The sequence below is a fragment of the Ursus maritimus genome, unplaced genomic scaffold, assembly GCF_017311325.1.
Source record: "Ursus maritimus isolate PB19 unplaced genomic scaffold, ASM1731132v1 scaffold_17, whole genome shotgun sequence".
NCBI lineage: Eukaryota > Metazoa > Chordata > Mammalia > Carnivora > Ursidae > Ursus > Ursus maritimus.
In genome coordinates, this window is record NW_024424119.1 from 48,449,277 (window position 1) to 48,730,240 (window position 280,964).

The 280,964-nt window shown below is 39.2% G+C and overlaps 6 protein-coding genes, 1 long non-coding RNA gene, 2 other non-coding genes and 1 pseudogene across 12 annotated transcripts in view; 3 read left to right on the forward strand and 7 right to left on the reverse strand.

Annotated features, from left to right (window-relative positions):
- Positions 1 to 6,475: 6,475 nt before the first annotated feature.
- RC3H2 (ring finger and CCCH-type domains 2) lies at positions 6,476 to 54,524 on the reverse strand. The gene is made up of 21 exons (XM_040631850.1): positions 54,141 to 54,524; positions 47,622 to 47,918; positions 45,172 to 45,289; positions 42,739 to 42,972; positions 35,999 to 36,174; positions 32,576 to 32,776; positions 31,967 to 32,099; positions 31,734 to 31,852; positions 30,146 to 30,258; positions 23,282 to 23,590; positions 18,753 to 18,967; positions 17,465 to 17,898; positions 16,690 to 16,860; positions 14,514 to 14,660; positions 13,971 to 14,184; positions 13,650 to 13,734; positions 13,290 to 13,371; positions 13,068 to 13,202; positions 12,703 to 12,810; positions 12,457 to 12,605; positions 6,476 to 11,818 (listed from the first exon to the last, which is right to left on the reverse strand). The coding sequence occupies exons 2-21, from the start codon at positions 47,850 to 47,852 to the stop codon at positions 11,623 to 11,625; spliced, it is 3,570 nt and encodes a 1,189-aa protein (XP_040487784.1). The 5' UTR covers positions 47,853 to 47,918; positions 54,141 to 54,524; the 3' UTR covers positions 6,476 to 11,622.
- Positions 32,184 to 32,294, reverse strand: LOC121103154. The gene has a single exon (XR_005835313.1). It is a non-coding gene; the product is annotated as a small nucleolar RNA SNORD90 (small nucleolar RNA).
- Positions 54,525 to 55,689: 1,165 nt separating the features above from the next.
- Positions 55,690 to 61,438, reverse strand: ZBTB6 (zinc finger and BTB domain containing 6). The gene is made up of 2 exons (XM_008698787.2): positions 61,119 to 61,438; positions 55,690 to 59,762 (listed from the first exon to the last, which is right to left on the reverse strand). Exon 2 carries the CDS (start codon positions 59,751 to 59,753, stop codon positions 58,482 to 58,484), a length of 1,272 nt encoding a protein of 423 aa, XP_008697009.1. The 5' UTR covers positions 59,754 to 59,762; positions 61,119 to 61,438; the 3' UTR covers positions 55,690 to 58,481.
- A 20-nt stretch (positions 61,439 to 61,458) lies between these two features.
- On the reverse strand, positions 61,459 to 76,127 carry ZBTB26 (zinc finger and BTB domain containing 26). The gene is made up of 2 exons (XM_008698791.2): positions 75,848 to 76,127; positions 61,459 to 66,555 (listed from the first exon to the last, which is right to left on the reverse strand). The coding sequence occupies exon 2, from the start codon at positions 66,543 to 66,545 to the stop codon at positions 65,220 to 65,222; it is 1,326 nt and encodes a 441-aa protein (XP_008697013.1). The 5' UTR covers positions 66,546 to 66,555; positions 75,848 to 76,127; the 3' UTR covers positions 61,459 to 65,219.
- On the forward strand, positions 76,060 to 235,773 carry RABGAP1 (RAB GTPase activating protein 1). 3 transcript variants are annotated; one of them, XM_040631851.1, is made up of 27 exons: positions 76,060 to 76,260; positions 80,911 to 81,054; positions 99,358 to 99,557; positions 122,533 to 122,767; positions 123,679 to 123,883; positions 125,599 to 125,773; positions 126,346 to 126,503; positions 132,512 to 132,622; positions 132,999 to 133,065; positions 133,766 to 133,868; positions 134,833 to 135,002; positions 146,058 to 146,232; positions 150,272 to 150,365; positions 154,269 to 154,419; positions 195,784 to 195,897; positions 200,832 to 200,906; positions 204,039 to 204,164; positions 204,773 to 204,916; positions 206,863 to 206,904; positions 207,143 to 207,271; positions 219,040 to 219,132; positions 219,569 to 219,679; positions 228,712 to 228,816; positions 229,622 to 229,705; positions 230,343 to 230,414; positions 232,520 to 232,717; positions 234,026 to 235,773. In XM_040631851.1, the coding sequence occupies exons 3-27, from the start codon at positions 99,408 to 99,410 to the stop codon at positions 234,146 to 234,148; spliced, it is 3,210 nt and encodes a 1,069-aa protein (XP_040487785.1). In that variant the 5' UTR covers positions 76,060 to 76,260; positions 80,911 to 81,054; positions 99,358 to 99,407; the 3' UTR covers positions 234,149 to 235,773. The 3 variants fall into 3 exon arrangements, with proteins under 3 accessions (XP_040487785.1, XP_040487786.1, XP_040487787.1); XM_040631852.1 differs by lacking the exons at positions 76,060 to 76,260; positions 80,911 to 81,054 and adding an exon at positions 84,223 to 84,281; XM_040631853.1 differs by lacking the exons at positions 76,060 to 76,260; positions 80,911 to 81,054; positions 99,358 to 99,557 and having other exon boundaries at positions 122,637 to 122,817.
- On the forward strand, positions 105,878 to 105,985 carry LOC121103177. The gene has a single exon (XR_005835335.1). It is a non-coding gene; the product is annotated as a U6 spliceosomal RNA (small nuclear RNA).
- On the forward strand, positions 169,791 to 172,324 carry GPR21 (G protein-coupled receptor 21). Its single transcript, XM_008698786.2, has one exon. The coding sequence runs from the start codon at positions 170,175 to 170,177 to the stop codon at positions 171,222 to 171,224; it is 1,050 nt and encodes a 349-aa protein (XP_008697008.1). The 5' UTR covers positions 169,791 to 170,174; the 3' UTR covers positions 171,225 to 172,324.
- Positions 188,445 to 194,455, reverse strand: LOC121103139 (annotated as a pseudogene).
- Positions 235,712 to 241,952, reverse strand: LOC121103096. The gene is made up of 2 exons (XR_005835243.1): positions 236,128 to 241,952; positions 235,712 to 236,013 (listed from the first exon to the last, which is right to left on the reverse strand). It is a non-coding gene; the product is annotated as an uncharacterized LOC121103096 (long non-coding RNA).
- An 8,816-nt stretch (positions 241,953 to 250,768) lies between these two features.
- LOC103670335 (spermatid perinuclear RNA binding protein) overlaps positions 250,769 to 280,964 on the reverse strand; it is a 127,109-nt gene continuing 96,913 nt past the window's right edge. Inside the window, exons 11-18 of one of the 2 annotated variants that reach the window (XM_008698785.2) lie at positions 274,200 to 274,292; positions 273,569 to 273,768; positions 268,821 to 268,979; positions 265,351 to 265,485; positions 265,008 to 265,148; positions 262,283 to 262,406; positions 257,691 to 257,735; positions 250,769 to 251,766 (exon numbers count right to left, since the gene is read on the reverse strand). In XM_008698785.2, coding sequence (XP_008697007.1) covers positions 251,762 to 251,766; positions 257,691 to 257,735; positions 262,283 to 262,406; positions 265,008 to 265,148; positions 265,351 to 265,485; positions 268,821 to 268,979; positions 273,569 to 273,768; positions 274,200 to 274,292 — 902 coding nt within the window. In that variant the 3' untranslated portion in view covers positions 250,769 to 251,761. Of the gene's footprint in view, positions 251,767 to 254,151; positions 255,114 to 257,690; positions 257,736 to 262,282; positions 262,407 to 265,007; positions 265,149 to 265,350; positions 265,486 to 268,820; positions 268,980 to 273,568; positions 273,769 to 274,199; positions 274,293 to 280,964 lie in introns of those variants that run through there. The other variant, XM_040631854.1, reaches the window with a different exon arrangement.

The window sequence follows — 280,964 nt, forward strand, 5'->3', positions numbered from 1 at the left end:
GATCTGAAGTAACTGAATGAGATTCATATAAAAATGCTTAAATGCCTTGAGGCATGGGTTCCAAGGCTTCCCCTACCCTTAGAGTTTTTCCAGATGATGATAATTAAACATAAAACAAGATTTGGTCTTCCACTGGGTTTCCCACCAATATTTTTGTAAATTTAGAACAAATTTGTCCCTGTCACTTGGATTTTTTTTTTTTAAGATTTATTTACTTTAGAGGGAGGGCGGGAGAATGAGAGCGTGCGCAGGAGCGAGCAAGCACAGGGATGGGGAGGGGCAGAGGGAGAGGGAGAGAGAAACTTAAGCAGATTCGAGGCTAACTACAGAATCCAACTCAGGGTGGGGGCGGCTCAATCTCACGACCTTGAGATCAGGACCTGGAGATCAAGACCTGAACGGAAATCGAGAGCTGGATGCTTAACCAGCTCTGCCACCCGGCACCCCCGACCTGGGCATTCCACTTTATTTACTTATTTATTTCAGAGAGAGACTGAGCAAGCACGCCTGGGGGGAGAGGTAGTGGAAGTGGGAGAGGGACAAGCAGACTCCCTGCTGAGTGCGGAGCCTCGTGGCAGGGGCTGGAGGCGGGGCTCCATCCCAGGACCCTGAGATGATGACCTGAGGCAAAATCAGATGCTTAAACCGCTGAGCCACCTAGGAGCCCCTGGAATTTTTCTTAGAGAGAGAAGTAGTAAAGGTCTAGAGACAGTTTGGGGTGACATTAAGCAGTATGAGAACTGTTTGGAACAACCAGTCTTTTTCTTTCCTTTCTTTCTCTTTTCTCTCTCTCTATGCACCCTCCTCCCTCCCTCCCTCTCTTTCCTTCCTTTCCTCTTTTTTGGAGGCATAGAGCCAGTTCGTGGCAATTCAGTGTCTTTCTTATTTAGAAATTAAACAGCCTTTTCTTCTTGTATTAATAAACATAAAATCAATAATACTTCCTTATGTAATATTTAGATACATTTCTCTTTAAATTTTAAAAGTGTTATCTTTGGTGAGGGCTTTAATTTTGTTAACCGAAGTTTTCTTTAGATGTTGGGTTGTCTTTAAGGAGCAATTACATTTCTTTTGAGAGTTTTGATTAAGGCATCTGAGAAAAATCAGAAAACGTTTTTGCTTTCTTAGCTTTCATAACAATGTTTTTCTTTTCTTACACTGAAGTGTAAAGAGCAAAATTTCCTCTTTTTTAGAAATATTTGAGTTTTTTCATTTCATATATATTTTTAGTCTCCATAAGCCAGTCAGAACAGAGCTCCGCTAATTTTTGAGACCTTAGAACAGGTGGAACCTTTATTCTGTTGATATGGTGGATAACACTGATTGGTTTTCATGTGCTAAACAAACTTTACATTCCTTAGATAAACCGAATTTGGATATGATGCGTTGTACATTTTATACGTAGGCAACCTTGGTTGGTCTAGCAATAATTTTCCCGCAGGCCTCTCGACATGAAATTGGTGCCCTCAAGCGCACCTGCCTACATTGTCCCCCGAAGGCTTCCTGTCCGCGGGGGTGTCCCAATGACCTCCCCAGGTTCCGGGGTAGCTCACCTGTGGTCCAGAGACTTGCTTTCTGCTGGCCGGCAACCTGGGCGGTGCCATGGGCCAAGCGTCACCTTCTACACTGAGGTCTGCACCACAGTCTTGGTAAGGGGGCCCCTTTCCAAGCATGTCCTTCCTTAGGTAGGGTACCCCACGGAATTTCTCTAAGCCATAGGGCCCATATGGAATTTCCTTTTATCTTACTGTCATTCATTTATTGAATCTTAATAATTCTTGGTATGAAACGTCCCCCATATGTTTCTGTCTCCTGACTGGAGATAAAGAGGTCACTAGGTCTAGCCCACACTTAGGGGAAGGGGATTACACGGAGCGGGGGGGGGGGGGTCTTTGGGAGCTATAGCAGTCCCTGACGGTGGTCTGGACCAAATGACGCTTCTAAGTAATAATGACAAATGGGAGATGGGATCTTGCTTCCAAGATCCGGTCACAAAAGATAGTGACTACTTTATAGCGCCCCGCACCCCACCTCTCTACCCATCCTCCCCAGTCTCTCCCCCAGTCTCAGGCTCTTCCTGTTTGCTGCTTGGATGAGCCAAACTGTCATGATTGTGAAAGGCTCAAGTGGCAAGGAACCGAGGGCAGCCTTCAACGAAAACCCGAAGCCCTCATCATTCTGACGGCTGGAGAGGAACTGAATCCTGCCAACAACCCAGGGAGTAGGCTCGGGAGCAGACACTTCCCCAGGTGAGCCAGTGAGGACTGTGGCCGCAGCCAACACCTGTGCGACCCAAAGCACAGGACCCATTGAAGTCACACGCAGATTCCTGACCCACAGAAACTGGGAGATAACAGATGCTGTTATGTAAGCCACGAGGTTTAGGGGTTATTTGTTATGTGACAATAGGTAACTAATAAAGAGTTATTCCAATTTTACTTTTGATTTTGTATCTGTTTTGGTAAGTTGTACGTTGAAGGAATTTGTCCATTTTTAAGTTAAGACTGCATCCATCAGTCCAGTTTATCCATTTCTTTGAGAGGTAGCCCAAGTACACCAATTTATTTGCTCAAAAAATACGAGAAACAAAAAATGTGTGTTCACACAAAAATACGTATACAAATGTTCATAGCAGCTTTATTTGTAATAGTGAAAAATTTGAAACAACCCAAATGTTCTTCAACGGGTGAATGTTTAAACAAAATGCTACATTTACTACTCAGCAGTAAGAAGGAACACACTTTAATACATGTGACAATTTGGATGGATCTCAAGGGAATCAGGCTGAGTGAAAAAAGCCAATCTCAGAAGGTTACATCCTGTATAATGTCATTTATACAACATGCTCAAAATGACCAAGTTATAGGGATAGAGAATAGATCAGTGGTTGCCGGGGTCAGGGATGAATGAGGATAAGGGAGGGGAATGGATATGAACATAAAGGGGTAGCATGAGGGGGATCGCTGAGCGAACATTGTTACTTTTTTTTTTTCAGTTCTGTTATCTTGGGAGTAGTAGTGGTTCCATAAATCTACATGCTCTAAGAACTACACACACACACACACACACACAGAGTGCACGTGAAGCTGATGACATCTGAGTAAAGTATGTGGATTGTAACACATGTCAATTCCCTGGTTTTGCTATTGTACTAGTTATGAAAGATGCTATTGCTGAGGAAACTGTGTGAAGGGTGCATGGGTCCTCTAGTATTTTTGCAACTTCCTGTGAATCTATAATTACTTCAGAATATAAAGTTAAAAAAAAAAAACACCCAGTTGAACTCATCCAGTCTCTTGGGTTAAAATATCTAATTTAAATAGGGACCCCAGCCCCCGCCATGGCTCTCCATCCAGTTTTCACTTTCACAGAGGTTGACTTTTGAGTAAAGACCTTAAGAAAGGGAATCTGTCTCATCATGAAGATATCCAGTGAGAGTGGGGGAAGCCTTTATCCTTAGAAAATAACGAGCAGAAAAGCCCTGTGATGGAAGCACGCCTGGCGTGGTGAGCACCTAAGTGGCCAGTGCGGCTGGAGCGTAGTGAGCAAAAAACCAGAAAAGAGGCTTTGGCTTTCACTCTGATGATGATGCATTTGAAGGGTTTTGAGCACAGGAGTGAAACGATCAGACTTCACAGTTTAAAGGGATCACTCTAGCTGCTGAAGGGGAGGCAAGGGTAGAAGCAGGGACAACAGGAGGCTCTTCAGGCTAATTCAGGTGAAAGATAATTGTGGCTCAGACCTAGGTGGTGAGAAGGGGTCAAATTCTGAATATATTTTGAAGGCAGAACTGGTAGGATTTGTTCCTGGACTAAGTGGGAGGGACAGTGATCCAGGGGGAAGTAACTGAAATGTGGGGGGTGGGGTGGAGACTGGAGGTGTAGTTTGGGGAGTGGAGGAATCCCAGAAACTCATTCTTTGACATGCTTAAGTTTGAGATGTTTATCAGAGATCCAGACAGGAATATTTGGCAGCCTGCCCTCCCTAAAACTGTCTACAGTCCTGAGAATCACCCCCACCTTACGGAATCTCATCAGCTGGTTGTATTATATTCATTCTGGTTGTATTACTCCTCGTGATCTAAATTCACCTTTTATTTGTTTCTTGTCTACACCTCCAACTATAAGGTAAGTTTCATGAAGTTAGGGACTAGCTTACTCCTGCATCCGTGAGGCCTGGTATGTAATAGATTCTCAAAAAGATATTTGCTGAATGTCTCCAAGAACCATACGGGCCTGAACAATTGACAATGGATGTTATTTAGTACCTTGGCTAAGACAGGTCCCAAATCCATTTTATTTCATTACAGCAGTGGTTCCCATACTTTTTTGCACATTGGAAGCACCTGGGGAGCTTTAAAAGTATGGATGCCTTGGTCCCACCCCCAGAGATTGTGATTTAATCCCTCTGGGGTGTGTTCTGGGCTTTGGGATTTTTAAAAGATCCCTAGGTGATTGCAATGTGCAAGTAAGTTTGGAACCACTGCACTGTGGAATTTTCAATTAAGGTTTTTACCTTTGTCTTTGTTAAAGTGCATACTAATTATTCCAATAGGTACAATAAAGGAGGTAAAATCTTCCTGAACTTTCATTTCCTTAAGTTCCCTCTCCTTTGCTTGGATCCACTATCCGTGGTTCTTCCTCTTCTTCTTCCTCATCTGTCACTCCAGGACTTACACAAGATTACACATCTCACAAATACGGCTCTGTTCTCAGCAATGAGGTCTGGGACTCTTAAGCCAAATCTGATCCACTGTAATGTGTAGATGTCTAATATCTTCTCTCTACAACAAATCCTGTCAATTGCTCTCTCCTGCTTCTCGGATCCACCTCTCTCCCTCCATCCCTGCTGGGCCATGCTCTGAACACTTCTTACCTAGATTGCTGACCTGGCTTCCCTGCTGGTCTATCTCCAGCTTCACCTCACTCTACTACCAAAATGATCTTTCTTAAACCCCAGATTGTTCAGATCATCTAACTTCCAAGACTCCCTGTCTTTTTATTATGGTATTTAATGTCCTTCATAGAGATTCCTACCTATCTCATCTAGCCATGTGAATTCAGGCAAATTTGCTAAGGTGTCTGCCTTGGTTTTCTCATCTGTAAAGTGGTGACAGTAATGGTCCTAGATTTTAATATACCTATAGCACTTAGAACTGTGTCTGGAACATGTTAAGTGCTCTAAGAGTTAGTTAAGCTGTTCCTTAAACACTCTTTCCACTGCCACACCGTTAAAACAGGCTCCAAGCCCCACCATCCATCACTACTTTTGGGAGGTGGAACAGACTTGAGTCCTGAATTTGGACTCCACTACTTTCTAGCTAGGAGGTCTTGGGCAAGTTACTTCACATCTCGGATACAAACTAAGGATAAGAGCTACAGTGAAGGGCTGTTAAGTAAGCTGGAGTGGGTTGCTGTGAAGGTAGAGGTGCTCACGGTGTTTTCCCTCTCTCTACCTGGTGACATATTATTCAGCCTACGAAGTCGAGCCTGGGATCATTTCTCAAAGAAGCATCTCCCCTGGCCCACCCCCACCTGCCCCATAGTTTCCCTTCTGAAGTTTCCGTACACCCTACATTAGGACATAGCTTCCTCAGCTGCTGATTCAGATTCGTCTTTCCCTTTTCCACACTGCGAGCTTCCAGAGGAAGAGTTCATGTTTTATTGGCCTTTAACCTTAATGACCAGCATAGACTGGAGCTTAAAATGTATCAGCTGAGTGAATGAGTACAACCAGGCAAGGCCCAGTGAAAATGGTGTTTCGATCCACTCAGGCCGTTATCTGTTCATATTCTGAGGCTCCACAGAAGTGTCTTTGTACTTCTAGGACACATGATTTATGAGTTTGTCCTATTTCATTCCTCCCCTAGACTGTGAACTGCTAGAATTATCTATCTCCTCATCTGCCATAGAGAAAGTACTTTATCTGTATTTGAATAATTGAATTGACTGACTGGATTGCAAAATATTCCAACCTCCCTGGTCTATTTATTCTTTCGGATCCTTCCCAGGCATGTATGCATGAGGTAGGTGATTATTTATTTATCTTAAAGATTTTTTAATTTTATGGGCACCTGGGTGGCTTAGTTGGTTACGCATCGGACTCTTGGTTTCGACTCAGATCATGATCTCATGGGTTGTGAGACTGAGCCCCGCATGGGGCTCCATGCTCAGTGGGAAGTCTGCTTGAGATTCTCTCCCTCTGCCCTTCCCTCTCAAATAATAAATAAATCTAAAAAAAAAAAAAAAAGATTTTTAATTTTAAGTACAACCTACCCCCGTCATGCGGGGCTCGAACTCACAACCCCAAGATCAAGAGTCCCATGTTCTACTGACTAAGCCAGCCAGGCGCCCCGAGGCAGGGGACTGTTTAAATCTCAAGGAGTATCCCGGTAGCTTATTTAAGCCAAAAAGTATACCAAGGATATCAATATAACTAAAATGCACCGTGAACTTAATATTGACACTAAAACAACTTTGAAGGTGGACAAATAATTTTATTTTGTGCATGCAAATACATGTCAAGTACTGCAAACTTTTTCCATCAATTTTCTCTCAAACACTGAAAATCATGATGCTCTATTCTGTGAACAGCCAAAGCTAATATCTCTTCACTTCAGTGCTACAGCAAAAACACACGGATTCACTCTTTGCTATTCACTATCGTCACAACCCTCATTGTTCCATCTCTGCCCTCCCCCCACATACAGGCCTTATAAATCCTAGCCTTCCCCATTTAATCCTATTCCTATAGCACAAAGGGAAACATTACAATTTGGAAATTCAAATTGAAATAAATGGAATAGAATTTATTCCCATATATATTCCCCATTTCATTGTACAGAATTATTTTAAATTATAGTTTTAAATAGAAGCTGAGTATATGCCTTAAAAATGAGCATTAAATCCATCTTAGAGATGGTGCCTGCTTTTTACATGATGGGTGTACACCATCTTTAATTTCATTTACATTTCAATCGAACAATAGATTTGCAAAGAAAATGTCTAATACAGACGTAAAAATATTCACACTAGAGCTTCACAATCGGTTGTACAATTGACAAACAGGCCTCTTTTCCCAAACTTTCCAGCTAAGCAAATTTATAAAATGTAATCAATGCAACAAGAAAAACATTTCTCTTTCACTTCCAGGGAAAAGAATATGCAATAAACAGTATAAATGCAGACAGCAGTTGCTGCAAGCTAACCACGATACTCCCAAGTGGCTGTACAGTGGATATGTGCAGTACGAATAAAAGCCACATGTGTTGTATCACAACTACAGTATAATTGTTTGCCCAGCTAAGAGAATGCATGCACTTCCATGCCTTGGGTTATAAAGTGAGGCCTAATTCTCGACAGATTGATGGAATATATGCAAATGACCTTGGCTTTTGGCAGTACTAAGTGCAGCCAGTGTCTATGTTCCACTGGTTTGAGGATATTTTTTAAATTTTACTTAAAAAAAGAAAAAAGTTGCCAATTTCGGATTTGGGGGAATAACTGCTCTTGGAGTAGAAATAAGACTCCACTCAAATGTGGGGTGTTCCGATCAGTGGCCTTGACTCCTTGTATTCCCTTGCCAGCAAAGGGATACAAAGAAACTGCTAGTATAAAGGAATAACTAGCAAATGTATTCAATTTATCCAGAAAATGGGATACTCCTTGAGCACTTTCATTTGTGTTCTGCTTGCAGAAGGGGTTCTTATGAAGGAGTTACAGTAAGTGATCCCATCAACACTCTTCCATCACTAAAACACAAGAAAAGTTCTTCCAGGAAACTAATACATAGTTGCAATGCAACTTTTCCCTTTAACTGCTCAGTTACCAATACTGGTGACAGTCTGCTCAGAAAACCACACCAAGAAGCTAGGGAAGAAATATTCAGATTCAAAGTTGAAATCACATGCTGAATCTGATCATTACAATTCCACCCCTGTCAACTAGACAACATGGGCTTTAACATCTAAAATGCAAGAGCAAGCTAGATGGTTTTTAAAACAACGTTTTCAAATGTTTAAATGATCCCATTTTAAATTCCTAGAAATTGCTGTGCATCCTGTAATTTTCTCAAGGCAGCATATAAAATTGGGATGTGCTTTATATACTTAGAATCAACTCGAAATTTGAGTGAAAGTGACTAGATCCATACAAATGGGATATTTCAGTTCTCGTATAGGAGGTGAGGTTTCTTTTATTATTCTCTTGTGAGAGTAAATAACTACTAGTAAAAAAAATCAGTGCCACTGACCCAGTGAAGTACTACCTTCTCTTGAAAATTGTAACGCACGAACTCCATGCATGACACTGGCTTATCAGGTGGTACTGAAACGAAGTCATGGCAGGAAAGGCAAGGGAATCTGCTCTGCTCAGGTGCCAATTAGACGAAATACATACATCACTTTCTCAGGTTTTAGAAAATGAACTGACATTACAAAAGAGAACTACTGAGGCTACATTCACAGAATCTGAATGAGGCACATGGCCTTCAAAGTGGGACTTAGAAATGGAAAAACAAAAACACAAAAAATAAAACAAATGCCCCACCATTTTCCCACTTTCCAGACCTCAGACTACTTTTTCCTAATTAGACCACAGGCACCATAAGCAGTTATTTAACCGACATTACATCTTTCCTCTCCTATTGCCTTATATACTGATTTCAAACATATGTACATCACAACATGCTGGTAAAAGGGTCAAATGACACAATGCACCCAAATTTAAAAAGTCACATCCTTGGTCTGATTTGTAATTTTTTTCCCTCCATGACATCAGGGAGTAACTTTCTGAAGAAGGATCAGAAAAATTGCTCTTTCTTCGAAAGGGGCAGAGAACCAGTCTTTCCTTACGTGAAACCCACCATGAGAAAAAGAAGACGGCTGCTACACAGATAAAGGATGCAATACAGAATAATCCCGACACAGAAACAATTCCTGTGCTGTTAGTGAGAACAAGAGTAAGATTTGAAGAACAGGGCGTTATTGTTTTCTGGGATCACCTGCTGCAAGACAAGCATTATTTTAATATAAATATTCTGAGACATATCAATAAGGTTGGCAGGTATATACATACACTGATGCAAATGTGATTTCACTGGACAAGTAGGCAAACACCTAAGCAGTTTATCCCAAACCCCTCCAGCAGAGCACAACCAAGTTTCAAAATTTCAATTTTAAAATTAAAAAGATAAGGTTAAATACACAAGATCAATTTATGTAGTATATATTCACCCTCAGAACGTGCTGAAGATGTTTTGCGTAGTTCTGTTGCACAGAGGGTTCTTTCCCTGAGGGCACATAAGGAGCTCTCAAACTGTTAATAGGTCTCTATTTTGTAACAAAATAGCAATTTTAAAATCTTAAAAAAAAATACATTACCTTCAACATGGAAGATCTCACTATTTAAATATCCATGAAATAGACATACTGGTTTGCATATCCTTTTTGGAAATACAAACAGCAAATAAAGTACATTGGAAGCATTTTAAATGTAGTAAGCGCATATTTATAGAAGGGTTCTGATATAAATTATATAACAATCATGTTCCTGTAATATCCTAGGCTAATTTATAATGTCAGAAATAAGTTAATGTAACATGGTTTAAAACTCTCATTCCTATTCATTTCAGGTTACAGAGTGAAATAAATAAAATGTCTTTGTAGGGATAGGGAGCACTGGCCATGGCAAAAAGGTACAGTACTAACCGAAGGAAACGAAGTCAAGGCTACTGTGCTGTTACGCTACGAACAAACGTCTTCATACATCTGAACAGTAAATAAATGTGTAAGATCTTCCATACTGACACCAGAATATCAAAACTACCCCTTTGTTTCTCAGGTATATTTACAACTTATCAGTCACCTTATGAGCATGTTCATTAAGACAGGTTATCAAACACCAGTATTTACTCATTCTGATCAAGAAATTTCAGGGAAATGTCAACCCTCCCGCCCCTGGAAATGTGCACAAAACTTTTTATCAAAATCTTATCTGATACAATGCTGTGGTTTTGTAAAACAACTAAATAGCTCAGACGACCAATAACATGATCCTGTTTAAGCATCTTGCTAGCAGGAAAAGCCCTTACATACAGTACACCTGGTGAAAGATCAGCTTGGCTTAAAATATTCCAGTACAATTTTCAGAGTAAACAACTTCACAGAAGTTAATTAAAAAAATAATAATAAAAGTCAAACTAATCTCAAAGAAACCGGGGGGAAAACAAAGAGACAAACTATAGGTAAGATCACCAGGAAGGAATGCCCAGCTTTTGTTTCCAAATGTTGACTGAAATTTAGGTTTCAGTAAAATACCTCCCACAAATCTGGGGCACGGCTGGTTGAACATACTGCATACTTCCAGATGCCAGGTCCAAACACTTTTCAGTCACATTTAGCAGGGCAGAAATTATTCGTGTTTTTAAGTATGAATAAAGGTTAGCCAATGTTCTATTATTACATGGTTCATAGTCTTATCAACCTAACAGTCAGAAAACAAGGAAAATTAAACCCCAACGTGAAGTAACAATAAACGATATTTAACCAAGATATTGCAATGAACATCTAAATTAATTAGTTTAAAAAAAAAAAAAAAAAAAACAACCCAGCAATACCATCTTGTTAGTCAGTGCAAACGCTACATACAGGGTTTTCTCAAGAAAGCTGAAAGCACCTGATTCTTTTGCCAAGTCATCAGAGTCAATAATGTACAGGCTTAAATCTGCATTTTAAAAAACTGCCATTACATTAGTGCATAATTTATCAAAATTGTAAAAACGATTCTGCATAACTTAGGAGAATTTAATATCTAGTACATCAGCTGAAAGACTTAGGCACTTGGTTATATATTTAATTACTTACTTCAACAAGTAGCCTGTGTATAAATATTAACAAAGCAGAAACTATTCTTGAAAAATGGAAAATTAAAAAAAATTTCAATGCTACAGATAAAAGCACTGCACCACACTCCTACATATAATGCAGTAAAGAAAGCTAGTATATAACCCTGTAAAATTCTATGGTAAGAACGTCTAACTCCACTCTTCAAAGTAAAAAAAAAAAAGAAAAGAAAAGAAAAGAAAGAAAGGAAGGAAGGAAGGAAGAAAGGAAGGAAGGAAAAGAAAAAAAAACCCATGCAAAGTCCCATGAAAAAGATAAATAAAGCAGCTGGAATGAGATGGAAATTTCTCTCAGCAAAACATAAAATAGAAATAAATAAGTTAATTAAGTCTACTTTCACTAGATGTATCATTGTAGGATCCTGCTAGTTTAATAACTGAGTTGTTAATTTTCTATAGAAGCCATTTAAAATAGGAAATGGCTCAGTTACTGCACCGGATTGCTACAAACTCATAAAAAGCTGCTTGAAGCTTAAGTTAAATGTCCAAATTCCAATCACCTCTGGAAAGTGAACGTGTTACCCTAGTAAAGTAAATTTTCTTTTTTTTTCATAATGCTAATGCAAGAGGGCTTGAAGTATCAAAGAGTCCACAGGAAATGGATGCCCCCAGTAATATCTTTTTTTAAAAAAAATATACATTATATAATATATATTATATATATAAAAAGCTAGTGTAAATGCTTCCATGGTATGGTCACAAATTTGAAAGATGAACCTCCTTTCAGCTGTTAACCATCTTCCCATTTGCAACAGGTTTTAAAAAGTCGTTTTTATCTTCAGACATAACATGAGTTTTCAGAATGAGGTTGCCAACACTGACAGACGTGGTGATGGGGAGGCAACTTGCATTGCTAATGGACACTGGGAGTGGCTGGCTAAAGCAAGAAGTTACCGGCAGAATTGTTTTTTGCTCCTCCCTGGGAGAAAATAAATGACATGGAAAACAAATTAGCTTTAAGTGAAAACTTTAAAGAATAACCATACATGCTTAATACAAGTTGTAACAAACTTTAGGAGCCCCTAGCAAAGGCATGTCTTTATCACTAAAAAGTATCCATGTTCACTAAGAAAAAAGTCCCACTTTCCAAAAATCATATTCCAAAAAATAAAATACTGGTTAATTTAAGGCCAACAAACTATCAAGTTCCAGACTAACCCATATTTTTGGCAGTAATTATATAAAATGGCAATATTAAATCCAAGAGTATCTTCACATGATTTTTAAAAAGGGAAATCCTACATACAGGTTTTAATTCTCCATTTTGCCATCTAGAAGTCTGCCGACCAGACTGAGAAAGTATAATCTGATGCTGGAGCATGAGGACAACAACATTTATCCCAACAAATAAAGTTTCAGGCCCCTTAAATGGGCTACTATGTTTGTTCAAATTTACCTCTTCTCTCCTAAAAATCGAGACTGACCCAATCATGTCCTATTACATAGGGTCTTCCCCTCACGGGATAAAGCCAAAAATGCATTTAACACTGCATCTATTTCTCTTTAAATATTTATAGCCTACGTCCACTGGTTAGGAATTATCTGTCTAACACTCACAGAATCACATGGTCTTCACCTAAACTCTGTCTCTTCTGCTCCAGCGGCTCCTTTTGGTGCTGCTGGACTGGGTGCCCGTTTTCCACTGCTGTTCCATTCAGCAACTGATCATTTTGAGAACTGATACCAAGCTGTATGTCCAGGATCTCCTAAGAAAATAAAATGTTAATCCTTCACTATGAAAGCACTTTACACTTTCATTGCCAATGGAATAAAGCCTCCTAAATATCTAATTGTGGTACTTACTTCAATTTGTTCACCTTGTCCATCAGGTTCATCAGTATCAAGTGCCGAAAGCTCTAACTCAATATCCCTATCAGGTTTAGTATCGCTTGAATCTTCTGTATAATCACTCTGTAATTAAGAAAAATGCTGATTTTATACCTGTGGAAGCTGGGGCTTCCCTTTTAGATTAAAATGGGAATCCCAATGATTGAAATAAGGAATTATATAAGAAATCTGGTACTACAATTTTATTTCTATTCTGAGTTTTAAAAGCAATCATCCGCCAGAAAAAGGCACACTAACATGCGCTAAGTAACGGCAGAAACCAACACAACAGCAAACAGTAAATACATTACACACGAAGCTGGGAGATTCAGTTTCTTTACCTCTCCGTTTCTCAGTTCAATTTCCTTGCTTAGAAGATTTAAGGTAAGGTGACGGCCTTCATCCAGGGAATTCCATTTCTGTTGCATGGCCAGAGCATTGGCCTCCCTCTGAAGAAGCAGTGAGTTACTCTTGGCCTACAGGAAAGAAAAAAAAAAGTAAAGTTAGCTTCCAACCGCCATTTTATTTTTTAAGAATTCAAAGCTGAACAACACAGAGCCTACCTGCTGAAGTTCAATGCTCAAAAGGTCTCCAGTACTGGAATGCTTTCGATGACCAGATAAATCAGTAACAATGAATCTGTCCCTTTAAAGAGAAACAAGTTTATAGAGTTATAAAAGTGAAATCAATGAAGCAACAAAAGCAGGAATGGCTATCATATGCCATACATGTTTTCGGTAAGGGATCAACCCTGAAAGTTTCAGTTGTCATTCCAAATGTACGTTTTCTTTCAGAAATTTGTTATATAGCTAGATTCATCAAAACATACTTCACAAATAATCGGGGGGTAGGATCTATACTCTTGAGGATAACGTACAAGTCTGAGAATAGAGAATCCAAGAGAAAATTAAGAGTAACATTACCGTTCAATATAGTGTGCTGATGATGTGGCCTCGTTACCATATGAACTCCACCTTGAATCAACAGCATTGACATAAGGAACATAATCTACAGAAATGCAGAAAAAAACAATGATCACAAAAATGAAAAATCACTATATAAATGTGAACATACATTTTTAAGAAAAGATCCCTAATTTTATCCAACCACCCATGTTCTCCTGGCTAAACCATTTAATTCTGAGCTTCCTATGATTATTAATGGAGGGAAATGTTCTGTACCTCACAAAATGAGGATTAAAAAGCACGGTGTTAGAACATATCAGTATTAGTAAGGTGGATTACCTGATACACTGATAGGCTTAGTGGCACTTCCTTGGGAAGCAGTGGCCTGGACAGGATCCGTGGTATGGTAACCTGTACGTGAAGATCTGGAAATTGCACCCCATTTTGAGATGATAGGTCCATCACTAAATGGAATTATTGGGTCTTCTTCTTTTGTCCTTCTCTGGGTTTCAAATAGATGCACTCTTCTCTTAACATCTCCACTGTCCAGGTCCTGCACAAACCAAAGAAAATCAATAAAGGCACTGCTGGCAAGTACTTCAGCTAGTGATACAGATACACGCTTTCAAAAGACATGTAATTAAGCTTTCTGGTAAATTTAACACTAGCTATAGATCTCAGCGGTAATCCAACATCTATTTTAAACCACCGAACTATGCTCAAATAATTTTAACATCAAATGCAATGTATTTCAGACTTACCTAAATATAACTCTGCTGCTTACAGAGGAGTTATATAGTAACAATATGAAGATGAAAGCATTCAATCACTCTAAAACTTGAGTCAACATGCATGATATCCCCCCGCCCCCCCAAATCATACCATTAATACAGCATTTGAATTAGCAATTACATCTCTGGGCTCTGAATCGATGGCATTTATACAGGAGCCTATGGTGCCACAAGACCAGGGAGAATAATGAGAAAGATGATCTTCTTCAAATTTTGTACCACTCACACTCTCAGAGAACTGATTTAAAAAAAAAAAAAAAAAAAGAAAGGCATAGTCAGTTAGTACAATTCTTAAACTTAAAAACTTGTAACTAAAAAGAAGTAACAATTACAGAATATATAGGACTTCACAGTGAACAATTAAATCTTCAATAATTAATATAAAAAACTGTCATAACAAGTAGTATCTATACTCTTTGTGTTTATATTGTTCATTAACAGAAGATAGAATGACTGCTCTTTTTACTTTGTCCCTTCAGTACTCGTAAGAAACCCGACTGACACTATCAAAACCAATCAACAAATATTTGCAGCATGCCTTAAGCATGGACGAGGTACTCCAAAAAATGAAAAAAGCAAACACACACAGACCACAGTCCACAGTGGTAGTTTATAATTCTCTTGAGAAAAGACCAACATGAAAATACGGGAATATAAATGATAAACCATGCAAGATTTAAAAAAAAAAAAAAAACAACTCAAAGGCAGCTCTCTGGAACTAGAAGTTAACAAATTTTAAAGGGACTGTCAGAATTACAGGATCAGAATAATAAGTTGTAATAATCATTAAATCTCGTTTACTGATTATACAGATACAGAAAGCCAAGGCCAAAAAGGTTAAATTACTTAGCCGAAGTCATATGGCTAGCAAATAGCAGAGCTGAGTGTCAGGGAAATACTTTTTTTAAGTATCTCTACACCCAACACGGGGCTTGAACTCACGACCCCAAGATCAAGAGTCGCGTGCTCTACTGACTGAGCCAGCCAGGCTCCCCAGGGAAATACTTATTTCTTAAAGCATTAGTATAAAAAATTTAAATACATTTTTGTATCAAGCAAGTGGCAACTCCATTACACTGCTGTCAAGATGTTTAGCTGCTTTTAAGAAGTCTAAGGTGTTTTTTTTGAAGATTTTTAAAATATATATTTACTTGAGAGTAGAGAGAACGAGTTGGGGGAAGGACAGAGGGAGAAACAGAGTCCCCACTGAGCAGGGAGCCCAACAAGGGGCTCGACCCCAGGACCCTGGATCATGACCTGAGCTGAAGGCAGATGCTTAACAAACTGAGCCACCCAGGCGCCTAAAGAAATCTAAGTTTGATGAGGAATTTGGATCTAGTTTAAAAATTCAATGGTTTATTGAAATACTTATGGATGAAAAAATATGATGTCTATGACTACTTTCAATAATCCAGAGGAAAGGGAGGGTACAAATCAAACAAGACTGGCTGAGTAGATAATTAGGGGTGATAGGTACATGGGGTTTATTATATACTATTCTCTCTACTTTTTATGTGTTTGAAATTTTTCATAGTAAGATTTTAAGAAATTTTTTATATTAGAGCCTGTAGGAATGGGAAATCAACCAAACTATAGGAATTAAAAAAAAAAAAAAAGGTTTGTTCTACATATAAAAGTACCGAAAACAACAGCGTACACTGAAATGATCCTAGTACAAAAACTTGTTTTGTAACAAGAACAACGGGTAACAGTGATATAGAACTGCAAAAATAAAACAGTAGGCATTTCTGTACCTCTTGTGAAGTAGGGAAGAAATGCCCGTGCCAGACCAGGATTCAAATCCCAGCTACTTACAGGCTGAATTTACTACTTGGGCAAATTACTTAACTTCTCTGAGTAGGATTCCTAAAAAATACAGATTTAATACCTGCCCTCTAAGATTTTTGTGAGAATTAAATAAAATAACATTATGGAAATGCTTAGTACAGTGCCTGGCACAAGTAGGTGCTCAATAAATGGTAGATATACATCTTATTAATTAAAACCAGAAAAACAATGAGAACTACACTTCTGGAAAGACTTTCAATTCTTGGTAGGAAAAGGACTGTGACTTCATGGTCTTCAGAGTCTGACAATGCCTAACTGTAGTGCTCATTACATACTCAGTGTTCACAGAACTGAGCAGACTAGACTACACACCAAGCCACGCAAAACAGCCAACACAGCTAAGCCTGGTTTGAAGGAGTGCTCTGAGGTCAGGTGTCTGACCTGCCCTTGCAACATCAAATGATTAAGACCTTTCTTACATCAGTGCGAAAGTCTACACTGAATAGAGGAGAAGGTGGTGTTGGTGACTGTGTTGCCACAGGAAGAGTTGAAGAGACAAGAGGTGCTTTCTGAGTGTGGTACTGTGCCCACTGCTCTGGCTTTCTTCTTATCTGCTCCTCGCAACTGGTCTTCAAATGACCACAAGGTTCCTAAGGGGGGATAAAAGAAACAATCTTAATCATCTAGGGAGCAGTAAATAAATTTAACTATGCTCTGTGGAAATAATGTTAACAGTTTATTATATCTCTGGGACCAAAAAAAAAAAAAAAATACAGTAGGGAAGTCACCTTAGTCTGTTCTCCACGCATTTAAATGAAAGGGTTAATTTTGAATCCAGTGATGTTAAAAGTACTGTCCGAGCACTCAGTTTTCTGGTTTAGGGAAGTCATTTCTATCTACATGGGAATACTGAAAACAGGCCTGTCCTTGTATTTTGGAGATTTTTTTTTTACTTTCCCATCAGTGTCCTATCCAAGCATAGCATTTATTGAGCATTAATATGTATCAGGTCCAGTTCTAAGGGCTTTGTTTTTCTGATTTAATCCTCACAACAGCCTTATGAGGTAGGTACTACTATCACTGCCACCAAACATGAAAAACCTGACACACAGAAGTCAAGTGACTTCTGTAAGTCACAAAATTCAGAAGTGGAGGAGCCAGAAACCTATACCCGGGAGGTATGACACCAAGTGTGACAGCAGGCTCTTACCCACTACACTACAGTAGCACTCTCCTACTTCCATCATCACTTACCCTTGGTAAAGGCACACTTGTCCTTGGCTCACTTGGTGGCTGACAAGCCACTGAATAATACCCATCTAATGAGTTATATCTTTCTCGCAAAGACGTCTGATAAACAGACGAGTGCATCACATCCATTGGAGGTAAAGAATTGCTTCTAATAATGTCATCTCGTTGGTACATAGGTGGGCGCCAGATGCGCCTGCTGTCGTACACGGGAGCATACATTCCAGAAGGTACTGGAGGAACTGGTCCATACGGCTGCGGAGGAGGAGGTTGGTAAGGAGAAGAATTCATTCGATCTCGAGGGGAAAATGTACTGTAATGATCAGCATATGGCATAGAAGCAGGTGGGAGGGAGGACTCTGGAACATTATTGGACCTCACAAAGCGAGGAACACAGGGAGCCACACCAGCTGGTACCGTTGGAGGTGGTGGGTAGTATCCTTGAAAATCAGAAAGAGGAGTATTTAATGTAATCTTAGTAAAATCCAACATTTTATAAAGATTTAAGTTGAAAGCAGCCTTTAATGTGGGAAAAGAAAGTAAGCTTTGAACCTTACTTAATCACCCCTGCCTTAGAAAGAAACTACATACTTTCAAGACACTACTATATGAAAATCATTAAAGTTCACTATCTTGTTAAACTGCTCCTCAAAACCCCAAGACAGAGCTGTTAACAGATGAATGGTAAGTTTCCTTCTAGGGCATCTACTGCCACAGGTTTTGCATTATGTAATTAGTTAGTTACATTATTGACTCAAAACTTTTGGGGAGCAGAGGTTAAAGACCTTTCAAAATCTATAAAATTGTGCATTGTCTTTCCAAAATTATACAAAAGTATATATAGACCAAACATTCTGCAAACTATTTCAAGGGATTCACAAAACTCCCTGAAGTTCATCCATGGACCCCAAATTTGATGCATAGGAAGGAGAATCTTAAAACTACTGGCATGCAGAATCATCGATTCTTAGGGCAGAAAGAAAACTTAGTCCAAAGGATGGATGGATTTCTTTCTTTCTTTTCTTTCTCTTTCTTTCTCTCTCTTTCTTTCGTAGGCTCCATACCCAGCATGGAGCCCAACACAGGGCTTGAACTCATGACCCTGAGATCAAGACCTGAGCTGAGATTGAAAGCTGAACGCTTAACCAACTGAGCCACCCAGGCACCCCAATTAATTTCTTAATGTAGATATTCTAGGTAAGTGATTCACTTACTTATTTAAGGACAACAAATGTTATATTACAAAACTGTAATATAAAACTTTTTTTTCTTAGAACTATCTAAAATCACTTACCTGTCTGTGGGTACTGTGGGACTTCAAAGGGTATCTGAGTCCTTGGATCTTGAAAATACTGAATATTTTCAGAATGCTGAGGATATACTGGTACTCTAGTTATAAATGGGCTGGATTTTGGAGGCACAGAATTCAGCTCTGTTCCAACATTAGAAGGCCCAGCTGAGGTAGCCGCTACATTACTTACAGGAGTCTTGGGTGGAGAGCCAATTTTACTGGAGAGATAATTTATCAAGAACACAGAATCAATCACTGTCTGTAACTGTTGTCTTCCTCAGTAGGAATTTTTCACAAAGTAATATAGTGAAACCACTAATAGGAAAAACTTTAGGTACTTCCATAGTGAAAAATTAGGCAATGAATTTCATTGGCACCCTCCACTGCTCATTCATAGAATCATAGTAACAGATCTCATATTCTGGCAAAGGCAAAAAGAAATTCAAACAAATCCCAGGCACTAATGCGACCCATCAATCCCTTTTTACTCATTCTTTAAAAAAAGATTTTTCTTAGAGGAAAATTAAAAAAAAAAATTACTGTTCAAGAAGTTCTCAACAGAAACAATATACAGTTAACCCTTGAACAACACAGGTTTGAAATGCACAGGTCCACTTACAATGCAGATTTTTTTCAATGAATACAGTCCTATAAATGAATTTTCTTTATGTTTTCTTTTTTTAAATACTTTTTATTTTGTTTTTTTAAGTAACCTCTACCCTCAATGTGAAGCTCAAATGCATGACCCTGAGATCAAGAGTTGCATGTTGTACTGACCAAGCCCGCCAGGCACTCCTCCTTATGTTTTCTTAATGACATTTTCTTTTCTCTAGCTAACTTTACGGCAAGAATACAGTATATAGTACATTTAACCAACAAAATCTGTGTTGATTGATGATGTTTTCGGTAAGGCCTGTGCTCAACAGTTAGGCTATAAGTAGTTACATTTTTGGGAAATCAAAACTTATACTTGGACTTCGGACTGCACAGGGGGTTGATACCTCCAACCCCTGTGTTTTTTAAGGGCCAACTGTAGTCCACCAGAATTCTTTGGGACAAAGAAGACAGACATGTAAAAGAAGGGTTGTTCTAGTAAGAGCTAGATAGACATTTTGAAACGTAAACTCCTTGAGAAAAGGCCATTTTTGTCCTTTGGGGGGGGGAGGGGCAGAGGGAGAGGGAGAGAGAGAAACTTAAGCAGGCTCCAAACCCAGCACAGAGCCTGACATGAGGCTCAGTCTCACAACCCTGAGATTGAGACCTAAGTCAAAATCAAGAGTTAGACACCTAACCAATTGAGCCACCTGGGAGCCCCATTTTTGTCCATTTTGTTAACTGCTTGTCTCTCCAGAGTTTTGTTAACTGTTATATCTAGAAGAATTCCTGCCACACAGTAGTTAGTAAATATCTGTTGAACAAATGAAATAGTTCCTGCCACATAATAAGTAGTCAATAAATAACTAGCGGATGATTGAAATGCCAATATATGGTTACTCATTAAATTGATGCAAAATACATAAACTTTTTATTATTTTAAAACAAAGGATTTTCTTTGTTGAGTTACCAAGCAATCAGATCCAGAGGATCTCATCCTGGCTTTCTTATGTCCTATTAAGAAGTCCAACTTTAGGAGGGGCACCTGGGTGGCACAGCGGTTAAGCGTCTGCCTTCGGCTCAGGGCGTGATCCCGGTGTTATGGGATCGAGCCCCACATCAGGCGCCTCTACTATGAGCCTGCTTCTTCCTCTCCCACTCCCCCTGCTTGTGTTCCCTCTCTCGCTGGCTGTCTCTATCTCTGTCAAATAAATAAATAAAATCTTAAAAAAAAAAAAAAAAAGAAGTCCAACTTTAGAGCACCTGGGTGGCTCAGTCAGTTATGCATCTGCCTTTGGCTCAGGTCATGATCCCAGGGTCCTGGAAACCAGTCCCACATTGGGCTCCCTGCTCAGTGGGGAGCCTGCTTCTACCCTCTCCCTCTGCCCCTCCCCACTGTTTGTGCTCTCTCTCAAATAAATAAAATCTTAAAAAAAAAAAAAAAGTCCAACTTTAGCAGAGCTTAGATATGTAGTGGCTCCAGAAAATGCACTTGTTAATGATGCAGGAATTCAGTATGTTGCATCCCAAGATTAGAGGGTTTTTCTCAAACTAGAGAAGCCCTTTTAAAGCTAGAATATAAACAAGGAGTATGGGCTGCTTTTAAGTCTAACACAGCAGATTAGTCTAGCAGATGTTTACTTCTATGTGTGAAATGAAAATAACTAAGGAACTGTGGGTAATAATAGTAGATACAAATTTACTGACTTACAGTTTAAAGATATTTTAGGGCTATGCTTATTCTTTGCAGTTAAATAAAGGCAACAAGGAAAATGATTAGGATTTCCTCATAACAGTAATAAACTAACTCTTACTGAGCAATTACTGAGCACATTCCAGGCACTACACAATGTGCTTTAGACAGGTTATCTGCTGCTTCCATATCAAAATGTTATACGCTGTAAAATTTGGATAAGTACTTTGAAATGGCAAATTTTTAGACTTGCCAGCAAAAAGGTATCAAAATCCATGACAAGATTCATAACCTCATGGGATCATGCAAGCTATCTGTAAAAATCAGACTTAAGGAAAACGCTAGCCTCTAGTCACATTCCAGTCAGACAGCTAGATTCCTTCCTACAGCTGTAGCCTACAGGGCTTTCAGGATTCTAGGCTCTTCCGCAGCATGCCTCTCCTGCCTACATGACTTTGCATGTGCTGCTTCCTGTACTGAGGAGTCCTTCCTTCCCAACTATTCATGTTTTTGGAACTAGCTCAGGTCTTCTCTAAGGAGCCTTCCACAATAACTCCCTGCAGAATGGTATTCTTTTTTTGTGTTCTAATAATACTTGGAACACAACTCCACTATAGTATCTCTCAGAATATATTATACGGTCCGATTACATCTGCCTCCCAAACCACACTGTAAGACCCTTCTTAGAAGCAGGGAGTAGTAGTAGCTAGTTCATTTTCATCACATTTCCACCAACTAGCTGGTGTTGGGCACATCAAAGATCCATAATTTTTGAATGAGTAGATGATTTATTTAGATTATTTTTTAAAGCTTTTTCCCTAGTCTTATCATTTAAAAAAACCGAGATATAATTTACCTTTTGAAGGTATACAATTCGGTGATTTTCGGTATCTTCACAAGGTTGGACACTATCTAATTCTGAGACATTTTCATCAGCCCTGAGAGAAATCTCTCCTTGTTAGCATTCATTCCCCAGCCCCTGGCAACCACTCATATACTTTCTGTCTCTATGGATTTGCCTATTCTGGACATCAACATAAATGGCATTCTGTGATAAATGGCCTTTTATAGCTAGCTTCTTTCACTTAACATAGTGTTCAAGGTTCATCCATATTGTAGTATGTACTAGTACTTCACTCCTTTTTTATAGCTGAATACATTCCACTGTACGGGTATAAAACAGTTCTACATTACCTTGCCAAAACCCTTCAAAAACTCATTTCCTAAACATACATGTAACACAAGGTCTCCATAATCTGGTGCCAACCTATCTATCTAATCTTATTTTAACCAGTCCCTAATAAGACTTTCAGTTCTAAAAGGCTGGTCTCTTCAATATCCCGTATAATTACCTATATTACATTATTATATTACATATAATTTCCTAGAAGGCATATAGTAAACACTGACAGACTATTTAGGGTCAACAAAACCTGAACATGTTAAAACTCAAGATTTTAAGACCCTGAAACAGTATCAAAGCATGAGATTTTAGAGGTGGAAGTAACCTTTCAGATTGTTAGAAATAGTAAAAGTTTTTTCTTAAAGCACCAAAACCCTTTCTTATGCTACAACCCAACAGTATTGGTAACAACAACAACAACAACAACAACAACAAAATAACAGATATTTACTGAGTGCTATTTGGCAGGCACTGTTCAAAGAACTGCACTTACAATTCACAAATCTGCACAACCAACCTATATAGTAGTTGTTATTGTTGTATGATGATGAGTAAACTGAGGAAGACAGATTAATTGGCCAAAGATCAAACAGCTAGAAAACAGTGAGCCAGAATCTGAACCCAGAGAGTTCAGCTCAAGGAGTCCCCTCTTAACTCCCACACATCACTATGGAGTACAGAGAGGACTGTTCTGACTGCAGCACAGGCTGGGGCTCAGCGTCTCACCATGCTTAGCTTTCTACTTAGCTCTTTTCTGCCACTTCTATGGACTCAATCCTAAAGTTCAAGGAAGTTACGTGTGAAAAAAAAAAAACCAATTCTGGTCCAACCTCTCAGTTTATAGTCAAGAAAAACAAAACCCAGAGCTGAAGTGACTTTCTAAGGTCACAGAGCTATTCAACTGCAGAGCCAGGACCAGAACTCAAATTTTTTGGTATTTCATGCTTTTTCTACTATGTGAAACCTTCTGCATAAAAATTCTGATTAACTGCTTTTCCTTAGGATAAAAATACTCAAGCATTTCTAAAAAACTCACAGTAACCATTTTTGGCTAATACTTACTTTTCAGTGACAGACTCTGCAGAAGGCCCAGTAGCATTCTGACCATTAGTGCCAACCTTCCCCACCTTCTTCACAGTCTCCAGAGCTCTTAACGTACTGTCAGTACTACGTGGGATTAGCTGGGAAACACTGTTTTCTGCATTTGAAATTCCGTTTGTACTTGGAACAATTTTCCCCGTTGTTTCAGTACTTCCTATGACAGAAATGACATTTCCGGCTGTGGTTGTGACAGTGTTGTTTACACCAACTTTATTTAGAAGAGGAAATGTTCTTACAGTTGCATTGATCTTTTTGTTCCTTAATCGATACCTGTTTCAAAAACAATCAACATATCGGTGAATATTTCACTAAATCTTACCCTGAAGAGATTAAAAAAAAAAAAAAAAAAAAAAAAAAAGACCATGGAAAAAGATTTAAATAGAAGGAACAGCTTTGAAGAAAAGTTTCTTCAGCTAAATATCAAATACAGCCTACATTAAACTCTGCTGTGATCGGTGCCACATGAAAATATATATGCCATACACACACACACACACACACACACACACACACTCGTATACATAGGAAAGTAATTAATACAGCAAGCAAAAAACACAGGTATTCAAAGAAGCCTTTTGAGGGAATAAGAAGAGATCCTTTGAAAATTTTGTCTAATTGGAATATAAAGTACATATATAAAAATGAAAGGAACCATACCAAATTCTTATTTAGCAACGCAGAATGAAGAGTTGACAAAATTCTGTTATTACCAAACTGTCAGAGCATTATATAAATTAAAAAAAAATGAAACCAAAAGTCATTCTTAAACACTATCCCCAAATATGGAAATTTAGTATAATATTTTTCAGATTAGTTTATGCCTAAAGTAAAAAATATTTGGATTAAAGACTTTTCTGATATTAATGTCAGGGTTTTATTTATAGTGGTCAGATATAACACTCTTAATATATAAAGCAACTTGATCTTGGAGTCCATTTAAGAAAATCTGTTTCCACTTGTACAATTCAAAAACTTCATTATAATGTAGTCCCGGTCAATGTTTCCTCTAATACTTTAAAGAGATGAACAACTGTTACATGAATAGAAAAACGACTACACACATTTGAAGTCATAATTACATATGCCTAAATTAATCTGATATTAATGTTATACATAATCAAACATATGGTAATTAAATATAAATAGCGTTAGTGATGAGCAATGCCTTCACAATAGCCTCCCTTTCAGTCCCTCAGTATCTATAAACAGCCTCATTATTCAATCCTGCTCTTCTCCCTCTCTCTCTCTCTCTTACACACACACACACACACACACACACACACACACACACACACACACTGACAGAGGCATATGGAGCTCAATAAAAGACAAGTTTCCCCAGATGAGCCTGGCTGAGGGTGCAGTGACAGAACACAAAGTTTAAAAAAAAGACAACAGGTTATAGCCAGTTTATATATGTCATCTCAGAGACTGACTACAAGCAGGGTACGAGCAGACCTATATTTTGGAAAGGCAGTTTAGTGGTGTGGAGGGGCCTGCACTTTCCTCAACATGCTCTCTGAAACCTGCTCTTCATTCTTCATCTCAAAGGTTCTTGCATAAAATACCCAGCTGCTCCTTGGTTTCCATCCTCAAAGTACAAATCTCAGCTATCTTTAAGATTAGTCTGGCAGGCAAAAAACAAAGTTTTAATTGTGAGTACCTTGAAAGAGAAGAATTGTACGAAGTAAAACCTTAACTAAGGGAGGTAAAGTAAGTGACAAGTCAGGATACGTACTGGACTTCTAGCAACTAGAATACTAAAGACTTGGACTTAGGATCTGGACCTCACGCTTGAAAAAGCCAATCCAATTATTTCCTATTCTTCTGAAATCAACTTTGAGCTCCCTCAAGTACTCACTCCCTGCCTACCCAGCTTTGAATTCACTATCTACCATTAATTCCTCCCTTGTAAATACCTTCAACTCCCTTGGCTCACTCCCCCTGTTGAACTCACCTGGTAAAACCCCAATCCAATTCTTCACTTAATTCTCTCTTTCTGGGCCTGCTCCCCGGCAGCTGAATGTTGGTGGAGAAAAACCATGCCTTCATGCTCTCTATAGACTCCCTTCAAAATTATGATCAATTATTTAAAATGTCCAAGCAATACAGTAATATGCTTCTCTACTAAATTCACTTTGCCATCTCTAACATCCTTTCCGCCTCCACTCTCCACAGCTCCTCCACCACTGATGATACCGCCTCCCACTTCACAGAGAAAACAGATGAAACCAGAGAATTACTTCTTTCACCGCCAATTCCAGTAACCTTCCTGCACCTGTAACCACATGCTCCCCCCAAAAAGGGATGAAGAGCTCCTGGCTCCTAACTCAGGCCAATCTTGCCACTGGGGTTCTACCAAGGGCCCATCTCTGCACTTGAGCCTCAGGTCCCAAGCCCATCTGCCTTTGCAAAGACTCCACTCCTATAATGACCTGTTGTTCTAGTGCACCATCACTTCATTTCAGGCGTCTCCTTACATGTCATATCCTCTGAGATACCTTCCCAGACAGTCTTATCTAAAATATCTCCCCTTTCCCAATTGTTCTCTTTCTCCATACACCTTGTGTTATTTTTCTCCATAGCATGGATCAGTACCAGACATTATGCTTTCTATTTATTTGCTTTATGTCAATCTTCTCTACTACAATGTAAGCCCCAGGAGAGCACGGATTTTTTCCTTTCTTACCCACCTCTCTATCTTTAGCACATCATACAGTGCCTGTGCATACTAGGTGTTCAATAAATATTTGCTGCATGAATGCGGAATAAGCCTCTCACCTCATATGGCCAAGAGAACTAACTACTGGTTTTCTACCCTAAAAGCATTTCCCACCTCAGTAAAATACATTACTTGGTTGTGCAGGTCCCAAACCTTGGAGTCATTCTTGATTCATTCAATCTATCAGTTCTATCAGCCTTATTTCCGAAATATATCTCCAATCTGACCACTTTTCATCATTTCCGTTACTATGGTCCTAGGACCAAGATACCAATCTTGAACCTGAACCACTATGGTTTAATTGGTCCCCAGACATGCAGACACTTAGTGACATTTCTAAAACAAAATTAAAATCTCATTGTTTCGCGGTGGCTGGCTGGCTCAGTTGGTAGAGCGTGCAACTCTTGATCTGATCAGGCTCCCAAGTTCAAGCCCCATGTTGGGCACAGAGCTTACTTAAAAAATGAGTAAGATTTAAAAAAAATCTCATCGTTGCATTTGAATAAAACCATACAATGGCTTCCAAACTCCCCACCACGGTCCATAAAACCAGTATGATCTGGCCCTTCCCTACCTCTCCAATCTTATCTTTTGTCGTTCTTCTCATTCTCCATCTTCTAGACACACTGGTCTTGTTTCTACTTCCCACACATGCCAAGTTTGTTTCCACCTCAGACGTTCTTAAAGTATTTTATCAGTAACTGAGATTGTGTTTACATGTTTATTGTTCCTCTTCCTCCACTAGAAGCACCTCAAATAGTACCTAGCACTTAATAATCATTTTTATAAATATTTGTTGAGCTGGTTGATCCCAGGCTTTTGACGCTCTCCAGAATGCAGCAACTCTTGGAAACAGGATTCTAATACTCTACATTCTAAGATATATTCACATAAATATTTATTTTTAGGAGAGATTGTTGGGAATTTACATTTAGTTTGGTTAGAGAGATGCATAGTAGTGAAAGCAGGCTGGAGTAAAATTAATTTATTTAAGTAAAACAAATGTTTGCTCCTGGTGTATCATGTGAAATAAGACAAAGGTTTTACCCTAAAAAACCCAGAGATAGGTACCAATATGTATATTTTTAGCCAATAGGATAGTGACATCTTCCACTTCCTTAATCCTTTGTGTCATCCTGTTTTTTTCTTCTTCTTTTTTCACACAGCAACGGAGAATGTAAGGCCGGTTGGAAATATGAATTGTAGATTATTTGCTCTTTCAACATAAATATACTGAATTTACATATCAGATACTTGCTAAGTGCAGAAAATATCAAGATGAATTACCCACAGGATAAATGAAGTCTAGTGAAAATACACATATGCAAATAGATAATTGCAATATGACAAAGAGAATTGGATTTTATAAAGTTACCAAGAATAAAGCACTACACCAGCACAGTGAAGGAAGCAACTAACACTGCCTAGGAAGTCAGGGATGTCCTCAGAAGGAAGCTGACATCTGAGTATAACTGGGAACAGGAGCTCTCCAAATAGAGAAGAGAAAAGCATATGATATAGAGGGAAAACACGTGCAAGGAAAGAATGAAAGAATTTGTGTAGTAGTAAACGTTGATTAACGAGATGTGCCTTAAAAAAATAAAGACTGCAAAAGGTAGAGTAGGCTGGAAAGCTAGATTAGGACCAGATCCTGTGATATACTGAGGAACCAATTAAGAAGCAGAAAATGGACATGCTTAGATGCTTATCTGCAAAAGAAAATCTCAGTAGCAATGAAATAGCCAGCATGAACATAAGAAGATGCCAGGTTAAAGGCCAGTAGAGTACTAAATTGATAAATTGGGTAAACACATGTGAAACACTAAACATGGTACCTGACACCAAAAGGGACCAGTTAATTTGGCTGTAATTATTATCTTTATACTACTATTATCATTTCAGGGAAAAGATAATAAAATTCTGAAGTAGGTATTGGAGATGGAGAGTAGAAAGCCAACTTGAAAATATAAGAGGTAAAATGGATTTTCAGCTAGGGAACCGGTCATGGGTGGAATGGCAATGAAATCACCATTTCTCCTCTGCCTTTGTTAAGTCTAAGTACTCCCAAGCAAGGTGCCCAAAAAGTTCTACTTTAGCTAAGAAGCTCTATTTCAGGTATGGGCAAGCTCAATAGATCTCCTAGAGTCTCAAAAATCAGCACGATGTAAAACTCTGTATACAGAGCTGCTTCGACTGGGTGCAAACAGCATCTTTTTGTCTTAGGACTTCTGCAACCTCTCTAGGCTCTTCCAGTAGGGGAAGAGAAGCATGTTTCTACTCTTTTTAATGCACACACACATACCATCTATCACGTTACTGCTGCTGTGGAGCTCATCATGTACAGGGCTCAGTGCTAGCAACTGAGGAGAGGAGACCGTAACCAACAAGACAGATACAGTCCATTGAGCTTACACTGCAACAAGGCAGACAGTCAATAGATGAGGGGTCAGCAAGCTACCTCGTGTGGGCCAAAACTGCCTGTTTGTTGTAAATAAAGTATGTAGCTATGCCTGTTTTATGCACTATGGTGGCTTTTTTGCTAGAATGGCAGAATTGAGTGGTTGTGACAGTTCAGTGTACGATCGACCAAAATGAAAATATTTACTATCTGGACCCTGACATAAAAGTCTGCCAACCACTAAAATTTACCCTAAGTTAATCATAATTTTGATAAGCATGACAAAGAGAAACCTGGTTTAGTATGTAATATTGGGAGGATCCCCCCCAAAAAAGTGAAGGATAAGCTAGGCGAAAGAAAAGATCCAAAAGCAAGGCCCCAAGGAACAGCAAGACGCAGAAGACCTAAGGTGGGAAGGAGCATGCTGCATTCCAGGCACTGACAGAAAGTAAGTGTGGCCTGAGTATAGAATACAATTCAGGAGCACTGTGAGATAAGATCAGAAAGGTAGGCATATAGATGATGCAGAATCCACACTCTAGATTTTATAACTTTATCCACAGGTTAATGAGAAACCAGGTACTTCTCATTATCTGCACTGAGCTTAATGTATAAAGTTCTCCCTGTTTTGTGGGGAATGACGGACTTGGGGGTAGGCAACAATAGCCGTAAGAAGACCAGTTAGGAGGCAATGGCAGATGGACAAAAGGGGATGATTATATATAGACTATATGGCTGGAAAGAATTGAGAAATAAACATACAGGTAGGAAGCTGAACTGACTTGTTGACTACGACAATCAGGTGAAAGAAAGGTGACATAGATGGTGCCTTTAATATGGCATGTGTAACTGGCTGGACAGGGTACACTGGGGAAGAGCAGAATGAAAGGTAGGAGACGATGTATGGGAGGAGAAAATTAGCTCAACTTAAGCTTAAAGTGTCTAAAAACAAAAGAGAAATGTCCATTAAGAGTTGATACACAGGTTGATTCAATCGAAAGGCTGGAATCAATTTTTTGGCAAGATCTCAATGACGAATGTTTTGGTTAAAAAACAAAACAACAGGGGCACGTAAGTGGCTCAGTTGGTTAAGTGTCTGCCTTCGGCTCAGATCATGATCTCAGGTTTCTGAGACCTGGCCTGAGTTGGGTTCCCAGCTTAGAGGAAGAGGAATGGGACAACAATGACTACTACTTCTTCCTCTCCCTTTGCCCCTCTCCCCCACTCATGCTCTCTTCTCTTGCTCTCTCTCAAATAAATAAAATCTTAAAAAAAAAAAACAACCCAAAAACAGAAACTTGCATAATACATACGCTAAAAAGACCAAAAGCCATAAAAAGAAAATGTATCTGCTGTACTGTTTTACCTGGGACCTTGCTGTTATCTTCAACTGAACCTGAGCAAATAAGATTGCACAGAGGGGTGTTCTTGTTCTCCACACGTGCTTAACAAAAACATGGATTCTAGCTATGTAATGGTCTAAAGTATGACCCCTGAATAAGGTTCTTAATCACTTATGTTAATCTTGCTCCCAGAAGTGAGAAGGTATAGTTTCAAAAGAAAAGATTATCTTGCAATCTAAGGAACTCTACAATGTGAACTTAACCACATCTGCAAAACCCACCACAAACTTTGAGACAGTATAAAGACACTTTCATAATGACCCCAAATTAAACCCGTATGAAAAAGAATTCGCACAACTTACTTTTCAAGCTCTTCCTGAGAATGGGCAAAAGTACAGTTTGTTCCTCGGGGACACCCTCCTTGCTGACGCAGATCTCGGCACATGCTAGTCTTGTATTTGCTGTTTGGCTGAGGCTACAAAAAAGAAAATCGGTGTGTGGAAAAGTGAGGACTCCTGGAATTTCAGAATTTTATGATTTACTCCTTTAATTATTTTTCATTAGAGAAGTAATTCTTGTGCTGAAGCAACTGCCATTCTACCATTTCCCATTAGGCATTACACAGGGTAACTCTGAACTGCCGGTTTTAAATATTCTTTCTGAGGATTATCTAAAACTGGTTCAAATATTAACGTCTATTTATTTGTCAGGCAGGCAACACAATGCCCACAAAAATAGAAGATTTTCTCATCAATTCATTGCTGTCTTAAAATGATACCAAAACAAATGATTTAAAAAGCATTTAAAAAGCCATAAGCTTTGTTCACTTAAACTTTCCCAGGAGAGGCAGAATACAATTTCCCCTGAAAGTGAAAATTTATGAAACGAACTTATTTGTTGGCTTGAGGGTACAACTCTCTTCTTAGGCTCAGAGCTGTTAAAGTTCATAAAAACAATGAGGCAAAATATAAAAAACTTCATCATAACTGCTATAACTGTATCAAAATTTAAGATGGCATTTTTTTTTTTTAAAAGATTTTATTTATTTATTCGACAGAGATAGAGACAGCCAGCGAGAGAGGGAACACAAGCAGGGGGAGTGGAAGAGGAAGAAGCAGGCTCATAGCGGAAGAGCCTGATGTGGGGCTCGATCCCATAACACCGGGATCACGCCCTGAGCCGAAGGCAGACGCTTAACCGCTGTGCCACCCAGGCGCCCCGTAAGATGGCATTGTTATTTCTGTTACCTTAATAAAGATGAAACATTTATCTCTCAGTTCAAGTTTGAATATTATATTGTTTTCTAATAGAATAAGGGTAAAAGAGTGAAAAGACCACTTTGGAGTAGATTTGATCCCAGCTCTGTCACTTACTGCCACCGGGACCTTAGATTTGTTATTTAAGCTCTTTAAACTTCAGCTTGGGAACAGTAATTACCTTGCAGGTGGCTGTGAGGATCAGAAATCATATAAATAAAATAATGGGCATAGGAACTTGGCTCACAGTGATGTAATAAATGGGCATCATTAGAATAAAAAATTATACCTTAAACAACTCCTTCTAAAGTACACTGCAAATATTTTAAAAATTCAAACTCCACACATTTACGAATAGAGATTCATTTATACGAGAGCAATGGAGAAAAAAGTGACAATTTCCCTACATTAGGAAAGAATTAGACAAAATGTCTGGAAGGAATCATTGATCTATACTTGGTCAAAAATACTGATGGTGAACTCATATTCAAAATTCTCTCCCAATGGTTACTGTGCTATAAATTATTTATCAGGTGTACTAAAACTTGAGTTTCTCCCAAAAGAACTGAGATAATAGAAACCTAAAGGAATAGAGTCACGTAAAAAGTCCATTAACCAAAAAGCTTGCTCATGATGTTCAGGACGAACCTCTGTTAGAGGTAAGAGCAGTCAGAAGCGCAACGAATGTGCTTACCTGAGGTGTCTCATGGCCTTTTCTACTATAATTCTGTATGAAGTCCACAAGGCCATGAACCACTGTTTTAACAGCTACCATTGCATTTTCTAGCTGCTCCCAAGTTGGCGAAACAGCATCTAAAACAAGCCATCAAGGGTGGGAAGGGGGGAGAATTTGTTAGCAGTAATTCTCTTGTGTTATTCACCTCAAGGGTAGAAAAAGTATAAGCAACTAAATATTCTTCCACATACCTGGATTAGGGTCTATGTTTGCAAGAAGCTCTAAATGAGGCCTCAGTCTATTTAAGTTAGCTGGGTCACCCGTTCGTTGCAAAACAATTGTCAATTCCTGGACACTCTTTGCAAATGATTCTGGAGACTGCAGCTAACAAACAGAAACAGAATGGCTTTTACTCTGGTTCTTAGGACACATCTACATTAAAATGCTTCATTTAGTCAACATACTAACAGGTTTTCAAGTGTCTTCAGATTCCATAGTAGGAGTATCAATGATGAATGAAATTTTCACCTCAGAATCTGCCCTATGAAATTCATCATTAGACACTTAGAAAACTTACTTATAAGCTATATTAGCTCTCTGGGGCCAAAACAAAGATAAACAACAGACTATAAGCCAGGCTGCTTTTATGCTACTATCCTATATTTGCTTCCCTGTTGCCTCCCTTTGTTTATTTTGAAAGTTAAAAAAATAATAAAAAGAAATAAAGATAAAATAATAGAGAGCCTGATATTTAAAAACAGGCATCTCCAACTAGTTGTCTCTTTAGTTCCTTCAGAAGGGTGCAATGCTCTTCTAAGCAACAGCAATGATATAAAACAAACATCACTAATTTCACAAACCTTATCAATGATAGACTGCATGTGTGATTTATGTGCCAAGTCACCATACAGAAGTGAGGACCACTGCTCAGGTGAAATGCGGAGTCCTGCTTCCATAGCAATATGAACAATTTGGGCATCATGTTCTCTGCGTAATGCTTCGTAACTCCGAAATTCCTCCTTTAGCTGCATCAGGGAAGAGTCTTCATCCCTTTTGGTAACCTAAAAAATAGAAAGGAGAAAAAAAAAACCCATCAGAATTGGTCTGCTCTCCCCCCTTCTCCAATCGATTCTTTTGGGGGGAGAGTAGAGATATCAGATACCAGACAAAAGAAGGTGCAAAGGAGAGAATTGTCCTTATCACAAATTATTTTTGGAACAAAGCAGAACTTACATAACCCAGTACATAGTTTTGCCTTCTTTCAATGAGCTTAGCAGCTGACAGAGAAGACACTTGTAAATAGAAAATTACAGTATATGCGCTATTATAATGCTCCATGGCAACATAAAGGGAAGGCAATTAAATCTGACTTAGGGGAGAAGGAAGGGATAACAGAGAAGGCTTCCCCCACGTGAAGGCTGCATGAACTGAGTCTTAAAGAATGAATAGGAGTTTCCAGGTAAGAAACAGAATCTTAACAAGAGGATCAAGTGGTGAAATAGAAAAATGAAAGAGCAGAGCACACAGAATTAAAGACTAAGATACAGACTAGAGAAGAATCATAGAGGGCCTTATAAACTATGGTGAGAAACTGATATATGATGCTGTAGGGAATGGGAAGCCACTGAGGACCTTTAAGCAGAGGAATGACAAATCAGTCCAGCCAATGGGTAGACATATATTAGCACTGCCATGTGATGATTCAGGTATTTTCTATCACCACAAAAATGATCATTAGGTTATTTATTATTTTTATACCTGACTTAAGCCTTAATTAATACCTGACTTAATAAGTCATTTAAAAAACATAAATTCAAAAGTTTACAGTTTCACATACCCTACTAATTCTCCAAACATGCAAGTATATGACTAGATAATTTCCACACTAGATGATACCACCTATCTAAAACTTGCACAATGAAATTTGAAACTTGGCTAGGAGTCAGAGTACCCAGGACTAGTACAGACTCTGAAACTCAGACTGAACAAATCATTCACACTGTTCAAAATCATGATTTCCTCATTGGTAAAATGAAAATACCTCCAAACCACCACACTGGTTGTTTCTATTGTTGGCACACGAGACAACAATGATACGACCCCAAGAACATGAAGATGGGAAAATCAGGTTACCAGCTGAGAATTAATAGTATTGGTTCACAATCTTTTTAGGAATATATATTTACATTATAGAAAAGTGTGGGACACCCAAATTCTAAACAACACCATCTTAGGTATAACTTAAGAGAGCGCAGAATATATGTTACTTAGAAGTCACAAAAATCCACAATCTATCCTAACCTACTTAAAGAAACACTGAGGAAACAAAAGAAAGAATTATCTACATAAAAATAGAAAAAGAAACCCAAGAACCAGACGACGGTAGCACTCACCCAACTACCATGTAGGCTACAGGGTGCCTCACAGGCAGCATAAGCATCTATTCACCTGAGTAGTAAAGACAGACACAGGGGGCTAACAGAGCCTGGTCATAATAAAGTTCTCACTACCACGCATCAAAATCACCCATGAAGCATTAGAAACTACAATTTCAGGTAATCACAATTTCTGGCTTTGAAGACCACACAATTTAAAAAAGTATGACAAGTCCCACATCAGATACACCAAATCACAATACATCTGAGGAGGGGATCCAGGAATGTAAGCTTTTAAAAACCCCATAGATAATTCTGATGCAGATCATCAGCTGGGAATCCCTGCATCAAAACCGTGAGAATTGTTAACTCCCCTTGCGCGGATTCCATGCTACTCAAAAAAGGTTTGATACTCTTCGGCAGGAAAATAGCGCCAATATGATGATTTAAGTCATGTAAGAGTTGCACTTCTCATCGCGAATGAATAAATCTGATTATCCGTTGTGGGTGAATCCAAAGGGAAGAATCCACTGTATGCACCCACAAAATTCACATCTCTAAGCCTATGAAATCAAGGAAAGACCTTTGACAATGGTGATTTTACTAAAGTAAATGATACCCAAGAGAGGCCTTTTGGCAGTTAAGTCAGCATGATATCCTTTTATTAATCTAAATACTGCTTTAACATCTTAAACTAGAATGCAGCGAGGATGAAATGAGAGCATAAAATTGAAATCACTTTCTATACTAGTGTTATTCAAATGTCAGGTATTAGTAACAACTGTCGATGTATGACTACCATAAACCACAAATCAGAATGATTCCTATGGAAGAAAAAAACATATTAACTCAGGAATACACAGTGTGAGAACCTAACCAGTCACTTCAGAAAGATAAACGATCTCTGTAATTTGATTTGGTTGCTTAGCCAAAAACATAATGTTTGAGAAAACAGGGATTCATTTTTATTGTTGTCCTTAAGGGCACAAAATCTAGCACTATAACTATCAAGGAGATAGTGTCCAAGCCTCATTAGGAGATAAGTGAGTTCATCTGAACATATTTCCATCTGCAATTACCTGTTATTTCAAACTAAGCAGTCTGCCAAAAATTTTTTTTCCTGTCTGTACGGTTTTCACTCTTGGGCTTTTAAAACCAGCAAAATAGCCTAGATAAGCCTGGCTTTCAAATTTTGGTGTTTTACTTTTATAGAAGCCAATGAACCTTTCCAGTTCCAAGTCTTTGGGCCTTTCTCAAGATCCAGCCAGCAACCCCTACTCTTGTAACATGCAGGAACTTTCAAGGATTCAGCCTACTTTCCACCTCCCTCAGTATCTCTAACTACCCACAAGTCTATAAGACAATGAAACCACATTTCTAAATATCTTGGGGTTTTTCTGTCTTCTCCACAACAGAACACAAAAAAATCACACCTCCTAAATGCAAAGTGGGGCAAATACCTCAACTTTTCACTCTCTTGTCCTGAAGGCAACATTATAGGCTATCTTCAGATTAAAGGTTATAATCTAATCGCAACAGGGAATAAAATTAAAGTAATAATGGGAAATTGAAACATTTACCAACTTTTACGTACTTTTATGTAGTTTTCCATTTTAAGATGGGAAATTCATTTGAATTAGACTTCTTTAGTCTACTTCATTATCCCGAGAGTCAAGTTTACCAAACTATTTCCTTATGCTCTGTTTTGTGTTACTGACACCTTCACATATGTTTATTCCCAACAGGTAGTATCACAGATGCAAACAATGCAGAAGAAAAACAAAGTTTCCTTTCAACTCTTGGAAGCATTCTGCATTCCTGGAGACCCTAGACCAGGTAACACCCATTTTAGAAAGCCTCTGTCTCATACACAGGCATGTAATGTCTAGATGGTTGCATGCTACTTACCTTAAAACATGAAGCTCGATACAGTAGTTGCACGACATGACCAATACTTGTTTTTGATGCCTGAGGAAATCTTGGTTCTAGTCTTTGCACAACAAAAAGTACCAGTACTTTCCTTGAGAGAGCAGAACCATCTTCTAATGCTAGCAACACCAGCTTCAAGGCCTCTTCTTGCATAGCTAGAAGTAAGGAACATGCATTCACAATAAATGAGAAACCCTGGAGATCATGTCTGTCAGACATCTTTGAGTATTAGTTCATGGCGGTCCATTATCCACTGTCTATATTTCATTAGCACAAAAAGGGGACATCACACATACAAAAATACGGTTTACTTAAAAAGCAATCAAATAAAATATAATTTTTACTGAACAACCATTCAGAAAACAAGTCAACAAAACTTAAAACCTATCTTCTGCAGGTATTTAATAATCAACTACATAACAATGTTATAGTACAAAGAAAAAATCCTCATTTACAAAATACAGGAGATACTCTGACATATTAAGTAACACATAAAAAACACAAAGTAGCCTTATGGTAAATGGTAATTGCTCTTTAATGCGTGAGACTGTTATTTTGCCTGACAACAATTTTGCACATGATTTTATTTTATTTTATTTATTTTTTTTTTTAAAGATTTTTATTTATTTATTTGACAGAGATAGAGACAGCCAGCGAGAGAGGGAACACAAGTAGGGGGAGTGGGAGAGGAAGAAGCAGGCTCATAGAGGAGGAGCCTGACGTGGGGCTCGATCCCGGAACGCCGGGATCACGCCCTGAGCCGAAGGCAGACGCTTTAACCGCTGTGCCACCCAGGCGCCCCAGCACATGATTTTAAAGTGAATTTAGCCTGTGGATGCAATGCCTAAAGAAGGTATTAATTTATGTTGTTTTGTAGCCAGGGATGTATACAGTATAATCTGAATCTAATTATGAGAGAATATCAGACAAACTCAAATTAAGGAATTTTTTGTAAAGTAACTGCTGTAGGGGCGCCTGGGTGGCTCACTTGGTTAAGTGTCTGCCTTTGGCTCAGGTCATGATCCCAGGGGTCCTAGGATCAAGCCCCACATAGGGCTCCTGGCTCAGCAGGGAGCCTGCTTCTCCCTCTCCCTTCTGCTCATGTATGCGCTTTCTCTAATAAATAAATAACATCTTTTAAAAAAAAAATAACTGCCTGTATTCTTCAAGAATACCAACATCAGACAAAGAAGGGCTGAAGAATGATTTCAGATTAAAAAAGACTAAAAAGAAATGACAAATAAATAGAATAAATGATCCTGGCCTGGACTGTTTTCTGAAAGAAAATAAATTCCATTAAACACATTTTTGGAATAACTGACAAAACTGGAATACGAACTAGATTTTAGTATGGTATGTAAGTTAAATTTGCTGAGTTTGGTGAACATACTGTTGTTACGTAAGACAGCATCCTTGTTTTTAGGAAATACATTGAAGTATAAAGGGATAAAGGAGCACTGAAATATGCAACCTGTTCTCAAATGGTTCAGAAAAGAGGAAAAGGGCAAATAACATAACAAATATAACAAGATATTAAAAACTAATGAATGTAGATAAAGAGTGTACAGGAATTCTCTGCATCATTCTTGCAACTTTGGGGTAAAACTGAAACTATTTTAAAATTAAAAGTTAAAAGTGCATTGGTTCTCAAAACAGTGGAACTTAAGAGCTGAGAGCTCATCCAGAATCTGGATTAAAAATTGAACCCTTTTTCAAGTGAGGCACTGAGGTCAAGGTTCACAACTAGTTAGCATCAAAACTACTTGCAACAAGGACTTTTTAAAAAATTTGAGGTAAACTTTATATAAAATTAACCATTTTAGAGTATATAATTCACATGAACAACCATCTGGTCTATCTAGGAAACCTATAGCCATTACGCAGTCACTCCCCAGAGCCTCTAAACCCAGCCTCTGGCAACCACTAGTCTGCAGTCTGGTTCTATGGATTTACCTTTGCGGATGCTTCAAATACATGGAATCATAGAATATGTGACTTTTTTTCTGGCTTCTTTTCACTTAACATAATATTATTGAAGTTCACCTACACTGTAGCATACATCAATTTCAATCCTTTTTAAATTTTTATGCTGACTTTATATAGAAAGGAAAATATTTTATATATTTCAATTCTTTCTGTGGCTGAATAATAATATATTTATAGACAAAGCACATCTGGTTATCCATTCATCAGCTTATGCCCATGTGGACTGCTTCCACCTTTGCGCCATTGTGACGAATGCTGCTGTGAACACTGGTGTACAGTATTAGTTTGAATCCCTGTTTTCAGTTCTTTGGGGTATATATGCAAGGAGTGGGACTGCTGGGTCATATGGTAACCCTGACTTTCAGAGGAACAGCCAAATAGTTTTCCACAAAGGCTGCACCACTCTGCTTCCCAAGTTTCACCCACATCCTCACCAACTCTCTTTCCATATTTTAGATTATGGCAAACCTAGCTGGTGTGAAGTGGTATCTTATATGATTTTGTTTTGCAGTTCCTTAATGACTAATGATGCTGAGAATCTTTTCAAGTGCTTTTTGGCCATCTGTGCACCTTCTTTGGAGAAATGTCTATTCATGCCCTTGGTCCATTTTTTTACATTGTATTGTCTTTTTGTTGTTGAGTGGTGGAACAAAGGATATTTGATACCTAGTCTAGTGCTCCTTGGGTCAGGTAAATAAACAAGGAGGAAACATCCAAAGGCAGCATTCTTAAATTACATGTAAATGTGGATTTTTAAAATTACTTTTCAACTTAACTTTGTATTATGGAAAATTTTCAACATACATAAAAGTAGAGATCACATGAACCCATAAGATAGCTGTTGCCAGTTCCTACCCACTTTTCCAGTTTGCTGTGGCTGGAGTGTTTTGATATAAATACCAGCCAACATAGCATTTCACCCTTAAATAATTCATTATATATTTCTAACATATAAGGACTTTGAAAAAAATTTTATACCATTATCACATTTTAAGAAAGTAATATATATCCTTACTATCATCTAATATCCAGTCCACGTTGAATTTTTTCCCACTGTCTCAAAAATTTCTTCTTACAGTTGGCTTCTTTAATAATATCCAAATAAAGTCCATACATTGCTTTTGGCTAATACGCGTTTAGGCTTAAAAAAAAAAAACTATACCACTTTCCCACCACCCATTTCATAGAAAATTCAGTTTTTCTCTGATTTTTTTGAAGAAACAATCATTTTTCTAAACAATTCCCCACATTCCTGATGTGGCTAATTTTGTGCTTATAGTCTTTCTAAATATGTTCATTTATCCTCCTTATTTCACATAAACTATAGGCTTGCTTAGATTCAGAATGAATTTTTGTTTTTTTGAGGTTTTGTTTCTTTTTCTGCCAAGCATACTTATTATTCCGTATATTACATCAGGAGATACTTAAGGCCCAGTTGTCTCACTTTTAATAATGTTAGTGGGTTTACTAATGATCAGTGGGTTCAGGCCTCATGCATCTATAGTAAATTTTCCCAGCAACCTTACATCTAATGGTTTTAACAGCTACTAATAGTTCTTGTGTAGACCCACTAATTCATATGAGGTTGTAAATGTGTGATTTTTCTAGTTTTGACACTCTTTTCCTAAATTTATTAGCTGGAATTTTGCTAAAAGAGGAAGCTACACTCAACACCCTAAGAAACTGTCCTTGAAAACAGTTTGTAAGGAAAGGCAGAAAAAACATGCTTCACTTTTATTCTACTTTTTTGCAATTTCTAGAATAACGTGTTGGCATTATTTAGCAACTGCCAAAGATAATCGATTTTTCCTGTACCATCATTACAAAATCACGGATTTTCATATATTTTATGTTTCAATCCTACTATAGTCGTTATTCATTTTGATGTTCAAACCGCCACTCACGTCCAGTGGAAGCCCTTTCAAATTTACTTCTAATTCTGACAAGATGTCAATCATCTCTGATAGGTTTTTTGCTTTCTAGCCCAAGAATTCCCAGGCTTAACTTGTCCTTCCGTACCCTAGAACTGGAATATGGCATTTATCGAAGACTAAAGAGCCCTGCTTCTTTTTAGTGGGCAATGGTATTTATTAAGAGTCATAATCTGGGTGCTATCGTTGCTTCTAAGCTCTTTCAGTGGAGAGATCTTAGGAATAGACATTTTTAGAGAAAGAAAAGTAAATGAGTTGTACTTACATTGACAATTCAAATGTAAGACTAAAAAGATTTTTACATAAATTCTTTGAGTTCATACTTGTATCTTTTTCTTTAAATGCTGAAAATCTTGGTTCCTGATGGCATTAACATAATTAATTACTTGCTTTATCTTACTGTGTGCCTGAATCTACCTTAGGATTATATATCCCATGAGGGATATAAAAAGCAAAACACTGTGTTCCAAAGTCACCTGCAATAATTCATTCCTGATGAATATGCTACCAACTTAATGTATGTTTCAGCTTTTTTGTGTTTAGATATTGTTTTGTCTTACTCTTTTTAATTAAATTTTAAAAATCTATTTTTACTAAAAATTGTTTTATAATTACATAAAACATTTACATGGGTCCCAAATATAAAACAAGGTACATTCAATGAGGTCTAGTTCTGTCCTGGTCTGCCTTCTCTTGGTTCCTCCTTCCTCTATATAAGTTTATTACTTTTAAATTTCTCCTACCATTGTTTCTTTTGGAAAATATAAATAAACACAGCCAATGGTTATATCTCTCTCCCTTAGATAAAAAATACTATAGTAAGCACACTATTTGGCACTTTTTGTTCTTGTTTTTAAAGATTTTATGTATTTATTTGACAGAGCGAGAGCACAAGCAGGGGGAGCCGCAGAGGGAGAGGGAGAAATAGGCTCCCCACTGAGCAGGGAGCCTCATGCGGGGCTTGGCTGGGAAAACGACCTGAGTCAAAGGCAGACGCTTAACCAAATGAGCCACCTAGGCATACCTGTTTTGTTTTATTTATTTTCTTTTTTAAAGTAAGGTCTATACCCAACATGGGGCTTAAACTCATGACGCTGAGATCAAGAGTCCCATGCTCTACTGACTGAGTCAGTCACGTGCCCCTTTTGCTTTTTTTTTTTTTTTAACCTAACATATATAGAGATCATACCCTAGCAGAACATATACATCTTCCTCATTCCTTTCAACAGGTGCAGAGTACTCCACTGGAAGGATATACCAGTTTATTAAACAAGTCTCTTCTTCATAGACATTCAGGTTGTTTCCAGATGTTTGCTGTTACAAATAGTGCTTTGTATTCTGCATTCTGGGGGTGCCTGGCTGGCTTAGTCGGAAGACCACGCAACTCTTATCCTCAGGGTTGTGAGTCTGAGCCCCACGTTGGATGTACAGATTAAATAAAAACTTAAAAAAAAATAACTATGCGTTCTGTGTTTTCTGCTGTATCTTTGCGATAGATTCATAGAAATGGAACTGTTAGGCCAAAGAATAAGTGCGTAGGTGATTTTGGTAGATGTTGCAGAATACCTCTCTTTAAAATGTGTACCACTTAGTACTCCCGCCATTACTGGATGAAAGCTACCTGTTTTCCCACAGCCCTGACGACAAAATACACTGTCAAACTTTTGAATTCTGCCAATCTGATACATGAGAAATGGTCAATATAATTTTTGTGAATATTTCTCTTGATATGAGAAACACTGAATACGTTTTATATGTTTGAAGGCCGTTTACGTTACTTTTTCTCCTGCGTTTTCTGTTCATATTTTTTGCCAAATTTTCAACTGGGTGGTTGGTATCTTTTTCTGAGTTTTTAGAAGTATCTTACATTGTAGTTATATTAGTCCTTTGTGACAGAATACAAACATTTTTCTAAGTTTGTCATTTTTTTACTTTGCTGATATTTTCTGTGATGCAATTAACAAATATTTAGTTATATATCAGTCTTTCCTATTACTGCTTCTGGATTTGGAGTAAAAAAAAAAAAAGTGTTTCCTATACTAAGTCATAGAAAAATTCACTCTTGCATTCTTTATTAGTTGTATGATAGTATTTTTTAGTAACAAGTATTTATGACCTACTTGGAATTTAAGTAGCTATGGTGTATAAGAAATATATCCAATTTTATCTTTTTCCACATGTCTATTCAGTTGTCCCAATGGCACTTATTTAAAAAGTTTCCTTCACACACACTCACACACAAAATCCGGTATACCTGACTGTAGTTCTAAAATCAGAAAGGTAAAACAATAAAGCTTCTAAAAGGTAACAGAGAAGTGCACTTCATTCACAACCTTGGTATAGGTAAAGATTTTTTAAATAGAATGTAGACGGTAATAACTATGAAGGCATCATCCCCAGTGATTCTTATTTTTTGTGCGTGTAATTTCTGTTTTCCAAGTTTTCAAGACAATTTTTAATTTTTTTTCATTAAAAAAACCCAAAAAACAAAAAAACTTTACTTTTCCTTTCCTTACTACCTATACCATCTTAGGCCTCTCTAACCCAGTTTTTTAAATTGTAAAAGTAGATCTGTGTCACTTCTTTTAAAGGCTGCTAAAGATTAAATGAGGAATTTATTCTAAAATGTTACAGCACTATCACATAGATTATGATTACAAAACTGGTTTATCTTTAATTATGTGAAGATTTGTATGTATACATAAAGATGGGTTGAGTCTGGGGATTCTCAGCTAACTCTAGAAATTGGCATCCTCTCGCCCTGGTAGTCAGTAAGAGAGACAAGATAGTGATCTATCCTACCTGGCCCTAGAAATTGGCATCCTCGAGCCCTGACAGCAGCCCACAGGTTGGCAGATAATTGCTGGGGATTCTGGTGCTGTAATATTAGTTCTGTTACAGTTCTTTCTCCAAGTGAACGGGCTGCTCGCATGGCCCTGACACGACCTTCTTCCTCCACCAGTTGACAGTTTACAAGTGTCACCAGTTTCCTTTGCATTGGACGGCTCAGTGCACTCTGGTTCAAACTAGCTACACCTTTAAGAAAAAGGAAAGAAAGTAAAGTTTCTTCAATTAAATAAGACAAGTTAATTTTCATTACCCATACTTAACTATGAAGCCATAATTTGTAATGAGTCCTTCCACTGTTTTAACAAGAATATTCTGAATCTGTTTATTGAAGTCTAATTTGCAGTTACTTCAAATTTTATTTAGGTATCTTGTTCTCTGGGTTCCATGTGCCCCTCGAGAGAGAGTACTTTGGGTTTACTCAGTCTCTTCTCCATCCAGTTTATTAATGAAAAGTTTAATCAAAAGTAATGATTAATAACAGTTCTAATTTTATTGTATAGATGATGTTTAGAAATACAACTTTATGGCAAGCTCTTAGATCATAATCCCTTTTCCTGACTCAAGGATACGCTCCAGCAATTCTTTCCTCTCTCCCACATCATTACTTCTTCCCTTTCTGTTTGATCGCTTCCATTAGCATACAATAAAAACAAGCATGCTGTTATTTCATCCATCTTAAAAATAAATAAATCTTTTCATTCATCCTTCTTTGCCTACCAGCTCTGCCCCATTCCTTTCTTCTCTTTTGTAGCCAATTCTCTAGAATTATCTATATTCACTATCTCCAAATTCCTTGCTTCACAATCTTTAAAACCTACTCCAATCAAGTTGTTGCTACTATCACTTCATCAAAACTGCTTGTCATGACAATTACCTCTACTTTGCTAAGTCAGTGGTCAATTCTCAGTCCTTACCTTACTTTACCTTTCAACAGCCCTCAACACAGATAAGCACTCCTAATTCCTTTAAACGCTTTCTTTACTTGGCTTCCAGAACACTCCATCCTCTTGCTTTTCTTCTTTCGTTTTATTCCACGTCTTCTTTTCTGATTTCATCTTTTCTTCCTGACTTCTTAATGTTAAAGGGCCCAGTTTTTGTTTTCTTCTCTATCTACATTCACCACGTACACGATCATGTTCTGCTGCTCTCCCCCTCACTCACACTGCTCCAGGCACACTCTCCTATTATTGTTCTTTGAAGATATTGGCATGCCTTGGGGACTTTGCTTCTGCCTCTCAGGAACAGTCTTTTTTTTTTTTTTTTTAAGATTTATTTATTTGAGAGAGAAAGAGTACGAGGGATCCCAAGCAGACTCTATGCTGAGCACAGAGCCTGATGCGGGGCTTGATATCAGGACCCTGAGATCACAACCTGAGCCGAAACCAAGGGTTGGACACTTAACTGACTGTGCCACCCAGGTGCTCCATCCTTACTGCCTCTCTGGAACACTCTATTCCCAGGAACCTACACGGCTAACTATCTCGCCTCTTTCATCTCAAGTTTAGAAGCTACCTTCTTAATGAGTCCTACACTAACCACCTTTTGTAAAATTGCAACCTGCCCTTGTCCCCTCACCCTGACATTTCTGATCCCTCTAAATGTATTACTATACTTCCGTAATAATTATCAATTGTAACATACTATATAACTTTTTATTATGTTTATCATTTATTATACTTTCTCCCTTTTCTAAAACATAAGGGCTATGAGGGCAAGCATTTTATTCATGTATGCCAAATACCAAAATAGTGCCCAGCACTTAGTACATGCTTGTTAGATATCTGTTCAATAAATGAATGATTAAATGAATGAGGAAGACAGGTTGTTTCTCAAGGAAATCACTATGTCCTCAATATTCAACAGTTCACAGCACAGAGCAGGTATAAAATAAATACTTGATTGATTCATCTATGATATGTGGGTCACTGGGTGGGTGGTGATGAACAAAATAGAACTCCGTTTCTGTCATAACACTTAAAATAATTTATTGCACTTAAATGCTTATCACCCCCAATAGACTGTGGGCTCTATGAAGGCAGGGGCCCTAATCACGATAAGTGCTCAACAAAACTGAATGAATGATTGAATCAATACACGAAATTGTCTTAGTAGGACTTATTAAAATTAATATTCTGCTATAGCACTATTATTTTAATGAATACAAACTGTAGAAATCTCAACATATAGTGTCTGATGAATTCTTAAAATAGTAACAATGTTGGTTATTTTCAGAAAATAAAAATAATGCTCACCATAAAAAACTTTCCAAGAACTGTCCAAACTTTTAAAACTCAAAATTATTTAACAGGGTATCAACATCAAGTCTTTCAAAGTAAATGTATTACCAAATCCTGCTCACCAGTAAAAAGACTTTTATGAACTTACCTTTACCGCCACTTAGTGGTTTCAAGTAGAGTGCCAAATCCTCAACACATTTCTTTGCAACCTCATAGTGTTTGTTCTCACCTAGATTACTTAACTTTATTGACTGATGATCTGGTACCTAAAAACAAAGAAAAATTGAGGAAATACATGCATCTAGCTCATGGAACTGTTATTTATATAACTGAAAATAATCTTGGTGAGTATAAAATTATAATACAGAGACAATACATCAAGGTAGTTTAAGTAAAATTAAAGCCAAACACCTAGCCAAACTACTTTCCAAGAACCAAGGTTACCATATTTAATAGCAGGGGCTCAGTGTATTAATAAATGGAAAAAACAGCAAGTAGTTATTAATATTGTATCAACGTTAATTTCCTAAGCTTGATAACTATGCTACAATTTTGACAGATGTTAACATTAGGGGAAGTTGCAGAAAGCTATACAGGTTCTCTGTATTACAGCTATTTTTTGCAACTTTTAAAAAAATATTTCAAATAACTAGGGAAAAAAGTACTTAGCACCTTTTCACTATATAATTTTATTATATTTGTTGATATGATAATGGTCTGTCCCCTTTTTGTAAAATAGAAGCACACTGTATTTTTTTTTTTTTAAGTAGGGACTTGAACTCACGACTCGGAGATCAAGACCTGAGATTGAAAGTCAGACGCTCAACTGACTGAGCCACCTAGGAGCCCCAAGACACAGTACTCTTAATAAAAGGTCAAAACTTGGGCATAAACTGCAGCTTTGCCACTTCTATGAGTGATCTTGAGTAAATCACTTAACTGCTCCAACTCATGGTTTTCCTATCTGAAAATGGAGAAGAAAATCCCTATTTCATACTGCCACTATGAAAATTCAATTTAATCCAACAAATATTTGTTTATGGAGTACTTAACATGCTCCAAACACAGTTTTGGGCATTAGACATCTATCAGCGAGCAAAACAGACAAAATTTCTTGCCCTTGTAGAGCTTACATTCTCGTGAAGAGAGGATGGAGCTGATAAATTAAAAAACATAATAAATAGGTAGTATGACAGAAAGTGATCAGTAAAAATTACATGGCAAGGACAAGGGAGATTGGGAGTGCTGGAAAGGGGTTGCAATTTTAACAGGGGTGGTCAGGATAGGCTTCCTTGAGAATCATGACATTTGAATAAAGACTTGAAAGAGGAGAGGTAATAAACATTCTAGGCAAAGATAACAGTCGCTACAAAATCCCTCAGGTGGGAACATGTTTGGCATATTTAACAATTGGCTAGGAAGCAATATAGCTTAAGCAGAAAGACCGAAGGCAGTTGTAGCAGGTGGGGCTTTAAAGGTAATAATCATACTGTATAGGTCTGTAGACTATTAAGGACCAATTGAGAGGACATTTATAAATGACAAACATAATACCTGACCTATATAGCAGGCGCTAAATGGCAGGTAGCTAGTATTATTACAAAGAGTTTACAGTATTTATGGATCTCAGATGCCACTGTTTGCAAAAGGCACCATTATTTTATGGGCCATTAAGAAAAACTGCTGCCAATTATGACATACTATTGATTATAGATGCATCTTGATTTCACAGTGTCTAACTGGATTATGAACATTGAAAAGAAATTTAAAAGAAAAACTTCAAATATCAAGACACTAAAAGAATGGACTATTTTTTAATTCACTGAATTTTCTAAGAAGTGATTAATCAGAAAAGTCCTTACTTTCTTGCTTTAATATATAGTGCATGATGTACAGAATTTCATCTTCTTCCTCACCTGTAAAATGGGGATAGTAACTATCGGAATAGCTATGGTAAGAATTAGTAATAATAGATGTTGAATACTTACTATCATACCTAACATACAGCAAGCCCTTATTAAATGGAAATTATTTTAAGTCCAGGCTCTTGATCTGATTCAGTAAAATGATTATAAACAAGAAATATTAATTTCATAACATATGAGTAGAAACAACTGTGCAGAATTTGTTACTGATACTCTGGAAATTGATTTTTTATGTATACATCCCTAAATAGATCTTATTTTCTCATTTGTAATATTATTCTGAAAGTCAAGTGAAGTTAAAAAAAAAACTCCAAGACCTCCATTTGAGGGTCCTAGTTGGTTGATATCTAGCCAAAGTTTTTTTTATATTTCTTTTCATATCACCTAATGAATATGCTTATTTAAAAATGTTCCTTATCCACTAATATCACTTCTAAACATAAATGTTGATCACTGCATTGAACACAAATATGCAACTATAATGGAATTTATGGTTTTGCATAAGGATTTATGACATTATCTAAAGAAAATCTTTTGCAGAATACAATCATGACATCAGGTACACTGAATATTTTTGATGTCTCAAGTATCACTAGACACACTTTGTACCCCTTAATGAACAAAGTTCTATAATTATTACATATACCAAATTAGTAAAATCTTGAAAGCTTACCTGGGCTCCAACTAACTGGAGAAGTGCAAAGTTGACAGGAAGCACATCAATGTCTGTGTTGATGGCAGTCTGGTCAAAAGGACAAGCTTTTCGGTGAAGTTTATTCAAGCAGGTCTTGCAAACAGTGTGTGAACAACCTAAACTGATGGGTTTGTGCACATTCTCATCAAATTCATTATAGCAGATTGGACAGGACAGAAATTCTGTCCATTGAGCTGCCTGCACAGGCATTGTGAAGCTGGATGCTCGGGTTAGCAGTCTAGCAGATCATTATTTTGCTGTGTAGTGTTTTGTAAGCTGGAAATGGACAAAAGTAAAAATTAACCACATATCATTCACCTTTTAAGAGTTAACTGCTTAAGTCAACCATCACAGCTTCGAAACCTAAAACACTCTGAATAATTTTATATGTTTTGGATGTCTTTTTCTTTAAATCTATTTGCTGAATTTGTTAACTTTCTGAAATTTTGTCCAGAAACAATATCTGAATAGTGTCCTTCTCAACTAAACATATTTATATTGGTTGCTCAAATAATAGTCGATTATCATTACGTATTTTTCTTAATGGCCACATCAAATAAGTAGATTAACTTTCCATGTTTCATTTTTAGGAACACAAACTACTTTGGATTGCTTGGGTTTTTGGATAGCTACTACCCCCAAACATATTAAGAAAATGTCTAAGAGTTATTGGACTTTGAAAACTATTGATCCAAAGAATATCGTAGTGAGTCAAGTGTGAAGACACAGCCACCTGAATGACTAAGTCAGTCGAGGATATGTTCAACTTGGCAGCTTCACAAAAGAGGAAATCTCTGGTCAAGATTTGACTAAGAGGCTAACAAAGGTACTGAAAATCAAAGTATGTGAGAGGATGATGATAGAGCAGTTTGTCCAAAAATGGGAAAAAAAAAAGATGCTAATCTTAAAATACAGAAATACAGTGCCAAAGTTAAAAAAAAAATTGTCTTACAAATCTAGAATGTGGCTCCCTACAACACTTTTGACAACATTATCTTTTGATATGTTTGAAAACATATCTTTTACTGAGAGAGATATATAGATACACAACTTCAAACTGTCAGGTCCAATGAGCAAGATATGGAAGAATAAAGCAATATTCTCATCTAAGAATTCTAAGCAGAAAAAAAAGCAAAATATAATTTTTTATCTTTACATATGATTAAAAGGCACATGGAAAAAAATGACAGAATTCTTTTTCCTAAGACTAAAATGTTCATTCGATGATTTTTAATAAAATAAAATATTTGGTATCAAAACTATACTGCACTCTAATTTAAAATCTTTAGCTACCTAACTTGAACACTCTACATTTCACAAATTTTTCATATCTTCAATTCAAAACTTACATAAGTCTGACAAAAGCTCTCTGGTGAACAGAAATCTAGGTATTTAGGGCAATTAAATAGCCACTACTTTATTTCATAAGAATGTTTACCAACCCAAATATCTTAGTTCCACAGAAATCAGATGTTTAAAACTACAGTCAGATTTAAGACAGAAAAGTATATAACTGATTCTCCAATATCCCCACATCCAAATGAAGAATTTCTTTATTTTGCTTTTATGTTCACAACAACTAAGGTTTCAAAAAATATCTTGGTAAATGAATCACAGCACTTGTTATATAAAAAGCACTCTGTACAATCTCTCCTCAAACAGCCCTAATGTAAAGTATCTAATATCTTTATTTTTAAATTAGCCAAATCTTGCAAGTTATACTTATTTTATACTTGTTATCCTTAATATTGCCACCCCATTAATGCCATCAATCTTAAACCTGGTTAGTCTGCTTCCAACTTTTGAGATGAGCACTAAACAGGTAAACCCATCACTTCTTGAAACTATTCAACATTTGAAATGTTCAGTTTTCTAGGCTGTAGAATTATACAAGCAAAAGGCCTCTGAGGAAGAAGGCATTTTATCTTAAATCTACTACTGAGAGCCCTAATTTAGTTAATAACCTGAACTGATAAAATACTTATCAAGGCACTGCATCTAGTTTTTCATAATGGCCACCTGTTTGGAAATACTAATTTTGTGGGTTAGGGTATCACAGCCACTGTGTAATAGGAAACTAGCGGCAAATACTCTTTCCTTATTTCGTTTTCCAAGATCACCCTGAAATGCTTTACATTAGTAAATGAGTTGGGGGTCAGAGAAGCTGTTAAAAGTTTGAACTAAACATAAAACTGCTATCTTTCATATTTTCTTTCACCTGTTAGTTTTCAAGTGTTTCAAACTACTCCAGAATATATTTGATAGTTTCATGTTATAATATCCTACATGTGTTTCTACATCTACAAACACCAGATGCTGTAATATAATTAATACTGAAAAGTTTGATTTCTAGTAGAAACCAAATTAATACCTTAAAAAAAAAAAAGAAAAATTCTGCCAAAATTTGTCAGTAATTCTGCCAAATTCTCCTGCTGTGTGTCAAACTTTCTGACATGAAAAGTATGTACTAAATTCTCCTTATATAATAAAACATAAAGAAAAGTTTGATTTTTTAAAATGTTTCCTTCAGTACCATTACCAATAAATTCTAGATTCCTCAATTAAGATAAAGACAAAATAAATTTTTATCTAAAACACAGCAGCAGTTTATATAGTCCACCAAAATGTTTAATTCGTGAGGGCAAAAGCGACTTTCATTTCTTTTTTTTTTTTACTTTCATTTCTTTAAAAAAGGCACTTTGTAAACATTTACCTAGGAAGTATTTTTATAACCAAAAATCAAAAATGATAAATAGCCTACTGTCTTTATAATTTATTTTAACAAGCATCTAAATGAGCCATGGCAAGCTAAGAATATATACTGATGTATAAAACTTCTAGATTTATACTAATAATTCCATGGTAACTTACTTGACTCTATGGAAGTCTAAATTGCTAATAACACTTACAGTTAACAGTCAAGTATCAAGCCTGAAGATACTCCCAAAACCTCTCAAACTGAGGTAAAATTGATTAAAAAACTCAAAACAAAAAGCCCACAACTCTAAATACATAGACTATTTAAGAAAAACATTTTAATTAAATTACCTGTATTAACTAAGTAACTTTCAGTTACTAATTAATAAAATTGAAGAAGAACAACAAGATAAAGCAGAGAAGTAACACTACATTAGAGGTGCAACCTTAAAAAGATTTTCCTCAAGTAATTTTCTAGGCTATAAGTTCCTTGTTATGAATACTAAACTTGTAAAATAAATTAAGACATCTCTCATGTGATGCAAATTATGCATTGCTTTATTAAGAGCAAACTGCATACCAGCCAAGTACTTTCATTTTTTATTACTAGTCCACCATGACATTATGCAGCCAGTTCTGGACTATGTCACCTGATTTTAAAGTGCGAGAATAAAGTTTATGCTTCTTTTGCTATTGTATAATTAAAAATATCTAGTATTTTACAATTCTCTTCATAAAAATGTAAACATTAAGGCTCAAGTCTGTTAATTAAGACATTCATTGTTTTCATTTTAGTTCACCCATGTGAGGAATTTAAGCTACTGAAATGAAAAGTACTGAAAAGTACTTCTCAGTTCAGAAACCTCACAAATAATTAGTTTTGGACTTCAAAAATAATATTTAAAGCATCAGGTACAATTGAGACCTTAGCCGATAAAACAGCAAACAAAACCGATGGAAATAATCGGCAAACTCTAAAACTCAGCACTCAAACATACTAAAGGGAATGGAGGAAAAGGAACTGAAGGTACAGTGTTAAAGACTGCTATTTTAAGTGACTTTAGTATAAATTAGGAAAGATATAGGACTCAAGCTTTTTCTTAAATCCACTCTGAGGCTAAACTCCGTTTTTTAATCAGTATAAGATTTAACTTCCCACGTCTTCAAGTAGAACACTAATGGGGTAATTTTCTATCTTAATTAGCATATCCAGTAAAGTTTTTCAAGCGATGACAAAACATGAACAATATTTATTTTTGAGACAGAACTTAATTACTCACTTCTGCCTATCAAATAATGGCCACTGGGTAACTTTATCCTTCATATTAACAAAGTCCTTAGCCTTTTGATTATTCTGACTGCAAGACGATAGTCTGTCAGGAAATTTTTGGTTTTCCTAAGCCTACTTTTATTCAGGTAATTTATTTCTCAGAAGAGCAGTGCTGTTTTAAACGGTACTGTCTATATAGAAACACAATGTGAGCCACAAGTAAGTTAAAGTTTTCCAGTAATCATATTAAAAAAGGGAAAACAGATGAAATTAATTTTAATAACATAATTTAACCCAATTTATCCAAAATATCCTTTCAACATGTAATCAATATAAAAAATTATTAAGGTAGCTTAAATTATTTTTTTTTTTGCACTAAGTCTCTGAAATCTGGTGTGTATTTTATTTTACATTTATACCACATCTCAATTCACATTAGCCACATTTCAAGTGCTCAATTGCCACATGTGGCTATTGGCTTGTATTGGGCAGTGCAACTCCACAGTACTTACAATTATAAAGTAATAATCAAAACTAACTTTTATTAAGAATTTGTGGTGAAAGTCACAACTACACTTAAGAAGTTTTCATAAAACTAGAAAACCTGAAAAACAGAAAGATGTAACAATAGTTACAAGACTGGATGCAAAACATTAGTTTTAATTTTCAGCTAGCTTTATTTTACCACATGCTTCCTTTTTCCATAACTAGAAAGTGAAACTTCAACGCAGTCCAACCAAAACAATTTAAGTGCTTATTATAATAAGGCCTTGTTATAAGTTTATTTAGCATTCTTAGGTACTGCATATAGCTTCGAAGTTCTATTTCTGAACACAAAATTCTGTGTTAAAAGAATGTTTTCCTCCCCAAAGGAATCTTTGTTAGCTTTTTCAAACTGGAAGATATAGCAAATTACAAAAGCAGAAAGTGAATTAATGAAAACATATGAACAAAGGACATAAGTCTTATATGTCAGGTCAACACAACAGTAGTAACAGATCAGGAGTAACTCAAAGGATCCACTAATGAACATGACTGCAATTAAATCTTCAAAGAATAGGAGGCAATTTGAATTTTAACATCTGCTTTTTCTAAACATGTTTGGAATATACCCTTAACATTTTGTTCTTTTAGCAATTTTCCAAACTCTAAAATTTGGAAAACATGAATCTCCAAATTAACAAAAATAGCAACATAAAAAATTTGTCAGGATTTAATGGCTTCTATTCCTTCAAAAACTAAATGTGGACGTAAACACCACAAAAAAGGGATATTGTAACAGTGGTGTAGCTTTTCAGATAGATAAATGAAGGTAATAATGGCAAAATCCATGAACTTTTCTTAATGTTTGAAGAAGCCTTAACTAAATTTGTGTATTTAACTAGGAAAAGGCTGCACAGGCCAACTAAAACATTTGTTTCTTTGGTTTTGGGTGAAATTATATCAGTGTAGTGTAGCAACGTTTGCGTCCTCAGGTTAATCAAAAGTTCCTTTGGGAACTTAATAGTTTGACTAATAAAAAAATGGAAAAAAGATTACTTAAGCACTTTATTTGTAATAAAAAGTCATTCTAATCACAGCGGTTTGGGGGAGAGTAGGAATTAAAAAGGGGCCCAGGTAAAGAGAGAGTAGGAATTAAAAGAAGGGAATCTAGGTGGTTATTTAAAAATAAAACAGGCTGGGAATCACGAGATTAGATCTACTTTATGTCAGTGATTACTTGAGACTGTTTTGGTGTCAAGGTTCTACCTGCCGGTATCTCAAACTCCTCTCTGATTAGAAGGATGGAAATGACAGCTACTCTGGTTCTTCCTTCCTGAAAGCTAAGGGCAGAGAAAAGTAGAGCTGTTTCTGAGAAACAAAGATGCTTTCTACCATTCTTCTAAGATGGTGGAAGTCTCCTTAAGAGGCTTTCCCAAGAAGGAAAAATGAAAGAGGGAAAGAAGAAAGCCACAGCAGAATTCCCTGGCCGTATTTCATGCCATTGCTCCGTCACATCCACTGTGCAACCACTCTGGTCCGGCCATCTCCCTCCCAGGAGGTTAAGCCCTCCCAGGGCATTGTTTGGCCGCGGTCCCTATTTACCACTCAGATCGCCTCCACCATCCCTGCTCTGGGATCTCGGGAAGCGCCAGGACAGAAAGCCGAAAAGCTAGGGGAGGGCTTGGTTTCGAGGACCTCCTCCAAAACCCCTCTTGCCAACTGGTGTAGAAATGGGAGAGAGAACCCTGGCCTTTGCTTGGGTGGGTTCCTTTGGGGTCAAAGGCTTCCCCTCCGCCGGTGTCGAAGGGAGGTGGCCATTTGCGCCGGGCGCTCGGTATTGAAAAAGCCCTACCAGAGAGAGGGGCCTCCGCAGGCCCCGGACTCCGGGCCCGGTCCGAGTGTCAGGTGCGGCCCTCAGTTCCCAACCCTCGGGGCACCGGCGACGACAGCACACAGGCCCCGGGCTGAGACCGGTCTCCCGCCCGACCGCCAGGGACTTAGGGACCCGAGCTAGGGCCCAAGCCGCATCGTGCCCGCCCCCGCCCTACCTGTGGGGGCCCGGGCGGGGTCGCTAAGGGCCGCTCCCGGGAGCCCCGCGGCGGCGCGGCTCGGCGACGGAGGCGCCTCGTCTCGCCGGGGCAGAGCTCGGCGGCGGTTTCACGACCTCAAACTCCATCGGGAGCTATAGGGACAGCCCCGTTGGCGGCGGCTGAGGCCGCGACGGGGCCTCCTCCTCCTCCCTCCGCCTCCGCCTCCGCCTCCCTCCTCCTCCTCCTCTCCACGGAGGCGGTCCTGGAGGGATCCCGACCTAGCTCTCGCGAGAAGATACTCCCCTTTTCACGCGAGATCACGCAGGACTGGGAGTTAAGGAGGTGGAAGGAAAGAGTAGTAGCCCCCGCCACCTGGACTGCGCATCAGCTTCCCTCTGGTCGAGTCTAACTACCCCTGTCACGTGACTGGGGAGCCCCGGAGCACTGTGGGAGGTGCTATTAGGAGGCCTCGGCAAGCCGAAAGGGTTGATGGGAAACTCCCTGCACCTTCATCAGCGCCTTGACCCAACCTGCTAGACACTGGTGTGAGGCAGCGTCTGACTCCCCTTGTGAAAAAAGTGGTCTCCATTGAGCATAATCTGATACATCTGTATTATAGTCTATGCACTCTCCGTAATCAAATACCGGTCTGTTCTCTCAATCCCTCCACATATTTGCCAAGCAATCTCCCTATTAAAAAAAAAATGCTTGGCAGGCACTAACACAGACCTCTTTATTAAAAAGAAAACTGAACTCTTTGGAAGCTGGCAGGGATCAAAATTCAATTAATATCTCAATAAATATTTGTTGAAGGATTTTTTACAGCAAACTGTAAAGCAGAAATTATGTTTTTATATATGAGGAATCAGATTGGTAAGAGAAATAAGGGAATTAGCATTTGCAAAGTGCTTAGCATGTGCCAGGTCCTGTGTTAGGTAATAAAAATTTCATTTTTACCATTGATTTTAGTTTTATTTCACTCATCAAAATAATCCTAAAAGGCAGATACTACGTACTCTGTTACCGAGAAACTGAAAAACACAGATTAAGAAAATGGCTATGAGTTGTAATGAAATTCAAGGCACTTTCCAATGTGAAACCAGATGTCCAACAAAGGCATGTATGAAAGTAAATCCACTATGAATTAAAAGACATATGAACAAGTTGTTTATAAACTGTAATGAGTTACAGATAAATATATATGTGTATATAAATATATATGTATCTGTTTCATTCTACTGGACAGTGTATATGACAATCTGCTAAGATTTTTCAAAGGTGGCCTGACCATCACGGTGAAAATTATAATCCCAATTTCCATTTCCTGGCACTCCCTATCCCTGCTTTATCTTCTCCAGCTTTGTTTTCAAAATCTGATACACACTGATTTTACTTGTTTACTGTTTTTCTCCTTTTACTAGAATACAAGTTTCATGAGAGCAGGGATTTTTGTCTGCATATCTAACTTCTAATACTACTGTAAAGACTTAGTAAATATTTCTTGACTGAATGGACAGAAGAAATAGTTTCCTTCTTTAAAATTCACAGATGTAGACAAAACACAAAGTTCTCCATTCCCATCTCCAGTTTATTTTTTTTTAATGTAAACATATACTTACATCGAAGGAAAAACAGTAAGGATTTTCTCTTATACCAAAGTAATAACTACCTTTCCAAGATTCTTTATACATAAATGCAGTAAATGAAGAGGCTGAACTCAAACAGTTGCATTTTTCCCCCATCATATCAGAAACACAAACAACTAAAAGTGAATGTTTTAAATGAATACATTCAACACTTTACTTTGCCATACCTGCATTTTTAAAAAGATTCCATTTTCCTGGAATTGTTTATATACATCATGCAAACAGACACTGTGCTAGGAATGCTCTGAGATCACTCTGTGCTACTGGACAGGAATAAATAAAAATAAATAACAACCATTACTTTCACAAAACAACCCTTCCCCCCAAGCAAATATCTCAAAGTGCTTACAAAAAATGCCACAAGAATCTTACAAGGCACACATAAAACTTAAACATGGTTCAACCATAATTTTTTCAAACATCAAGGATAGTAGATACCAATTCCTAAAAAACCAGTTTATTACTATTCTTTTACCCTTCCCTCCCGTCTCCATCCCTCCCCCACAAAATTTCATCCTAGGAAGCAAAAATAAGAAAAGTACTTCAAGCACAAACTATTTCTGAAAGGGAAATGTTTTCATACCTACAAGTCGCCAATCATAGGTCAAATGGGAAAGAAAATTAAACGCTGCACTATCATGTTCTCCAGTGGAAGAAAAACACTATTTACTTTAGAAAAATTCTGTCTCCAAAGTAGTACTCAAATAGCAACATACATGAAGACACAAAACTCTCCTGTCTTGCTTTCCCCTCTTCTCCGTTCTTAGAAACTCAGGAAGATTTAAGTATAAAATCATAGAATTTTGGACCCGGAAATGATCTTACAAATTACCAAGTTCAATGTTATTGTTTTACATATAAATTTAAGAAAAACTGATAGAGGGGTGACTTGTCCAATGCCACTAACAAGTGGCATGGGGGGGGGTTATGAAGTTGGTTTTCTTATCAAAGATGAGAGCTGGATTCTTTAAAGTGGCTCCCAGAGTTAAAATTCTATGGAGAATATATTTTTCACAAAAGTATCACAAAAAGGATATTTAACATTTATAACTATCAACATGTGATCAATCACAAAATTCTTATAAATTGTACAAAGTATATTACATTTTAAAATGTGGAAGGGCTTCAGAACCTAAGTATAGCAGAAATTCTACGTAAAGCTGAGGTGAGTAGAGGAGGAATAGAACATCTTGAAAGTAAGATGTATCTAGTCAGGCTTCTTTAACTAAAAGTAGTTCCTGCATTTTAGAGAGTATGATTTGCCCTGTGATAGATTTTAATCTTCGCTTTGACAACAAAAAGTTTTGTGTTATTTGTACACAGGGATAGTGGAGAACAATGGCTCATAACACAATCAGAAATAGTACTCTCACTAAAACAACCATAGAGTCATGGTTTTGCTTTTGGCACATTTCTGGAAACACAAAATAAGTCTAGGGATGGTTAGGATTTTTGTCAACATGTGGTAAATGAAAATTGCATTAATGTAAATGAAAAAAGTTAATAATTAAAAGAACACTAATAGCTAACCATATTTAAACTGTTCATCTAGTGACAGCAAGATAATATATATTACCAATTCAAAGCAAAAAAGGGAATGAACTATTGATATACACAACAAAATGGATGAATCCAATGGCATTCTGTGTGGTGAAAAAATCATCTCACAAGGGAACATACTATAAGATCCTACTCACATCATTCCAGAAAAGGCAAAATTACAGCAATAGCAACTGTTGCCAGGATTTGAAGATAGGTGGAGTTGATGATTACAAAGGGGCATCATTAGGGAGTTTTTAAGGGTGATGGAATGTTCTGTATCCTGATTGCAGTAGTGGTTGAACAAATCTACATGTGTTAAAATTCATGGAAATGTAGACCAAAAACAAAGGTCAGTTTTAGTATATGTTAACTAAAAAATAAAAATGAAATAGCTTTTAAAAAGGAAACAGCAGAGTATCTTTGGTAAAGTTGGACTTTCTAAAACAAAATTTTCAGAGCTTCATACCAATGGTATAATTTCACTGATCATAAAATTATTAAATACAACTGTATGAAATAAAATCAAGAAACTTGGGCCTGATCAATCATTTTTAAGATATGTATACTAACAAATCATGGAAACATTATTTAAGGAATATTAGCCCATTTACAAGGAAATTCTACTACTCCCAAGTGAATCTGAAGTGTGTTCCCTTATAGTTTAAAACAAGTACCTTGGTGCTTAGCTTTAGAATCCAACTGCAGTTTGTTTAAAAAAAAAAAAAATTGCAGCCCTACAAAGACTTAATAATGGATTACAGCACGTTTTTAAATCTATTTTCTCTTCCTGTTATCCTAATTCATTAAAATTATTATGTGGTTGGGATTTTACACGTACATCATTTATCTAGAGAGTCAAAATCAGAATCTAGAAATACTGCTGGATCCTCTGTCACTAGAATCAAGAATATTTAAAAGAGGAATATTATTTCTCTAGATACACCACTGGGACTTACATATACTGTATGAGATAGGACAGCATCCCATTAGCTTTATCATGTCTCCCACACTTTGAAACTGTTAGTAGAAGTTCAGAAAGAATAACATGTGTAGGCAGACCAAAATTAAGACCCAAAGATGGGGGGGATGCAATATAACAGATGCTGCATTTCTGTAGAAAAACGTGCCTAACAGAATGATATAAGGCTTACGTAGCAAGGTGTGGTTCTAATTATAGTAGATTTTGCCTTTTGAGATCATGCCTGGGTAGTTTTTCACTACTGCTTCTGCCATGGACAGAAGTTAAGTGCTTTTTGAGGGCAGATTTGTGCTTGAAATCCATGTCACAACAGTGGCATTTGTATGGGCGATCTCCACTATGTATGTTCAAGTGGTCCTGAAGTGTGCTTTTAGCAGTAAATGTCTTCAAGCACACAGTACACTGAAAGGGCCTAATGCCCATGTGCCCTCGAATATGCCGGTTGAGATTTTTCTTCTGCGTAAATGTTTTCCCGCACTGCAAGCACAAGAACAACTTATGCATCTTAAGGTGGCGCAGATAGTTTTCAACGTGAAGAAATCCTCGAGGACACCTGGGGCACTGGTGTCTCAGTGAATAAGCATCCTCCAGATTCTGAATCTCGTTCACTGTACCATGACTTCCTTCAGTATTCTCACCAAATAAGCTCTGATCTTGATTCCCAGGAACTTCTGCCACTCTGCTCTCAACCGTAGAATTGATCAGTGAATGCTGTGTTTCAGAGAAATACATGCTTGCTTTTGAAGAGGTACAAGGCTGTGAAAACTGCCCATTTTCTACACCAGCAGTACTAATAGATTCCACATGGAGGATACAAATTTCATTATCTTTAAAACCAATATCTACTGAAGACAGCTCTGGTGACTTCATTTCCTTTCTCTCTGATGCCAACTCTACCGTAGACTGTAAAACATTGCTTTCCTCTTCTTTTACGTGAAAATCTATGTTTATAGGACTATCCTCTGAAATTTCAATAATCTCACAGTCTTTATCTGAATTTTCTTCTTCATTCTTAACATCTGGATCAGAGGATTGACACAGGTCAGTATGCTGATTGTTATTTTTCATAGAAAGATCAATTTCCAGATACTTTGACAAAGCTTCTGTGCACTTTTCCACAATGTGAACCATCTGCAGGTAACTAGCAGCAGTCAAATATTTCAAAAGCTCTTTCCTTTTCACTTCAAGTGCTCCAGTATAGCAAGAGAGCAACAGTTTTCTGCCAACTTCTGCACTCTGCAAGATGGTGATTCTGACATGTTTTGACTGCGTAAGTAAAAACTGATCTCTCATGAAAGTAGAGCAAGCAGCTAAAATCACCTTGTGCCCCTGGAACTCAGTGTCATTTATATAAATTGACACATCACAAAATAAATTCTGCTGTCTCAAGAGATTCATTTTCTGCAAGACTACATCTCCTTGCTGTTCAAACTGGAAGTGCAGAACATCGGATTCAGCAGCCATGGTCACAATCTAAGCAAAATAAAACACAAAGGTTGATGTAAACATAGGGAATGCTTTCCTACAGTGTGACGGTAAAAACAAAAAATCCCAAACCTGAATTGGGTAAAAGAAGATTCAAATTCTAATCTAGGTGCAAAGAGTGAACTCCTATGCCACCACCTCAAAACCGAGAAAATGAAAACGCATTTCTTTATGATCTCATGGTCCGTTCTTCATATTTTTGTTATAGCACTTATTACATTGAGTTGTACTTAATGGTTTCTGTTTTTCTCCTTGGCTAAATTTTATCTGTTCTGTGGTCCAAGACACTGTTAATGCCTACTACTAAGGGGACTTAACATAGTTTCTCACATTAGAAACTTTAATGTAATCTCCAAATTTCCTATTCCCCATCACTACTGCAGGTCCTCATTTTGTTCCCTTGGACCATTGCAAGCTCTTCCAACAGGTCTCCTTGATACCACTCTCCCATATTCCAACCTCCCTTCCTGAGTGCCACCAGCTTAAAACTTTTTAAAAAATTTCTTCTACTTTATTTTTTTAAGTCTTTTTATTTATTTGAGACAAGGAGAGAGAGAGAGAGAGAGAGAGAGCACCAATGACAGTGAGCACGAGTGGGGGAGAGGGGGCAGAGGTAAAGGGAGAAGCCGACCTCCTGCTGAGCAGGGAGCCCAATGTGGAACTCGATCCCAGGACCCCAGGATCATGACCTGAGCTGAAGGCAGATGCTTAAGCAACTGAGCAACCCAGGTATGCCTCTCCTCTATTTTAAATCCTCCATTGCTCTCCTCTACCTCCAGAACAGCCTACCCTTCTTAGCAAATACAAGATCCCTCATTATTTGGTCCTAATCATCTTTAAGGCTGTATCTTTCCTCTATTCTCTTTTTCCTCAAAGCTCCTTCGATACTGAGATTTGCACCATTTGCACCGGAATACACTTTTGCACGTTACATTAAAACTTCCAGTTCCTCTCTCCAGCTAGTGATTTGGCTCCTTTAAGACCCAAATCAATTAAGATTGCTCTGACTCCTCCTCCTGTCTCTCCAACAGAGTCAGTTGCTCCCAGAGCACCACGAAAAGGTGCTTGGTTCATCTGAGTTTTACAGCGAGCACAGGGGCCGGCACAGAGCAGGCGCAGCGGAGGGAACATCTGTTGAACTGATGGGAACCCAAGCTGGCCTGGAAGATCCTGCAGCTCGCCACACACAAGTCTTGCCGAGCTAAGCCTCCCAGGACCATAGGCCCTGTCGGCCAGGTGGCTGCAGCCCCAGTGAAGCCTCCCAGTCCGCGCCTAGCTACCCTCTTCCTCCTCCTCCTCCTCTTCCGGCTTCCCCACCTGCCCGTCTCCATTGCGTTCACTCACCGACTCAGGGAGCCAGAGCCCAGCTTTCCGCAGCAGCGGCGGCCCAGGCCGGAAGGTGGACTTAGACTGGGAGGAAACACATCCGGTGTCAACTAGCTTTGCTCCTCACTGGGGTGGGCTGGGCGTCCCGGAAGGACATCCTGAGACATTCTCCCTTCCTCACTCCCCCCCGCTCCTGGAATGGCAGAGAGACACCGGTATTCCGGCAAATCCCATCTCTCCTGCCCCAGTTTCGGCGCGCAAGCCGTTCCCCTTCGTGAGTTCTCCCCAGCGTCTGAATCGCAGACGGGTTGTGAGGCCGAGGTACAGCGCGTCTATCGGAATACCCTGCAACGGGACCACTGGGAGGCCCTCATGGGTTGTTACGGGCCGGGTTCTCTCCTCACTGGGCCATCTACAATTTAAAAGGTGGCGGAGGAAAGGAGACTGCCCTAAGGATCGGTATTCGAGAATGCCTAGCTAATGACCATCAGGATCTGGCCCCGACCTCTGGATCTCATTTCACTCATCTGTCGCGTGTCATCGTTCCCTGACCCCCTCCCCACCCGCCAGTTCTGGGCAAACCCAGGCCTTCTATCTAAACTCTTGTGGCTGCCTCTTCCCTCGTGCCCTCTCTCTCCTCCCACTTATCCTTCAAAATCGCGTTCATAAATCCCGTCATCCCTGTAGCCATCCTGAATTGCCCTGGAATTAGTTGGCTCCCAGTTGGGAGCCTGTAAGCCCGTTGGCTGCCTTCATTATTGCAATTATCATACCTGTATTGGAATCTGTGACCCATCTGGGCAGAGGTATTTAGGACAGTGATTTATGATCTTTGCATTCCCGAAGTCTAGCCCTGAGCAGGCATCAAGTATTTGCTAAATGAAGGAATGTCTGAACCAGTTGTTGAAAGCAGTAGCTCTACCACCTCAGTTAACAGATTCTCCTGGAAGTAAGTGACCCTACTAACAATTTCTAGTTTATCAGATTTGCTTCAGAAGCCATGCTCAGAGTGCTTGATTAATATGTGTTTTAAGCAATAGGAGTGAAGAAAGCTTTCCTTATTCAAATTTAGGCCACTGAAAAGGAAAGCAGGAGGGACAGAGAAAAGAAACCACTGACACCAGAGATTTAATTGTCACACTTTTATTAAGGAAACTTCCCCATAATAAGTGAAGAGGTAGTTCATAGTATGTCTAACATACAACAGATTTAGAACAGCTATTCACCAGCTGAAATAAAATATTCTGGTTTGTTTAGGACAGTATTTTAGAAGTGGTGACATTGGTCACCCTCCATTTATAGATCTTCTAATAAAGAAACTAAAACAAAACCACATCTGATTTACCTCAGAGCCACTTCAGTTTGGAGTTTGTCTTTAAAATTAAATAATAAATAAATAACGGTGACACACAGTAATTTTTTAAAAACCAAACTATGGTAAAGAGAGTCCTTTTTAGTTAATCTGGGGATCCATAAAATATAAATGCAGAATGACTAAGGTTTTAAAAAATCTTCATCCTCTATAAGAATACAACTAGTTTTGAAAGTCATCTTCCCTTATAAAATGTATTTGATATCAGTTAAGTTGACCACTTTGCAATACAATCTAAGAAACATATATAAACAAAGGAGAAAAGTCAAGTCCCACCAAAATTAAGAAAATGTCTCACAGAAACAGAACACCTCTCCAGCCAAGAAATGGAGGAGACTGTAAATCACTTCAGTGGTTTGCAGTTGCAAAAGGTGGGAACTAGAAGTTTTACTGATCAAAAACCATCGAGATGCTGATTTTAAGTGATCAAAGGAAACAAGGTATTTTCTTTATTATTCCTAGTTTAAATCACCTTATCTAAGACCACATAAGACTGCATGAGACTGTAAGCTCTGTGAGGGCAGGGACCATAGCAATCTTACCTTTGTATCTTCAGTATCTAGCACAGTGCCTGGCAACAAAGGTGCCCAATAAATGTTTCTCAACTACTGAATGAACCCAGAAATAGTCTCCAACCAAAGAGACCAATCTTATTTGAACCCATGCCTTTTAGTCTTCAAACCAGTAACAAAAACAGGACATGAATGTAAGCAAAGGAAGCACTCCAACTTGAAATTTCCCTATGATGAAATATGTTCAGAGAAACATTGGTTAACATATTAATGTCTCACTGTTGCATAGAATTGGTACTCTTTGGCTGGATCATAGAAAAATCAGAATGCTAGGTAGCATCATTAGACCATAAAAATGAGTGACTTTAGGCATAAGATACCTATTAGTCTTATCACTCAATTTTATTCTCATTTTTAAGTGTTTTAACAAAAGGTAGAAATTATAACTCAAATCAGATTCACATGTAAATGCATCAAATTATAACAACTTTAAGAATTCCCTGTGACTACTCAAGTTAAACTTCAGTTTTGGTTTATCTGTACATGCATTCTCAGAGCTCAAAAATAAAAACAGAAAATCCTCGTGGAAATGAAATAAACACTGCTTCCAGACAAAAATCAAGTTTCACATTTGGATCCTTCTCGCGTATTCTTACTTGTCCTTTCCCTCCTTGACCCCCACCTAAAAAGTCAGTCACTTGCTTGAGAAGAATGTAATATTCACTCTAACAAAAAATAATTAATTAACAAAAAACATCCTTCCTGTGATGTTTTGTTTTCAAAATCCGGGCTGTCTCAAAAAGCCAACAGGGATTCCCAAAAGTGAAGCACAAACTGGGAGCTTTTTGCTAATATACTCCTGATCATGTACTAACTCTTTTTAAGCCAAGAGATAGTGAGAAATAAGACATTAGCTCATTCTTAGTCACTTCTCTACTTCAGCCAACCTTGGCCAGGCCACCTCTTTGAGCTTTGGATACCCCAACTTAAAAAAAAAGAGGTGGAGTTAAGATTCTCTAAGGACTCTAAGACTCCTATTACCTAAATCTAACTCCTGAGCCAAAAGCTGCTAAGACTCAAAATTTTATTTCTGAACTATAACATGTGCTTTAGGAGAAACAATTCTGTTTTTCCATATTGGAAGATCAATTTTGTATGAGTGAGCTATCAAACATGGCAAGGTGGGACTGTGTACCTTTATAGGAATATCTGAATGCAAAACCTGATTGCTCCTCCGTGATCTACTTTTTTCATCCATTTTAGAAACTAGTGTACAGGAAGAAATGAGAATTCAGAGATTACATTACACCAGACAAAACTCTGAAGGCCAAACTCACCTTTCTGATGGCTAGCCTTTAAAACAAAGTCCAGAGACAGACTCCCAAATAGTCCCTTTTTAGAGAGACCATTATACTTTAGCACATTTTAAGTGTGCCTGGAGCAATCCCGACTTCAACAGCATCCACAAATAAATTACACATTAATTATAAGCATTTGGCTTCTTTTTGGGAAGACCTCCTATGTAAGTGCTATTGTACAATTGTACTTCTGTCCTTTGTTAATTATGCTCCTCATGCTGATCCCTATTTGTCTGTAGGTGTTGCTGAAAAGATTGTACTCTTGTCTATATGAACCACTCAGTGACAATGAAGTTGGGCCATAATACTGTTGAAGAATACAGAACAACCCAAAATACTTCACAGCCAGTTCCAAGACAAGTACAAATGTAGGAGGCAGATTCATTATCAGTAGGCAATTAACATTAGGCAACCAGAAGTTCTATCACATATTCAGGCCAAGAGCAGTATCACCTCATATCTCAGCCTATTTTTTGCCAAAGAAAAATACTACTCACTTCTCTTAGCATAGCATCTATTAGTGGACTGTAGGTGATGTTATTAACTTAACGGTACCTTCAGGATGTGCCCAGTGAAAAGCCTAAAATAGTGTCAGTCTAGGACAAAAGTCAATGTTAGGTAGACAAATGGAATACTCCTTGGAAAAGGAAAACAGACATCACGGGATAAATAATTCAAAACACAAAATGGGAGAGGGCAAAAGGAAGGCAAGACCACTCCAAGTGGTAAGTTGCCTGCTCTGTTAGTGCTTGGACTCACCCCTACAACCTGCACAGAGGCTTTGGGAGAAGTCACACTAGCAAAATCACTCCTAAAAAGACTCAAGACTATTGCCACGTTTTCAGTCCATTCTAAGTTGTGAGCATACAGCCCCTACTCAATTCACACAAGTACTATCATTTCTTAAGTTCAAGACAGCTTGGGCCAGTTTACCTGCATCCAGGACCTGTGTTGCATCAGGCTGTGGCTGACACCCTTTAGAGTCTGTGACTGTTGTACATGCAAAAGAATCAAAATCCACTGTGAGGTCTTGCACATTTCTTTCATTGGCATTATCAAAGCTGTTTTTGCCATGCAGCTGTTTAAGATGTTTCCTCAAAACTGGCTTATGTGCAAAAACCATGTCACAATAGTTACACTTATGGGGCTTATCTCCACTGTGAAGGTTAAGATGATCCTGTAAGGAACACTTCTGAGAAAAGGTTTTCCCACAGATCTTACACTGGAAAGGTTTAATGCCGGCATGCACACGCATGTGTCGATGAAGGTTGCCTTTCTGAGTGAAAGTCTTGCCGCAGAGTAGACACATAAAGAGTTTGTGCATTTTTAAATGGTTGGCGTAGTTCTCCAGGTGGCGAAACACCCTGGTACACTTTGGGCACTGGTGATGCCACTGTAGGCCTTTGTCTACACCTCGAATATTAGGCCCAAAGACATCTTTTGAGGCCATGATGATATTATCACTGCCTGCGTAAGAGAGGGCATAATTGTGGAGATGGTTTTGTTCTATTTCACTTACTCTGTTTTCCACAGTTGAATTTATCAGGGAATGCTGGGGCTCTGACGAATGTAAAGCAGTGGGTTCAGAAGAAATAAACTGGTTCTGATCTTTTTTACTTCTAACCTCGGACACATCCCCAATAGATTCTACCTTAACAATCTGAATATCACTGTCCTCCATATCCATACTGTCTTCAGATGGATGAATACAAGGTGAATCCTGTTTTGGGGAGCCGCTGGCATCTCCCTGCTGTTCTTTTGACTGGGGAGAAGCACTCTGCGGTTCACATCCCTCTTTACTATCCATTGGTTGTTTTGGCTTTATAAACTTCCACAAGGCCTGCGTGCAACGTTCTACAATGTGGCTCATCTGAAGAAAACTTGCAGCAGTCAAGTAATTGACCAGTTCCATCTCAGGGAATTCCAGCACACCACTATAACAGGATAAGAGCAATTGTCTCCCCACTTCGGAACTCTGCAATATGGAGATTTTCACCTCTCTGGAATCATTCAGTAAAAACTGGTCTCTTAGGAAGGGGGAACCTGCAGCAAACACAATTTTATGCCCCTGTACCTCAATATCATCTATGAGAACTGTAACATCACAAAATTTATTCTCTTCTCTTAATTTGTTCATTTTTTGTAACATTGAATCTCCATAATTTTCAAACTTGAAGTGAAGGAGATCTGATCTTTCAGACATTTTGGCAGACCTAAAGAACAGAAATGTAAAAAGGATGAATTTAAGAAAATTCAAGCAATTAAGAAACCTGGATTTTTCCTTCCAAAAATAAATTTGTGTTGTCATATCTCTTCATATGTATCCAAATGAAATTTTCCTTGAAAGAGGAAGCTAGTGTAACAGCTTTCAAAGGCTGTGAAAAATTATTCCACATCAAGTGTCAATTGCACCTAAGAAGTAGACTTGTATCACTGTAAATAGTCTGGCATCCATTCAACTTTTTAAGATACTTTACAAGAACAGTGCTTGAGTTACTCCTAAGAACATTTTTTCTGCTTCTCAAATGAGAATTCTATCAGGTTTCAAAAACAAACTAAAAACATCCCAACAAGTAATAAAGTAACTATTTTCTTTTGCATGATACTATGAATCTGCTTCTTCAAAGACAAAATGTTTTCCTTGCTTTCTACTTTAAAGAACTGCAGTGACCTTGCTTGCCCCATTCCTGGCTAAACCATCTTCTATTTAAACTGATGTGCATTTATTCATACAAGCATTTCTGCAATAAACTGAAAGTAATAGACTTAAAGGGACAATGTTTAGACAGTGTCAAATGCACAGGTCTTTATCCTGTGCATTTTGGACAAATCTAAACTCTCAAGCAACATTTCTTGATACAGAAAGTAAATATTTTATATAGAAAAACCAGATGAGCCACTTGGTGGGAATCTCAGTAGGAATAAAGTCAATCAAATTAATTGCTTATAGATTCTGTTCTTTCTTCTTTATTCCTCTTTATCCATCATTACTCATCAACTGGACTACTAGAACAGGATCATAAATGTTCCTTGGGTTCCAGCTTCTGTTCCTCCTAATCCAACTTCTACACCAAATGTCAACTTTCAAAAACACTGGATCTGATTATATACAACCCCCGCCTAAAATCCTTCTGTGACTTCCCATTGTCTCCTGGATGAAGACTAACCTTTGAGTATAGACCAATGAAGTAAACCTAATAATAATTATGATAAACATTGGCATAACCCATTCAACCATGAAGAAGGTGTCTGCCAAACTCTTTGCGTATCTGTCCCTTTATATAGCAATTCCTTTGGAGAAAATTCCTATGTTCTGATTCTATACTCTCTAAAGGATCTTCTGATAATTTGGCTTCCCATGTTTCTCTCTAAAGGGAAGGATGAATTAGCTATGTGAACTTGATAATTCCAGTCCACCAGTCATAGTAAAAATAATAAATTGGCACTCTGTTTATATACCAGTCTTCTGTGAGATCAGTAGGTATATCAACTCTAGCCTTGAAAACCAGCTCTACAATCTCAGTGCATCAATAAATTCACCTTGAACTTTGTGCACTCATCAACTCCATAGTTGAGAATCACAAGAGACAATCAGCTGTAATTGGCCACATATAGATCCTGAAGCCCACTCTTTATAATCTTATCTTCTATAACAGTGACTTACCAAGGCTCAAAGAACACCAGCTCCTGAAGCAGAGTCCAGGTCTTGCTCATAGTGCTCGGTGCCTGGTGCATGACAGCACTTTATTGACTCCAGGCCTTAGCACGGCTCATTCATTCATTTTTTCTCCCTCCTTCTCTCTCTCTCTCTTTCTTTTCTTTCTTTTTAAAAGAGTTTATTTATTTGAGAGAGAGTGATAGTGAGAGAGATCACAGAGGAGGAGAGAGAATCAGAGTAGTAGCTAAGTGGAGAGCCCGATGCAGGGCTTGATCCCTGAGATCATGACCTGAGCCTAAGGCAGATGCTCAACCGACTGAGCCACCCAGGTACCCACCACAGTTATTTCTTTAGTCTAGAACACTATTCCTAGCCAATTTTGACTTTCTTTCCCTCCCTCCCTTCCTCTCTTCCTTCCTCCCTCCTCCCTTTCTCTCCCTCTTCCTTCCTTCCATCCTTCCTTCCTCACTCTTTCCTTCTCCCTCCCTTCCTTCCTTCCCCTTTCTCCCTTCCTTCTTCCCTTCCTCCCCTCCCTCCTTTTTTCTTTTCTTTTCTCCTTTCCTTTCCTTTTCGTTCTTCTAAGTAATCTCTACACCAAACATGGGTTTCAAATTCATGACCCCAAGACCAAGAGTGGGATGCTCTATGAACTGAGCCAGCCAGGTGCCCCATCACTCCTTTATTTCTTGAGACGCCCCTACCTAAGCTCTTAGACTAAAATGGTTGTCTCTACTGTACCCATAGCATAGCACTTCTACCGTAACACTCAAAATACTTTAAGTACTTGTTCCTTCTCCTCCAAACTGCAAGCTTCATGGCATTAGAGGGAAACATCTCCATCTCACTCAATGAGGCTGGTGCTGGGAACCTGCATCGTCTAGGGCAAAACACTTTTTCCTTTTGCTTCAAATTCTACTTACTGCAGCCACATTACTGGCCAGACCCTCTTCTGTTCAAACTGGTGTGTCTTCCCATCACCTAATATTGTACTAAACACATGGTAGGTGCTCAGTTTGTGTCTGTTGAACCTACAGAATTTGTTTGACAATGGAAGGAAAGAAGAACTGCTGTTAGGAAGATCAGCTCAGAGTCTGTAAAAGCATTACAGATCTGAGGCCATGAGAGCCTAGAAAGGAATGAAAATGGGAATAAGGAGTAAGGAAAAATAATAAAAGATATTTTAAAGAACTTGGTAATTGACTAGATACAGAGAATGAAAAAATAAATAAATAAATAAAAGGAATGTGTAAAGGTTCCAAACTTAAGAGTTCAGCTGAATGAAAATGTCATTGGAGGAGAGGTGAAATGTAGGAGGGAGAACTGGCATGGTTTATTAACAAAAATAGGCATACAGAAATTAGTAAGCTTTTCCTTTGTATGGTATTCTGAATGTACAGGTAATAAATAATCACAATAAAGATGAGAAAGGAAGGATATAGAAAGCAAATACAGCATCAGAGAAAAGATGGTGAACATCAAATAAAAAGGAAAAATCTAGGAGATACAAGAAATATATCAACAAAGAAAGAAGCAAAATTGTATTATCACTGGTTAGTTTTAGCAATTATGGTGGCCTCGTACATCCATTCTGGAAACAGTGAATGCCCCAATTTATAACCAGAAGTTATAAAAATGACTGTTGTTTCAAGTGGCCAAACAAAAGGGGTATTCTTTTTTTTTTTTTTTTTTAAGATTTTATTTATTTATTTGACAGAGAGAGACAGCCAGCGAGAGAGGGAACACAAGCAGGGGGAGTAGGAGAGGAAAAAGCAGGCTCCCAGCAGAGCAGGGAGCCTGATGCAGGCTCGATCCCAGGACCCTGGGATCATGCCCTGAGCCGAAGGCAGACGCTTAATGACTGAGCCACCCAGGCGCCCCAAAAGGGGCATTCTTTTTTAGAGTTTAGCTTGTCCTCAGTCTACCCTCAGGTTAGTATTTTCCTACACACACCCAAAAATTATCATTACTTCCTCCCATTTATAGGATGATAATACTCAGAGTGCTTTCGACAACTATCCTCAGGGATAATTGTTCCTTGAAGCTCCAAAAATGAGGAGCTGGAGTACTTCCTATCAATCAGTCTCAAGAAACTTAACAGCGGGAGCAGCCCAACAGGTAGGTACCCCAGGAAAGTGCTTGCTTTGATTTCTCTGCTATAGTCCAAGAATGTGAGGAAAATTTGTTCTGTTTACTTTAAGAAGTTTTGCCTAACATGTGTCAATATACTCTATTGGCTGCCTTTGATAAACTCTTATTTCTGGACCACATAGTTTATCCCCTTAATCGATTCCCGCCACCGGTTTATCTTTTCAATACAATGTTAGTTATTTGAGGGCAACACTTGGTCAAGTGTTACTTTATACACAGCTCATTCAACAAAACCCAGAAGAATAATTAACTCTTTAATGTCCCCTATGAAATTATTATTGTGCTATGGTAGAGAGGCCCTTCATTATCATCATATCCTCTTTTGAGTCCCCTGGGGAAAATTCCTTTCTAGAGTTTGTTACCAAAATAGTTTTGACAATGTAAACCCAAATTTTAAACAATTTTTTTTTTTACTTTTAAAAAATGTCAAAATGAAAAGGAATAATTGTGTTTCTTATAAACTGGCTTAACGACAAGAGAAAGGATAGCTAATCTTTGTTGAATCCTTGCTATGTCCCAAGTATAGTGCTAAATGCTTTACCTAAATTGACCCACCTAATCCTAAAATCCCTAGGAGGTGGGTATTATTAGCATCCCCATTTTGCATATGAGGAAATTCAATCTTGGCGGATATAAGTAACTTGCTCAACTTATGAGAGGTGGAAAGTATTAAGTGTTAGAGCTGGAACTTGGGCCCAAGCTATGTGATGCCAGAGTCCATATATGAAAAAACAAGACTGACTGAAGTTTTATCTGATGAATGTTAACCGTGTAACTGTTCAGACTTCCCTCCTCATATCCACTCAGCTGTACATTTAATGATTTTCATACTTTTGTGTATTCAGTTATGCTTCAATAAAAGGTTTATGTTTTAAAACAAAGAGTATGATGTAAAGTCAAATTTGTGTCAAGTCTAGAGGACTTAATAGTAAGCCTTTTATGTACTAGTCGTATTCTCGATTGCATTTTATTCCCTTATCCTTGTTTTACCTTTGGTTCTCACCTATTTTAACTTTATGTTATTTTTCCATCTTTTGTGTATTTGTATTTGTATACTAAATCTGAATGCCATTTGCAAATAACTAATTAACTTCTAAGTATAGCAGCAGTTATTCATAAGTTTCATAAAAATCACTCACATAATTATAGAAGAGCTTTGAGTAACTGAAAAAGTAAAGAACTTATCAAGTAGAATAGAGTCTTGATCACCATATTCTGTTGATTCTTTCCTCAGAATGACTTCCAGATTCTCTCTCTTTATTCTATCTATCATTGCCATGGTTCAGACCCTTATCGTCTACTACCTAGGTGACTGCAATTAAATCTGCATACCGCCAAGTTTCTATTAGCAATTTTTTTTTTAAGATTTTATTTATTTAGTCGACAGAGATAGAGACAGCCAGTGAGAGAGGGAATACAAGCAGGGGGAGTGGGAGAGGAAGAGGCAGGCTCATAGCGGAGGAGCCTGATGTGGGGCTTGATCCCATAACGCCGGGATCACGCCCTGAGCCGAAGGCAGACGCTCAACCGCTGTGCCACCCAGGTGCCCCACTATTAGCAATTTTTTAAAAAAGGTTTTATTTATTTGAGAATGAGCAAGCGAGAAAGAGAGAGAGAGAGAGAGAGAGCGAATGCAGGGGGAAGGCAGAGGGAGAAGCAGGCTCCCCGCTGAGCAGGGAGTCAGATGCAAGACTGTATCCCAGGAACCTGGGATCATGACCTGAGCCGAAGGCAGAAGTTTAATGGACTGAGCCACCCAGGCACCCCTATTAGCAAGCTTTGAATGACCTATTTCTCAAACATCAATGTAAGAGGAATATTCTCACTTAAGACCACTTTCTCTGTTATAGTTATACAGTTCTTTTATAATTATCTCCATAACAAATGTGCCAACTGATCTGAAAATTTCCCCTTGTTCAAACAGGAGTAACCAAAAAGGATCAGTGGATATTCTAAGTTGGACAATGTTTACTGCTGTGCTACAGGCAGTGAGAAAATACCCAAGTTTCTTATTTCACATACCTTTAATTACTTATAAGGAAAATTTTCTATTCCATATTGTAAACTCCCAAGCTTTATGTCAGTCTATTTTCTCATCTACCTCATAAAAGTACCCTTACCTTTCAACTTAGCACTCATAACTACCTGGAAATCTTTGTTTCTCATTAACACCATACCCCATTTTTCAAAAAGGTTGCATTACACCACAACCGTTTTCTCTGGAAACCTCAATCTTTTTCTTCATTTGGGTAACTTTCATGACACTATATTCTCCAAGTTATCAATCTTTTGTTTTTAATTTTAACTTTAAGTAATATACACAGAAATATATCCTTCCTGGAAAAATTTTCAATATTATAGATACTGTAAAAGTCCCCTTTCCCAACCATCTTCCACTTACTACTGAGTTTACGTTTGGTCCTTTTTGACTCTCCTTCCCTCCATTTGAAAAACAGTACTTCTATATGCCTAGGCCCAGAAAATATAAGACTACATTTCTTACACATAAACTATACATATTGTTTGGCAACTTTCTTTTTTCATTTATTGTTTTTGACAGCTATATATGTTGAATATAGATCTAGTTCATTCTTTTTAAACCGTTGTATAGAAATGGGCAAGTTGCTTAACTACTGGCCTCAGCTTTCCACCATTCTTTTGCTTGTTTGCTCTTCGAGGGTCCACTAAATTGTGTAAAGGTAAGTATATCCTTCAAAGCTTAGTCCTTGATTTTTTGCTGTTTTTTCAAGGCTTACTTCCTCTCAGAGCCCATCTGGTTTCTCCATGTTTTATTTACATGCTCTATTAAAAAAAAAAAAATCCCTAAATCCCCATCCTCATGGCCAACCTTAACCAAACTTAACTTTACCTCAAGTTACTCAAAAGTACCTGCCCTAGGCACTATTCTATTGCTTGAAATGCCTAAACTCCTGCACTGTCTAAAACTCAGCAAGTTAAAAATAAAAATTAACGGAGAATGGCTCTGAGAACGGTGGACATGAAGGCAAGGATTCCTGTAGTATGCTAACAAATCAAGATCAAAATAATGAGGACCTGATTACTGACAACAATCATATGGACAGAGAGAGGAAAACAGATTTGAGAGCTCTTTCAAAGAACTGGTGGACTTGGTGACCAAGGTGGGGTTCAAGAAAGGATAGTTTAAGATGACTCCAAGACCTCTGATTTGAATGACTGGATTAATCTGACACAGTGTCACTGAATAAGCTAGGGAATATTGGAGGGGATGATCATGGGTCTGGTCTTAAAATGTTTAGCCAGAGAATCTTACATGACATGAAGGGGAAGATTCATTAGCTAGCTGGATATGAGTCTGAAGCTGAAGAGGAGACCTAATTATAGACAGTAAGTGATAGATGAAAGCATGGCATAAATTGACCTAATCGTGAAAGAAACGGACATAAGTGGCATTGACTGAAAGAGGATATAAGACAGAAATAAAAAATATATATGTAATATAAACATACATCCATTACTTACCTTCTCAACTAAGATCTCCTTCCAAGCCTCTCCATTTTTTATCAATGAACCTATCTTTGCTTAAAATTTTCCCACTCCTTTCGCTCCCATATTCAGTCACTGCTTAGTGCAGTGAGAAAAACTATGGATTCTGGACCCATATTTCCTAGGGTCAAAACCCTGCTCAAGCACTTACTAGCTGTGTGACCCTGGGCAAGTTACTTAACCCCTTCTGTGCTTCATTTTTCCCATCGGTCAAATAGTAATACTATTTCATAGGGTTGTTATGGGAAATTAAAAATTAAATTGTTTAAAAGAGCTTAGAACAGTGTTGGGAATGTGCTCAATAAGCATTTGTTAGGTGAATAAACAAATAAAGCCTGTCAATTTTCTTTGTGAAACACTTCACATGTGGCCTTTCCTCATTCTCATTTAACACCAAACCAGTTGAGGTCTCCATTATTTCATAAATCGTCACCTCATTACTCTACTAAAACTGCTTTTTAAAAGGTCTCTAATGATCTCTCTCTCTTTTTCAAAGTAATCTCTATGCCCAACATGGGGCTCAAACTCATGACCCCAGGATCAAGAGCTGCATGCTCTACTGACTGAGCCAGGCAGGTGCCCCATTAATTATCTTTTACTACAGAAATGCAATCTTTTCTCCCCCTTCTCATTCCCCAAATGCTCTGCATGAATTGTCCCAATGGACCCTCCTCAAAATTCCCTTCTCCTAATTCTGGGTCTTCTTGGTTGCTGGAACCCTGTATTTTTATACATTATCCCCTACCTCTGTTTTTGCTATCCCACCAATTCATTCCTCTTTCTGCTTCATAAATGCAACCATTCCCCTAAAATATCCCCATCTTTCTCAATACTTCCTTCCTGATGCCAAATATTACCACAGCTTCTATTTCTATGCCAATGACTCAAACTTTTACCTCTAGCCACAACACTAAGGTTAAGCTGCAGATTTGCATTTCCAATTCTATACTGGACAGTCTTATGTGGCTATTCCATTATACCTTTAATTCAACATGTTTTAAAAAATAAATTTGTAATCTACAAGTTTATGGTTTTATTGCTGATAATAGCATCAACATTCTCCAAATGCCAAAGGCCTAAAACCTAGGAATCAGCTTTGCTACCTCTTTCTCCCTCAACATCCAATTTATTATAGAGTTTTCACACCATTCACTCCAGCATACTTTCCTTCTTTCCAGTAACACTGTCATAACTCCATTTCAGGACTTCATTAACTTTCACTAGGCTGATTCGATTACTCCTTCCAAAGAGTTTCTAATAAGGGTAACCAGACATTCGTTGGAGAGTCTATAATCAACTTACAGACATCTCTTTTCTATAGGCTGACTTCTAGAACAACAAGGCTTTCTACAGTGCAAATCTGACTGTATAAGTCTCCCGCTCAAAACTCTTAAAAAAACTACCCATCTCCTTTAGGATTAAACCTTTCACCATCTGGACCTCAGCCTACTTTCCCAGTCTCCTATCTCATCCTACGCACAAGAGCCCCCTATTTCCTCCTCTTCACACACAAGTTACGTTCAGTCATTCCTTCAGAGCCTTGCAAACTGTTCCTTCTGCCTACTTTATCCTCTCCAAGAACTATAATTCAGACGTCACTTTCTTTCTTCAGCCTTCCTAGCCACTGCCCGTTGGGCAGTTCACACATATATGACTGATATGTAAATCACAGGAGCAATTATTTGTTTATACCTGGCTCCCAAACTTGACCCTGGAAAACTGGAAGAGTATCTTAAGAAGCCCCAGTACCTGGCATGGCGTAACAGAAAAGGCGCTGTCGCCAGTGGCCGATTTGGGGGAAACCCCGGCAAAAGGGTAACCTAGGTCAGCACGCGCATAGTGAGTCTAGCGGGCTGGCACTGAGGCCTTGCCAGGCCCTTAGCTCTGGCACTTCCTACAAGATGCCAGAGTCAGGCGTCCAAGCCAACTGCTGGGCCCTCGGCTGGGGTCCCAGGAGGAGGTCCCTGGGGCATAGTTAGGCTCCCCCCTCCAGACTCGGGGAAGGGGCGGGGCACAGCGTGGGCCGGGCCAAGGGTTCCTCAAGTCCCACCGGGCCTAGGCCAGCTCCTCGCCCCCATCCCAGAACAGGTCCCGGCCAATCCAGGGCCCCAAGGGGGCTCCCTCTTGAGAGACCCCGTACCCCTGCCCGGCGCTCCGGCCGCCTCCGCACTTACAGACCCGGGGGAAGGCCACCGTCAGGATCCGGCACCGCCAGGAGCTCCGGCCCCTCGGGGCTCCGGGAAGGGGGAGGGGCAGGGAACCCGAGCCAAAGGGGGACCCAACGGAACCGGAAGGGCAGCCCTCGCCGGACAAAACAACTTCCAGGTCCCTTGGTCCTATCCACCAATAGGAAGACTCGGAGGGCGACGGGGCCCGGAGAGGGACTTTGCGCGCGGAGGAAAGGGTGCAGAGTGTCCGGGAGTCTTGGTGCGAGCGTGTCGCCGGCGACCCGGAGGTGTGGCGGTTCCTTCGCGTCCCGGGCTCAGGCCCTGCGCGCTTCGCTCCTTTGCTGCGGCTCCTCTGGAGCCGGGCCTCTGCCGCCTGCTGCCCGCGTGGGCTTGAGGGGCGTCTCTGCACTTAAGCCTTGGTAAGCCCCTCCCGCCTAGGGATGTGGACTCGCTGCGCTGGGACCCTGAAAGCAGAAGGTTGTTTACTCCCCTCGCTTTTGGATGTTGGTGTTTCCCAGAGATCTCTTTTCATTCCCGTGGCTTCCGTTACCTGCAACGTGCTGACCGTTCACAAATCACTCTCGCCAGCCGAGACTGGTCTCTTGAGCTCCAGGGCCAGCTGCACAGAAGACATTTCCAATGGGTTGTCCCAATCTTAATGGCCCTTTTAATTTTCTCAAATTCATATGCAGACCTGCTTCTTGTGGCCTGTAGTCCTTGTGTTGGTAAAGGCATCCTCCACACAGTCCTGCCGACCAGAAGACTTTTATCATCTTTCTAGAGTCCTTTTCCTTCTTGCCAGTTCAGTTGCTCGCTGGGCTCTCCTTTTTTTCTTGGGGGAAAGGGGTATTATTGTGGTAAAACATAGTACTTATAATTTTAATCATTTGTAAGTGTAAAGTTCGGTGGCATTAAGTACATTCACAATGTTGTGTAATCGTCACCACAGCTGTACCCAACTTCATATTCGTTTGTATGTGGATATTGTTTTTCCAGCACCGGTTCTTGAAAAGATTGTCCTTTACACTTTGAATGGTCTTGACACCTTTGACCATACTTGTGACGATTGATTTCTGAGGTCTCTGTCCTATCATATTTGAGGAAGTGTGAGTCTTTCAACTTTATGCTTTTTCAAGATTATTTTGGCCCTTTGAAACTCCATATAAATTTGAGGATAACCTTTTACATTTCTGAGAAAAGGGATGTTGTAATTTTGATATTGTGTTGAATCTGTAGATCACCTTGGGTGGCATTGCTATTTTAACAAGTTTAAGTCTTCCTACCCGTGAATACAGAGTATCTTTCCATGTACTCAGGTGTTCATTAATTTCAGCAATGTTTTCAAGCTTTTGGGGTGTTTAATACTTTTTGATAATATTGTAAATGGAATTGCTTTCTCCATTTCCTTTTTATATTGTTCATTACTGGTGTGTAGAAACAGCTGATTTTTGTGTGTTGGTGTTATACCCAGCAACATCGCTGGATTTTTGTTTTGTTTTTGCTTTAGTAGCTTTCTTGTGGGTTCTTTGAGATTTTCTCTCCACATACTCATGTTGTCTGTGAATAGAGAGAGTTTTACCTCTTCCTCTCCACAATTTGCCTTTTATTTCTCTTTCTTGTCTAATAATTCTGGCTAGAATTTTGGGTACAGTGTTTAATAGCAGCAGTGAAAGGAGACATCTTTGACTTGTTCCTGATGTTAGAGGAATAGCTTATAAATTATTGAGTATGGTGTTCAATGTGTGTTTTTAATAAATACCTTTATCATGTTGAGGATTTTTCCCTGTATAACTAGTTTTCTGAGAGATTTTATTATGGAAAGCATTATAGTCTGTCAAATGTGTTTTCTGCATCCATTGAGATGATCGTGAGTGTTTTTCTCTTTGCTTTATTAATGTGATATATTACATTGATTGATTTTATGTTGGACCACCCTGCATTCCTGCAGTAAATCCCATTTGGACCTGGTGAATAATCCTTTTAATATGTTGTTGGATTTGATTGTCTTAAATGTTGTTGAAGTTTTTAGCATCTATATTCATAGGAGATAACAGTCTATAACTTACGATGACTTTATCTGGCTTTGATATCCAGATAATGAAGGCCTCATAGAATGAGTTAGGAAATATTTCCTCTTTAATTTTTTGGAAGAATTTGAGGAGGATTAGTGTTATTCATTAAATGTTTGGTGCATTTTACTAGTGGTCAGCTGGGAAAGGACTATTCTTTGTTGGGAGTTCACTGATTACTCAATCTCTTGGTATATGTGTGTTGAGATTTTCTATTTCTTCTGAATCAGTTTAGATAATTTGTGTGTTTTGAGGAATTTGTTTTTTTTCTAGGTTACTTAATTTGTTGGCATACAGTTGTTCCTAGCATTCTTTTATAATCCTTTTATTTCTGGAATGTCAGAAGTAATATCCACTTCATTTCTGATTTTAGTTATTTGCATAAAGATCTGTTGATTTTGTTGTTCTTTTCAAAGAAACAACTTTTGGTTTCGTTGATTTTTTTTCTTTTTCTGTTCTCTCGTTTATCTCCACTCTCATCTGTTTTATTTCTTTCCCTCTGCTAGCTGTGGGTTTATTTTCTAGTTTTTCTTGTTTTGTAAGGTATAAAGTTAGGATATTATTTTGAGATCTTTCTTCTTTTTTAATGTAGCCATTTTCAACTATAAATTTCCCTCTGATCAGTGCCTTCATTGCACTATCAGTTTTGGTATGTTGTGTCATCATTTTCATTAATTTCTAACATATATTCTAATTTCCCTTTTGATTTCTTCTTTGACCCATTGGTTGTTTAAGAGCATGTTGTGTGATTTACATGTATTTGTGTTACTGATTTCTAACTTCATTCCATTGTGGTTGGAGAAGATACTTTGTATGATACCATCTTTTAAAATCTATTGAGGCTTGTTTTGTGGCCTATTATATGGCCTGCCCCGGAGAATGTCCCTTGTGAATGTAAAAAGAATGTGTATTCTGCTATTGTTGGGTGGACTGTTCTGTACATATCTGTTAGGTTTAGTTGGTTTATCGTGATGTTCAAGTCCTGTTTCCTAATTTATCTTAAATTTGGTGGTTCTATTCATTATTGAAAATGGAGTATTGAAGTTTGCAACTATTATTGTAGAACTGTTTATTCTTCCCTCTATTACTCGTCATTTTTGCTTCATATATTTTGAGGGTCTCTTACCAGGTATGTTAATGTTTATATTTTTTATATAATCTTGCTTTATTGAAACTTTTATTAATAAATAGTGTCCTTTGTCTCTAGTAACCCTTTTTGTGCATTTACAGTCTATTTTACATGACATTTGTATAACCACCCCCAGCTCTCCTTGATTACTATTTGCATGGAACTTTATTTTTTTTTTTTTAAGATTTGATTTATTTATTAGAGAGAGAGTAGAGCAAAAGAGAGAGTGCACATGAGTTGGGGGGAGCAGCAGAGGGAGAGGGAGAAGCAGATTCCCTGCTGAGCAGGGAGCCATTCAGTGGGCACCTGTCCCAGGACCCTGGGATTATGACCTGAGCGGAAGGCAGACACTTAACCACTTAACCCAGGCATGCCCCCCCTCCTTTTTTTTAAGTAAGCTCTAGGCCCAACATGGGACTTAAACTTATGACCCTGAGATAAAGAGTTGCGTGCTTTACTGACTAAAGCCAGCCAGGAACCCCTGGAATATCTTTTAAAAAATTCTTTCACTTTTAACTATTTATATCTTTGGATCTAAAGTGAGTCTTTTCTAGGTTACAGATGGTTGGATCTTTTTTTTTTTTTTTTTTAAATCCATTCTGCTCATCTCTATCTTTGATTGAAGAGTTTACACCATTTACGTTTAAGGTAATTACTGCTAAGGTTGGTATTATTTCTTGCAGAAATAAATCCATCCTTAGGAGTAATTACCTTATAGAAAGTATGTCTTTTCTATAGGCCTTTGTGCCTTTCATTTTGTTTATTACTGCTGTTTTCTGTGTTCATTCTATTTTTTTTTAGTGAAAAGTTTCAATTCACCTCTTATTTCCTTTTGTGAATATTCTATAGATACTTTCTTTGTGGTTGTCATGGGAATCACATTTAACACCAAAGAATTATAACAATCTAATTGAATTGATACCAACTTTAATAGCATACAGAACCTCCCCTGTATAGCTTTGCCCCTTCTTTCTGTTATTGATGTTACAGATTATATCTTTATACACTCTGTGCCCAATAACATAGATTAATATTCTAATGCACTTGTCTTTTAAATCATATAGGAAATAAAAAGTGGAGTTACAAACTGTAATTATAATATTTACTTTTATAATTTCCACACATTTATCTTTACTAGAGATCTTTATTTCTTCATATGGCTTCAAATTACTGTTGAGCATCCTTTCATTTCAACCTGAAGGATTGCCTGTAGCACTTCTGATGGCCAGATTTAGTGGTAAACTCGCTTAGCTTTTTTAAAATCAGAGATTATTTTAATTTCTCCCTCGTTTTTGAAGGACAGTTTTGCCAGGTATTGCATTCTTTGTCAACAGTTTTTTTTTTTTTTTTCCTCTCAATACATTGATTATTATTGACCTACTGCTTCCTGGCCTCCAAGGTTTAAGATGAGAAATTGGCTGATAATCTTATTGAGGATCCCTTGTATGTGAAGAATCATTTCTCTTTTGCTGCTTTCAAAAGTCTCTCTTTTCTTTGGCCTTCTACAGTTGGATTCTTTGTTGTTGTTGTTGTTAAGATGTATTCATTTATCTTAGAGAAAGAGTGTGTGCACACAAGTGCAGAGAGGGAGGGGAAGAGGGAGAGAGAGAATCTCAAGCAGACTATGTGCTGAGCATGGAGTCCTATGCAAGGCTCAATCCCAGGCTCCTGAGATCATGACCAGAAATCAAGAGTCAGACACTTAACCGACTGAGCCACCCAGGCGCCTCTGATTATTACTCTTTCTCCCCTTTCTCTCTTCTTCTGGGACTCCCACAGTGGTATGTTGTTTCTCTTGATAGTGTCCCACAGAAGCCTTAGATTCTATTCACTGTTCACATTTCTTTTTTTCTTTTCTTTCTGTTCCTCAGATGGAGTAGGAAGCACAAGGAATCCATCTCTCTACCTAGACAACAGTTGTACTGGCAGAAACTGTCTGAAGTAACTATTTTGGAACTCTGGAGTCTATTTGAATTCTTACATCTTCCAGGAGAAAGTTTGCTTGGTAAATTGAGGTTAGTTTCAGTCAATGTCAAATTTTAGCATATAGCACCTCCCTGTTTCCTACCCTTCAGCCCTGTGGCAGGCAGCTGTGTTCACATTCCTAGTGTGGCTTGCTGGAGCTGTGGTGGGAAATAAGAATCTTGTTTACCAAATACCGGAGTTCTCTGTGTTTTGATTGCTGATTGCTCCTTTTGAGTTCTGAGATTCAGGCACAGAGTGGCTGCCATTGTTTTGACCCCCACAGGCTGAGCTGGCTTCTGTGGGATTTGAAGGAACAGCTCCTGTTTTGTTTGTCTTCCCTTTTACCCCATTTGGGAGCCAGACATTTAAGGATTAGGACATTCAGAAGCAACCACTTACATAAGGAAAATTAGACAGCCACTGTGTAGAACTAGGAAAAGATGCAGGCTCAGAAAAGAACTGAGAAGACCTTAAGCTTTCACATTAGGCTGATCCTGATCCCTGTCACAGAGACATCCTTCAACAATAAAAACAAACAAACCAGCAGTCCCTGGGATAAGGGGAGAATCTGATTTCTACAGTTATCACATTATAAGATTCAAATGTCCATTTATTGGCAAAAAATCAAAAGACATACAAATAGGAAAGTATGGCCTGTTCAAAGGAATGAAATAAATCAACAGAAACCTTCCCTGAGAAAGATGAGACATCTGACTAACTAGACAAAGACTTTAAACCAACTGTCTTGAAGTTGCTCACTGAGCTAATAGAAAACATGGATGAAGTCAGAAAAACTATGAAAAAAAATGGACATAGTATTAAAGATATAGAAATTATGAAAGGAACGAAAATGAAATTCTGAAGTTAAAAAGTACAATAGCAGAAATGAAAAATTCCCTAGAGGGGTTCAAAATCAGGTTTGAGCAGGCAGAAGAAAATCAGCAAGCTTGAAGATATTTCTTTTTCAAATATCTCTTGAACCCTGTTCCCTCCCACCCCATCCCCTTCTGCTGTAGTTCACATCTTTCTGATCTTAGGTGGTATCTAAACTATTCCATTTACCCCGTTTTGCCTTTTCTACTGCTACAGGATGATCTTTTAGAAAATAAAAACCTCTGAGGGCACCCAAGGGTATATAGATTGAATTTCCTTTTTTTACTTTTAGCATTCACAAATTTTCCCATTCTGGCTCCAACTTACCACATTAATCTATTGAGCCTTGAAATAGAACTTCCAGTTTCCAGGAAATATCAGGTCTAGAGGAACAAATTCAATAACCTCTTGGGGAAGCAATCATTCAGATCCAGAAAGCGGGAAACTTTGCACTTCAAGTGGCGTGATTTCTTCAGTAAGCCAGTGTCTTAGTATTTTTATTAAGTGCTAGAGTAAAAAATACTTAAGGGATAGAACAACCAGATGTAGTGTGTGGCCCTGGATTCAATACTGATTTAGGAAAACTAGCTTTACAAAATATATATTTCAATCAATAAAATATTTGATTATAGTAGATAATAGATGAGAAGAAAACTGAAATATTACTGATTTGGGAAAGCCTACTGTAAAAATATTTTTAGGTTGATAGAGAATTGGATGTGATCTAGGAATTAGATGTGAGGAAAATATACTGAAATGATAAAGTAGATATTGTTAATTGAATAAAGCAGATTGCTAAACCATGTCATCTCATTTTGAAAAACAATATGTTGGCAAAGAAGGATATGCGTTACGGAATTAACATTGGTGGTGGGAATGCGATGTTTTATTTTTTATTGCAGCTTGTCTCTGTTTTCTGTTCTCCAAGGCATACTGTACTGACTCTGTAATAAAATTTTATTTAAAAAATTTATGTTAAGATTTATATATATATTTGGGGTATACATATGAATCAGAATATGTGAATGTATAGTCACCAAAATATTAAAAGTGCGTCAGAATTTCAGGGGATTTCCTAATACTGCATCTATTATTTGATACTACTACTTTAAAATGGTTGTGTATTGTTATATAACTGTATAAGGAGAAAAGGAACAAAGCTATTTTCCTGCGGGAGTGCAGCCAAGTCTATTGTAATAGTAGACAAGTCACATAGAGGACTGCAAGAGAGCACAACATTTTTGTGTTTTCTCTGGTTGATTTGGATACATTATCCACAGGAAAACATTACATGACTCATTCACCAGGAAAAGAGCATAGGCTATTTGAATAAAGAAAGGGGGAGGAGTTAGGGATAGGCTGTAGAATTATTTTATGTTATGACTTATTAGCACCTTTAATAGCCATTGTTTCTGTTACCAACTACATTGTAAATTAATTCAGGACTTTAAATCTCATTTTATTGCTTTTGCTCTATATATCACTTTTGAATGATTTTTTTTTATTTAAGATTTTATTGTTAAGTAACCTCTATACCCAATGTGGGGCTTGAGCTCACAACCCCGAAATCAAGAGCTGCATACTCTAGGACTGAGTCAGCCAGGTGCCCTGCTTTTGTGATTTGAAAATAAAATCTCAGCCCCATCTTCGGGTCTAACACTCTGAAACAAGCTTGTTTATTTCTGATCTGTTGTGTGTGTCTCAAGTACCTCAAGGCAGCTGTGTCGCAGCCAGAGGCCCTTGGACTTGAGTCAAAAGTTTTTGACTTTTGGACTGAATTGTTACTTAGGCTGGACTCTTTTATAAAATGAGAAAAATCGAACATTCTCACAGGTTTGTGGTAGGCCAAATTAGATACCAATAAAAGGACCTATCACAATGCACGCCTTCAATAAAGGCCAGGTGAGTTGAGTAAGAGGGCTGCTTTTGAAACCACTTGAACGCGAAAGGTGAGCAGGAAATTCCTTGCTCTAGCACCAGTAGTCTTTGCATGTGTACCTCCTTTCAGGCGTAACAGGTGCTACCTAGCCTGATTCCCCTGCCATCCTCAGTCCCTGAGGCAGTCACAGCCACTGCCCGTCCAAGTCCAAACACAGCACAGTGCTAGTCCAGCTTCCAAAGTGCAGACTCGGCGCAGGCGCGGACTCCCGTGGCAGGGTAAAAGCCCAGGTGGAGCTTCGAGGAAAGGAAGTACGCCCTCGCCGCCTGTGGTTGGGCCAATGGGTCTGCTCGGCTTAGCCGCGGGCCTATGAAAGGGGGTGGGAGGCGGGGCAGAGGGCGGAAGAAGCTGCTCTCACGTGAGTAGGGGGCGGGGAGGGCGGGGGCAGGGCGGCTGGGGAGGCCCAGGCGGCGGAGCCTCCGGGACGGCGAACGGCGGGCGGCGGAGGAGGAGACGGCGGGTCGGGTAGGGCCGCGTTTCCCCTCCTCCTCCTCCCACCCTCCTATCCACCAACCCCCGGGGGATCCTGTGACAGCCCCTGCTGGGGGCCAGGATGTGTTCTCATCCCGCGCGGCTGGGCCGGCCAGACTGCGCTCACCTCCCTCGACGAGCCGGGTTCTGAGGGGAGCCGTGATTGGGGGGAGGGGGAGCTGTGGCGGAGGGGAAAGAGCGCATGCGCAGGCAGGAGCACTCTCGCAGCCCCTGCCCAAACCGGTTCCCCCTGTCTGGGTGGGTGTCTGTCTACCGAGTCCTGCGCTTGCGGCAGTCCCTCTGACCCCCAGGCAAAGCCGATTGTCTCTTGACTTCTATGTTTGGGGCCAGGTCCAATTTGGGAATCTGGCTGCTCCCTCCGCCTCAGTTTCTCCCCATTGCCAGCTGGGCCTTAATTTGCGACTTTAGCTGGCTTGGGCCTCAAGCTAGCTTCCTGGGCTGAGCCAAATTTGAAAGATTTGCTTTCTTTTAGTGCTGGCCTGCGAACTTGTACTGATTTTTCTAAATTTCCCCACTTTAAAGTGTCTCACTCTCCCCTTGTCCTTTGAGTATTTGCTCCCAATACCTCATTGCTGTGTCTTGATTTTCTGCAGCCTTCAGGGTTTTAGGTGTTGAGCCAGAGGATAACCCCAGACTTCGAAGAGTTCGCTGTCCGTTGCCTAGTACTACTTTGTCCCTACTCTTCTAACGACTGTTAGCATCTGCACCTGTTTTTACAGGCATCTCCGTATTTAAGCTTTCTCGGGGATTCCTTTATCATGGAAGCAAATGTCGTAGAAGAATGTGTTAACTGATCATGCTACTAGTGCTTCGTTAGTTTAAAATCGTGTTCCAACTTGAATTTGAAATCTTTTGGTTTTGTTGTTTTTATTAGTGGGGGAAAAAACTGTCAGGGGCAAGGTTTCACCATTTTATTTTTTATCCATATAAACACCTGTGTTCACGTACATGTGACTGGAGTAGTGTAGTAAGTGTGTTTCCAGCTGCTTTGTTTATTTAGAAAAACAATAGAGGGTGAATTGCACTGTTTATCAAACTATTGTTTGAAAACAGTTGTTTCAGACTGATGTGTGAAAAGCTGTTAAAAAACTTGGATGCCAAGGAAGTACACATTTAACTTTTTTTAAACGAAGGACCTGTTGGCCTCAATACAACGTGTATAGGGTGCTATTTTAATGTATTTTAAAGGTTTTTAAGTAGAGTGTACTTATAAAAACTGAAAACGAATAGGGGAGAGCATTCTTTATGTTCTTTCTTTATAGACCTCAGATTGCATTAGATTTGCATCCATGATAGATTTGTACTTACTAGTAACATTTAAAATCCACATGTAGCTTGAACACAGATTAACTCAAATTCCTAATTAAAATTGAACTGCTTCTTTGTTGTACTGCACTTCTTTTCATTGTTTCAGTTTTATAACTCAGTTTACAGTTGATTAACTTGTCATTGGTGTTAAAGTATGTGTTCGTTTGGATAGTTAACCTACCAAGTGTATGCATTTTGGTCTTATTGGCATAGTGTTTCATTAGCAGTTTAGACGTGCTTAATTTGGGTTAAGGGGTAATTTAGTGGGACACTGTAAAAGTGAAGACACCTGTTTCCTTCCTACCTTTTACATTACATATTGAAAGAAGTGTATTGTGCACATTATCTACACGAAGAGACATGAGTTTCTCCAAATATATCTCAACTTTACAGCCCAGATTCTTTCAAGAAGTTATTTTCTTTGAGTATATTTCCAGCTAAACTTTACAGCCCGCATTCTTTTTAAGAAGTCGTTACTGATCGTGTCCCTAGCTAATGTGTAGCCTACTTTGAAGGTCTCATCATTTCACAGTAATTGTTTTAACAAGTGATCTTTGAGTACAGGCTTCAGAAAATAATTAGTTTAAATCAGTGCTGCTGTTGAGTGTCTTTATAGACAGTGGTGTGCTGAGGTTCTGAAATAGGCTACCCATAATTTCCTTGTAGTTTTCAGTATAGTCGGGTATGATTATACTTCTCAAGCATGTGAAATAAATGAACTCATAAGTAATCTTTCATGGAGTTAGAACTCCAATATCGAAGAAGGGCTGATTTAACCAACATGCATAAAGAAGGGTTTGGCATGACATTTGGGTGCTTTGTAAGCAAATGCTTTGTTTTGTTGGTTTTCCATAGCTAGATCCCATAGAAAGAAAATCCAAGGCCAAGCACTCAGTCAGTGGCTATCAATTTAACAGCTGTTTCTTTTTTGCATAAATTGGTTACCTGTTCCACCCCCCACCCCCCACCTCCTGTTCTGTGTTGTTTCTGAGAGATCTTGATTCTTCAGGAAACTTTTAAGTGAAAACAATACTGGATAGACATTTAAACTTATAACCACTCTTGTTGACCCTAACAGCCTTGTTTCTCTTCCTGTACAAAAACTGAACAAATATGGCAGTTTGCAAGTCACGACGAACACTTTAGTTTGTAGAATTTAGCCTGGAAGTTTCCCTCTTGTCAAAGCAACCAGTATCTCGGAGGTAGTCATCAATGAGTCTCTTTTGAAGATTGTTCTTTCCAGCATAGTAGAGTTTTATCAGGCCTAACTTTTCCCCAAATTCCTTTTTTTTTTTTTTTTTGGTGGATCACTAAATAGTAAAAATAAAGCCCTTAATTTTAAGTTCGTACCTGACATTAAATAGTGTATAGGACCATGCCTCTATAAAGCAGGAGGTGTATCTTCTTCATTGTTTGACTGTGCTGCCAGATTGGGAGGTCCACATCTCTCATAAGGGTTCATGCATGGTGGTTACATGTCTCCAATTAAGGTTGCACCAGCTTTTTATGTTATAAATCACCACTCCTTGGAATCCATTAATCTTTGTGGGAATAAATTTTTCTCCATGCTAAAATCTGTTATTTCTTTAGGTACTTTAGCAAATTAGTGCCTGTGATAACTTTAACAAAGTGTTATTAACTGTAAAGCTTAACAATAGTTTGACTATTTAAAAAATTAATGTATAATATGTAAAATTTATTACATACAATACATAAAAATTATTTCATATGTATTTTATATCTACAAAATGTTTATTTTATAACATAAAATAGTTATTTATATAGTTTACTATATACTAGTATATAGTAAACTATAAAATTATGTTTTATATATAATATATATGTTTTATATATAATACATATTATGTTTTATATATAATATATAAAATTATGTTTTATATATAATATATAAAATTATGTTTTATATATAATATATAAAATTGTAAGTACATGTAAAATTATATATTATACATTCGTAATTATTTTATATATAATATATAAAAGTTTATTTTATATATACATATGTTCCCTTGTACATTTTGGTAATTACAACCAACAACCTGTGGTTATAATCTTGTTTTCCTTTTTTTGAAGATGACCCTTGTATCAGAAAAAGGAATTGATATGCAGAATCTTTCTTTGGGAGCATATTTTGAGTATCATGGGTATTAAGAGACAGCATGCAAGGCTAAATTGGATTAAATGTTGGGCATTTGTATAATACTACTGGGAAGAGCCATGAGTTAATCATTTTAATATTTTTATTGTAGAGGTAATAAACTCTTTTATACCCTTGAAGTACGCTGATTTATGGATTCTGGCAATGTAAGAGTAGGAGGAACATGTCATGTAAATCTCTTGCTGTGACACACGATTTTCTATGAGTAGACCTCTGATACATCTGTAGAAGAGAAATGGTTATATTCTTATTTTAGTTACCTGTTGAATTCTCTGTGAATTGAAGAAAAATCTGAAATTTGTCTAACCTCAAAAGCTACTATTTCTTTACAAAAATTATTCCCTAGCAGGAACAAATCTTATTTTTAATTTTTTGCTTTTGGTTGTGAGAAACAGTCTTTTCAGATAAGTTTAAAAACATCTGTGGAACTTAATATTTGTGAAATTTTTAATATTCTCACACAGTGCCTATTCCAGTGCTGTGAATGAAGATGCGTAATAAATGTTTATTGTTTGCCCATCCCCTTGTTCAACACACTTGTCCTATGCCCCACCACCCTTGTGTAACTCTGGCCACCTTATATCAGAAGGTACAGAAAACAGGTGTGGATCTGCCAAACATTTGCGGTTTGCCTACACACTTTTCCCTGAAAATAAAAAAGAGGTTATAGAAAAGGGGGTACCTGGGTGGCTCAGTTGGTTGGGCATCTGCCTTCAACGCTGGTCCTGATCTCTGGGTCCTGGGATCCAGTCCCATGTCAGGTTTCCTGCTCAACGGGGAGCCTGCTTCTTCCTCTGCCCCTGCCCTTCCCCACCACTTGTGCTCTCTCTGTCAAATAAATAAATAAAATCTTTTAAAAAGGGGAGAGGGTTATAAAAAGAGAAGCCACATTTACTGTATTTATCTTAGGATTTGATCATCTGTCAAATAATTTGGGATTAAATTCACATAGTTTAAGGAGAAATGATTAATAGAAACATTTCATATTTAAGTGTAGACAGGTTGATACTCTAAGTGGAACAGATTCATTTTCTTTGCTGTGGATGAGAAGGAGCTATATTGACTAGTTTCCGAAAATGAGGGAAAGTCTTTGGACAATCCTGTGTTGCTTAAAAATATTCATATTTTTAGATGTATAAAACACTAATGTAAATCATTATGCTTTAGGAATCTGTTCCAGAAAAAGAAAAAACTTTTTTTTCCCCAAATCTATACTAGGGAGGTCAGACATATAATCTTTGTGAATGTGTGAACTTTCATTGTTCCCACAAGTAGGTTTCTATTGTGGAAATGGCATCCAAATAATTTAAATATTTAGTTTTGGAGATCATTGTGTTGAGGTGGCATAAAGTCATCATACCTTGAGCTCTGGAAGAAATTAAAATGGTGTTTCCTAAAATATCCACAGGAACATGGGGAAATCACCTACATGGTTTGGTTTGGAGTTTTGGGGGTTTTTTGTTTGTTTTTTAGCTATCAACAATACTGCATTCAAATAATCAAGTTAAATGAATTGTTTTATGTGCATTTCTTCCCCTCTTACCTCTTGTACCCCTCATTAGAAGTATCAAGATATAGGGGAGTGAATGTGAACTATGGAATCAGAAATATGTAGATATCCCAAGTCTTGTACTTACTATATGACTTGAAGGTAAGCTACTTACTACCTCTCAGACTCCATTTCTTCATTTGCAGAAATGGACCTAATTATGCTTACATCATGGATTAGGATTCGACAGCACCTGGTATCCCCCCTTTCCTGATTACTCCCATTCACAAAAGAATAGAAAAGGTTCATTCCTCTCATATCACATATGAGAAAACGGAAGCTACAACATTGTTTAAGTCACATTAAGAAGGACCAAGGAGTTCAGTTTTTTTAATATTGTACCAGACTATTAACTTTAATAAAGCTTTATTACTTACCACAAAGTGAGAAGTAACTCTGGAAACACTAGTTGTCTTCTTTGAGCCCTTTACTGATTTTGTAAGTTTTACCCTAAAGATCCTATGATGTTACAATTGGGCTTTAAAAGACTGTATTAACCAGGGCGCCTGGGTGGCTCTGTTGGGCATCTGAGTCTTGATTTCGGCTCAGGTCATGATCTCAGGGTCTTGGGATGGAGCCCTGCACTGCCCCCCCTCCCCCATTAAATAAATCTTTAAGAAAAAAACAATTTGTATTGACCAATGAATGGATAAACAAAATTTAGTGTATATATTCCATAGAATATCATTCAGCCTTAAAGAGAAAGGAAATTCAGACACATGCTATAACATAGGTGAACTTTGAAGGCATTATACCAAATGAAATAAGCCAGCTACAAAAGGACAAATACTGTGTGATTCTGCTACTTTTATGAGGTTCCTGGAATAGTCATATTCATAGAGAAAGAATAGTGTGTTGCCTGGAGGAATAGGAGTAGTGTTTAATGGATACGGACTTTCAGTTGGGGAAGGTACAAGAGTTCTAGAGGTGGATGGTTGTGATAGTTGCACAATAGTGTAAATGTACTTAATGCCACAAAACCACACACTTAAAAATGGCTAAAATGGTAATGTATATTTAACCACAATTGAACAAGATTAAAACTTTAAAATCTTTTTAAAAATTAAAAAACGTAAACCCTTCTGTCTTACAAATTTCTATATTCTTATAATTAAGTTATCCTTTTTAGTTATCTAGAATGAACTAAAAGAATCACTTTATAGTTGAAAGAAGTACATTGTCACAGGCATTGCAGGTTAGAATTTGCCTGATGGTGATGACTTTTAGATAAGCTGGTTTTTCTTGCTTTTACGTGCTGTAGGCCCAAGACGATTGTTTTGTTTTTGGTTTTTTAAGCTAAGCTGAAATTATTCAGAAGGCTTAAATTAATATGCTTCTCTTAGTTCACTAGAATAATTCAAAGAAACAGCCTCCAAATTCAGAGTTAGACTTCAACAAAGACACATCTATTGTTTAGCAATTAGTAGTGGTGGAAAGGAATTTATTTTTATAAAGAAGGGATGATTTTTTTCCATTGAGTTTTGTTAGATTTGTCCCACCCTTCCCAGGGCTAGGCTGTGAGAAATTCATGTGCAAACCAATGCAGGAAAACAAACATCCAAGCCAAGGAAAAAAGAAAAAAGCTGAGATTAATATAGTGTGATTAAAAAAAAAAACACAAAACTTCTTTGTACGCTGTTTAATTTTAAAAGGCTACAAACCCAGAGGAATTGGCCTGTTATAGCATCTTTGAGACTTGATTCTCTTCCTGTTTTGTCTTTTTCTGAACAGAGAGTAATCTTAACTTGTGTTTTAGATGATACAGCTGGTATCTAACATAGAGAATGGATTAGAATGGGGAGAGAATGGAGATAAGGACACCAAGGAAAAGAGCTGCATTCCAGAAAAGGACAGAGGCACCTACAGTTTTATCTGTGAACTTAAGCAGGTTATTGAACTGGTCTAAGCCTCAGTTTGTCATATGAAGTCAATATCTATCTGTCAAAGTTTGTGTGAACATTAGAAATAATGCGTGTAAAGCTTTTTAGTATAATGTTGGCCATATAAGTGGGAGTAGGATCTAATAAGTATTATTGTGTCTTTATATTTAGCAAGATGATTTAAATATCCCCCTTAAGATTCCCTAAACCTGTACTCATTTGCTCACTGGTTGAGCAACAAAAATGATGGGTATTGGGAAGGAAGTGATAAGAGTGTTTTGGTCCAAAGGGAATCTAAAGTATATTTTCTGACTCAGTGTTAACTGGTTTTGAGCTTGACAGTTGGGAACTTGAAGAGTCTGCGAGGCACACTCAGAGGTAGTTCTTTCTGAGTCTCTTCATTTTGGTTGCCATCCATATCCATATCCCCAAGTCACAGGCATATAATATAGAGTATTTGTCGTTTGTCCTCCTACCAGTTAAATACTGATTAAAGAGTATTATTCAACCAAATTTATTTAGTGCTGCTAGTAAACAAGGATATAAAGATAATATGAATAAAATCCAAGATCCCAGTCCATAAATAGTTTACAGGGACTGTCTGTGCTCATTGTATTCCTAGCATTTACTGTAGTGTTTTGTACATAGTAATTGTTTCTGGAATGATCAACCAATATAGTGGAGTAGGAAAGAGGTATAACACTGTTTTACTGTGTGATAAATGCTATAATTTTGTGATAGAATTAAAAAGCAAACAAAAGCCTTAGGAGCCCTAGAGAGAAATCATGACTATTGCAGAAGGAAAAGGGGGAGTTTGGATATTTGTACCATAAGATTGCCGGTGAGGGAAAAGGACTACCTGGGGAAATGAAGACATATTCCTAGATTAGCAAACAACATGAGCAACGGCTTGAAAGCATAAAAGTGCATGACATATTTGGTACGTTTCTGGTAAGGCTGGATAGAAGGAGATAAGACTAGAATGATAGATTGTCTCCGTATTTTGAAGACTGATGATACAGAGTTTGGATTTTATTCTATTTTCAGTCAGGAACAAAGGTTTTGAGGAAGGGGTGGGATATATGATCAGATCTAAATTTTAGATATTAGCTGTGGGAACTTGATAATCAATGACTAGAGAGAGTTTAGAAAAGGACACTTAGGTTTTAGCTAAGTTGAAAGAGAATGAAGTACTCACAAGTCAGTGACATGAAGGATGGCAAAGAAAGTAAGATTGGGGTATGTTTTGAAACTAAAATCCGTTAGTGTTCCAGGGGAGAATGAGAAAATGAGTCAAGGACTTTATTGACATTTCTGTCTTGGATCAGTGGTTGTTAACCAGGATAGGGAACCTATGAGGGAAAAGAATATGCTTGTGTCATTTACAGAGGTTTACGTGGAATTGATTCTGAGGTGGTCACGAACACAGTAGCAGAGCTGTCCTATGTATTCTCACAACATCCTTTGCATACCTCTATTATACCAAGCATTATATTATAATTACCTGTTCATCTGTCCATTTTCTGTATCACTGTAAGCCTATCCTAGGTAGAGACTACCTATTACTCCTCACCATAACATTATACATAGTGCCTGGCACATATCAGACACTTAATGCTAAATAGAAAGGAAAACACAAGGGTATCTGGGTGGCTCAGTTGGTTGAGCATGCAGCTCTTGATTTTGGCTCAGGTGGTGGTCTCAGGAGGTTGTGAGATCAAGCCCCGTGTTGGGCTCCGTGGTGGGCATGGAGCCAGCTTAAGATTCTCTCTCTCCCTCTCCCTGCCCCTCCCCTCACCCTGCTCCCTCTCTTAAGAAAAAAAGAAAAAAGAAAAAATATAACACAAATATCCATATGGAATTAGGGAGGAAAGATAGAGCTAGGAGTATCATGAACATACCAAAAAAAAAAGTTATAACTGTGAGCTAGTAAGAGAGCCAGGGAAAAGTGGACAAAGAAGAGGAAGAGGGTAGAACTTAAAGAATGGGCAGAAGAAAGGGAACCTAAATGACAGCTGAGGAAAGGTAGTCAGAAGTAGAAACTAGAAGCAAGAAAAAAGTTGCAGAATAAAGAAATGGTAAACATTTTCATTTACTTAAATGGTAGATGATAACTGAGAAAGAATTCTCTGGATTTTGAAAGTTTGTACTGTCCTTGACTGATTTCTTTCCTTTTAAAATGACACTCGGGGTAAACAAAATACCCAGGGCCACAGATGAGGTGCTGTGTGTTGTTTTTTTTTAAAGAAATTTTATTTATTAGATCGTGCACGCAAAAGAGAAGGAGCAGGTGGAGGGGCATAGAGAGAGGGAAAAGCAGACTCCCTGCTGAGCAGGGAGCCTGGCATGGGGTCCATCCCAGGACTGCGAGATCATGACCTGAGCCAAAGGCAGATGCTCAACCGACTGAACCATCCAGGCGCTCCCACAGATGGGGTTTTAATTACGTTTTTAAAAGAGGAGGAAGGGAAGAAGAAAGGGGGGGGTAAACAGAAGGGGGAATGAAGCATGAGAGACTGTGGACTCTGGGAAACAAACTGAGGGCTTCAGAGGGGAGGGGGTGGGGGAATGGGATAGGCTGGTGATGGGTAGTAAGGAGGGCACGTACTGCATGGAGCCCTGGGTTTATACGCAAGTAATGAATCATGGAACTTTACATCAAAAACTAGGGATGTACTGTATGGTGACTAACATAATATAATAAAATATTATTAAAAAAAATAAAATAAAAATATAAATAAATAAAAGAGGTTTAATAAGGGTTGGTGAGAGATAGAGGAGCCAGATTTTTGAGAGGACTGCTCTTTGAGTGGAGTGTCCTATTGAAAGTGGTAGAGGTGGAGGCAGTTAATACTACTACTTTAGGAAGAAAGAGTTTCAAGGAAGTAAAGATGAATTAAGCCCTGGGATAGTGACAGAACTAGCACATTTTGTCTCAAGCCTGTCAAGTTCAATTACAAGTATCACACCTCTTCTATCAAGTTAGGTAGGTCACTTATTGAGAGGTGATTTCTGCCTCTACTAATTGCACATTAGCAAATTCATGCCACTGCAAGTTCACTGTTTGTTATTTCTCTGAATGTTAGTAACTAGAAACAATACAAATATCTGATAGTACTCCGTCCAAAAAAAAAAAGAGTTCAAGTTTTTAAAAAGTAAACACTGATTATCTAGGAGCCCACTGCTATTGAAGGACTGTCAAAAGAGCCTTTATCATGGACAGTTCTTTTTTTTAAGATTTTATTTATTTGAGTGAGGGCAAACAAGCAGTAGGGAGGGGTAGAGGGAGAGAGAGAGAAAAGCAGACTCCCTGCTCTTTAGGAAGCTGGATGTGGGGCTCCATCCCAGGACCCTGGGATCATGACCTGAGTCGAAGGCAGATGCTTAACCGACTGAGCCACCCAGGTGCCCCAGTTCTTTTCCATTTTACTCTCCATTAACTGGGTCTCTAAGTGTTTAAGAATGAGGAGACTGAGAATAGAGATGAATCTTCTTTTGGCAAGACTGAGGTGCATTATTTGCCATGATCTTTGCAGACATACATGGTTAAGCATAAATTTGTCACTTAGGGCACAGAACAGTAAATTTAGGCAAAAAGTTTGTAAAGAGTTTTGATATCATGAGACTAATTTTCTTTATTTTTTAAAAAGTTTTTAAAAAGATTTATTAGAGAGCAGGCACGAACTGGGGGAGCAGCAGGCAGAGGGAGAGGGAGCCTGACATGGGGCCTGATCCCACAACCCTGAAATCATGACCTGAGCCAGAATCGAGTTGGATGCTCAACTGAGTGAGCCACTCAGGTGCCTATTTATGTATGTATGTATTTATTTATCTATTTATTTATTTATATTTTATTTATTTGTCAGAGAGGCAGAGTGCGCACACAAGCAGGGGGTGTGGCAGGCAGAGGGAGAAGCAGGCTCCCCGCTGAGCAGGGAGCCCAATGTGGGACTCAATCCCAAGACTCTGAGATCATGACCTGAGCCTAAGGCAGACACTTAACCAACTGAGCCACCCAGGTGTCCCCAGGTGACCCTTTAAAAAAAATTTTTTTTTTTAATTAAATCTCTGTGCCCAACATGGGGCTCAAACTCATGACCCTGAGATCGAGTTACATGTCTACCGACCATGTCTTCTGACCGAGCTAGCTAGGCTCCCCCATGAGACTTATCTTCAGTCATAAAATCTCTAGGGATCTTTTATATGTCAATAAGGATAAAAGTAATGAAAGAAGTTATGAAAAATATAACAATTGAACTTTTGGGTTTGATGCAGGAGGCTGCATAATTAAACAAAATACCTATCATTTTAAGTGACTTATTGACTTAGTAAAGGAGATAGAGAAGGTCCTTGAACTTGACTCACCAACCTGGCCCTGTTGGTGACTGGACAGGGTCTAGGTCGTCACTTGTATAAAAGAAGGAAATAATTGGTTCCTACCAATACCAGGGTGCATATATGCATATTATCTTATTAAAATGGGATAAAAATCCTTACCCTGTCTACCTTATAGAATTGTTAAGATGATAAAATGAGATAAAGAATGTGTATATTTTAGTAATCTGTAAAGTATTATACAAAGATAAAACTTTTTTTATTGAGTATTCCTTCACATTTATTTAGAGATAAAGAAATTAGAATGTGGAAAATAGGAAAGGTACATATTTTTGTCCTAGTATTGTGTTTCCTAGACTGAATTACCTACATAAGTTGATACTTGTTATTTTGTTATTTTTATTTTTTTTAAAGATTTTATTGAATGTTTGAGACAGTGAGCACGAGAGGGGGGAGGGGCAGAGAGAGAAGGAGAAGCAGATTCCTTCGTGAGTGGGGAGCCCGATACAGGGCTCAATTCCAGGACACTGAAATCATGACCTGAGCTGAAGGCAGATGCTTAACTGACTGAACCACCCAGGTGCCCTGATACTTGTTAATTCTTTTTAAATTTGGAAGTTAGCTTAAAAAGCTATAACTGTTGGGTACTTATAATGTTTTATATGTGTTATTAAATGAGATGTACATATGTTCTTTAGTAATTTTTATTAATAGTTCTGTGAGCTAGATAGTACATCATTTTCATTTATGGAAACTAAGTCTCATTATGACAAAGCTTACACTATTAGGTAGTGCAACTAGTATTCTAACTTGGGGTTTTCCTACTCTTAATTGTGTGCTTTACTGTAACAAATATGACTTCTCTTCTTACTGTTAGTAAAAGATGATCTTACCTTTTCATTGGGTGGCTCTGGCTCTTTTTCCATCTTTGCCATTTATCCTAATTTTTTTTAGCAAATACTTGAGCACCTACTATGTGCCAGGCATTGTTTCAGGTGCTAAAGTACAGCAGTTAATGAAACAGACCAAAATCTGTGCCCTGGTGGAACTTAGGTTCTAGCTTACATGATATTTAAAAACAAATGATTAAAATGTAAAATGTGTCAAATGGTGATGGATATTATGGGGAAAAGTAGGAAGAGAGATGGTAGTGCAAGATGTTTGGGGAAAGAGCTTGTTTTCTGTTATCCATGAGGTTTAGATCTAGAATTGCAGCCTGAAGGATGAAGGATTACAGTAGGAGGCTTCTTGTGGTAAATGATATACGTAGGGATTAAAAACAAAACAGTTACTCCTTCTGGTCTCCAGAGAGAGGTTGTGAATACTCCACAGTTTTGCCAGGAGTACACCAAGTTCTGGGGCACCTCTTTATTGTGGAGGCCAGAGAAGGGGAATCTTGACAACTTTTCCTGTGCTACTTCATGTTTTGATAAACCTCATTCCCACTGAGTGATTCAGTTTTTTACAGGTGCCAAAACAAATAGTATTTTTTAAAGTGTATTTTCCGATCATCTCCTCAAGGGAGATAGGTTGAACTTCGAATCAGCCAAGTCTTCTCAGTTCCATAGTGTTTAAATACCAAAGTATATTATTTTTTGAGTCTAGAGTATTATGGAAGGTAGTCAGTGTCTCAGATCATACCTTTAGAGAACTTTCTTAGGCACTCTGCTATCCTATTAATCACTATTTTAATGAACGAAGTCTAATTAAGCATGAAAAACATTGCCTAAAGTACTAGTTCTACAACACCTTGCCTAAAGTACTAGCACGTTCTACAAAAGGTAAAGATTCCTTTACCCAATACTGAGTGTTTGGGACAAGGCCCAAATTTGTGGCATTGGAAAGGTATCATCATCTGACGGAAAGAGAATAGCTTCTGGAATAATAGATAACTGGGTTCAATTTTTGCCTTTCCTCTAACCAGTTAAATTACAGCGATTACCTTGAACAAATTACACCATCTGTCTAGGTCTCAGTTTCCTTATCTATGTAATAAATAATGTGAAGATTAAATTAAGAGGCAGTAGCCATCAAATTGTACTACATCACAATAGGTAGTATAAAAATGTAAAATGCTATAGGAGCAGAAATAAGGCAGTTTGTTTGGTTCTGGGATGAGGATTGGCAAGCTACTAGGAAAAGGGAGTTAGATCATGAATGATGAGTTGGAGTTGATGGGAGTCAAAAGCAAGGAAACCACTTTAGTAAGGATCCAATGAGGGCAAATACATGGGCATATTAAAGTATATATCTTTAGTAAGGACATTACCTCTTCTAATATATTTCTTTTTTAATTGAAGTATAATTGACATACAATATCTTACTAGTTTCAGGTGAATATATTCCTTAACTCTCCATGTCTAAGTCCCTCTCCCAACATGTGCCCATAGTTTTCTTTCCCCTAAATCAGTACCTATTAACCTGTTCAATGTGCCTCTGTTCTCTACTACAGTATACATTCCTTTGGGGCAAAAATCTAGTTTCTCTCGTTTACATGTATTATTCTTTACACACTAGACACTTGGTGAGTATTCTTTGAATGGATGAAGCAAAACTACATTAAAAAAAATTTCAAAAAGTACATTTTGAAGTGTCTTTGAATGCCACACTATAAATTTAGTCCTATGAAATGTAAAGCGATGATAGCCATTTAAGCAAGGAAATTAAATAGAAAGCAGTAAGTAGTAGTAAGGATTTCATCCTTAGCTATGCCTAGGTAAATGACCTTCTCTTGGGGTTGCCATTTTTTTATCTGTTTAACAGTGTCGATTATTTCTAAGTTTCTTTGCTGCCAGGTGTTTTTCTGGTTGTGAACCTTTGAAGGGAAAATAGTGCTTGGCACATGGTGTATGCTCAATAAATATATGTTCGATTAAAAACAAAGCATAAATCAGGACTTAATTGGAGAGATTAAACAGACTCTCAGCACCTTTACCTCTTCGAGATACAAGATGAACATAGAGCTAGAGCTACTATTGTTTATTGGTTAAAACTTTCTGAGTATGTTGTATTGTTTATTTTGTTGCTGTTTTGGCAACCAAATGGGAACATTGCCATAAAGTGTTCAGAACCAGGTTTTTAAATGGTAGATGGGTTTAACTTTTATTCCAGGAGTCAATAAATAATTGAGTGGCTTTTCATAAGTGACATATTTTTGTTTCTTGCTGGGAATTTCTGGCATGAAACTTACTGGTAATGTTCATGTTAAGTTGAATTCTAAGAAGCCGTGGGATGGGAAGATTAAGTTTTTGATGGATTTCTGATTTCTTGCTATATGAGTTATTTCCCAGCTCTAGAATTTCGGTTTGCTCTGCCTTGAATTTATTTCTCTTGAATGTGAATATGAAATTTTATTTCTTAAAAGCATCTTGTTAATATTTTAAATTTAAGTATCAGTAACATTAGGAAAAACTTAGTTATTGTCCTGTGTGCTTTCAATTTCATTTATGTGTACAGCTTTACAAATACAAGGGTAGAAAACAGAAGTTTAGTACTTCATAGTTTTTGGAGTCCAAGAATAGAGTTGTAACATATGCCAAAGAAATCACTGTAGGTAGGCAGTTATTCTTAAGGGAATATGTTTTATTTTTTTTTAATCTGAAATATCTTGGCCCTGAATAGCATCAAATTCCTTTATTATCTGGAATAAAAAGCCTAAGTTGTAAGTAGTGAAAGTCTTGGGAAAAGATTTTGAAAGTATTTTTTTAAGTTTTCCATATGTGTTTTGTAAGAATTAGAGCATAACTGAGTATCTGGCAGACATTCTATATGAGTATCTTTATGGTTTTTGTTTTTCAGGCATTTTTAAAATATTTAATCATTCATGAGTTGAGCTTCATTCTTGAGTCATGGATGACAAGGCTTCTGTTGGAAAAATCAGTGTCTCCTCAGACTCAGTATCTACTCTTAATAGTGAAGATTTTGTCTTGGTTTCCAGGCAAGGAGATGAGACACCATCTACAAATAATGGAAGTGATGACGAGAAAACAGGACTCAAGGTAAAACTCCATAACCTAAGATTCTTTTGCTTAGCTTTGCTAAGCTCATTGCAAAACTTGGCCTATAATAGGAAGGTATATGGAGTGAAACTGAAGAAATGGAAATAAACCCTAGCTTTTTAATGCTAAAGACTTTTATTTATAATTAGTGATCATGACAAATTTATATTTGATTAAGGATTTTCAATTTGATTAGCTTCTAAATCTTCTAATACCCCAGTTGTCAAAACTAGTGGTCATAGTATATTTATCATTTTAGTATTGATTTTATTTTCCCATTGAATTAGAGATGATTATTTCTTTTGGGTCTGGTATATGTAGTGTAAAGGCAAGGACAGGTCAGCAGTGCTATTTATAAAAATAAGTTTCAGGATTATTGAAACTGAATATTAAATACTTGGTTATTGGCCACTTTTGCTTGTTTATATTTTCTAAGCCAAATGAGCAATTTTACTTTTTTCCCATACTCTGTTAATCATTCTCTTTGTGAATATAAATAAAAATGTTCTCTGTTGATGTTATTTAAAATGTAAATAGCTTTTAAAATATTTCATTTCTTGTTTATGTTTATTCATTCAACAAGTATTTATTGAGTACTGACTGTGTGCCAAGTACTAAATACTGGGGATACAGTGGTGAATAAGATTACGAAGCCCCCTGCCCTCTTAGAGTTGTTATTCTAATGGGGGAAACAGACTTTAAGCACATAAGGAAGTGAATAGGTTAAGTAAATTTAGGTGCTATGATGAAAATCAGAGTGGGATACCTGGATAAAGAATGAAGGGCAGGTACTATTTTAGAGACCATCTTGAAGTGACATTTGAGCTGAGACCTGAATGGAATGGGGAAGGAGGCCAAGTCTAGGAAGAGAGCTTTTTAAAGGGAATAGAGAAGATAGACCCTGAGGAGGACCACCCCTGTTAGGACAGAGATTGGAGCAGAGTGAGTAAAGTAAATAAAAAATGGTAAAGAATGGTATCCAGTGCTTGGCAGAGGCTGTATCATGTAGAACTTAATAGAGGTTGGGAGAAATTTGGACTTTGTTATAAATGTGAAGGGAATTTTTGGAGAGTTTTCAATGGGGACATGATCTGATTTACATTTTAAAAAGCTCACTGGCTGAGAGAGACTTCCAGCATGGCAGCATAAGGAGCTCTGTGGACGTACTCTTTAGCAAAATTGGTGACAATTATTAAAAAGAAAACAAAACCCAACGATTTACAGTTTTTGGAAATGTTCTAAAGAATATACAGCAAGTAAGGAAACATTTATTCAAGGAAATTTACTAAAATTTGGTAAAGAATCTGTGGTATTTGAACCAGGACCCATTGCTTCCCTCACCTATCCCAGCTGAGCAAGATATTAACTCCGTACCAGTGCAATCAAGAAGATAAGATCCCCCGGCTCCCCTCCTAATTGGAGAGCTATCTTACAGGGAATAGCAGGGCAATGGCATTTCTCATCCTGCCTCCAGCTACATTTACTAGCCAAGTGTGACTCAGAGATGGGGGCTCCCTTTTTTTGCCCAGCCCTTGTTCTTGGAATAGAGGCTCTACTTTGGGCACAGCGCTGCTTAGAATACTGGGAGTCTGATTGCCCTAGCTTCTAAAGACAAACTACTATGGACAAACCAAGAAGACCTGAGACTACTGCATCACCTACAGCCACTAAGTACTCAGCTTCCAAAGATGGGATGTCACTCAAAGTAAAGCATGCTGTTGTCCACCTCCTAACCTCATGGCTATGGCTCACAGATTTTCCCTGTAGTGAGAAGGGGTCATAAAACAGCTCCTAATCCCTTCCCAGAGAAACTGACTTAATTTACAGCAGAATGTAGAGAAATTCAAGCCTAAGGGTATTCTCAAAAACAGTAAAGCTGTGGTGAGCTGTAATTCGAGAGGAGATTGGTAGATTGATTGAACATATAGATTTAAGTATAGGCTTACTGGGAGGAGACTGAATCTTAGTGTCAGAACAGATCTCAAACATGGACCTCTGAAACTCTCCCTTCAAAGCAATGTCAATTTGGTTAGTTTATTTTGTGGAGTAGTTTATACCCAAGTGCATTATTGAAAACTATTTAGCAATTGGCCCTAATTAGTGGAGTTTGACATCTAGGTGTGGTCAGAGAAGGAGACCAAGCACTCTTCCAAAATGGTTCTCATCTCAGGATGACTGTAGGTAAAGCCAAATCTTCCCAGAGAAGCAAGTTGGAGGTTTAACACAATGGGAATTAGGGGAGTAGAATTTACGAAAATAAGCTGTCTAGCTACTAAATAAATAAGCATAATAAATAACAAGTCCCAGAGTGGGGAGACCCGTACTGTGAAATGGTACTTTATCTAAAATATCAAGTTTCCTATCAAGTTTCCAACACAAAATTGTGAAACATGCAAAGAAACATGAAAAAATAACCCATACATCATTTTTTTTTTTTTTAAAGAGCAGCCAGCAGATACTGGTTATGAGAATGACATGTTGGATTGAATACATAGATTCGTCAAAGTAACCATTAAGTTCAGTGAACTAAAATCGTGCTTAAAGGAATAAAGGAAAGTATGATGACAATGTCGTATCAAATAGAGAATATCATTAGGGAGATAGAAATTACCACCAAAGAGCCAAATGGAAATTCTGAAGTGGAAAAGCACAGTAGCTGAAACAGAAAATTCACTAGAGGGGCTCAACAGTAAATTTCAACTGGCCAAAGGAAGAATTAATGAGAGGTATTTTCAGGAGTTTCAGGATGAAGTTTACTATCATCCTACCCTCCAAAAAACACTGATTTAGACAGTCACTCATGGACGAGAGTGCCTTTGTGGGAGTCCAGGGGTCCATCAGAGAGGTTTCAGCATCCTTGGAGCAAAAAACATCAAAGATTGGATCCACTGAAGACAATAAAAGGAGCTGTTTTACTTCACCTGTGTCACCTTTCTCCCAAGACAAAACAGCTCAATGCCAATAGAGACTTTCTCTGCCCATGATTTTCTCCATGTGGAAAATTGAGAGCAGTTGCTAGATTCCCCAGGTGTGTGGGATACTCCCAAAACCCATTTCTTTCTCACTCCATCCAGAATATTGGGTTTTGAACTATACAACTTGGGGGTGGACAGTCATTCTGGGAGAACAACAGCTAAGGCTGGGAATGGAACATATCAAAGGAACACACATTTTATTGACTGCTTTAGGAACTCTATCAGGAAGTCTACTCATGAGCCACTGAGGTTGTCTCCCCTTCTGATCACTTCAGCTGGCCTATGGGTACCACCAAGCTCACCCAGGCACATCCATACCCAGTGACTGCCACCTTGTGCATGCCCCTGAGGGCAAGAATGGTCAGAATGAGCCTATGCAGATGTCCAGTGAGCATGCATAGAAACTGGATTCTGTGGGATTAGGAGAAACCACGTGCTTGAGCAGTCATCACCACCTTAGGGAAAGCAAATGCAATGGAAATCATCAACAGCAGACTGGATCAAGCAGAAGATATTTTCATGAAGTAGAAGACAGATTATTTAATGTTATCTAGTCTGAAAACAAAAAAAAGAAAAAGAGTGAAGAAAGCCTACGTGAACCATAGTATACCATAAAAAATAATGTATGCATTTATTGGTGTACCAGAAGGAGAAGAGGGGGGGAAATGGGTCAAAAGGTTAGAGACCTAATGAATGAGAATTTCCCAAATTTGGAGACAGATTTGGACATCCAAGTTCATAAAGCTTGTAGGTTTCCCCAAGATTTCAACCCAAAGCAATTCTTTCCAAGACACATTATAATAAAATAAAAGACAGTTTTTAAAGCAGCAAGAGAAAAAAAAATCACATGACAAGTGAATCCCCATAAGTCTATTAGCAGATTTCTCAGCAGAAACCTTGCAGGCCAGAATAGAGTGGGATGATATACTCATGGCGCTATAAGAAAAAAACCAAGAATATTTTATTCAGCAAAGTTGTCCTTCAGAAATGAAGGAGGGAGAAAGATATTCCCAAATCAAACTAAGGGACTTAATCATCACCAGACCTTACTAAAAATGCTGAAAGGTGTTCTTCAATCTGAAATGAAAGAATACTAACTAGTAAAACGAAAAGCATGAAGATATAAAACACTGAAGAAGGTAAATATGTAGTCAAAATCACTGTAATACGGTGTTGATTAATTCTAGTATAAAGATTAAAAGACAAAGGTATTAAAAATAGAGCAATAATGAATAGACAATATGAAAAGTTAAATTTTTACATCAAAACTCTAAAATGTTGGGGGTGGAGTGTTTGTATATGATTAAAATTGTTGTAAGCATAAAATATACTGTTATATCAGTAAGATGTTTTATGTAAGCCTCATGGTAACCGCAGAGCAAAACCTACAATAGATAACATGAAAGCTAAAAAGAAGGAAATCAAAGTATACCACTTTGGAAAATTTCATTTCACAAAGGAAGACAGCAAGAAAGGAAGAAAGGAACAAGAGAACTATAAAACAATGAGAAAACAAAAACATAGCATTATAAGTTCTTACCTATCAATAATTACTTTAAATGCAAATGAATTATATTCTCCAAATAACATAGTGTCTGAGTGGATAAAAAATATGACCCCCACTATATTCTGCCTGTTAGAGACTCATATCAGCCTTAAGGACACACACAGACTGAATGTGAAGAGATGGAAAAGCAATTCCATACAAATGGAAACCAAAAGAGAGCAGGGGTAGCTAAATTGATACCAGACAAAACAGACTTTAAGTAAAAAAAACTGTAAGAAGAGAGACAAAGGGTATAATATAATTAAAAATGGGTCAACTCATCAAGAAGATGTAACAATTGTAAATATATAAGTATTGAGCATCAGAGTACCTAAATATAATAAGCAAAAGAAACAGATCTGAAGGGAGAAATAGACAATACAATAATGATAGGAAACTTTAGTACTCTATTTTAAACAATAGATAGATCATTTAGGCATAAAATTAGTAAGGAAACATTGGACTTGAACTACACCTTAGACCAAGTGGACCTAACAGGCATATTTAGAACATTCTAACAAACAGCAACAGAATATTTATTCTTCTTAAACATACACAGAACATTCTCCAGGATGGATCATATTTAGGTCACAAAACAAATCTTAGCAAATTGAAGACTTAAATTATGCCAAGGGGCGCCTGGGTGGCACAGCGGTTAAGCGTCTGCCTTCAGCTCAGGGCGTGATCCCGGCGTTACGGGATCGAGCCCCACATCAGTCTCCTCTGCTATGAGCCTGCTTCTTCCTCTTCCACTCCCCCTGCTTGTGTTCCCTCTCTCGCTGGCTGTCTCTATCTCTGTCGAATAAATAAATAAAATCTTTAAAAAAAAAAAATTATGCCAAATATCTTTTCTAACCATAGAGATATGAAATTAGAAATTGATAACAGGAAGAAAATTTGAAAATCACAAATATTTGGAAATTAAACAACATATTTCTGAACAACCAGTGAATCAAAGAAGAAAACAAAAGGGAAATCAAATATCTTTAAACAACAAAAACACAACATATTTCACATTCTACGATACATATGTGGAATCTGAGCCACACTCAAAATGGTGGTTGCCAGGGGCAGGAGGAGGTGATGGTGGGAGAAGTGAGGAGTTGTCAGTCAAAGAGTACAGATTTCCAGTTATGCAATTATTAGGTTTTGGGGATCTAATGTACAGCACTGGGATTATAGTTAACGGTACTATATTATATAATTAATTGAAAATACCTAAGTGAATACATCTTAAATGTTCTCACCACACGTATAGAAATGGTAATCATGTGAGTTGGTGGATATATTAACTGACCTTATTGCGGTAATCATTTCACATTATATACACATGTCAAATCACATTGTATACCTTAAACTTACACAATGTTTTATTTCAATTAAGTCTCAGTAAAGTTGGAAAAATATATAAAAAATGAAAAAGACCCACAGATTTTCCATAACAAATAAAATGTGAGAAGTGTTTAAAGTCTTTTAAAAAATGAACTGTTGCTACCACAATCATGAAGAAATACTAAAATAATTAAGCTGAGTGGAAGAAGACTGACCAGCCCCACCCAAAGCTCATATTGCACATTCTATTTATGTATAATTGTAGAAGATGCAAAACCTATAGTCACAGAAAGCAGTTCAGTGTTTGCCTGGGGGTATGATGATGGGATGGGGAAAAAGAGTGGGAGTACAGAGGGGCACAAGGAGTTTTGGACATTATGGATATGTCCACTGCCTTGACTGTGGTGTATACGTATACCAAAATTCACCAAAGTGCACATTTAAATTATGTGCATTTGAATGTACATGTGCTTGCTTTGGCAGTACACATACTAAAATTGAAACAATACAGAGAAGATTAGCATGGCGCCTGTGTAAAGATGACACATAGTATGCATCAGGTATACCATAACAAATATGTTTTTTTAAAAGAATTAAACAATTTTTATTTTTATTTTATTATTTCACTCTTTTATTAAGTAGACTCCACACCTAACGTGGGGCTTGAATTCACCACCCTAAGATCAAGAGTCACATGCTCTATGGACTGAGCCAGCCAGACACTCCTAAAAGAGGGAATTAATAAACTTGAAGATCAGTAGAAATATCCAAAGAACAGAAAGAAAAAAGAATGAACAAAGCCTCAGAAAAAGATGAGACGTTATTAAGTGTAATAACATACTCGTATGTATTTCAGGAGGAGAGGAAAAAATGAGCAGAAAAAATATTTGAAGAAATAATGTCTGAAAAGTCCTACATTTATTTATTTATTGAAAAACAATACACATCTAAGAAGCTCACCATACTCTAAGATAAACTCAGAAAGATCCACAAAAAGCCATATCTTAGTAAAAATGTTGAAAACCAAAGACAAGGGGGAAATCTTAAGTAACAGAAGAAAAATGATTCATTTCCTACAAGGGGACCTCAGTAAGATTTACAGCTGACTTCTCAGCAGAAGTAGTGGAAGCTTGAAGCCAGTGGGATGACATGTTCAAAGTGCTCAAAGAAAAAACTGTCAACCAAGAATCCTAGCAAAACTGTTAGTCAAAACTGAAGATGAAATAAACAAAAACAGAATTTATTGCTATCAGAACCACCTTGCAAGAAATACTAAAAGAAGTTCTTCCGGCCAAAAGCAAGTGACTCCAAACAATAATTTTAATCCATAGCACCAGTATGGGTAATTGTGTAATAATAATAATAATAATAATAATAATAATAATAATTGTGTAATAATAAAGACAGTATGAATACATTTTCCTCTTTTGCGTTATATATATAATATATAATGTGTGTGTATGTGTGTATATATATATATAATGTGTATATATTGTACCTATAACATTTAGAAATATCTGTTTGCCAATCATTTTAAAAATGAGGTAGGTAGGAGCAGAGCTGTATTACAGCTTAGTAAATGACTTAATACAGTAATTCAAAACTATAAGAGCAAATGAAGAGAACCAGAATTGATAGAATTAATATAACAAAATGAGTATATGTTTGTTTTCTTGTCTTTTTTAAACGACACAATTATATAAAGTAACAATTTTAAAAATGTGTTGATTTGTAATATTTATAGATATAATAATACCAATGGGGGGAATACTGCTATATTTGAATAATTTTTTGTATCTTACTAGACTTAAGGTAGTATAAATTAGAAATTTATTAATTCTAATAAATTAAGATATGCATGGCAAGTTCTACAGCAACCTCTAAGGTGATATGTGTGTGTATATATGCATATCATTAAATGTCAATGCTGTATTAGAAAATATTCACTAAATACTAAAAAAGCAGTGAAGCAATAAAGGAACGGAAAATACCTAAGATAGACACATAAAAACTAAAAAGCAAAATGGCACACCTAAATTGAACTCTATCAATAGCAAAATGGATTAAGCAATAGAATAAAAAAGAAAACTGTCAGCATTCGATAAAAAAAATATCCAGCTGTATGCTGTCGGCAGGAGATACATGTTAAATTCAGATACAAACATTTAAAAAAAAAGATGGGAAAAGATCTATCATACAGACCGTTTGGGATACAGCTTAAATGTGTATAGGAAAATTTCCACCTGTAAATTCCTATATTATGAAAGGGAAATCTCAAGTAAGTAACCTCATCTTTCACCTTAAGACATTGGAAAAAGAAGGGCAAACTAAATGTAAAACAAACCAAAGTAGGAAATAAAAGATTAGAGCCAAAATCAGTGAAACAGAATAGAAAAGTAATAGAGAAGAATCAATACAACAAGAACCTGGTTCTTTGAAAAGATCAACAAAATTGGCATTACTTTAGATTGACCAAGAAAAAAAGAGATTACTAGAATTAGAACTGAAAGAGGGGACATTATTGCTGACTTAAGCTAAAAAAATAGGATTATAAAGACCTATTAGGAATAGTAATATGCCAAAAAATTAGAGAACTTATTGAAATGGATACATTTCTAGAAAAATACTAATGAGATTTAGTGTGAATAGACCTATGACAAGAAGTTGAATTAGTAATAAAAAATGTACCCACAAAGAAAGCTCAGGCCTAGATGGCTTTATTCCTGAAATCTACCAGTGCTTGAGTCAGAATACCAATTCCTCATAAACTCTCCCAAAAAAATAGAAAAGGAGAGAATATTTCCTAACTAAATCTATGAGGATGATATTGTGCCAATGCCAAAATTAGACAAAGACATCACAAGAAAACTACATGTCAGTATCTCTTAAATATACCAGCATACTTAATTCAGCAGTATATGAAACGGATTACATACCATGATCAAGTGGGATTTATCACAAGAAGTAAGTTTGGTTTAACAACTGAAAATCTACATATGTAATATATGAGTGGAACTAAAAACAAAACCACATGATCATTTTTAGTAGGCACAGGAAAAATGGTGAAACCCAACAACTTTTTATGAAAATAAGGAAATGTAGAAAACAAATCAACTGTGAATGGAACTTCCTCAACCTGATTAACAGCATCTATGAAAAACTCACAGTGAAAATCATTCTTGCTGGTGAAAGAGTAGATTGTTTCCCCCTAAGTTCAGACTCAAGACCTGGATGTCTGCACTTGCAACCTCTGTTCAACATTGTACAACCAGGGCTGTTAGGCATGCAAAAATATAATATCCAGATTGGAAAGAAGGAAGTAAAAACTATATGTTTGCAGTTGACATGAATTTATATATGGAAAATCCTTTGAAATGTAAAAAAAATTATTAAAATTAATAAGTTCCGCAGTATTGTAGGATACAAGATAAATATACAAAAAAATCAATTTTCTATACACTTGCAGTGAACAATCGTAAAATAACAATGAAAAAACAATTTATGATAGTACGAATAAGAATGAAATAGGGGCACCTGGGTGGCTCAGTTGGTTAGGTGTCCAACTTGATCTCAGCTCAAGTTTTGATTTCAGGGTCGTGCATTCAAGCGCTGCTGCCTCCACTGGGCGTGGAGCCTACTTGAAAGAAAGAAAGAAGAAATGAAATAGTGCTGAGTTAAACAGAAGTGCAAATCTTATACTTTGAAATCTGCAAAACATAAAGATCTCAATAAGTGGAAATTCATCCAATGTTCATGCATCAGAATTATTGTTAAGGTGGCATCACTCCTCAAAGTGATTTACACATTCATTGCAATCTATTAGAATCCTAGGTAACATCTTTGTAGATGTTTAGATCCCAATTGTAAAATTCATTTTGGATTGCAAGGGACCCTAAGGGCCAAAATAATCTTGAAAATAAAGAACAAAGTTGGAGGACTCAAACTTTGTATTTTCAAAACTTACTATTGAGCAGTGGTAATCACGTCAGTATGGTACTGACATAAAGATAGGCGTATAAATCACTGGAATACATTTGAGAGTTGAGAAATAGAACCATATTTCTGTGGTCAGCTGATTTAGACAAGGTTACCTATGCCATTCGATTGGGAATGGGTTTTTTATTTTCTTTTTTCAACAAATTGTGCTGGGACAAGTGGATAATCACGTTCAAAAGAATGAAGTTGTACCCTTACCTCACACTATATACAAAAATTAACTTAAAATGGATTATAGACTTCAGTGTAAGAGCTAAAAGTGTAAAGCTCGTAGAAGATACAGGGGTAAATTTTCATGACTCCAGATTTGGTACCACACCCGAAGCATAAGCGACAAAGGAAGAAATACAGCCCGCAGGATGAAAACTAAGCAACCTAAATGTTTATCAACTACTAAATGGATAAATGTGATGTACAATGGAATATTACTTGGTCATAAAAAGGAATGAAGTACTGATACATGCTACAATATAGATGATCCTCAAAGACATGTTAAATAACAGGCAAGTCACAGAAGTCCACAAATTACATGGCTCCGTGAATATGAAATGTCTAGAATAGTCAAATTTTTAGAGGCAGGGGAGCGATTAGTTGTTGCTTATTTAGTCTGGAGTTATTAGGGGAAGGTAGAGTTGATACCTAACAGGATATGGTGGTGTTTTGTGTTTTTTGGGGTTTTTGTTTTGTTTTGTTTTGTTTTTGAGGTGATGAAAATATTTTAAATTGACTTTGGTGTTGGTTGCACTTATCTGTGAATATACTCAAAACCATGAGTTATATCTGGTCTACTCCATGGAGAATGGGCAATAAAGAGGCAAGACTGATAGCAAGAAGAGCAGATAGAAGGCCGTTTTAGTCATTAAAGTGAGAGAGAATGTTGGCTTAGTTTAGAAGGTGAACGTGGTTTGATTCAGGATATATTTTCAAGGTAGAACTGATAGGGTGGGCAAATTAGATGTGGGATTTGAGGCAAAGACAGAAATAAATGATGATTCCTAGGTTTTGGCCTGAGCTGTTAGGTAAATGGTAGTGCCATGTATTAAGATAGAAAGAGAGAGGACCAGGATTGGGTTAGAGGGATCAGAAGTTGGAACATATTAAATTTGAGATGACTATTATATGTCCATTTCTTGATGTCAAGTAGTTGATTGTGTGAGATTGATCCTCCGGAGCGACTGTGGCTGGCATCAACAGTATATAGATGGTATTTAAAGCTATGGGATTAGATGAGATCACCCACAGAGTGAGCGTAGAAACTGAAGAGTTGAGTGAAGAACTGATTCTTGGAGTACTTCAACATTGAGAGATGGAGATGAAGAGAAACCAGCAGAGAAGACTGAGAAGATATAACTAGTGAGATATAAAGAAAACTAGGAGATTGGAATGCCTTGGAAGAGAGATGAAGAAAGTATTTCAAGAGAGCGGGAATAACCAGGTATGTTAGATTTTGCTGAGAGGTTGCTTTCGATGGTGACTGAAAAAAGACAGGATAGAGGCCTGGGTGATCCTTAAGAAGGGTGTGGGGGTTTTTTGGTTTTTTGTTTGTTTGTTTTCTGATTGCTTTTTGTTTTCAAGAGAGAGATGAGATCATTAGCATTCCTGTGGGTTGGGTGGTAAATGGTAGATGAGGAAGAAGTGGTGATAGTATAACAATGGTTTTAAGGATTTTTGCTAAAAAGATGTGGCATGGTAGCTGAAGAGGAATAGTGATTCCAGTGAGGGATTTTATGATACAAATACACTGATAGGAGTTACTCAGTAAAGAGAGGGACATTACTAGTACCAGATAAGAACAAAGTCTTTGATTAGGGAGAGGGGTTTCCTGTCACGTGAGTGGAGGGGTTAGCCTAGGAACAGTGTCTATAATAGGAAGAAAGACAGCATGAAGAAGTACACATGCAAGTAGATCAGTCTTCTCTCTTTTTGGGTTTCTTCCACTTGAAAATTTTCTTGTTAATTTTTGAAGTACTGTTTGACTTACTCTTCCTGTTTCTAATTTGGTGAATCATTTATGGTAAATGGGAAGGACCTTAGGGCTTCTCGAGAGAACTTTTTTTCTTGCTCTCTCATTTATCTTGTTTACTGAAAAGAAATGTTCTGTTTCTTAGACCAGGAAATTGAGCAATATGCTCTACAAATTTAAAATGTTTCCTCTGTGTATTTTCAGTACATCTCTACAGTCTATTGGCTTATTGTATGTAGAACTGGTAAGTGAAGAAAGTAATAGAATTATTGTTCAGTCTACGAGATCAAAGTAAAGTATGATAAGATTACTGCAACATGTTGGTCAGTGATATTCTTCTTTTTGAAACTTTGCTTTTTCAGCCACTACTAGATTTTAAAATTGCATTGGATTTAGAAAATACATTTAAAAGCCTGTCATTCTTCCATGTCAGAAATAGGTTTTGTTGAATATTCAGTTGACAGCTAGTAATCTACCAAATGCTGTTTTTAGGCACTGAGGCTGGCAACTCCCATCTTTGGAATTATGATGACCTAGAAAACCCAAAATGTCCCAATACAAAAATATTTAGGAGAGCTGCATGAAATATAACAAACATCCTTTTTTAGCTATATTCATAAAAATGTAAAGAAATCCCAAAGGAACAAAAGCAAAGAGGGGCACTGAAAGCCAGAACTATACGTAAAAGCTGACGCTGGAGCTGTACTGGGGGAATTTGCTATTCTTTATGACCAGTAGGCATGGGTTTTGATAGATAAATTAGGTAAGATAAATTGGGTTTTACAGAGAGGGGTGTTGGAACTGAGATTTCCTTATATAGCACCTTCGGGGGATGATGCATCCTAATTGAAAGGATAGACTTGGAAAAAATAACTTACTTACAATCACAGGAAGAAAATAAGGAAACTTAGCAGAAGTCTTCTTAGCATGGACACAGGTTTGGAGGGGAGTCTTGTTGAGAATTTGTACCCATATGCTTGCCTTCGGGTATTTGGCGTTTGAATTTACACTACCTGAATATTCCTGGGTTGGTAATACTTTCAGGGCACCTGACAGAATCAGTTGCAAAACTACTCTGGAGGGACATGCCTGCCACCCAGGCTGCATGGTATTCCCACAGATGACCTTGATAAAGAATATCAGATAATCCAGAATTTATAAAGAGCAGAGAGTAGGCAAACCACAGCAGGATCAAATCTCACTGAAACTCAGGCATTTGAATTATTAGCTGTAACTTTAATTTAAATATGATTTAAATATTTGAAGGTTTGGAGAAAAATTTGAAAATATTAGAAATGAACAAAATTATCAAAAAATTTTAAAAGACCAAGCAAACTTAGTGCAAATTAGAGCTAGTAAAGGTAAAGGCGCAACTGATGTGTTAAATAGTAGATTAGACATGGCTGAAGAGAGAATCAAATACCTGCAAAATGAATCTGCAGAAGTTACCTGGAAAATAGACTAGAATGGGAGAGAGTTACTTGAGATAGTAACTGACTATTTTCCAGAAGTGGTAAGACGTAAATCCTCGGCTTCAAGGAACAGAGTGTGAGTCCCAGTCATGATGACAGGAAACTGGCAAACATCACAGACAAAGAGAAGCTCTTAAAACGCTGAATGAAAACAGATGAATTGGACATGGTTCCTCTCTTCAAGGCTCTTATAGCTTAGGGTAGGTGGTAGCTCTTAGGATTTTTGTTGCAGTGGTTTGTACTAATCCTTGCTTTGTAACAAACTGCCTCAGAATTGAGTGGCTTGAAACAATTTATTATTTCTCATGATTTTATCCATTGAGTGGGTAGTTTTGCTGGTCTTGTTTTGGTTCATGTAACTTCATTGAGCCAGTACATTGGTGACTGGGCTTGACTGGGATGGCTGAATCTTTCTTTTCGTGTGGTCTTCTTCTTGGACTTCTTCACAGCAGCATGGTGGTCCTAGGGTAGATGTGGAAGCCGTAGTGCATCTTTTAAGGCTACGGCTTAGAAATTACATGGTGTCACTTCTGCCACATTTTGTTGGTCAAAGCATGTCACAAAGTCAGTCCAGATTCTTGGGTTTAGGGAAATAGACTCTACCTCTTGATGGAGGAGCCGTAGAGATATTGTGGCTATTATTTAATTTTCAACATTATAGATAAATGCTACGGTAGAGATTAACAAAGGGTGCTATAGAACAGAGAAGACGGAAACCTATCTTAGCTGGGGGAAGGAGTCTGAGATGCCTTCTTGGAGAAGACAGTGCTTTAGTTAAGCCCTTTGAAGAAAGACTTCATGTGAGGCTGTAGTTATTTTAAAAACACAGGTATTTTTCTTCATGAAATGTTTTGACAACTCACATCAAAATCGGGGAACTTTTCATAAAGTCAGAACATGTATTTTCTCTACCTGACTCCTCTGGTGTAGGAATCTTACACCCTTAGCTCTTAACCAAAGATACTCTATAAATATTGGTTGGAGGTACATTGATGAGCTAGTACTTCTTTGGTGGAAAGTTCAGTTAGAGAATTAAAAAAATTTTTTTAATCTTTCTCATCTTGAAAAATCCAGTGGACATTATTTTAGTTGGAAAGAAGTTGCCAGATTGTATTAAAATAGCTGATATAGAAGTCATTCCTTCTCGCTTAGAATTGCCTAAATTAATCTTCTGACTCAGTTTCTGATATTACTTGTTTTTAGTATCAGGTGATCTTGTCCTCTAATGCAGATCTTTTATTCAGCAAACGAAGTAACTGAACCATGAACACACAGTTTCATTAAAGTGTGGTGGTGGGGAGACACATAAGTAACCATGTCATCATGATAAAATTCATCAAGTGCTAGAATATAGATATGAACAGAATTATATGACAACCTAACTGTTGCCTAGAAAAGCAAAGAGTAGGTAACAATTTAGCAAAACCTTAAAGAATGGTTAAGAATTACTCAAAGAAGTGAGTCCTGTAATGTGTAGAAAGATCAAGAGAATTGTAAAGGGCCCAGGGTCAGGAGCATTGCATATAGTAGAATTGAATGTGCTTGCTTTTCTTTTTCTCCCAAATAGCCTTTTTGTTATTTGTTTTCTGTAGTTACAAAAATAATGTGTGCTTGATACAGAAAATTCAGGCAATAAGAGAAGTTAAGTAAAACCCAATCATAATCCCATTATTTTGCAACACAGTCATAAATACTTTGGGTCTATCTTCAGTTGACTTTTTAGGATGAATTCACAGGATGTTGTTCCTTCTCCTTCCCCTTTTTAAATTAATGTTAATAATTCCTAATGGTGATTTTAGGTTGTTTCTCTGGTCCTTCCTTCATAGAGTAAGATAAAGAGATGGATAGTCAAAACAGCTGCAGTTTATAAATGAGGCACAAAGTAATTGAGTGATTGATCAAAGATCACAGAACAAGAATGTGAGTGGATTTGAGGTTAGTAACAATACTTTCCAGGATCCATATGGAACTTCTGGTTATTTTGTGTCTTGCTTTCTGGTAAAACTGAGCTTTATATACTTGTTTCAGAATGCCTTAGTTTTTACACTGAAGCTGAGTAAAATTACTCTGAACTATTGTCATTTATATTTTCATTACGGTCTGATACAAGTAGTGGAACTGCAGATCATCAAGAATTTGTCTTTAATTTTCTGTATCTATGGATTTCTCAAGTGCACACTGTCATTTCCTAAGCATGCTTTCTTGAAGACAAAATCTCTACTGGAAAAAGATCCCAAACTGCCTAGAGTAGCTTTGGATAACTGTCAAATCGTGGGGCCTAGCTGGTATTGTTGCAGTGACAGGAAACAGAGGCTATAAAGTTAGGAGTAGAAAATTAAAACCAGGAAATGACTGGCTGTTGCCTTTGAAACATTTTGTCCCTTCTATAAATGCAGTTTGCTCTCAAGGAAATAGACCTGTAGCCACCTATACCATTTAAATTATTACTTTTATTTGATATATTTAGAAAGGACAGATGTTGGGGTGCCTGGGTAGCGCAGTCGTTAAGCGTCTGCCTTCGACTCAGGGTGTGATCCTGGTGTTGTGGGATCGAGCCCCACATCGGGCTCTTCTGCTGGGAGCCTGCTTCTTCCTATCCCACTCCCCCTGCTTGTGTTCCCTCTGTCACTGGCTGTCTTTCTGTCAAATAAATAAATAAAATCTTTAAAAAAAAAGAAAAGAAAGGACAGATGTTATTCCAGTAACGGCTTTCACATAAATAGTAGGTGTGTTCTTAATTTTCTCTGGCTAATGGAAAGTGGAACAACTCCTTTTTTTTTTTTTTTTTTTTTTTTTTTTTTCAAGTTATTTGCTTTTTCAAACCTCGACTCTAGTAGGTGGGTCAGAGTGTATTTAGAAATAGCTGGAAGTGGGGGGTGCCTTGCCAGCTCAGTAGGTGGAGCACGCACTCTATCTCAAGGTTGTAAGTTTGAGCCCCATGTGTAGAGGCTGGGTGTAGAAATTAAAAATAAAATCTTTTTATAAAAAAATGAAATAGCTGAAAGTGGGGTAGGAAGATACTAATTGGATGCTTACTAATTGGCAGATTCTGTGATGTGAGAAATGAGATAATTCCTGTAAAAATCACATATAGTGCCTGAATTATAAACAAACAGTAAGTGTCCTATAACCATATTATTATTGTGTCATTGAACCCTCATGACATGACAGTCCTATGACATAGATATTAACACCTTCATTTTAGAGGTGGGGCAGTTGTGGCTCCCAGAGGTTGTTAATTTGCCCCAGAGCCAACAGAGTTAGTTTCAGAGCCATGTCCCAAGCTCAGCTCTGTCTTAAGGTGGAGCTCAAGTAGGACTACTAAGTACAGTTCCACAGGCTGTACTTTGTACAGCCATCCCTAGGAGGTTGCTGTTCACATGCTCTGTATGTGAACGGTGCCCCCTGAGTTGTGCCACGAGCCAGCTCTTGTCCCTAGTTTTTACTACCACCGGCTTTGTAAGCAGAATTATGAATAAGTCATTCATCATGCAGTCTCTGTCCTTGCAAATATTTATGTCTGTGTTTACAATAGCTGCTAAATTAGCTACTTTATATTTACTCTTTTCTTCTCTTAATTTGGGACTGTTTCTTCAAGTACTCTCCCCTCGTCCTCTTAATCTAGTTTACATGGAGCTGGACACAAATCTAAGCATGACCCTTGTATTATCCATACATATCGTTTGCTTTTTTTATTTTTATATTTCTGCTAAATTAAGTTAGAAGTCGTTGTTGGACTTCAAAATAAAATTGTTTGTTTTGCAGCATGCTAATTGGTCTTGCCCAGCATTCTTATTGTACATGTTAAACCTTTAATGACGCTCAGAATAATAGGCAATAATGGTATTTGTTTTTGTTTGTGTTTAAGTAAACAAAGCTAAAATAAAGCATTCGGATTTCATGTTTTATACGTAAACCAAAATCCAGTATCCAATATCAGAATACTACTTTGGCTTCTATTCTGCATTTATAAAATTCAATGCAGTAAACATATATTGTAGGTATATTGTGCAGTAAGTATATCCAAAGCTTTGGGAATAATATAAAGATAACTTAAGAAGAAATCTCTGCCATCTAATAATGCCCAGTCTGGTTCAAGGTCTGGTTCTCTAAAACATGTATGCTCATATGATGGTAGCACTCCCTAAGGAGGCAGTAATTAAACCCCATATCGCAGGGTTAAGATATCCCAGAGGAGGTAACAATTTAAGCTTGGTCTTAACAGAAAGAAGGAAACGATTACTTTCTAGGGAAGGGAATAGTCTATACAAAGTCTAGATGCTTGAAAGTTTATGATATGTCCTGGAGAAGTTGAGTAATTTGATGTGATTGGTAAGAGATGGGAACATAAATTGGGCAGAGTTGTGAAGAACTCAATACAGTTAAAAATTTGGGCTTTATCTTAAGGGAACTGAAGAAACATGGAAGGGTTTAAAAACAAGGGGGTGCTTGATCAGAACTAAGATCTGCAATTGTAACTTTAGTGGCCCTGTGAAAGATAGGTCATAGGGGAGAGAGAGAGAGAAGGCAGGGAAGCTCCTATCTTTCTAGTAGGCTTATGTAAAATGAACATAAGCTGTCCTGTGGTATTACCTGTACAGAGAGGGGAAGGGAAAAAATGCACAATTGAGCAAGAATCCATAGGATTTATGAGTAATGTGGGAGTAAGAGAAGTGAAGGATGATTGTGCTCTTTCATTGGCCCACTAAGTGGATACTAGTGCAATTCACTAATTAAAAAAAACCAGGGGTGGCACCTGGCTGACTCAGTCAGTACAGCATGATCTTGGGGTCGTGAGTTCGAGCCCCACATTGGGCATAGAGCATCCTTAGAAAAAAATTAGGATACAGGAGGAGGATCAGATAGTGAGTTAAGTTTGACATACTAAGTCTGGGGTATCTGGCTGAAGATTTCTGTCCAGGAGATGGTTGAGGAATATGTAGATACATATTAGGGATTGTGTATCTTGGCAGCAGATGAGATGGGCACAGGAGTGTCTGTAAAATGAGGTTATTGTCAAAAACAGAACCCTGGATGAATACCTTTTGAGGTGCAGATAGAAAAAATGATTAGTGTGTTCTCAATTTGCATTTTTTGTAGAAATCATGTTTTTTTCTAATTTTTTTAAAAATAGACTTTATGTTTTAGAGCAGTTTTAGGTTCATAGCAAAATTGAGAGGAAGGTGCAGAGATGTCTCATTTAATCTCTGCTCCCTCATATGCATAGCCTTTGCCACTATCAATATCCCCTTTGTATTTTAAGTTTACTGAGGTAAAATTTACACACAGTAACATGCAGCCCTTTTGGGTGTACACTCCTATAAGCTTTAGTGAATGCAAAGTCTTATATAACAACCACCATCACCACAGTTAAGATGGAGAATATTTTTATCACTGCAAAAAGTTCCTTTGTGCTTCTTTTTAGTCAATCCTCTTATCTCCTTCCCAGCTCTTGGCAATCAGTGATCTGATTTCTGTCCCTGAAGTTGTGCCTTTTCCAGAATGCCATATAAATGGAATCTTACAGTATGCTGTAGCCTTTTGTATCTGGCTTATTTTACGCGGAATAATCCATGCTATTGCATGTATTAATAACTCATTCCTTTTTATTGTTGAGTAGTATTCCATTGTATAGATGATATATGGCACTTTGTTTATCCACTAAGCAGTTGATAAACATGTATATTCAATTTTTGGTGATTATGAATAATACTGCTATAAACATTCACAGACAGGACATATGCTTTACTTTTCTTGGGTAAATACCTATAACTGAGTCATATGGTAAGTGTATATTATCTGTAAAATTTACAAAAAACGGCTAAACTGACTCTACCATTTTGCATTCCCACCAGCAATGTATGAGAGTTTTTCAGTTATTACACATCTTTGCCAATCCTTGGTATTGTTAGCATTGTTTTGATTTTAATTTTAGCCAATCTTATTGGTATATGGAGGCATTCTATGGCAGTTTTAGTTTCTCTAATGGCTAACGAATTTAGTTTCTCTCATATGCTTATTAGTTAACCATCTATATACCTTCTTCAGTGAAATGCCCATTTTTTAGATTGGGTTTCTTGTTTCCTAATTGAGTTATAAGATATTCTGGATATAAATCCTTCATCAGATACATATTCTCCAAGTCTGTGGCTTATGTTTTCATTTTCTTAGTAGTGTCTTTTGAGCAGAAGTTTCTAGTTTTGATAAAGCACACTTTATCATTTTTTTAAAGACTTACTTTTATTTTAGAGAGAGGGCAAGAGTGTAGGGGAAAGGGGCCAAGGGAGAGGGAGAGAGAGTCTCAAGCAGGCTCTGCTCTGAGCGTGGAGCCTGAAGCAGGGGCTCAATCTCATGACCCCGAGATCATGAGCTGAGCCAGAACCAGGATTTGGACGCTTAACCCACTGTGCCGCCCAGGTACCCCTATCATTTTTTTTTCTTTTATGCTACTTTTTGTGTCACTAGAAATCTTTGTGTCCCAGGATTTTCATAGATTTTCTCCTTTGTTTTCTTCTGTAAGTTTTATAGCTTTAGGATTTACACTTAGACCTGTGATCCATTTTGTGTTTATTTTTGTATGTGATGTGAAGTATTGGCTGAGCTTCATGTTTTTGCGTAGGTATGGATGTCAAGTTAATTGTTCCAGCCCCATTTGTTTTATTCCCTTTCTCCTTTAAATTATCTTGCCAACTTTCTTGAAACCAGTTGGCCACATACGTGCCAGTCTGTTTCTGGATTCTGTTTTATTCCATTGATCTATGTGCCTGCCCCTTGACTAATATTGCAGTGTGTTATTTTAGAGATGATTGTGTTATCTGTTAAAAATGCTGTTGGCATCAGGGAAAAGAAAACCCTACTAATAGTGAGTTTATTTTTTATTATAACACGAAGTCTAATGATAAGCAGTTGTATGTGTGTTTAAGCTATTCATCAATACCAGGGTCAACAAACTATAGTCTGCTGGCCTAATCTGTCCTGCCAACTATTTTGTAAATCACCTGTGGCGGTTCTTCAAAATGTATATGCCCAGGCTCTACCTCTGAGACTGATTTACTTGTTAGGTTGGGAGATGAGGGGATGGAGGGAGGAGCATGTGTTTGAATTTTAACATGCTTCCTGGTAATATTGGTTATTATGCTGTGTAGTCATGGTTAAGAACCATTAACCTAAGGTTGATTTTTAGAGCGTGGTCCCCCAGACTAGCTGTATCACCATCTCCTGGAAACATTTTAAAAATGCAAATTATCTGGTCCACCCAGATCTACTGAATTGGAATTCAGTTGGGGCCCAACAGTTTGTGTCTTAAAAGTTCTCCAGGTGATTCTGATACATCCCAAAGTTTGAGAACCCTGCAAGGCATTGCTGACTGTTTCCTAGATAAGCAAGAAAACAACAGATGAGCACCTGGGTGGCTCAGTCGGTTAAGCATCTACCTTCGGCTCAGGTCATGATCCCAGGGTCCTGGGATGGAGTCCCACATCAGGTTCCCTGTTCAGCGGGGAGTCTACTTCTCTCTCTACACTTTCCCTTCTTGTGATCTCTCTCTCTCTCACTCTCTCTCTCAAGTAAATAAATAAAATCTTTAAAAAAACAAACAGAGTGCCTGGCTGGCTAAGTTGATGGAGCATGCAATTCTTGATAACAGGGTTGTGAGTTCAAGTCCGTGTTGGACATAGAGATTACTTAATAAAAAAAATGTTTTTAAAATAAACAAAAACAGCAAAAAACTGGTTTAAGTATGTATATTATAATGTTACAGACAGTAATTTTAAAATTAGGTTGAAGGTTCTCAAATGATCTAACATAATTGTGGAGTACTGTATTGACCCTGATCATCCCAAAGCATGTGTTGCATTGCTGTTTTTAAACAGCTTTTAAAAATCAGCATATTTGTGTGTATATTTCTTTTTCCTACTCTTTACGGAAGAATTGAGGAAATAGAAGGCAGTTCTTATGTTTATAGGCTTTATAAACGAAAGAAGAATGCAAGATGAATATGTATAAACACAAAACACGAGCATATAAACATGTTTTCTTTCAGGGTTAGGTGTATTTTTGTTATTAACGAATATATGAAAATGTAGGCAGCCTATCCAACAGAAAACTTATTATCCTGTATACCGAAGAACAAAACAGTACTTTGTAACACGGAACATACAATGTCTTAGATTTCGTTTGCTCTTTTGGTGATAGTCTCCTCAGTTATAATTCCTAATTACACAAACAGGGAGTCTGATATCTTTTCTCCATCTGTGTTCAGGAAGCTGTAACTATCCTACTTATGTTCTTTTTCTTTCCCCTTGGAAAACAGTTTAGGTTCAATTAGACTATCTTTTGTTTACTGCAGGTGATGCAGTAATTGCTCTCCAGTTCTGAAAGAATGGTTAATTGGAACTAAGCTGTGGTTTGTTTTTTAGATGGCTTAAAAAAACTTCTGGAAGTAGAACTTGTGAAAGAAGAAATTTGATTGCACTTGCGGATGTGCAGGATCAGGCATAACAAAGAATTAAAATTACTTGACCCACTTGTAGTTCCATTAGCAGTAACTGTAAACATAAAATGAAGTTCAGGGAAATAGACATGGTCACTGAAGCCCTGAGGCCGAACACCTGTGTGGCCCTTATTTCCAAGGCAAGAGTAGCTGACATGTTACATTTCCTTGGGAAAATGTCAGCAAAAAAAGACTTAAGACTGTTTGTTTCTGAATTAAAATTTACAACCAAAGGAACTTGAAGCTTATAGAGTTATAAAAAAATGTTTGAACTGGGTTCTTTGGTAGTCCCGAGGTATGTCTGTTACTATTGGAATTTTGCTTCTAACTTCTGTGTTGATTTGACCAGGAAGACCTCGTTCTCTTTAACAGTCTCCTAGCCCCACCCGTTTTAACTTTTTGTCAGGTTTTATTCTTCAGAAAGCCGCCTAAATCAGCCCCTTTCTTGGTCATGACTTTTTCTAAATTCTTTTGTTAAATTTTTTGTTAGTGTTTCTTGAATAAGCATTCAGTGACAATATTGGGTTTTGTCACTTGTGGTTTTCCTTAGCATTGGGCGGTCTGCACTTGATTTTGCACTTGTTTACTTCCTTGTTGAGCAACTAATAATAAACCATCATGACTCTAGAAAAACACTTGACATTACTGAAATGGAGTGCTTCTCTTCAGGCCATTTAATACATACCAGCTTTATTCAGAACTTTAAGAAAGTTCGTATCAGAGGAATCTCCCTTAGAATTGCAAGAGACTGACTTATAGTAGGAGTGTTGAAGTACATGTGAAAATTTATTACCTAATAAGTCTGTTTCTTTGATAACTTTTGCAAGCATTTTCCCTATTTCTTAAAGATTAGAGAAGCCCCTAAAGATACTACTCTTAACAGATTATTTCTCACCAGACAAGTAAAATTACAAATGTTTTGTTAGTTGAGGTCACTGTAGAAAACTTCCAGTAACACTGTCACATTTCTGGGCAATAGTCTCAAATTCACTATACACTTTTTCATGAAAAACTGTATGAATAAAGAGAGCAGCTGCAGCTCTTATTTATTGGAGATCTTGATTCTGTTTTTTAAAACATTCAGAAGATATCTTTGTATTAAAAGAAATGCTGACGATTTTCTCTAGGATACAGACCCGTTTGAATTGGTACTGGCCTCTCTTTCTCACTTTGCTGATTGTGTGTATTTGTGACCCTTAGATTATAGGGAATGGAAGTGAGCAGCAGCTGCAAAAAGAGCTAGCAGATGTGCTGATGGATCCTCCAGTGGACGACCAGCCAGGGGACAAGGAACTTGTGGAAAGGTCACAGCTGGATGGTGAAGGAGATGGACCTCTTTCTAACCAACTCTCAGCTTCATCCACCATTAACCCTGTGCCATTAGTAGGGCTCCAAAAACCAGAGATGAGCTTGCCAGTGAAACCTGGACAAGGAGGTTAGGACTGCTGCATTGCTTGCTTAACTGAAGGCTGTTGTTTTTAATATGTGAGTGCCCACCCGTACTAGGTTTGATTCAGAGCAAGCAAAGACCATACTCTGTGTTTTCTAGAATTTTCAGATTCTAGATTTAGGGGGATGTGAGAAGGGTAGGTATATGTACCATTCTGATTTCCCTTTAAATGTGTGTCATTGATGTCAAAGAAAGAGATAACAGCAGTTATAAATGACATTGAGGAAGTCATTTCAGAATGCTTCAAGATTTTTCCAAGAAAGAAGGAATTTGAGTACAGTGTTGGAGATGTGGAGGAATAATGCTTGGGGAAGAGTGATTTGCTCCAGGCCTGAATAGATAGCTCTTTGGGAGTAGTTGCCAGGTATTTTTTGAAAGGGAGCCAAAAGGCACCGCAGAGGAGGAGGAATAGGGGAATTATAAAGGCTCATTGGGAAAAGCAGAGTGTTAAAACTATACAGCTTTATCGGAAAAGGGAAAACGGGTATTGGGTTAACATTAAGTGGCTAAGATGATGACTGAGAGAAATAAAGCAACACAGATCAGAGAAAAGAGATAGGATTTTTGAGAGTGGTAAAATACTAAATATATTTCTTACCTAAATGTAAATAATAAAGTCAAAACAAATTAGAAGAGGCAAAAATGTAAATCAGATCTAACCTCAGATCACATTTTAGATTTGGGATTCACAGTAAAGCAGTCCCTAAAAATCTTGGTGTTAGTGACAGAGTTTTAGTGTGAAATTTCTGCTTTAATGGGCATTTCTTCTGGGGCAATGGCATATTATCTCATTAGTTCTTAATTGTAGACCTAAATGTAATTTGTAGGTTTTTACTTAGTATGCATGTCAACAAAATACTAATATGAAAGTAACCCTCCACTACCATTTCTTTCAGATTCTGAAGGGTCAAGTCCTTTCACACCAGCTGCTGATGAGGACAGTGTAGTTTTCAGCAAACTAACTTATTTAGGCTGTGCCTCAGTAAATGCTCCCAGGAGCGAAGTGGAAGCCTTAAGGATGATGTCCATCTTAAGAAGCCAGTGTCAGATTTCACTAGATGTAACTCTGTCAGTGCCGAATGTATCTGAAGGAACGGTGAGGTAAGTAAGACTAGCTTCTTGAAATGTCTGTAACATTGGATCAGATTTCTGACCTATAGATTTAGAAAGGAGCAGTAGTGAACAAAATACATAATTATTTTATGTAATGTTTAATTCACCTGGCACTTATGTCTTCCAAGGATTGTAACCCTTATGAAAATTAGTCACTCATTTGAACAGTTTTTTATATTCTTCCCCACCCCAGTTGTGTGTGGTACATTAAAAACTTAAATGTTTTGGGGATGATTGAAATATGTTGACCTGAAAGTATGCCTAACAAATTAATTTGTATTTTCCCTGTTCCACCAGTACAGATGCTAGCTTGACACATTAGTTCAATATGAAGTTTCATATTGAATCTAACAGAACATACTCGAATCAACAATAATATTAACATATGAGAATCAGCATTTTTTTAAAGATTTATTTTAGAGCATGCACACACGTGAGTGGAGGGAGGGGCAGAGGGAGAGGGAGAGAGAATCTCAAGTAGACTCCCCGCTGAGCAGGGAGCCTGATGCAGGGGTTCGATCCCAGGATCCTGAGAGCATGACCCGAGCCAAAATCAAGAGTCGGGCACTTGGGGCGCCTGGGTGGCACAGTCATTAAGCGTCTGCCTTTGGCTCAGGACATGATCCCAGCGTTCTGGGATCAAGCCCCGCATCAGACTCCTTCGCTGGTAGCCTGCTTCTTCCTCTGCCGCTCCCCATGGTTGTGTTCCCTCTCTCGCTTAAATAAATAAAATCTTAAAAAAAAAAAAAAAAAAAGAGTCGGACACTTAATCAACTGAGCCACCCAGGTTCCCCTGTTAATGTGAAACTTGCCATGAAATTTGTTTAATGCTCATTTCTATGTCCTTCTTAGTTAGTAGTTACTGCCCAACTGAAGTTATACTTTGTTCTGATACATTTTAATTCTGTAGACATGCAAAATTCTCTTGCCCCTGTTTTCAGAGTTTTTATCAGAGTGCCTTTGAACGTCGATTAGGTCCCCTCTCTGTGTATTTCCATTATGCAAAGGGACCCCTGGGCTTTCTTCATCAATGGCCCTGACCATTCGGTGTTGAAATTGCAGTTTCTTTTCATTACTTTCATATTTGTGTCTTCAGTGTCCAGAACAGAGCCTGGAATATTGTAGGTGTCACATTAAGTATTTGTTGAACCAATACATTTTTGAATGAATGACACACCTTTGACTTTCAGTGAATGGCATCTTTTTGATTTTAGTAATTATCTTTTTTTAGGTGTTAACATTTTGTACATTCTCTTATTTGCCATGAATCAGAAGAATTTGTTTCACTCTGAGGAAGCACATCAGTTTTTTAATTTTTTTAAATAATAAAGCAGATTAGGTCATTTTTTAGGAGGTGATGAGAAACACAGCTTTTTAATGATTCATTTTTGTAGTCTAATTTACCCATTGATCTAGTCTTTATTAAGGTACTGCCTATATAGGAAACCTGTGTACTTACTGTTTGTCTTTCTGATTGCCTCCCTTAAAGCATAAGATTATGTAGGTTTTAGTACCATGGAATTCTGTAATTAATAACTTCAGGAATCCACATATAACTTATTTATTAAGACTTTAATATGATTAGCATACCAAAGATGGTTTATATGATCTTGCTGGAAAGATGGCTCTCTAATCATAATATGGATATAGTGAAAATAGTCCATAATCCCTCTAAGCTCTTTGTAACGTTTTTTCCTAAACAGACTCTTGGATCCTCAGACAAACACCGAAATAGCAAACTACCCTATCTACAAAATCCTGTTCTGTGTCAGAGGGCATGACGGAACTCCCGAGAGTGACTGTTTTGCTTTCACTGAAAGTCATTACAATGCAGAGCTCTTCAGAATACACGTCTTCCGGTGCGAAATACAAGAAGCTGTAAGTCCTTACCAGAAAACTGTCTGCAAATGAAACTTCACCTGTACCCTCACTGTGTTGAAGTTGATCGCAGTATTTATTCACTTTATAAGCCACATGAAATTCTTTGCTAATGTTTTATTCATTCCAGCCTGATGGGCTGAAATATAAAGAAACTGGAAGTTTGGGTAACCAGAACCCTGTTGCTAACAGTGTCAGAGACCAGGACTGCTTCTTGATACGCATCTTGGTTTTAGGACTGACACATTTCCAAACTTCTTTTAAAGCTAATCTTGTAGGATTTTTTTTTTAGTATCATAAATATATTCAGATTGTTTCTGACATTTTGGAAATTATCTTTCTGTTGGATTTCTTGTGTTTATAACCCTTTCTTTTTTTAAAACTCCTTCTCTGGCCATTTTTAGTGTTGCTTGCTTTATAGGCCTAACAAATTAGATAATTTACCAAAGGAAATCAATGGGGGAAAGATGAATTACGCCCCCCCACACACAAAATAGGTAGTAACCTTCAGCCTTGATAAAGGTATTTCTCTTCTTCTGATAACAGCCCATTTTCTAACTTGTCTGTTGTAGGTAAGCCGGATACTTTATAGTTTTGCCACTGCCTTCCGCCGTTCTGCCAAGCAGACCCCACTTTCAGCAACTGCTGCACCCCAAACTCCTGACAGTGACATCTTTACCTTCTCTGTGTCTTTAGAAATAAAAGAAGATGATGGTAAAGGTTATTTTAGGTAGGGTATTTTATTCTGTTTTTTTTTTTTTTTTTTTAAGTTTGTATTAACATGCTACATCATCTGTGCTTCAAGGGAAACTCTGGGTCAATTATATAACTTTCATGTATGAAACGATTGCCTTTATAGGTAGAGTTTTTTATATTGTAAGTGATAAAAGGAAATAGGCACATTTGTAGAGGAAAGTTTTTTTTATTTAAAAATTTTTTTAATTTTAATTTCAGTATAATTAACATACAGTGTTATATTAGTTTCAGGTATGTATTATAGAGATTTAAAATTTCTGTACGCTAAGCACCCATCACAATAAGTGGTTTCTTAATCCCCATCACCTATTTCAACTATCCGATCCACCTCCCTCCCTCTGATAACCATCAGTTTGTTCTGTATGGTTAAGAGTCGATTTTTGGGTTGTCTCTTTTTTCTTCATTTTTTCCCTTAAATTTCATGTGTAAGTGAAATCATATGGTATTTGTCTTTCTCTAATTATGGAAGCAGCCCAAGTGTCTATCAGTAGATGAATGGATAAAGAAGATGTGGGGTGTGTGTGTCTGTGTGTGAGTGTCATGGAGTATTACTCAGCCATGAAAAAGAAAATGAAATCTTGTCTTTTGCAACAGCATGGATGAGGGTATAATGCTAAGTGAAATAAGTCAGAAAGAGGCTGATTTCTTTCTTCTCATTTTTTTTTTTTAAAGATTTTATTTATTTATTCGAAAGAGAGAGAGACAGCCAGCGAGAGAGGGAACACAAGCAGGGGGAGTGGGAGAGGAAGAAGCAGGCTTCCAGCGGAGGAGCCTGATGTGGGGCTTGATCCCATAACGCCGGGATCACGCCCTGAGCCAGAGGCAGACGCTTAACGACTGTGCCACCCAGGCGCCCCTCTTTCTTCTCATTTTTGTCTTTTTTATGGCCGAGTAATATTCCATGGTATGCATTTGCGTGTATACACACATATATATACACACGTATATACACACACTCCCCACATCTTCTTTATCCCTTCATCATGGACACTTGTGCTGCTTTCCTGATTGGGCTATTGTAAATAATGCTGCAGTAAACATAGGGTTGCATGTAACTTTTGGAATTAATGTTTTCATATTCTTTGGGTAAATACCCAGTAGAGAAATTACTGGATCATAAGGTAGTTCTATTTTTCACAGTGGCTGCACCAGTTTGCATAACCCCCTGTAGTGCACAGGGTTCCTTTTTCTCCACATCCTCACCAACAGTTGTTATTTCTTGTCTTTTTTGATACTAGCCATTCTGACAGGTGTGAGGTGATATCTTATTGTGGTTTTGATTTGCATTTCCCTGATGATGAGTGATGTTGAACATCTTTTCATGTGTCTGTTGGCCATCTGTATGTCATCTTTGGAGAAATGTCTTTTCATGTCTTCTATCCATTTTTAAATTGGATTATTTGTTTTTTGGGTGTTGAGTTATATAAGTTCTTTTTTATTTTTTTTTTTAAGATTTTATTTATATATTTGTCAGAGAGTGAGTGCACAAGCAGGGGGAGCAGCAGGCAGAGGGAGAAGCAGGCTCTTCACTGAGGAGAGAGCCTGATGCCGGACTCGATCCCAGGACCCTGGGATCATGACCTGAGCTGAAGGCAAATGCTTAACCAACTGAGCCACCTGGGTGTCCCGTATAAGTTCTTTATATACTTTGGATACGAACCCTTTATTGGATATATCATTTGCAGATATCTTCTCCAGTTCAGAAGGTTGTCTTTTAGTTTTGTTATTTCCTTTGCTGTGCAGAAGCTTTTTATTTTGATGTAGTCACAATAGTTTAGTTTTGCTTTTGTTTCCCTTGCCTTAAGGGAGATATCTAGAAAAATGTTGCTATGACCAATGTCAGAGAAATTACTGCCTGTGCTCTCTTCTAGGATTTTTTTGGTTTCAGGTTTCACATTTAGATCTTTAATTCATTTTGAGTTTATTTTTATGTATGATGTCAGAAGGTGGTCCAGTTTCATTGTTTTGAATGTTGTTGTCCAGTTTTCCCAGCACGATTTGTTGAAGAGATGGTCTTTTTCCCATTGTATATTCATTGCTCCTTGTCCAGGATTAATTGACCATATAATTGTGGGTTTATTTCTGGGCTCTCTGTTCTGTTCCATTGATCTATGTGTCTCTTTTTGTGCCAGTACCGTACTGTTTTGCTTACGACAGCTTTGTCATATATCTTGAAATCTGGGATTGTGATACCTTCACTTTTGTTCTCCTTTTTCAAGATTGTTTTGGCCATTCAGAGTCTTTCGTGATGCCATACAAATTTTAGGAGTATTTGTTCTAGTTCTGTGAAAATGCTGTTGGTATTTTGACAGATATTGCATTAAATCTGTAGATTGCTTTGGGTAGTATGGACATGTTGTTCTCCCAATCCATGAGCATGGAACATCTTTCTATTTATTTGTGTTGTCTTCAGTGTATAGGTCTTTCACTGCTTTGGTTAGGTTTATTCCTAGGTATTTTACTGTTTTTAGTGTAATTGTAAATGAGACTGTTTTCTTAATTTCTCTTTTCCAGAGGCGAGATTTGAAGAATTGAAAACTATTAAAAATTTTTTTGTGTGTGGGAAAATATGTCATGTTACTATGTTCTTTTAGACTCAAAGTAGCTAGCTGACTGCTGATATGAAATATGACAGAAGCTAAGCCCGCTGGATTTGTAGCTGCATTTGTTTCGCTGTTCTTTTGGTCTTGTAGTTGGCTGGTTAATTTGTTTTAATAATCTAAAGATCTTAAGGCTGTTGACATCGGGTTTTCCATTAAAGTTTATCTGAACACATTGGATGAAGAGAAATAAGGTCTGTTTCTGAAGTCTTAACCTTGCATATAGGATCAGAAGTAACTGGTTTGAGCTTTTTAAGTAAAATGATACTTCTTTTGAGTGGTGGAAAGAACCCTAGAATAGAAATAAGAACTTAGGTTTAGTTTAATTATTGCTTCTGTTAACACTGTGAACTTTTCCAAGGTTCTTTATCTCTCCTGGCAGTAGTTTCCTTACTTATAAAGTAAGTTGGCTAGATTCTAAAGTGCTTTCTAACTTTAAAATACTGTGGTCACAAGATAATTGATTTTTTTTCCCTCTATATAACCCATATCACACATTTGGTGCTTCTTGGATCATAATTGACAATTGCATATTCAAAGTCTCTCTCCTTAGTGATTACCTCATGAAATGGGTAAAATGAAATTATATTAAAATATGAATGATTTCTACTCTTTTGCTTTCAAATTAGAAAGCACAATGGTTCGTTTGTTTGAACAACTGATAACTCTTGGGCTCCCTGCGAAGACTTTTGGAATTATCATGCCATCTGGTGGCCAGTTTCATGTACAGTGCAGCTTCAGCTTTGATTTGCGCACTAAGGGTTAGACACTCTGCTCTGTGCCCTCTCATCAGCTGTATTTCTGTTCTCACAGCAACATTGGGATGTGCTGCTTCCCACAGTATGCATGCCTGCCCTAGGAAGCGGGAATTATAATCTGTAAACTTTGTAATAACTTCTTTCCTTTTTAAGAAATAAAAGTTTCTTTAAACTGCATTTTTCCCCTTTAGTAAAGAAATTTATGTAGCTCCCATTTATAAATTTCAACCATAAGTAGGAAAGATGTCCAAGATCTAAGATCTCTCAGTTCTCGTGCTTCTGAACTCAGGCATGTTCAAGGTAGAATGATCATAATCACAAACATCCCTGTTCTGCTCACCCTCATACCCAGGAGATGCTATACAGAAAATCCCTAGATGGTCATTTTGCCCTCACATTTGTCAGGGCTTTGTTCTTTTTTTGTTACATGGTTTTATTGAATTTGTAGTTTATAGTGGAAAATAATGTGTAGCCTTATTATAGTGATGAACTTGTTGAAAAGTAAGCCTCCCTTTATCAGATTTGAACTGGCCAAACGCAGTTGTTTTTTCCCAGTGATTCTATAACATGTCTAGGAATTTATCTGCAGGAACATCATTGAGGTAACCAAAGAATTATCAAGATGGATGTTCCCCTTAATACTATTTACAATAACCAAATTAAAAAGTGGAAATTAAATGTTCACCAGAATAGAATAATTAAAATATGCATTTCACAATATATGCAAATATCAAAAACATTGTTATACACCCCAAATTAATATGTTGTATGTCCATTATATTTCACTAAAAACATAATATAATGATGTACCCATATGACTTAGCACCTATCCAAAAAATACCAGTATATGTAACCATAGCACAAGATAGTGGTTTTACTCTAACATAAATACAGAGTGCTGTGACAAGGATTAATGCTCTTCTTTTCATCTTTGAAAAAGTATAATTCTTACATTATTAATATTGGAAACCTACTTTCAATTTAGCCCATAGGAAGATGGAGCGTTTTCATTTATACTATTCAAAGCACTTTTTTGTCTTATTTATTCTACCGTATAACCCTATTAAATATGCTGGGTATTTGATTTTGCTTTATAGGTAAAGAAGCCCAGGGAAGTTAAACCCGGATCTCAGTATTATAATTTATACAGTAGGAAGTCAAAGTAAAATTATTGGGGTGGATTTATTCAATGATACGATGACAAGACTAGAAATATAGTCTAAACTCCCTGACAGCAGTGAGGTGAACTTCACTGCTTACAGTCTCTACTCTGCTTCCTGTTAATGTGACTTTTCCTTGCATTTCAGCATTAGGACACCAGAGACAACTTCATATCTGTTGTTGTTTTAAGTACTGCTAGGAGATGGGATTATATTTATTTCTGTGTCAGCATCCGCAGAACATAAAGTCTAGTATATCTCTTATCTGTTGAAAATTGAGACCTGTCTATATCCTTATAGGTGGAAATTCTGTCAGTCTCAAATATTTAACAGTTTGGTATGTAGAAGTTTTTCTTTGCACATGTTTGTCGTTTCCAGGTTCCTTTGCTAAGATTCTTTGGTTTTCTTTTCTTTTCTCTTTTTTTTTTTAAGATTTTATTTTAAAGTAATCTCTACACCCAACATGAGGCTCGAACTTAAAACCCTGAGATCAAGAGTTGCACACTCCACTGACTGAGCCAGCCAGGCATCCCGATTCTTTGATTTTCTTATCTCAGTTTCATAGAGTGTTTTTGAATTGGTTACTCTATAAGTACAGATGGTCTTCAAACTAATTTTATTTTTTCAGAGCCACTTTTTAGTTTGAGTAGATACCCAGAACTCTCAGGTAGCCTTTTATAGTATCTTTTAATGGTTCTGCTGCCGTTATTTTAAAGTTGTACAGTACTGACATAATTTGTATTTGCTGCATGTTGGCTGATTGCCATTGGCAGATGTTTGCTTTTGAGAACAGAGGAGCCAGAGAAAGTGGTGTGTGATAGAGTAAGGGATTATTTTGGTAAATTCTAATTTTAAGAATACTTTCAACTTTTTTCTTAAGGTGATGTTTAAATCATTAGTATTATTTTTATAGTTATTGCACAGGTGAACAATAAGGTTATCAATGCTTAAGGGAGCATTAAGCAACAGCTTACTGTTGCCCATATTTTCCTTATCTCTGTTATTTCTTGAAGGTACCTTGTTTTGAAATTCAAAGGATCTATGATTAAGTATTTTTTCTTTATTACATATTTAAACAAATAAGGCAATAATTATTTGTAAAAGAAAACAAAACAAAACTGACTAAATTAAAAGGGAAGAAAGCTTTTTTTGAGTGCCTATGTGCTAGATGCCATGCTAGGTGCTTTACAGATATTAACTTAATTTCACAGCAACAAAAAATTAAAAAAGTAAAGCCACATTTTAGGGAGCATATGAGTTTTTTCTAGCTCTTATAAATTGTTTAGTGGATTACATACAGTAATGGTAATATTTTCACATCAAGAGGTAGATGATGATTTTTTAAAATTTCTATTATGACTTGAAAACCAGGCATAGAAAAGAATCCTAGATTCAAGAGAAGTTGTTCTAGTATATGTCACAAGAAAATACTTTGCAAAACTAATGAAACGTGTTGTTCTACAGTGCAGTTCCTAAAGAGAAGGACAGACAGTGCTTTAAACTTCGCCAAGGAACTGATAAGAAGATTGTCATCTATGTGCAACAAACAACTAATAAAGAACTGGCCATTGAAAGGTGAACATTTTTAGTATTCAGCTTCAATATAAATTCTGGTTTTTATCAATCCAGTGGAGTAACCCTATACTATATTCAAAAATATATTTGCAAAAATTTTGTTCTCTGGGGAATTCTTTTGGTTATTGAAGTGAATACTTCGTTCACTTTGAATTAGCTCCCATAAATCTTCAGCTAATAAGCTGACTTCAACTATGTGATAATAAAAGACAAATAGAATTTATGTATTAGAGAAGTAAGGTTATTTGGGCAATGCTAATTTATTGATCATTTTAATGTGTCCTTTATCCATCAATAAGAATTTTAAATGACCTAGTTTAAACGTCTTCTTTTGTGTTATCTTTCTTCCAGATTTATGCCTGTTCTTTCTTTGCAGGTGTTTTGGTCTTCTCCTTAGCCCAGGAAAAGATGTACGAAATAGTGATATGCACTTGTTAGATTTGGTAAGGATTGCTTTTCTTTTTAAGGTTATACACTATTTCCTTGATAAAGGTTTCACTTTATCTCACCTGAATCTCATGGTAAAGCACTTTTATGAAGGTGTTCTTGTGAGCTGTAATTGCAGTAAAAAAAGATAAGGAATTTCCTTATTTCTGACTTGATATTTACCAGTCTGACCTTAGATCTATTTAGTCTCAGCCTTGATTTCTTCACTGTATAATAGTGAATAATCCTTGTTTATAATTTAATGTTGAAGTTGGAATCAAAGAGAAAGTTCGTGAGAGAAGTGTTTACAAACTATCATGAGTTTTATAAAACTCGTGGTATTTAGTATTGTTGCTATTATGTCAAATCTTTATTTTCAAAACTAAAATTTATGCAATAATTATGCATTTGACAGAAGAATTCAGCGTAGATTCAGGTGGTAAATTTCTCTTGATTTGCACAATTTGATATGATTTATAAGCATTTACTTTATAATTTTTCAGGAGCAATTGCATAAATAATTGGCACATCTTTAATTTTAACTGCAGTCAGTCTCATTCACATATATATATATATATTTAAATCTCTTTTTAAAAAAAATCTCACCCTCTTTCATGTTCTTATATTTTTGTGACTTCTTATTAAAGGCAGCAAAATGGGAGTTAGCCATTATTTCTTTATCTTCTCATTAATGTTTGTTTTTACTCTTTTCGTTAGGAATCTATGGGCAAAAGTTCAGATGGAAAGTCCTATGTTATCACTGGGAGCTGGAATCCAAAATCTCTACCTTTCCAAGTTGTAAATGAAGAAACTCCTAAAGGTGATGCAGATTGCTGACATCATGAACAGATATTTTAGTCCCCAAAACATACCCATACCTTAGGACCACTTATTTGACAAATATCAGTGTTTTTTTAATTCTGGTGAAACCAAAGAATTTGTATAGGTCTTTGAGTTTATTATTAAATTTCACTTATAAACAGTTTCACTTTTCCCTACTTATTTTTCCCTCCCTCTCTCTTAATTTTTCACTTCCCTGCTCACTTTTTTATTCATGTACTTATTTATATACAGAGTTCTAAATTTTATTTATTTTTGTGGAGAGAGAATATATGCATATATGGTTAAAATTAAAAGGATAGAGAGGGAAAAGTAAAAGTCTACCACAGTCCTCAGGGCCCCACACCAAGAGGACTGTTATGACCAGTTTCTTAATGTAGCTTTTCAGATGCTCTGTGCAGAAGCCACCTTTCTAAGTTATTTCCAACTCTTCCTGAATGTCGTTTAGAGGCTGCGTAATATTCTATCCTGAAAATGTAACGTTATTTGCTTAACAAGTGCCTTCTGTTGAGCATTTATTTTTTTTCTCCTTCATTTTTTTCTTGTTACTCATAGCACTATTGATAAATGGATAAGTTAGCCAAGATTTTAAAAGTTGAGAATTACCAGTGTTGGTAAGAGTGGCATGAAGAGTCCATACGCCACTTTTGCAAAACAATCTGACAGAACATTTCATAAACTTTTATATAATGCTGTCACTAATTCCAAGGAGTCTACCCAAGCAAAGAATTCTCAGTACAGAAAGAGTTTTCAAAACAGCAATTTATCTGATTATTTTAGATTTTGATTAAATTAATGGATTACCTTAAAGTTTGTCTTGAAAGATTACCTAAAGATTATCTTGAAAGTTTGTGAGAAAAGTAATTAATTTTACATTAATTGTATGAACAAATATTTTTCCATTTTTTTAATTTGCTTCTCCCCCCCCTGCCCTCTCTCTCTAGATAAAGTGCTGTTTATGACCACAGCTGTTGATTTGGTAATAACAGAAGTACAGGAGCCTGTTCGATTTCTCATAGAGACAAAAGTCCGTGTTTGCTCACCTAATGAAAGATTATTCTGGCCCTTCAGCAAACGTAGTACTACTGAAAATTTCTTTTTGAAACTAAAACAGGTACTACACTTTTCTATAAATATGGGAGGGAGGTAGATAAGAAAGGAGAAAATATTTTTGAGGCTGATTTATCGTTAAGCTAAGCTATCACCTATATCTTTAAACAGTCGTGTGTATTTTAAACATATTAAGGAGGAAGAATTGTCTTTTAGTTTTACTTGCCTGTTTATCATTTTTCTTGTTCTTCATTTCTTCCTCAAGAACCAGGTTTCTGTCTGATCTTGTCTTCAATCTAAAGACTTATTTTAACATTTTAGTGTCGATCTACTAAAGTCATAACTCTTAGACTTCTTTGTCTGAACATGTTTTTATTTCACTGTCATTCTAGTGGGATATTTTCACTGGCTGTAGGATTCTGCGTTATTATTTTTTTTTTCTTTTGGCGCTTTAAAGATGTCATCTCACAGTCTCCTGGCTCTCATTGTTTTTGATGTGAAGTCAGCATGCATTTATTGATTTTGTTTCTCTGTATGGAATGAGTCATTTTTTCCTGGCTGCTTTTAAGATTATTTTTTTACCTTTAGTTTTCATTTAAGTATGATGTGCCTAGGCATGGTATTCTTTGTTTGTCTTCCTTGGGATTTGCCGAGCTGCTTGAATTTTTTTAATTTATTTGACAGAAAGAGAGGGAGAGCATGCACGCACAAGCAGGGGTGCGGGAGAGGTAGAAGCAGGCTCCCCTCTGAGAGGGAGCCTGGTGTGGGGCTGGATCCCAGGACCGTGGGGTCATGACCCGAGCCAAAGGCAGAGGCTTAACCTACTGAGCCACCCAGGTGCCCCCGAGCTTCTTGAATTTTTAAATTTTTGTTTTGCTTTTTTACCAATTTTGAGGAAAATCTGGTTTGTTATTTCTTTCAACTTTTTTTTTCCTCTCCCATCTCTCTTTTCTCTCATAGGATTCCAGTTACATATATTTTAGTCCTTTTGATATTATCCACAGATCTCTAAGGCTCTTTTTTTTCTTTTCTGTTTTTTCTTCAGGTGGGGTATTTTTTTTATAATAATTTTTTATTATGTTGGGATATCATTTTAACTCTGTTTTGACATGTCTTAAAGTTGGCTTGCCCCTTTCTTTTATCATCCCCAATTTTCTATGTTAAGCCATTCAATGAATTTTTTTTTTTTTTTTTTTTATCTGAGAGAGATAGAGACAGCCAGCGAGAGGGGGAACACAAGCAGGGGGAGTGGGAGAGGAAGAAGCAGGCTCATAGCAGAGGAGCCTGATGTGGGGCTCGATCCCAGAACGCTGGGATCACGCCCTGAGCCGAAGGCAGACGCTTAACGACTGAGCCACCCAGGCGCCCCAATGAATTTTTTTTTTAATTTCAGATCTTGTACTTTTTATTTCTGGAATGTCCATTTGGTTCTTTTTTTATAGTTTCTGTTTTCTTATGTGGTTACTTCTTTGTTCTTTCAAGATTTTCTCCTACATCCTTGAGCATAATTATAATATTGCTACTTTAAAAACCCTTAACTGCTAATTCTAATGTCTGGTGAGTCACATTTTCCTGTTTTTTTGTCTAGCAATTTTGGATTGTGTGTTAGAGATTTTAAATAATAAATTATGGTCTATTTTATGGTCTCTTCTGAGTATCAGTTTTAAAAAAATCTGTCAGTTAATTTGGTCAAAGTCAAATTCCATACTCTGTATTACCTGTGGTGGGCAGCAGATGAAATTTGTGTTTCCTTCTTCTTGGCTTTTCTTGGCCTCAGATGCTCCACTACTACCATTTTTTTTGCCTTTCTTTGTATCAAAACTTCTTGACAAAAAAAAAATCAAGTCCATAGTGACCTAAATTGCTAAATGTAGTGGTCAATCTGAGTCTTCATAATGCTTGGCCTTTGAGCAGTTTACAACACAGATGATCACTCCCCCCTTCCTTATCCCTCTTTCACTTAGCCTTCAGGACCTCTCACATTTACCTGACTGCTCCATCCAACCCCTAAAATGCTCTCCTTACCTGTCTTCACTGTCTCAGTTCATAGACATCCTCTCCTAATTGCTGCTGAGGCCAAAAATTTTACTTTCATTTTTCACACTGCATATCCAGTCTTCAGGAAATTCTGTTTACTTTCAAAATCTGTCTAGATTCTGGCTGATGCTTAGCACTTAGATTACACTAATCTCATCTGAATTGTCACCTTTATCTGAGCCACTGCAGTAGCCTCTTCACATCTCCCTGTTTCTTTTTTTGCCCCCCCCCATATATTCTCAACACAGCAGCCTACGATCAAATCACATCACTTTTCTGATCATAACTCTTTAAACCTATTCTACCCTGTAAAAGCCAGAGTCCTTTTGGTGGTTTCTAAGACCCTTTGTGGTCTACTGCCTGTTCTATCATGAACTAATTTCTCTCTTGCTATTCTTCTTCCTTGCTGCTTCTGCTCTAACCATGCTCTCAGGGCCTTCACTATTAACTGTTTCTTCTGCCTTAAATGCTCTTCCCGTTTCCTGCTTGCTATTATTCACCTCCTTCAAGTCCTCCTCATCTTTGTTTGTGCTCATATTGACGTCTTAGTAAAACCAGACTGCCACATGTAGCACTGCAGTTTGTCTGCTCTTAACTTCCAGGATACCACATAATATACTTAATATTATTTTGCTTAGTATCTGTTTTCCCTGTTAGAAACCTCTACTAAGGCAGTATTCCTCATCTTCCTTGTTCACCGATTTATCCCAAGCATCTAAAACATAGTAGTTCTCTATAAATATTTGTTGAATTGATTTAATTGACATGTAACTTCGATCTTCAGTTTTACAAAATTATAGTGTTGCTTGTGGATTTACTTGGGTATACTTCCCAATAGCAATTAAGTATTTTAGCTCCAGTGTATCCAAGTTAGCCCTTCTGGTTATAGTTAGAAAAAGGTGGCAAACAGAACAGGAATAGAGCTTTCTCTTCAGTGTTGTCTTAGAAGACAGAAAGTAAACCTGGGCCCCAGCACTGTTCTCCCAGCTCTTCACTGTGGCAGCCGAAAAGGATTCGCATAGAGTTCTCAACTAGAAGTTGGCTTTGGAGTCAGAGTATGTGGATATTACCACTGACTAGCAAGTACCTTCAACTCTGTGCGCCTGTTTACTCAGCTGTAAAGTGGCAGTGATTGAGTCTTCCTCATGGTGTTACTGTTACATTAAGTGAGAAACTGTATAACGTATTTGGCATATAGTATGTTTTTCATACATTTTACCTGTTATTGAGAGGGACTGTGGAACCTTAGTGGGGCAGAGGAAGAATAAAAAATACTAAGTCATTGAGATGCCTGGGTGGCTCAGTCAGTTGAGCATCCAACTCTTGATCTCAGCTCAGGTCTTGATCTTTGGGTCGTGAGTTTGGGCCTTGCATTGGGCTCCATGCTGGGCGTGGAGCCTACTTTAAAAAAAATACTAAGTCATGAAATCAGAAAAACGTTGATTATTATTAGTCGATCAGCCCCAGAAGAAGAACACTTAAGAAAGAAAACCAGTTTACAGGTATCATTTTAAAAGTTTAGCGAGCAGGGATGATTCTTAAGTGTCTAGAGTAAGAGATGATAAGTAGAAATTCTGTAATAATTTTAGTAAAATTTGTATGTAAGAAAACATACTCTCTTTAGAGTTCTGTCTCTTTAATCTTAATGAACATAAATAAGATTCCTTTGATATTGCTTTTCCCTTTAGGTCTTACACAACCTTATATTCAAAGATTGCATGAGTTTACAGGAATAGTACTTTTGTGGTTTGGTTGACAATAGTGTATCTAAGTAGGCTAATAAATGACTTAGGGTAAAGTAGCCAGAAACACATATACCTGAGACCTAGTCCAATGGACTGCTCTAGACTCTCTCTTAGGGTTACAAGCTAAACATAGGCCGAGTTGTCAATATTTTCTTTGCAAAAAGCAGAAGTTTATATGTGGAAGCTAGGAGGAGGGCAAGGAATGCCTGAGAATAATCTTTCATTTTTCTCCTTATTTGGGTAAGTCTTATTTTGGGGGGGAGGAGTTTTGTGAGGGGTAGGGAATGGGAAAGAAGAGAGAGAGAGTGAAGAATTTGAGCAACTTGTCGCTGTCTTAGTGCACTTAGAGCACTGTTAATCTCATTTTTTGTAACATAATAAACCAAGTTTATTCCCTCCTTTACATTCATGGCATTAAAAAGTAATAGCTACAGTGGTTGAGAGCCTACTGTGGCCATCACTGTACTAGCTACTTTGACTTTTTCTGTCTTATATCATTTTTATAGTGATCCAGTGAGGATAGTATTTTCATTTTTATAGATCCAGAGACATAAAATAGATTTTATGGAATGTTGTGTGAACAAGACGCATACCTGAGTCTTCTAAGAGTTCTCAATCAGGGGTCTTTTGATAGAAACGTCCTCCCTTTGTCTGTCTTTCTTTAAGAGTATTTTTAGGATTTACTTAAATTGAGAATTTAAAATTTTAAGCAGACCAAAAATTTTAAATATACAACGTATAGTTTCTGTTGATTGCTGTCAGTATGGGAAAACAATTATAGAAATTTTTTAATACATGTTTAAAAATTGATTCTTTTTCCTATCACTAAAATTACTTGATGACTCAGTAACTCCCCTTTAGCCTGGAAGCCTTCCCAGCTGCGAATATTATTAAGATGGCATCATATTAGAGAATTCACTTTTAGAATTAGTGGGGAAGGGGGCACCTGGGTGGCTTAGTTGATTAAACGTCTGACTCTATGTCTCAGTTCAGGTCTTGATCCTCAGGGTCATGAGTTCAAGCCCCACATTGGGCTCTGCACTGGACGTGGAGCCTACGTTAAAAAAAAAAAAAAAAAAAAAAAAGATAATTGTTTTCTTGGATTTAAATATTTAGAATACCGTTTACTTAAAGAGGAAGAAACTGGTCTGAAAACTAGGTTTTCCAACAGCAACATAAAGTGAATTTCAGATTGTCTAAGCATTCTTAAAACTATAGAATTACAGAATTTTATTGTCAGACTGTAGGTATCTTAGAATCTTTTATGAAATTATTTTATAAATGAAGCTGATGTCTACAAGACTAAGTATACGGCCAACATCACATAGATAAGTTACTAGTATAACCATGTTAGAAACCTGAGCCTCTTATTTCTCTTTGGGGGGTGTGTGTGTGTGCAAGCCCGTGCCCACCTGCCTACACAAGCATACACATGCATGTGCAGTAAACCACTGTACCTCTCAAGGTAAAAAATATGGAAATGCTTTCTGTACTAGAGATCTTCAAAGCTAAATCAGGAGGCACATGATATCGTGTGGTATTCCATTATTCCTGAGAAGTGTGATCCCTGGGTTAAGGTGGTAACCACTGCATTTCTCCTTTGTAAAAGTAGTTTTGTCTTTGCATTTAGCAAGTAATATTTGGGGTGGTTCTTTGGCAACTTCCAAATACCCTGTTCCTCAACAACTTTCTGAACTAATGGTTTTAGCATCTTTTAGCAGTGACGATCCTTCCCTCAATCAGTTGTGTTCATTCACATATTTTCAATAGCAATTTCACAGGGTTTTCTTTTCTTTTACTTTTATATATGTTTCTAATATTGAATATCTTAAATACAGGAACTGTAGTATATTTGCTCTATCCTACTTTATTAAAGAATTATAAAATAACAGTATTGCAGAAAACACCCTTAATACAGATCTTATTTTATTGCTCCTAGCAAATTTATAACAAAATCTTTATAAACTTGTAAAATGTGAAGAAAAGGTACTATTATATTTGTTTTTGAAATACAGATTTTAATTACTTAAAATTTCAGCAAGGACAAGCATAATTAATACAATTACTGATGGGGTAATTAAGTATTTATTAATAAACTTGTACCATTTCTAAAATATAGATAATGCCACACTGCCATTCGTGTACAACTTATATTGTACAGACGTCTTTCAATTGGAAATAAGACCCATATTTTAATATCAATATATAAAAATCAATATGTAAACATCTAAATGAAAAGGTTTCCAGAATATTTAGTATATTCTGAACTTTTCTATAGATGCTTACATTTTGGGGAAAACACTTATTAATGTAACTGTAATGTGTAGGTACAACATAAAAATGGACATATATAATATGAAATTATTTGAGTCTGTACAGTTTCAAATTCTCATTTGTTGATATTCATTCCAAAAAAGTCAGTATTGCAATTAATAATTAAACTATTGAGTGAAGTTTAAGATTTTATGGAACTTTTCCCCCCCATTGAACATGTTCAAGTAAGATTATAAAATGAGTACTGTGTTCAAAAGTTAATTGGAAAATTTTTTTTTTTCATTATAGTTATGTTACCGTTTGACATATAGTTAGGTTCATTTGTTTCCGGATTTTCAGTTTGGAGTCTTCAGTTCTTTTTTTTTTCTTTTTGGTTTAAGTTTTTGAATGTTTAAAATACATGTAATGGTACAAGAGTCAAGATTACGTAAAAATGTACTCAGAAGTCTAAACTTTAGTCTTGTTTCTCCATCCAAACCCATAGGTTTATTAGTGGTTTCTGGGTTATCTTCCTAATGTTTCTTTTAGTGAAAATAATAAAATACTCCTATATATTTTTAACAAACCCTTTTAATTTTTTTTAATTTTTTTTTCTTTTTTAAAGATTTTATTTATTTATTTGACAGAGACAGACAGCCAGCGAGAGAGGGAACACAAGCAGGGGGAGTGGGAGAGGAAGAAGCAGGCTCATAGCGGAGGAGCCTGATGTGGGGCTCGATCCCAGAACGCTGGGATCACGCCCTGAGCCGAAGGCAGATGCTTAAAGACTGTGCCACCCAGGCACCCCCTTTAACTCCCTTTTTAAATAGAAACTAGCCTATGTACTGTCCTGCACCTTACTTTTTTAACTTACTGTATCCTGCAGATCATTCCACATCAGTTCATAGAGATCTTCCTCATTCTTAATGGCTACATAGTACTTTGTTGTTTGGATAAATCATGATTTATGATTTTTTAATTGTCCTCTATTGATGGATTTTTGGATTTTTAAGAATCATTTGCTATTCCAAATAATATTGTAGGATAGAACTTTGTGCATGTGTTGTTTTGATTTAATGAAAGTGCATCTTAGAGTAAATAATTTTGCTTATGTAATTTTGTTATATGTGCCAGATTGCCTTTTCTCACTGTTGTAATTGTAGAGATGAACAGGATATGAGAGTACCTGGTTCTCCACAGGCTTGTCAAGAGTATGTTGTCAAACTTAAGGATCTGATGGTAGTCTTAATATATCCTTTGATGAATGAAAACAAGCCTTTTTTCATATGTTTAAGGGTGATTTTACTTTCCTTTTCTCTGAACTGTCTTTTCATATTTTTGGCTTTTTGGTTTTGGCCTTTTTCCTTTTAGTTATTAGAAGCTCTTTCTGTATTTGAGAAATTAACCCTATGAGATACAAATTGCAAATGTTTCTCCTGGTTTGTCACTTGTCTTGTGACTTAAATAATGATGAGTCTTTTCAGCTTTTTTGCCATACAGTTTATTTTTATGTACTTGAATTTTTCGAGTTTTTCCCCTTAAAGCTTCTGGATTTTGAGTCATAGTTAGAAAGACTTNNNNCCTACACCCAGTAATAAAGAAATTTACATATTTTCTTCTATTATATGGTTTTGTTTTTCTACTTTTAGATCTCTGATTCATTAGTGTTTTATTCCGGTATATGGTGTAAAGTATGGGTCTGATTTAATCTTTTTGCAAATGGCCATCTACTTGTCCCAGAACCATTCATTGACTGGTCTAACTTCCCCCCAGTGTTTTGAGATGCCACTTTCTATCATGTATCACATTTTCTTATGTGTTTGGACTTTATTACGGCTTTTATGTCCTCTTCCATGGGTTTTTAGGTTACTCATGCATCAATATCACACTTTTAATTATGTAGACTTTATAATATGTTTTAATATCCGATAGGGCTACCTTCCCTCACCAGTTCTTTTGTGGATTTTGCTGGATATTCTTATTTGTCATGTAAACTTTAGTTCTGTAGCTCTAGAAAAAAATGACCGGTGTTTTTACTAAGGAGAATCGTCATCTTTATGATGTTTAGTCATCTAAGAACATGGTATCTTTCCATTTATTCAAGTCTATTGTGTTTTTCTTTCAAGAATGATTTTTCAAAAGTTTTTTATTACAGAAAATTCAGACATACACAGAAATAAAAATAATAGTATAATCGACCCCCATGTACTATTTCCCAGCTTCAACAATGTATATCATTTTTAATAGCTGGAGTTCTTAACTTATAAGCAGGGTTCAGTTCATGACTCTTACGTTTATCTGTCTTCAAAAGGCAGTGTTGGTCTGTTCAGTATGACTCACAGAAGAGTTTCTAGATGAACTGCAGTGGTTATCAGATTTATATAGTCTCTGAGAATTTCTTTTTAAGTAAAGAGCTATTGATCTTTGAACTCTTTTAGATAGTAATTAACTGTTTCAGATAGTAATTTGTAACAAATGAAAAAAGGAAATCTTATTCCCTATCAAGGTGTAATACTTAAAAGTTAAAAAATCATAATTATAAATTTAGAATGAACATGTGTCATAGATTGTAATTCCTTTCATTAAGTAATGAGGGAGCCAGTAAGATGGTAAAACTGGCTCTACGTATTTGAGGAACTTGAGTTGATATAGGCCTTCTTTTTAAAAAAATGTTAGAACAAGATTGCTAGGTCAGAAATAAAACTGGTTAATGTCTTATAGGTAAGTTTGGGTTATCTTTCCTACTGAACAGAAATCATTTGCCTATCTACTGGACACAACTCTATAGGTTAATATATAACTTTATAGAGTCTGGATCTCTAATTAAAAGTAAGTAGCTAGGGGCGCCTGGGTGGCACAACGGTTAAGCGTCTGCCTTCGGCTCAGGGCGTGATCCCGGCGTTACGGGATCGAGCCCCACATCAGGCTCTTCTGCTATGAGCCTGCTTCTTCCTCTCTCACTCCCCCTGCTTGTGTTCCCTCTCTCGCTGGCTGTCTCTATCTCTGTTGAATAAATAAATAAAATCTTAAAAATAAATAAATAAAAGTAAGTAGCTAAGTCAAAATCGTTTATTCATCTACAAAATTAATCCTTAGGTGGACATGTTAAAGTTGGCAAACTAGAGTATGTGGGTCAAATCCGGCCTGTCCTTTGTGTTTATAAAGTTTTTTTGGAATGTAGCCGCACTCACTTACTTAGTGTCTGTAGGTGCTTTTGCACCGTCGGGGCAGAGTTGAGTAGTTGTGGAGACTAGTGGCCCACAGAGCCTGAAATATTTACTCTTTCGCCCTTTACAGAAACGTTTACAACTCTTACGTTAAGCAGTGCTTCAGGATGATATTGAAAGGACACGTTGCCACTAACTTGGTCTTCCAGAATTGGGATAATTTTTTTAAGAATCTGTGTGAACATTCAGATGATAAAATCTGGTCTGCCTGATATTTCTGTACCTAATGAACCTTTTAATCCCCCCTCTTTCTGTATTTTTACTTTATGCTTGTACATCTTTCTCATTGATGTAGCTACCTTTCTAGTTGTCTTTGTATCTTTTCCTACAATGCTGCCTTTTCTTCCTGCTCTGTATTTACCCTCCCCCCCTTCTTCTCCTTAAACTGGCTGTAATGTGGAATATTAATATATTTAAATTTGGTACTGGAAAAGTTTTATATTCTTTTTTTTTTTTTTTTAAGATTTTATTTATTTATTCGACAGAGATAGAGACAGCCAGCGAGAGAGGGAACACAAGCAGGGGGAGTGGGAGAGGAAGAAGCAGGCTCATAGCGGAGGAGCCTGATGTGGGGCTCGATCCCATAACGCCGGGATCACGCCCTGAGCCGAAGGCAGACGCTTAACCGCTGTGCCACCCAGGCACCCCAAGTTTTATATTCTTGGTCCTTAATTTTTAATTTAGATGAGTTCAGACTGCTATGTGTTTGCCTCAAAATACAAACCAATTTCAGATACAGAATTTTTGATTAATCTCTTTTCTGCCACTCACCTCTACCCCTACCCCCAGTTGTAGCTTTCAGTTGAAGAAAAGTTCCCTACACTGCTTTAATTAAGCTAAAGGGCTGGGAAGAAGCATGGAAATAAAAGGACTCTCTTAATCCTAAAGTGTGTTAGAATATTTTAAAACCTTTTTTTCAGGGCACCTGGGTGGTTCATTTGGTTAAGCATCTTCTTGATTTCAGCTCAGGTCATGATCTGAGAGTCATGACAGCCCTGCATCGGGCTCAGCACTGGGCATGGAGCCTGCTTAACATTCTCTCTCTCCCTCTCACTCTGGCCTTTCCCGCCCTCTCTCCCTCTCTAAAAAAATTAAAAATAAAAAAAATAAAACTTTTTTCATGGGTAGTTTTTCTTTTTTAAGATTTTATTTGATAGCACACGCGCGCTCTCGTGAGCATGAGCGGGGGAGGGGCAGAGGGTGAATCAGACTCCCGCTGAGCAGAGAGCCCAAAAGCAGGGCTCAATCCCAGGAATGACCTGATCCCGGGACCCTGGGATCATGACCTGAGCCGAAGGCAGACATTTAATCAACTGAGCCACCTAGGCTCATCTATAGTTTCTTGTAGGAAACCTTGAAAGACACCTTAAAGTAACTAGGAAGCTATAGATGGTTAACACTAAATATTGGTAGTTGCATGTATGATGATATAGTCTGAAGACAATAAATAAAACTGCAGAATTAGAGTCCTGCTAACCTATTTTCCTGTGGATTTTTAAGTCTAAACATATATTTTTCTGTTTAGAAAAGGTTACACTTAGGAGCGTGTGGGTGGCTTAGTTGTTGAGCATGTACCTTCGGCCCAGGTCATGATCCCAGGGTCCTGGGATCGCGTTGGGCACCTGCATGGCGGGGAGCCTGCTTCTCCCTCTTCCACTCCCCCTGTTTGTGTTCCCTCTCTCGCTGTCTCTTTCTGTCAAATAAATAAATCTTAAAGAAAAAAAGAAAAGGTCACTTTTAGTGTAGACATTCAAAGTAATACCTTTTTATTCTCCCATCCTATATGAAATCAGAAGTATAGTGCTCAATTAAAAAATAATTGTACCATCTAGTAAATAATATTTTTTCATCTTCAAGATAAAGCAGAAGGAGAGAAAGAACAATACTGACACTTTATATGAAGTTGTGTGCTTGGAAAGTGAATCAGAGAGAGAGAGGAGGAAAACTACAGCCAGTCCCTCAATTCGCCTGCCACAGTCTGGATCTCAGAGTTCAATGATACCTTCTCCTCCAGAAGATGACGAAGAGGAAGGTAAATTATAGGGAGAGCTTAATTTCTGTTACGGGGTGGTACACCTTGCACACCATTATAATTTTATCAGGAAACTGATACTGTGACATAGCATTTGGAATTCTTTCAGTAAATACCTAACGAGAATGTACTATATGCAGGGAGGTCCATGGGAGATTCTGAAATGATGAGCACAGGACCTTCTTTAAGATAATTGTAATCAAGTTGGAAAAAATAAGATTTATAATTAGTGCTTTTTAAAAGAATCCGCGTGTGCTAGCGTAGTGTATTAGCACATTTTTCAGAGCAAACTTGACATAGCTTCCACCTAAATAAGTGTTCTCCTTTCAACTGAAGCATTTCACAGGGACAGTTTCACTTGCCAAAATGTGGCTTTCACACATGACTCTTTCACAAAATATATGTATTTAAATATACAAATTTATGTTTATATATTATTGGATTTTCACATTGATAAACATTAGGAATCAACCAGTTCTCTTTTTTTTCCTCCTCTTTTTTTTTTTTCATGGTTATGTGTTAACTAATCTGTCAGTCTGTTAAAAGCTACTATATAGAAGTGAGAAGTGGAGAAAACAAGCACAGGAAAAGCAAAAGTTTGGGAGGCATTTTCTCATCTATAATTTTGTACCAGGGCTTCTTATTTTTATAAAGAAGAAATAAGCTGATTATGATAGAAGATCATATGAAGCATGTGTCTGTTAGGTTCATAGAAAGTGTTCTGGAAGTGCATAGAGGAGAATCCATTTTCCGTCCTGGGGAGATGTAGGACATCATGAAGAGTAGTTTTTGAGCCGGAACTTTAAAAGTACAAGGAGAGTTCAGCAGGGATAAAGGGGAGGTTTGGGCACTTCTGGCTAGGAAATTACATTAACAAAGGCCTAGAGGTGGCAAGAATGATTGGGTTAAAAGAAATACATACTAATGGTTATATGTACTTTTTTCAAGTTAGAGCAAGCCCTGACTTTCCTGTTCCCACTGTACCCTGTAACTTCACTTTTCCTATGTGTAATATTAATGGCCACCAGTTCCTAGATGCTTAATAGGTAGGTAGGTACTTTGTTTCTAAAGTAAAATAATACTTTGTTTATATAATCCTCACAAAAATTCTGAAAAACAAGATTTCTATTATCTTTATTTTGCACATAAGGAAATGGAGTCTCAGAAAAATGAATTTGCCCAAGGTCACACAGCTAGAAATAGGCAAGGGGGAGCTTTATCCAGTTCTGAGAGTTAGCAGTCTGAGTTCTATTCTGTAATCATCTTGGTGCATTTAGTTCACATAACGCATTTTGAAGTGCAAATAAAGTCCATACATTGTTTTGGGAGAAGTTAGAGATACAATTAAAGTCTTCCTGCAGAACCAATTTAAGTCATGTGTTAAAGCTGGGAAGGGTGGAATTGTTCTCACTATTTAAGACTGACTCTTCTGCAACTAGTAGTCTTTTTTTTTTTTAAAAGATTTTATTTATTTATTTGACAGAGATAGAGACAGCCAGCAAGAGAGGGAACACAAGCAGGGGGAGTGGGAGAGGAAGAAACAGGCTCATAGCGGAGGAGCCTGATGTGGGGCTCGATCCCAGAACGCTGGGATCACGCCCTGAGCCGAAGGCAGACGCTTTAACCGCTGTGCCACCCAGGCGCCCCTGCAACTAGTAGTCTTGAGACTTGCAGTTTACCTTTTAAGTCAACACTGCTTAAATGGAAGAGCAAGTAATAGTTTAGAGAACTCTTCTTCCGTTAAACTCAGCAATAAAAACAAAATCCACCATAAACTGAGAAAGACACTATTTGTATGAAACCAGAGAGTGGTCAAATGGTGAGTCTGAATGCTACAGATTTTAAAGAATATCATTAGTTCTAATCTATAGCAGGCATACATTTTTCAGTGGAATTGAGGAGTTCAAAGGGCCTCTAGTCACAGGTGTTAACTAGGAGAGATAAGGACCAGTAGCAGACCATGGAAGAGTTAGGGAACACTAGAACACAATTTCTGTAAAGGACAAGAGTGTCTTTTTTTGCCCACATTATTTCCCTAGTGTATAACACAATTCCTGGTGTATAATAGATGCTCAGGAAATACTGGTGGAATGGGTAACCCACCCACCCCCGGCCCCCAATCCATTCCCGTAGTGAGAGGCTAATGACAGGACTGTGGGGCTGAAGAAAGCTGTGTAGTCATCCCATCTTTTCATTCTCTAACCTGGTATATGGACCAGGGAGACCCATCCTGTTTGTCATGTGTTTGCTCCCTACAAAGAAATGTCCGTAGTCCTCTAAAGAGGCACCTATGCGTAGGACATCAGTGCTCCCAGGGCAGGAAGCCAGCAGGTATAAAGGGGAGGTGTTCAGAAACTGTATTCTGAAACTGAGGTTGCCTGCTCCCTCCCCACCCATACCTCTGCCTTAGGTAGATGGAGTTCTAAACACATATTTCAAACTGCTACTGTCAAGATATATTGAAAGCATCCAAAACAGTAAAAGAGAATTTGATGGGACAGGTCTTTCTAATCTCTTTTAAGGAATTGTCATCTCTGGTACATTTTAGTACATTTTTTATAGCTGCTATTCCCCCAAAGAGTTGTTGTGTTATATTGATATTTAAATGAGTAGAGAATTACTTGAGGCATTAGAAAGTAGGACCAATTCTGGCAAAACAGCAAAGTTGGGAAAGTTTATCGTCATGCCCTCGAGCCTTTTTCTTTTCCCATTTATCCTATCTCCCATTTGTCCCAAAAGAGGTCTCACTCACTTTCAGTCAGTGTCTTCCCTATCTCACCATCAAAACTGATGCTAATGTCCAGGGCATTATAATGTAAAGAAGTAATAAGTATCACATGGACTTCTGAGCTGTCATTAGTAGAGATGCAAATTCATGATATAACCATTAAAAATATAAAGATCCAAACTTTCTTTAGGCAGGTTAAGCCAGAAAACAGAAACGACATTGGTGAGGACACTTGGAAAGGAGCACCGTTGTCCCCTACTAGTGGGAATAAATTGTAGAACCATTCTGGAAGGCAGTTTGTCAGTAAATTTCAAAATCCTTAAAAGTATGCATTTTTTATCCCAGGAAGTCCACTTCTGGGCATATACCCAATGAAAACAAGAGTTATGTTCATCCTGATACTATTTGTAGCAGAAAATTGAAAACTCCCCAAGTGTCCAGCAAAAGAGGATTGATTACGTAAATGTCTTAGTCCGTGTTTCCCCCTTTCCTTACACTTAAAATTCCTCTCACAGGCCTTTATCATGGTCACTTTTTTCACTGACTTCATATTTTATAATCTTAACGTTCTTAAATCTGAGTTTACTTTTCTTAATTACTAGAGTTAAGTTTGAAATGGCTCATTTTGGTCTTTTTTAGTATTTTTGTGCTTTGTGTAATAAATATATGCCATTGTAGAAAATCAGAGTCCTAAAAACATAAAGGAGGGGGGAAAGAAATCATAACTCCATCACTCAGATTGTAATTGTTAAAGTCTTAGCATAATTTATTCCAGACTATTTTGACATAATGAAGATTTATTAGCTCCTGATATTTTTATTTTATGTGGCATTTTGCTGGATTATTAATGTAAACACATATCAATATGTAACTACATTGTAAACATGTATCGTAATTTAATCCTATTGCCACTCTCCCCTTGTTGGACACTTAGGTGGTTTGTAATTTTTTTAACTGTGGTAAACAAGACTGCTATATATTTTCATGGATAAAGTTTGCTTTAGAAAAGGAAAAAGAAGATACCATATTTTGAGTCTTATCATTTTATAGTTAAACGGCTCTTTTCCGCAGTGGACATAATGTGAATTCTATGGAAAGCAAAAGAGAAATTAAAGAGATCACAGCAACATTGTACCTAGGATCGTTTTTATTTTCTTTGTATTTATATCTGTATGCTAAAAGAGAGAAATAGAAATTATGACTTTATGCTTCCAGTAAAATCTTTCAAATTTGACTGTTATGTTTCCATTCATTCTTCTGGCTAGCATAGCCACTTCTGTTATCCTTTTTTGTGTGTTTTATTTATTAAAGATAATGATGAACCTCTCTTGAGTGGATTTGGTGATGTATCCAAAGAGTGTGCAGGAAAAATTCTTGAAACATGGGGAGAACTGCTGTCAAAATGGTAAGTTAGAATAGTTCTCCTTTTCATCTGTAATTCTCATTTTATGGGTAGGGTATCTTCCCCTAACTACAATATTCAGTTTTGAAACTATTCTATTTTGGAACCTATTATAGAAACCAAAGTATGGGGTTTGTGTTTTAGAATTTCTGTTTTTAGAGATTTGTAAGGGTAAGTAGTGAAGATCTTAAATCACCTTTCAGAATATCAGAAACCTAATAAATTCTCATTGCTGCAGAAGATACTCAAACATGGAATGTATGGAGAGGATAAATCAGGAAAGAGCTCCTTTTTATTGATGTGGTTAGGATCCATTGACTGGTTAACAATTAAGACAGTACACAATAATCAGGGAAGTTTGGAAGATGCTCACACAATGCATAGAGCCACAGTAGAGACCTCAGGTGGGATTTTTCCTTATCTGTGTTTTGTACCTAAAGTGACAGAGCAGAGTATTATGAACATACTGTATATTGACTGCTCTAACATTTACTTTTCCTACTGACACTTGTAAAACTCAACAGTTTGTCAAGAGAAATTCTCAGCTCAAGAGATAGCTTGACAACAATGTTAAGCACTATCCTATAGACTGTCTAGAAAGGATACACTACCTTCAGGTATTTATTAATGAAACCAAAGACACTCTGGTAAGTCAGGTTGGTGAGACATTTATGTAGTTTCCTTTTTCCTCTCTGTAAGATGCCATATGTATATGCTGGCAGGGGGAGGGGGGAGGGGGGGAAATACTTCTCTATTTCTGACTTTCTGGTTGTTAGGGTTGTCATGTAAGCTCCCCCTGGGCCTATTACTTTGGCGTCTGATTTTTCTCAGAAAATTTAACTGTTGAAGCCTTTCACTCTATTCTTAGAAAACTGTTTCAGCATTTAAAAATCTTCCATGTCCTGAAGGGATGGGACTACAAATGGGCACGCATCTGCTTCTAGCACTCTCACAGCACTTTACATTTTTGGTGAAACGTGCTCCACATCGGGAAATGTCAAACGTGTACAGGAGGAGAATGCAAACCAAAGCATGGTTTGTCTTTATACAAGTGGTTTTAGGAAATGAACTCTGCAAAAGCCCCCCACCCTAGGATACAGTTCTCATTTATTTTTAATATTCCTTTAGCAGTTAGGAGACAAACGTGCTGAAGCTCTCATCACAATTATATTTTCAGTTCAGTGAATTTGGAGTGTTTGAACTGCTCCTGGCAGGCATTTCATCTGTATAAAAAGGTTTCTGCTCTAAAATAGAAATGTAATTGAATCTTGACATGGTTGCATAATAGTATATTTAAAATCATTTAGGTACAGCATTTAGACTCTAGATTTTATTAGATGAACTCACCACCATTTTATACAAATGCTTCGAATTTGTTTTTTTACCAGGTTTTATTCATTCATTCATTCATTCATTCATTCATTCATAATGTGTCTTTCTCCCACTTCCTCAAGTATAAAAACTGAGTCTACATATTTCTTTGGGGTGTTTAAAACTGTTTTCGCTGGTTTGGGTCATGTCTTCAGAAATCATACAGTTTGTTTCTCTTAATTCATTTCATCTTTATTCCCCATCATTATTATATATGTTCTGTAGGTAGGAAGTATTGCAATATCATGGAATTTTAGAGCCCGGTAGACCTGGCTTCAAATCCTGCCTCTTCTACTTCCAAGCTGTATGGTCTTGGGCAAGTCACTTAACTCTTCTGAGTCTGTTTCTTCATTTACAAAATATATACAAGTCTTTAAAATTACCATTCAAGATTATCGTGAGTTAAAAATAATTGATGTTGTACTCGTAGTAATAGTAGTGAGAATTAATGAATTTACCATATGCCAGGCATTGTGCTTAGTTAAGTGTTTTATTTCAGCTATTATAACAACCTTATGAACTAGTATCTATTCATACAGATGAGGAAACTGGCTCAGAGATTTAGTCAGCAATTCTGGTTAGTAAATAGCAGACCTAGAATTTTTAACACAGGCAAGTCTGAGCCTAAAGCTATTTTATTTAACTCCATGTTAGATTTTAGTGGCAGTATTAGTAATAGTACCTTTGAGCTCTAATTCTCCAAGTACATTTTAATGTGATTGTTAGTGGATAAGAGAACTAGTGTTAGTATAAAATAGTATGTTTAAAGTTAATACGATCAATGACATAAAATTATTCTGAAAATAATTTTACCAATATAAATTAAGCTAGGATTAGCAAATAAACCTAGGGTTGGGTTTATTATTTCTGTAAAGGGCCAGGTCATAAATACTTAGGCCATGAATATATATAGGTCATAAATATTCGGCTCTGAGGCCCAGTAGTCTCTGTCACAACAACTCAGCTCTGCTGTTGTGGTGTAAAGGCAGTCATAGACGATATGTATACAATTTAAAAAGGCTGTGTTTCAATAAAAGTTGCTTTACAGAAACAGGCAGTGGGCAGATCTAGCCATAGGCCGTATGCACCAGTCCTTGAATTAAGTAACAACTGCTTTTGTTCTTTCTGCTCCCAACCCTTCAACTTTTATAATATTTTTTTTTCCCAAGCAAAGACAAAACCATACTGAACTGTCTATAGCTACCACTTTAGGGTACTAGCATCACAGAATTAACCAGTTTTAAATGTACTGTGCATTATTCTTTAGAATTCTGGGAATGTTTTGAGAAAAGTCTGAGTCCTTTTTGTATTTTGAGAGTGGTCATTTTATATCAGTAACTTCTGTTTAAATCTGGTAGTCACAGAAGCCTTTGCAGGTCAAGATCGTGCTTTACTGACTCAGTAATGGTGGCCTTCAAAACACAAAGTAGCCTTGATATCCAACAGAGCATTTATTGATCTGAGTTTGAGGACTGCCTGCGTCATTTAATCGACTTCCCTGAACTACTGTCTCCATCCGTAAAACTGGAAATATTAAGCACGTACCTCAGATGGTTATTGTGAAGATCAAATAAGATTATATGCAAATCACTTTATAAATCAGTACCAACATTTCAATATAAGTTTTATTTTCCCCATTTTATAGATTAGATAAATAAAGCTCAGAGACTTTAATAATTTGTTTTGATGTTATAATAGTACAGTAGAAACTTTCTTATCCATCATAGTCATTCAAAAACGGTGCTTGAAGCAAGGTATCAGAAAAACCGCTGAAAGCTTTATATTTATTTTAAAGATTTATTTTAACTTAGAATATTTATTTTAACTTAGAACATATAAATACACAATTCACTTGTGAATTTTGATGTAGAGCCAAGCCCTTATCTTTGGCTTTGTGTCCACTGATTGGAATTTTGCTTTGTTTTTCTTATATAAGCCACGGCTATGAAGCTATGGTTTCTAGTTTTGATTTTTATTTAAAAAATTAAAAATAGAGCAGTAATTTAAAGATACTTAGGAAACAGTCTGCACAGTTCTTCCTCCACCCAACCTTTTAGTTATCTTGGCCACATCTAGTTCAACAGCTTTATTTTTTTTTCTTTATTAGTATGATATCTTTATTAAGTCTGTAAAAATCATTTAGTCTAGTCTTCATAAAAATAACACTGTTTAGGGGTGCCTTGCTGGCTCAGTAGGTGGAGGGTGCGACTCTTGATTTTGGGCTTGTGAGTTTGAGCCCCACATTGGGTATAGAGATTATTTAAAAATAAGTTCTTTAAAAAAAAAAAAAGATTTTATTTATTTGAGAGAGAGAGCAAGAGAGATCACAGAGGGAGAGGGAGAAGCAGGTTCCTCACTGAGCAGGGAGCCTGACGTGGGGCTCGATCCCAGGACCCTGGGATCATGACCTGAGCCGCAGGCAGATGCTTAACTGACTGAGCCACCCAGACGTCCCAAAAATAAGATCTTTAAAAAAATAATATTCCTTAGAGAATCTTTCTTTAATCCACTTACAGATTATGGTTTTATTTTTAGGCATCTCAATTTGAATGTGAGACCAAAGCAGTTGTCATCCTTAGTAAGAAGCGGTGTTCCTGAAGCTCTGCGAGGAGAAGTCTGGCAGCTGCTAGCAGGTTGTCACAACAACGACCACCTGGTAGAAAAATACCGAATTCTCATTACAAAGGTAAGGGGCTGATAATTCAGCATTAATCCTTTTAGAAATTTGTTACAGAAAGATCACTGTGGCTGTTTGATTTCAGGGGACTTTTTATAATTCCTTTATCTAATATAAGAATAGAACCTTTATATACACTTGTAGCCCAAAGTTGTTTCTAGTGTTGGCACAGAGAAGAAGGAAAAAGGTTTTCTTTCTTGATTGGCTTCACCTCAGGGGCAAAGGATGTCCTCTATTCATTGTGTATCTAAATCCTTTTTGAACATAATTGTATTTTTAGATTATTTGTGCTATGCAGTATGAAAAATTTTCTTTTGTTTATTTTAATTGTTTTCATACTTCACAGAAATGTGTTCTTTATAGGTAAGGCCTAGTTCTAGTTTCTACAATTGGAAGAACATGATTTTATTCTCTCCAATTATATTCCCTTTTAGCTCATTCCTCTAAAAGGAGGAATTCCTATTTTTTATAGTATCCCTTTCTCAAGTTCATACATTCCTCAAGGTTTTACAAGCAAAGCAACAAAACTATTCTTGGTACAGCATACAAAAATTTAAAGTAATTTTCTTCAAGATTCGATGATGCTTTGTGCCTTTGCGCCCATCTCATTGGTTTTAATTTTTGTTTTTGTTTCCTCACCTTCTTGAAGTATTTATCTTTGGAAAGCAGTTTCTCCAGTCCCAGACCTGGGTTCTGAATGAATTGCTCAGAACCCTCAATAAAACATCAACATTTTTCAGTGTGACAAAAGGTGGGCTTTTTAAAAAGATCTATTAAAACCTTAAACGAATAATATCTCCATAAGACTATTACTTTTAAAAACCCTTATAGGGGAAGAAGGGCATTTGAACACAAAATTGGATCTTTTCTTACCAGAAAATTACTTTTACTTGATCAAAATATTGCTGTTGTCATCATTAATTTCTAGACAGATTTTTTTTTTCTTTCAAGAACTAATATTCTGATTCCCTCCATTATGTTGCTGTCATTGTTCAAACAGCATTTACTGAGTGCCCATTACAGCCTCAGTGCAGGGGCTGGGAGGTGAAACACAAAGCAATGATTTGTCATTACAATAGACACAGGTCATACGATGGTCTGAAATAGCAGTGGGAGCCATGGAAGGAGTGATTAATTCAGCCTGGGAGAACAGGAGAGTCTTATCAGTAATGTACCATTTAAGACCAGTTCCAGAAAAGAGCTCCCCAGCCATGGAAGGATGGAAGAGCATTGTACTTGTAGTGTGAATGGAGGCCTCGAAGAGTGAGAATCCATAACAGGTATAGGTAGTGAAGGTACACCTGCTTGTTTTTTTGTTTTTGTTTTTTTTTTTTTCTATTGCTGGCAAATTGTATTTTGTGATAAATAATTCTTGGTTTTATCTCTATCCAGTTCTTTTTTTGAAGTCCTATGAAACATTTGGGTGAAAATCGTTTCTTAAATTTTTTTGGCATGGCTTTGCAGAAAGATAATTTTAAGAGATCTGAAGTATCCTGTTTTTCTGGTTCCATGAAAATGGTGTTTCTTAAATAGGAACCTGGTAGTTACATGATGTGTCAAAAATCGTTTTATTGGGGCGCCTGGGTGGCACAGCGGTTCAGCGTCTCCCTTCGGCTCAGGGCATCATCCCAGCGTTGTGGGATCAAGCCCCACATCAGGCTCCTCCGCTATGAGCCTGCTTCTTCCTCTCCCACTCCCCCTGCTTGTGTTCCCTCTCTTGCTGGCTGTCTCTATCTCTGTCAGATAAATAAATAAAATCTTTAAAAAAAAATCATTTTATTAACAAAATCTGATGTAGTTGATTATCGTCTTACATATGCTGGTGTCATGTACTTTTTATTTCACATTAAACTTCTATTATGCAGGTGGCTAGAACCTAAAAAGATTTCTCATGGATGTATAATCATTTAAATTGCTGGTAGAGGATCAGAAAATACAGTTTTTTTAACCATCGTAGTGTTGGTGAATGTTTCTTTTTGTTTTATGTTGCAGTGTTATTTAATACAAGTTGGTATTGCTTTTCTTTAGCCTCCTTGCAAATAATAGTTACCGTTGTATAGGAATGGTACTTGACATTTTAAATTTTGTTCTGAAATTTTTTAGGGGAAAAAATTTTTTTTTAATTTATTTTCACAGCAAGGTATAATTTATATAGGCTAAAATACACAACTTTGAGGTATACAACTCAGTGATATTTTACATATAAATACACTGCTGTGACTACTACTAAGAGGAAGAATATACCCAGCACCCCAAAAAGTTATTTCTGTCCCATTCTAGTCATAACCACCACTTCTCCACCCTTGAATAACCATGATTATGACTCTTCTCTCCCTACCATTAGTTTCCGTTGTTCCTGAACTTCATTTAAATGCAATCATACAGTCGTGCAGCATGTACTTGTTGTTTGTATGTGACTTCTTTTGATCATCTATTTCGGAAATGTATCGGGAGCTGTCTTCATTTGTTTTTTGTTTTCATTTTTTTAATTGCTGAGAGTATTCCATTGTTTGAATAAACCACACTTGAAAAAAATCTATTTTGCTGTTCTAGATGTTTGGTTTTGCTTTGTTCTTTTCCAGTTTTAGCCATTATGAGCAAAGCTGCTATGAGCATTCTTGCATTTAGCAAATATTATGGTCTGAATGTTTGTCTCCCTCGAAATTCATGTGGTGAAATTTAATTTCCAAAGTGATGGTATTAGTATTAGGAGGTGGGGACTTTGGGAGATGATTAGGTCATGAGGACAGAGATCTCATGATAGTGATTAGCACCCTTATAAAAGAGGGTCCAGAAAGATCCCTCGCCGCCTTCCATCATTTGAGGGCACAGCAAGAAGTCAGTAGTCTGCAGTGGAGAGGGTCTTCATCAGATCCCAACCATGTTCACACCCTGATCTTGGATTTCCAGCCTCCAGAACTGTGAGCAATAAATTTCTGCTGTTTTTAAGCCATCCAGTCTGTGGTATTTATTATAGCAGTCCAAATGGACTAAAACAGCAGGATTTGTACATATTAGTATACATGTATAGACAATAATATTTACCTGTGTATATGTATTACATTTTTAATTTATTCTGGACATGGGTTCTTTGCCAGATACATGCTTTATGTTCTGAAATTTCTGTAATATTACTTTAGAGGGTTTTAAGGTTTTGTTTTGTTTTTTTTTTTTATTTGAGAGAGAGAGAGAGAGGGCACAGAGGGAGAGGGAGAAGCAGACTCCCCGTTGAGCAGAGAGCCCCATTCAGGGCTTGATTCCAAAGCCCTGAGATCAGGACCTGAGCCGAAGGCAGACGCTTAACCTATTGAGCCATCCAGGCCCCCCTAGAGGTTGGTTTTTTGTTTTTTGTTTTTTGGGTTTTTTTGCTTGCTTAGCTTCTGCAAAGACTAAATTTAAGGCAGGAAATAGTGACTTGATTTATAGAGTGACTTCCCCCCCCCAAAAAAAATTAACTTATAAACAAAACTGATGAATGTCTTCATCATCATCTTGCTTTAATTTTCAAGCTTGTCTTATAAGGGGGTATATGTAGGATTTTTCCCGTGTGACTTTTGTAATCCAAGGACAAATGACCTTTCAGTAATAGAAAATACATAGGTACATATATATATATTTAAGGTTTTTAAAGATGTATTTTTGTATTTAAGAGAGAGCAAGAGCTCGTGGGGCCAGGGGGCAGAGGGAAAGACAATCTCCAGACTCCCTGCCGAGCAAGGAGCGTGGTGTGGTGCTCCATCCAAGGACCCTGAGATCATGACCCGAGTTGAAATCAAAAGTTGGATGCTTAACCAGCTGAGCTACCCAGGCGCCCCAAGGTGTTTCTTATTTCTAAAAGCAGTGGAGTTTGGGGGTACTCTTCTTTTTTTTGTTGTTTTGTGTTTGTTTTTTTTTTTTTTTCATCTCAAGAAGGGAAAATATAATAACAGTAATAGCTGCCCCTTTTGAGCACATGTATCACATGCTGAATTGAGCACTTTATAGCCAATATGTCATTATCTTACGAAAATCCCCGTGAAGTGGTAATTACTATTTCTGTTTTAGAAATGAAGAAGCAGAGGTTCCGTGGAGCTTAATAATTTGCTTACAATCATTCAGCAGGTAAATGAATGATAGAGGCAGAATTTGAACTCAGAAATGACTACAAAGCTGGTTCTTTTCCATTATTCTCCCTGGTTGTCTATCCTTGAACTTAAATAAAAATTTCTTTATACAGCCATGTATGTACTCATACAGAATTTCATGTGGACATGTAAACGTACTTGTTTTTATGTGTAGATTTTTATTCAGTTACTCTATTGTAGGCATTTACTTTGTTTCCAGATTCTGGCCTCTCTAAATAGTGTTTTACTAAACATCCTTATATGTGTTCTAAATCTTTTACCTTTATGGAATAGAGTCTCAGGAGTATGATTGCTGGATCAAAGGGTCACATATTTTTTAAACTGATTATTTAATTTTTATATTTAATTTACTTATATCCAGTTTGGTTCTCCAAAAGGCTATTGCTGTTCATAGTTCACCAGCAGTGTAACAAAGTACCTGTAGCCCCATATTCCAAACAGTATTAGTTATCAGTAACTGTATTTAATTTTTTGCTGTCAGTGGATATAAGTGATACCAGCATATCTTCAGTTTGCAGTTCTCTGTCTACCACTACATTTGAGCGATTTGCTCTTCTGTGAGTTACCTTTTCATCTTTATTAAACATGAAATCTCAAAGCCAGAGATGGAAGAAAATCACTTAAATAAAATAAAAATTATTCACCGAAAAAAGAACTCTTTAAGTATCCTCTGTTATGTATATTAATCCTTTATCTTCATCATAAATACATTTCTAAAACTTTAATTCCTTACTGACTTCATTGATGATTTCATACCATACAAAACATTTTCAGTTTTTTGGTAGAAAGTTGTGTCTTGGTTAAGGTCTCCTACCTTTAAGTTTTGTTAAGTGCAGTTTCTAAGATTTTCTTGCAAGATTTTTATTGTATGTGTTATATATTTATATCTTTAATCCATCTGGAATTTATTTCTGTACATGGCATATGAGAGCAGCCCAATTTTACTTTTTCCCAGATGGATAACCAGTTGTGCTACTCCTGTTTTCCTACTGAATAGAACTACCATCTTTGTTAAATCTTAAATTCTTATATATACTGAGATTGAGTTCTAGATTTTTCTGTTTATTGATCTGTTTGTATATTCCCATGCCAATACTGTTTTGGTTAAAGAGGCTTCAAGTTATGTTCTGATATCTGGTAAAGGAAATCTTTTTTCACTGTTTGTTATTTTATATTTTTCTTATCTATTCTTGCGTATTTAATCTTCCATATAAACCTTAAAATCATTTTCTTTAGTCTCACCACCACTACCTCCCTATAACGTTATGTAAGGATTCTGATTTGAATTTTATTTAATTTACATATTAATTTAGGCTACAAATTATATTGTTATGGTGTCTTTACATCTAAGAGTATGGTATGTCTTGCCACTTGTTCAGATCTTATTTTATGTCTGTTAAAGACTTTAGAGATGCCTTCCTTTACGTCTTGTGCCTTTTTTGTTAAATTTATTCCTAAGAATTATCCTAGAGTGTTCTTGCTATTGCAAATGGGGTATTTTTTTCTGATTTCTGTTTCAGGGTGCTAATTGCTACAAAAGGGAATAGACACTGGTGGTTGTTTTTTTTTTTTCTCTATCCATCTGCCTCTCGATATTTTGATTAGTTTTCCTAATTTTATACTAGCATCTTTTGAGATTTTCAGGTATGTAATTATATCAGCAGCAAAAACAGTTGCACTTCTTTTTTCACTTTTTCTGCAAGCTATCAAATTTTCTTTGTTTTGTTTATATGTTAGAAACATTAAGACGGGCACCTGGGTGGTTCAGTCGGTTAAGTGTCTGCCTTCATTCATCTCGGGTCATGATTCCAGGGTCCTGGGAGCCTGCATCGGGCTCCCTGCTTAGTGGGAAACCTGCCTCTCCCTCTTCCTCCCCCCCCCCCTTGGCAGCTTGGTGTCACACTCTCTCTCTCTAATAAAATCTTAAAAAAAAAAAAAACATTAAGACAATGTTAAATGATGGTGGTGGTAACTAGCATCCTTATTGAGTTCCTGATTTTAATTAAGCTGGTTTTAGTTTTTTAATCTTTTGGAAGGCATGCTGTTCATTTTTGGTTTTTTGTAAGTAATTTTTATTTTACTTAAGTGATTTTCTTCCTCTTTGGCTTTGAAGATTTTATTAAGAATGTCTAATAAGTTTTATCAAGAGTTTTTTTAGCCCTTAATATGATTTTTACATATTATCAACATTGTGATAGACTTCTTGATATTGAAGCTTCATGGAATAAATTTCTATAGACCAAATACTCCTAAATTCTTTGTTTTCTGTTCTTTCTGGCCTTTGACCAAAGGTTCCTTGACTATGGTGTCTAGATAGAACTTGTCAGACTCATTGGGGAGGAACCCTAATAAGTAAGGCACAGGGACTCCCATGGCCCCTCTCAAACCCCGGTTGTAAGAGCTATAGCTTTTTGGGTCTGGTGAGTCAAATAAATTGCAGTTGACAATGAAGAGAAGTAGAGACACTTTCTGGTCTCCAACGTCCAGAATCAGTCTCTGGCCCTTCCTTTTGGTTATTTCTCACCTTTCATGTCAGTGACTTTGGTTTTTTTGTTTGTTTTTTATTTGCTTAGTAGGACAGATTTATGTCAAAATTGCTTCCTTAATGGATCCTTTTAATGAAAGAATAATGAAGTAACAACATATTCTGATGGTTCTCATTCCTTTTATCCAGTCAGCCTTGTGTTTTCTGAAACCTGTTTGCTTTTGTTTTTTTAGTGGTTTTATTGATAAACTTCAGTTATAAGAATCTTTGTTACGAATTTCAAGTTTTGTTTTTTTTTTTAAAGATTTTATTTATTTATTCGACAGAGATAGAGACAGCCAGCGAGAGAGGGAACACAAGCAGGGGGAGTGGGAGAGGAAGAAGCAGGCTCATAGCGGAGGAGCCTGATGTGGGGCTCAATCCCACAACGCCGGGATCACGCCCTGAGCCGAAGGCAGGGGCTTAACCGCTGTGCCACCCAGGCGCCCCACGAATTTCAAGTTTTTATACAAAATCTAAACTAGTGCCAAGTCCATGTAACCAATATTTACATTTTTAGTTGTTTGTCCGAGGGAAGTCCTGGAGGCCCAGCCATATTTTAGCAGTTTGGAAAAATAACTTAAATATCTAATTATAATTTCATTATTATGCAGATTGTTTTGGTTTTAATTAAAAATATCTCTTTAATAGATTTGGTAATAGTCAAAGATTCAATAATATATTCCTAGAACCTGCCTGTAGGTACCAAACCAAAAGGGGGTCAATTTAGCAAAAAGAGCACTGGCCGTAGACTTAGGAAGTCTAAGTACTAGTTTCAGCTCTGCCATTAACTTATGAACTCAAATGAGTTCTGCACTTGCAGCCATTCACTTCCTCTTCTCTGACATGAGGTTGCTAAAATAATTGGTTGATCTTCCTTTAAGCTTGAAAATTCTGGAAAATAAGGTATGTAACATGTTTGAGTCCTGCCCCCCAAAATAGCCCATGATTCTACTCTTTCACAACTGAGTCCTTTGCTATCTGATTCTATAGGAAAATAGGTTTTGAGTACACTTTTAAGAACTGTATTGTGTGCTCCCATATAGCAGTTGCTGTAGTTGGTCTGCTATAGACCTAATGTTTATGTCCCCCTAAAATTTATGTTGAAATCCTAACCCCTACTATGTGATGGTATTTGGAAGTGAGCCTTTGGGAGGTTACTAAGTCAAAAGGGAGCAACCCTCAAGAATGCGATGAGTATCTTTATAAAAAAGGCTCCGGATTGGCTCCCTTGCCCCTTCTACCTTATGAGGACATAGCAGTAGATGGCCATGGGTCCTCACAGGACACCAAATCTGCCAACACCTTGATTTTTGGATTTCCTAGCCTCCAGAACTATGCTAAATTTCTGTTGTTTATAAGTCATTCAGTCTGATATTTTTATTATAACAACCTGAATGGACTAAGACAAGTTTTTCTCAAATTGTTATTTGTGAAAATAATTTCAAGTCTCCATATCCCATCTCTGTAATGTCACGTCCCCTCTAGTGAGTTTCTGTAAGTCGTATCTTGTCCAGGGAATTCTAAAGGTTTCCTGAATTATAAGACTAGAAACATGATCGGCTTGATGATATTGAGATATCTGATATGTGATAATTTTTGACCTCCAAACAACTAATTTCATATATATCAACTTAATAACTAGGTGAATTAAACAGTTATTATACTAGGGTTTTACTTGAAACATCTTCCCATCTAAAGGCAGAATTGCCTGTTGTCTTATTAGGCGTTTGTTGTTTAACCAGCTGTAAATACCTTTGAAAGCCTACTTTATGTCAGCCCTGGTAGGTTTCATGGATATGCCCATGAGTAAAATGTATCTGCTCCCTGGTTTGGGAGAGACTATAGTCTAATGAGGGAAATAAGCAATTAACTAACCATTTACAATAAAATTATATAAGAGTTATAGAAGAGAAAATACATGTTGCCACGTGGCACGTAATGAGAACTTCTAAGGATTCAAAAAGGTCTTTTCAGAAATTACTGAGGGAAGGGGATTGTTGGGGTAGGATAGGGTGCTGCATGGCATGTGTGGTGTTAGAAGTCAGTGGGAAAAATGCGTGCTCAAGGGTGAGAGCTTGGCAATTTCATAGAATGTAAAATGAAATGAGGCCAGAAAATATAGGTAGAGGCTGGATCTTCGAAAGCCTAAATAAGGCGTATTTGAGATTTTTAGCAATAGAAAGTCATTGAAACGTTTTAAGCAGGCAGATTATATATTCATGTTTAGAAGGCGCTATGCAAAGTAGATTATTGTCTCAAGGCAGATTGTCTTGATTCAAATCCTTCTTCCTACTGTATTTAAGCCATTAACATTGGGCAATAAATTACATTAGACTTTTGTTTCCTTATCTGTAAAATGAGATGACAATAGTACCTTATTTGTAGAGCTGTTAGATGAACTTAGATAATGTGTGAAAACACTAGGTACAATTTTAGCCCATAGTAAGTATAAATTATTGCTGTTATTGTTATTATTTCTATTATTATTATTAGTTTTAAAATGGTCATTCCAGTTACTTGAGTTAGAATGGAGTAAGATTAATTGAAGCAAAACTTCTTAGTAATTTAGGCAAGAGAGGATTGTGACTTGGATTGGAGTAGTGGCAGAATGGATAGAGAAAGATACCATTTCAGAGAAGTTTTTCAGAAATACTTGGCACGTGGTGATTGAGTGAATGTGGGAGATAAGGGAGAGGGAAGAGTAAAAGATGAGTCAAAGAACCTCAAATTGGTTATGGAATGACACTGATACAAATACACCCCTATCAGCTGCATTTAAATAATATGTTAATTAAATAAATCAACATTTAAAGCTCATTTTTAATGAATAATACGTAGTGGATAATGCCCAGAAGTGAATCTTAGGAATTTGAAGAACTGAGATTGATCGTTTCTCCTGTAATATTTAAGCCACTGAAAGATTGAGAGAAGAATAAATACAATTTGAACAGTCATTTCCCTTTTTTGTTTCATGTCTCTTCTTTTGCCTTCTTTCCTTTTTTTTAGTTCTGTCAGTTTGTTATTTTCATTTTTCAGTATTAGGTTGAACCACGTAGAAGTTGCCAGTTTTGTAGATCAGAAAATATTTAACCAGAAATGAAATGGTTAAATATTGGCCATTCTACATGATTCATCCAGTTGTCTTCTCATCCTCTAAGAATTTTAACCAGGCTCTGAGGGTCCATTTTGAGTTAAATTGAACATTAAAGCTAGTCTGAAAGAATGTTGCTGTGATGGACCACTGGAGCTGAGTCCCATGAAGTAGGTGACTTAAACCTGGCATCATTCATTCAGTGTGGCTCTGGGAGGACATCTCGTGGCCAGAGTTTTTGCTAGCTTTACTGAAACGGACATGTTATATATTATTTTGGCTGTTTTTTAAAACCTGATCAGAAAAATGGTACAGTTGACCCTTGACCAACATGCAGGTTAGGGGCGATGACCCCCCCCACACACACATTTGAAAATCCACATATAACTTTTGAGTCACTCAGAACTTTACTACTAATAGCTTACTGTTGACTAGAGGTCTTATGAGTAACATAAACAGCTGATTAGCACATATTTTATATGTTATATGTATTAAATACCGTATTCTTACAGTAGAGTAAGCTAGAGAAAAGAATGTTATTTAAATCATAAAGAGGAGAAAATACGTTTATAGTACTGCAGTATTTATCGAAAAAGAAACCGTTTATAAGTGGACCTGTGTAGTTTAAACCCATGTTGTTCAAGGGTCAACTATACAAAGAAATTGGGAAATTCAGAAAATATAAAGAAAATAAAAAATCTCTTGTAATCCCACCCACAATCCACTAAAAAGTAGAGTTGATTTCCAGTGTGTTTCCTTCCAATCATATAGATACAGGAATACTGGTTTCTTTTTTTTTTTTTTTAACCAAAAAAACACCAATATATCATGAGACAGCATAATTTTTTTTATTTTTTTATTTTTTATTTTTTATTTTTTTAAGATTTTATTTATTTATTCATTCGACAGAGATAGAGACAGCCAGCAAGAGAGGGAACACAAGCAGGGGGAGTGGGAGAGGAAGAAGCAGGCTCATAGCGGAAGAGCCTGATGTGGGGCTCGATCCCACAACGCCAGGATCACGCCCTGAGCCGAAGGCAGACGCTCAACCGCTGTGCCACCCAGGCGCCCCACAGCATAATTTTTTTTAAAGATTTTATTTATTTATATGACAGAGAGAGTGTACAAGCAGGGGGAGCAGGAGAGGGAGAAGCAGGCTCTTTGCTGAGCCGGGTGCCCGATGTGGGGCTCAGTCCCAGAACCCTGGGATCATGACCTGAGCCAAAGGCAGACACTTAACCAGCTGAGCCACCCAGGTGCCCAAGACTGTATTATTTTAAAAAGGAAATGAATAATGGATGGAGCTAGCAAGTATTATGCTAAGCGAAATAAGTCATTCAGAGAAAGACAAATACCATATGATTTTGCTCATGTGGACTTTAAGAAACAAAACAAATGAGCAAGGGTGGAAGAAGAGGGAGGCAAACCAGGAAACAGACTCTTAACTGTAGAGAACAAACTGATGGTTACTAGAGGTGGGGAAGGGAGGGATAGGTTAAATAGGTGATGAGCACCAAATGTTATATGGAAATGTTGAGTCACTATATTGTACACCCAAAAGTAATATTACACTGTAAACTAACTGAAATTTAAATAAAAGCTTTAAAAAATAAAAAGGAAGTATATATAGACTTTTTTGAAGATTTATGTATTTATTTTAGAGAGACGGCAGGGGGGAGGAGCAGAGGGGGAGAGAGAGAGAAAGAAAGAATCCCAGGCAGACTCCATGCTGAGCAGGGAGCCCAGCCCCTCAGGCTCGATCTCATTATCCCAGATCACAACCTGAGCCGAAACCAAGAGTCAAAGACTTAACTGACTCTGCCACCCAGGCACCCCTGTATAGATTTTTTTTTTTTGAGGACATAGATTTATTGCCACTTTATGTCCTTAATTTTTTTCTTCTGAAGAAAATGTTTTTCTTTCATCTGAAACAAAACACTTAACTCTTGACTGGTTTGACAAAGTGTGGCTCTCAAGCTTTTTGTTGTTTTGAGTTTCCTATATGAATGTTTTGATTATAGCTCCTAGTGATTTTACTAAAATAGAAATGAAGTTGAAAGAACTATTATACTAGTGATAGTAATGTAACAGGTTGTGTTTTTATTACATTTTTAATTCTTTCAAGTTATTAACCGATATAATGGGTTTTTTTTTTTTTAAGATTTTATTTATTTATTCGACAGAGATAGAGACAGCCAGCGAGAGAGGGAACACAGGCAGGGGGAGTGGGAGAGGAAGAAGCAGGCTCATAGCGGAGGAGCCTGACGTGGGGCTCGATCCCATAACGCCGGGATCACGCCCTGAGCCGGAGGCAGATGCTTAACCACTGTGCCACCGAGGCGCCCCTAATGGGTTTTTTTTTGGTCCATGTAACTGTCTAGTTTTATACATGAGACACCCAAGATGGAGAATAAGTTACATGACAAAATTCACAAGTAGTTAGAAAAGCTTTTGGGGCGCCTGGGTAGCGCAGTCGTTAAGCGTCTGCCTTCGGCTCAGGACGTGATCCCGGCATTCTGGGATCGAGTCCCACATCGGGCTCCTCCGCTGGGAGCCTGCTTCTTCCTCTCCCACTCCCCCTGCTTGTGTTCCCTCTCTCTCTGGCTGTCTCTCTGTCACATAAATAAATAAAATCTTTAAAAAAAAAAGAAAAAGAAAAGCTTTTGCTACTGACTTTGGTGAATGCTGTTTATTGAAATATAACTCAGAAATCATTCCTTTTTTCATTCAGTATTAAGCACTTAAACTAATGAGAGTTAAAAACAAAGTGTGTGGTAAATGTATAGAATAGTAGTAACCTGGTTTGTCTGAAGGGCAAGGTGTGTGGGGTGCGGTGTGGACTAGGGAGATCAGGTTGGAAAGGCGCTAGGGAGCCATTGACTTGTCTTGAACTGTGGATACCATAATAAAGCATATACTATTAGATGTTTAGGCAGAAATGAATAGATCAGAAAAATTAACAAGACTAGAAGCCCAGACGATATTTATTTTGATGGCCTGAAGTATGTAAAAACTGAATTGAGAACCACTGTAGAAAACAGATTCCCAGGAACCTGGTGAGTAAGAATAGTACATTGAGTGGGGAGAGAGTGGTCAAGATGATCCCTGAGTTTCTTACCTGAGTGCCTGGAAAAAATAAAAAAGAGTGTTGGAAAAAGAGGCCAGTTTGTTGAGAAAAGTGTGATTACTTTTGGACATGCTGTGGGTGAAGTCCACAGCACATCCAGGTGGAAGATGTATAGGCTTGCAGGCAAATTGTAAATGGGAAAGAATGCTCAGGAGTGAAGACAGGGCTGGAGACATAGGCAGAGAAATTATTAGTGTAGAGGGAGTAATTGATGCCATGTTATCATCTGTTCTTTCTAGGTACTTTTACTGCCTTACATATGTATAGCTCAATGTATTTGAGGAATGTGTGACAGCAAAGTATCCAAATAACTGTTGTGTGCCTCAGAACTGGGCAGTCACAATGAGAGGCACTTTAGGAATCAGAGGACCCCAGCCTCAAGCGGTGCAGCATGGTTGGCAGAAAAACACAGACGACCTAGGAAGGGTATTTTAGTTCTAGGAGAAGAAAGGAAATAAGTAATATACCCACTATGTGCTAAGTATTGGTAAGCCTTTTGTATGTATACACTGTCTCCTTCATTTTGCAATAACTCTGAAATAGGGAGTATGATCCTCATTTTACAGATGATGAAACTGAGCGTAAGAGAGGCTTAATAATATAAGAGCAAGGATTTGAACCAGATGGGTGGTCAGTGCCATGGGTTTTTTATATGCCACACTTGGCCATGTTTTCCAATAAGATCTGGCAAATATAGCTATCAAGCTTATGCTCAATAGGTTTTTTAGTGCTGCCTTCCTATAATAAGCACAGTGCTTTAGCTCTTAAAATATAATTAATTGAATTCTGATTATGGAGGGCCATTTGCTGGCAGTGAGGAAACATGTATGTGAAACAAATAAAAAATCCTGCCCAGATGTGCCGTCTTTCTAGAATGCTTAGAAATGCCAACCTTTGCTTATTTTCTTTTACCCTACTGGGTATGTGGAACTTTACTTAAAAGAATGAATTGAGAGTCCAAAGACACCTGGAGGAAAAAGTACGAGCAATACACATTTCCAGTTAGCTGAAAATTGTCATCATTTATGACATTACCAGAATATAACCCCAACACAGTGTAATATATAATATATCTCACGGTATAATCCCAACTTGCGTTGTTTTAAGTAGGCACAAACAAGATTATGTATTCTAAGGTATGTAAGCTAATTCGTGCCATGAAACTTCTTGCAGTTTTAAAGCCTAAGTGGAAATGGGTATATTTACTTGTCCACCTTTTGTGTGTATTTTTGTGTACTGCTTCTCAGTAAACTAGAAGCAAGAAATGGCATCTCAGAACTATAGGGTAGCACTGAATACAGGAACAGCAGGCTTGTGTACTGTTTCCTCAGTATTCAGAATGGGTGAGGCTTTATTTTTTCTCTTGAAAAACTGATTTTTAAGTTTGCTTGTTATCTTTGTCATCTTTTTTAAAATTAGCCAATATCCAAGTGAATCACGAGAGAAAATTAATTCTGAGCATTTAGCTTTCTAGCTAGAACTTCTTGTGCCCCTGAATTAGGATTCCTCAGTTGCCACGCACCGTTCACACACTTTCATTCTTTAGCATTGCTCTTTGTTCCTGAGGAAAATGCTATAAGAAAATAGGAATTTCCTCTCACCACTACCCCTTTGGCAGTGTGTTTCAATCTAATTCCTGGCTGGCATTCTGTCCCGGTTACAACCCCTTCTCCTTACTAGCAGTCTAAATTTTGCTCATCTACTAAAGGGGGATTCCAGACAGACGAGGAAACAGCTTTCAAACATTGCACTGCAGGCATATTAAGTCATTACCCCACTGTGCAGTCGGGAAATCAGGGACCACTTCTCTGGCGATGAATTCTAATGAGCTGCTAAAGATGCCGAAGGGTGTGTGCGCACAGGCGTTTTTCTTTCCCCTCCCCCGCTCCTTCCTTTTCCCAAGCCCCCTCTTCTCCCTCTTTCCCCTCCTCCTCCTCTATCCCCTCCCTCTGTGTCTCAGTTCTGCAGTAAGCGGGGCTGAGGCACATTCCTGCACTGCAAGGCTTTCTGTTAAGGATGTGTTGTGGCTTTTGTTTGGATTGCAGCATGCAGAATTACAGGTAACACTCTGAAATCGAGCTAGGCAGATAAATTCTGTTGAAATGTTTTCAAAGAGGTGAAATATTACATTGGAATCAATGAAGAAAATAAATTATCTTAAGTAATTTGATTAGTGGTAGTTACAGTAAAATATTTTCAGAAATGCCGTAAGCAGATTCCTTTTCTTCCCCCAAAAGGCTCAAATGAAAGGAAATGGGGTTAGATTGATCTGGCTTGCGATTGATTTTGTTTTATGTTGATCATGAAAGCTTGCTGTTGTTCCTCCTCCTCTGAAGAGTAAGGACCAGTTATGTGGGGTGCCGCTGAGAGTAGCCATGAATAGTTGTACCGGGTGGGGTGGGATGGAGTGGTGGGAGGGTTGATACCAGCCTGAGCTAGCCAGGTTCTTTGATTAGGGCGTTGGATGCAAAATGTAAAATGCTCTCTCCTTTTCTTCTATCAGCTGTTCAGAGGAGACTCATTACAACTCCTGCTGAAGCTCCTAATCTTCCTCCCTTCTCTCCTGCCCCTACCCCCTACCCTCATTGGCCTGAAGACACTGTACCCAGAGTTTGCCTTTCTCCCCTGGTGCTATGTGTTTGGTAAACCTGGTACTATGGCCACATCTGGGACTGGCCAGACAACTGCTGCTGGTTCTCCCTATTCCAAGAAGGATTTAAAGGGGAATTGTACTGCAGGCAATGCACCAGAGCAGCATCAGGAGCTTGGGGACTGAGGCTCCTCTGGCATTATTACAGACACACAGAGCTGACCGCAATGACAGCAGCTGCTCCTTTGAACTGTTGGCAGCAGCCAAGCGGCAGCATGAAGTGAGAGATCACTCCTGAGCTCAAGATGAACTCTACCTTGGATGGTAATCAGAGCAGCCACCCTTTTTGCCTCTTGACATTTGGCTATTTGGAAACTGTCGATTTTTGCCTTTTGGAAGTATTGATTATTGTCTTTCTCACTGTATTGATTATTTCTGGCAACATCATTGTGATTTTTGTATTTCACTGTGCACCTTTGTTGAACCATCATACTACAAGTTATTTTATTCACACTATGGCATATGCTGACCTCTTGGTCGGGGTCAGCTGCCTGGTCCCTTCTTTATCACTCCTCCACTACCCCCTTCCAGTCGAGGAGTCTTTGACTTGCCAGGTATTCGGTTTTGTAGTATCCGTTCTGAAGAGTGTCTCCATGGCCTCTCTGGCCTGTATCAGCATCGATAGATATATTGCCATCACTAAACCTTTAACGTATAATACCCTGGTTACGCCCTGGAGACTGCGCCTCTGTATTTTCCTGATTTGGCTATATTCCACCCTGGTCTTCCTGCCTTCCTTTTTCCACTGGGGCAAACCTGGATATCATGGAGATGTGTTTCGGTGGTGTGCAGAGTCCTGGCACACCGACCCCTACTTCACCCTCTTCATCGTGGTGATGTTGTATGCCCCGGCAGCCCTCATTGTGTGCTTCACCTATTTCAACATCTTCCGCATCTGCCAGCAGCACACAAAGGAGATCAGCGAAAGGCAAGCCCGCTTCAGCAGCCAGAGTGGGGAGACTGGGGAGGTGCAGACCTGTCCCGATAAGCGCTATGCCATGGTCCTGTTCCGAATTACTAGTGTATTTTACATCCTCTGGTTGCCATACATCATCTACTTCTTGTTGGAGAGCTCCACTGGCCACAGCAACCGCTTCGCCTCCTTCTTGACCACCTGGCTTGCTATTAGTAACAGTTTCTGCAACTGTGTCATTTATAGTCTCTCCAACAGTGTCTTCCAAAGGGGACTAAAGCGCCTCTCAGGGGCCATGTGTACTTCTTGTGCAAGTCAGACCATAGCTAAGGACGCTTACACAGTCAGGAGCAAAGACCCCCTTAATGGATGCCATATCTGAAGTAGTTCAGGCACTGGGTCACTGTGGTGTGTGTGTGTGTGTGTGTGTGTGTGTGTTTCCTTTTTATCTCTGTGTTCCTAGTTCACTAGGAAAACTGGGACAAAATTATTAGACTCTAAGCAATAGCAAACAAACAATCCATCGAAAATAACCTTCTAAGTTTGCAGAAATTATTTTCTAAAAAGTGTTTTTGAATCAGGAGAATCAGGACCCTGAGGATAAATTGCTCTTGGTTCCAGTTTTTGTAATGTCATGGAAATGACTACATTTTTAAGATTTAAAATAAATAAAGCCATATCTAACACCTCTCTTTAGCTGGCACGACTGAACCTGGGTGTGAAAAGTGTCAGCATTTTTAAAAAGTCATTTTCTTGTCGCTTTTCTGGGTTCTTTCCAGCTGTTTGGGCTGCATATGCAATTGAATTCCTTTAACGGGGAATATTAAAAACTGGTGATGAATTAACAGGATTTAAAATTTTTCTTTATATATGCCAAAGTAGAACTACACTGCAAGTTTCAGCACTATCATTTAGAAAGCCGAATCTTTTATGTTTTATGTCTTATTCTCATGAGAGAATTCAGTACAGTGAATAATGTGAACACCTGAACACTAACTTTAAAATTTTGCAGTGCACCATAAATGAAGCAAAAATACAGTCAAATCATATTTTTATGAAAAATTGAGCTGCTTTCTGTGCCATGCTTCATGGAGATCTAAAGAAATGTGTGTATAGAAAGTGATTGTGTTGTAGTATTTTTGCCCATGCCTTTGCGTATGTGTGTATTGAAAATGTTTGAATTTAGATTTCTCTTTACAGCAAAATGTGTTTTAATAAGCTGAAAAACAAACAATAAGTTAATTGCTGCCATTTTTTTTATAATGGTGAAAACATATAAAGTAAATCTTTAGTCTTCTTTTTTTTTTATCCAGAGACTTTTGAAATATCAGAATATCCGGGAGAAAGGTGTCCTAAGCAACTGAGTCAGAAAATATACTGTATATTAACTAGTACATTTATAAAATAGAAGGGGATTGAGATGTTCTCTGTGGTTAAATGGAATCAACAGAGTAGCATCTTATTCTTTTTAAAAGCAATCTTTTTTAGTTAGTGTTAAGGAATGCACATTTGAATGAGAGGAGAGAGAATTGCTGTTCTCTTTCTGGGGGAAAAAAAATCCTTTGGTATAACAGTTCTTTACTTAGTCTTTCTTTTTTTTAAGCCAAAGTACTAGCAAAATCTATAGGATGTTATTACTGTTACACGGTAGAATTATCGAGAGTGCTGTGTATTTGTATGTACTAGTGATGTTTTTGTTCTTCAAGTGATTATCTTTAGAACAAGTTTATTTTTCTAAAAGGAGAGAAGGATTTCCCAGCAGCTCCGGGCATGAGAGTATTTCCTCTGCTTTTCTACTGGTTTTAATGTTTTGGGAGTCTTCGGGGGGACTTATGTGATCTCTGCCTTTGGCTAGATGTTATAATTTGAATACAACAATGGTATTCAGTGAGATGGAACAAACCCAAGGGAAATGGGTTAAAGTGGAGTTTTGAATCCAAGAAAGGACATGGATATTTATAAAACAGGGCGATAGGCTTTAGTTTTTTTGTCTTGATATTAGAAAACCTGCCCCCTTTTAAAATGAAGGACAGCGTTCTTATGATTTTAGGCTTTAGATATCCGTTTCATTTTAACCTCAAATGTGTGTTCTACTTAAACTTTTTAATTTTAAGTTTAGAATAAGTATTACATAAACATTGAAATTTCAGATTCTGAATTCTTCCCAAAAGCTTGCCTGCTCTTTATATATATTTACTATTAGAAAACTCGATTCCAAGCAGTTTCAATATTTAGAACTCATTGAAATTGCAAGTTATATTAACAATGGATGACTCTGTTAAATTGCCATTTGAATTGGAAAACCTTTTCTCTTGGATTCTGAAAAATGGTTCTGTACATTTCTCCTTTATAAAACATGGCACAAATCTAAAAAAACCAAAATTCCCTTTTCATACACATTGGAGAATGTAACCTGTTCAGATTTGCAGTTTGCTTGTGAGTTTTTAATTTAGCAAAGATGAGAATCTTAAAGACTATTTTTTATAGAAAACTGATGTTAAATCAGTGGATTTTTACTTTTGGGGGTGCCGAGTCCTTTTAATTTTTTCCTGCAATGGAGTTCCATCTTGTGAGAAAAGAGAAGACTCTTTCGGAAAGATCTTATGGAAATTTTATGGAAAAGAGAAAATAACTGTTTGATTTTTCTGGAAGTGGCTAATCAAGCTGATCTTTTAATGACTCAAAAGACAACTCTCTTAGAGCTTTTGTTAACAGATTTTTACATTTTTTTGTCCTCGTACCAAATTTAGGTGTTATTAGAAAATTTTTTTTCACATTAAAATCTCTGTCAACGTCTCAGCCTAAAACAAAAGTAGAAACTAAATACGTGTAGTAATTTTAAAGAAAAAAAATTCCCCCACTCCCCCAGCTGATACTTGTTTAATATCAGATGTCTTTCCAGTTTAGCTTGTCTTCATTGGACTGTATAAAGTCTGCGTTTTCTTCCAGTTGTCAGTTCTTTTCTCACATTCATTGTCTTTACTGTTTTTTAATTTTTATTTTCTTATGTGTGTGCATGTTGGGGGAGAGGGGATGAGCCTGGATGTAATCATCCAGTCTTCGGTGTCTAGGAGCATTTTCTATGTGATACATTTGGACAGTTTGTATTTAAATAACCTTTTCATCCTGGCATATTTAGTGCAACATTTGATGACGTTTGGTTTAAATACCAATGTGGCTAGTTCAGAATGAAAAAAAAAAGTATATTTTTAGATTCAATTACCTTGGGCTTTGGCAAGACAGTGCATTTAACTATATATGGCATATGACTGATATCAGAGGAAGCATAAGCTTTTGGTGATTGTGTTGAAATTATTTCATAGTAAATGTTCAAATGAGACAATACTAATTGTTATATTTGTAAATTAGTTGTACGTTTTTATACAGTGATTTTAGAGAAGATGTGGGTTTTTTTCCCCTCTTAGAACAGAAAAGCAGTTACAAAAGGACAAGTGGTCTACTTTAATGGAAGAACTGTCTTACGCCAGAAAGGATATTTAAATTGCTCATATATCTGCTGACTCCCAAATTCCATTTTGGAAAGGGTTTTCTTTAAGCGTTATTGCTTGATGAATTTCTTTTTGAGCCTTTTTTAAGGGCTTTTCCTTTTTACTTGAATAATGGCCTCAGTATTTTAAGGATTGGGAAAACTTGAATTTTTGTACTATAAATGCATTGTCCACTCTTTGAACTTGAAATTGAAGCAACAGGGTTACAAGTTCCCAGATGGTGGAGTGGTTTCTGGGAGTGTTTCCTCAGCCTTTCAGGTTTGATTGAAAAATCTGCACAGTGGCTTTATAGGAAATGTTTTAATTTTGCTATGTGTTTTTGTATCGTAGAAGACTCGTGAAATAAATTATTGGCAAGCCAGATTTTATTGTTATATGAGCAGATTATGGGAAGATTAAGGATGGGAGAATTGTGGCATTTATGATTTTTTAAAGTCTTCACAAATCGTTTTCTGTGTTGTTTTTGTATAATTTTTCCTTTTCAGGTTGAAGGAAACCTAATTATTTTATATTAAATGTACATATTATTAACATATTTTGCAGATTCTGGCATTATTCTAGACATTTCTTAGAGCTGCAAATGAATCATTAGGCTTTTCTTCAAGATTTAGGTGACGAGGGCACCATGATAAGATTAAAATGAACTTTGAATTGAGAATAAGAATTCTAGGTTTCTGTTTCAAATTAACTAGTTTTGTAAGGGCAAGTCACTTCTCTAAGTACTTAATTTCTTCTGTAAAAGAAGATAATCCCCTCATCCCTCATAGGGTTACTTTGACAATTGAATTAGATATGGATGTAAAAGTACTTTGTAATATGTGAAGGTCTTTGCAATAAAAACAAGTACTATTATTTATATTTACGATGGTTTCACATCTAAGAAAGTCCCACATAATGATATGATGTTCTCCCACATTAAGGTCTTAGAAGCTCAGTGCAGGGTTAGCAATTCCATGCTATTTAGCAATCCCACATTTGGGAAGAGAGGCATGATAAACCCTCAGCTTTCTAAAATGATAGTAGCATTCAATTCAACATAAAACTGTTTTCACTTACTTCCTTGTCTGTAAAGTCTCTAAAGGCAGGAACAGTGTAATGTCTCTTCATATCTTTATCCCCAAAATCTAACGTGGGACCTGGCTCAGAGCAGGAGTTCTGGTCAACTTTACGTAATTAATGAATGATTCTTTCTTATTATTACTTCTAGTCACCGTTATTACTTCTAGTCATTATAGAGCAGTGATGTTCAAAAGGTGGGCCAGAGCCTGTAAGCAGTCTTCTCTTTGCTCAAGTCTATTCTTGACTCTAAGTGATAAAAGATATCTTTGTGTGGGAATGTGCGTTCTCTGTATGCCAGGTAACTTTACTCCTGGAAACCCTGTAGCCTGGGCCAAGGGAACTTCAGGCAGTGCTGTCAAACTGCCAGTTTCTCCCGGCCTGCATAAGGAATTTGTATTTGGATCACATCACCTTCTTGGCTCTGAATCCAGATAAGGTAGGTCATAAAAATCAGTCACAAGGAAAGAGGAGGTATAGCCTAGCTTGGTGACAATTCTGTGGTTTTGCTTTGTGTTTCAGTCTTTACCAGTTTTCTAGTATTGTCTTCCTTTCTTTTCTTAATACGCTATCAGTCATGTATTCAGAGAGATATGCTTTAGATGATACTGCTTGTAAGGTGTGGAAAATTCTATTATGCAGTAACAGTGGCTTTAGGGAAAGTTTAAGAAGCAGTCAAGAAGCCTTTATACATCAGGCTCTGCTATGTGCCAGTCATTGCACCTGACAGGGTTATAAAGAAGGATCACATGACTCCTTTCTTGTAGAAAAGTCTGCATATTAAATAATCAGTTTTCTTGTCCCTCTGCACTCTCAAAATGCTCTCAACCAGCCTTAAATCTTCTAAGCAGGAGATAAGAGGAGTCCAGTCTGGAGACATATTTGAGGGCTCCCACACCAGTCACATTACCTGCCCAAGTCACTTTAAGTTGATGCCTGTCAGTCAACAAATCCCACCTATGCATACAGAGCTTCCAATTAGCTTGTTTATTCCTCTTTTACAGTTAGCCAAAGATCACTGGTCTTTTGAGAAAGGCATCTTACATAATACACAGGCCCAAAACAAACCAAAAAGAAAAAAAAAATCAGAGGAAATAGAAACCATGCAAGTCACAAAAGTTTTAAAAGTAAATCCAGCATATTTTCCAAAATATATTTTCAGAGAAGCTTTTGCGTCCATTAAAAGAGAATAGGATCCCATAAAAAAAATGAACAGAAAGAGAATAAGAAAGAATTCTTGAGATTTAAAGTATAATCAGATATTTTTTAAATCAGAAAAGTTGGAAGATAAAATTGAAGTAGGCCAGATAGTGAAACAAAAGACAATAAAGTAGATGAAAACAAGACAGAGACTCAATAAAGGAGGCCCAGTATCTGGCTAACATGATTTTCAGAAACAGAATAGAGGGAAAAAATGAGGAAATTCTCAGAGAAATATCAGAAGAAAAATTTCCAGAACTGAAAGATACGAGTTTCCATAATGAAAGGGACCCGGTTGGTGTAATAAAAAGACTTTATGGTGGCGAATCATAAAATTTCAGAACACTGGGGATAAAGGAAAGTCTTAAAAGCTTCTTGGTCTGGAGTAGGGATGGGAGAGTGGGAACATACTAAGTACAGAGATCTGAATAGCACTGGACTTCCTGCCACTTTGAAGCAAGGAGATAACAGGGAATAACTTCAAATTTTTGAGAAGTGATCTTTTTTTTTTTTTTTAAGATTTTATTTATTTATTTGACAGAGATAGAGACAGCCAGCGAGAGAGGGAACACAAGCAGGGGGAGTGGGAGAGGAAGAAGCAGGCTCATAGCGGAGGAGCCTGATGTGGGGCTCGATCCCATAACGCCGGGATCACGCCCTGAGCCGAAGGCAGACGCTTAACCGCTGTGCCACCCAGGCGCCCCTTGAGAAGTGATCTTTAACCTAGAATTTTATGCCCAAACTTTCATTCAAGTGTGGGAGTAAAATAAACCCATTTTGACATATGCAGGGCCTCAAAAATATTTACCTGCCTTACATCCTTTCTCAGTGAGTTACCGAAGGATATGCTTCTCCAGGATGGTGGTTGAAATAAAAAAAAGAAAAAAAGGAAGATAGAGAACCCAGGGACTCCCAACACAAGACAGAGGGGAAAAGAATTCCATGGTGATGGAGAAGAAAAGCCATGGGATGTCAGCTGTGCAGCAGACCTAGAATGCAACTCGTCCAAATTGGAGTGGAAGGAAGGAGGGCACTAGGAAGTATGTCTTTAGGAAAAAATAACTGAGAAGAAATTATAATTTTTTTAATTTAATCTAATTTTTTATTTATTGAGAGAGAGGTGTGTGTGTGGAGAGAGAGAATCCTAAAGAGGCTCCATGTCTAGGCAGAGCCCAATGAGGGGCTTGATCTCACAACCCTGAGATCATGACCTGAGCTGAAATCAAGACTCAGATGCTTAGCTGACTGAACTGCCTAGGCACCCCAGGAATTTACAATTCTGTCAGATTTGTCGGGGAAGAATTGGTGATAGATATAGATAGAATACTGAGGAGAAAAATGGAGCAATTAGTAACTGCAGGCAAAATGGAAAATTAACGAACAAAGGAAGTCTAGTCATGATATACTCTGTGATTTAGTTATGAACAATATTGATTTAATTAAAATTACATTGAGAGTCTGGGGAAGGGAAGTGTGTGTGGCAGGTGGGTGAGACTGGGGACTATAACAGAAGTACAGTCATCTCCCATACTAGAAGGTCTGAAAAAAAAAATCCCAGAAAATAACAATTTAAGTATTATATTTGGAAATAGGAAGAAAAAGGGTCCAAAAAAAAAGAAAAAAAAGAAGAAGGGGGTGGAGGAGGAGGAAAGAAAGAAATAGTTGCCTCTGGGGAGCAGAGGAGTGAGGGGTCTGGGGTCTGCTATTTTTCTTTGTAAGCCTTGTACTGTGACCTTTCCAACTAGGTAGGTGCGTTATTTTTTACAAAAAGCATAAACCACATTTAGGAAAAGGCAAATAGATTTCAGCAGAAGCAGAGGAAAACCGGAAAGCATAGGTTTAGACAATCAAAAAAGTAGAAAAATGAGAACCTGATAGCACTCTGTTATCTCTGGTCTTATACAGAGCACCTTCCTATTCATCATCTCCTCACATCCTTCCAAGGAAGACACGCAAAAGGGATAGTATCCCTCTTTTATAATTGTGGAAGCCTGGTTTGGGGACTGTAAGACCTTTTTGATTCCAGTCTACTACATCATGTTGCACAGGTGTCTGTTTGGGTCTTTTTAGATTTTTTAATCTTGGTTTTTACCAACGGAAGACAGCAGACTGGAAAGCATCTTCTTTGACATCCTGGGAAGGAAATCATGAAAACAAACACACTGTGTGTGTGTGTGTGTGTGTGTGTGTGTAGTATATGTATACTGGTATACAGGTACCTATAACTAAAAGACGTGGCAATATGAGATGGTGAGTGGAATGCAAAGTACCCTGCAGTATTCATAGGTAAGGAGATGTGTGTTAGGTGAATTTCCTTAGAAGGCAATGTATGAGACAGGCTAGGTTCGGAGAAAAGTAAGATCTCTATAGTGTTAATCTCTGCCCACCCCTTGAATAAGATTGCTATAAAGTATCCAGGTGGGCAGAGTTTGAGGATCCCAAAGGATCTATAGACAAAAGAAAGTGACCTATAATTATTGAGTGCCCTTTGCAGAGTAAAAAGCATATCTTTATGTTAAATTACCACAATTGAAATCACTTAATGAAAGATTTATTGGTTTGTTACAAAATGATTGTATTGGCTTTGAACAAAATACAAAAGTAAAAGTCTTTTCAAAGTAAAACTTTAAATTCTGTGTCTATCAGTTTTTAATAAATACTTGTTGAATTAGTAAGATAATATTTTGGGGAGAAAGCAGAAGTTACAGCATTAAGCAGCATGATTTATTTCTGAATTTTCTTCCAGAAAGACTGGGGAAATCCCCACTGCCAAAACCATTTATTTATAGTTAGACAAAAAAAAAAAAAATTAAAAAGGACATTTGTGGGTCTCTGTCTTCATTTGCCCCTGGGGAGCAGAATCTGACTCAAAAGGCTTTTTCATTTTTAAAAGTCTTTTTCCTTATGACATGATATTTGTAGTAATTGAAACCCTTCCCACTTAGATTATGTTAGCATCATGAATCGTTAACATCATTGTACTGAGGATGTGTGTTGTAGACTACAGAGCACTGAAAATGAAGTTAAAACAGAATTTAGGTACTAGCTCTGGCCATTTATTACATAATTGGACTCTGTCTGAACTTCAGAAGGATACTCATGTTTGAGTAATGATGATGCAACATTAAAGGAGTTGGTTTAAGATCAGGTACATGTTACATTGATGTAGTGCTCTTTACATTACGACTGTGATTCCTTTATACTCTTGGATCACTTTTCTCCTAAGATAAAGAGAAAGTAGTGAAAAGAGCGTGGATTTTGGAATCTGAGGCCCTTGGTTCTCTACTCTATAAAATGGTCTTATGCCCCCTCATTAGAACTTTGTGAAATTCAGATACTGTACATTTTAAGTATGTAGACTTGTGCGTGGTGGCACAGAAACTCAGTAAAAGATTGCTGCTATTATTTCTTTGTCACACAGAGGTCAGAATCTCCCAGTAACCTCCAGGGCCTGATGCAAATTGACATATACTCAGAGGAAAGCCCTGGGTGAATGTGGAGTGGCCCACCCTTCTTGCAGACATCATAAACCCCTCAAGTACTGCCGTAATTATTTGCTCCATCACCACATTAATGTTTTATGTATTTTGTCCTGCTTTTATAGTATGTTCTGCAGGAGGATTACTCCTATACAATTCTTAGACATTAAGGTACATATATATTTAGATGTACTTCATCAAGGAACAAGTCATTGAGGCTTAGAATAAGAGCATTAATAGGTTAGAGGTAGAAAGGAAATTTAGGACTGCAGTGGTTAAGAGGTATCCCTTTCGTTGAAATTCAAAAATGAGTTGTATTAGGAAAAAATAAAATCACGGCAAGGGTGTTTTAAGCATCAAAGCTCTGAATGAAGAGGAATCATTTATACACTTAAGAAATAGACCATATAATATGTCGGGATTAAAAGCAGTGCTTGAGAGGCAAGCAGACTTTGGTTTGAATTCTAGCCCTGCCACTTAATAGCTGTAACCCCTCCTAGTCTCTGTTGCCTTAACTAATAGCACTATTTCCTGCAAGCATTAGGATTAAACGAGCCAGTGCTTGTGAAGCTCTTGGCCCATAGTAAGCATTTGGTGCACGTTAACAGGTGCTGTTGTCTTCCTTGTGTGAATAGGGCAGCATGGATGAACTAGAGGTTTGAAGTTGAGGTGTAATGCTGAGTAAGGTCAGAAAGATAAATTGGGACTACCTAGTTTGAAATAAATGGCTAAGGGATTTGATTTTAATTAGGAATTGGAGATGCGCTTAAGATTTTTGAGTAGGCAAATTACATAATATAGAATCCTAAAGTGACAGGGCTAGAAAACCCCTTAGAGGTCACAGTCTAGACCCTTCCTCTTACAGATGGGGAAAGGGGACCCAGAGTGGTGGCTTAATTAGTTGCAGAACTGGGACTCAAATCCAGCCAGGTCTTATACCTCCCTTAGACTCAGTCATACCACCAAAATAAGTCCAAAGCTTTGTTCGGCGTTTGTCAAGTGCTTAGAAAATGGGAGTTGCTAGCAGGTTTGGGAGAAAGGGAAACAAGTGTTCAGATTTTGGTGAGTGTTAAATAAAAATAGTCTTTCCATTGGTACTTTCAACCAAACCAATTAAGAATTGAAAACTCTTCGTTAGAAAGTTCTGTTGATCACTGGCAGCCACCTCAGAAATGTTTGTTAGGACAAGTGAGAATACATGACATGCTGGTTCTAGAACACTTCGTGGCTGTTTATAGTATTCGTCCTGCTGGTGAGATGAGAGGGCGAAGTTTTTGCTTAAGTAAAATTGAAGATCACTGCTTGTCCAATATCTGTTAAGAGTGCTGTTTCCCAAGAACTTTAAATAGAAAAACATTTTAAAAATTTAATTCCGGGGCGCCTGGGTGGCACAGCGGTTAAGCGTCTGCCTTCGGTTCAGGGCGTGATCCCGGCGTTACGGGATCGAGCCCCACATCAGGCTCTTCCGCTATGAGCCTGCTTCTTCCTCTCCCACTCCCCCTGCTTGTGTTCCCTCTCTCGCTGGCTGTCTCTATCTCTGTCAAATAAATAAATAAAATCTTTAAAAAAAAAAATTTAATTCCAGGGGGGCTCTTAACTACCTATGTAGAAAGGCATTATTACAAAGATACTAATAGACTTTGGTTGGTATACCTTTGTGCTGATAAGTTTTAAGTTTTTAGGTTAATAGAAAAAGATGTAAATAGTTACAGCTTTATACATTGATGAAATAAGATAGCTTTTAAATATTTAAATATTTGTTTCTTGCTAATTGTTTCTTAAGATTAGTTCTTTAGGGAAATATTAAAATCTCAAACATTTTTCTTGTATATCAGGGCTCAAGGAAACAAATTTGCCTGAAAGCTATATAAAAATATGTAACTAAAATAGATGTCGAAACCCAGAACATATAGTCTGTGAATATGTATATGAATGCAGACCTTTTATAGAATTCTGAATGCAGTTCAGCAGTTCACAGATGGAGATGTTTGTGATTAGTATCATTCAAACACAGATTCTTATTTAATTGTGTTAACTGTTATAAGAGCTGGGAACTCTATAGAGATCTAAAGTCATTTTAATATATCTAGCCATTTTGTAGTTGCTCTATATTTTTGCTACTTAATTCTCTAGCTTTAGAGTTCTTATTTTCAGAAGAAACTAACTTTAAAGTAAAACTGGGTATTTAAGCGTTATGAAATATAAGTATTTTCTTAGAAATCATAATTAGATTATTTGGTTATATTGAAAATATAGCTTGAGGAATGTATCTTGATCGTGTGTGGTGTATTATGAATGGGTGATTTTGAGAAGATTTGGTTCTGGGCATGTAATGCTTTATAAAATCTTTAAGCAAATAATGTAAGCCAAACAATAGAGTCTTTATTAAGCTGTGTAAGAAGGCATTTGATACATTGCTCAGTAATATAATTGAAATAAGTATTTGGAAATTATCACGTTATCAGGAACATGTGTTTTTGACTTTGTATATAATAATTTTGTGACTTCGAATTTAGCTGATTTATAGGTTACCTCCGCTACCAGCTTTTTCATCAAAATGATACTTTTTGTGTTCACTTTTGTCAGGTAACAGTTCATGAGTATTTCCTGCTTCTTGGGCCTCTCCATGATGGATTACTATGAAGAAGAAGCAACAATAACAAAGCAGGAAAAGTTGACAGTGCAGTTAGCATTTATGCCTTATCTATACATGATTTGGGACTATTTTGCCAAACATTGAATAATTTTCCTGTGGGAAACTTGAGCCCTAAAAGGAAATGAACATAGCGAAAAGACTGCATATCACATGGGACTTAGGTTTATTTTTAGAATGGCACTGTAATGCCATATTTGGATTGAAACAATGTGATAGCAGTACATTATTTTATTAAACAGCTATCTTTTCTGAAAAAGTCATCTAATTTTCTGTCACATTGTATGCCATAGAGTTAAGGTAAGAAGTATATAACTGTTTAGCTGACGAGTGCTACAGTTTGTATTAAAGTTAGAGGCACTTGCTTGTCTGCCAGACATTACTGGAGCCTGCTTTTCTGAGCCTGCTCTGTGTAATACTCTGGTAGTTCATTGCCGTAGTACGTAGTTGTCTTTTTGTTGTGCATGTTTAGAGTAAGTTGTTTTCTTTACTGGGAGGGAAAAAGAGAGTAAAGGAAGATTAGTAGCTTTGGTTGTTTTTATAGTTATCTGATTGTCTTGAAATGGAAGAGCACTTTCCTAAATGAGACAAAAATAGAGGAACCCAAATGGGTTTTGCTTCTGAGAGATGATTTTTTTTTTTTTTTTGAAGATGATTAGCAAAGGTATTTCATACTGAGCTCTACAGTGTTCTGGTAAGCATTATTCCTAGGTAAAAAAAACAAAAGCACTTATTCCATCATTTATATTATGTGTAGGTTTTTCTGCTACTTGCTTTATCTTCTTTATAATTTCATTTGGTTGAGATAAATTATGTTGTTGGTAATATACAGTGGATTTCTGAATTATGTACTAAAATTGCAGGTCCCCCACAGGGCACTAGGTCCCAAATAGGAAAACCTGCCAAATACACATTTTGTCCCTTGGCCTCTCTCCCAAAGTTGGAAATATGCCAACATCATAAATCTCAAGTCTGATGGGAAAGAGCCACCACTCATGTACACGGTCTAATGATTAAGAAACATGTTGGAATCCACCTAGCATTTAGGGAAAATGCCTTTTCTTTGAATAACTTCTAGAAGGGCCACATGTTGAGGTTTTCTTCACTTTGTTTTTATGTTTAAGAGCATTATATATTTCTCTGTCTGCGTGTTGTTAGGGCCTTAGTTACTTGTGTTTTAAACCCACTGAACAGCCTTTATCCAAGGAAGCACTTTCGTATGAATAAAAAGAAAAAGCATATTTTCAAAGTCTGTGTCATGTCGGTTTTAGTAATAAGAACTAGAAGACAAAAGCTTCTTTATCATGTGTTAAGAGCTAGAAATGCCACTCACTACTGATAAGAGAATTTGTTCACTTTTACAGTATGTTTATCTGGGTTAAGAATGTGAGCTAAGGGGACGCCTGGGTGGCTCAGTCGTTAAGCGTCTGCCTTTGGCTCAGGGCGTCATCCCGGCGTTCTGGGATCGAGCCCCACATCAGGCTCCTCTGCTGGGAACCTGCTTCTTCCTCTGCCACTCCCCCTGCTTGTGTTCCCTGTCTCACTGGCTGTCTCTCTCCCTGTCAAATAAATAAATAAAATCTTAAAAAAAAAAAAAATGTGAGCTAAAAAGCCAAAATGGTTGTGTTCCAGGCCCAGCTCCTCCCCTTTCTAGCCAGCTGATTTAACTTCTTTCCCCATTTGTCAGAGGGTTAAGATAGATAGATCTGTCTATATGATCTGTCTGTATATAAGGCAGTTAAGATCCATCTTAGCTCTTGTTATTGTTGGTTAATTGTTTTTAAGTCTGTAAAAGCAAATTTGTTGGTGAGAAATAAGTGGCCCTGAACCGTAAGTGTGTCATATATCCCCTTGAGAATTCATTTATTCAGCAAGTACTTACTGAATGTCTACCATTTGTCAGACACTCTTCTAGGAGCTGTAGATGGCATGTGAACAAAACAAATCTCTGCACTTGTGAAACTTCACATTCTAGTGAGTCTTAAAATTCCTGAACATTCTTAGAAAAATACACGCAAAGCATTGCATGCAGTGTCAGAGAAGTCTGTTTATTAAATCTCCAAACACATCTCAGAAATCTCCAAAATTTTAGAAATCTTTAAGAATATCCTCACATACCTTCTTCTTATTTTGTTGGAATTCCTGTGTGAGGTATTCCTAAAGAAGGATACAGTATTTGATTTTTAAAGACAAAGCTTTGTTCAAGAGACAAAATAATTGCTATTGTTTTCCTTAACCACCTTTTTTGGCTCTATCAAGTTAGAAATGCATAGATTTAACATGATCAATTGAAATAAAATTTCCAGATTTTGCAGATTTTTGTAGGACCATCTTGGTCTTGTCCAAACACAGGAACATCTGTTTTCATTGGCATAAAAGTCTTATTCTTTATTTTTTCACTTAAGCAATTCTGCTGTTTCCAAAACATACAAAATTAAATTACAAATGATGAGAGTTATATGTAATTAAGAATGATTGTACCTCAAGGATGTTTTCAGTCCTCATTTATTCACTTATGAACATGTAGCACCCTTTCAATTTCTGTTTTCTTCTTTTGGGTTTTTATCCTAGGGGATTTTAAAAATTAAGTCTTTAAAATCATTTCTTACAAGCTATAGCTGACTTTCTAAGAGCAAAATATAACCAGTTGTTTTTTTAAAAAATTTCTGTGAAACATATTGTAAAGATAGAATATGGTATAATAGATTTGAGTGGGGTTTTGGTGCTTTCTGTTTTATTCTGTTTTCTGAAGTGTTAAATGACAGCTTTTAACAAATCATTATTAACATTACAGACTAGTACCAAGATCTGTCTAACTTTTTCTTTAGGCAACAAGCTACTTTGGAAATAATAATCTTCCCTGTGTTGGTTATTTCTCATGGCAGCCTTCCACTGCATTTTCTTTGTTTGGGTACTTTCTTTTTCTTCCTGCCATTCTTAGCTTTCTATTTTTCAACTTGAGTTTACAAAGGGTGTGTATTCAAACGGTTTCCGCCAGTTCCCAGTACCTTGTTAATCCTGAGAAGCTACCCAGTGGGCCAATTCTCACAGTAAGGTATAAAAATAGTTGTCCAGAAAAATTACAGAATGTGGTACCACTGTGATTTGAACTAATGGATGACTTTCAAAACTTAGATGGAGAGAAGAAAACAGCATATAAGTATTATCATTTCCTTAGATTTTTCTCTGCAGAAATTTTTTTAGAAGAACCTTAAAAATTAAGTAACAAAGCCTCACCATTGCTTTTTATCATATACACTAAAAGGGCATAAGAGTTGGGGCCAGGAGAGAAATCATCTATAAATCGGTCACATGAACAGAGCCTACTTTTGGTTACTGTGGAGCTTACACCTACAGCATTCATTTCACAAGTTTTATTCCACATATTCTCTTCAGCATTTTACTGAGTGCCTGATAAGTGCAGATCATTACTGGTATGTGAACTTGGGTGGCTAACCTTGCTAAGCCCAAATTTCCGTATTGTATAAGGAGATAATGCCATTTTTTTCTTTTAATAGACTATGTTTAAGAATGGTTTTAGATTTACAGAAATTGTGAAAATAGTACAGGGTGTTCCCATATGTCCTGCATTCTTTCCCCTATTATTGATATCTTACATTAGTAACCAATATTGATGTATTAATATTAACCAAAATCTATATTTCGTTTTTTTTTTTTTTAATTTTATTTATTTGAGGGAAAGAACACACACAGGCAGGGGGAGAGGGAGAGGGAGAAGCAGGCTTCCCGCTGAGCAGGGAGCCTGACATGGGGCTTGATCCCAGGACCCTGGGATTATGACCTGAGCCGAAGGCAAACACTTAATCAACTGAGCTACCCAGGTGCCCCTATACTTTATTTAGTTTTGCTTAATTTTTACCTAATGTCCTTTCTCTGTAGTGGATCCCATCCAGGATACTGTATTACATTTCGTCCACATGTGTCCTTAGGCTCCTCTTGACTGTAACAGTGTTTTATACTTTGACTTTGATGGTTTTAGGGAGTACTGGTCAGGTGTTTTATAGAATGCCCCTCAGCTGGAATTTATCTGTTTTTCTCATGAGATTATGAGTTTTGGGGATGAAAACATAAGTAAAGCACCATTTTCATCATCTCTTATCAAGGGTAGGGACTATCAACGTGACTCACCACTGTTGATTTTGACCTTGATCATCTGGTTGGGGGCATATTTGTCATATTTCTTCACTGTTAAGTCACTGTTTTTTCCCCTTTCCATGCTGTGTTCTTCCAAAGGAAGTCACTCTGCACTGCCCACACCAGGAATGGGCTTCCTCCAAGAGGGCAGCATTCTACATAAGTTACTGGGAATTCTTCTGCATAGGGTATTTGTCTCACTCCCCCCTGAATTATTTAGTCATTTATTTATATAAGTATAGACTCGTGGATATTTATTTTATACTTAGGTTATTCATTTATTTTGTTTAAATTGTTCTAGCTTTTGCCATTGGGAACTCTTTTATTTGGCTCCTCTTTCCCGTTGGCATACTCTTCTTGTTGTGGGTTTGTTTTCTTCATAGTCTGTAGACAGGGGAAGCACTTCCTTACTCTCTGGCACTTCTAGATAGCCCAGGTTCATCTTGTATATTTCCTGCCCCAGTCTTAGAAACAACTATTTCTCTAAGGAGTCCTGGTTCCTTTTATTGGTAACTGGTATTAGAAACCAAGATCCTGGCACTAGATGTGCTCACTGCTACTGGACTTTATTGCTTCTACGCCCTCTCATCGACTGACAGAGCAAGGAAATATCTGTGCAGTGATGCCTCTTGATCAGTTAACATGTGGGTTCAGCAAACAGTGCATTGAAATTAGTAAGGGGTGGACTCAGTAAACTTTATATGTAGTTCTTTGCAACTTTAGATACAATTATTAGACATATGTAGACTAAAAGGAGGGTAAGACAAGTACATAAAAGACTATTCCAAAACAGCAGGGCGATTGCTGTAAGGCTGCTACTAATATGGCGTGTACACTGATTGGTACACTTTTCTGGAGGACAGATTGGCAGTATAATTCAGAATCCAAAACACAAGGGTTAAGTTGGATCTTGGGGGAATGATGTGATTGTGGAAACTGTCTTTGCCTTAGGAATCATGGCTCTACTTTACAACCCTGTTTATAGCAAAAGAAGTAGAACAGCCTGAATATTCCAAAGTCAAGAGATTTAGCATAGTAAATTACGGTATAGCCATGTTACAGGTAACGGTGCATTAATTCCACAGTAGTAATTGTCAAGTGATATGAAAAGATGCTCACAACATTTTGCAGTTGGTAAAATTAATTTTCAAAACAGTATGAACTTTTATAAAAATAATTACATAAAAAGTTAGGCATATACCCCCCCCAAACATTAGCTATAGTTATTTCTGAGTTGTGAAATTATCTTTCTTTTTTATTTCCTCCCAGTATTATCATAAGAAGGAAGCAAAAAAGTTTTATTAAAATAAAACAAAAAGGTTTTGTTACTATATGAAGAAAACAAAAAGTTAGGTTTTTCCTCTTAAAATGCAGTAAGGTGGATCACCTCGGTGGCTCAGTCAGTTGAGCATCGAACTCTTGATTTCAGCTCAGTTCATGATCTCAGGGTCATGAGATCAAGTCCCACATTGGGCTCCACGCTGGGTGTGGAGGCTGCTTAAGATTCTCCCTTTCCGTCTGCCCCTCCCTACCTCCTACCCACCCACCACCACCGCCGCTCACACTCGCGTGATAAATAATAAAATGCACTAAAGCGTATTATTTTGGGTTATGTTTGGACAACAGCGAGTAGTCACATTTGGCAGGAGTATGAGAAGGAGCAATAAAAGAGATTTAGATGTTAGTATGAGGTGTTAATTCTCAGTATTTGTTTAGTGAATAAATTTTAAAAGTGAGATTTTAGAGTACAATTTTTAATGAAATTATTCCCAGCAATGTACATGTGTATTCCATTATATGATTATACCATAATTTATCTCTTTTTCTGTTGATGGACATTTGGGGTTTCTAGTTTGGGGCTATTACAAATAAGGTTATTTGTAATAACCTTACATTCTTAACTTTTTTTCCCCTCTTGATTATGTGTTTTTGGTTCTCTTGTGTAATACTAAGGAGGAGAATTGCTGGGTCTGAGTACATGTGTGTTTAATTTTTACAAGAAACTGCTGTGTAATTCACCAAAGTGGTTGTATCATTTTACACCTCCATTAACAACAATTGAGAGTTCCAGTTGTTTCATATCCTTACCAACGTTTGGTATTGTCTTTTTATTTTAGACAGTCTAGTATGTTTCAGTGCCTATATTTATGATTTCTGAGCTGTACATACAGTACATATGATTTCTGAGCATTGCTGATTGAGATGCAGGGGACAGCATACCACTATACTTAAAGGATTTAATTTAAACCTCGACTACATTGGGGATACAAAAATTTACAGACTTGGAGAACTGACTTTTATAAAATGCAGCAGACATTTTTGACATTTGTTATTACATGAAAAAGTGCATATGTTCAAAGGGATATACATTTCAAGTTATTGCAGCTTATTTGTGACAGAATTTATGCTTGTAAAATATATATGAAATTAGTCAACAGTGGCATGTCAGTATATTTAAAATCATTACAAATCTCTGTTCATATTGCCCATGAAAAATTATTGTCATATATATATTTAGAGCAGGAGTTGGCAAACTGTGGCCTAGGAGCCAAATCCAGTATGCTGCTTGTTTTCATAAATAAAGTTTTATTAGAATACAGAAATGCTTGTTTATTTACATATTGTCTATGGCTACTTTTACTCTGCAAAGGGAGAATTGAATAATTTTAAAGCTAAATGACCTGCAAAGCCAAAACTAACTTGCTGTCTGCCTCTTAACAGAAGAAGTTTGCAAGATGTTAATACTGCATAATCATATGGCATTTTAGTTTTCTTCTGGAGATTAAAGCTCTTTTTCATGGGATGAAATGGCAGAAACATAAAACCAGTTGATGAAAAAAAAAACCCACTTCTGCCATAACTTTGATAATTTTCAGGACACATATCAAGTGATAGTTTTGCCATTCCCTGTTCTTTTAAGGTTTACATCTCTGCACGATTGTCTTATGTACCTTTGTAACAGTTTATTCTCTGTGAAATCGTTGTACTAACTGTAGTCTGGTTGAGAGGAAGTATTTGGTTGACTTCATCAGTTTGGCCATGAATAGTGTTATATGCAAAGTGTGTTGTACCAGCAAGTTTCTTGTACCAGCTCCACCTCTGTTTGACTCCTTGGAAATAAAAGCACTGTGTATTGTATAAACCTTAATGTTGTAAGCACTCAGGTTTGGATGTTTTACAGCTCTTTGCTGTGTTCTCTTAGGAAGAAATTATCCATAATGTTGCTGTGATGTGATTTGTTTTCAGAATCTTTTCAAAGTTAGTGATGTCACTATTCTGATACAAACTTACTAATAAGTTCATCATTATTAGAATTTCTTGATCATTTTTGTACAGCTTGACTTCTGGCAAGTCAAATGGATTTAATCCCAAATTTTTCAGCATATTTCCTAAGACTAGATATTTTAAGTAAGTGTTTGACATAGAACAACCCAATATACTATCATTGTTGAGGCTTTGAATTTCGGCATGTGAATTTTCAAATTCACCTTTTCTCGAGGGCATTTTTACCCCTTCTTTCTCTGATGACTCCCAAGATCAATGGATGAGGGATGGCAGAGTGAGGAGGACCGACCATAGAATATTTTTAGTTGTGTTATTTTCCTATCCTACATGCATTTGAATTTCCAAACTGTTTATCTTTAATAACTGTGTCTTCAGGTTATCCTCATCACCAATCTGATATGGCTGATGTAACTGGCGTAGTATATTTTGAAGTTTTCCGTATCCCCTCAATTCTTAATATAATTTACTTAATCTTCATGCTTGTGTTAAGCCACAATCTGTCACTCTTAGAATGTTTCAGAACATGTTGTTTCATAGAATTTCTGAAGTAAATTCTCCTGCCATTTTCTTAAAAAGAATTCTCTTTAGAGGTGGAGATACAATTCAAGAATAGAATTAACAAATTATTCAGGCTGATTTTTTGTAGCTATTCCAAATATAGGTCAATAACATGTCTGTTCATTTCTGGAAAGCTTTGTCAATGTGAAATTCATCTTAGTTGTTGTTTTAATGTTTTCAGTCTCCCTTCTCTTTTTCTTTCAAGCTCCAAAATCTTTCAGAAACTGCATTAATGCTGCTTTGGGTAATCTCTCTTCAATACTTTGAAATTATAATTCTGATTTTCCAAATCGTCATTGATTAAATAACTCCCTTCAGAGTATTCCAGGTAATAGATTAGTTCTTACCAGTACACAAGAAATCATTCTTTTTTGGCAGACATTTTGGCTGCTATTTCATTGTGATTTTAATTAACCTTTTCATTTGCTTATTTGCCGTTTATATATTTTCTTTTACGAAGAGTCTGCTCAAATTTTTGTCCATTTTATTAGATTGTCTTTTTCTTTGAGTTCTAGATATATTCTAGATGGAGTTTTTTTCACATATCTGTACTGCTTGCCTATTTCTTTTATAAATGGCATGTTGTGTTTTTTTTAATTAAGTTTAATTTCACTGTTAGCATACAATGTTATGTTAGTTTCAGGTGTACAATATAGTGATTCTGTACATTGCACAGTGCTCATCATGATGAGTGTACTCTTTAATCCCCATCCCCTGTCTCGCCCATCGCTTCTCCCACCTCCCCTCTGGTAGCCATCAGTTTGTTCTCTATAGTTTAAAGAAGTCTGTGTCTTGGTTTGTCTCTCTTTGTATTTTCCCTTTGTTTGTTTGTTTCTTAAATTCCACATGAGAGTGAAATCATGGTGTTTGTCTTTCTCTGACTGACTTCACTTAGCATTTTGCTCTAGCTCCATCTATGTTGTTGCAAATGGCAAGATTCCATTCTTTTTGTGGCTGAGTAATACCCCGTTCATGTATGTATACCATATATATATTATATATATATATTTATAATATATTATATATATTTATAATATATATTATATATATGGTATACATTATATATATATAATACACATACATACATACACAGATATATATGTAGCATATCTTCTTGATCGATTCATCTATCAATGGACATTTGGGCTGCTTCCATAATTTGACTATTGTAAATAATGTTGTAATGTCTATTGTAGGGGTGCATGTACCCCTTTGAATTAATGTTTTTGTATTTGAGGGGTAAATACCCAATAGTGCAATTCCTGGATGGTAGGGCAGTTCTGTTTTTAACTTTCTGAGGAATCTCCATACTGTTTTCCACAGTGGCTGTACCAGTTTGCATTCCCACCTATGTGCACAAGGGTTTTCCTTTTTCTCTGCATTCTCACCAACACTTGTTGTTTCTTGTGTTTTTGATTTTAGCCGTTCTGACAGGTGTGGGGTGATGTCTCATTATAGTTTTGTTTTGGGTTTTTAAGTTTATTTATTTAAGTAATCTTTACATCCAACGTGGGGCTTGAACTCGCAACCCCACAATCAAGAGGTGCACACACTCCAACTGAGCCAGCCAGGTGCCACTCTCATTGTAGCTTTGATTTTCCTTTCCCTGGTAATGAATGGTGTTGTGCATCTTTTCATGTGTCTGTTGACCATCTATATGTCATTTTTGGGAAAATGTCTGTTCATTGTTCCAGTTAATAAGGTTCTTTCCTGATTTCGTTTGGTGCCTCATTCACATGGATCTTGAATTAAACATTAGCATTAGAGATTCGGATTTGGGTACGGCCATTGACCACATAGTGTTGCCATTGCTTAGTCCTGAAGAAGCGTTTGGACTTTATTAGGCATATTTATCAAGCATTGACGGACTTTATGCTCTACATTATTATGCTAGGCTCTGTGGAAATTATAAAACTGAATCACAATAGTTTTACAGGGAAGTTAAGATAAAAATAAAAATATATATTCTAGGAAACTTCTGTGTGTGTGTATTCTGCATATCACTAGTGAGTGTGTACATATGTGTGTTCAGAGGACAGCCCCAGCTCTCAGCAGTGCTGGAGATAGCTTCCTTTCACTTTTATCAAGTCTTTTCTGTGTACATGTCAGGCATTGGTAGAAGCTCTTTATAGATTTATATTTTATATATACATTTAATGTAACCTTTACTACAACTTTATAAGGTAGTTGATATTAGTCACAGAAGATACGAAACTTACCTGAAGTTGTTCAGCTTAAGAGACTGAGCCAACTTTCAGACCCAGATATGTGTGCCTCTAAGCTGTGCCCCAGGTTTTAAGACCTTGAGGTAAATATGGATTTACATCATTTTCATCACTTAGCTGTAGGTACTAAACTAGCACTGGGAACTCTTATTACTTTAAAGGGCTGGAATTATCTTGGGTCTCTCTTTCATTTGTATGAGCATCCTCTTTTATTTTTCCATTTTAAAATCATCTTTATTCAGTTGTAATTTATATACAGTAAAATACACGAATTTTAAGTGAATGATTCAGTACATTAACTACCATTACAGTTGTGATGGATAATATTTCCATATTCAGACTTAAAAAAGTTCTCTGTCTCTTAAGAATCAGTTTTCTCCTTTTAACTCCGGCCTCTTCTAAACACTGATCTACTTTCTATAACTTACAATTTTGTCTTTATAAGAATTTCATACACATGCTGTCAATGGAAAATAATCTTTTGTGTCTGGCTTCTCCAGTCACTTAGAAAATGCTTTTGAGACCCATTCATGTTGCATATATCAACGTTTTTTTTTTTCTTTTTTATTTCTGAGTAGTAGTATTCCACTATGTGGATTGTACCACAATTTATTTATCCATTCACCCATGAGAGCACATTTATATTGTTTCCAGTTTGGGCTAGTATGAATCAAGCTGTGACCATTCAAGTTCAACTCTTTGCATGTATTCATATTTTCATTTCTCTTGGATAAATATTTAGGACTGGAATCACTGAATTATATGGTACGTGTATGTTTAACTTTATAAGAAACTTCCAAACCATTTCCAAATATTTGGACCATTTCGTATTCCCACCAGCAATTTCTGGGAGTTCCATTTGTTTCACACCCTTTGCCAACACTTACTGTCTTGGTTCTTTTTAATTTTAGCATTTAGTTAGGTGGGTAGTAGAATCTCATTGTGGTTTCAGTTTATATTGTTCTAATGACTAGTGATGTTGAAATTTTTTCACGTGCTTATTTACCATCTGTGTGTCTTGTACTGTGAAGTACCTCTTCAATCTTTTACCACCATTCCCCCTTTTAAAATCAGTTGTTTGCCTCTTTATCTGTTTTAAGAGTTATATATTCTGGATACAATACCATTATCAGATAGATGTTATAGGTATTTTGTCCTGGTCAAAGTTTACATTTTCATGTTTTTAACAGTGGCGTTTAAAGAGTACAGTTTTAAAGTTTTAATGAAGTCCAATATATCATTTTTTTCTTTTATGATTCATGACTCATGGGGACTCCTGTAGATAGCTCTGCAGATCCCTTTCTATTCAGCTTTTCCTCTCTAGTACTCTGAGCTACAAACTCTAGCTACCTTGCCCTTTCCATATTCTGCTCTTTTCTCCGCTCAGGAAGATATTCCCCACCGCAGCTCAGTTTCGGTTCCCTCTCCATGTGCTGCAGCCTGGAAGCTGCTGCCCGGCAATAACGACCGTGGTCTTTGGTCTCACCTTGCATCTTGTCCTTTTCTCAGGGAGCACCATCGTTCTGAGTTGCCTTAACTATCACTAACATACTAAAAACTAGTAAAGCCAGTAAAGCTCTTTGGGAAGCAGTTTGGCAGTGTCTCTGAAAGTTTTAAGTAGTTTGCTTGTTAGAAAAGAGCGTAGGCTTTCAAGTTAGTTCACTGGGATAGAGTTTGGGAGCTCATAGTGTGCAAACTTGTAATGAGTAGTCAAAAGCCATTGAGATCTGATGCACAGTATGATGAATATATTATGTAATGTAATAAATGTGGCTATAATGGCAGTCATATTACAATATATAAATGTATTAGAGTACCACACTGTACACCTTAAATTTCTACAATATTACATGTCAAATATATTCAATAAAAATTTAAAGTTAGTTCACATCCCACAACTGTAAAATACTTATGGCCCTGGGAACATGACGATCCAAAAGACTGGAGAAATTACTGAATAAGAGAAAAATATCACTTTGATTTTTCATCTTGAAACAGGAGTATCAGACTCTTAGATGGTGTGCTGAATATGATGTAGTCTCGCCAAGGAGAATCAAGTCCACTGTCTTATGAAGACAATGCACTGTTAAAATAGAAGGTCACGTTTCTGTGCTCCGGTTCTTTAGCATGTGAGCAAATGAAATTTAACGAGGGGGATTTATTAGAAGTACCTGGATGTTTGCTTTGTTGTATACGGATTGCTGTGATATTATTGACATTTGTTTATTTTTCTGCATTGGCAAAAGGAAGGGATATTTTTCCATAGCCTATTTGAATCCCTTGACATTTGGTGGTCTAGTTTCATACTGAGTAGACTGCTGTGTGCATTTTTATGCCGTTTGCCCTTAGGATAAACCCCAATTAAGGGACTTCTCTTTTCCTTTTGAGAACCTGGCATATGGGCACCATGCCAAAGGATCATTTAAAGCAGCAATTTTTAAACCCAATTTTTCTAATGGGAGTGCTTTACCTCCTTTTGAGATTAGTTTGAATATTTTCCTATGGGAAATCCATTTTGATTACCACATTTTCCCTCTTGAAATAGAAAGGTCACCAGCTGCACTTCTTGAAACAGAGATGGAATACACATGAGGTATATACAATAAGCAGGTTCCTTTTCTTCCATATTTTTTTCCTTAATATTTGATTTTGCTTTTGCTTGAACAGTTGGTCCCTGAAGATGCAGTAACTCTGGGCACGCACATGTGTATGTATGTCCCTGCAGCATTTTAAAGCATGTAAATGAGAAGACCTTGTTGTATAAACTTACACAAATACATACATGATTGACTACTAAACCTCTTTCCTGATGTTTCCACAGGAGTCTCCCCAGGACAGTGCTATCACTCGGGATATTAACCGGACATTCCCAGCTCATGACTATTTTAAGGACACAGGAGGAGATGGACAAGATTCCTTATATAAAATATGCAAGGTATTTCACATCAAAAAAAACCCCAAACTTAGTTTTGAAAGGTGATTCTGTTCTTTGAAATTACACAAAAGGTAACTACGAAGTATAATTTTTATTTGATGTTTAAGAAGGCAAAAAGGGGGCACCTGGGTGGCTCAGTCGGTTGAATGTCTGCCTTCAACTCAAGTCATGATCCCAGGATCCTGGGATCGAGCCCCGAGTCAGGCACCCTGCTCAGAGTCTGCTTCTCCCTTTCCCTCTGGCCCTCCCCCCTGCTCATGCTCTCTCTCAAATAAATAAAAAATCTTTAAAAAAAAAAAAAAAAAGCAAACAAGGAGAGAGCAGACTTTCTGAAATTGTGATGTTACCTTTAATTTTATGCTCATAATGAAAAGGAAATCAATTAGACATAAAATAGTAAGGTTTCTTTTACCCTTTTAATCAGGACTTGCAGATGAGAGTCCCCTGGCTCCACATTTATTATTTTTTTTTAGGGGGAAGGGGCAGAGGGAGAGAAAGAATCTTCAGCAGGCTCTACGCCCAGCACAAAGCCCGACACGGGGTTTGGGGTTCAGTCTCACAACCCTGAGATCATGACCTGAGCTGAAGTCAAAACTCAGATGTTTAAAATCAACTGAGCCACCCAGGTGACCCCTCCCCACCCAGCTCTACATTTAAACTTCCAGAAATTGGTTTTTCATTAAGAGCCTCTGAGTCCTGTAACATTGCGAACTCCCTTTTGGTATTCCCATTATAAGTTACGAACTTGGCAGCTAGGACATGTCCATCAGTGTGCAGTGCTGATGCCTGTGTAGGTGGACTTTTTAGCACTGCAGCATAATAAATTGTGGGAAATACTGATGTCTTTCAAAAGATCTGTACCTGTAAAGGAAAGGTGCAATTTCAGCAATCCATTTTCCAGTAGGTTTTGGTACTTCAGAGCCATAAGGTTGAAAGAGGACTTGGGACCAGAGTTCTTCAACCTTCGTCTGTCCTCAGAACTAGTCTATAGTCTTTTCCCCCCAAAATTAATCAAGTACCTATTTAGCATCTACTATCTAGGAAATACAGACTAGGCATGAGACATGCCCTTAAGAAACTTACATATTATTGATTGAGAAGGTAGAATTAACAAGTTTTAGGACAGGCTAACAATAAAGGACTTGTTCTCCAGGGATAAACTAGATGCTTCAAACTATAAGGGCAGTTAGATTTAGAGAAATGTTTCTTTAATTTCCACAAAGCTGTCATTTCTTTTGTAATCCTCTTCTCTGATCATCCTTTTTGAGCCCCTTCTTAGTTGTGCTTTCCACTTAAGCAGCCATACAGCTATGCCTCACTGCAAAATTTCCCATAAAGAAACCCTGTGCTCACTGCCTCTGAGCCCTTACTCCTGATTCCACTGCACTCTAGTGTCTGTCTCACAATGATCTTCCTTGCAGCTCTCTCCCCTCTTGACCTCTCTCACCCTCCCGGTTTTGCTCTCACCTTCTCTCTCAACATTGCTGACTCCCTCTTTATTTTATCTCTTTCTCTCTACCTGCTCCTAAAACAGAGGCATTCCCCTGGGGGCTCAGTCGGTAGTTCCTGTCACTCCACATTGTCTCCCTGATGACTCCTTCCACCTCCACAGCTTCAGCTGTAACCACTGCACAGATGTTCCCAAATCTGCGTTCAGCTCAAGGCCTAAATTTCCAGCTGTCAGTTGGTCTTCATGTAGAAGTCCGTTAAGTACATCAAACAAAAAAGTCTAAAGATAGAGTTCATTTAAAAACATGTTTCATTATGAGAATTTTCAAACAAATAAAAGTTGAATAGTATAATGAATTTGTATATATCCCCCACCAGATTTAATATTTATGAACATATTGCCACAGTTGCTTTCTCTATCCCTTTTAAAAATTTTCCTGAAGTGGGGCACCTGGTGGCTCAGTCCGTTGAGTGTCCGACTTTTGGTTTTGGCTCAGGTCATGATCTCATGGGTCATAGGATCCAGACCCAAGGCGGGCTCCACACTCAGCAGGGAGTCTGCTTGAAGATTCTCTCCCTCTGCCCCTGCCCCATTCACACTCCCAGGATCACTTGCTCGCTCTCAAAAAAAAAAAAAAAAATCCTGAATTACTTCAAAGCAAATCTCAGATATCATGAATCTAAATTCTTCACTATACATCTCTAAAATATTAGATCATGATTTGTCTATAGTATCCATCATTGTCCATCAGTGCCATCCAGTAACCTTCAGATTCAGATTTCCCTAAATGTCTTTATACATTTGGTTAGAATCAGGATCCAGCAGTATCCATAATATGTTTAGTTGTTATGGCTCTTTTAATTAGAAACAGTCTTCCTTTTTCCCTCCATGCCATTGTCTTACTGAAGATGCGGTCATTTCTCTATTAGTTTCCAGTTTCTTCCTTTGGCCACGTTGAGTTTGGTAGGCTTGATGCCTCTTATAGCCATACTTCCCTTTCTAATCACTGCCTGCTACGGGCCTCTATCATAATGTTGCTAGCACTTTTACAAAAGCTGCCTTGCATTCGTCTCCCTCCCTTTGGGTTCTAGCCTATTTATTATTTTCTCCATGTTGACCCCAGAATTGGATCATTTGCAGGGCCCCCACAAAAGCCTTCAGTGCTTCCTCATAACCCACAGAGTGCAATCAAAATTTCTTAGTTCATTTCCTGGTCCCAGATTCCTTAGCTTAGCATTAAAGAAATTTTGCAATATATCCTGGCTTAATTCCTAAATATTTTATGCTTTAACTACATTGAACTCTAACTGTGCTCTGGTTGATTTACATGTCAGACTTCCCAACTAAAACTGTGATGTTCTCAAGGGCAGAAACCACTTCTCTGTGTTACTATCTTTTGCACTCGGCACAGCGTTTGGCATATAATAGGTGCTCATTAAATGTTAATGAATTAATGAAATGCCTTTTATTCCCCATATTTCATAAAGCTCCCATGAATTTTATATCCTAAACATGTCCCAAATGTGTCCTGTATTTTCACACCTGTATGTATTCCTTCAGGCTTTCCCCTGAAAAATAAGCTCCCCTCCATTTTCTACCTATAGAAATTCAATACATTTCATCGTAGTACATAATTAATAAGTCCTGTGCTGAACAATTTCCAATGAGAGAGCTGAGAATAATACATCAAGTCTGTCATATAAATACTGTGATTATTCACATCTTACAGATAAGAACTATAACTAATGGGCTGAAGATCCAGACCTAGACATTAGCAGTTGTGGGATTTCAGCCCCGCTCTAACTCTGAAGCCTCTGTTCTTTCTTGACCAATCAACTGTTAATTGATAACTTCACAGACATTGTCAAACTGCTTTCCACAGAGCTCTAGTGGCATATATTACTATTGTCCTTTAACATAGTCTTAACAAAATTATTAACACTTCTTAGTGTTTACTAATTTGACAGGTGCAAAGTGATGCCTTATTGTGTTATATGAACAGATTGTTTCTAAAGCCCTCTGCATATCTTGTCTTTGGAAAAGTATGTATGTTTTCTATGTGTAGCCCTCTCATTAGATAAGCTTCGATGAAATGGGGGATTTAATGAGATTATGTTAAATTCTACCTTCATTTATGAAAGCATGATTATTTTATATATATATAAAGTAAAAAATACATATATAAATATATATATTTTAAAAGCTATAGTTTCCACTGAATGCTAGTGATAAAACCCATGTATATATTAACTTAATTATCATCTAATAAGCATTGGCATCATATTTTGCTAAATGATCTTTATTTTGAACATACTCATTCTAAATTGCTTTCTTGGGATGCAGAGGAAGCATGGCACAAAAATTAAGTGGAGAATAAAGGGAATTTCATCAGAAATAAACTTGTTAAACAGAGAATAGCATCTTGAATCTGTAGGAATTTCCCTTTCCACCACAGCTTACATGAGAACTAGAAATATTAATCATAAAAACAAGACTCTGGAAAACAGCTAAAGAACCAAAAAGAGTAAACCACAAGGAATGTTAGATGTCAGTATTCTGTTAAAGATAATGTTCAGAAGAGATGGGCAATAATCATCTGCCGCCAAGAAAAATACAAAATAAGAATTCCAAAGGAACCCACAAATGGTTTCGGAGTAATCCCTCTTATCAGAAAAGTTATTACTGGCATTGTGGAAAGAATTGTATTTTGGTGTCTTTGCCAAAAGATTTTTTCCCAGAAAGAAACATGAATAACGTGAACAGTGTTTAGTGAGGGCCCGCTGTATGACTGGCTAGGTTAGAGGTGTGAGGTGCTGGCTAGGGCATCACCCCAGCCCCTAAGAAGCTCACAGTCCAGTAGAGAAGAGGGACATTGAAAATGCAGTGTGGCGAATGTTGTAGTAACTGTGCCTGTGTAGCAAGTACCGTCAGAGTACAGAGAAGAGAGGGGACCCTGCGGGATGGAGTGTTTAGAGCCTGAAGGAAGAGCACATTTTTCAGACAGAAGAGGGGAAAGCAAGGGCCAAGACAGAGTCGTGGCAACCTTTTTTTAGTGATGAAGTGGTTTTTGCTTAACTTTTTCCACTCCTGGGCTATAGGAAGTGGTGCGGGGACAGTTGTGTTTATCGTAAAGAAAAAATTGGAGAGGGGCACCTGAGTGGCTGTCGTTTAAGCGTCTGCCTTTGACGGCCCAGGTCCTGATCCCAGGGTCCTGGGATGGAGTCCCACATCTGGCTCCCTGCTCAGTGGGAAGTCTTCTTCTCCCTCTCCCTCCCCTACTCGTGCTCTCTCTCTCTCAAAAAATATTTTTTAAAAATTAAAAAAAAATTGGAGAGAAATATTTGCATCATTCATTGACCGTCAAAAGGCCATATTTGAGTGTGGGTATCTTCCAGGTTCCTATGTTCAAGGTTGTATAGGGCAACTGTGGCCTATGAGTGACTATACTTATTTATTTATACGTCCTGTGTTTTTCTTTTTCCAGGCATATTCTGTGTATGATGAAGAGATTGGCTATTGCCAGGGCCAGTCATTTCTCGCTGCTGTTCTGCTTCTGCATGTGAGTATTAGGTCTCTGTTATGACTTACACATGACCTACCCCAGCTTATACTAGCCTTAGACTTGAGCATGGTTTTATATGGCCTTTGGTCAGACTCTAGTGCATGAGTTTTACTCCTGTATCTGGAAACCTTTTCCTTAATTTAACATCATCATGGAAGAGAAACATGGTAAGAATAAATGACAGGGTTGAACACTAGGACAAGAGTAGACTTCATTTTTATTGCTAGAATGATTGGATTGTCTTGGTTGATTGAACCCTTAGGGACATTTTATATTCTCTAAAGTAGCCACTGTCATTAGTATTTGTTTGGGAATGCGTGTATTAGGGGTTGGAAGGAAGCAGAGAAGTTAGCTTGCTTTTAGTGCCATTTTATTCGTTTATTTATTCAGCAGAGACCTTTACCCTCTGACTTATTGATATTCTTTCAAATCCACAGAAGAATTGAAAAATCATTAAGGTGGAAGACCCATAAACTCTCCTTCTATTTTACCAATTTAATACTTTACCACACTGCTTTCTCTGTCTGTCTGCATATCTCTCTTTTCCTCTTTTTTTTACACACATTTTATTTTTTACTAAAAATCATTTTTTGAAATTATTTTTGGAAAATCAGTAGCAAACATCAGGGTATTTGACTCCTATATACTTGAGCATGTATCTCCTGAGGCCATAACCATAATACTGCGGTCGCATCCAAGCAATTCCACGCTGATTCGGTAATGTCTTACACAGAGTCCATGTTTGATTTTCCCCAGTTGTTTACTCAGTGAAGTCCTTTATAGCTTTTTTTTTTTCTAATCAAAATCAGTGAAGATTCAAGCAATGATTTGGTGTCCTTTTTCTTTACTTTTTAAATCTAAACTACCCCTCTCCCTTGCCTTTCTTGTGCTTTATGCCATTGAGAGTCTTAAAAAATTCAAGCAAATTGTTTGGTAAAATATTCCACATTCTTGATGTGTCTGATCATATCCTCATGATTAAAATGCTCGGCAAAAACACCACACAGGTGATGTTAGCAGAGGGTTTGTGGGCACCTCCATCTTTAGCACCGTAGATGCTAGAGGTCAGGAGTGAAAGAAGGAGACATTGTCCCAGTCTTTGTGGATACAGAGCTAGCGAAGCTGACTGGCTGAAGCAGAAAGTCACGGAAGTATGTCATTACCTCAATGGCGACATGAACGTATAGTAAAAAGTTGGATGCAAGATTATAACAAAGGAGGTTTATTTATATCACAGGCTTCTCTGGGGAGATAACCTTTAAGGTGAATGCTGAAAAATGAGAAAGGATATCCATTCTCTTTTGTACTTGTATCATTTAACTTTTTTAAGCTAACATTATTATGAAAATAAGAAAACTGTTTTAAAAGCAAGAGTGGAGAGTAGAGCACTCCCAGCAAAGGAAATAGTACAACCTGTAGAAGCACCGAAATGGGGAAAACTTGGCCTATGGAAGGAACTGGAAGCTGGGCTGTGTGACTAAAGCATTACCTGTGATGGGGGATGGGGAGGGAGCTGGAGAGGCCAGCTCAAGGAGTTTGGAATTTGTTTCCCTAAACAAGGGGGAGCTTTTGAAGAGTTTTAAGCCATTCTGTATAGGTTGTAATACAAGTAAAACCAAAACCACTTTGTATCTTCTTTCTTTGAGAACCTAGCTTATTGATACTAGTAAGCATGTAAAAATATGATAAAGCTATGACATTAATAAAAGGGTCAGGTTTTCCCCTCAGCTTTATTGAGGTATAATAGATAAAAATGTGCGTGTGTGTGGTGTATAATTTGATGAGTTGATATGCTATACATTGTGAAATGATTACCACAGTCAAGCTAATTAACATCCATCAAGAGGTGAAGTTTTAACATTTTGTTGTTTTCATGAGACTATATCTCAGAGTCTCTCAGGCTCGTGTGGTTTGTCTTTGTTCTCAGCTTCAGTCCAAGAACATTTGTCCCCATTTAAGTATTACAACCCTTTTAAAATGGGTTTCCCAAACAAATCCACAGTGTTTTGGTTTGAACTCTGTGCTTGCTTGCCTTTGTGTTAAGATGAATGCTTATTTCAAAGGAAAAGCAGATGTGCTACCTGACATCAGAAATGCCACTCTGGGGCAGACCAAGTGTCCCTCAGCCTGTGGAAGAAACTGTGAAATTGTCTTCCATGATAGAGACCTCTGAAATCTGGTCCTTTGCTCCAAGTGCCCTTACTTGTCCAGAAGTAATTTGCTGGGCTTTTCTCCTTTATTACTTAATCTGATTTGTTCTTTAGCTCTGCTTTATTCTCAGTGATGTCTGTGTTCAGTCCACCTCCATCCCCTTGTTCCACAAAAGCCCGCCCACCTTCTTGACATTTTGAAGCCTTGCTACAGTCATACCAAGCCTTAAATAATGTTTCCAGTACTTTTTTTCTATTTTGAAAACTAGACATTTTGCCAGGTTCTCAGGGAAATATTTTTTCCACAAAGCTATGGAAGATGTAGGTATTATTATAAATGGGTAACATCTGTAAATAGAAGTAAAGTGGGGGGTTTTGTAGTATTTTAAGTATTACCATAAACATTACATAGTACTTTGAACATTACGGTTAAACCTTAGAATATTTAAGGTTCTGTTGTAACTGGCCATGTTTGTAACAATGAGGAAAAAAAACATTTTTACTAGAAAAAAAAATAGCAAATAAGGAGGTAAAATGGTTTAATTAAGGTGTCCTGATTTGAGAAAGATGAAACCTGTCCTTGTGTCTCAGCCTGTTGCTACTCAGTTCAGATCTGGTCCTACAAAGCCTATTCTTGGCTCCCTCAGGTGGACTCGGGCTTTCTTGTTCTTGTATCCCCACTGATCTTTCTATCTAATTCATAGGTAATTGTGAATATGAATTCTACCTAATTCATACTTACTGTATACTAACTATATGGGAAACCTCTTGAGGATAGGAACAGTATCTGACACAGAATAGGCATCATTAATATCTCTTGGTTGAGTGAATGAATGTCGTAAAACACAACTACCTATCACTAAAATTTCCTAGTATTTATGTAGAAGTGGAAGGATGAATTTAACATACTGAGAAAACTTCTGTATATATGTTTTGTGATCCCCACCTCCATCCCCACCCCATTCCCTATCTGTTACAGATGCCTGAAGAACAGGCCTTCAGTGTTCTGGTCAAGATCATGTTTGACTATGGTCTCAGGGAACTTTTCAAGCAAAACTTTGAAGATTTACATTGCAAATTTTACCAGTTGGAGCGCCTCATGCAGGTAAAAAGAGAAACCAGCTTGCATTTGCCACTAAGAGTGCAGGACTTGGGAGGACCAGGTTGATGAACTGGTGCCAAGGAGCAGTGGTGAGTGCCTTAGGCCATCCAGGGTTAAGGACGGCTTTGATGTTTTTCATTTTTCACTATGTGATCACGATGCCAAGGTTAATAAGGTGTGAACCTGATGGGTGTGAGGTAGGTTTTCAGTCTCATAAACACCCAAAAGATCAGGTGACTTTGTAGGGGCCTTTAACATAAGAAACTAAGTCAGGAAATATCTGCCAAGGCTCTGAAGCTGACTGGTTAGGAATATCATAATAAAAGTGAAACAAACTTCCCCAAACATTTCATAACTTGGAAAGAAAAACTATCATCCCAAATATTTGTCACCATCTTGGGGATTCCTCTTTAGAGCTAGTTTGTGGGCTGGAAAAGGGAGCCAAGTGTCAGTTTAATACTGGATAACGTGTACTTCTGAGCACAGTGGAGGTTTGTAGGAAAGCACAAATATGTGACTTTTTTGGCCTATTCCTGGCAGATTTATAAGCCTCCCAAGTGGGAGTTGAACAGCTGCGTATGTGCCCAATACTAATTAGTTTGCTATTTCAGGAATATATCCCTGACCTGTACAACCACTTCCTGGATATAAGCCTTGAAGCGCACATGTATGCCTCCCAGTGGTTTCTTACGCTTTTCACTGCAAAATTCCCTCTCTACATGGTCTTCCATATCATTGATCTGCTGTTATGTGAGGTATGTATCAGTGGCCACAGCACTTTGGCTCTTGTTTTCAGTATCCTCCTGTGTCAGGTCCATTAAAATAGAATTTCTTCTTAATTTTATTTTTGTGCTCAAAAATCTAGATTTAAGTAACTCTTCCTTGGGCTAAAGCTAATGATCGTGTTTTGTTAAAGGTGTTCTCTGCTAAAAAACAGACAGACAACCCACTACTACACATTTGTATTACTATTAGGTTTGGCGCATTTATTGAAGAAACCCAAAATAACAATGACTAAATAAAATTAGAGGTTCATTTCTCTCTCATGTGAAAGAAGCCAGAAGCTTGGCAGTAAACTGCCTTCCCTGTAGAGGGTCAGGGGACAGGGGAAGATGTGTCCCCTCTTTAAAAGAGACTTCCTAAAGGTTCCACCCAAAATTTCACTTATCTCTTATTGGCCAGAACTTAGGTACCTGACCACATCTAGCCACAAAGGAGAGTTTTTTAAAAATCTGGGTAGGAATTTGCTAAAAACTAGAGGGTCTGTTACTAAAACAACAACAAAAAAAAGTATCAGAATACATAACAGTCTTTGCCACAGCATAGTTTTGAGGTATAAGAAAAATTATTTAAGAAAAAAATAATTTCAGGGGCGCCTGGGTAGCACAGTCGTTAAGTGTCTGCCTTCGGCTCAGGGCGTGATCCTGGCGTTCTGGGATCGAGCCCCACATCAGGCTCCTCTGCTGGGAGCCTGCTTCTTCCTCTCCCACTCCCCGTGCTTGTCTCTCTCTCACTGGCTGTCTCTCTCACTGGCTGTCTCTGTGTCAAATAAATTAAAAAATCTTTTAAAAAAAAAAAAAGAAAAAAAATTTCAAAAATAATATATGTTTATTATAGAAACTGGAAAAACTTTAATCCCACTCTAGAGAGTAACTCTTAACATTTTGGTGTATATTTTTTCAGCCTTTTTTTGTGTTTATTTATGTACATTTGTTATTTCTATACAGAATAACTTTTTTCATATGGGGTATTATGTAATAATGTATATTATGTTTCTATAAGTATATATTTTAAAATATTCTGCCACATATGCTATTTGATAACCTCTTTTCATTTCATATACTTGAACACTTATAGAAACACATCTATACCATCCTTCTTTATGTTTAATTATGCCATTTTCAGGGCATACAAAATCCATTAATGCATTTGTACCTTCTAAACAGTTTAAAACACTGTCAGAAACACTGATACCTAGTACAGTATTATTCTTACCTTCTGCCAAGTATCTCATTCTTTGGGTATACCATAGTCTCAAACCTTTAAGTTTTATAGTTTCTCAGCATTATAAACAATCATTTGTTTTAAGTAGTTACCACAGGCCTGGTGGCATGCTAAGTAATTTAAGTGAACTTTTCTGCTAATTAGCTCAGAAAACCCTTGGGGGAGAGTACTAGTTATAGAAACCGAGGTCCAGGAACTTAAAGAATTTAACAGGTCTTTGTGCCTCCCCTTATCTTTCCTTTGCCCCTAGCACTCCCAGAACGGTTAGCTTTGATTTATGGGAGCCCTGAGCATGTTCTGTTTCGGGATGGAGGGCTCACAGAGTGACTGCTGCTGTGTTTGGAGCGGGGTCCACAGGATAGGGGAGAAGGCCACCTGCAGTTATTTCCTGAAAGATCAGTTTTATGGCTCAGATGCTTTGGTTGGGAAGCAGAGAATACTGTGGAAAAGCGTTCGTTCTTGTTGAATGTGAGAACAGGGCTAAAAAAGTTCAGAAGAATGGGAGACTGGGTCTGATTTAAGCTGTTTTTCAGTAGAGGACCTGTAATTATTTTCCAAGGTATTTTCAAAGTATTCCATTTCTTTACTTAGTTAAGTTTTTATACTTTCTTTAAAATTGTGGGGCATTCTGGGGACAGACAGCTGACTAGTCCAGATATAATCACTGAAAATCTTCTTTTTGTGTTTTCTCTTTTAGGGAATAAGTGTTATTTTTAATGTCGCCCTTGGATTATTAAAGGTACACATTTATTTGTAAATTGAGTGACATGCCCTGTCCAGCACTCGAAGTATCTTGGTCTTGATCTCCTTCTAAGCAGCCACCGGGTAGTAGCCCAGGCTCTGACAGTGGCTCAGGCATTGGCTGAGAAGTATCTTCTGGGGATTGTAAAGGTGCTGGTGTTTTAAAATGCTTCTTGTGCATCTTCATAGCAAAGAACTTGTCCTGTACATGGTTGTGTTTTCTTTCTTTCTTCAAGACTTCTAAGGATGACTTGCTGTTGACAGACTTTGAAGGTGCCTTGAAGTTCTTCAGAGTTCAGCTTCCTAAGAGATACCGCTCAGAAGAAAATGCAAAAAAACTAATGGAATTAGCTTGCAGCATGAAGGTAAAATAATATTTACATTAATTTATATTCTTTTGTTTAGTTCATGTCTCACCATTCCTGATCAAATTGTGAACATTTGTAATACATTACTAATAATGATGTTTGTATCACAGAATTTTTTTCCAAATATTTTCTTACATATTATATATCCTGTGCATTAAATCTCGTTGTTCAAATCCCAGCCTTTGGACTCTAGGGAAGGTATTCTCATTTGGAAGACCCAGAAAACACTGTAGGCTGTAGCTCCTAGGGTCATACAGCTAAGCAGTGGCAAGACTCAGGTTTCATGATTTCCACTGTGTTGTCCTTCAACTTTCCATATTTGTGGTTATGGTCAGAAATTCCCTAAAATGAAAATAATAATTAGTTAAGGAAACTCGTTTTTATCACTTCCAATGGCATTTATGATTTGTATAATTTTTTAAGGTAAAAAAAATGTAGCATCTCCTTGTATTCATGTTGTAATGTGAGCAGAAGAAACTTCGTTACCTACTAACCAGTGCACGGACTTGGAATCAGAGAGCTCTGAGTTCAAAGTTACTTTACCTATTGAAGGCACAATTTCCTCACATGTAAAACAATAGTGGACCTCCAGTTCTGGTTATATGTCAGACGAAGCTAACTCAGACCACCCTTCTCTAAGCACTTGAAGGTAGCAAATACCTGGTTGAACTTGAAAGAAAAAAGAGAAATTACCAGCACCTAAATCACAGTAGCTCAAAGCTAGTGTGTGTGAAGTGGTAACACAGCATCCCAGGGGATGTGGAACCCTAGGTGTAGGAACCAGGGTTTTAATGTTCACGAAGACATGCAACATGATTTTGGGCCTTCGGAGGTAGCCGAACCTGGAATCTCTGTGTAAAGTTAGGACCTTGGAATGCCTTCCCTCTTTGTGAAAGGGGGAAGGAAGTGCTAAAACTACCTACCTATTAAGCTTGAGAAGCAATAGAAATCCTAGTATAAATTGAATCAAGGATTTGAAAAAGAAAGAGACTCTAATTAGTGAAATAATTATTAAAGTTATTGTTCAACTTAAAATGTTACATACTTCACAAGTACTCTGTGTAAGATTTAGTATTTTCCCATGTGCCAGGTACTGTGGTTAAGCGCTGTCATGTGTGAGGGTTAACTACACTGTGTATAGTGCTTACCATGATGCCTGGTAATTAGTAAGGGTTCAAGAAATGATGGCTCTTACTATGGTTATTCCCTCTCTGGTTTTTCTTTTTTCTTTTTCTTTTCTTTTCTCTTCTTTCTTTCTTTCCTTTCTTTTTTTTTTTTTTTTTTTTTTTTTTTTTAAGATTTTATTTGTTTATTTGAGAGAGAGAACATAAGCAGGGGAAGCGACAGAGGGAGAAGCAGGCTCCCCGCCGAGCAAGGAGCCCAAGGCGGAACGCCATCCCAGGGTCACGGGATCCTGACCTGAGCTGAAAGCAGGTGCTTAACCAGCTGAGCCACCCAGGCGCCTCCTGGTTTTTCAAGCAGATATCAGATGCACACTTTTTAGAAACATTTTCACGGATGGTGGGTTTGTGCACAGAGCACAGAACCAGGTGAACTCTGAGGTTCTCTGAGTCACTCTCCACTTCAGCCTGGTTCACGTAAGAGTTGCTGATGATTTTTTCCCTTCCAGAACCTCCTTTCTCAGTGTCCCATCTTAAGTTCCTGGAACTTGGTTGTTCGGGCCAAAACTCTTGCTTATTCTCGATACCTACTTCTCTCTCACACCACATCTTGGTCCTCCATCTCAGCCCTGTTTTCACAGTACACCCTGAATCTGATTGCTTTTGCCCCTTCTAACACCCTAGTGTAACCGTCATTGTCACTTGTCTTCTGGAATGTTCCAGTGGACTCCATGTCTTCCTGTTTCCACAATAGTTTCCTTTTCCTTTTTTTTTTTTTTTTTTAAAGATTTATTCATGAGAGAGAGAGAGAGCGTGCGCACGCAGGGGAGAGGGGCAGAGGGAGAGGGAAAGAAGCAGACCCTCCACTGAGCACAGAGCTGGTGACAATGCTGGGCTTGATCCCAGGACCCTGAGATCATGACCTGAGCCGAAACCAAGAGTCAGATGCTCAACGGACTGAGCCACTGAGGTCCCTCAGTGGTTTTCTTTTTTAATCCCATCTCTTCCTTTCTTAAAACTCTAATGGCTTCTTATCTTCGAATGAAACTCAAGAGTTTGTCCTGGCCTACAAGGTGCTTTACCGTCTGACCTCTGACAATCTCTCTGATTTCGCCTCCTCCTCCTCTTCCCCCTTACACCTTCCTCTTCAGACAACCTGGCCTTCTTGCTGTTCTCAAACATGCTGAGCATGTTCACGCCTCAGGCCTCTGCACTGGCTGGTCTCTCCACCCACCATGTTCTTCTCAGTGCCCGTGTGGTGTCACTGCCACCTCAGTGAGTCTTAATAAGAGCTCAGCCATCATGCCATCAGAGAGGCCTTCTCTAATTACCATGTCTAAAGTAGCAGCTCCTTCAACACTTTACACCCTGATCTCTTTGCCCTGCTTATTTCCTCATATCACTTACTGTTACTTAACATTATTTTATATGTTTGATTATTGTCTGCCTGCTCCCTCCCCAAACGAAGCCTGCGGGAGAGGAGACCTGATCTCATTTACTGCCATATCCCCAGCGTAAGAACAGGATTTCGCATATAAAAATTAGTTGAATGAGTGAATTAAATGAATATGCTGCTGAGTTTCTATCAAGTGTTCTCTTATGAAGAAGAGTTGGAGAGTTAACATGGCTTTGGGGAAGGCTTAAAATAGCTTTCAGCGGAAGGTTTTACCTTTTGGATTTTCAGTAGCTTGAAACACGTTAATAATATATGGATCCTTTATATCCATAGTCAGATTGAAGGTGTCTAATTTCTTTCTTTCTTTCTTTCTTTCTTTCTCTCTCTCTCTCTCTCTCTCTCTTTCTTTCTTTTTTTTGCCTGTGCTTTCAAGGAGTTAAGGTAGACAAGGCTGCACCGCACCCATATTTTGTGCTTAGATACATAATTCCTTCTGGCCCTGGAGAACTCTGCATGGCTGGGGTACACTTTGGATGATTCCCCCTACTTGCACATGGTTTTGGGTGAGAAAGATAGTAATTTTTCTTAAAATTAACTCACAGTGTGGAAAGCCTGCGTATTGAACAGGACATGAGAATGAAATTGTTCTCCTAAAAGGTGGGATTAGTGTACTTAGTGATGGCTACTTGTATTCTGGTAGGTATATTAATGCCAACAATTTTTAAGAGAAATATAGGCAATAGTTGAGCCCATTATTGGCGAAGAACCTCAGTCACAGTGATAATTTGTTGGCTCAAAAATCAAGAAGCTCACCGGCAGGCTCAGTGATGAGCCCTGCGTCACGTGGACTGCATCAGGTGGGCGTTCCTCCTTCCACGGGATGTGATCCTCTGTGGGTTTGGAGCCCCCTCTCGACCATGGAAAAGGGGATTGATTCTTGCTTTGTGAATGGTTTGGAAACTAGCTTTTGAACTTCCTGGTGTAGAATTTAGAAAGGAAACATTGGCTTTGTAACTCATTGAAATCCCATTCCATTATTTCTTAATTTCTTAAATATTGTGGCTTGGTTTTCTCAGTTGTACTTCCTGACTAGGGTGGGAATTGGGAATACTTTGCCTCACATGCCAGTTGAGGAAACAGTTACCTACTTTTGTTGTTGTTGTGTTTTAACAGTTGAGATGTTGTAATTTCCAGTGTTTGTATAGTTTTTATGGATATCTCATTTCTTCCCCGCAGTGCCCTGGGAGGTATGCAGGGCACGTCAATTGTGGCAGCTGAGACTGTAGAAGTCAGGTGACTTACCCACCTGGATCTAGCTGGGCAGTATTGGGAACCCTAGTGGAACTCAGGCCCTCTGACTCCACATTCCCAAAGCTTTCCTTGCCCTTGTGTGGCCTCTTCTCATTGCAGAAGTGCAGCAGGAATTAAGTTTGTTGTGGCAGTATCTGCAGTGGCCACCAGATGGGTGTGTTGCTCAAAAAGGTCTGTATTCCTCTCTCTGCCTGTGTGTCTTCCTTTTCTCTGTAAATCTTTCTCTGTGTCAGTCTTTACTTTCCTCTTTTTTTGTTTCTCTCTTTTCAGTCCTTTTACTTCTCCCCTTCTCGCTCTTGCTCCTTACTTTTATTATGGAACTGAAATATTTTATTTACTTTTAAAGAGTCTTAGATCCTCTGCTCTTAATCTCAAATTTAACAGCATACATCAGAATTCATTGAGCTGTCCATTGAGTTGCTCTCCCTTAATGGGTCATTGTCTTGAGATAGAAAGATCGTTTCCACTTCTGATAGAAGATCTAGAAGGAATTTCACTTTTTTTTTAAATATTTTATTTTTGAGTAATCTCTACAGCCAACGTGGGGTTTCAAACCCACAACCCTACGATCAAAAGTCCCATGCTTCACCAACTGAACCAGCCAGGCACCCCAGGAATTTCACTTTAAATAGATTGTTCCAGGAGATTATGAATGGTCCTAGGATCTCCACAACCCTTTCATACTCATAACTGGGCCATGCATCATGTTTAGAGGGAGAAAATAGGGAAAAAATTAATTTGTAGATCTTAAATTTTTTTGATTCAAGAAATATGAAAGCAACTGGTTTTTTATGTCTACACAGAGATGTTGGAGAGCAAGTCAGATACGTAAGGCTAGTTCAGAAGAAGTAGGAGCCATAATAGAGATGGCTGGTGGGTTTCTTAGAACAAACCTGAATGAAAACTTGACCCTTTCACTCTGAAATCCTGCCTGAGGTGAAATGGATCTTCTGAACCATTGATTGCTTCATTGGAATGTGTTATTTCAAACTTAAAGTGAATGTGCAAGACTTCAAACTACTTGTAGAACAAGATATTACAGAAATCAAATAGCAGCATCTCCAAATTAATGTAATCCTAACCATTTGCTGTTTGGAGAAACAGAAAACTCTGGCATTTGGGGATATTTGCCCTTGGGGGATATTTTTATTCAGGAGCTAAAAGCAGTAGTAGTTTGGACTTCATTCTCTGCTCAGATCATTTGTATATTAGTGTGTGTTAGGATTTTAAGCTCTATGATTGCAGTGGCTTCATCAGTGTTTTTTGCTTTTTGTTTTTAATATTTTATTTGTCAGGGAGAGAGAGCACAAGCAGGGGTAGCAGCAGAGGGAGAGGGAGAGGGAGAAACAGACTCCCCACTGGACAGGGGGCCCAATGTGGGGCTTGAACCCAAGACCCCAGGATCATGACCCAAGCCAAAGGCAGACACTTAACCGACTGAGCCACCCAGGTGTGTCCCCATCAGTGTTGTTTCTTAATGTGTTCACAGAATCCTGCATAGTGTCTGCACATAGTGACTTAATCCTCACAGTGATCATATGAGGCCATTTTACAGATACATATACTGAAGCTTAGAAAATTGAAGAAAACTCCCAAAAGGTATACAGTTAGTAAGTGATGGAGCTGGAGTTAGATCCCAGGAATTTCAGACTGTAAAGTTAATGCTTACCGTCAGTGTACCATCCTATAAATGAGGGATTGAATGAATGGGACAGGAGCCATTTGTATTTTTGGTGATGTTTGTCTTGTAATGGTGGGTAAGCTCAGTCTCTGTCAGTTTAGCTCAGTTGTAGCTAAGTTTAGCTAAGTTCAGTTTTCCTTATGACTAGACCAGGCTATAGTTTTACTTCTGTGCTTGTTTTCTACCTTTTAGATTGAATTTCGTAAGGAAACTTCTGATTGAGAGCTCTCTTTCTCTGCAGTGAACTTTAAATTTTGCTGGTTGTCACAAGGGTAGCAGTGCCCACTACCTTCTTATTTTATTTTAATAAGCTGGTCTCTCTTGGTTCTTATCTGTGTTTGGGTTCTCTGCTGCTAATTTGCTACTTGCATTTTAGAAAAATACTCGGATGGTAGAACCAGAATGCCTAATTCTATTTGGTGATCTTTGAGGGAGTTTGAGCTTGAACTATTTGAACAAATTAAATAAAAGGGCTCAGAAATTAAATAGAATGTTGATTTGTTTCAAGTGGTTACGAGTGCAGGCCTTGGAGTCCCACGGACCTTGGCTCTCATCCTGGCTCTGCCTCTGCTGTGTGACCCAAGGTTGGTTAACACAGCAGGGTTGTAGAGAGAGACGTCAGATGATGCCTTCAAGATCGCCAATGCTCTGCTGATGACCGTTGTCATCATCCTCATCCATGCTCATTTGCCTGCCCTGTTTTGACCTCCTCTGCCCAGACATCTAGTTTCCTTAAGTCTGTTCATTGCAACAAACATTTGTAGATTTTCTTACGTGCCAAGAACTGTGCTCAGTGTCAAACATACTACAGAGGTGGATGGGAAACAAGAATCACCCCAGATCTGTGTTCTTGTGCTGTGCTTGCCACCTAACAGACTGGGTCCTTTCTTGGCTTGCGACATGTCACTTTACCTATCTAGGCCTTGATTCCCCATCTGGTAAAATGAGGTGATCTCAGACAGTTATTTTGGGGATTAAATAAAATAGTAGGTATAGAGGTATCTTGTTATCTTGAAAGTCCTATGTAAATCTCAGGTTTTTAAATCAGTAAATAAAAAGTGAAGTCCGTGCCATAAGCATTCGAAGAAAGGAAGATGGCCTTGTGTCAGATTTCTTTATTTAGCAGTGAGGACTTTGGGTTCAAGATCTCCTCAATGTACCAGACATCTTCATACCCACCCACTCACCTACACAGTGTACCTCACACCTGCCACGTAGAGCTGCTAATAACATTCAACCTCCTGCCTTTCCTGGACTACCTGTGACTGCAGCCCCGTGGGGATTCCCACCTTAGCAACAGTTTCTGAAGCCAGACTTGGAAATCAGCTCCCATTTCCTGTCCACAGCCTATTTCCTGCTCTCCTGTGTTAAACTGACTTGTTTAAATGGCTCATTGCTTGCAGCACGTGTTCAGAGGGTAACACTGAATCAGGACAAGAATGTAGATATTAATAATAACACATAATAACTGCCCTTTTTACTAAAAAAGACCTCATGTGCTAGGCGCTCTTCTGAGCTCTTTTTTTTTTTCTGAGCTCTTGATGTTTTATATCATGCAATCCTTCTAACAGTAGTCCTCATAAGGACTGTTGGAATTTTCTCAGACAAGGAACCTGAGGCTGAGTAAGGCAGCTCACCCTCAGTGACGGAGTGAGTCAATGGCAGGACCAGGGCTCCAGCCTGGGTCCATCCACCCACAAAGCCCAAGCTCTCCGTGACAGACTGTCCCTCATCCCTTCCACCCATGTCAGTGGCCACTCTCTCACTTTTTCTACCAGATCAGGTACCAGCTCTCCTGGGGCAGATAGCACATGTTTTAAGAGAGAGCATTCTCCAATTCCTGTGACAGATAAATGACGAGTGACTGAAAAAGAGGTGTTTGGGATTAAATATGTACTTCTACCAAAATTTCAAGCTGGCATGGCCCAAGTCTCCACCTTCTCTCTAATTCAGGGTTTTCAACTGGGGACTATGGGTGGCCTCAGGGAGCTCATGAGTCCTCTGAAATGGTACGCAGAATGCTTTATTGCTGGTGTAGGGTTGGGGCAGAGTTGGCTTCTGTGCTCTTTTGGGGTTTTTTTTCCTTAAGATTTTATTTATTTGTTTGAGACAGAGCTCGCGAGAGCGTGCAGGTGCACGAATCAGGGGGAGAAGCAGGCTCCCCACTGAGCAGGGAGCCCGATGCAGGGCTCGATCCCAGGACCCCGGGACCATGACCTGAACTGAAAGCAGATGTTTAACCGACTGAGCCACCCACACGCCCTGGCTTCTGTGCTCTTTTACAGGGACAGTACTTTTTATGGGAACCATGGCTTTCAGGAGACTTTGAAAACAGTACTGTCTCTAACAGTGTTAAAAAACAATGTATTAATTGCAGTGGGATGTAAAATTGGTTTTACCTAAATTACAAACATAGTCTTATCCCAGGAAATTATATTAGAATTTTTCCCCCCTGAAAGTACATTTAAACGGAACAAATTTCAAAATTAACCTTCTTTGAGGGCAAAAATACCTCTGTGTGTGAAGCTGTGGCTTTCACAGCCTCCTGCTAGGAGTCCACTAATAGCGGGTATGATTCAGAGCTCTGGGGCTGAGTCTATAGCTTCCCTGCTTCCTAAATTCAATTAAAATGTTACTGGTGTAAGTAAGAGACAGATAGAATGAACCTTAGACTTTTAAGAGTGGGGACTGTGTCTGTTCATTGAGTATTTTCATCCTTGCGGTCTGTGAGGCATTAGGAATTTTATAGTAAATAAAAGTCCCTACCTTTGTGGAGCTTGCGTATTGTTCTGCGTACAACTTTGTATCACCAATGCCTCACAAGGAACACTGCTCAACTGTTGGATAAATAAATGTCCTGCTGCATCCTTATTAGGTTAAAAGGAAGGCCATTGGCTTTGATTTGTTCAGCATCTGATTATTGAGTTCCAGTTATGTTCCAGGCATTGAGCTGGGTACTGGAGATACGGGGTAAGCAAAACAGATGTGGCCTGTTTCCCAGTGGGAAGACAGACAATCAAGTAAGCACATAAATAAATAATTGTGAACTTGGACAGATGCCATGAAGGAATTGACTTGATGTTATGAGAATATATAACGAAGACCTGTCCCGATGGGGGAAGAGGGTGCCAGGGAAGGGTGCACTAAAGTGATGTTAGAGCTCAGTTCTGAAAGGTGAAGAGGAGTGAAGCAGGTGTGGGCTTGTCCAGGCAGGGGACCAGGCTTGTGCTAGATGTTCACTGTGGTTGCCATTTCTGTTCAGGAGAAAGGTTGATGCAAAGAAGAGGGGGTCCTTTCTCATTAATTTAACAAGCATTTGTGGGCAGTCTCTTTGTGCGTGGCAGGGGATGACGATGAGTAAGACAGTTCTGACCTGGGAAAGGCACTGATAATGGTCCAGACAGGCTGAGAGGTGCTGGTCTCTCTGGGGTGCCGCCTAATAAGGAGACTGGAATCGTGGCTTTTGCAGCTGGTACCTGTTGGTTCCCCATTTGGGTATCAGGCATCTTCCTTTTCAAGGGGTCCATTCCTCAGAGGAAGCCTGAATTAGTTGGCTCTGGTATACAGCCACCCATTCTCCAAAAGTCAGGATCAGCTGTGAACCCATTATAAGCAGTGTTGGTTTTACTTATCTTTTGTCTGTGGTGGGGGTTGGGGGTAGGGTGGTGAAGAAAGGGGGAGACCAGGAACAAGTGGGGATGAGAAATGGCAAAGCAAGCCAGAGCTGGTGAAGTCAGAACTCTGGACCAGTGAGGAAGATGGTGGAGCTCTGTTTGTATCCAGTCCTAAGGGGTGACCCCTGAGGACTGACTCAGAAGCACAGGTGGGGACCACCATCTAGAGAAGTGAGCAAGAAGAGCTCTTAGAGAAGTCCAGAATAATTAAGAGAATTATTTTTAAACAGCATTTATTTTGTTTCTTTTTTAAAAGATTTTATTTATTTAATTGAGAGGGAGAAAGAGTGAATGAGCAAGAGAGAGAACATGAGCCAGGGGGAAGGGCAGAGGGAGAGGGAGAAGCAAGCTCCCCGCTGAGTAGGGAGCCCGATACAGGGCTCAATCCCAGGACCCCAGGATCAAGACCTGAGCTGAAGGCAGATGCTTTGACTGAGCCACCCAGGTGCCCCTATTTTGTTCACCTAATTATAAAAAATACATCATGCTCAAGGCAGAGAATTTGGAAAATGTGGGAAGTACATAAAGAAATGCCTGTATCCTATCATGAGAATGTCAGAACCAGATGAGATAGCATATGTAAAGGGTCTGGTATCTCTCAGGTACTCAGTGTCCAGTAATGCCGTTACAGTGCTGAGGCCCAGTCAGCCCTTTGACTCTGATAATGAGGCCTTTATCTTAAGGGATAAGGAAATGTAGAAGTAATTATTTTGTATAGCCTTTTATAATACATGTTTATGGGGCTTGATGGTAGCTCTTCCTTACTCCAGCATGAGAATGAGAAATTGAAGAATCCTGGAGATTTATGAGAAGGTTTTGTAGGATTTGGTGTCAACTCTTGGGGGGGGGGGGGGTGCCTCCTAACCACTGTGCTCCCTTGTCAGTTACCCAGACTGAGTCCGGAGAACTCTGGGAGGGAGTGTTTTCTGCCCACAGGCCTCATTTATTGTCTGTTCCTCTACTATTGATCTGTTAGGATTGTTTATAAATTTACTGATCACCCCAGTGTTTTATTTAGGTGCTTTCTTCGTGAATCACTTATGTACACAAACATTTACCCTCGCATTGGCCTTAAACCGCAGAAGATCTGGCTTTAAAGTTGTCACTCTCTAGCTTGTGGCCTCACCCCAAGTGTTTAATGGGCATCTCTCTAAAGATGGCAGCCAGGGCATAGTGTTATTTTCCTGGCTGCCTGCCCACAGGCAGTAGCCAGACTCAGGAGTAAGCTGTGATTGAGGCAGACCTGTAAACATCTGACAAGGGCAGCATCCAGAGAGTCATTGGGAGGCAAGAGCAGGCAGCTCCAGTGAGATGGAAGGGGAATCATGGAACAGGCGACTGGAGATGCTGCACACTTGGGGCTGTCCTAGCCCTTTCGAGGTCTCCGTTTCTTTGCCTATTAAATAAGGAAGTTAGATAGCCCAGCTCTGAGATTCTTAATTCCCCAGAGCTGGGGTCTGAAAGACTTGTGAGCCAGCAGTGCTGTGTGGATTATATTAAAGCCTCGGGAAGGAATGTGTGTTAGCTTTATAATCAGTCATTATGTTGCACATACTGATTTTAGCACTTCTCTATTTCTTATATTTCAAAGTATTTAAAAGCGTAATTTAAAAAATACCAAAGGGAATGGGTTAGTGGTTTAGAGAAAGAAATCAAAAAGAGTAAGAGTTTTGATCCCTTCAAGATGCCCTTGAAGGGATGCCCTTGGTAATGTTTAGATTGAAGAAAAAAAGAGGCTAGCCTGTAAGGTGGGGTGGGGGGGCTGTTTAGGTAGAAGGAGAGACAGGAGAATAGAGAGAGAGATGATTTCCTGGAGGGAAGAAGAGTCATTTGGTCATGTTAAAGAATGAAAGGCAGGAATTTTGAAGTCTAGTTGGGGAGAGTTAGGACCCACTGGATGGAGTGAAAAAGAAACTACTAGTGACCTTCAAGAGAGCACTTTCTATAAAGTAGTCAGAGCAGAAGCTAGATTTAGATTAAAGAGAGGCCATGAAGCACGGCGAGTGAATTGTGCACACCTGTGGTTTGCCGTGGCTGGTAAGGAGCAGCTTGAGAGCAAGAGGACAGTAGTTTGATGGCAGAAGAGCAGCTAAGTAGAGTGGTCAGTAGAATGGTGTTTTTAAGGGCAGAGAGAATTGTGTCTATTTGATAGCACAGAAGGAGCTAGTAGAGAGGGAAAGTGATAGGTGGTAGGATAGTGAGGTGAGTACAGCTTGGACTTTGCATGGCGTTTAGCTGCCTGGGCTCCAATCCCAGTCTGCCAGTCCTTAACTCAGTGACCTTGGTCAAATTACATAACCTCCTTAATTAAACCCTCCGTTAAGTTGCTTGTAAAAGAAGGATGATAATACCTTATCTTGTTGAGGTACCCTGAGGTCACAGACTGAAAGCACCTTGCAGCAGTGCTGGTGTGAAGACAAGGGGGAGGGGGAGGGGGACGGTCAGGGACAGCAGGACTCAGAGCTCAGGTTGGAGGGGCAGCACCACTTCCATAGTGACTGGAGATGCCCAAGTCAGCGTGGGCCCTGAGACAACTGCCACTTTCTGATACTTTTTAATTTGTGCTGTGGTTTATCCTACAGATTAGTCAGAAGAAGTTGAAAAAATATGAAAAGGAGTATCACACCATGAGGGAACAGCAGGCCCAACAAGAAGACCCTCTCGAGCGATTCGAGGTTCGTTTGTTAATGGCTTGGGTCGATGTGAAGCGCTTTCAGCCTTTCATTTCCTATAATCATGCCTGTAACTAGCTTTGCTGAGTTCTTTTTAAAAATTCAGATCCACTGTTTCTAGGTTCAGGTTTCAGTTTGAATTTGCAAATGGAAAAGCAAGATCTGTTATGCTTTCAACCAGCTGCGTAGGTTGTCACAGTTCAGTGGCCTTTCGTCATGGTTAATCAGAAGTAGCTGCTTGACAAGGTCACTGGAACCAGTTAAATATTTCTCATCGGAGACGAAAAGAAGAAGTTATCGCTTGCTAGCACATGAGGACCGGCCACTCCTCCCATGATTTCCATAGGACTCAGAAATGAGTTTTGAGGGTTAGCCCTGAGAAATTGTCATCTCCATCTGATTTTTACATGTCTGTAACTGGTTTCTTTCCACCCTTCAGCGGGAGAACCGGCGTCTACAAGAAGCTAACATGAGGTTGGAACAGGAAAATGATGACTTAGCCCACGAGCTGGTGACCAGCAAGATTGCACTGAGGAAGGACCTGGATAATGTGAGTCTGACGTGACTAAAGGGATGGATTATTTTGAAACTTTCAGCTTCTCACTTTATCAAGTGCAGTCCTTGAATTGTAGTGTTGTTTTCCTAGTGTGTCACCTGTAAAGTGTCCCTCTTGCAAAACCACTTGCTCATGTCACTGTTGCTTCCCTCGTTTCCTTCAGGGGTTTTCCGGGAAGCCCTCCTTCCCACACTCTTCTTTTGCTATACAGGGTGTCCCTGAACTCCTGTCCCACCATTGTTTGATGACAGGCCTTTTGACTAATTCTTATGCTCCCACAATTGATAGTCGCATTTAATCATTATCCTTTACTTATCTCCCCCAAGAAGAGATTTTGTTCCCCTGAGTGGTAGGTGCCTATAGATAGCACCGCAGACTGTACCGAAGCAGCTTGCGATTTCACCGGGAATTTCAGCTGGCAGATGTTCTTTCTTTGCTTCTCCTAGTCTTAAAAAGTTCAAGATGATGGCTTTCCTGGCAGGGTATTTGTCCATTTTCTACACTACAAGCCTCCCTTTGAAAAAGTGTGGTCTTTCATTCATCGTTTAGAGCAGAAGTTGGCAACCTTTTTCTGTGAAGGGGATAGTCAGTATTTCCAGCTTTGTGGGCCATATGGTCTCTGTTACAACATCAGACTCTGCCATTGGCACCGAAATAGCCGTAGACAATAGGTAAAGGAATGAGCGCAGCTGTGTTCCAATAAAACTTTATTTACAAGAATAGGTAGAGGCTGGATTTGGCACATGGACTGTAGTTTGCCAACATCTGACTCATATTTCCCTGTCAGGCTCCTAAGATTACTATTCTGCTCATCGGTTTCCTAAGGTTCTAGAGAGAGGCTCAGGCTATTGAGGGTTTACAGGGAACTTACATGACATGTTGAACCCCGTAAGATCTGTGAACTTCACAAGGTCCTTGACATCCACCAAATGTGTAGGAAAATACTGTGTTCTGTATTTCTTCGGAAGTCTGTGCTTTCATTAGATTCTCAAAGTGGTTCACTCAGATGAAGAGAGAGCAAGATGGCGGTATCTACCAGTTTTTATTTTCTTTAGAAATAGTGTTGTGGCGTAAACATCTTTGAGCAGGCCTGCTGTTTGTTGTTTCTTTTTAAGATTTATTTATTTGGAAAAAGAAAATAAAGATTTATTTATTTGAGAATGGGGGGGAGGGGTGGGGAGGCAGAGGGAGAGGGAAGGAGAGCTGGACATGGGGCTTAATCATCCGACCCTGAGATCACAACCTGACCAAAACCAAGAGTTGCACGCTTAACCAGCGCACCACCCAGGCGCCCTGAGTAGACTAAAACCAGTTACTCTCCTTGCAAGTAGAGCAAGAAGTGGGAAGGTGGAAGATGAGCTGTGTCGCAGGGAACAGGGAAAACGCCACCGCATCCAGCGAGCCGCGGGCAGAGCAGCCGTCCTTCCTCTTGCTCGTCAGCTCTGCAGCGCTGCGTGTCACTGCGAAGGCTGCTTTTGCCAGTTCTGGGGGGAGGCAGTTTCCAGGCCATTAGTCCTCAGGAACCGGAACCTGGAGCTCTCGCTGCTTCCTCCGTTTACCACAGTCTGGCCCTCAGGTTTGAGTCGCCTCCTTCTGGCGCGGATTCCCGGCGTGCCGTCCGTTCTTTGTAGGGGCGCCGGAGGAGGCGCCCCCTCCTGCTTCAGCCTCTGAGCAGCGACACTGAAGCCGCCCCGCGCCCACCTGAGGCGTCTGCGCAGCAGCCGGAGGTCACGCAGAGAGGAGGTGAAAGAGACAAAGGAAAAAAAATGGGTCCTCGGTAGGAGCTTTGTGTTCCAGAAAACTGTAAGAAGAGGCACCTTGAGCTAAGATCCCGGGTAGCTGTGTAGTTGGAGCTGCTGCACGGTCCCCTGCCAGACGTTCCCCCACCAGACGTTCCCCCTGCAGGTGGGCACAGACTTCTCATGTTCTTGACGTCTGCTCCTAAATGGCGTAAACCTTTTTTCAGGTGGTCTTATCCTGACACAGTAAAGAGCTAGGTTCTTTAACATTCCTGATACCAGGAGTGAGAAATAGTAAAAATAATGTGAATTCCCATTTCGTGATGCTCTGTGTGACCGGCGCTGCGATAAGCACTTCGCTGACATCTGGTATCTCTTACCCTTGCCTCAGCCTTGTGAGGAGAGTTACATGAGCCCCACTGATGGATGAGGATTTTTATAACAATCATGAAACTTGAGATTCAGAGAGAGATGGAGGTGCCGTGGAGGGAGCAGAGCCAGGAGTCTAACCCAGGCCCATCTGATTGGAAAGCCCCAGGCTTTTCTATGATGCCACGCTGTCTCCAAAATAAATATGGAACAAGCACCTACGATTTGGTGTCATAACTACATCAAAAACATAGATAGTGACACATAACAAGCAAACGTTTCCTGACCGCTTACTGAGTTCTAGGCGTTGCTCTAAGTGCTTTTGTCCTCAAAACAACCCACATTGTGTCAGGGATACAGTATGATCCCCGTTTTACTGATGAGGAAACTGAGGGATAGCGTGACGTTTCGTATTGAAACCCGGATGGTCTGACACCACAGCTCACGCTCCTAACTTGGCTCAAAGGAGCAGGGCCCCTGCTGCCCTCAGGCTCGGGAACTTCAAACCGGGGTCCCTTCCTCCAGCTGGCTGCTTCAGTGCTGAGAAGACAGACCTTCCCCACACTGGACTTGGAGTCCCTTTCCCAAGCCTGTCTTCTCTTGTTCCTTTAGAATCATCACTGAATATCAGCTAGGTTCTGAAGTGAGGGGCATGGGATCCTTTCACCCCCTTTGTTTTTGGTCTTCAGGGACTCAGGTTTTGGGGGGAGGGTTTTGAGAGAGAGCACACAAGTGGGGGAGAGGGACAGAGAGAGAGGGACAAGCAGACTCCCTGCTGAGTGGGGAGCCTGATGCAGGGCTCAATCCCAGGACCCGGTGATCACGGCCTGAGCCACCCAGGTGCCCCCTCAGTCAGGTTTTTGAAAGAAATTCATTATTTTCAGCTTTTCCCTTTTTGCATCCCAGAGTGAAACTCTGGTGTGTCTTACCAATTTTCCAGAACACTCTGAATTTTCAGTTGATGTTTTATGTCACTTTTGTTACAGGAGATATTGCTAGTTAGCCACAGAAAGCCCTAGGTGAGCCCAGCCATGCTGTCTCCTCTATGAAGTGGGAGTCCTGCCTCAACCTAACATTGCACAAGGTCCCTGGCACAGGGCCAGCAGGACCTTCCCTGAGTCCCCTCTGGCACACTGTCTACAGTGAGTGTGATCAGAGTGAGGGAAACACTCAGGAGCCCACCTGCTGAGATTTCCAGTCTGGCTGCACTGCACACTAGATCTGTGACCTTGAGCGGCTTGCAGACCTTTCCTGAATGAATTACTTTGGCTTCTTCATCAAAAATCGATTGTATGGATGGTCTCCTCAATTCCATACCTGTTCCATTGATCTGTATGTGTATCCTCATGCTAACACCCGTCTTAATTACTGTAGCTTTACAATCTGAAAGTCAGGCCATGGGAGCAGTCTAACTTTGTTGTTCTTCTTAAAAAATATCGTTTGACTATTCTGTCATTTACATTTCTACGTAAGTACTAGAATCAGTTTGTCAACTTCTAGAAATAAAAGCCTCTGGGATTTTGAATGGGGTTGCGTTGAACCTATAAATCTCCTCAAATTCTTGTGGAGAATTATATCTGAATAATAACTGAACTTTACAATCCATGAATAGGTTGTAATTTTCATTTATTTGGGTCTTTTTCAATTTCAGCGTTGTTTTTTAGTTTTCAGTTAACAAGACTTGCACATTTTTTTTTAAAGATTTTATTTATTTATTCGACAGAGATAGAGACAGCCAGCGAGAGAGGGAACACAAGCAGCAGGAGTGGGAGAGGAAGAAGCAGGCTCATAGCAGAGGAGCCTGATGTGGGGCTCGATCCCATAACGCTGGGATCACGCCCTGAGCCGAAGGCAGACGCTTAACCGCTGTGCCACCCAGGCGCCCCAAGACTTGCACATTTTTAAATTTATTGTAAAGGATACTTCTTTTCTTTTCTTTTCTTTTCTTTCCTTTTCTTTTTTTTTCCTTTTTTCTTTTTTTTTTTTTTTAGATTTTTATTTGTTTATTTGACAGCCAGCCAGTGAGAGAGGGAACACAAGCAGGGGGAGTGGGAGAGGAAGAAGCAGGCTCCCAGTGGAGGAGCCTGATGTGGGGCTCGATCCCAGAACGCCAGGATCACGCCCTGAGCCGAAGGCAGACGCCTAATGACTGAGCCACCCAGGCGCCCCTGGATACTTGTTTTCTAAATTGCGTTTTCCAATTGTTTATTGCTAGTCTCTAGAAATAAAATTGATTACATGACTTTCTATCCTATGACCCTGCTGAATTCACTTACAATTCTAGTAGCTTTTTTGTTCACTGTTTAGGATTTTCCACATACACAATCATGTCATCTCTGAATAAAGACACTTTTACTTGCTTTCAAGTCTTTATGCCTTTTTCTTCTCCTTGTCTTCCTTCACTGACCAGGATCTTCAGAACAGTGTTGAATGGAATCACGGCTTTGTGCCAGGTGTTATCTCTGGGTTTTCATAGATCAGGTGGATGAAGTTCTCCTTTCTTCTTGTTTGCTGAGTTTTTGTCACGAATCGGTGTTGAATTTTGTCAGATGCTCTTCCTGCATCTGTTGAGATGATTATTTCCTGTTTCTCCTAATTCTGTGAATATGGGGATGTAATTTGAGTTTTCAATGTAAACCAACCTTTGCATTCCTAGGACACTTGGGGTTTCCTTTTTTCTCCTTAAGATTTTTATTTGTATTAAAATATTTGTGTTTATGAGGAATATTTGTCTGGAGTTTGTGTAACGTTTTGTCTTGTTTTGGTACCCGGGTAGTGATGGCCTTCTAAAATGAACTCGGAAGTGTTCCCTCCTGTTTTCTTAAGGACTTTTTGTAGGATTATTCCTTGATTAAATCTTTGATTCCCTAGTGAGGTCATGTGGGCCTGGAATTTTCTTAGGAAGTTATTTAATTATGAATTCAGTTTATTTCCAGATATGGAAATTTTCTGATTCTCATGTCTGTTTTTATAATTGTATCTTTCAGGTAACTCGGTCATTTTAGTTGTCAGAGGTATTGGTATAAAGTCATTGTTATTTCCTTACTCTTTTAATGTTTATAGGATCTATTGAGATGTTCTGTTTTTCATTCCTGATATGAGACATTTGTGTCTTTTCTCCTTTTTCCTTAATCTGACTAGGAATTTATCAGGTGTGTGGATTTCTTCAAAACCCAGTTTTTGGTTTAATTTTTTTCTTTGTTTCGTTTCATTGATTTCTGCTTTTTGTTGCCTTTATCCTGACTTCATTTTTGGTTTAATTTGCTCCTGTTCCTAGCTGATCTTTTTTTTTTTTTTTTAAGATTATTTTAGAAAGAGTGAGGTCACACGCGGGGTGGGGGGGCAGGGGGCAGAAGGAAAGAGAGGATCTCAGGCGGACTCCTCACCAAGCACAGAGTCAGACTCGGGGCTCTATCTTGTGACCCCAAGATCATGACCTAAGCTGAAATTAAGAGTTTGACACTTAGCTGACTGAGCCACCCAGGCACCCCTGCTCTTTTTCTAGCTAATCTTAAAAACAAAGCTTGATCATTAATTCTAGACCCTGTTTTTCTAAAATAAGCATTTAAAGTTACAAATCTCCTTGAAGCACTGTTTCAGCTGCATCCCACATATTTTTTTTTCATTGTTTTTTTTATTTTCATTCAGTTCTTATTTTCATTTTTTTCATTTATTTTATTTTTATTTTTATTTTTTTATTTTTATTTTTTTATTTTTTATTTTCATTCAGTTCTTATTATTTTTCCTTTGACCTGTGAATTGATTAGTAGTGTGTTGTTTAATTTTCAACTATTAGGGATTTTTCCCAAAAATCAATCTTTTTTTTCTCTTTTTTTTTTCTTTCTAGATTTCATTTATTTATTTAAGAGAGCAAGAACAAGCGGAGGGGAGGGGCAGAGGGAGCGGGACACAGGGCCCACTCCCAGGACCTCGAGATCACGACCTGAGCCAAAGGCAGATGCCTAACTGACTGAGCCACCCAGGCGCCTCCTCCCAGAAATTTTTCTGTTGTTAATTTATAATTTAATTCAGCTGTGATCAGAGTACATATCCTTTCTGATTTTAATCCTTTTAAAATATATTTATGCTAATTTTAGTGCCTACCTTATGGTCTGTTTGGGTGTATGTCCCACATGTCCATTTGGAAGTGGAAAATGTGTGCTGTGTTACTGTGAGTGCAGCACTCTATAAATGTCAGTTTGCTCAAGTTGGTTGAGTATTATTGGAATCTTCCATGAACGTACTGGTTTTCCCTCTCTACTTGTTCTATCACTTAATGAGAGGACAGTGAGGAAATCTCTAACCATGCATTTATTTCACCTTTCAATTATGTTAGTTTTCATTTCCTGTAATTTGAACTTATTCACGTTTCAGATTATTACACCTTCTCAATGGAGTAAGTCTTTTATTGTTATGAAATGTCCCTCTTTGTCCCTAGTAATACTCTGCTCTGAAATCTACTTTGATATTAATAGTCACTTCTACTTTCATAGTATTGCCTGGTATACATCTTTTTCCGTCCTTTGACTTTTAATATGTCTGTGTCTTTATACTTAAAACTATTTTTTGTAGCCAGCATATAGCTGGGTCTTGCTTTTTTTATTCAGTCTGATAATCTCCTCCTTTTAATTAGAATGTTTAGGCCAGTTACATTAATGTAATTATTTCTATGGTAGATTTAAGTCTGCCACCTTGCTTATTGTTCTCTATTTGTTGCATTTGCTTTTTCTTTCTCCTTTTCTGCCTCCTTTGGTTTAAAGGTTTTGTTTTGTTTTGTTTTGTTTGTTTGTTTTCTTTAAGTAATCTCGACACCCAGCATGGGGCTTGAACTCACAGCCCCGAGATCAGGAGTTGCACTCTCTTCTGACTGAGCCAGGCAGGAGCCCCTCTGTCGTCTTTGGTTTAATTGGGTATTTTCATGTTTTCAGTTTATCTCCTCTATTGCTGTGTTAGCTATTCCAGAGCTCTCTTATCTCCAGGCCTCTGTCCCCCAGCTTCCAACCACCTCAGCATCCCTGTTCCCTTAACTCTACCTCCTTGACCTTTTGAAACATGCTGTTTGGAACCCTTCACTCTCCTTCTTGGTCCAGAATGTGCCTCTAGGTAGAAACCCAGGGTGATAGTGGGATTCATCTTGTTTGTTTTCTTTCTCCCAGGAACCACAGTTCTGCATGTATTGTTTTCAGTGTCTGAAAACAGTAGTTTCATACATTTTGTCCATTTTTTGTTTACAGTGGGAGGGTGAATCTGGTCCCTGTTAGTCCTTCATGACCAGAAGTGGAAGTCAGGATTTGTGTTTATTATCTCCAGATGCTTCCTCTTCATAATGCTCATGCAGATAGAGTGCTGAGAGTGTGGTGCCCTGAGGGGACACGGGTTAGGCCAGTCCAGTAGCTTCTGTGCACATTCCTCTCACACAGCATTGAGAGTCAGCTCTTGGAGAGATGGCACAAACACTGGGCTTAACGTCCCACCACCTGATTGCAGATGATAGCTCTGCTATGTGCCTTGTGAGAACCTGAGAGAATCCCTTCCCCACCTGCCTTTTTATAATTGGGGAGCCAGGGTGGGCAGGGAGGCCTTGACTTCAAAGACCCAGTTCATGACCTGGCTGTTTCACACTTCTCAGAATCACTGCCATGGTAGTGATGCTGAGTGACTGAGCGAACGGACGTGTGTGCCCCAGGCTCCGGAGCACTGCGCAGAGGATGGTAACGGAGTCCAGGGGAGAGAGGAGAACGGGGACAGGTTGCTCCACAGATGGAAGTAAAACCAGTCTGTAACAGGACTTAGTTCTCCTCACCAGTTGTTTCCTCTGCTGTTTGGTTCTCATTTCCTTTCATTGCTTCTTGGGTTTGAGCTAGAGAAGGAGCTGACAGGCCACAGCCCGGACAGGACAGGCCTTAACTCTAGGACCCGCTTAACTGAACGCATGTGCACCCTGCCCTAATTAATGGCCTTCTGAGGTGGTGTTATTGAGCCGCTAGTTCTCCACGTAGGGCCCCAGCCCCGCGGCTCGTGTTCCTCCCAGAGAAGACACTGCAGAGCACGCGTGGTGTGGTAGAAAGCGCAGGCGCTCCGTGGCACCTCTTCAGCTGGGTGACGTCAGAAGCGCCGTTTAATTTCAGGGAACCGCTTCCATTCATTGTTGAAAAGGGGGCTGTGGAACGAGCTGGCAGAGACCCTCTGCGGCTAAGGTTGTGCAGCTAGGAGCTTCTGCCCCCAGTTCTGCGGCTGCCCTCTGACGCGCTCCCCTTCGCTTATCCTTGCAGTGCCCAGCGTCAGGGGCTCCTCCGTCAGGCACAGCTCTGTCATTTTCACTTAGACACACAGATCTACCCACCAGACCTTTGCATGTTTTCAAAAAGAACTGGGGTGGAGGGGCCATTTCAGATCGTGGGTAAGCGAGTGCCAGGAAAGAGGCGGCCTCCTTTATTATGTGATGAGAATGAAATGTAGCCGTTGTTTGGGGAAGCAGAGGAAATACTGAGAGTCTCGGGGAAGAAAACCAGGATTTATTATTACTATTAATGATCATGACTGCTGCCTTGTATTGAATGCTTACCACCTGCTAGGTGCTGTGCTGAGTCCTTCCTGTGCCTTATCCCTCAGATGACAAGCCTGAAGCTCAGGAAGATTCTCAGTGACTTGTCCAAGTGTATGGTCAGAGAGCGATGAGTTGAGTCCAGGCTGTCCGGTGCCGAAGGCTGAGCTCCTAACCACTGTCCCTCACAACATCTGTGCAAGAGGCTGGGCCAGGCACTTCTGCATCAGTCTAGTCTCTGTCTGACCTCCAGCATATCTTTCTTTTTCCTGGATCACTTTCCCTGTCACGTTAAAAAGGGATCGTCCCGAGCAATTCAAATCCCATCCAGTTCTCAATTCTTGTTCTGTGACAGCATCTTTTACATGTTTCAGGCTGAAGAGAAGGCAGATGCACTCAATAAGGAGCTGCTTATGACCAAACAGAAGTTGATTGATGCTGAAGAAGAGAAAAGACGGCTGGAAGACGAGTCAGCTCAGGTAGGGGGAGCTCTGCCCCCCCCCCACGCGCCTCTGTGTCCTGTAAGCACCTGAGAGTCCCAAGGCCGGCTGGAGGCTTCCTGTTGGCACTGGGGAGCCACAGACAGCTGGCTGCAGTGTCTCTCCAAAGACTTTTTCTATCTACCATGTAAAGCATAGGAGTTACCAATAATTAGAGCATAGGAGGAGACACTGGGGCAAACCCATCCTTCCTTGGGACAAGAGAAATTCCTGTGCGTCAGCAACTCAATGTGAAAAGAGTGTGAGCGTTTCTGTAGAAGGAAAGCAGACATCTTATAATGTCTGGCTCTTGCCCTACCTATCCACTGGCATCTCCCCCATAGAGCAGACTCTGGAAGGCCTGTCTTGCACCAGCTGTCCAGTCACTGGGCACGGGATGCTGCGCAGCCTGCAGCAAGTCCCTCCTTGCCCCCATGGTCCTCTCTCGTCCCCGGCAGGACTTCCTGAGGTGAGAGACGACGAGGCTCTGTCTCTGTATGGAGGACACAGGAGTCCTCTGATGAGCTTTAGTCCGTTGGGTCTGTGCTGCTTCCTCAGCTCAGGCCCACAGGCAGGGAGGGACCTCAGCAAAAGCCCCACTCCAAAATGGAGTTTCATGTTTGGGGGAGTTTTGACTTTTCTCTCCATCTCCTGGCATCGAGAGCAGGTAGGTGAAATGCAGCCCTTCCAGAGTCGTCAGATACTTTTCGAAAAGCCCAGAACTAAGCAGTTAGTGCCAGAGCTTTATATTTCCCTTAAAACAGTCACTTTTCCTTTTTTTTTTTTTTTTTTTTAATGTATGCAGTTAAAAGAAATGTGTCGTCGGGAACTTGACAAAGCAGAATCTGAGATTAGAAAAAACAGTTCTATCATTGGTGACTACAAGCAGGTGAGTCTGAGCGCCCTGTAAGTGGGCCGTGTATTCTGGAAGCCCTGCTTGTCTGGATAAATGCGTCCCCTCCACAGCCGCCTGGCACCTACACCGACCAGTGACGTCCCTACTGGGCAGGTGACCTCACTGCTCCTCAGTACTGACACGAGAGAAATTATCACTGTCTCAGAGAACTGTTGTGAGGATTCCATAAGGTCAGGTCTGTAGGGAGCCTGGCACGGTGCCCAGCATATGAACAGGCATTTCATAAAAGAAAGCCACCCTGTCCCTACGGCCTCGTGTTCACGTGTGGTCACATGATACAGAACCACTTCTCTCCCTGGCGGGTTGGGTGTTAACAACTAAATGGGTCTTGTTCTTTCCTAAACTCGGATCTCCTGCTGGCTCGTGAGTCTGTCACGTGTCTGTAAACCGTCGGCCGTGGAGTGTGGCACTGACAGTCCCTCACGTCCCGGGCCGATGGATGCAGAGGTGGTGGCACAGCAGAGGGGCCTCGGCTCGCCCTCAGCTCCCTTCCTGCCCCGCGCTCCACGTTTGCGGCCACTCCGGCTTCCACTGCAGAATTCCTCCCAAGCCCGGGTTCTGCATGTGATGACATGCTCAAGAGATTGTCACTTTATGTTTGTTTCTTTAGATTTGTTCTCAGTTGAGTGAAAGATTGGAGAAGCAGCAGACAGCTAATAAAGTGGAAATTGAGAAAATTCGGGTAAGTTTTCCTTTACCAAAGAGAGTCTGTTCTGTACCACATGGTTCCTTGTGCTTTGCTAGGCACCACAGCTTCTGGGAGGGGTGGTTGACTTCGATTTCAGAAGTGAGAGAAGCTTGCAAGGACGTGATGAGGGACCCGTCGTGGCCTGGCTCCGTGACCGAAAGCTGACGCTGTGCGGGTTTCCTCTGGAAGGAAGGAGTCCAGATGCAACCCGGGAGCTCTGGTTTTAGATCTTGAAATACAAACGCCCTTTTCCTCACATAACATCCTCTGGATGATGTGACTGTAACAAAAAGTGACCCAAGATTTGCACATGTCACGAGAGCAGGTGATCACTGCAGTGCCGCACAGGTGAGGGAGGGCTGCCAGCACTGGTTGTGGGGGGGAGGGGGGTGCAGAGGTCAGGACCCTGTGGTATCATTTGTCACATACACCCCTTCCCCCGTTCTGTAAAATGAGGACAGTCAACTCCCCCTCTGAGCTCAATTCCTTTTTGCTCTAATGGATCCAAATCCAATGAGGACTTTACTTTTTAAATGTTTTTGTTGCCAGTGCAGGGGCTTTTGTAATTTGGTACTTTTTTTATTTTTTAATTTTTTAAAAGATTTTATTTATTTGACCAAGTGAGAGAGAGTGCACATGAGCGGGGGGGGAGGGGCAGAGGGAGAAGCAGGCTCCCCCCTGAGCAGCGAGCCTGATTTGGGACTCGATCCCAGGACCCTGAGACCATGACATGAGCCAAAGGCAGACGCTTCACTGACTGAGCCACCCAGGTGCCCGGTGCTTGCTTTAAGCTATACCTGTATTAGAGCAGTCACCAGATTTTTCCAAGAAGAGTAACTTACTGAAAGATGCTCTGCTAACATATTTATAGCTCAGTGGACAGGAAGGTGGGAAAGTTCTGTGCTCATGGCCTTATTCACACACATCACCGTTTGACCTAGAGCAAGATGGCACCTGGCCTCCATCCTAAGCAGTGTTTAACTAGCACTGTCCATTTTTTTAATGTAATTTATTATCTGATTCTAAAACTAGCAATGTTCATTGCAGAAAATTTGGAAAATAAGAGTAAGAAAACAAACCCTTATATTACCCGTAGATAATCTCACCATTGATAACACGCTGGTGTGTGTTCTTTCCGTGCTTGTTCTGTGTTTCAGTATACAAAATGCTGTTCATTCTAAGCTATGAGGTTTTTTTCACATTTACTCTGAAATTGGGACATGTTTTGTAACTGATGGCCTTCTAAAGTCGTTTAATTGGGGGCACCTGGGTGGCTCAGTCGGTCAGGCATCCAGCTCTTGATTTTGGCTCAGGTCTCGATCTCAGGGTCATGAGATCGAGCCCCGTGTGAGCCCCATGTTGGGCTGCGTGCTGGGGGTGGAGCCTGCTTGGGATTCTGTCTCTCCCTCTGCCCCTCATCTCTCTCTCTCTCAAAATATAATATAGTATTATAATATAATATAATATAATATAATAATATATAATATAATATAATAATAATAAAAACGTGGTTTTAATTGGCAGCATATTTTCTTAGAGGAACAAATGAGGTTTCTCCCAGTCGGGGACATCTTATTTTAATGAAACGTGGTATATATTTGTAACCATGCTTCACAGACATTTCTGTGTCCTGGTTCACGAGCATTTAACCATTTTACCAAGTTATGAAAAATTCCTCAAACACTGGAGGAATGTATGGCTGCCTGCATACTTCCTTGTATAAATGCGGCAGAGTATATATTTAATTTCTCACAGTGGTTGGATCGTTTATCCCCCCATTATTTTTCTGTCTCTGATTCTGCAGTGAGAATCATTGTACAGAAATCTTTAGTCACTGCATCTTCGTTTGTTTAACCAAGGTTCCTTGGAGGTGAGATGAGCAGACCTAGGCAGAAGCATGTTCTTACTGATTTTAGCGTAGGATCCCACTTGGCGTTTCCACTAGGGTATCTGCCAGTTTACAAAGAGAACAGAGTTTTTCGGGAGCTCTAGTGCTCAACCCAGAAGCCACCTCTTGGCTCCCCAAAGAGGAGATGCCCACAGCTTCCTACAGGCCGGCTTCTCCTCCTCGCCTGTTCACATCTGACGTTCACTTTCAGCAAAAAGTGGATGACTGTGAGCGCTGCCGGGAGTTTTTCAACAAAGAAGGTCGCATCAAGGGCGTGAGCTCAGCTAAGGAAGTTCTCGACGAGGACACAGATGAAGAGAAGGAGACGCTCAAGAACCAGTTGAGAGAGATGGAGCTGGAGCTGGCGCAGACCAAGCTGCAGCTGGTGGAGGCCGAGTGCAAGATACAGGTGAGCGCCGCCCGCCCCGCCTGGGCTGGAGACCCTAGAAACGGTCACTGTGCCTTGGGGGTTTTTTCCCTTTTAAACTTTGACCATAGTCCTTATAGGAAGCCCATTACTTGTTACTTACGAGTGAATACTTAATTAGTATTTGGCCTGTCAGAATTGGACTTTCTCGTAATGAGACTTGGCCATCAAGCTTGGAGTGTTTTTGGTGGAGCAGAGACATGCTTGGAAGTCACTGCTGCACCACCAAAATCTGCGACCTTGGGTTTGTACGTGACCTCCTTACACTTCAGGTTCCTCATCTGCAAATGGAGATGATGCGGGCCCCTATCTCATAGTTTGCTTTGAAGGCTAAATAGGATAAAGCATAGAAAGGGCTCGGCACAGGGCCTGAGGACTTCCTAAATCACCTCTTAGTCCCAGCTCCCATCACTTAACTGGCTTTGCGACTTTGGACGTGTAACCTGATTGATCTGAGCCTCCATTCCTGACAAAGAAATGGGGGTTTACTTCAGTCATCTTTATCTTGCGAGGCCAGTTCCACGAGCCCCAATCCGGAGCATAAGGTGGGCCCTAAGCACTGCTTGTGGAAGGGACTAAGTTCAGGCCTGAAGCTTAGGGCCTGGTCTCCCACATCGCACACATTCACTGGGCATCTGCTCTTTGCCAGGCCCTGTTCAAGGTGCTGGGGTTGCAAAGCTAAGACATGGCTTGTGTGACTGTCCAGGACAATAAGGAAAAGCACCACCAAGGCAGCCATATGTGAGCTGTGGTCAGAGAATGAACAAGGGTTGCAGCGGCAGAAGAGAAAGAACAGTGAGCTTTCCTGGAGGAGGGAGCAGCGTGCTGAGCAGCAGAGGGAGGAGAGGGCCTGCCCAGTAAGGCGTGTCAGGAAGCTAGGGGTGGAGGTGGGTACTGAGCTGGCAGTCTCTGGGTCCAGATCATGAAACACCTCAAATGCCTTGCCTGGGAGTCTAGACTTTCAAGGTCTTTGCTAGAAATGAATGGCGTGGACTTACCTGGAGCACCAGCCCTGTCTGCCTGGTGTGTAATAGGTTGACAGGAGAGAGAGGCGTTCAGTTAGGAGGTTGTTTTAATAAATAGACTAGGCAAGAAATGAAGAGGTCCTCACTAGCAAAGATTCCGGAACTCAAGGGATTCCAGATCCTTTTCTGCCGGGTGGAGACTGGGGGAATTTCCAGAGGCCTCTCGAGAGTAAATGGGCTGAAGTCTTGTCTGGGCACCGCTCTGGGGAGGCAACGGCACTGCCGCTGGAGCCCAGCACGCTCATGTACATTGTTCCCCTTGCAGGACCTGGAGCACCACTTAGGCCTTGCCCTAAACGAGGTACAGGCCGCCAAGAAGACGTGGTTTAACCGAACGCTGAGCTCCATAAAGACGGCAACGGGAGTCCAAGGGAAAGAGACTTGCTGAGCGAAGCGACTGCCTCCAGACACCTTCAGAAAACACGACACCTTTTGTTGCCTTCTTTGGCCAGATGTGTGATTCTGTGACATGTCCCAGGACCAGAATGTACCTAAGTCAGATCCGTAGAAGCATGTTGGTAGGTCACCGGGCCAGAGCTCATGAAGCAGGCAGCCTCTGGGGTACGGCTCTCCTAACTACTGATGCCGACAGGCCTGCCGGCTGAGTGACGCTCTGGACGCGCTCTGGGAAGCCATCTCGGTGGCACCCAGACCTCTTCCCGGTGTGGGTCACCGCCTCACCCAGCCCAAGGGCTGAGTTGACGTTGTCAGAGTTTGGGGATCCTTCAGGCTTTTGGTTTTTTTCTAAACCTTTAATCTTTTTTTTTTTAAATATACATATTATATGTATTGCGGGGCGGGGGGGCAGGGATCGGTAACTCAGATAATTCTTACCTTACTTCAGTGCCAGCGTAGGGCCCTCCAGGCAGACGTGGAGAAGCACTTTGTTTTAAATAGGAGGGTTTCCTGGTTGTAGCTGCAGCCACCTAGTTTTGTTAAACTACACGACGCACAGGTTTTGGGTTTGGCATTATTCACATTTCTGAGCAATTCTATGCAACTCTCGTAGTTCCTGTTGTTCTTTAGTGTTAGCTGCCAAAACTTCACGGGGCTGGGCTGGGTGACTTGACCGACATGAGACGGGATTAATCATAACGTGGACAAATCTTATTTTGCTTCATGTGTCATGTGTGTGTGTATATATATATATAAATATCTTTTCCCAGTGCGCCCAACTGACAGTGTTTAAATCCCAGACTAAGACTGATCTGCACAAGCTAATTATGTGGCTATCTGGGCACTTGATGTCACTCCGGGTTTGTCGGGCTCCCCTTCCTCCCTGCCCTCACAAGAGCTGGGAAACGTTCCCTCACTAAAAGGTTCCTAGTGTTTTTGCACAACAGGTCATACAAGCGAGAAAGACACTGCACTGTGTGTATGTGTGTGTGTGTGTGTGTGTGTGTCAACGCATGTGCTAGGGGTGTGCGTGCCGAGGCCCCGTCCTGCTGGCCCGTGTCCCTCCCCAGAGTGTGGCTGGGTGCAGACCTCGCTGTTCAGATGGACTGCAGGTTCTCACTTCAAAACTACGGAATGGAGGTTTTAGCACCTTTAAAAAAAAAAAAAAAAAAAAAAGATAAATAACCTAGTCTTTTAATTTATATAGCGGTATGCTGACAGGCTGGCGCCGAGGTCTGGTCGTCTCCGCACGCAGGGCGCAGGTAGCTGTTCTAAGAGGCACTGGTCTGTGTATAAAGATACTTGGCTTGTTCTGTATCTCTTTTCCCGGTGGCTGTCCTAGCACTTGCTGAGGTCATCAGTGATAAGGGAAGTGACGAGCGGCAACTCCCCCCCCCCACCACCACCACCACACCCTCCACCGCTTTGTGTCTTTCTTGTTCAGTTACCGAAACAGCTGTAAGCCCATCTAAAACTAGGTGCGTGGACATTGTGCTAGGGTAGTTCCAGTGTGTCAACTTTATGAATTGAAATATAAACCAGTAAAATTGTATTACTATTCCTTTTGTTGGTTTTATTTTAACAGCATATTCATTAAATATTTTGGTACAAAGAGTATCACTTTGTAGAAACCAGTTTCATCATTACGTGCTCCTGCCCCGTTTCCCCTGCTCCCACACGCAGCCCGAGAAGAGCAGCCTCCGTGCTGGTAGACGGGTGCGCTCGGGCCTCAGGCACCCCCCACCCGTGCCCCGCGGCTCCGGTGTGCTGGCTCTGCAGGGGGTGCGGCAAGACCAGCTGCTCCTCTGGGAGGCTGACGCCTGCGCCTCGGCCTCTGCGGTGAACATGGATTACCCTCTGCAAAATCAAGGGCAATGGTTACAGGGTGAGGCGCTATTTGTGACTTGGAGGGTTAGGGAGGTCCTACAGGAACTAAGGGTGCAGTAAGACCTTGAAAGATGAGCATCTCACCAGGCAGAGACAGGAGGTGGAATTCCAGGCCTGAAATGTGACTGTTCGGGAGAAGTAGCCAGGGTCCACTTCTCTGCTGCAGCGTTCAGGGAGAGGCGGCACGGACGACGCATCTGGTAGGAGCTCCTTTCTACTCACAGGGGGTCCTCTTGCACCCTGCCCCATAAGGACGCACAGGCCACCAGCTGGCCCTCTTTACCACCTCGCCCCTTCTCTGCAGCAGGAAGAAGAGCAATCTCCCCAACCTGCGGTTCTCCCCGTGTGACCTGCCCTCCAGGACCCTTCTACACCTGGCCTCGGATGGAAGTGGGCTGAGCTGCAGGCCGCAAAGAAGGAAAGGCGGTGAGTGAAGCCCCTGCCCTGTCTGCTGTCCACTGCACTGAAGCCCGGCAAGCACCTGGAGGGGCCTGGGCCGTGGCAGGTGCTCGACAGCGGCCAGAACAGTGGCTCCAGAGCACATCTGGGATCCCTTTGCCAGCCACAGGCTGGAGAACCTATTTCTGGGATCCACATTCCTGGCCAGCTGGGGCGGGTATCCAGAAAGTCAGCTTGCCCTAGGCTCTTCCAATCCCAAGGGTCCTGGTGTTCGGGAGTGTAGGGACGTGGCAGAAATCCGCATGTCGCAGCTGGGAAAGGAGAGAAAGTCCATCCGGCAGTCAGCCTGGGCACGGCAGGCCTCAGGTGACTCCGATGGGCCCTGCTTCAGGGAGGTCCCCTAGTGGTGTTGAGACCCAGACTGAGAACACTGAGTGCTGACACAGGTGTACAGGGCCCTGTGGGGACAGGGAGGGATGTGTAATGGCGAGGGAGATGAAGTGGCAGGGACTGTTTTCTGCACTGAGGGGTTTGCGGGAGAGAGAGGCAACAAGACCTTCAGCTGGAGGGAACAGTCGGTAGTTAGCACCGTGGTCTGAGCGTGGGCCGGAGGGACTGGATTATGAGGCCACCCAGGCCAAGCAGTTTGAAGGCCAAGGGAATCACTGGAGAGTTTTAAGCCAACTTAAAAAATGACGAAGTGTCCTGTCCTTTAGGAAGAAAAGTTGGTGGAGAGATTTAGAGTCTAAAGAGAGGTGATAATATAGGCCAGATTGGAGACAGTTCCTGGAGAGTCACACCGAATCTGGTGAGAGAAAGGGGCAGGGGGACACACAGGGAGAGAAACAGAGCTCCTGGCGTGCGGACTTGAGAGAGTCCAGGAAACACCGCTGGGAGGCGACCAGAGCCGGCAGACGCTCTGGGGTTGTGCGGGCGTCTTTGCCATAGTGTTCCGGAGCCTCAACAGTACTGACAGTGCTTTGGTGGGGGGCGCTGCCCTGCCCTTACTCTCACCCCCTCCCCACCGCCACCACCCTCCCGTTGTCACAGCCAAAAATGTCTTCACATCCCTGGGTGGAACAGTCACCCCTTGTGGAGAAGGCCTGCTCTGGCAGGTGAGGTGAAGCCAGGGGAGGGGCTGAGACTGTTCTGAATGTGCAGAGCGAGCAAGGGCTCACTGCAGGCCTAGGAAGTGCCGCTGGAGGAGAAAGAGGGGCCATAGAGTAAGGCTGTGGCCATCGGGAGGAAAAGGAGCTCATCACTCATCAGTGAGGACAGGACCAGAAAAGGCTCACTGGATTTGGCGACAGGGAGGTTGCTGGTGCCCAGGGTGGGAGCAGACTCAGAGGTGGGTGGGGTATAGCCAAGGGCCAGCTTGCAGCCAGTTGAGGGGTGGGAGGGGACGAAGTGGACAGGCAGGTGTAGATTTTAGGAAGCCTGGCCGAGAAGGGAGGGAGGGAAAGGTGGATAGTTGGCAGGAAGAGCAAAGAGCATGAGGCTTTGTGCTGGAAAACTTAATCCTGGTGCTGACCACCTCCACATTTCCTCCCAGACTGTGCCCTCTCAGGGTTGCTGGAAAGGTCAGTGAACATACACGATGGGCTGGGTGGACTGTCTAGCAGGCCGCATTGAACCCAAGAGCCTCTTATCTCCAGAGTCCCGGGGGGAGGAGGCATCTTTCTCAGTCTCCCAGGAGCGCGGCCACCCCGTCTGCTCTGAATTCCAAGTCCCCGTGGCACAAGTGAAGAAAAGAAAATCCACAGGAGCTAAAAATAAGCCGAGAACACCACTCCCGGCTCTGACGAACCCAACAGTTGTGAAAATCCGAGTCTACGCGGCGGGGAGGAAGCCGATGACGTGGACCCCTCGTGACCTAGAAGAGTTCTAGCCTCGTCTGACGGATGTGTATTGTTCAAGTGCTTCACTTGCTCACATCAGCCCGATTCTGACATTGGGACGACTCCTGTCCTACAAAACATCTGGGGGGAAGCGAGGTCGGGAAGACGAAATAGGTATGAAGACGAGGACCACAGCAAATGGCTGGGGCAGTGGCTCCCAGAGCCAGCGGCCTAAGCACGAAGTGTCTGCCCTTTCTCCGTTTTCTAGGTGAAGAAATGGGACACACAGAGAGGTTCCCGGCCCAGGCCCCACATCTCTAACTCACCACGACCAGCAGGGCGGCCGTAAAGTCCTAGCACGTCACTGCACAGGCACACCTGCGCCCTGAGTTCCGGGCCGTGGCCTCGGATGCACCTCTCACTTCGGGAAGTCACATAACCTTTCTGAGCTCTTCTCCCTGTCTGTGTCCTTGGGGTGGTTGGGCTGCCGTCAGCTCTTGATCCCCCTCGCGCGTGCTGCCCCCTAGTTGTTCCGAGATGTGCTTCTCAAATTTGGAAGTAAAGGTGGGAGGCTTGCTGCCTGTGATCACAAGATCTGCCATTTCAGCCTTTTCTACCAGGAGCCGCCACACCTCCTCCTCCTCTTCCAGGGTCCCGAGCCTGGCCCGTGCTTTCCCCTCCCCACCCCCGTTTCAGCTCCGCAGGTGGGCATCCGTGCCAGTCGTGCGCAGGGGAGCGGCAGCGGGCCTGGGCCGGCCACAGCCAGTGCGCTTGTGACTCCGGCTTGGTGGGCTTGGTGGCGTGCAGGGAGAAGGGGACACCCAGTGGTTGCACTTACCTGGGGCTCGGCGTCACTGGGGTAGCTCCACGGCAGGAGCCTCCCAAGGGGGAAGCGCGTCAGCTTTGGATACGGATGGATGCTGCCATTTAGAAGTTCTATCCTTTTACCTGTGAGCCTTAGTGTCCTCGTCTGGCATGTGTGGGTACTGCCAGCCCCGGGGAACGGGTGTGAGCATTAAGAGGGAGGTGTGTGAATTCTGAGGGTTAGAATTCGGCCCTTGCTCGGCACCCACACCTTACCACTTGCCAGGTCAGGGCACCAGGTTTGAGGTTTAAGTTTCAGGGTCAGTGAACTTTCTGCGCCAGTGGCAGAGAGAGTTGGGAGGGCCAGGAAAATGGTCCTGCACTTGACCATTTCATCAAAGTGACAGTCTTCATTTAACCAGAGTGGGTCCATTGCTGTTTTAAGACAGAAGCTTTTATTTGTACTCATCCAAATGGGGAGAATGCAACATATCAGGGCATTACAGACCGCAGCGGCCGAGAGGGTCAGTCTATGGCGCAGTCCGACAGTCAGTGCGAAGGAGCCACAGTGTGGGCGCTGGGGTGGCAGAGAGTCCCTTTGGAGAAAGGCCAGGCATCTCTGGGCGAGGCACTGGTGACAGTCCACACATGCAGCTGCTGCTTCAACCACGCCGAAGGTTTACAGTTCAGAGTCCTACATGTCGTCATTGCCCCAGAGGGGAAGGACAGTCCGTGGTGGTCGCGTTTGCCAATGGTTTTCAACATAATACACAACATAAAGTTATTGCCAAGGACTTTGCACTGCAAATTATACTATTTACACTTGCGTATTCAGGAAAAAACAGTAAATAGATATTTTAAATTAATATCTAAAAACTACCTTGGCCATCACTGGACCAGAGTGAGAGTAAGCTGTAGCCAGGAGTCCAATGTCATGTGTGTAACCGTGCAGTGGGGAAAGGTTTTCTACCCACAACTACACTCAGCCTTCTCCGTGCCTCCTGAACTCCCCACCCTGGGGCTGAGGCTGAGCAGGGCCACCTTACTCCTTTATGAGGGAAGCCCCTCCTTGAACAGCCCTGGGCTTCAGTTCTCAACTAGCTGCCTCCTCCCCAGACCGTGCTGCCCTGCCCACTCTGCTCGGAGTGGGTAACGAGTCCTGCAGGCCCCTCTCTGCGAGTGCTCCACGGCTCGCAGACCAGGGTGTGGGGGCTGTGCAGCGAACGGGCTGAGCTGGGCCCGTCAGCCCCACTGCTCCTAGAAGTGCCCTCACCCTAATTAGGGCTACCTCAGGAGAGTGTCCTCTCCTGTCGTCCTGAAGGTGGGGCTGGGCCCCCACCGGCCACTTAGACCAGCAGACCGCTCCCTGGTGAAAGGCCTGAGCTCAGAGGTAAGCACTGCTGAGGGCTGAAGTAGATGAAATCTGCCCAGTGAAGGTGCTCGCTCATGCCTCACTAGCAGCTCCCCCAGAAGACAAGAGAGACAAAGGCAGAGGACGCCCACCTCAAGCAAGCGTTCCCTTTGCTTCCGTAAGCCCCTGGGAAGGAAGTGCATCTGAGGGTGGGAGACAGCACACAAGGCGGCCAGAGCCGCCTGAGATTCCTGGGAGGTGCTGAAAATAAGGCCCCTGAGTCAGGGGCCTTGAGGTTGCCCGTAATTCATCTCCCCAGCTAAGCTAAACACAAGCCTTCCTCTCCAAGAAAGGGAGCAAGAAGGGGCAGGTCTCACTGCTGAGAAACCACTGCAGTAAGTGAGCAAGGGGACAGGCGGCTCTAGGTGTTCCCTCCATGAAGGAGGGGTGCAGTGCGAACCCCACCCGACCGCCCAGGGCTGGTCTGAGCGTGAGATGCCGTCCTGGTCAGGGAAAGGGAGGCATCTAATGGCAGCACCTCTGACACGACGGGAGAGAAGAGGTATTTGGGGAATCGGCGAAATTCCAGTCGCAGCTCGTGTGGCTGTCCCCACGAGCCCAGGGCTCAGTGCCGCAGATGATGCACTCCGGGGCTAACGCCGTGACACGTAACAAGGAAGGAGCCCATGTGGAGCAACGTTTTGCCACAGACACACCAAACCCAAACTCCTAAGCCCAAAGTGGGGAGCAGCACTCAGCCCAGAGAAGAGGGGGAAAGAGGCTGGACACCTAATAAATCACGTGGAGAAGGGACCTCTTGGAGGGTCTTCTGAGCGATCTAAAGCTCCTATCTGTTCCTACCCTGAATTTCCACAAGCAACAAAAAAATCTGACTTGACAGAACAGCAAAAAATACTTTGGTTAGTCCAAAAAAAAAAAAAAAAAGGCTTTCTGACCATCTGTGTCCCTAAGCAGGAAAATGGCATCAAGCCTATGCTCGTGGGCTAGGAGAGGGCAAGGGCCTGGGCCAGGCTCCAGCTCCGGAGGGGACTATGTGCCCGAACGACAAGAGTCTCCCTCTGAGGCCTGAGCTGCCTGAGGAAAGGCCACACCCGGCATCACAGCCAAGACCCCCTTTGTCTTTTCCCTTCCACGAGCCCAGAAATGCCTCTGGAAAACACTAGTGCTCCTCAGAAGTCACCTGCCTACTATCAGAACATGAGAGCCCCCCCCCCGCCCCCGCAAGACGAGGGACCAAAGTCCGAGAGGCATGCCCTCCACAAAAGGGAGCCTGACAAGCCCCAGGCTGGCATCCAACAGGCCTTGGAGGCACAGCTTGGACCATGACTTCCTCCCGTGACCCTCAGCTGGTTCCCAGCAGTGACGACACAGCTTCGCTCGGCAGGCAGTGCGCAGTGCTCCCTAGGCTGTCCGTGGTTTACTAGCACCACCTCCTACCGCCCTCCCAAGTCCTCCCCCGGGGAGCCAGGCCCACCTGCCCAGGGCAGCCCCCAAGCCCTCACCTCCTGACGGGGTCTCCGGAGGACCAGGGTACGGGCAGACCTCACACAAAGCTCCTCCCAATAAGGCCAGTGCCGCCAGCGCTGGAGCCGCCCCTCCTGCCACAGGCCTGCTGGGCGGCTCCTGTCACTGCACAGGAAGCCCGTGGCCCTCTCCTCCCGGCCCCCGCGGGCTAGCACCTCACCCGTGCTCCATCTACAGCAGCTCCCGGCGCCTGCCCAGACGCAGCGGCGGAGGGCGCGGAGCCGGAAAGCGGAAAGCAGAAAGCACTCCGTCTATCCACAGTTGTTCTCACTGCCCAGCTACACCGAGCACCTTGGGGCAAGCCCCGTGACTCACCTCCATCTCCCTGCACCCAGCGAAGGCCTGGCCTCAGGCCGTTTGTGACTCACCCGAACAGGGCTGGCTTCAGCCTGTGACACACACACCTTGCCTCAGTAGTCTGTAGGCTTCCTGAGCGTCCCGACCACCGTCTGCTTCTCGGAAGGCCTGTTCTGGGAGCTGGCTGCACGCAGACAGGAAGGGAGGCTGCTGCATGAAGCTCTCCTGCCATGAACTCAATTCTGAAGCGAGGGGGAGCTCATTTTTACCCTCACATGCCAAGGCCCCTGGCCACAATCTAATTCTGGTGTGAGACTGAATGTTTAATCTGTCTTCCGTTTTAAATGGCTTTTAGGACAGCAAAAGAGAAAGCCTGGACATGGAGGGTTTTATCAAGCCCTGCCAAGTCAAAGAGGTGTGCTCCCTGCCCCCTACAGCCAATGGCCAGAAAGACACTCTCTGGACTTCTTCCCACGTGAATACCAACTCTAACCAAAGTCTTGCCTAACAAGTCCAGACAAACCGAGACACCATTTGTAACCACAGATCTGGTCTTCGACCAGAGTGATGTTTCTAAACTGCATCACGCTCTTTGGCCTGGCACTCAGCGCCCTTCCCAGGCTGGGCCCAACGTGCCTGCGTGACTACACAGTTCCTGGTGTTCCACACACACTCTCCCTCCCCTCCTCTCCAGAGCAGCCCTTCTCTCCCCGGGGCCCCTGTCACCTTGGACTTCCCTGACCCCCATTCTGATCCATAGTTTGCTCTCACCTATCAATGCAAACCCCACCCCCACACACACTCAAAACCTGTGGTCCTGACAGGCCAGGACCACCCCTTCCTCAGCGCTCACACAGGACAGATGCTCTCGGGAAGCCCTTGTGGGAAGATGGATAGGCCAGGCAGCAGATGGAAGAAGTTTCCAATCATGAATAAGCCAAAGGGTGAGCAGTCTCTAAGGTCTAAGACAGGTCGGCAAAATATGGCCCACTATCTGTTGGGGTTTATCTTAAAGTTTGTTGGACCACAGCTGTGCTATGTTTACGCACTGTCTCTGGCTGCTCTTGTGCTCCCGTGAGTAGCCACGAGAGTGAATGGTCCACAGAGCCTGAAAGACCGTTTGGCCCCTTCCAGAAAGTTGGCCAACACCAGGGCTAAGGCAGTGCTCCTACATATTTCCTCATTATGACACATACAGGTGATATTAAGGTGGCCCACTGAGGTAAAAAGACGAGGCCGCTTGTAGTTAGAGACACGTGGCCCTGGGGTCCTGGCCACCCCAAAGGCTGAAGGGATCAGTGTCTCAGGGTACCTGTAACCTTTCATAGCTCTGACCTGAAGGTTCAAAACTGTAGCTGCCTCTTTAGCCTTAATCCCCAACAGAGCTATAGGAATACCAGAGGTGCAGAAACCCACCAACCCCTCCATTCTGCATGCCACCTGTCCAGGAGGAACCACAGGCGGCAGGCCTGAGCTAGACACCAAAATCTTACATGGTGTTTTTCGCCTCTTTAAAGTCCTCTGTAAAGCCAGTTTGCAACTTCCTACTAGCTAAAGACCATGTTCTATAGATGTTGAATCCAGTGAGCCCCACACGTTGCCCAGGTAAAGAAACCAAAACATTACTTTAAAAAAAAAAACAAAACATCAGGGCGATGTACGAATGAACACCCGTACTCATCTCTCCCATGTCTCCCCAGCAGAGCAGACATGTGCGAAAACTCAGGGAGAGGGTAAGACGCTGACTGACCAGCCTGCAAACTTTTCTATCCGCTGCCAAAGAGATGCTTCCCCGAGAGCACAAGAGGGCTCACAGCTCACACCAATGAGGACTTGGGCCCGCCAAACTCCCATTTCCCAGCCCAAAGGAGACGTCCCTTGCCACACTGCTACCCCTCCCCTGTCACCCCCTCCTGCCCTACCAACACCTTCCTCCCTCCCCTCCCTTCCCCATCTTGGCCCCAAGTACCACTGTCCTCTTGGTGACCTACTGAACAGAGGCCCAGGAGAAGTGCTTGGGGAGACCCCCCCCACACACTCTTAATGGATGTTGTGGTTCCCTGGCCCCCTCCTGGGTGCCATCAGCTCCGACCTCCTGCTCAGTCCAGGCGAGTAGCCTGCGTTATGAAGAGACTCCATTCTTGCATCTGTGGCAGCCTCTGCCTCCCGCCTCCAGTCCTTTCCCATCCAACTGTCCAAATCAACCCTCCAGAATTCTCTCACCATTTTGGAGATAATCACTGAAGAGCACAGTACCCAGGACCTTCCCCCAAGTGACTCCAAATTACACATCCCATCTGGCACCTCACCCTTCTGACCATCCCAGTTCCCATCAGCAAGTAACTTCGTGCTGCTCCAGAAGGCCATGCCCTTTCTTTGTGTACCATGTGCTGCCGCCACCCCCCTCCCCGTTCTTGAAAGCTCTCCTCACAACCCTCCTGGCAGACTCCCACCCAGCTCGGATGCCCGTCTCGGGGGAAGACTTTGGCACTCCGGTCACAGCCACTTGGGTCCTCAGCCTCCTCACGGGCCTGGCTCCTGCACTGAGTGGAAGGCCTGCCAGAGTTTTCCCACCCACAGAAGATGGCTCTGATCTGTTCAAGCCCCTGGGCACCCCTCCCTCCTCCTGTGCACCCCATCTTGGTCAGTGGTTTCACCTTCTACTCTCTTGTCTAAGCCGAAAATCCTGACATTTTCTCCAGCTGTTCCTTCTGCCCCACCACAGAGCCTGGTAAAAAGCAGTAGGTGACAGTGAAGGTTTCTCAATGAATCCAAATGCCCAAGAGGGGAGAAGTGGTCTGGGCAGTGTCCCCAAACACATCAATGTTCGTCCATACTAGGTATCTCATGGAAGAGATTCCTCTGCACTATGCAAACAGTTAGCTTGTTTAAACATTCCGGGTACCATGGGGCTCATTTCTCACCACACCTAATCTCCCAGGGCAGCCCTGTCATCGTGGGAGGCACACATCAGCCCAAATTGCCCAAATGGCTTCCTATAACCATCCTTACCCTTCTGGAGTCACATACAAGTAAATACAACCCTTTAAAATAGCTTCCCCAGCCTCAATGAAGCCCATTTTGAGGGGCTTTCAGCTTTCCGGAGTTCCCCAGGTGCCACCTTCCAGAGGTTTCTCACCTCCTAGATGTCCACAATATTTTCCTTATGTAGCCTCTAAGGACATGAGGGGTGTTAGAAAGCTGAGCAACTTCTGACATCATGTCCATAATGGAAGGGTCCAACGAGATCCCAGTATCAGAGCACTCGGGCAATGTGTCACCGTGAGGGTGGCCCTTTTGGTTGGAGCACACACTGAAGGCCCAGGCAGGGACAGCAACAGACGACAGCCACAATGTGAAGCTGTATATAAAAAGCACACTTCTAACGGCCCACCACACCCCCCACCGCCCTTGGGGGTCTCTTCAGTAGCAGTCCCCGGTTTGCACATGATCTCAGAGTTCAGTACAGCGCAAAAAGATGGTGTGGAAACAGAATGAGCTGACGCGAACCAGTTAGTCCCCTGGCCTGGGGGCGAGCTCACAAACAGCTCTCCAAAAGGAACCAGAGAAAGAGTAAGCCTGAAGCCTGGATTCTTTTTCCCATGTGGCAGGGGGAAAGGGAGGGAGGGCAAGTGTAGGTTTTTGCTTATTTTGTTTCAAACCACAAAGAATCTACCCCCGAAGCGTGGAGGATAGGTCCACGGAATGCATCACAGCAAGGAGGAGAACCCGGAGCCAGGCGGTTTGGGAAATGGGGCGGGCAGCAGTCCAGGGCAGGGAACCACTGTGCACAGCAAGTGCTGTCAGGCCGGGGGGCCCAGCCGGTGACTGGCTGTATAATTTGGGGCAAGTCATTGTGGCTAAACCTCCATTTCCTCATCTGTAAAAGGAGATCATTTCCAGGTCCCACAGTTGTGGTGTAATTCAAATCTCATCCCTAAGAAAGGGCTTCTGTTAACTCCAAAAACAGTGAAGACATGTTATTTCTTCTGTGTGGTTAAAAACTCACTTATTAGGAGCCACAGTATCTTGCCACAAACAAGCTGGGTGGTTTGGCGAGGTCTGTGGGCTTCCACGTCCCTGTCTGCACAGTGGGAACAACAGTGCACGTGCTGTGATGCCTCCAAACCGTAGGGGCAGCGCAGGACATGGAGTGGCCCCTGGGAAAGAACAGCTGCTAAGGGAGTGTCTGCCAGGTACTCACTCTCCTCACACACAAGTCACTGTTCTGGTACTCGAGCAACCTGAGCTGAAAACAGTTCCTTCTTCCTGCTCCCCTCCAGCATCATGGCAGGTGGCACAGAGAAACGGCCAACTGCCAAGGACCAAGCCTTGAGGTGAGGGAGGGCCGTTCTGTCCTGGAGAGGACTCTGCCTCCGTCCGCGGGCAGGGACCCAGGTGCCAATCATGGGCGGGGGAGCCGTGGGCAAGGGCAGCAGAGTGGCTGGCGAGACCGCCAAGCCACCCCGGAGGGGCTCACCAAGCCCGGCCCAACCTAGAGGGTGCCCGCTACCTCCTCCAGGCTTCCTGAAGCCACGTCCGGGGAAAGTCCTGCTGATCAGAACAGGCCACGGCAACCTGCCACTCCCCCAGCCGCACAGGGCCATCCCCCAGCACCCCCCCAAACCTGGGCTGTGGCCCTCCAGGCCCCTCTTCTTTTTACCCCTGGGGGTCAACGCCTCGCCAGGCTTTAGAGTCTGGCTCAAATCTTCTAAGTCATCCCTGTCAGGGATCTCAGGCCAGACAGAGCCTCGCCTCAGAAAGCATTTGCTAAACGCAAACACAGACCTCAAGTTCTCATTGATATTCAAACAGAAAAACAAGCTTGAAATACAAGAGCTTCCTTTGTTTATGCAGCCACACCTTGGTCTCCTAGCCTATCTTTCCAGTTTGTTAAACAACCTTATCCAATTGGCCTAACAGAAAATAGCCCTATTTTTAAAAGGCCAGGATATGTGGTCCAGAACAACCTCAAGTCAGAGAGCCTGGCTTCCAGCACAGGAGCCGATGACGGAAGGGGCCCGCTGCACCCAGCCCACTGCCTGCACACCTCCTTCCTGCCCCACGGCACCCACAGCCTGCACGGTGTGGTGGAAAGAGGCTTCGGCACCGAAGAGGGGCGTTTCATTCCTAACTCTAGTGCTTAACTCTGAGCCTCAGTCTCTCATCTTGTGAAATAAGAGTATCACCTCTGAGAAGGTTGCTGGAGAAGAATGTCCAAGTGCCTGGCCCACACAAGAGAGCAATTTGAGCATTTCCTCCTTTTCTTTCTTCTGTTCCTTCAATCTACTGCTGCCCACAGCCCAAAATAACTTAAACTGAAGGCTACTATTGACTTCACCACCTGAAAACATTTAGCCGACAGGTAAATGCGGAGACCATTCATCCCAACCTCACAGAGGATCAAGGCAGGTGAAACCAGACCAAGCCCGAGAGACTGGGCCTCCGGGCAGCGCTAAGAGAATGTCCGCACAGCAGCCAGGCTACTGTCACCTCCTGTGCCCAGAAGCAGCAAAGAGGTGTGACCACACGTCTCACAGCTGGGACATGCTGATCCGTCCCCCTTCGGCTGCCTGCGCGGATGGCGGCCGACTTCATGGCACCCCCAGCAAAGGCAGCACAGTTCGCAGGAACAGCAACGGCAAAGTTCTCCCAAGAAACACCAAGACCCTCCTTAGAAGGACGAAGGAATTAAGATGTTAAAACTGGTTGAGGCAAGAGGTGGGGGTGGGGGGGTAGAAAAAAGAAAAGAAAGGCCCTCCCTCAGCCTTGGCTCAATACGGCAATGATCCCACCCAACAGCCACATCTGTGGAATGGGGTGACTTCTGCCAGGACATTATACAAATCTCTTGGATTGAAGAAAAGCCTCTTGCTTTGGGGCGACAGCGAGGGAGGAGGTCTTTGGAGTTTCCCCTGGAGCTGGAGCTGGGGCTGCTGCGTCTCCTCCTCTTTCACTTCCCGTTGCAAACAATAAAGACTGCCGGTACCATTAAAAGAAAAAAAAAGCCTAGACTATCATGCAATCTTATGTGCCTTTAAAGGTAATGCTCAGTCCCCATCTACACAGTTTTTATAAACTTAGAGCATCACAAAATTCAACCTAAAAAAAGAGAGAGAGCTCAATCTGTAATCCCCAGCGAGGTCCCACCCGCTGACAGACACGGAAGCACGCACCTGCCCACCCTTTCTCAGCACAACAGAAGCCAGCGCAGAGACGGGAAGTTGTATATTCAACCAACGGCGCCCGTCTCACTATCTACCCAGCTTTCCTTTTGCTGAAAAGAGAAAAAGGTGGATGGACAGGCAGATGTGTTTTTTCTAAGATTCACACACAGGGGAGGCCTCATGTGGTGATGAGCTCCGATTTGCTCCGAAGTGTCAAAGCAAACTGGGAGAGAGAAGCTGCAGGAATGCTATGCAGAGAAGCATCAGAGTCTGTGGCCTTCTAAGCACGCCACCCAGGCTCCTCTTTCTGTGGTTTATAATAACTTGCTTTCTACCTGCCAAACACTGGTGAGCTCTGGATGTTGGATTCCAGGCCTAGCTGTAATCACACACCTCCTTTTTCTTATTAATGCACTGGGAGGAAAGTTGGAATCAGCAGGCTGATATCCTAAGCTCAGCCCTTTTGAAGTTCTAAGCACACTTAAACCCCCAAGCAAGTATTTACGAATCCCTGGCAGCAGAGCGGCTGGTGATTTCACCACCACAGCAGAAACACGAGCATTTTCAGTCAGCATGGATCTGCAGCGACCTCCCCACACTACCTCTCTCACTAAGTGTTTGCTTTATGCTTCCTGTTTAGTCCCCAGATGCCAGGAGTCCTCTCTCAAAGTGCGGGAGCATCCCAAACCTGAAAATACCAAGAAACCAATGCAGCCCCCCGAGCAGGCCATGCGCCCGCTTCTCTACTACCTGCCAGCACAGCCTTGCTGCCTCCCTCACACACCTTCACCCAACCCAGTAGGAACCGGCAACACTTACTGTGCACCAGGTACTATTCCCAGCACTTTACGTGTATTAACTCATCAAACTCCCAAGCCTCACGGGAATTTGCTGGAGCGAGAGAACTACTTCGGCCCAGACTCCCACATGGTTTCTATCCCTATTTCTAGCTGTGCTGTAAAGCTTACATAACCTAATTTGCACTATGGAGCTATTTTTTAAAATCTCCAAAGATCACTGCATCAAGTATCAATGGAAGCTGTTAGCTCCCACCTAAAATGATAATGTAGGAAAGGATAGCTATTCTTACAACTAACTCAACTTGAATTCTTGACTTAACAGTCTTTCTGGAAGATGGGATGAGAAAGGGAAGAGACTGATTCTTACATAAGAAGTACTAGTTTGTGCGCTGTAAGTTACTGCTAGAGAGAAACATCAGTACTGAAACTCATCTCAGCGGTAGGCAGTTTCTTGACTCTGCGCTTGTTACTCATTTACCACCTACCTCCCTTCCAGGCCTCCTAGTAACACTGTGAAACCTATGGTCACTGGGTATCAGATCCTTCTAGCTTGCAAGTACAATACAGCAGAACCTCTCTTGCTCTGAGAGTTCAGAGACCCCGTCCCCCACTGCCACGCACCGGCCAGTGCTGAGTGGGAGGTCTAGGAGGTCCATTCACAGAGCAGGTTGTTTTCAGCTTTAACTGCTCTCATGCCTAGTTCCTAGGGCTCTAGATGGCTAGAAGTCTAACTGCTGAGGGCAGCAGCGGGGGGCCGCATCTGCAAATCTTCGTTCATTCCCTTAACTCACTCCTGAAGATTTGCCTCCACAGCAGTTATTAAAGAAATCTAATAAACAGGTTAAGTTATAATGAATGATTGATTATAAGGGTAAAATTCCCCTCACTTGTCATCGAAAAAATGTGGTCAGTGTTTAAAGCAACCACTCTGGTCTTTGCTGTACTATAAAAACTGCTTAAAAATGATCGGACTGTTTGTTCTTCACCTCATTCCATTCACTTACTTGGAGAGAAGTCCATGAACAACTCTGGTTTCAGGCGCTCAAAACTGCCAGGGAAACATTTAAAATGAGTGAATTTCCAAATGATGACCAGTTCAGTGATGTCGGAGGGCCTACAGTATTAAATAATTTATAAATAAACTACTAACCAAGTTAATTATGTTTTGACACTGCCAATGCATCATCTGTCTCCCAACCTAGGAGACTGATAATCAGCCCCATTCCACCAACAAGGAGACTCTCCGACTTGAAACGTTTTCACTGGGCAGAGCCTCTGTTTTGCTAGTACCCAGAGAAGGGCCTGGCACGTAATGGGCACTCGGCTGCTCGACGAGGACTGGAATGTACGTAGTACTAGTCCGCTAGACCTCATACAACCTTCTATAGATGCCAAAGCCACATTCGACGTACACACAGATTCTGTATGGGAAAAAACGTTGTTCCAGCAACCTTCAAAGTTAGTAATAACAAGAAAACTGCTACTTAGAGACATGTAAAACATAAAATTCATTTTAATCTCTATATATCAAATACGGCCTCAGCAAAAACCATCTAGCACACGTGAAATGTATTTATGGGACACACTAAACGGAGCCTAACCCTCACATCTTCTACACCAACTCCATGATGGCTGAGTAAGGTGGAAATCAGTCATCTAGCTACTAACCTGGAAAAGACATGAATTGCCTTAAGTCTATTTGGTCTCTGCAGACTGGATATTTACCATTCTGAGTCTTGCCAAAGTTGGTTCTGCAAATAGTTAGCTTAACTCAGTCAACTACATATTTTTCCATAGTTACCTCAGTATTTTGGTTTGGTTTTTTTCATTTTCTATTGCTTTTTCTTTTTATGGCTTCTTGCTGCTGTTGTATTAGGGCATACAACACAGATCAGAGATTTTCATTTCTCAGAGAAGTTTCTCTCCTTGAGAAATTGGCACTTTGATCCTCTGTTTGTGCAACGGCTACATAGAAATGGATCCTACCGGCATTGTTACCAATCTTGCTGCTTATGAAATTCCAGCACTTTGGCCAAAAGGGTGCCCTGACGTTAAAGTCTTTTTAGGTGAACTCGTCCCACCACCAAATTCTTTTATTAAAACAGGTCCGTGTGTGTAATTCACATATATGTAATATCATAAGTTTCTACACACATATACACATTTAACTCGTAAAAGTGAAATGTCTCTTTTGAATAAAAAGTAATTACAAGGGTATTAAAACAAATGCTGAAAATAACTATTTTACATTTAGATCATAAAAATTTTAAAGGTAATATGATGACATAAGACCTAAGAGATCAAATACATCCTGTATGATTGTCATATATGCACGTTGTGTTCATTGACTTTTATTTTTCTCTTTAATCAGAAAATAAAAGAGCTTACCTTTGTTTACTGAGACCACAGCTTACAGTCACTAGATCTCAGCCTATTTTATACAAGTGATATGGCTACGAAGGTCCGAGGAGAACGAGAATAAAGTGAGATAAACGTGCTGAAAACTGCTTAAAAGTATTAACCTGAAATACACAGAGGGTCCAACACCAGTTTTAAAAAATACATTAACGAGGTATTCCCAGCTCTTCAATTAATAACGGTGACTGACTGATTCATGATTTTCACACATTCACCCGAATTTTAAAAAAAGAAGGAAAAGCTAATAGCAGAAAAATCTATCAGTGGTTTGTTCCCAGGTTAGCGGTTTCAGAGAGACTACAAGCGCCTCGGGACTCCTCGCTGCAGGCACCGTGTGCTGCATCAGTCAGCATGAGGTATGGTGGGAATCTACTGGACCAATGACCTTGCACAAGAGACGGGGTGCTCCTGCAGCCGGAAGAGACCGGGGCTGCAGGCCACATCCCCGGCTGGGCACCAGCCCCCATGCAAAGAATATGGCTTCAAGGAGGACCCCTATCTCTGAGAAATTATGATAGCGCTAACTGACGCAGTCGGAAATGCAACTACCCAAATTAGGTGCCACACGAGTTTAAAAACTGTCAGGAGACAGCACAGCTCACACGGAGTCGAAGTTCTACACTGGTCTGTAAACTCCCTGACGAGAGACTACGCTAGGAGGGCTTAAGTACAGATATTGCTAGATTTCCAAAGGAAAAGTTTTAAAACAGACACCGTGGCTTTGAATAAAGTATTGCTCTTCTTTAAAATGCTCAGTCATTGCTTTCCAAAAGAAGGTGTCAGAGTGGTGTATCTGAAAGCTGGAAAGCCTCAGGGGGTCACAATGCTCTTAAGACCAAGACAGAAATTGCCATTTCAAGCCAGACAACCTGATGGTTCTAGAAGTCAGAGAAGAAATCTTGAGGGCCCAAGTGAATAATAAGTGGCGCGACGCTCAGAGGCTGGCAATAGGGGCTGTCAATGAAAAAACCGCCTACAGTGGAGAAAAGAGCAGAGAAGCAACACTTGGTGTTAATGTCACAGAATTTGGTGAAGCCAAGAGCTTCATTTATATTTCTCTGCTCTTTCAGCTGTAAGTGGAATTTTCATTACAAAATGGAGGGGTGGGGAAGGCAGAAGGGGGGGAGGGGGACACTTAATTCATTACAAAATTTCAACAGTTGAACTTGCATGGTTACCACTTCTAACAAAGGACTGACAGCTCAATTATTTTAAGTAAAGCAGAGAAATGTAAAAGTTTGCAGCAACTGGGCGGGTTTACAACATGGTTAGTAACTTCCAACAAACAACAAAATTAAAAAAAAAAAAAAGACTTGGTAGAAACCATTTGAAATGACTGCCATCATGTTGGAAAACAGCACAGCTCCCTTTTCACCATCATAGAGGGGTTAAATTATGAAGCTGAGTCAGCTACTTCAAAATAATTTTCTAAAGAGAAATCTCCAGAGAGATTCCAACTTGGAATGCAAATTTGACCATCAATTTCAAATAACAATCCGGCTGCAGCTGCCAATTAATAGTATTCCAAACACAGAGAGGACTATTGTAAATATTGAATTAATAAGAACTGGACACTACTAGCCATGCTTTTTCTTCTCAGTGATGGCTCTGTTTCATCCATAGGTCAGCAAAATGAATCAATGAAACATGAAAACTCCCAGCTGCAATGGGCCCTCGGGTTTATGTCTAGCCACTAATGCACAGGATGAGAATGGTAAGTTCACAGCTATTTCTAGCAAGTGACGAGGTTTTATTAAAGTATCACCCACCACTAATAAAGACTAAAGGTCAAGGAGCAGAAGGAACAAGCTACTGTGTAATAAAGCCACATCTAAGAAGAGACACTAACGTTTGTTTTAAATTGCCCATCTCATTCTCATTTAGTGGTCCCAAGGAAATCTGGTACATAAATTTGCTATATTTTGTGAAGCCCATTCTCAACGATGGGCACTACTGGGCTCTGAGAAACAGAATTTAAGAGGGAAGAGGGAAGCTAATTCGTACTAAAAACAGACATTTTTAAGACACAGCAACTTAGAAATCTCAGCACAGGACCACACCGGTGCCTTCATGGGGGTGAGTACCTTAATGAAACCATTACCTTCTAGTAACATCATAGGCTCTCCAAACAAGGCGAGAATGCAGGGGAAGGCTCAAGTCTGCACCCTTTACAGGACAGCACAATGTTACCGACTGATCATTTTTCACCAGCTTACTCAGATAAATTTTAAGAAAAACTTAAAAATAAATGCTGACCCATGGCTGAAACCTGTCACTTTTCACAGCAGCACTCAACAAGAACTGGGACAATCGAAGAGCAAGTTTTTATGGGGACCCTGTTGCTGCTTTAGATTCTGATGTAATTGAAGAGGAAAAGAGACCTTTCAATGAATCCCAGAAAAATCGCTAATCTTATATCTGCATGAAAAAAGCCAGGGAAGTGAACACAGTATCTTACAGAGTGAAGAAGGCCACAAGAACAAGAGAGGGTGATTGATCGATTAATTTATTCTCTTTTAAAACTTGGAAATTAGGAAACTAAAATAATCACATTCCTCCTTCCCCATCGCTGGGTAGTGCCATCATTTTAAGAAGCAATGCTCGGATAACAGAATATACCTTTTTCATGGGGATGCCCTTGTCCAGCAGTACAAAGGGCTTACAAAGTAAGTAGACTGGCTCAAACTAACAATTGCCTTTGCTTTGTTTTAGCAATTTCCTTACAAATGAATGGGTTTCTAGGGCTAAGTTATTATTAGTTTTCAATTCCTTGTAATTTGATACCAAAACATATCAAAAATAATAAGCTAAAACAATATTCAAACCCATATTTTATTGGCTTTAATTACACACTTCAGTATTTACAAAGTTAAAGTTTAAATGAAAAGTCTCTACTGTATTAAAAAAAATAACTACAGCCCGAATTCAAGTGCCCTGGGGCGAATACATATCAATCAGAGCTAAGACTCAGTGACTGCATCAGGAACCAGGCAGCACTCTGTGTTACAGCAAAGCGGTTTATTTGTGGTCAGTGTTTGAGACTCTATACATCCTTCACAAATTTAATTTTACATAATCTGATACTCCTCTTAAACTTTGAACTGCTAGACTTATTTCCCTAGAACAGAAGGGCTGGTATAAGTTATTTTCCGGAAATGAGGTACCGTTTCACAGAACTAGTTTCTTTTTTGTTTGTTTTCAAGTTTTAGAGAACTAAATTTGCATTTGTTAAAATCAAAAAGTAGGAAAGATGTTCTTTACAAATAATTTTGATCAAGTATGTGTTCAAAGAAAGCAGGATAAAAAGGCTTTTTCTCTAACATTCTGTATTGTACTGTATTTGTTGTTCAATAGGAATTAGCTTCTGTCATTTGCTAAAAGAATGAGTAGTGGGGAACAGGATATGTTGGGAATTTCATAACGGGCAACAGAACCATTCTCTTGGGTAAACCTACAGAGAAAAGAAACGGAGAGGACTCCAAATAAGTTTAATAATCCAATAAAAATTTCAGGTAAAAAAATATCTTACAGTAATGATCATTAACCTTTTCCAGATTAGTCAGTCAACATGAACCATTTTGGAGGAGACCCACAAACCTCTTACAGATCTCCTATTTTGAAATTGCTAATATTTTGATAATTAGTATTTTCCACTCAAAATTAAGATGGCTGTATCACAGGAAGAATGATATTCAGAAAGCAATTTCATTTGTGTTAGCGGCCATGAATTCTAAAGATCAAAAGCAATGCTATTAATATTCTAAAGGGATTCTAGAAATCCATAATCGTTCTCAATTTGGCACATCGCATATTGTAGGAGAAACAGGGATGACTGTCAAGACTCAAAGCACAGCTTTCTGTGCAGGCCTCAGCTCCCCAGAAAGACAGCTCCAACTGGAGTCATGACCAGGTGTTTATCTTCTTCACAGCTACGGCCGGTATTGGCATGGCAAATCTGGAAAGATTAACTCCTTTCTTAATTTTGTAATAAATGAGTTCTTGTGGCCTCACAAACTTCTGCATACTCAAGCGTGATTTGAAATCTGCTCCTATCTCTATTCTAGTATTTAACCTACGGAGAAATCACAAAGCAGCAACAGCAGGTATTCAAGAGCACCCGATGATCAGAGGGAATTTACCCCACATGCAACAGCTTTACAAAGGCCAAAAGACATATTTACCTTACAGCCAAAATAAAGCATTGTTTTAGTAGGGTGGCATCACAGTAACATTTAAAAACCAAATCTTTTATGTGAAAAATGGGGGCATCAAATTTCACCAGCTTTGGAAGTCAGTTATATGGCACATGGAGGAGAGGAGCCTTCTGAAGTGGGGGCTCAGAGGCCGCGGGGTGAAAGGATAATGTTAGAGGAAAGGGAGGAACAAGAGAGAAAATTAAAAAGACTGAGGAAAAACATGAATGCAGCTTAAAGCCTAGACATACCCGTGTTTTAAAGAGAAAAATTCAGCTCTAGAAAACCTGTACTAAAGACCGTGGGACTTACAGTGTCTAAAAGAAAGACCCAGAATTAACCACCTGCCCCAGCAGGCAGATGCTCTGGCGCTCACACAGGACACACCACAATGGGACTAGTGAGTCAAAAGGTATTTGGATCAACTGCCCAGACCTAATTCACAGGAGGGATGAGGTGGTCAGGGTATCCAGAAGCTGGCTGCATGGTAAAAGCAAACGGCCAAAACAAAAGGAGCTAGAGAATTCGAATTTAGAAGAAATTCTGGGTGAAAACATTCTCTCAAATGAGTTCTCAATTCCTCATCACCCCACATCTGGGGATCTGGGGAATCTGGGGAAGCCCTGACCAAACCTGAGCGTTCCAGAGGAGACATTCAGTCAAGGATGAAACCCCAGACTTGGCACTTTGCCCGTGGAGAAGACTCACCCCAAATGTTTGACCCTTGCAGCTTCTCCACATCTTTCCAGTCTATCTTAATGGGGAGAGTGGTCAAACTGTTCATTTTCTACTTATTTTTAACAGTTATGAAATCAAGTGAAGCTTCCACTTAGCGGTGTCTTAAGGACCCGTCATTTTCATCTGAACAAAAATGGAAAAGCTGATGCATGGAGAGAGAAAGCATAATGAAGGGTCCCGAGGCTTGTGTGGAGGACTTACACCACAAGCAGCGGGACATTCAAGGTCCTTCCCCACTGTGCACGTGCGCGCCCAGCCCAGGGTCGCACTGATACGCACTCGCACAGGCACACGCACACGCTCACTCTCGTGCACACACACGCTCTCTTCTTCTCTCAATGGCAAACATCCCGTAGAGGCTGACCTGTAACATGTAGCGCCTGAGTTAGGGAAAATGTCTAAGAGAGCATATCACTGACTCCAAACCTACTGCCTCCATTGCCACATAAACCTCATTCAAAAGTTATCCAAAGGGCCACTGAGGTTCATTTCTGCATATGCTTTTATTTTTTATTTTTGGAGGGAGAGGAGACACTCCTATGATTTTTTAACATGTACCGCAGACTTTCTGTGGGAAGCACTTCAGTGACACTGCCGGTGACACCCCATCACCACGCGAGGGCCCATTTATCCCACCTCTAAAGCAAAATTTATGGAAAAGGATGATGGCTACAAATTTGAAGTGAACATTTCCTAACCCTAACTCAAGTCACCAGACGGTTTCAAGCCAGAAACTTCAATGCAGCCATGTAACCGGCGAGCAGTCAAGCTGGAAACCGGGTATGGCCCTTCAGTAGCCTTTGAATGGAGTATAAGTTGGCTGTAAGAAGAACTACTTATATTTAATTTCAATATGGTCAGAAACAGGCAATTAGAACAAGCAGTCCTTCAACCAGGCAAAGCAGAGAGAAGAGCAACTCCAACCAAACCAAGAACCACAAGGTTGTGGCGTTTTCAAAGGGAATTTAAGTTGGGTCACTAGAATGAATAGGTCTGAGATCCTCCAATTCATTTAAAGAAACCCTGGATACAAACTGTGCTTTAGTTTGCTGTGACAGCATTGCTAAGAGGAGAGATCAGAAAGATGGTGTACATACCATAGGCAGGGGCAGCTGTGCTGTAACCATACGGAGCTCCATAGCCTAGCGCAAAGAAGAAGAAAGCAGATCAGTCCAGAACAAAGGGCGACCAATCGGTACTGGTCCAATTCACAAGTACTGCCTGACCCAGCACCTTGGGCTCTGAGGACTTCTTTCAGATGCTGGACAAATGAGAACTATTCCCAGAATGGTCGAACCTTCCATTCCTGCTTAGCATGGAAGCTTTTCCCCATGACCTACAAGGTTCTCCTGACCCACCAGAATATCCTGTCTTTCTCCGTGCACTTAACAACACTGTATTACAATTATCGACTCCTTGTCTGTGTCCCCTACTAGAGTGACAGACACCAAGTCTTAGACATTTTTTGTATCACCTCAACTTGGCAGAAGGTCTGGCACATAGTAACCACTCACTGAATATAATTTGTTGAACAAATTTGTCTCCTCTCCCTAAACTCAGAATCGCTCAAGTTACCAATTTCTTTAAAGCTGGAAAGCAGAACTTTCCAGGTCTCTTCAGAAAGCAGTGATAGGACAGGCTGAAGCCTCAAGTGCTGCTCAAGTGGGCATGTGGATGGGCTGTGGGCTCGGGACAAGGTCCAGGTCTCCTGGTATCTGAATTCCCGGCCCAGTATGTGTTGGCAAGACTGACACGAGCCTCTGGTGCCTGTGAAAAAAGGCTCATATTGTCAATAAAAACAAGTCTGAAGAACAGAGAAGTATTTGAGCTAATTTGTTCTGGCACTGGTTTCTCATACGTCCTTAAACGTTTAACTTCTGGGTTGCCTTTTCATGCCTGTAATATGAGAAACCTTCCAAGCTACTTTATAATAGTGTTGTAGGGATTAGAAATACTGTGCTAACAGAATCCACAATCTTAAATCTTTCAATAAAACAACTTTAAAAATATAAATACTAAATTGCAGATAAATCTTTAGGGAAAACTGGGTTCTAAAAATAGAACAGGAGCGCCTGGGTGGCACAGCAGTTAAGCGTCTGCCTTCGGCTCAGGGCGTGATCCCGGCGTTATGGGATCGAGCCCCACATCAGGCTCCTCCGCTGTGAGCCTGCTTCTTCCTCTCCCACTCCCCCTGCTTGTGTTCCCTCTCTCGCTGGCTGTCTCTATCTCTGTCGAATAAATAAATAAAATCTTTAAAAAAATAAATAAATAAAATAGAACAAAATCTACATGGGCCCTTCAAACTATACCTAAAATAAATCAAGCCTTTTTAACATTACAAGACCTTTTTCTATAATCGTCATTTTTTTTTGTCCTTCTCCAGCTGCCCAACCGCAATGCATCCTGTAGATCAGGACCAAATATCACCTCCTCTGTGAAGTCTCCTGGGTTTGCTGTTTGCTCCTTTGCACACCCCTCAATGTCACAGCTTGCATCAGGGTGCACAGTGTTTATGCAAGCGTTTGTTCTGCCCCACATGACCTTCCGAGCATTCACTGGGGCAGATGTAGTCATCTTCGAATGCCCAGGTCCAAATCCCTTGCTTGAAACAAAACACTCAAATGTATGCTGAATAAGTAAACTGCTTTTAGGGACTAACAGAAACATTTCCTGAGAGATGGAAATTTTTACTTTTTAGTCTATACTTAAGTCACATAAAACTGGGGATAGCACAACGTAGCCTTAGTCTTTAGTCTTAATTGTAGTCTTTAGGGCTCCCTAAATCCTAGATTTCAAGAGGATACAATGTAACTGAAAGAAGCAGCAGGAAATATGCACTAGGAACTGAGGCCAAAAGAGAAATTAATACTTTAAAAAGTTTGCATATCAAATCTATTCCGGGACAAAGTAGCTAACTGAATGACTAAGGCTACAGTTTCAAGGGTTTTACAAAAACCTTAAAGAGAGATAAAACTACAACTACTAAGCTAGCCACAGATCAGGCTATGGGGTTTGAACCCTGACTTCCCTTTCACTAGCAAGGTGACTTTGGGCCTGTTATTTCACCGCTCTGAGCCTCACCGTCTTCTACAGTAATTGAGTTGGCAGGGGAATGTAATTAAATAATGTATGTAAAAATACTTACTACAGTCCCTGCTGCACAGAATACACTCTGCAAATGGCATATAACCTATTCATAATCTAATTGACCTAATCTGAATCTTCTCTGGGCTATAAAAGAACTTCATTTTTAAAAGCTTCACGAGACAGGCCTTTCACAGAGGTCAATGCGATGACATAAGAGGAAAGCTACTATAGAGCGAATGAGCCTGGCACCAAGCAGACACACACGATGCGTCTCACAATGACTGCCACTAGCTGATGGGCGGGAGGTAAGCGTCCATGACCACGTGACCGCAGACGCTCCCAGACGGACGAAGCCCCTACTGAACATGTAATCAAAGGTAAGAAAGTTCATCTCAATAACTTGCCTATTATTAATAAAAGCTGCTTTCTTTAAATAATGATTGAATGAGGCAAAAGAATATTAAATATCAGTAGAAACAGTGAGATGCACAGAGGAGTGTCTTAACGTGGGACCTATAAACGGAATCAAACCACAATGAACCTTTTCCTCTCCCATCTCCCACCCTCCCCCTCATCCTTCAACATTCTCCGTCTTAAACCGCACAGTCACTGACCCAGTTCCTCTCATTAAAAACGCTGGGAGAAATCCTTGAAACCTCCCTCCTTTTCACTCTCCACATTAAATCCATTAATTGTGATTCTGCAGTACGTCTTCAATCTGGTCGCTTCTTGCCGCCCATCTGCTTCCCTGCACCCACTGGAGGTACCTGCACTGTCTCTGGCCTGAGCTATGAGTTTACCAGAACTTTCTAACTTGTCTTTTCACATCCACTTCTGTACCTACAATCTATTCTTCACACTGTAGACGATGATCTTTACAGAAAAGTCTGATGATGCCACTTCTCTCCTTAGAACCCTTCACGACTTCCCACTGCACTTAGCATTCTAAGGCCAAAATCCACACCTTGGCCTCGAGGACTGGGACTGAATGTCTAGCTTTAGCTCAAATCACTCCCTGTCCCTGTCATGTCTCTCCCCACTAGCCCCCATCCAACACACACAGTGCTCTCCACACTATAGACATCTGGCCTCCTCTAATCCTCCTCACCAGCCGAGTTCCCTGGCCCAGCAGCACAGGGTCTCTGCACATGCTGTTCCCTCTGTGTACAACACTCTTCCACCCCAGTCTTCTCCCAGTTAACGCCTCCTCACTCTCTAAAGCTCATGTCAAGTGTCACTTCTTTGAGGGAGGCCTTCAGGCCCCAAAGCTGAGACCCAGTTTCTCTGTTACATTCTCTCACAGAACATACCCTTGTCCTTCATCACAACCTTCTCAGTTGATAATCGTGACTATCTGATCAGCCTGTCTCACCTTTAGATCATAAGCTGCATGACAGTAAAATCCCAAAGCAAGCCCATCTTATTTCAATGAGAGAATATATTCATTATATAACACATCTTTGAGCTCTGCCCCTACTGGGATCAACTCCTACAAGTATAATTCCAAAACCACATCATCCACAGAACTTCCCAAATAGCCTATTCTAACTCTTTCTTAAAAAAGAAAGAGAGAGAGGGAGGGAGGGAGGGAGGGAGGGAGGGAGGGAGGGAGGGAGGAAACACACACATACACACCATCTAAGTGAATTTCTTAGCAATATTACAAAAAATAATGATGGGATAAGATCCAATCCTTATGACAATTTCATCTCGATCAACAATTATAAGCAGTCTACTTGCTAAGTGAAAAGTTCCATACGTTCAACATGGCAGACGACTTAACTTTAATGAGACAGCTCTACATCTACTGCTGAAATGATGTAAGTATTAGAACAGAAGGCAGAGGGAGGGCATCTTTTCCCATCTCCGTCAAGCCATGTGGTGAAATGAAAAGAATATAAACTCTAGAACTGCAAACACCTACATTCAAATTTCTGCTCTGCTGTTTGCTACATGTCTCAGACTGAGCTAGTTGCCTTCTCCCGCGAAACCTTAGTTCTCTCACCCAGGAAATGGAAATAATTTCTACTTGAGGAAACACTGTAAAGATTAAAAAACAATTAAGTGAAATCATTTATGCCAAAGTATCTGTTGTATAGTAAGCTCTGGATAAATAAGTTTTCCTTTTTTTCCCTCTTTCTGTACTTCTGTAGACCTTTGCTGGATCCCAAACACTGACTTAAAGAAACGCTACCAATGCTAGGCTTCACCCAAACGAGGGAGTCTCTTACCAGCAGTTTTCCTCTCCTGTTAGACCCAACCACCCTCTATGTCCCCGCTGAATGCACCCTGCTCACATGTCCGCACTTCTCGAACTGTGGAGTATTTGTTAGCTTCCTCATTGTCAAAATATGTCCCCTCCACCAAGTGCAATATTCCTCATCTGTCACCTCCCTCCAGGACGCCTCCAGTCACTCAGCACATTCCAGGAAAAAACCTATGACATTCTGTAGATTCTCTTCTTTTGAATTTCTGTGCACACCCATCTTACACCTGTGTTATGTTTCCAGGGACCGTGTATAACCCTGGAAAATAAAGGAGATGCTGTTCTTCAAAGTCTGGCCCAGAAGAGGCGGCAGACCTCTCACAGGCTATACTCTACCTGGAGCTATGTAGCCAGGAGCAGCTGTAGCCCCAACAAAAGCTCCCCTTGTTAGAGTTCCTCTTCCTCTGCCCCGAACAGCTTGCACTGCTGCAGACACAGCTGTATTCACAACACCCTTTGCCTGTTAAAAATAACACATTTTCGTTACTGAAAGAAATAAGAACTAACATCCCATCATCTCTCTAATGCACAACCTCTGTGAGAAACTTGAGCCTGTAGATGAGTCAATGAGTCGTCTATGACCTTGAACCTTTCATTTATCATCTGTAAAATAAAAATGACACCTACCTTACAAAGCTGTTCTGAAGAATATTCGGGCACATAAAAGTATGCAAATAACTTCTTCTTTTCACTTGAGGGTTACTCAGAAAGAGTTCATTTTCTACACACAAATTTCAGTAGTCAAATTACATCCATTACATCTTCGGCCTGACTAAAGTAATTATAGTCACTTGATACCTAGGTTCGAAATCCACTGAATTCTCCGCCCACAGACAAAAACTACCCAACAAACCACCAATAATTACCTGTGAATCTGAGTGGAGTTTAAAAAAACAAAACAAAACAAAAAACAGAACTAGGAAGGAAGACCAAAAATGAGAACTCCAGAAAGGTCATGTGATTTCTTTTGAGTCTATATCTTCTGCCATATGAGTATGTGTACACGTGTACCAATCATTAAATAAATATACCTCTAAAGTCCCCTCTTGCCCTAAAATACTGTGGGACTCTGGTAAAATCACAAATCTCTATGTCTACAGACAATAATTATACAATAAGGATAATGATAACCACTTTGTTTTACTCCAGAGGAGAAAGAGCAGTAGAGAGAACAGCAAACTCTGAAAAGTAGACTAGATAAGGATGAACAGAACATCTCTTTCCAAAACTGAAATTTTAAGAAAATCAAGAATATCTAGTTTTAAATGAAACATTACACTCATTTTTCTAATATAAAGACACAACAAAAACTCAAACTAAAAACTACCAGAATTCCCTCCTATAACCAAGGTGCAGAGCCTCAAAGCTCACAGTGGAATAAAGTCAACAATATCTCAAACAGCTTAAACATTCAGAGCATTTATCTCACACTGAAAAGCCATCATCTTTTATTCCTCACGGGAGTACCTCTACCACTAGCATAACTGGAGAGAAGACAGTTTCAAGGTCAAATGTATCATGCACAGGGAACAGGCATTTTCTATTTGGCTGAAAAAAAAGGCAACCCACACATCCAAAATAGACTGCCTCCTGGCTGTCAAGCATATTGAACACACGAGTTTTAGATCCTCTAGTATGGAAAACTTCTAAAAATGGGTGAACCTCATGTAGACTTTTTTTTTTTTTTTTTAATTTTTTAACACAGTTTAGTCCAAGTAGTCAGGAAGTAACAATCTGGCGGCAGCAGAGTGACTCCACACAGATCGAGCTCATGTCTACTAGAACCAAACTTAACTACCTAATAAGTAGCTGTACTCGCTTTTTTAACACTAAAATTAACTGACCCAATACAAGATGTAACTCATGGTAAAAACGCACCAAAACAAACAAGGTGACAATTATCTCTCTACTAATTTAGCACATTTTCTGGAAGGTTTTAGGGAAATAAAGCCACTTCTCTCTCCGCATGTGTACCAGTGCAATTTAAACGCCTTATTTGTATTTCATTTCAGTAAAAGTTTTCCTTGGTTATATTCTGAATCCTAGAATGTAAGCAATGTTTATTACAATAAGTACAAGACAAGACAAATTTCTATGATGGCTATAATATGCAATGGAATGCCCACGGTCTTTGGAAGGAGAAGAACCTAGCTGAAAGAGACCCTACCATCAGTTGGCTGCGGTACTCAGGGCACTGTCTGTATCTCTTCGGGTCTTGTTTCCTCGTCTATAAAACAAGATCAACTCTACCTCTGCCAGTGTACTCAGTGTATGTAAAAGAAACTAAACAAACTGTTTCATTCAGAATCTTAAGTAATCTAAGCTTCCTTCTATTAGTCTAAACGTTTTTAACTGACTTGTTTCTATCACGTAATCTATTCAGACATTACTGCACCAGCACTCTCCACCAGGGAAAGAACTGTCTTATATTTAATAATGTTTCTCTTTTGCCCCCTCAATCATGCACGTAGTATATGACTAGAAAATATATTTGAATGCATTAATGAATGGATAGAAGGATCTGTTATCCAAAAGCATGTAATTAGAAGGCCATCTTTTCTAAAGACCTTGCTACAGTCCTGGGCCTTCANCAGGACTGACATGCCCATTGTCAGGAATGAACAGAAGCAATACAGGGTCAAGTTCTACTGTGCGTTCCCCAAAGGAAAACACAAAATAATGCAAAAGGACAAAACCGGAAAAGAAATGGAAGTGCCTCTGCAGACTCTGATGAAAGTAAGCCCCTATCCTCTTGGCAGTTTCCCTAAACATATGCTAACATCTCATTAAAGTTCAGATCCCTCAACGCTCTACCTCATCAAGAGTGACTGAAAGACCCCAAATAATGCTAATAGCCTCTTTCTCATATATAATTTGCCTACCAGGACCCCAGAACAGGGAATATTACAGTATTTATGATCTAACCCAAAGAAAAGGATGCTAAATGCAAGAAAAAGAAACGACTTCAGAAAAAGCTAAAGTGGCACCAAGACAGAAAAGGAAATTTAATTTTGGTAATATTTTTCAAAAGTATTACAAAGGTTTAATGCTTAACTCATACCTGAGGGATAATCTTCTTTTTCTTATTATTTGCTGCATTGGGTCCAGAAAACAGCTTCTCCAGGGCAGCTAAAGCTGCACTTGCCTTTGCCACTTTCTTATTTGGACCTGCACCTCTGAATTTCTGTCCATCTACTTCTACCTAAAATCAAGAACAACACTCTGCAATTATCCAATGCAATTCCTCTATGTAGTGTTACTTTAAATGTATCACAACACAGAAAACACCAGAAGTCAAATAGTGCCACGAGAATTAACTCAATCTAAAACTTTTTTACATATAAGCTCAGGACAGCCTATGTCTTTGAAAGGAAAGCAAGGTTGGCTTGAATCTGGGTACACACCTCCATTACAAAGCGTTTGTCATGGCTTCCACCAGTCTCCGAGATGAGTTCATACTTAAGACCTCTTCTTTTTTCATTGAGCTCCATTACGGGATTTTTGCCACTTGCTGTGAGGATAGGGCCCTGAGTTCTTACCTAAAAGGAGGTTCAACCAAGTAAGATTTTAGAGTATTAAATTTCTTATTAATACAATTATACTACGTTTCTATTGAAAAGAGTCTCAAAAATTATACTTCAAAGCATTTAGGGGCTAGGATGTGATCACCTCTATATACAAATGACAAAATATCTTCAGAGATATAGAAACTCTATAAACAATAAACATGGCAGTCAGTCATCTAGCCAGCCTGCCCCTGAAGTAGGGCTGTCTCAGCACTGTTCAAGAGCAATGTGGCCTTGTCATTACATGGCCCTCTAGGGTCTGCTCTGCGGTGTTCATGATCTAAGAATAATACTTTAAATGACTAACAAAGTGGACAGAACAGTTGAGATTCACATGACACCTCTTTAGGGTTAGGAAGAAATAATTTGCAATTAGGGAGATGGGAAGAAAATGTTCCTACACAGCTCTCAGTTCTCTCTGAAGAGACTTAGGGCACCTAAGGTAAAAACAGTAGGCTACAGACTATGGATTCTGAAATTTAAAAATAAGAATAAAAGCAGTCACTCCCTGCTCAAAAGAGCTAGAGTATAGTGGCAGGGATAGACATAATCACTGTAAAACAGTACATATTATAGAACAGATGTATGTTATGGAAATACAGAAGAAGCAACTGTTTTCTAGGGCAATCAGGAGAGTTTTCCTGCAAGTGACATGGGAACCTGACCTTAAACCTTAGAGAGGTAAGCACCAGATCATGATAAGGTGGAAACAAAGGAGAAGGGCATTTGAGACAGAGGAAACAGCCACGGAAAGGTCCAAGAGAAGCAAAGAACATCTGTTTGGGAAATGGCGAGAAGGGCAGTTTGGCTGTATAAGGGAGTGAGCACAGGAAGGCAGGCCCTGACTAGGAACGCCCTTGATGGCGCCAATTCATAAAGGACTTTGCATGCCATGCAAATGAGCTTTGACTCTATCAGGAACTACAGGAAGCCACGGAGAGACTTTAATCTAGAAAACTCATGATTAGACTTGTGTTGTAGAAAAATCATGCCAGGAGTGGCAGAAAGAACTGACTCAAGGAAGGATTAAGACTAGAGTAAGAAAAAAAATAATTCATGTAAGAGTGTGAAGCCTCAAATGAAGAGAGAGTGCGGCACCAAAAATAAAACAAACCACAAAATACTGCACCTATAATTTTTGAGAAAGGACAGACCCAAAGATCGAGCACTTTTTGACGTTAGAGATCATGGCTGTAATTCTACCATAGCAATTGCTCAAGAAATGCCGAACAAAGAAATGAATGCCCCAGGGGCACCTGGGTGGCTCAGTAGGTTAAGTGTCTGCCTTCAGCTCTGGTCAGGATCCCCGGCTCCTGGGATGGAGCTCTATGCTCAGCTGTAAGTCAGCTTCTGTCTCCCTCTGCCCCTCCCCCCTGCTCAGGCGCGGGCGCTCTCTCTCTCTCTCCCCCACCCAGCCCCGCAAATATATAAATAAAATCTTTAAAAAAAAGAAGAAGAAATGAATGCCCCAAACAACTATTATGTATACAAACCCAATGGACAGCAACAGCAAGATTCTCTTAACAAACTATTCTATGATGATTTGGTAAGTGGTTAATGCTGTAGGAAAAAAATGAAACATTGGACTTTTCAAGACAAGTTTAATAAAACATGCTTGGGTCTTCTGCAATAAAAAAAAAAAAAACTCACTTCCTGAAGTTTTTGTAATCTACATTTTTTAAAATTTCAAAGCGAATCTCCAGTTTCCATCTTTAAAAGGTAATGAGTACTTTGTGAAACTAGGTCTATGGTAATCATGCTCTGCTTTCCAAATCTGAAATCACTTTTATAAAAATGAGTCAAGACACTCAAATATTTGTATCTTAATATTTTAATTTTAAATGAAGAATAAGGGCTGTCTTCCCCCTTCCCCCATGCCATTACTACATTACATAGAAACAAAGCATAGACGTATTCCTACCAAAAGCACCACACACGCATGTGGCTGCTATTAGTACAGCCCACACCGCTCTCTCTTTCTCCCTAATTCCCCTGAACCTAACAGTCGGAGTCTCATAATTAATGAGCTCTTTCTTCTCTAAGTATTTATACCACCACCAGCAAAACATCTTGCCCTGCCTGTGACTATCACCTATGAATGAGTGGTCCTCTGAAAAGCCAGGTGCCAGGCTCCCACAGTACCAAACGAAGAGTCAGACGAGGCTTCCACAGGCCTCAGCCTCCATCTGTCCCTCCACACTGGCCCACCTGGCACCTCTCAAACATGTACTTTCACGACTCTAGGTCATTATACCTCTTAGTCCTTTGATCCAAAATGCCTCCTTTCCACCTCTTCTCCACATAGCAAAATCTTACTCATCACCTGAAACTTCACTCACATTTTACTGTCTTTGATTTTACAGGTGTCTAAGTTTCCTAATCACTTCCTCTTTTGAGACTTTACAATATTATGTTCACTTTGCCATCTTGGTACTGATCACATTACATTATAATTAGTTATGGATATGTCTTTTGTGCTTCTAGCCTGAGAACATTTTGAGGCTCTGGACACAATTTCTGCAGCATCTGGCAGTAAGCAGGCACTACAAAAGGTTTATAGACTGAAAAAATTATGGTCCACTAAGTCTTTGATAAATAGTCATTTCCCACAAATGAAAAAAAATTTTTAAAAACTTAATGTAACCTCTTGCTGTTACTTTAGAGCCCATTTTCCTTACACAGAATGCAATAAAAAAAAAAAAAAAGGGCCCCACGAATTCCCAAAAACACTGTGTACACTCAGTACTTAGATTTCTGTCCCATTCTATTATCTGTGGCAATAAGCTCATACGTTAGGACTTATTCAGAGTCTGAGGAACATACTAGATCAAGCTATACCTTCCTCAAGGCTAGACTGGCTCCATGATGACCCACTGCCTCCCACAGCTCAGCACAAACTTCAAATAATCTAAATTTCCTCTGCGAGACCTTCTAGTTTTTCACTCTTTAGTTTAGCTGATGTTGTTGATATTATTTTAACTGTGAAATACAGGAAGGAACTTCTATGGCCAGCAAAAGGAAAATGCTAATTAAATTAGGATACATACATGTGTTGTGCATTATACAGTTATGTTTACAGGGTTTTTTTTTTAAGTGAAAAAAAACAAGTGGCAAAACTGCATGAAAATATGACTGCCAGAAAAAAGACTGGATGGAAATAAACCAAAATATTAATAATGGCTGCCTGTGGAATATATACATTTGTATATGCTTAAGATTTTCTTATTTATACTTTTCCACATCTCTCAAATTTTCTACAATCTACATGCAGTCCTTTTTCTCTAAGGAAAAAAAGTATATAAATATACCTCTAAGGTACTGGAGGTTTCAGTTGTAGAATTTCCAGTATTATTGCTTGAGTTTGAAGACACTGTTTCGTTTTTGCCCTCATTATCTGATTTTTCATCGGAACTCATACATTCAATATCTGCATCAAAGCCCGTTGGGTATCCCATTGCTTGTAATACCTGTACAAATTACATTAAGATTCAGTTTTATTCAAACATCAGAGACCACAGAGAAGAGATGAAATACTGAAAACAAGTTTCAAATCCATAACATCTGAATCCATGAAACACCTTGCTGGAAGAGCAAGAGGGTGCTAAAACCTACATATCAAATCCTTGGTTAAACTAAGTTAACTACTAGAGTTTCTTTCACCACGGAGAATGGGAAAAACATCCTCAAAGTATTTAGGTTTAAATAAAGGATGAAAGAAATACATTTAATTTGAAGAAATATATATCTGTCCCTGCCCCTCAAGGCATAGTTATGTTATGGCTTCCTCCGATGTCCATTCTTCCTATATTACCATTCAATGCCTAGCACTTCCTATCTTTTTTAAAATAAAGTTTTCTGAACAGCGTGTGTGTGTGTGTGTGTGTGTGTGTGTGTGTGTGTGTGTCTTTGGGGGCTTGCACGTGCCCATGAGCATACACACATACAAGCATGGCTTTTACTATCTCCTGCCAGCTTATACTGCATTTTAGATGTTTATAAGAAAATATATTCACTGGCATTTTTATAAGCCTCTTTCCAAACAGGCTAATGTTGCACTGTCATCTACTAATTTAAAGGTTTATATCAAAATATATGGAGATAGGTTCCTAAACATCTCTATATTTGTTTCAGCTTTTGACTAATGCATTAGGTTGCTGGAGCGTAAAAGCAATGCCATATTTCTTTACGATCCCAACTATACTTAATAGGTGTCTCAAAAAACCGTTATGATAGTCCCACGAATGAGAGACCAGGCAGCCCAATGGCATCGTCTATAATGGATTCTGCCAATATAAATAAAATAGTACATCTGAAACACTGGATGGACATAAGTATAACTCTGTACCAAGAGAATTTGAAATTAATTCACCCAATTCATATGGAAACTGGCATTCTGTTGAACATTTCAAATCATAAATTAATTCTTTGTAATCCCTGGAAGAAAGCCAAGAACCTCTTTTCAATATCTTAGGTTTTAGAAGTTCTCAGGTAGTACTGTAAGACTAAGTATGTTACATCACTTGGTTTATCCTTGTCAATATTTTATAAAGAAAACACCTTCTCTACTGTTTGAGTCCTGTAAATATGCTCTCCCTGAAAAATCTCATCTCTGAGAAAACAGTTATCAGTCTGGAATGAACACTAGCTAATACAGGCTTCAAGTCAAAAGTCAAGAGTCACAAATAAATTTGATTTATTCCAATAAAAACTAAAGACACGCAGCATTTCCCAATTTAACATAGACAAAATAAGTCTGATGTGAATTATTTAACACCATTTCTCTCTGTGCTTTTCTCACATATCATATTCATTTATTTACTTGTTATTGTAGCAACATATTTCACTATACTATACTTTATAAAACTGATAGATAATCTCAAAGGATATAGTGTATTTGCAATACAGCCCAACTAACAAAAAAATGTCAAATTAAGTCATTTTCCTATGAACACATGAGATTAACTAGTATATGCTATAAAAGTTAAAAAAAAAAAAAAAAGGTAATGAGTTCTCAGACCTCTAGAACCAAAGTTTGCTTGGAATCAATATTGAAGCCAAAAAATTGATACACCAAAAAAGTGAGTCTCAAGTGTTTGGCAAATAAATCAAATCTAATAAACACATCAACTGGGCTGAAAAATCACAAGATTATTCCTGGAAACAAGGTGACTGGGAAATTCAATGTAACCATTACTTTTTCTTCCCCCCAGAAGGCAGTTGAGGCTGGGAAAGCGGATAACCTCAAAGACGACAGGACAAAAGTGAAAAGAAAACACATGAAAACATACTCTACTCTATAGCTCTCCACTCAAAAGAAAGTCTTATCCATGGCTTACGGATGGTGGAGAGCTGATGGCTGCAAGAACTCTCCAAAGAGCCTTCACTCCCTGTCCTCTCTCTTCTAGCTGACCTTTTCCCCACAATGACTAAGATTCTTTTCATGGAATATGGCTGATTATGTTCTTTGTGAGGGACTGTCAGGAAAAAGAGCTGGAAAAGGAAAGAAAAGATTGGCAATTGATCTCCATCACTTTAGGGTGCCTGCTGCTGGCTGGCCGGGCTCCTGTGGCAGGAACCGCTTTTTCATATTTTGTTTTGATTTGATTCTCTGGTGTGATGTGTTTTAACAGGTACAGACTCCTACCAAGCTACTGAGTAAGGAATCTAAGGACTTTTATCTAGTGGGACTTACTTTCATCAACACAGGTTAGATATAAAACTCTCAAATTCATTTGTAAAACAGAACCTGAAACTTGTTGTATATAGATGTCAATTTGGCAATATATATATATATATATATATATGCCTGGCATATAACAGGAGGCCCAATACATATTTAATGAATTAATGGATCATTCAAATGTGCCCTTTTCTTGATCTAGAAATATCATCTCTAGAATATATCTTCACTTTTTTCTGTTGTTTTTTTAATGTAAGCTCTACATCCAACATGGGGCTTGAACTCAGGACCCCAAGATCAAGAGTCGTACGTTCTACCAACAGAGCCAGCCAGGTGCCCCTAGAATATATCTTAAGGGATAATTAGACTAGTTTAAAAAGATGTAAAGCAACCAAATGGAAGCATCTACATCTAAAAGGATCAGTTACATTACAGTAGATTGATAATAAAAAAACATTAGGCCATCACTAAAAAGGAGAACCATCTTTGTGATAACTATAAAAAAAAACTCATATTCTTGGATGAACAAAAATAATACTTGTTTTAATTATATATTTTGTATACCCACTAAGTAGGTCCCACCATTCCTTATCTAAAATGCTTGGGGCCAGATTATTTTGAGAATTCATAGTTTTTCAGAATTTAGAAAGCTAATACAAAATATTTACTATATATTTTCCAAACCCCTAGGTGAGTTCAGGGGCTACCCCATGCTTGTGCAAAGAAACATATAAAATATTCACACTAAATGGAATAATAAAGACTAAACGTAGTTCTACATCAATTCAGGTTTTCCCATCAAGTGAGTCTGCATCAAACTTCGGGAAATATTTTTCATTTTTAGTGTTTTCTGGATTTTGGAATTGCAGGTCTAAAAAAAAAAAAAGGGCTTGGAAAACTACATACCAAAATGATAACAGTAATTATGAGAACAAATAGCATCTAAATCCTGTCATATTACAAAATCTGCCACTGTTCTTACTCCCCAAATTTTACTGAATTACAAGTTGCTATGAGGCCACTAGTTTGTGTTAAAGGCAATTGTAACAACCCACAAACTGTCACTGCATCACACATGATGTTAAAGGATGTCACTGTGATCCTTTTTTATGAAGACCCACTCAAGGAGAATGCCCACTTGACCTCTATACCAAAACAACTATGACTCTTAAAATCGACGGTCTGTTCTTACGTCACAGTGAAGGGATATTTCACAAGCTTCTTGAGTCAGATGCTAGAGAACTGAGATCTAAATCTGTGACTCATTCTCAGCATACATTACAGCTAAGTTATTGAACTGTATTTTTAGCTTTAAACATGGATTTCTTCCCCTCGCTCTTCAATTTTCTGCCTCATTTTAACTCATACTACTTCATCATACTTGAGGTACCCCTTTTGTAAACGAGACACAACATAAATGTTTCATATGTTTACAGTTGTTATTATTTTCCTACATTGTGCTTATTACTACCTGCCTTATAATTTATTCATTTGTATATTTGTTGTCTGGCTCTAATCTTTTCTACACTAGAATATAGGCTCCAGGAGGCTAAGGGCTTTGTTTTGTTCCCTGCTATATACTCAGAGTCTAGGATAATGTTTACATCTATATTATTAATATTTACAAAATGGAAAGATCATGAAAACAAACCAATTCTGTCTTATGCCATACTGTTACATAACAGAACTTTTCTTAAATTAAAATTGATCTTTATTCTACATGATCTTTGAGATTTTCGCATTTGTCTACAAGAGGGCAAATGTACTCATGGAAAAATTCCAGGATTTAGGGACTTTCTACAAAACTACATGCATGATTGGTTGGTTCAATCCTGGACCTTATTCCCTATAGAAATACTCTTGAATACAGAAAAGGCACCATATGCACAAAGATAATAACTAAATTTATTTATGACCGAAAAATTTGCAAATAGCAAAATATTCAATGATAGTAAAAAGTCTAAACAAATAATAGTATATCCATGTCACGTTAATCATACAGCAATTAAAAATTATTTGTGAAGATTTTAATAACATGAGAAAACACTGATGACATAGTAAATGAAAAAAAAAGGAGGATAAATTACATATACCCTATGAGCTCAACCTAAACAAACATACTACATATAATTATTAATCTGCCCCATATTTTTTATGTCTTTACTTTTCTCTGCATTTTCCAAATTTTGTATAATCAACACATATTATTTTATAACCAAAAAGGAAAAATTCTGTAATCCAGAGGTGACAAAAATTTTTGCGTCACTGTCATTAAAATCTTAAAAAGTTCTGTTAATTTATTTTAGAAAAATAAGCACCTTATTTACAACATAAAATAACAAAGCCCTGTTAAATTAAATAAAAGCAATACTGTACCTTCACTGCTACATGAAGTTTTGCTGTTTTCTTGGATGGCCCTGAGGCTTCATATGTTGTACCATCCACATCTACAGACATTGTGAAGACTGGGGCGTGGACAGGGCCAGACTGAGACAAGAGCTTATACTGAAGCCCAGGCCTGATCTGATTTAGCCTCATTAGTGCATTCATAAGGTCTATTGCTTTACTATCCAGAACTGTTTAAAACAAAAACAAAACAAAACAAAACAATGAGATCAGAAATTAAACCATTTTGCTCTTAATCTATGCAGCTGTAGCTTCTGAGTGACCACTATAAATTCACCAGGTTTTAAAAAAAACAAGAATTTGAAAACACATATACAAATTAATTTTACTTCATAAGTAATTCTAAAATCACTTTAACTATACAACATCGCTGTACCAGGGATATGAAGTACTAGATGTACAGCATCAATTTTAGCTTGTCAACACTAACATATCTGAAGCAATGAAGACGAAAAACAAAAGAAAGCTATCCAATCATCCATTTCTCCGTTAACATATATTCTTAAAACTCCAATTCAGATCAACCAAATTCATCACACTTTGTAATTTTTATTTTCCTGAGACTACAAATCTCATCTCTAAGAATAAAGATTTTATATACTTTTCCTTAAGTTTCGTTTCATCTTCTTATTGGGATCTTTATCATCCCCTAATCCATCCTCAAATGGCCTCTTCAGAGCTGAAGACCCAGCACCTAAAAAAATTTAAGAGATTCATTATTAGTCAAAACAATGTGTCTACCTATTCTACCAAATGTATCTAATATGTTCAGGAAGGAAAATCTTAGGAATCACAAAGACCATAGTACTTTCTCTGATCAATTAAATTACCATATATATAATCTTAAAATATCAAAAATTTTTAAATGACTCTTTATGAAACAATTTAATACTATCCCTTTATATCAATATTTATTTTCCTATTTATTCATATGCACTGAAAAACATTTGCACAAATATCTCTGCATTTTTCTCAGCTCTATACACATGAACAGGAAAAAGTCTACAAAGATATATATCAAAATGTTAAAGGTAGTTATCTCTGTGGCAAGGATTTATTTTTATTTGTCTCTTCAGATATGTCTATAATTTAACATTTATTATTTGTATAAATTTTTTAAGCCCACATATTAAATTCTTATGCTTTTGGAACTCTACTTCTCATACTACAAACCATTCTTTTGTCTGCCTACTCAAATACTACTCAAGATTTTATTTACATAATCAAAATAATGTGGTACTGGCACAAAAATAAACACACAGATCAATGGAACAGAATAGAAAACCCGGAAATAAACCCACAACTATATGGTCAATTAATCTTCAGCAAAGCAGGAAAGAATATACAATGGGAAAAGGACAGTCTCTTCAACAAATGGTGTTGGGAAAACTGAACAGCCACATGCAAAAGAAAGAAACGAACCACTTTCTTACACTATACATAAAAATAAATTCAAAATGGATCAAAGACCTAAATGTGAGACTTTAAGCCACAAAAACCCTAAACGAGAACACAGGCAATAACCTCTTTGACATCAGCCATAGCAACTTTTTTCTAGATATGTCTCCTGAGGCAAGGGAAACAAAAACAAAATATTGGGACTACACTAAAATAAAAAGCTTCTGCACAGCAAAGGAAACAATCAACAAAACTAAAAGGCAACCTATGGAATGGGAGAAGATATTTGCAAATGACATATCCGATAAAGGGTTAGTATCCAAAATATATATAGAACTAACACAACTCAACACCCAAAAACCAAATAATCCAATTTAAATATGGGCAGGGGTGCCTATTAGCTCAGCCGGTGGAGCATGCGACTCGATCTCAGGGTTGTGAGTTCAAGCCCCATGTTGGGTGTAGAGATTACTTAAAAAAAAAAAAAAAAAGGAAAGAAGATATTTCTCCAAAGAAGACATACATGGCCAACAGACATATGAAAAGATTCTCAACATCACGCAACATCAGGGAAATGTAAATCAAAACCACAATGAGATATCACCACACACCTACCAGTATGGCTAAAATCAAAAACACAAGAAGCAACAAGTGTTGGTAAGGATGTGGAGAAAAAGGAACCCTCTGCAACACTGGTGGGAATACAAACTCATGCAGCCACTATGGAAAACAGTATGGAGGTTCTTCAAAAAGTTATAAATGTAGAACTACCCTATGATCCAGCAGGCATGCTACTTGGGTTACCCAAAGAATACAGAAACATTAATTCAAAGGGATACATGCACCCTGATGTTCACAGCAGCATTATTTACAACAGCCAAGATATGGAAGCAACCCAAGTGTCCATCAATAGATGAATGGATAAAGATGTGGTGTGCATATGTGTGTGAATATATATACATATACTCATTCTTTATTATAAATATATTTTGGAATATTATTCAGTCATAAAAAAGAATGATGTCTTGCCATTTGCAGTGACATGGGTGGAGCTAGAAAGTATAATGCTAAGTGAAATAAGTCAGAAAGACAAATACCATATGATTTCACTCTTATGTGGAATTTAAGAAAGAAAACAAACGAGCAAAGGGGGAAAAAAAGAGAGAGACAGATTAAGAAATAGACTCTTAATTATAGGGAACAAACTGATGGTTACCAGAAAGGGTTGGGGGGGATGAGGGGTTGAGTAAATATATGATGGGGATTAAGGAGTGCACTTGTCATGACGAGCACCACTTGCTGAATCATTATACTTTATACCTAAGACAACACTGTAAATTAACTAACTGGAATTAAAATAAAAACTTAAAAAAAAAAGAGCTTATTTACAGTTCATCTTCTTCAACTTTCCTCTTCTCTCATCTCAACTTTCTAAAAGAATTTCTATGTTATCGGAAACAAAGTATCATGTGTAGTCTTGTGCCATTGCCTATTTCAAATATAGAGATCTTGTACTTCTACTAAACTTGATGAACATCAAAGATACTTTCCCCTTGACTTGTATCTTATAAACTATCTAACATAAGACTTATAAACGATATAATGGGTATGGAACAAAAACTAACTGAACTGATTATCAATTTCTTGAATACAGCAGCTAGCTAATAACACTGGCAGGCACAAGGGAGAACTTGGCTGTCCAAGTTAAAAACAATCAGGGAAAAGCTCATCAAGATGTGTAAGGACTTCAAAGAACTTTGTGTCTTCAACTTAAAAGTTCGTTCTTGGGTTTTTCCAAAAGGAAAGTTATACTCAAGAGATTCATTCCACAAGATTTCCGGATACTTCTAGTGAAACTCTGTAATAATACTGAGATAACTATATATTCTCTGATCATCAAGATTTACTGTCCCTTGTGGTAAACACTGACTTCAGCATTTGCTTGAGTCAATACTTACCACTCAGGTCAATCAATTTTGATGTTCTCTTCAACAAAAACAGTATTTGCTTATATCTGCTTAGTATCGTATTTCACTTGCATTACATAAAACTGTGAGTGTGCCAGTCTCCCAGAATGGAGTTCTTAGGAGATAAAAGTATAAAAGTTAAAAAGGAATGATGTCTATTCAATCACTCTCCAACTCATTAAGTTACATTAAAAGCTGCTTCCTGATTGCCTGCAAATCACAAGCTGGCTTAAACACAGATCTATTCTCTAAATCCTGCATCTACATAAAGAGGGTTCCATGGATTAAGCTTCATTCTACCATCCCAGCCCCAGGGTTGTAAAATCTGGTGTTAGTCGTAATGGTAAGGCGAGAAAAAAAAGCAAGTCGTTTTCAATCTCTATAATATCTAGAAATGAGAAGTGATCATTGGAGAGGCAACAATTTTGAAAAACAATATGTGAGTGTTTACCATATGCCTGGCACTGTGCTTAATACCTTAACTGTAAATGTCTTCACTTAAATGTATTAACTTATTTAATCCTCACAAGTTCCTATGAAGCCTCTAGTTTTGTCATAATTTCATTCTCATATTCATTCAGGAATATATTAATTAAGCATTTTACTTTATTATTATTTTTTGTTGTTGTTCTAAGACAGTGAGCAAGTGGGGAGGGAGGGAGAAAGGGAGAGAGAGAGAGAGAATCTTAAGCAGGCCCCACTCCCAACGCAGAGCCCAGTGAAGGGCTTGATCTCATGACCCTGAGATCATGACCTGAGCCCAAATCAAGAGTCAGACACACTCAACCAACTGAGCCACCCAGGTGCCCCTAATTGAGCGGGACAATTTTAGGTGCTGGACATGTAATGGAACAAAACAATGTCTCAAAGAGTTTACGCATAGTGGTGGAAACTAATTATATGTCATACGATGGTCAGCAAAATGGGAGAAAAGTAAGAGGCTTGAGGGGGTGGAGGTGTTGCTATTTTACATGTGGTGCTCATCAGCAGGGTCAGAGAGGTATCACAGATAAGGTGACCCGCTGATAAAGACCTGATGAAAATAACAGAGTGAGCCATTCAGCAATTTGGGGAAGAACCCCAGGCAGAGAAAACAGCAAATACAAAGGTCTTAAGATAGGAACATGCTAAAAAAACACCATAAAGGCCTGAGTGGTTGGAGTAGCCTAAACAAGAAGGGGAATAATTATAGAAGATGAGGAGGGGCAGTATCTGCCAACCCTAGCTGCCACCAGTTCACCAGAGGAACTTTTACATAATATTTAAGTTTCACTATCCAGTATAAGAAAGTAAGCAAATTCAAAAAGCCTTCCTGAGAAAAGCAATTAGAAAAGCTGGGCAAAATGTAGAAAAAATATCTATTCCTGGACACTAAAGAACCGTGGAGTCAATATCTGGGAGATAATGGAAACCCTACACTAGAGGCCCTATTTCCCATAGGTTCATCTTCCAAATCCAGGAGAAGCCACTAAGAACTGGACAGAGTAACTTCTAGCAGGCACTCAGGACTCAGGGGTCAAAATCTTAAGTTCACCAAGCAAAGAAGGCCTGTTGAGTCCCCCACACTGGGGGCTGGGCCTCTGCAATGTCATATACTAGAAGTAAATAAACTAGAAACAGTCTGGATCTCACAGGGACTCAAGCCCATCTTAATGCTTAACTGCATTCAAATGATCCAGGATCACCAAATCCACTGCCCAGAAACAAATGTAAATCCTCCAAAGATATCATTACTCTAGGTTTTAAATTCTCTACAACTGTTCATTTAAAGTCTCCAGCACTCATAAATAACTAAGTACATAAGAAAACAATATTGTGATCAAAAATCAAGGGATAGAGCAGACAACAGAAACAGACCCAAAAGGGACCCAAATGATTCAGCTTTCAAAAACACACTTTATTAGAAAGAATGATTAGAATGCTTAAAAAAAAAAAAGACAAGAAGAATTTCTGGCAGAAAATCTGAAACTATAAAAGAGCCAAAATTCTAGAAATGAAAAAGCACAGTATAAATTAAAAACTGGCAGACCTCTAAGCAGAAACAGACAATCCACGATAGAGAGGAAGTGACGTACAAGTAAACAAAAAATACAGTACAAGTATATAAGATTTGAACAACACAATAAACAAACGTGGCTTGGCATATAAAGAGCATTCTGACCACCAACTGTAGAATATACATATTTTTTTCAGAGTATGAATCATTTACAAAAACCACGTAGAGGGTTATAAGTCTCAAGAAATATCAAAGGACAGAAATCATATAAAGTATGTTCTCAGATCTCAGAATAAGCAAGAACTCAAAAATAAAGAGATGATAATCCTCATTCGTCTGGAAATGAAGCGGTGACATCTAAATGGCTCATGTGTCAAAGAGCTGATTAGAAAGGGAAAACAAAAACTAGTTTTAACTAAGCAAGAATGAAAATACTCAAGTCAAAAGAGTGTATGGGCGCCTGGATGGCTCAGTCGGTTGGGCATCTGCCTTCAGCTCAGATCATGATCTTGGGGTCCTGGAATGAAGCCCCACATCAGGCTCCATGCTCAGTGAGGAGTCTGCTTCTCCTTTTCCCTCTGTGCTCTCTCTTCGCTCTCACTCTCTCAAGTAAATAATCTTGGAAAAAAAAAAAGTGTAATGTGGGGCACCTGGGTGGCTCAGTTGGTTAAGTTTCCGACTCTTGATTTCTGCTCAGGTCAAGATCTCAGGGTCTTGAGATCAAGCCCTGCATCTGCTCTGTACTCAGTGGGGAGTCTGCTTGAGATTCTCTCTCTCCCTCTGCCCCTCCCCCTACACTCTCACACACTCTAAAATAAATAAATCTAAAAAAAAAAAAAGAGTGTAATGCACATAAATCTGGGCTTAAAATGGAAAATTTATAGCCTCAGTAGTATATATAATAAGAGACCAAAAGAGATTAATAATGTATTCAGCTACCTCAAAAAGTTAAAAAAAGAAAAAAAAAAACAAACAGCAAATTAAACCCAAAGAAGGTCTTGAGGAAAAACAAAGGATAGGAGCACAGATCAATGAAATAGAATATAAGCATATACTAGAAGACGATCAGCGATCAGCAAAGCCAAAGTTGAGTTTTTAAAAAGATTTATTTATTTATTTTAGAGAGTGTATATGGGTGCAAAGCAGAGGGAGGGGGAGAGGGAGAGAATCTCAAGGAGATACCATACTGAGCACAGAGCCTGACTGGGGCTTGATCTCACAACCTGGAGATCACGACCTGAGCCGAAACCAAGAGTCAGATGCTCAGCCGACTGAGCCACCCAGGTGCCCCCAAAGTTGATTTTTTTGAAAAGACTCATAAAACTGATAAACCTCTAACGAGAGTGATCAGGGAAAAAAGGAAGTACAAAATGTACACAAGAGCACATCACTAAAGATACTGCAGACAATAAAAAAAATAAGATCTTATAAACTGTTTTTAAATTTGGGTAAAAGGCACAAATTCCTAAAAAAACATAATTTACCAAAACTCTGGCAAGATAACACCCCTTTCCCAATTAAGGAAATTAGATACATAATTTAAAACCTTCCCATAAAGAAAACCACATGCCCAAAAGGCTTTGCTGATAAATTCTTCCAAATATTTAAGGAAGAAATAGCATCAATTTTACACAAATTCTTCCAAGGAGCAGAAAAAGAAGGGACACTTTCCAGCTCACTTTATAAGGCCAGCATAATCTTAGAGCCAAAACTTGACAAAACATTACAACAGGATTCGTGTACTGTTCACAAAAACCTACACAAGACTGATTGTAGCAGCTTTATTTGTAATAGCCCAAAACTGGAAACAAACAAGATGTCCTACAATAGGTGCAGGGTTAAACCAATTCTGGCTCATCCATGCCATAGAATACTACTCAAGAATAAAAAGGAATGAACTACTGACACACACAACAACCTGGACAGACCACAAGGGAATTATGCTGGGCTGGGGGGGGGGGGGGGGACGGGAGGGATGACTCTCAAAAGATCACATGCAGTGTAA

Excerpts from the sequence above, each read along its gene's own strand:
- RABGAP1 (XM_040631851.1), top strand. The coding sequence starts at position 99,408 with ATGGATGACAAGGCTTCTGTTGGAAAAATCAGTGTCTCCTCAGACTCA. Across the intron at positions 123,884-125,598 it reads GTATCTGAAGGAACGGTGAG|ACTCTTGGATCCTCAGACAA; the intron begins GTAAGTAAGACT and ends TTTCCTAAACAG. Across the intron at positions 229,706-230,342 it reads TCATTGGTGACTACAAGCAG|ATTTGTTCTCAGTTGAGTGA; the intron begins GTGAGTCTGAGC and ends TTGTTTCTTTAG.
- RC3H2 (XM_040631850.1), bottom strand. The coding sequence starts at position 47,852 with ATGCCTGTGCAGGCAGCTCAATGGACAGAATTTCTGTCCTGTCCAATC. Across the intron at positions 36,175-42,738 it reads ATGCCAATTTCTAGGGCCAG|CTATGCAAGAAGAGGCCTTG; the intron begins GTAGGATAGATC and ends CCTTACTTCTAG. Across the intron at positions 32,100-32,575 it reads TGCAGTCTATCATTGATAAG|CTGCAGTCTCCAGAATCATT; the intron begins GTTTGTGAAATT and ends TCTGTTTGTTAG.
- ZBTB26 (XM_008698791.2), bottom strand. The coding sequence starts at position 66,545 with ATGTCTGAAAGATCAGATCTCCTTCACTTCAAGTTTGAAAATTATGGA.
- ZBTB6 (XM_008698787.2), bottom strand. The coding sequence starts at position 59,753 with ATGGCTGCTGAATCCGATGTTCTGCACTTCCAGTTTGAACAGCAAGGA.
- GPR21 (XM_008698786.2), top strand. The coding sequence starts at position 170,175 with ATGAACTCTACCTTGGATGGTAATCAGAGCAGCCACCCTTTTTGCCTC.